Source organism: Geotrypetes seraphini, chromosome 16, assembly GCF_902459505.1.
Source record: "Geotrypetes seraphini chromosome 16, aGeoSer1.1, whole genome shotgun sequence".
Lineage (NCBI taxonomy): Eukaryota > Metazoa > Chordata > Amphibia > Gymnophiona > Dermophiidae > Geotrypetes > Geotrypetes seraphini.
In genome coordinates, this window is record NC_047099.1 from 49,008,718 (window position 1) to 49,248,267 (window position 239,550).

A 239,550-nucleotide genomic window follows, 5' to 3' on the forward strand; every position below is an offset into this window, starting at 1 on the left:
GCACACCCTGCCTTTTAAAAAATAAAAATCATTGCTGTTATGTGTAGAGAGCTGGATGTTTCATCTGGCATAGCCAGGGCACAAGGGAACCTCCAGCTCATACATTAAAATCCTACTGCACGCACAGATAACAGTTGTGTCACGGAGGGAGGTGGGTATGGATGGAAATGAGCGTCCCGATATGCATGGAGTATTTGGGGGCAGGGTATAGTGGTGGTGGGGGGAGGAGAGTAGGGAATCTGAATGCTGCTTGAAGCTGTGAGGGGGGGGGGGAGCAGAGAGGTTGAAAGATCCTGCCATGGTGAACTAGTCCCGGCACACCAGCCTGAGAGAAAAGGAGAAACACGTGTGTTCATTCCGTGCCAGGGTGATGATAACGATAATCAAGAGTAGGATCTGGTTCATCAACCCTTTTGGATACAAACTGATTTATGATTGTTCATTTAAGACTTGGCGTCAGCAGTTTTTTTTTGGATTCTTTGCTTGTTTTTGTCCCGATGATAATCAAGAGCCATCAAGTTGAGGATGACGCTTGGCACCACAGTGGATCACTCTGTCTTCTGCTTGACTCAACGGCATATTGATAGTTGACAACTGAATCAATCCATCATGTTGTTGGTCTTCCAGAGCCTCTTTTGCTTTCAACATTGCCAGGCATAATTCTCTTCTTTAAGGAATCTGGTCATGTCATACAGTGGCGTAGTAACGAGTAGGGCAGTCCGCCCTGGGCACCATGTTCCCCCATACTTTGCCAAGCATGCACCTCCCTTCCCCCGATCTCTAGTTCTTCACTACTGCAAGCATCAACTTCAACATGCTCCTCTCAGCTGCATTGTATCTCCCGCTGACATCACTTCCGGGTGCTGCGCATAGGAAGTGATGTCACAGAGAGAGCCGACGGGGTCCCGAGGAGCACGTTGACATTCTTGTTGCTCACAGCGGTGAACAAACTAGAGGTTTGGGGAAGGGAAGAGGGCGTGCATGTGGGAAGACGAGGATGGGGAGGGGCGCCATAATATCTCCAATGTGTTGTGGTTGGGTTATTTGGGCCATGCCACTTGATCCACTAATAAGCTATAGACAAAGATGTCTGTGGCATGAGCTTAGTGGTTGGAAGCTTGACTTCTAGGGGTGCCTGTTGAATCTAAAATCTTGCCACCATCTGGGATTCTGCCAGGTGCTTGTGACCTGGAAGAAGGATTTGGGGATGGATGGACCACTGCTCAGAGCCAGTTTTTATTTAAAACAGGACAATAGGACGGGGTGGAGCAGGGGCATCTCTCGATGACAATGGTACGGGTGACTAAGTTTTCGCCAGGTTACACCTGCCTGGGCCTCCGCGTGAGCGGATCGCTGGACTTGATGGACCTAAGGTCTGATCCGGAGATGGCAGTTCTTATGACCAGAAACGGCTTGTGCCATCCCACCGAAGGCACGCAGTAATTGCACTCGCTGCCTCTGGAGACATAACCAGCTTAGGTTTTTGAATTCCTATTATTATCATCATCTTTCTGGTGATTAAAGATTCTGACCTCGACAGCTGCTTTTCATACCAGCCAAGGCTAGATTTGTCCAGAATTCCTCTTAATCCCTTTGTCTTTCTGTCCCTGAAGGAAGGCGACACCTGGGTGGTTGCATTTTCTCTATTTAATCTGCTGTGAAAACCAGTGGTTCGGAGAACTAATGTTGGTCATAATTTTGTGAAAAGTTGGCCCGAGAGCGAGTCTTGAAGGGCTCTAGTAACACGGGGCTGGGCGGCCCGTGTGTCAGCCCGTCGGGATTGGCTCCCAAATGGAAATAGGGGATAGAGAGAAGAGGGGAGGGGGAGTGAGCGAGAAGAGTGCGGTTTGGCAGCATTTCCCGCCACAGCCGAAGGGCAGAGATTGGTTGCGGTGGGAACAAGGGGTGGGCCTGTAGAAAAGTAACAGCCACCGAGGGATCGGTCTCTTCCGGTCCTCAGCGGCGGCTTTCCCGCCCTCCCTCCCTCAGGAGCTGGTTCCAGGGAGGGGAGCCCCGGGGTCGCAGTGGCAAGGTTCGAGCTACTGAAACCTGGGGCTAATCGAGGGAAGAGCGGATGGAGTGCAGCTAGTTTGAAAGTGAGTCTCAGGTGGGCTGGTGACCCTTTCGAAGGGGCAGGGCGGTACCTGCCACTCCGCAGACCCTTGCTGGCAGGGGTGGGGTCACCGGGCTAAAAGCTGTTTATCGGATATTGTTTGATAGCTCAATGGTTGTGTTTTAATTCGATGTTACTTGTTTGTACCAATAAAGTGTAGTTACTTACCTGTAACGTAGGTTCTCCGTGGACAGCAGGATAGTCAGCCATCCTGCTGTCCACGGAGAACCTACGTTACAGGTAAGTAACTACACTTTATAGTGTATGTGGTGGTAAGGGGGGTGGAGTGAAAGGGACAGCCAGGCCTTCCCATATCCAGTTCTTATTATCCTCCAATGCAGGGCTGCCCAAATCCGGTCCTCGAGATCTACTGGCAGGCCAGGTTTTCAGGATCTCCACAATGAATATGCATGAGAGAGATTTGCCTGCACTTCCTGCTTGGTATGCAAATCTCTCTCATGCATATTCATTGTGGAGATCCTGAAAACCTGGCCTGCCAGTAGATCTCGAGGACCGGACTTGGGCAGCCCTGCTCCAATGCATAGAAGGCGTGCCATGAAGGAATCTTTTGGAGCATGGGAAATATCCAGTGACAGCAGACAGCGGAGGCACGTCTAGAAATGGGTTCCTAGTTTTTGGCGTACCAGACGCAGGTGTAACGTAACAGTGTTCAGGGGGCCAGATTCCATTATGGAATAAGAGCATAACCTGAGTTCGGTGCCCACAGTCGCACTGGCCATAGACCTAGAGCAGGGGTAGGGAACTCCGGTCCTCGAGAGCCGTATTCCAGTCAGGTGTTCAGGATTTCCCCAATGAATATGCATTGAAAGCAGTGCATGCAAATAGATCGCATGCATATTCATTGGAGAAATCCTGAAAACCCGACTGGAATACGGCTCTCGAGGACCGGAGTTCCATACCCCTGACCTAGAGTAACTGAGCATGCCTATGTATGTAACCTATAGAATTCTATAAGGCAGTGATTCCCAACCCTGTCCTGGAGGAACACCAGGCCAATCGGGTTTTCAGGCTAGCCCTAATGAATATGCATGAGAGAGATTTGCATATGATGGAAGTGATAGGCATGCAAATTTGCTTCATGCATATTCATTAGGGCTAGCCTGAAAACCCAATTGGCCTGGTGTTCCTCCAGGACAGGGTTGGGAACCACTGCAAAGGTGCCCATGTACATCCATTTGCATATTAGAGTTCTTCCATATTCCCTTAGAGCAGGGGTAGGGAACTCCGGTCCTCGAGAGCCGTATTCCAGTCGGATTTTCAGGATTTCCCCAAAGAATATGCATGAGATCTATTTGCATGCACTGCTTTCAATGCATATTCATTGGGAAATCCTGAACACCCGACTGGAATACGGCTCTCGTGGACCGGAGTTCCCTACCCTAACCTAGAGTAACTGAGCATGCCTACGTGTGTAAAGTGTAGTTACTTACCTGTAACGTAGGTTCTCCGTTCATGTACAGCCATTTGCATACTAGAGTTCTTCCATATTCCCTTAGAGCAGGGGTAGGGAACTCCGGTCCTTGAGAGCCGTATTCCAGTCGGGTTTTCAGGATTTCCCCAATGAATATGCATGAGATCTATTTGCATGCCCTGCTTTCAATGCATATTCAATGGGGAAATCCTGAAAACCCGACTGGATTACAGCTCTCGCGGACCGGAGTTTCCTACCCCTGACCTAGACTCACTGTATCATTTCCTCTATCCAACCCTGAGCTGTCCTGTCTGTGCAAATTCGATTGTAAGCTCTTCTGAGCAGGGACGTCTATTGAATGTACAGCGCTGGGAACGCGTTTCCGCGCTATAGATGACAGAGCTAGGATAAGATCTTGTTTTTCTTAACTTCCGATTACTTTCATGTGCACCCCCCCCCCCCCCCCCCGTTTTGCAGCCAGTCTGTCCCCTCCCCGGGTTGATCAACGTGCGCCTCCCTTTCCAAGAGTCCGGGCTGCCAACGCTTTGCACGCGGGCACATCCCTCGCCCAGTCCAACGCCGCGCGGACACTCCGGGCCCGGAGCGTTCTAGAACCCCGGCTCGCCGAACGTTCCATCGGGGAACTCGCCTTCCTCCCTCCAGCTGGCGATTGGCGCCAATCGAACCAATCGGGGGCCAGCCTTTTATTATGATGATGGAATAACTAAAGGAACACCGGGGCGGCACGTGGTGGCGCTTCTCCCCCCCCCCCCTCCCTTTTCCCCAGCTGTCGGCTGCAAGGAGCCGCACCGAACCGAGGAACCTGCAACGAAATCCTCCCCCCCCCCCACAAAAAAAAGCATAATCGGAGGAAGGGGCGCGTGCATTATCCCCATTGCAAGCAACGGAGACCGGGGCGAAAGATGCCATCCGGTTGGGGCAGGCATGCCACCGCCACCGAGGACGATCAGCTGCTGCCCGTCTGAGCGACGATCAGCGGACCCCGCTTGCAAGAGGAGGAAAAGGCGGTGGCTGTGACCTGCCCCGCAGCCCCCGGAGGGGTGGGGGGAAAGTGGTCCGAAAGCAGGCGAGGGGGGGCTCTGGAGGTGGGGGGAGGAGAATCGAAACCAGCAATAATGGACCGAAGCGGATTGGGGGAGGTGGAGCCGACGCCGGACTTCGGGCTTTTTTCTTGCTGATCCGGATGACTTTGATTTTGCATTTTTGAATGGAGGCTCTTTCTTCCCCAAAGTGGACTTAACACTGTGACCTTTGAAATCCATTAACAAAGGAACCCGGGGACCCAGAGAAATGCAGATATAGCTATATTTTTTTATCTAGTCTTATTTTCAATTAGATTTTTTTTTTGGGGGGGGTGGGAGAGCTGTCGATTACGCTATGATGGAACCACCGCCTTGCTCCAAGAAATCTCTCTCCTTGTCCCTACCGGTGCCCAGAGAGGGGCAGGCGACCTTGAAACCCCCCCAGCATCTCTGGAGGCAGCCCCGGACCCCCATCAAAATCAAGCACCGGGGCTACTCGGATACCGATCGCCACCCGCACCGGCAGATGGAGCGGGCCGACGCCATGGACACCAGCGACAGACCCGGGCTGAAGAAGACCCGCATGTCCTGGCCCTCATCCTTCCACGGGACGACCAGCACCAGCCACGGAAGCCACAAGCGGTAAGACTTGGGGTTCTCCTCTTCCCACCCCCACTGAGATTCCGGGGTCTAGCTAGGTGCCTAGCTAATCCCAAAAGCATGGGGCCCCAGTTACAATGCCCCCCGCCCTGAATACAAAGGACTGGTTGGGAGAGGGTTTTGTTGAATCAAGTCCAAAGAATGTCCCCTGTAGGGAGGCAAAGTTGCAATGTCCCGGTCCTGAATACAAAGGACTGGTTGTGAGAGGGTTTCGTTGAATCAAGTCCAAAGAATGTCCCCTGTAGGGAGGCACAGTTGCAATGTCTCCGCCCTGAATACAAAGGACTGGTTGGGAGAGGATTTCGTTGACCCAAGTCCAAAGAATGTCCCCTGTAGGGAGGCAAAGTTGCAATGTCCCCGTCCTGAATACAAAGGACTGGTTGGGAGAAGGTTTCGTTGAATCAAGTCCAAAGAATGTCCCCTGTAGGGAGGCACAGTTGCAATGTCCCCGTCCTGAATACAAAGGACTGGTTGGTAGAAGTTTTCGTTGAATCAAGTCCAAAGAATGTCCCCTGTAGGGAGGCACAATTGCAATGTCCCTGTCCTGAATACAAAGAACTGGTTGGGAGAGAGTTTCGTTGAATCAAGCCCAAAGAATGTCCCCTATAGAGAGGCACTGCTAGTAGGTATGTCCTTAATACAGAGGTGATCTAACTGCAGGAGCCTGCTTCTGGCATGGAGGGTGGAGATCCATTTGGTGCCGTAATCTCTTCCTCTCCCCCCCCCACCCAGCTTACATATACTGCCTGAAAATGTATACAAATCTGAGAATTTCGAACGGGAAATGTTGGATGCCTCTTGTGGTTTGTAAATATTTTTGTTTGGCTGTCCCAAACAGAAGGCTCATTGTAACAGCTGTGTTTATTGGGATGTTTTGTCATTTTCCTAAACAAGCAGAAATCTGTCCCTCAAACAGCAGCTGGTGAAGGTGAAGGGGTGGTTTTGGGTGGGGGGGGAAGAAAGGCAACACCCAAGCAGCATTAGTTTCTCTTTTGAAGACGGCTTAAAAGTAGGGAGAGGGGGACAGACAGAGAGACTGGAATGAACAGATTAAGTTGCGCCCCCCCCCTGGTGCCCCCCTATTTGAAATGAGTGGCTTAGCGTTCGGAGGATGGTGTCCGGAATGGTTTTCTACACTCAGATGCAGGTGTAACCAAATTTTACACGGCTGGATATCCTGGTGGTTGTGGTTTGGGGGTGCGGGGTGGGGAATATGAGCACTGGAATTAGGGTCCCACTAAACGGATTCCCAACCCCCCTCCCCCAAGAACCAAGAGAGCAATCCTAAATTTAAACCCCATTTTACGCGCTTAAATTTCTATAATACTGCCATCCGTGTTCACAAGTGGACATTTCTACGTCGTGATGTCAGTCTTATAACTAGGAGCTTGACTGGCACAGCGCGGAATTAGAGGCGTGTTCACAGGGGAGCGGCATAGGCGGGGCCGACATACGGAATGCTGGAAGTCGCAAGAATAAAAGTCACGCTAGAGTATGAATATTTCCACGAGCTACCGAGCTGCCAGAAATCTGCACGCGCCATCCAATGCCGGTTTTCACGCTTAGAATAGAATAAGCCCACTACCCATGTTGTTATGCTATCTAATGATGGTGTCCTGATAGGAAATTACTCCTAAGTGTTCATGCATTGTAAGCAGTCGTGGGTGCCAGGCCTGATGCCCGCCTGGGTGGCAGAGCTAGGTCTTATCCTGTGCCATCTTGATGGCGGTCTGGGTGCCAGGTTTCAGGTTTATTTAAAACTTGATGATATCGCCTATAAAGACTCGATAGTGGATTCAGTTTTATTTGTTGAGTGGGTACACGGATAAACACCAAGCAAGGTCTAATCTGCCTTCACCCCCAAAATAGATATCAAAACGACATTAGCCCTCTTCTGGTTAATCTGCATTTATTTGTAAAGGGTAGGCACAATTATCGATTAGCCCCCTGCCTCCCCCAAAATGTAAATGGCCGCTGGCAAGCCTGGTCTATTGTTCTGGGGGTAAGGGGGCTCATATGAACCCCTGGAAATTCTGGGGTACAGACAGTGTGAAGGGGAGGGAGGAAGGGGTGATTTCCGATTTTTACCACCATGAGAAGCAGCCCAGGGGACCCTTTTGCGGGATGAAGAATTGAAATTTGGCTCCGGGGTTGCTGGGGGCCCTCTCGGGGGTGTTTTTCTTATTAATAATCTCCTGTCCAGGTTCCAGAGGTGGAAGCTGGGAAGGACGTTTGGATGGAAGCTCCGTTGTTATTGTGGACATGAGATAGGCACTGCCCAGAGGTTAGACTGATACTCTGAGATTCAAGGAGTTCAAATCCCACATGCCTGGCTTTGACCTTCAGCCAGTCACTTTGTTTCCATTATCTCAGACAGTAAGCTCTCCAGGGTAGAGGCATATTCTGCCTGAAAGTGATATTGTAAACCACCCTGAGTTGGAAATAAAAAAAAAAAAAAAATACATTACGTCCAAGCTTCTGTTAAGAGCCAGATCAGCCAAAGTGTTTGTCGATCAGTGGCCACCACAAGCTTCCCCGGGGCCTGCTGAAGACTTGGGAAAGAGCTCCTTGGAGCAGTGGATTCTCCTTAGCTGTGCTGCCAGCTGACTTCTGTCCTCCTAAAATGTTTGTCCCTTCCTCCCCTCCCGCCAGTTGATTCCGCTTGCCTGGCATCCTCGGTGACAGGACTGGCACAGTTGAAGGGAGGCATTCTGCAGCAGTCGGTATTTCCAGAAGGTAATGGCAGGTAGCTCAGAGGAGCAGTTTTCCAGGGTCAGGATGTGAATGTGCAGGACAGCGAGTGAGATCTAGCTGGACCATTCATTCTCTGATTGCCTTTCAGTGAGGAAATATATTATACATGGCCATACATCCTCCACACCAGGTCTAAATCTGGCTCTTTCAACCCTCTCCGTCCCGTTTCAATTGCCTTCCATGGGATGCCACCTCTTCCTCCACTGGAAAGCATTCCCAGCACCATCATCTTCCTCTTTGGTTCTTCCAAGCGCCACAACGTCTAACCACGGAGCCACTAGAGCCAGAGAGGTGCTCACTCCGCGGGTTCTCATTTGTCGCCATAACCTCGGCCGCTCCCTGTCGATGCCCCCAGCCTCACGGCTTCTGAATTGTTCCCTGGCGAAAGAATTTGGTTGCCAAGGATATATGCCATTTTAAAGGCTTAAATATTGCACTGGGTGGAGGGAAAGCGGGGGGAAGGGGTTCCCTGTATAATACAGTGGTACCTTGGAATCCGAACGCCCCAGAACTTGAACGACCTGGAATCCGAACACCCTGCACATTGTGTATGTATGTTTGTGCCCCAGAATCTGAATGCTGCTTTGGAACATTTGTTAATATTTTACCTTAAAATCCAGTGTATTCTCCTGACCTTCAAAATAAAATCCTCCCATCTGCCTTCATTTCTACATAAACTTCTCATCTCTCAATGTTCATCTCGTACCTTAAGATCCACAAATCAAAATCTTCTTCTGATCCCTTCCATCAAAAACTTTTATTACACACGGAAAATAAACTTCTCTGTTACTGCCCCAATGCTATGGAATTCTTTACCACAACTTCTTCGTGATGAACAACAACTAGATAAATTTAAAACAGGCTTAAAGACTTTCCTATTCCGTGATGCATTTATTTCTGTTTAGTAGCTAACTCTCAGTCATCTTCACTCGTTCAACATCACAAATTTATTCTAATGACTTTTCCCTTCCTAAATGTTGTTTTCCCATCCCCTCTTTCTCCCTTTTCTCTCTACATTGTAACTTTACCCTTCCATAAACCTCTTCCCTCACAATCAAGTTTGTCTAGTCTATGTTTTAATATACACTATTTGTACCTCTAAATGTAGAATATTTTAACTCCCCTTCCCTATTTAATTTATATTTTTATTGTAATGTACACCGGCCAGATATTTATTTGATGGTCGGTATATTAAAACCAAATAAACTTGAAACTTGAAACTTGTTAAAATTAGAGTTTGTGGGACCCAGGAACGGATTAATCCAGTTTCTTATTATTTTCAATGGGAAAAATTGTCTTGGAACTCGAACGGGGTTCTGGAACGGATTAAGCACATTATCAGTGAGTGGGTTTCCAGCTGTAATAGAGCAGGTTATTTCGGAGGTGAGGGTGGGAGGTTGGTGGTATTAATCAAACTAGAGAATGACATGGTGACAAAATTCATCACCGTTCCCGTCCCCGCGGGAAACCATCTTCATGTCATTCTTTAAAGAGAGAGGGAAGAATCAGAGTATGAATGGCCACAACTACTGACCCGCAAGCTTTGCTTTGAAGAATGCTGGTGTAGAAGGACCGAGGTTGAAACAGACACTACAGAATGACAGTCTCTGGTATCCAGAGCAGATATTGTGATGTCATAATGCCTCATTCCACCAGTGCCTAAGAGCCAATCACATCAGTGATGTCACAATGGCTCCCATAAGAATCAGAGTATGAATGGCCTCAACCACTGACCCGCAAGCTTTGCTTTGAAGAATGCTGGTGTAGAAGGATTGAGGTTGAAATAGACACTAGAAAATGACATGGGATTATGTCCCGCGGTTATCCGCGGGGACGGGGACAGTGATGAATTTTGTCACCGTGTCATTCTCTAAAATCAAACCTTCCAAGAGGCTCTCGTTGTGAACTTCTACCTCGCAGCAAAGTTCAGCAAGATCCGCTAGTAGAATGCGAAAATGGTATTTGAAATCGAATAATTTGTGGGGCGTCTGTTGAATCCCCGTTTCCTTCTGGCTAATTCTGTAGGGTTTTTCTTCTTTCTTTGCAGCATTGAAATCCAGCCCTTGCCTGCTGCTGTCTTTATTCATTTTTTTTTTATATATATAACATTTTGAAGACCCCCCAGAACTTGTCCTGGGTCTCTGCGCTTGTCTTGTCTGGTAACCACGTTCCAGGAGATCTGGATTTATATGCGCTCTAATTTGCGATCTTTTATTGGGAGGTGGTGGAGGCGACACAGCGCAGCTTGTGTGGGTGTTTCCAGCTTAGTTTTTTGAAACGGTCTGTGCCTTGTCGACGCTTCTTCGTGTTTACTGCTGTCCCTGGGCTGGAGAGTCTCTAATGTTTTCAACCTTTTACAAATAATCCACTACACCACATGCATTAGTAAATTTGATTAGCATTCACGGTGGAGGAGTGGCTTAATGGATGGCAGCCAATGGCATGCGACGAGGACTTTCAGGGGATTCAGCCCTGCTTTTTATTTTTTTTTTTCTTTACTTTTTCTTTGATTTGTTCAAGCAGTCAAATTGCGTCAAACAAACAAACAAAAAAAAAGCAGAGCTCTTGCTGAAGGCCCTGACAGTACTGATCTGAATTTGATTGGCTGAGCAGCAGCTCTGCCTGTTGACTGCTCAGCCAATCAAGATTCAGAGCAGTGCCCTCAGGGCCTTCAGGGAGTGGGATGAATCCCCTGAAGGTCCTGACTACACGCCACCGATGTCAGCAAAGAGGGAAGTTGGGGTTGAAACCCCGTTTCTCCCACTGACGCGTCTGGTGACACAGGCAAATGACTTGCCTTTCCCAAAGGTACACACCTAGAGTTAACATAAGGTGCTCAAATTTGGGACACATAGGACAGAGGCACGGGTAAATTAATTCGTTAACAAGCTGTTAACAATTATTGGCATTAAGAACATAAGAATTACCGCTGTTGGGTCAGACCAGTGGTCCTTCGTGCCCAGCAGTCCACTCCCGCGGTGGCCCTTAGGTCAAAGACCAGCGCCTTAACTGAGACTAGTCCTACCTGCGTACGTTCTGGTTCAGCAGGAACTTGTCCAACCTTGTCTTGAATCCCTGGAGGGTGTTTTCCCCTATGACAGACTCCGGAAGAGCATTCCAGTTTTCCACCACTCTCTGGGTGAAGAAGAGCTTCCTTACGTTTGTACGGAATCTATCTCCTTTTAACTTTAGAGAGTGTCATCTCGTTCTCCATACCTTGGAGAGGGTGAACAGTCTGTCTTTATCTATTAAGTCTATTCCCTTCATTATCTTGAATGTCTCGATCATGTCCCCTCTCAGTCTCCTCTTTTCAAGGGAGAAGAGGCCCAGTTTCTCCAATCTCTCACTGTACAGCAACTCCTCCAGCCCCTTAACCATCTTAGTTGCTCTTCTCTGGACCCTTTCGAGTAGTACCATGTCCTTCTTCATGTATGGCGACCAATGCTGGACGCAGTACTCCAGGTGAGGGCGCACCATGGCCCGGTACAGCGGCATGATAACCTTCTCCGATCTATTCGTGATCCACTTCTTTATCATTCCTAGCATTCTATTCGCCCTTTTCACCGCCACCATACATTGCGAGGACCGCTTCATCGACTTGTCGATCAGAACTCCCAAGTCTCTTTCCTGGGAGGTCTCTCCAAGTACCGCCCCAGACATCCTGTATTCGTGCATGAGATTTTTGTTATCTACATGCATCACTTTACACTTACCCACGTTGAACCTCATCTGCCATGTCGATGCCCATTCCTTAAGCCTAATTATGTCACGTTGCAGATCTTCGCAATCCTCCTGTGGCTTCACTACTCTGAATAACTTCGTATCGTCCGCAAATTTCATCACCTCACTCGTCGTACCAATGTCTAGATCATTTATAAAGATGTTGAAGAGCACGGGTCCAAGCACCGAGCCCTGCGGCACCCCACTAGTGACGCTCTTCCAGTCTGAGTATTGTCCATTTACCCCCACTCTCTGTTTCCTATGCTCCAGCCAGTTTTTAATCCACGTGAGTATTTCACCCTCGATTCCGTGGCTCGCAATTTTCTGAAGTAGTCATTCATGCGGAAACTTGTGGAACGCCTTCTGAAAATCCAGATATACAATGTCAACTGGGTCACCCTTGTCCATTTGTCTGTTTTCTCCCTCAAAGAAGTGCAGCAAGTTCGTCAAACACGATCTGCCTTTGCTAAAACCGTGCTGACTGGTCCTCATCAGTCCGTGTCCGTCAAGGTAATTAATGATGCGGTCCTTTATCAGCGACTCTACCATCTTTCCCGGTACCGAAGTCAGACTCACCGGTCTGTAGTTTCTCGGATCTCCCCTCGAACCTTTCTTGAAGATCGGCGTAACATTTGCCACCTTCCAGTCTTTCAGAATCTCTCCCAATTTGATTGACAGATTGGCTATTGGTTGAAGCATTAATTAGCACTAATCTGCCTTTGCGTTGTTCTAAAACGCTGCAAGCCCAAAGTGTGTCGTGCTCCTCTTTCCATTCTCCAAAGCAGCCCGCTGTGACCAAAACAGGACGAGAGATTCTGTGGCACCAGCCACCCTAGAATGACCCAGGACAATTGGGGGGGGGGGGGGGTCACATTACTTCTGTCTGAAGCCCTGCAGTATTTTTGAAAATGGGTGCAGCCACCTCTGGGGTGAATGGCTCAAGAGCTGATAGGTTTCCTGTAGCAGGAGGGGCTGCAGTGGGGGTAGACGGAGGAGGGGGTTTGGGGGGGCAAGAATGCTCACAGTGGACAAACCCAGAAGTAGAATTTGTGAGTTTCCCACTGTACTCTGGGAAATAGGCCAAAATCTAGTGGTAGGATGCATTGGGGGTGGGGGCAGCTGATCGCACCCCACTCAGTCCCTTCCATTTTTAAAGATTGTCTATGTGCTGGGATCCTGCAGGTAGGGAGGGGCCCAGGGGATGCAGGGGTGGGAACATCTGCTAGGGATATCCTAGGCTTGGATGGTTGTGTTCTCTGGAAACAGAAGCATGCCGTGGCACACTGAGTGCCAAGCTCTGTCTGTGCCAGGGATTTGAGTTGTGACTCACAGCTCTTCTGCAGCGAGCTAAGGGGGGGGGGAGGGGTGGATGTACAGCTCTCTCCCTTATCTAGCATAAACAGCAGGCTTCTGACTAATGCATCGGCCAAAACTGATGGGAGTCTTGACCGGAGGCGCAGGACAGCAAGCGCAGCTCTGGGGTAGAGATGCTCCTTCCCTGCCGTGACCTGGGAGCTGCTTACATGTATTCAGTGACTGGATAGTTTTCCATTTTAGGGTATTCATTATGAGCCCAGAGAAGAATTCAGTATAGATCTAGGGGGCAACCGGCTCTGTGTGTTTCTGTCCTTATTCCGCACCATTTCATGAGAAAACAGACTACAATGGGACCGTGTCCAACAGAGGCACCGAGTATTAAAAAAAAAAAAGTCAGTTCCCTCACCTCTGGCTCATGCCCAGAACTGGGGTAGGGGAGATTTTGTTCAGAAAGTGAGAGCTTCCCTTCCCCCCAGGGCTGGAGATGAGAATCAAGTTTCCCGGCACTTTTGGAAACCCGACAGTCCTTGCGGCTCTCTGCCACGCTGTTAAGCGACTCCCCAACCCTTAGCTGGACCGTATGCCCCTGGCACTTCTGGTCCTTTACAGTTCCCTTGTTAAAAAGTAAAAGCATCTTTCGAGTTTCCCTGTGCACTGCTTGGATCGCCTCCGAAAGATTTTTCTTTGTTACCAGTTTACTCTCTTGCTGCATCCATCCTTCTCCAGATCACTGACCGCTCCCTTCCTCCTCCCTGGGACATGCCTGGTCCATCCGAATCCCAGCGTATAAGGCATTGCAGTAGCAGGTTTATTAATAATCTTCTCAATATGGTCTTTTCTGTTAAAAACGAAGCAGAGAGAAAAGTCCATGACAGGAGAACTCTGTTGGGTACCTCTTGAATGCCTAATTGACTCTCGACCATCTGGCGAGCTTATCTTGCCAGGATGTCTAATCCGAGAAGCAAAACTCTTCAGACATATTCTAATCTAATCTGAGTTTCTGTATTACACTTATCCAGAATAGGGTTCAAGGTGATTTACAAGTAAAAAGGTCCATATGGGGAATTACAATAACAGTGACATTTTGATTACAATTTTTTGTAAAGTTTTTAGTGGCGAGTAGGGAAGGTCTGACACGTAATTTACAATTTGTGGAGGTTTTCTATGGTGAACGTACTGTGTCCGAGATAATATGTTGGTGTCGTACTAGTGAAGGTTTTTCTTGAGAATGAAGCAAAAGAAGTAGGGATAAGAAGATGCTTCCACTTGGGATTAAAAACGTGCAGTCGTTTACGGACAAATCTCAACCAGTCTCATACAATCCACTTGTCATTGTGTCGCGTACAAATCCATTTGGCTCTTGTCATATGTAAGTCCATTTGACTCAACATGGCCAGTGTTTCAACACCCAGAAGCTGTCTTCGTCGGGAGTCAAAGAAGTACTAACCAAAGACTGGAAAGATCTGCAGGTTCACATCATGGACTGTTTTTCTAGAGTAGGAGTCTTTCACGATGAGGGGATCGTAACTCCTGTCCTTTCCTTTTAACTTGACCTTCTTGAGAAGGCAGCGGTGCTTAAGTTACAGGTTGACGAGGTTTTTTTGCGAAAGCTGAGATAGTTCAGTCCAGTCCTAATGGTTGTAGAGAGACTGTTCCATGTTTTGATGGTTGCATAGGTGAATAGGGAGTTATACGTTTAGATTCACTGGTATTTGACTCCTTTGGATGAAGGAAGCATTAATAGGTTTGTGTCGTGGATCCTGGATGATAAATGTGATTTGGAGAAGAGTTGAATTATTTGCTCTGAGGTTTTAGCAAGTAGGGATAAGGCACATGATGACGGATAGTGAAGTATGGGGTAGCATTCTGATATAGTGTTATATTTGGACATATTATGCCTGTCCCCTTGTATTCGCTCCACCCCCACATTTGGCAATTAACACCTTGTAATTCATGCTAATTGGCCCTAATTAGTTACACACACAACTTGGAAAGCACAATTCTATAAAGTATGTGCCAGTTGCAGTGCGTGAATTTGGAAAGAAGGCATGGCCAGGGCCCATCATGGACGTTCCTAAAAGTTATGCGCATTGTTAGAGAATACACCCAATCTGTGTACAACTTAGGCGTAGGTACTTAGGCCTGGTTTTAGCTGGTAACACTGATGCTTAGTGCGATTCTATGAAAGGTACATGTGCTTTGAAGAATCGCACTAAGCGCTGTTTTGTTTTGGTGCCACATGTATAGTATTAGGCCCCGAGTGTGCAAAATTGTACACACAGGTTATAGGTTAATACTGGTTATGCTCTACAATATTCTAAATGAAGTCTCACCCGAGTCTTATACAGAGGCATCAGTACCTCCTTTTTCCCACTGGCCAAACCTCTCCCTATGCAACTCAGCATCCTTCTAGCTTTCGCCACCACCTTTTCAAAGTGCTTGGCCACCTTAAGATCATCACATACAATCCCACCCAAGTCCCGCTCTTCTGTCGTGCACATAAGTTCTTCACCCCCTAAATTGTTCCGTTCTCTTGGGTTTTTGCAGCCCAAATTCATGACCTTGCATTTCTTAGCATTAAATTTTAGCTGCCAAATTTCAGACCGTTCTTCAAGCTTCGCCAGGTCTTTCTTCATGTTATTCGCACCATCAGGGGTGTCTAGTAGTTATAGTAATCCGGCCCTAAATTTGTATGACACAAAGATGGTGATACTAAAAGGTTCTGTTGAGAAGAAGACTAGACTCTCGATGTCGAGTGTATTGTAAGAAAGTGTGTTAAGGAAAGGATATACCTGAACAAACTTTATTTAGTCAGCAGCATAGACTTGACACCTACTGTTTCTGCAGTTCTGCCGTGTGCACTGTTGCCAGCAGATTTTCTCCCTTCAGTGTCTCCAAGATTGATGAATGTGAATTGCAAGTCCAGAACCAATACATAGGAGCATAAGATTAGCCTTACTGGGTCCTTCAAGCCCAGTAGCCCATTCTCACGGTGGCCAATCCAGGTCCCAAAGAGTGGCAACATTCCAGGATCCCAAAGAGTAACAAAAGATTCTAGAAGCCCAAAGAGTGTCAACATTCCAGGATCCCAAAGAGTAACAAAAGATTCTAGAAGCCCAAAGAGTGTCAACATTCCAGGATCCCAAAGAGTAACAAAAGATTCTAGAACCCCAAAGAGTGTCAACATTCCAGGATCCCAAAGAGTAACAAAAGATTCTAGAACCCCAAAGAGTGTCAACATTCCAGGATCCCAAAGAGTAACAAAAGATTCTAGAACCCCAAAGAGTGTCAACATTCCAGGATCCCAAAGAGTAACAAAAGATTCTAGAACCCCAAAGAGTGTCAACATTCCAGGATCCCAAAGAGTAACAAAAGATTCTAGAACCCCAAAGAGTGTCAACATTCCAGGATCCCAAAGAGTAACAAAAGATTCTAGAACCCCAAAGAGTGTCAACATTCCAGGATCCCAAAGAGTAACAAAAGATTCTAGAACCCCAAAGAGTGTCAACATTCCAGGATCCCAAAGAGTAACAAAAGATTCTAGAAGCCCAAAGAGTGTCAACATTCCATGCTACTGATCTAGGGCAAGCAGCTGCCTTCCCCATGTCCCTCTCAATACACATATATTGTGCTGAGAGATTAGGCTCTTGACAAAGGCAGAATTGCCAAAACAGTCAGTGTTGCGTCTATGCTGCTGACTAAATAAAGTTTGCTTTGGATCATCCACTGCTGTATGTTTTGACATCTTTTCCTCACAACTCTTGTATCTCCATTTGAGGAAAAAAAAACATTTCTTGGGTAGATACATACAGTTTGAATGAGAACTCATCGGCCAGAAGAACTCCTAAAGCTTTTAACGTTCATAACCAAGAAATTGAGAACCAGACTACACTCGTAGTTAAAATTGAAGAACATGATTTAGGTCTATCCTGTTCATGGACTCGTATGGTATTTCCCTGCCCCCATTTCCCCTCTGCTTAACAAGTATGAAGGATTTTCTCACCGTGGCATTGCCCATGAAATCTTGGAAAAATAAGAATCATTTAGGTCGAATGGAGAGGAGCCACCACTTTCTGAATGGTAGATACTGTGGAAGGCGTTGGACAAGAGAGTGACTCTTCCCCCAACCAGATAATTCCTACAAGGGGCCATACAGTCTCACCAGCTTTGTTTGGGCCTGTTTTTAGGGCATTTTCAATTCTCAGCTCAGGGAGAATCAAGTTATTCCCCCCCCCCCCCCCCCGTGACCAATACAGCTGCTGAAGAACCGCTGGGTTACCCAGTTCCAGAGGGAGCCTTTAGAACTTGTAAATGTAGTTCTCCTAGGACAAGCAGGATAGTCAGCCACACAACCATATATGGCTGACTATCCTGCTGTCCACGGAGAACCTACGTTACAGGTAAGTAACTACACTTTTCCTGATTCTAACCATTGAAATTAGCACAGTGGTTTCCATCGCACATGAAGATAAGTTTGCTGGAAATGCAGGACGTAAATCTCCCTCCTGGAACTGGGTATCTTGGTAGCTCTTTTGCTGGTATATTGCCATCACTAGTTTCCCCTTGGCATGCTTTCCGAGTGGGCATTTTTCCATAAAACAGAGTGAATTTATGTAGTCTGAATTTATAATGTTTTAAAATTTTCTCCTTATTGCATTTTGTGCAAAACCCCCCAAAAACCATAAACAAGATAAGTCTGTTGAAACAGAAGATGACGTTTGGGCAGTAAATTCCAGCACTCGGAGATCAATTAAAGTCTTTCTGCATGGACAAACAGGATGAGTCAGCCAAACACTGGTGGTGATGTCGTTTGACTGTGCCGTACACGGATTCATTCTTTTAGAGCTCAGAAAAGCCTGGAAAAGGCCTTTCAGCATGTGCAGGGTCAGGTAATTAACCTCGTTTAACTGTTTAGATAACAAGTATTTCCAGTACTAAAAATCCCTTGATGAAGAGAAACGCCTCATCCCTGCCCTTCTCTACCCAACCCGATACGACCCAAGCTGATCCAAATCCCCGGACAATTGAATGATATAATTTCCATTGAAAGCACCCAGTCTTCTGCCAGTTAGACATTCGTGAAAGGTCTCTGGTGTGAGTTGACGTCTTACCCCAATTTTTTTTCTAGTGGATTTCATAGAGGTCTCTAAAGAGTCCAGAGCTCTTATTTTTCAGTAGGAGGGAGGTTTTTATAAGAAGGGATTATGATGTGAATGGCTGAAAGCTGGGGTGTACTCGGGGGTGGGGAGGGTGGGAGGAAGGAGGGATATTTCTTTCCGCAAAGGAAGATAGATGCGTACCTCTTGCCACTGGAAGTGAGACAAGTGTTTTGCAATTTAGGAAGGTGTTGAAAACTGTGATGTTTGAGCGTTTCTATGCTTGATAGGTGGAGAGTTATATTTTGTTATATATCAGTGGTCTCCAAATCAACCCCTTTGCAGGGCCACCTTTTGGATTTATAGGTACTTGAGGGCCTCAGAAAAAATAGTTACGGTAATTTCTTATTAAAGAAATGACAATTTTGCATGAGGTAAAAACTCTTTATAGTTTATAAATATTTCCTTTTGGCTAAGTCTTAATAATAATATTGTCATTTATAGCTAAAGAGACAGATGATCAAGAAACTCTTTTATTTTACTTTTGTGATTATGATAAACAGACCGAGGGCCTCAAAGTAGGACCTGGCGGGCCGCAAGTTTGAGACCACTGTTCTATATGACTTTTGTTAGATGGGACCATTTTGTTACTGTTTTTATCTTTCATTACTTGCTGTTCTTTTATTTGAGATTATTTAGGCTGTGTTGCTTTGGGTTTTTTTTTTTATATCTTTACAATGTATTTTTATTTACTTGTGACCCGCATAGAATTGCTGTATATGTGGGATATTATTTTTTAAATTAAATAAATAAATAAAAGAGCTTCTCTGGTGAGTTGGGAATAAATGTGATTAGTGAGTTGGGACAGAAGGTCCATCGAGCCCAGTATCCTGTTTCCAACAGTGGCCAACCCAGGGCCCAAGAACCTGGCAGAACCCCAAAGAGTAGCAACATTCCAGAGCTGAGACTGTGATGTCATAATGCCTCATTCCACCAATGCCTAAGAGCCAACCTCAGCAGTGATGTCACAATGGCTTCATTGTCCTTTACTTGGCTCACATAAGAACATAAGACAGATCGAAGGTCCATCAAGCCCAGTATCCTCTTTCCAATAGTGACCAACCCAGGTCCCAAGTACCTAGCTAGATCCCAAGGAGTAAAACAGATTTTCTGCTGCTTATCCTAAGAATAAGCAGTGGATTTCCCCAAGCCATCTCAGTAATATCCTATGGACTTCTCTTTTAGGAAATTATACAAACCTTTTTTAAACTCTTCTGAGCTAACTGATTTCAGCACATTCTCTGGCAACTGAGGCTGTAGCTCTAACCACTGCGCCACGCTCTCCTTCAATACAATATCAGAAGTGAGCCAAGTATAGAACAATGAAGCCATTGTGACATCACTGTTGAGGTTGGCTCTTAGGCATTGGTGGAATGAGGCATTATGACATCAGAGACAGGCATTTTTACAACCACACTCAAAGAGGTTTACATACAGGTACTTCAAACATTTTCCTTATCTGTCCCAGCAGGCTCACAGTTTAATGTGCCCGGGGCAGTAGAGGATTACGTGACTTGTCCAGGGTCACAAAGAGCAGTGCTGGATTTGAACCCACAGTCTCGGGACCCACAATCTCGGAGTGCTGAGGCTGTGGCTCTGCCCACTATGCCACACTCTCCTGTTGCTCTAAAGATCGTAGGCAGGCCTTGAACTTTTGCCCTGCTCACACCACTCCATGGATGAACCCAGCATCTGAGAAGGTGCACCCGGGAGCCTCTTAGGAACATAGTCGGCCCGATATTCAGACCATGGGAGACAGCTGGCTATCTCCCGCCGTCGTTGTTGAAACTGGAAACTCAACGCCAGCGCCATATTAGGTGACCAGCATTGAGTTTCTGGGTTTTGGGGGGTTTTGGCCATCCGAGGCATATCTGGCTAAGTCAATATTCCTCAGCTGACCTTCTAAGGCAAAGCTAGACACGGCCAGTCAGTCTACTGAACGGGTTATTCAGCGGGAGATAGCGGACTGTGGGCTGTTACTGTGACTGCCATTAAGATCTCTGCCCTCGTCCGCAGGTGCCTCTGTGCCATTTCTGAAGAGTTACGAGAATGTGTATTTTCTGGGGAGGAGGTGGTTAAATAAAACTTGGAGACCAGTCCTCGATGCCAGGGATATGCTTGTGCGCCCGCTGTGAATTAGGAGTAAATGGCTTGGAAAAACATGGCATTTTTGATATGGGGAAGAAGAGAGGCAAGGTGCACCTCAGACTCTAATTAGCCTTCAGCCCACGGATGTTTTATCGTCTCTCAGATGCCAGTAAATAGAGGTGTAGGGCAAAATCGAAGGCACAGGAGAAGCTCAGGTCCCGAGAAGTAATTTTTTTCTCTCTCTCTTTCGAGCTGAAGGATGCATTAAGTTTATTTAAATGCATTTTGTAGGGGGAAACATAGGAAAGCCCAGGGACGTGCGACTTCACAGAGCAGAGGGATTTTTCTTGGACGGTTGAAGGTTTTGCTTTGCTGTCTTGGGGTTAGGTCGCTTGGCTTTTGTAGCAGGGCACATTGAAGAATACTAGAGAAGTCCCCTTTATTCCTTCCTGGAAAAGAGATTGTTGAAGCTGATATTTGAACATTCTGTCAATTTTTCTAGATAATTGGCAACTTCTGTTGTGGAATAACCTTGTTGGTCAAATTCAGAAATGTAGAGACAGGAACTTGTTCAGGAAAATATTAAAAACATAGCTATTCGTAGACGCATTTCTTTGAGCAATTGACCTTATGTAAGAATTGAATCTGTTTGTTTTTTGTTCCTATCTTGTTTTGATTTTTATAATATTTTATGTACGTAACTTTTTGTAAACCGTTTTGGAAAAAAACAGTATAGAAATTTTACAAATAAATAAATAAAAATTTAGAATGATCAGAATAGCCCCTGGTTCTGTTCCAGCTGATCTGTAAAAAAGCCCAAGAGCTTGTCTCAATGGGCAACTATAACAATGGGCTGGATGGCCCAAGTAGCCTCACATGTGGAGACAGTTGCAAGGGCATGGGGGAGGTAGCAGGATAGGAAGTAGAAAGGAGGGACTTGGTTTCCTGCCAGGAAGGGATGGGTGGAGCAACAGGAAGCAAGGCATGATGGGAGGGGGGTTAGAGGTTCCATGCCTTCAGGGAAAGCGTGCATCCCTGTCCCTAGGAGACATCTTTCCCGCCTACCCTACCCTATGGATATAGGGTTCAATCAGGTGATTTGGGGAGTTTAGGGTTGTCGCAGCAGCGGTAACCCGAGCTACAAGGTTTTGGCTCATCGGAAGATGAGCGGGTATTTGGCAGTCAGCTCAGTTGAGTGGTGAGGCCGCAGGTCAGGTGACCCTGTAAGGGGAGGGGCATGGCGGTCCATGCCTACACTCTTAGGCTCATCTGGGGATAAGCGGTTAAGGGGAAGGGAGCTCAAGTGAGCAAATATGTCTTGAGGCCCGTGGCACAGAAGAGGGGCATGGAGATCCATGCCACCCCCTAGGCTCTTGCTGAAATGGCAGGGTCAGGGGAATACAATTGTGAGTTTTGTAAAATTGCAATGTCTTGTAGCTCGGGGTGAAGCAATTGTTCATTGCTTATTGGTAGTCCCAATAAACAAAGCTGTGGCCTGATTATTACCATCAATAAAGTGTCTGTGTTTTATTTATCGATAACATTATTGCTGAGGATATAAGTGCATGAGTACAGCGAGGGGGTTTTGTAATCTTGGGGTGGGTGATGGGTTAGAGGGAGAGTGAGGGGACGACAATTTGGCCATTCCAGATCCATATGTTAATCTCTGGCCTTGATTCCTTTTGGGCAGGGGTCCCCAAAGTCCCTCCTTGAGGGCCGAATCCAGTTGGGTTTTCAGGTTTTCCCCAATTAATATGCATTGAAAGCAGTGCATGCACATAGATCTCATGCATATTCATTGGGGAAATCCTGAAAACCCGACTGGACTTTGGGGACCCCTGCTTTTGTGTAACCTTAGTGAGTCATGTAATCCCCCCTTGTGTCTTCGGTCTAATTCCCGGCTCTGTCCCTGAGTAGAAGGGAAGAGGGCTGGGGAGAAAATGGGGGTAATATAGGGTGGGATGATGGGCAGATGTGTGGTGAAGGGGCAGATGAGGGAAGCTGAAAGGAATGAAGGGGTGAAAAAGATTGGGGTGTGGGGAAGAGTTCTGGGGTCATAGATGCACAGGGGAATGGAGGGGTTGGGCATGAAGGCAGGGGCAAAAAGGAGCAGAGGGTGAAGGCTTCAGAAGTCCTTGTCACTCAGCATTTTTGAGAGACAAATCTAGGTTGGAAGAGAGGATGAGATGAAGGAGAAAGCGACAGAAAAGAAGTGAAGGAGGAACTCAAAAGCAGAGGCTCTGTTTTTTCAGATCTAGATAGTGAGAAGATTGCTGGCAAAGGCCAAGAATGAAACAGATAGAGACTAAATAAAACCAGATGGAAAAATAGATTAATTTTGGTGAGGATGGTCTGATTTTTTTTTTTTTCCCCTCTACTAATTAATTTGGCTCAGCAAATGTTGGGCTCTTCCAATTGAGCCAGACACGCCTCAGCTTGGCTTGTCTCTCGGATTTTATGGCTTGCCCACCTCGGCTGAGCAGTGACTGAGCGTGGAAAATAAAAATTAGATCCAGTTTTGAGCAGTAAGCGAAGACCTACACGCTTGGAAATCCCAGAGCAGCCACTCTCATAAATAGGGTTTTCATCCACCCTGATCCTTCTTGCTGGAAGAGACACCGTTTAATAATGGCAGACAATTAAGCCATTCATTAATATCTCTGAGGTTTTTGATTTGCCTTTTCCAGCCTCCTTCCAGACATAAGACAGTGCCAATAATTTATTCTGAAACCAAGCCGAAGTGTTCTCTGAATAATGTTTTAAATAAACCCCTTTGCCTCGGTAGTTATTAGATTTAAAAATTCCTTTGTCTGTCCTTACAGTAATTAATAATTTTGAAAAAGGATAATTAGAGATTACTTTCCTAATTGCTTAGGTTGTATCATCTATAACCTAATAGAGTCACACTACATTATTTAAACATGTTTCCCCATAAAGAGAATTACAGACTGGATTGGAGATTCTCAATAAAATGGGGAAGGTCTTTAGAGACTAGATGGGGCTTAAGCCTTTGCTTGAAATACTGCAGATTACTGAGGAAAGGTTGGTGATGGGCCAGTTATCTGCCAGGGGCCTCATGCTTCGTGGTTACATGCGTTTCCCCCCCCCATGCGATTCCCCCCCCACCTTCCTTCTTTGCACTCTCGGTGATATGGATTCTGAGCGGGTTGCACCAGTATAAGAATGTGGTACAAGACACGAGACCCCAGTAGGGTTGCCAGCTGGCTCCAGATTCACCTGAGAGGATTGAGCCAGTCCTGAGTTTTGTCACACTGCACCTGGGGACTAATAATTCTGATTTCATTATTGCATTCTGTAAGTGGGGGAAACTCAGAACTAGGGGGGGGAGGAACCTTGTATATGTGTAACCCACTTAGAATTTTTAATGCAGGCTTTAAAATATATAAATAGCTAGCTCACTCACTCATCTTTTAAGCCAAAACGAATGTATTTCTTTCCAGTGTAGTGGATTAAGGAAAATGCTTCATTTCTGGCTGGATCCTAGAGCCACATAAGCATAAGGAAGACAGTGACCTGTCCTGAATCAGTGGCAGAACTGTGCATAGAGCCAAAGTCCTCCTACAACCTGAAGGTCCTTTATCTTCCTGTGCAGGTGAGGTTTGAGGGTGAAGGGAGTTATCAGAGCATTTCATCGATTCAAGCCCAAGAGGAAAGCAGAGGAAGATGTGCAGTGTGGTCTTGACTTTTGATCTCGGTTCTGCCTACTGTGTGAGCTGGAAACAAAGAGAGGTGCCACTCGTTTTATGGCTTCAGAGGGTCAAGTGTACATTTGAGGATGTGAGCTCCTCTCCTGACTGTGTGAAAACTGGAGGAGGGGGGCATATGGGAACATATGGGGCCTCTATATTAAAACTAGATACAATAGGTAGCGGGATCATTGCTTATACAAGAGAACAAAAGGGCTGTGGAGAGTGGGATGTGGGCGGCTAAAAGTTGGAATTGGCTTTTGACATACAAAAAGCAAGAATACAACACGGACAGCTGAAGAGTGGATCTTCATCAGAGCCCCATATAGGCATCACCCCAATATACGTAAAGCAAGAATACAGCATGGACAGCTGAAGAGTGGATCTTAATCAGAGTCCCATATAGGCATCACCCCGATACATGTAAAGCAAGAATACAGCACGGACAGCTGAAGAGTGGATCTTCATCAGAGCCCCATATAGGCATCACCCTGATATACGTAAAGCAAGAATACAGCATGGACAGCTGAAGAGTGGATCTTCATCAGAGTCCCATATAGGCATCATCCCGATACACGTAAAGCAAGAATACAGCATGGACAGCTGAAGAGTGGATCTTCATCAGAGCCCCATATAGGCATCACCCCAATATACGTAAAGCAAGAATACAGCATGGACAGCTGAAGAGTGGATCTTAATCAGAGTCCCATATAGGCATCACCCCAATATACGTAAAGCAAGAATACAGCATGGACAGCTGAAGAGTGGATCTTAATCAGAGTCCCATATAGGCATCACCCTGATATACGTAAAGCAAGAATACAGCATGGACAGCTGAAGAGAAGACTTCACCTACAATGTCTCCTGTAAATGGAGGAAGAGGGGGTAAAGAAAGCCTTCTAGTCTAATTGTGGCATGTTTGGCTGTTTAGGTGCGAGATGCCTAAGAAGATGGCAGTCACTTATGGGTCGAATGATGTTCAGTCTGTATTAAAAGTGGAGTATATTGGTGTGGGGAGGGGTGAGAGGGTGACTCTCAGGATCTTCAACATGTGGCTTTGGAGAGAAACACAAAACCTTGCCGGATCGCCAGCCCTGGTTGTGAGTTCTAATCCCTCTCACTGTGCCGTATAACCAAGTTTGGGGCTTTGTCCTTGTTTTTCTGCCAATGTGGACTCTGCAACATTTGACACAGAGGAGCTGAGGAAGAAGAATATATGAATTGCTATACTGGGACAGAGCGAAGGTCCATCAAGCCCAGTATCCTGTGGCCAACCCAGGTCCCAAGTACCTAGCTCGATCCCCATTCCTTGGGGCATGCCCAGCAAGTCAGGTTTTCAGGCTAGCCACAATGAATATGCCTGAGAGAGGCTATCGTACCAAGGAGGCATGGAATGAGAACCACTTTTGTACCTGACGCATTGGAGACTTAAGTGACTTGCCCAAGGTGGGATTTGAACTCTGGCCTCCCTGGTGCTCTAAGTACTTGGTTATTCCTTCTGCCATCCACTATGTTAACTGGAATAGAGGGCTGGGGAGAGGACTGGCAACCTTTTCTTGTGGCTCTATCGTTTGTGCCCTAATAGTCGACGTATGCTGAGCCCTTAGACAAAAATCAGCCCTGCAGATGAAAGAAATGAAACATCTTAATCACTTTTTCATGGATGTAAGGGGAGGGGAGTTGATTCATCGGTGCCTGGGAAAATTACTGGATGTGATAAATGCTGAGGGATTTCTTTACCCTTCCCCCCCCCCCACCACCAGCATCTCAAAAAAAAAAAAAAATCCGGTGAACCAGTTCATCTTTTTTGTGAGAAAGGAGTTGGAAGAAAATGGATCTAGCGTTCAGTTTTCTCTGCAAGGAGATAAATGACGTGTCAGTTTCATCTGCAGCAGGTTATCCGTCTAGTGTGGGGTGTGTACGTATTTGGGGGGGGGGGTGGAATTAGCACTCTGTAGCGTTATTCGAGAAATAACCTGGCAGGGCAGTCTGTAGGTGAAAAACGTAGCCCACACCAAGAAGGGGTCAAGATGTTGGCCTAGTCCCCCTGATGTCATGAGCTTTTCCCGATCACGCCAACTCCTGCTTGACAATCTTAATGGAGCAAATAATCCCGTTACTGCCTGCTCGGTGACGGGGCACCATGGGGGTTGGGACGGTTGACTCTTTTGGATGGTATCGGCTGGATATTTCCCTGTGCCTAGCTGCTGCCTGAGTGGTTGCTCCTTCTGTCTCCCTGACCCCAGGGCTTCCAAACGCGGTCATCTTAAACTGCTTCGATGGGGGGGGGAAGGGATGTCTGTAATTTGCGTCACATGGTAAATCCACGGCCCTTTCCCTCCTCTGTCTCACCAGTACCATGTCCATCTGTGGAGCAGGCAGACCTTCCTGGGGGGCAGCGATGGAAGTCGGTGCCCCCTTGCATCAGGGACCCCCTCTCCATACAAGGATCTTAACCGGAGCAGCAGGTTACAAATGAAGTCTCAAGGGCACGGACAACAGACTGGTGGTAATAAGCATCTTCACAGATACATTAGCTTTTGCAAAACCTAATAACCCTAATGACCTTCTCACAGGCCCTGGTAATGCATTTATGTCCTGGTTCTCTGGGGAAAGCAGGACCAGACTCTCTCTCTTTTTTTTTTCCTTCTGGAAGATCGTTTCGCCTCGCTCCACTCCCGGGTACGTCGGGCCCCTTTCAATAACATCTCTGCTCCCTTGCCCCAGGGGTCAGAAGGTCCTTCACCAGGTTTCCAACACACACGATGTCATTCTGCTTTTCCGTTAATGTAATATTTCTGTGGCTCTGGCTTTGCAGGTGGTGAGGGAAAGAGTTGAGTCTTGAGGTTTAATGCAGGGCCCAGCCAAGCAGATGCAGTAGGTAGGGAGGGGATCACTGTTCTGAAGAGCTTACAATATGTGCTGGGAATTTGGGCTCTAGCAAGGCTGAGAAACAGTTTGCAGAATTTCCATTTTATAAGGAAGTGGGCAGCTGTGATAGAGGAAGAGGTTGTCGGAGCTTCTTGTCGGAATTTCAATTATGGAGCAGAACATTGGCCTCAAAGGCAAGAGCCCCGCACAGCTGTGCTAAGACCTGGTTCAGTTTTTGAACCAGAACAGGTTTCTGCCACATGCAGACATCCCTCTGTTACACATAAAGCATGAATACAGCACGGACAGCTGAAGAGCAGATTTTCATCAGAACTCCGTACAGATGTCTTTCTGATGCACACAAAACATGAATTCAGCACCGACAGCTGAAGAGCAGATCTTCATCAGAGCCACTGTAGGGAACACACTAATACGTATAAAGCATGAATACAGCACAGATGGCAGAAGAGCAGACTTTCAACAGAAGCCCATGCAGGTGTCACACTGATGCACTTAAACACAGACAGCTAAAGCGTGGCTCTTCATCAGAGACTTGTACATGAGTCTCACCAGTGGCGTAGCAAGGGTGAGAGGCACCTCCCCCCCTTTCTACATGCTCCTTCCCCGCCCCCTCCTGCCACATGCGTGCTGCTTCCATTCCCCTGTACCTCTGCAAAGCCCCTGGTACGAGCAGCAACTCCCAAGCTGCTGTCGTGTCAGCGTCGGCTCTTCCTCTGATGTCACTTCCTAGATGTGGGTGCAGGAAGTGATGTCAGAGGAAGAGCCGATACTGGCGTGACAGCAGGTTGGGGGTTGCTGCTTGTGCCAGGAACATTAGAGAGGTACGTGGCAGGGGGTGGTGCCTGGGGCGGATCATCCCCCTGTCCCCACTTTACTGCACCACTGTGTCACGCTAAAACATGTAAAGATCTTCTTGCTCATGAATGAGCCCTGCGGAAGGATATTTTTAAACTCAGAGAGGGTTTCCACCCAAAATATTCTGCAAAGATTTTAAAAGTAGAAATAAGTATAAAAATATTTGGAGAAGTTGGGTGCCAAGCTTCAAGTTTTTCTTTGCAAACTTATTGTTTGCGTATTTTGTGTGTTTGTGTGTAGAGGGGTGTACATTGCTTTTTGTGTATTTTTAAAATGCATTTATTTGTCACTGCTTTTCCTTTTTCTTTGCGCCAAACTAACATGCTTTTGTACGGAGAAAAGCGGGTTTTTTTCGGTTTGAGCCTTAAGAATGCACGATTCCCTCTGTTTTTATAGTTTGTTTTGCTGATATGTGTTTGTTTTTGCTTACTATGTATGCTATTTTGTTTCTCACCTAGATTTGTGGATAGGCGGGTTATAAATAATTTTAAATAAATTTTTTTTAAAAATTCTCTTTCGGTCGCTCTTTATTTTTCTGAAATATATTTTGAGAGGGGGCGGCTGAGGGCAGAGAATCGATGGAGTTAGCGCCTTCCGGGTTAGCATGGACTACCTGATAACGCGGCAAGAGTTCCCGCACTAAGTCCCCTTTTAATCAAGCTGCGTAAGGGTTATTTTTTTTATTGCAGAGCGCTGCGGTAAAAACTCCGATGCTCATAGGAATTCTGTGATGAAAAAAAACCTGTTTTGCAGCTTGATAAAAGGGGGCCTAATTCTTTTATAAGGCCTGCACACTAAAGAGAAAATTTAGCATGGGACCTATGAAAAGAAAATTTAAAAAAAAGCCCTTATATTGGGATGTGTCGAAAATGGGTTTAGTGCTCAGGGAAAGTCCTGGGTTAGAACCTGCTAAGCCCATATTTTGTCAGGGCTTAGTAAAAGTACCTCAAAGTGCTGAGCGCAAAAAAATCGTGTCGGTACCTGGAACCGCGCAGGGATATCTGCACAGGTCCTAGATTGCTGTCTTATTTATAATACTAGTATATATAAAAAAAAGTTACGCACAGAACAGCATTACAGCAGACGTGGAAAGGGAGCTTGGGGGAGGGGGAGGTGGGCGATTTGTGTGCAAGATAAACCTACCGCTGGGTGCAGACCTGTGCACCATATCAGTCCCTCGCAGCAGGTATGTTCGCACGCTGTCTGGTTGCTGCATCGAGGAACACAACTTTGATTTACGCAGGAAGCCATGTGCTAAGCGTCAAGGTTTCCACATCAGCCCCTTAGACTGTAAATCCTCCAGGACCAGGGAAATACTTTTGAGCCGCTACTGAAAAAGGCGTGAGCGAAATCCAAAATCCCTTCCCCTCCCCTGTTCAGTGCTGCTGGTATCGGGATGCGCTGTTTCCCAGATCCTGCATCCTGGGCCTGCGACTGACAGCATGGAAGATGATCACCTTTAAAAATGTAACAACCCCTTCTCCTTTTTGGACATAAGACAGCGCGCTCCGCCCTGGCCAGTCGCGCGGCTCTGTTCCCCACACCTCGCCTTCTGTTATAACATCTTTTGGAGAACTAGCGCCAGGGCCCTGGAAGCAGCAACCCACGCTGGAAATCCCGAATTAGCATTTGTAAACTGATCGGACCATAACCTCTTAGCACTGACCACGGAGTACTAAAGGTCACGGTGGAGACAGTAACGCCAGAGTCCTGGTGTGGCCTGTTCTGTGTCGTTCCCACTGCCATCCCAGCCCTTCCCGCCCCAATGATCTAGAAGCTGGCACGGGTGGGAGAGGAGTGCACGTGCTCTCCAGGATGATGGTGCGGAGCAGGGGACCGAGAAATGGCTGTTACTGAAAATAACAATTCCCTGCAGCGTGAGTTATTGACAGTGGTCCTTTTATGTTCCTTAACACCCACGCAGTGAAAAATTGATCCTGTTCTTTATTACATCAACATTCACTTTTACCGGTGAATGAGCCTCCATCCCTCTGCCACAGCTCAGTAACTCGTGGGGCACTGAACACTGATTTCAAAGGGAAAAATTCCCTTTAACTCTTTGTGTGCAGAAAGACCCTTATGTAATAAGTTCTCTGGTTTGTTGTTAGGTTGGGTTTTTTTATTTATAACTTTCAACTTAAATATCAAGCATTATAACGTGTACAGGAAGAAATTAAACCTAGAACATTCTCCAACATGCCAATAAAATTGGCCATTTTAACAATCAAAAATAATAAGGAAATCAACGACACAGGTTTAATTTAACTCAAGTCCTCGAGTTTGATCCAAGATTTAAGCACTTGGCGAGAAACATCAGAAAATGCAATATGGAATCGAGACTTGAAGCTGAGAGCAAAATGTGTCACAATCTAATGAGCTTAAGATTTTCCTTTATCCAACCAGTAGAGTGACAAGAAGGTAAGTTCATTGAAACGGTTCAAAAAAAGACATACACTTCTCCCTCCGTATTCGCTGTGAGCGGGGATTAACAGACCCGCGAATACAGAAAAACCGTGAATAACTTTTTCATATGTTATTCGCTGTTTTCTATTTTAAAAAAAAACAACATCGTGAATAGGGTGAAACCGCGAATAACATGGTGGGAGACCTGGCCTGTTCCTGAAGGAAAGGCAAAACACGGTGAGAAATTGCTGGAAATTGGCGATTTTCTCTGTAAACGCTTGGAATCTGCGATTTCTCTATGCAAGTTGATGTAATTGGGGGGGGAAGGAGAGAGACTGAAAATGCCTGGTGAATATACAGGAAGGACAAAGATTGTACATGATAGTTCCCTGATGAGAGCCAGATGGGAAGGGGGGTGAGGTCCTCTTCCTGCCATTAGGGACGGGGCTTTTACTCATGGGCCCACTTCACACTTCCTATGGGGTGGAAAGGTGTTCCCTCCCCCCTTCCATTTAACATTTTTTTCTGCCATGACAGGGGCGTCTCCATTCTCTCCAGCAGTGATAAATGTATTCAGTGTAGCGTGTTTTTCAGATCCCTGCCTGGCATTCGCCCCCGTCTGTCATTCATCTTCTGTGCTGTTCGACGGCAGTCGAGTCTCATCTGGGCTGGTGTGAGTCACCCTCTCCACCAAAGCCAGATTCCAGCTCTTCAGAGCCCCTGCAGATAGCGCTTTCATAACCTGATCAGCTTGGCAGGGCAGCGCTAACCCGATTATAAGGACAGCTGTAGAGTGGCATCTCTCTGTCTGACACCCCCCCCCCCTCACCGCCAACTCCACTAGTCAAAGACAAATGTTACCGTCCAGACCTGGCAGAGCAGCTGATGCGTGGATTAAATGTCCCCGGTGGTCCCCAGTCACTCACGAGGAACAGCCAGGATTCCCCATGGCTATGTGAGTCTCTTTGCAGGAAAGGGGGAATCTTGGCAGGGGGGAGTTAGTACATTCCCCCCCCCCCCATCCATACTCCTCAGTTCGCGCCATTTCTCCTGCTGCTGGTTCTGGTCCTTTCTCCCTCTGAACCCACTTTGAACAGGGCCATGTTCTCATCTCTTTCTGGCACAAACGGAGGGAAGTCGGCCATCTCTCTTGGAGTACACACAAGCCTGTAGGTTGGAAGCCACTCAGCAGCAGTCATGAGGGGGAGGAATTCTAATCAGATATTTGAAAAACCCATCAAGGCTTATGAGATTGAACTCACAAATGTGTCATTTCCACAAATTCAGTCTCGTAGGGTTGAGACCTCTGAACAGCATTTCAGAGCTATGTGTAGCGAGTTCTGATACACCTCTAGAGGGTAAAGATTGTGTACTGAATATAGGCTGGCTAGTGAGTCAGGAGGTAATTAGAGAGGTGAGCTGAGGTCTAGGAGAGTCAGGGTTCAAATCCCACTGCTTACGCCAATGATCCTTGCGACTTGGACAGGTCACTTCACACCCCCATCCCCCCATTATCTCAGGAATAAAATATAGATTGTAAGCCCTGCATGTGAGCTCATATCTTGAAAATTGAAGTCATTAAATCCATATTATTTGGGTACTATGTTACCAGGGCCATTCCCATGCCATCTCAGATTCTTTTCCTCATATTTTCTGCTCCTTAAGGAAAGAGTGCCAGTAGACATCTACACCTACTGTTCTAAGCTCAAGGACATGAGAATAGTCATACTGGATCAGACAGATGGTCCGTCTAGCCCAGTATCCTGTTTCCAACAGTGGCCAACCCAGGTCCCAAGTACTTGTCAGAAACCCAAAGAGTAGCAACATTCCAGAGCCGAGATTGTGATGTCATAATAGCCACATTCCACCAATGCCTAAGAGCCAACCTCAGCAGTGATGTCACAATGGCTTGATTGTCCTATAGTTGGCTCACATAAGAACGTCAAGCCCAGTACCCTGTTTCCACAGTGGCCAATACAAGTCCCAAGAACCTGGCAGAAACCCAAAGAGTAGCAAGATTCTGGAATCTCAAAGGGTAGCATTATTCCATGCTTCTGATCCAAGGGGCAGCACTGCCACACCCCCCCTCCCCCATGGCTATCTGTGAATGCTCTTCCTGACTAAACCATTATGCAACAGTGTGCGTCTTGTTTCAAGCCCTACCATAACCCCGTACCTGGGAATAGCTTTGATGAACATGATTAAAATATTCATTTGGTGGAACGGGGTCGCCACGTTCAGCTGCGTCCAGGACAGGCAGTTTTCAAATTGCCCTTTTCCCTAGGTAACTGGCCCTTTCCAGCGCCAAATGACATTTAAAATTGATTTCTTTGTGTGGTCTCCGAAGAACAATTAACTCAGAGAAGTGGATGTTTTGTCGGACCAGAGTTGACAGGTTTCCAATGGATATAGTTGTATTTCACATTCTGGAAGGTAGATAAGGGTGGGATCATCTGAAGAGCTCGCATATCAAATTTTAAGGGCTCTGGTGAGTCAGTGACATTGGTCTGCATGTATGGTTTTCCAGTGCTCTCGAGCAGGATTGTTCTCAGCCTTTGATTCACGTTCTTTGACTTAGGACTCTTAGGGACCCCTGAGGAAGACAGGTTCGTCGAAACCCAGACCGTGTTGGGTCCATAGTTCCCATCTTATGGGTCCTAAACATTTTATTATGTGGATTTTATGATTGTATCTTCAATAAATCCTGCATCTTGGACATCTTCTCCACAGCGTTTTTGTTTTTGGTTGCTCTGATTCTGTGGAGTATCAAGGGTCAATTTTTGTTTGTTTGTGCTTCTTGTGTGTTCACCAATAGAGAATGACACTTACAAAATTCATCACCATTTCCATGGAAAACCACGGGAAACCATCCCCATGTTATTCTTTAAGGAAAGAGGGAAGAATCAGAGTATGAATGGGCCCAGCAACTGACCCTCAAGCCTTGCATTGAAGAATGCTGGTGTAGAAGGACTGAGGTTGAGATAGACACTAAAGAATGACTTGGGATGGTTTCCAGCCACTGACCCTGCATTGAAGAACGCTGGTGTAGAAGGTCTGAGGTTGAGATAGACACTAAAGAATGACTTGGGATGGTTTCCAGCCACTGACCCTCAAGCCTTGCATTGAAGAACGCTGGATTAGAAGGACTGAGGTTGAGAGAGACGCTAAAGAATGACACGGGATGGTTTCCAGCCACTGACCCTCAAGCCTTGCATTGAAGAACGCTAGTGTAGAAGGTCTGAGGTTGAGAGAGACGCTAAAGAATGACACGGGATGGTTTCCAGCCACTGACCTTCAAGCCTTGCATTGAAGAATGCTGGTGTAGAAGAACTGAGGTTGAGATGGACACTAAAGAATGGCACGGAATTATTTCCAGCTACTGACCCTCAAGCCTTGCATTGAAGAACGCTGGTGTAGAAGGTCTGAGGTTGAGAGAGACGCTAAAGAATGACACGGGATGGTTTCCAGCCACTGACCCTCAAGCCTTGCATTGGAGAAAGCTGGTGTTGAAGGACTGAGGTTGAGATAGACACAAAAAATGACGGGATGATTTCCTGTGGTTATCCACGGGGACGGGAATGATGATGAATTTTGTCAGCATGTCATTCTCTATTTAACAGATCATCTTTCAGTGGAGCTCTGGGAACCTTCAGCCTTCCCTCCCTCAACACACCTTTATATTCTAATGTCGAAGGCAGGGCCTTTAATCTCGGGGGCCAGTGAAATTATGCAAAATGAGGATACACTCTGGTTTCAGATTTACATAATTGTCTGAGGTGTCTGGAAGTTAAGAAGTAGCTTTTTGGACTTAAGGGCCAGGAGACTAGCTTTGAGTTACAATGAGCCCATTCTTAGATCACTGCCGACACACTGCTCAGCCTCCAGCTCACACCCCAACCTTTTTCCCTAACATTTATTTATTTACTGGCATTTCCCAAACATCTTTATGAAGAGCTTTGCCCAAGGCAGTGTACAGCAGGTACACTTGAACATAAATCTTACAATTCTGTTAACAGTATAACAATAGTAAAAATGACCAAATGTGAAATTAAATGAGATGAACTTGGAAATGGTAAACTGAAACCTAATAGGATAATCATGAAACAGTGTCAAAAATAAACACATTTAACAATATTGCAGAAAAATAATGTAATGGAAATATGATAAATGTTAGTACAATACAAAGAATACCATAATAGGATGGAAAGAGATTCAAAGTAATAGCGGTTAATGTAGCTGGTTTTAAGAAAGGTTTGGACAATTTCCTGGAGGAAAAGTCTATAGTCTGTTATTGAGACAGACCTGGGGGAAGCCACTGCTTGCCCTGGATCGGTAGCATGGAATGTTGCTACTCTTTTGGGGGTTCCAGAATCTTGCTTACTCTTTGAGATTCTGGAATGTTGCTACTATTTGAGGTTCCGAATCTTGCTTACTCTTTGAGATTCTGGAATGTTGCTACTCATTGGGGATTCCGCATGAAATGTTGCTACTCTTTTGGGGGTTCCAGAATCTTGCTTACTCTGAGATTCTGGAATGTTGCTACTATTTGAGGTTCCAGAATCTTGCTTACTCTTTGAAATTCTGGAATGTTGCTACTCATTGGGGATTCCGCATGAAATGTTGCTACTCTTTGGGGATTCCGCATGGAATGTTGCTACTCTTTTGGGGATTCCAGAATCTTGCTTACTCTTTGAGATTCTGGAATGTTGCTACTATTTGAGGTTCCGGAATCTTGCTTACTCTTTGAGATTCTGGAATGTTGCTACTCATTGGGGATTCCGCATGAAATGTTGCTACTCTTTGGGGATTCCGCATGGAATGTTGCTACTCTTTTGGGGGTTCCAGAATCTTGCTTACTCTTTGAGATTCTGGAATGTTGCTACTATTTGAGGTTCCGGAATCTTGCTTACTCTTTGAGATTCTGGAATGTTGCTACTATTTGAGGTTCCGGAATCTTGCTTACTCTTTGAGATTCTGGAATGTTGCTACTATTTGAGGTTCCAGAATCTTGCTTACTCTTTGAAATTCTGGAATGTTGCTACTCATTGGGGATTCCGCATGGAATGTTGCTACTCTTTTGGGGGTTCCAGAATCTTGCTTACTCTGAGATTCTGGAATGTTGCTACTATTTGAGGTTCCAGAATCTTGCTTACTCTTTGAAATTCTGGAATGTTGCTACTCATTGGGGATTCCGCATGAAATGTTGCTACTCTTTGGGGATTCCGCATGGAATGTTGCTACTCTTTTGGGGATTCCAGAATCTTGCTTACTCTTTGAGATTCTGGAATGTTGCTACTATTTGAGGTTCCGGAATCTTGCTTACTCTTTGAGATTCTGGAATGTTGCTACTATTTGAGGTTCCGGAATCTTGCTTACTCTTTGAGATTCTGGCATGTTGTTGCTATTTGGGTTTCTACCAGGTACTTGTGACCTAGATTGGCCACTGTGAGGACAGGCTAATGGCTAGCTGGACCACCGGTCTGACCCAGTAGGGCTATTCTTATGTCCCTATAAGTTTTGTTGTTTTTTTTCTACAAGCTGCACGCTTGAAGAACTCATTCAGTCTACGCTGGGTATAGGTTGTTATCTGCACTAAATCTCAGAAGAGACCAATCAGGACCCCTGAGGAAGGCCTTTCTAGTCAAAACATGGACCTTGTCAGGTCTTCTTCATAGATTCAAGTTGTGGATGTACTTCATTGATTCTAAGATTGTGAACATCTTTCTTCTAATATTAATAAAGCCGACATCAGTAACATTGGACTCCACTGTTTGTCTTCTTTTAGCTATAATATGCTGGCATCATATTACCAATGAAACACCTAAGGAGCATGCCAACTATGCCATGACTTGAAATGCCTTCCCCCCCCCACCCACCAAGTGACATTCGTACACTCCCTCTTTCCGAATAGACTGGATTTTATGCAATTTGAGATCCCTTCCTGCAAATTGTCAATGCATAGGAGCCTGTAGGACCCATCTTCCCATGCGACCAGACCAAAGAGAAGGTGGGGAGCAGGACTTGGCTTACAGGGAATCCAAATTTCTCCAAAGGCCCATCATTTCAGCAGAGGGGCCAAGACCAAACCCAGCCTCCATTTTTGGTTGAAAATGCTGTTGCAGAGTAGGATGATGCATTCACTTGAAACGACAGCAGAAATCTCAAGAGTTCTCCTGTCATTTCATGTCCCTTGACAAATGAAAGCGATCAGAACCCCCCCCCCCCCCCCCCGCATTTCATGTTTTTGTGTGCTGTCAATCTGCACGTGCTCAGAGAGAAAAAAAAAAAAATCTCTGAGCTATTGGAGAGCTTATCCGCAAATTGGGAGCTGTTGGGACAACACCCATATGTGGCTGACTCATCCTGCTTGTCCTAGGAGAATCTCAAGAGTTCTCCTGTCATTTCATGTCCCTTGACAAATGAAAGCGATCAGAACACCCCCCCCCCCCCCCCCCCGCATTTCATGTTTTTCTGTGCTGTCAATCGTTGCACTCATCAAACAGCTCAAAGGCGTACCCTTAATGTCATTTTGCCTTATGTCACCCTAGGAGCAAAAAAAAAACCACATTCCCCAAACCACCTGTGAAATGATGTGCAATTAACATTTTCCGCACTCTCCTGTTGCCAAAATGACCTGACATTGCGCAGTGGAGCGCCTCCTTGATGCCGTGGGCCGCGACTGAACCAGCAGAGCCCTCGGCAACATTTTGTAACATCTGTCCAGCCAGATGAGATCCCACTGTCTGGCCTTGTCGCGCTTCCTGCAACCCAAAAGCGTTCCGAATGGGCTGCCCTGAAGATTTCCGAGTCATGATAGTATGAGCAAAGGAGGCCAGTATCGTGTTAAAGGAAATGAGGACGGGGTATTAAATCTTGTTAAATTTCTGTTTGTGTCGGAGAGGAAGAGGATGAAAATGTTTGACGGGTCATCTTTACGGTGTCCTCTCTAATTCCCTACCCCCCCCTCTCTCCCCCGGCCTGTTCCTCTGATGCTTTCTTGGTCTTTTCTATTTTGGTTTCCGCTTCAGTACCTCTCCTTTTTTGTTTCCCCCCCCCCCCTCCTTGTTCCGTGGTGAATTATTAAAGTGTTTAACACACGATCCCTGAAGGAGAAACAAGCTGAGAAGCGGAGCGTTAGGAACTGAAATTATAGGTTCAATTATAGAGGCAAATATACAGCACAGAGCTTTCAACGGGCGTTTAATTCCTAAAACGCAGAGTGCATTTTTAATTCCTCGGCGGTGGGAGATTTGTAATGGGCAGAACGGAGGCGCTTCTGACTTGGGAATGGATTCCAGGCCCCACCCAGCTTTTATTTTGTGTTTTCATTTTGAATGTCAAGCATGTTTTTCTTGCTCTGGGTGGCCTCTTTCCTATTGCACTCTGATCAAAATCCTTCGTGTGTGGCCTCTGTCCTGACTGGCGCTCACTGGGGACCAGGATTTGTGATCTCTTTAACCTCGCTTTATCTCCCAACTTCTCCCCCCCCCCCCCCCAGCTCTCAAATTTTCACTTCCAGGGCACTTCTCTAGTTAACACTTGTTGAGAGTCTCATCGTGGATTAAAACTCTATCCTTAAATATTTGAGAAATTAAACTAATTGTTTTGGTTGGGTTTTTTAAAAAATTTCTATAAAGAGTACAGGCAGTCCCCGAGTTACAGACTCCCACCTTAAGTACGACTCGTACTTAAGAACATGGTTGTGGCTTCATTTGTTTTCACCGAGCAGTATTTCTCCTGCAGCAGATTCAGGACTGATGCGTGGCCACATTAAGAACCGTGCTGTACCTTAGAGGGAACTCGTCGGCCCTTTTGTCAGCTGGGAGCAGAATCTTAAAATCTACAAGTTCAGAGTTACATACAAAACTGTAACTCGTTCTTAACCCGGGGACTGCCTGTAGTTCGTTTCTTTTCTGTAGATCTGCCTTGAAGCCAAAAGCACTAGGGCAGATTTTAAACAAGCAGAATAGAATATACAAGAGCCCCAGTGCATGATGTCCAAGAGGGGGAAGTAGACAGCCCTCCAATTGGTGGCCAGGTGGCATCCTTTAAGCAAGAAAAATGTCTTGGATGGGGTGGCTGGGTGAATAAACAGACTAACAGGAGCCCAGTGCTTTCCGTGCTGTCGGCTGTTGTAGAGTGAACTTTGCTTGATGGATTGATTTTTTTTTTTAACGGTCGCTTATCTTGTCTCATCCTGCCTTCACCTGCAAGACAATTACGACTTCATTAGCGATAATGGATGTTCATTGCTTACCCTGAGCACCGTTTACAAGATATTTGCCGTCAAGAGTGCCGTCTTTCCCAGTGTCTTCCTTGCGGAGGTCGCCGGCCCATTGAGAGAGTGTCGAATAGGCTAGATGGGGGGGAGATGGAATCAGTGGCTAGCTCTCATCCCTCGTCCAGTCCTTGCCTGACCTTGATTCATTCTGTACTCCCAGAGTGCAGTGGGGCCTCGTCAATTAACCACCAAACGAGCAATTCACGGGGGCCGTAATGCCAGGAGTTTGTCCGCCTGATAGTAACACAGGAAGCAAAGGCAGATAAAGACCTGAGTGGTCCAGCAGTCTTACGCTTATCTAGTAATTATTCATTTTACTCGATAAGTTCATCTCTAAGAAGCCCTCCCCCCACCCCCACCCCAGATAAACAAGACCTGCGCTCAGATTATATAAATGTGGTATAAAATATATACACTTGCCGTATACAGGATACAGACTGTAAAAGCCTGTCCGGCATTGGCTCAAAGTCGACTCAAAGCTAACTCCAGCCCGTCCTCTCTCGCCATTTACGGGATAAGACCATAGAAGTCCGTCTGGCGTCAAACTTCGCTTCCCCATTACTGGGGCCGCATTAAAGCCTCATAAACAAAATGATAGCTGTTGATCTGATGATCCCATCTTTCTTTAAAACCTATTAATATGACGCGATCTACGTGAAATCTTCTCAGTTACCGCACCCTCTCTCTGGAACTCCATACCAAACCACTTACGAGAAGAAACATCCCCTAAATCGACTCGAAACATTTCTTGTTTACCGATGCATTCGGACTGTAAGGGCCAAAATGCCTCGTCTGTCCCTTTTTGGTTTTCTTTCCTCTCGTTATTGTAGTGCTGTCCCACTTCTCTTTTGTCAGCGTTCGCCTTGGTTTCTTTTTAATCTGCTCGTTGAATTAACAATCCCTAGTCGTGTCCCTCTTTATTCATTTTGTAACCTTGTTTTAACTCTAAGGGCTCCTTTTACGAATCCGCTTTAGCGGTTAAACGCACGGAATAATACGCACTAAACTGCCGGCCAAGTTGTTCGCTACCGCCTCCTCTTGAGCAGGCGGTAGTTTATCGGCTAGCGCGGGGTCAGCGCGTGAGAAAAAGTCGTAAAAGGAGCCCTCAATGTGTTTCACAGAATCCTTTTTACTGATGTGCACCGCCTAGAAGTCTCATTAGGCGGTATAAGAAATTTTTAAATAAGCTTGAAACTTATGTGTCGCTACAATCTTTTTTTCTCCTAGGACAAGCAGGATGAGTCAGCCACATATGGGTGTTGTCCCAACAGCTCCCAATTTGCGAATAAGCTCTCCAATAGCTCAGAGAGATTTTTTTCTCTCTCTCTGAGCACGTGCAGTGCCCGGGCCCCACTGGGCATGCCCGAGCCCTACCCATTTCCCCCTGCTTCCCCCTAATCCCCAGTCTTTAGTTTCCGCCCGTTCCCATCGGTCGGATTTTTCTACAGCTCTCCATTACAACTTTTCTACTCATCACCTTGAAGATGCCTGAATCATCTAAAGAAACGACTGGGATGCAGGAGGAGGATGAACGCACTGGATCCTTTTGTGTCTGTCCCATGCATTTTTGAACTCGGTCACTGGTTTTTAGTTTCCACCTCAATAGCTTATTTTCAGTTCTGTATAAGGCGGGGCAGAAAAGCCCGTGACCCTTCTTGAATATGAGACGCATGAGAATCCAGAACAGTGAACGCCCTCCTTCTAAATCAGCACTCTCAAACGCAACCCCTTGGCAGGGCCACATTTGGGATTTGTAGGTACTTGGGAGGGCCGCTGAAAAAAAAATCGTTAATGTCTTATTAAAGAAATGAGAACTTTGCCAAACTTCACTGGCTCCCAGTGATTTCCAGAATCCATTTCAAATGCTCCTGCCTGGCTTTTAAGATCATTTACGGCATCCTTCCTCCCTTAATCCCACTATTTTATAACTCCTCGAGTCCTGACTCTACCAGACCCGCCCAAAGGTATAAATTATCCTTCCCCTCTCTACACGGTATTCGCTATGCAGGCAAACTGGGAAAATCCCTTCTCTTCAGAATCACAGGTCTTTGGAACGATCTTAATACCCCGCTTCGGAACCAGGGCTCTCTCCAATTATTCCGCAAGCAACTGAAAACCTGGCTTTTCACTAAAATGTCATTCTATCCCCCCTTACTCTTCTCTTCTATATATAAGTTCATGTAAACCTTTTTTTTTTCCTTCTCTTCCTATATTTTAAGTTCTTGTAAACCGTGCCGAGCTCCACAACATCCGTGGAGATGATGCGGTATATAACGAGTTTTACCTCATGCAAAATTGTGATTTAGACTCTAAAGTATCAACTGCAAGAGACAAGATTTTGGTGGAGTCCTCTAGGGGAGAATCAATATCCGACTTGTGCCTTAAGTGTCCGGAGGTCGCGTCCGCAACCGCCTTCAGCCCTCACCTCCTCCAGACGCAACCGCCATCTTACATCCAGCAGTCACCGCCAGGAGAGGTGCTGAATTTCGCGAGAGTTCACGAGATTACGTGCCCACGCGCAAGCTGCACTGCCTCCGATGGTTACCTTACGTTCTGGTACGTTGCCCGCCTCGCTGCTGTAACCTCACGCAAGCGCTTTCCTGCGGTCTGTACACAATTGTGAGATGGCGTGGAGAGGACAACGCAGGAAAGCGCTTGCGTGAGGTTACAGCCGTGAGGCGGGCAATGTTCCAGAACAATGGTAACATACCGAGGGCCTCAAAATAGTACCTGGCGGGCCGTGAGTTTGAGACCACTGTTCTAAATGGTTGGCCTTAATATTGTACCTAAGCTCTCTTCTTTTATAACCTCCTGTTTTCTGAATCTGGTTTTTATGCTGGTAATCTGTTTGTTCTTCTGTTATCCGCCCTGAGCTTTCTGGGAGAATGGGAAATAGATCGAAATACAAAAAACAAAACATTAAAAAAAAAAAAAAGACCACGTGAAACGCCCTGGGGAATTCGCTCAGTCACTTTTTAGAATAAATGGCCGTGGTCTTCGGCACTGCCACCTCGATCGATAAGAATCATTTTTAGGGTTCCGAAAGGTTTCTGACTCACTCAAGACTTTACTACAGGTGCCTCCGCCGCTCTCCTTGTGTGGCCTCCAGAATTACATTTGGAATCCTGTGTGCAATTCTGGAGGCCACACTACCGAAAAGATGTGCTGAGAGTAGAGTCGGTGCAACGGATGGCCACCAGGATGGTCTCGGGGCTCAAGGATCTATCGTACGAGGAAAGGCTGAAAAATTTGCGGCTGTACTCACTCGAGGAACGTAGGGAGAGAGGAGACATGATCGAGACGTTTAAATATATTACCGGCCGTATCGAGATGGAAGAAGAGATTCTCTTTCTCAAAGGACCCTCAGCCACAAGAGGGCATCCGCTCAAACTCAAGGGCGGGAAATTTCATGGCGACACCAGGAAATATTTCTTCACCGAGAGAGTGGTTGATCCTTGGAACGAGCTCCCGGTGCAGGTGATCGAGGCAAACAGCGGGCAAGAATTTAAGAGCAAATGGGATGCCCATGTGGGATCCCTTAGAGGGTTAAGCCAAGGGAACCTGTCACCAGGAGTGGGATCCCTAGGATAGTAGACTTGGGGGTGGGTCAGTAGAGTGGGCAGACCTGATGGGCTAGGGCCCTTATTTGCCGTCATCTTCTATGTTTCTATGAGGTGTTTGCGTCTATTCTGAAGGTAGCAAAGCCCCTGTCCATAGCCAGCGAGAGAGATTTTCTCAGCAGGGTTCTCGCCACTGGCTGACACTCCTCCATTATCTTCTGAGGGAGGAGAAAATCGAGGTGATGGAAGGGGTGCAGATAGGGAGAATGTACAAAACATCTGTACTAAATATGTCATTTAAGAACTAAGGGGTCCTTCCATTAACACAGTATTTTGCCTTTTTTGTTTGGCTGTTTCTTCCTCACTTTCTATGAATTAATCAGTTCTCCAGAATCTGCCCCCTCCCACCTGAACCTCATGAGCCTTGTTCTGCTTAAACCATGGTGGAAGGAGTTGAATGTTTAAGTTTATTTAAGATTTAATCTACCGCTCCTACATTTTACTGACCTAAGCTGTTTACAATGTACCAAACTAAAATGAAATTAGGTGCTTGAGAAAAATGACTCTGTCTGTCCCAGAGGCTAGCTAAAGTACCTGATTAAAATAAAAATATGTAATACATTTCTAAGATCAAAAATCAAAGAAATAGAAAATAGAAATGATGAAAGAAGATAAAAAAATTTAAGATAAAACAATCTTAAGAGATAGAAAAGTCTCTGAGGCGGCTTGATAGTAAGTTCAGTCTGCAGAACCAGGTCAACTGGCCGCCACCAAAGAAGCAGGTCCAGGAACCACACCAATGAAGACCACCATGACACCAGTCACCGGATAGGCAAGGCTGCCGACAGCAGACCCCTGAAGTGAAGTCTAGTTTCCCTTCGATGTGTCCCAACAACGCAGCTGCAGGAGTGCAAGTCTGCCGAGGAGAAGGAGAGAGGGCAGGCCACAGGAGATCCTCCAAATCCGGCATCAATCCACCGCTGGTGACCACGTCAGGGCTGTGCTGCATCGCGCCGATGGCTTCCCCCTTCTGCTGCTGGACAAGAGCCCGGACAGGGAAAGCTGTGTTCAATCAGCTGATAGAATCCCCAGGAAGAGCAGCAGTCAGAAGAGATGAAAGAAAGCACAGAACCGGGTGTGCTTTTTCTGAAATGATTTGGGACCAGTGGACAGCCTTAGAATGCCCCTTTCTCTGGGGTAGACACAGTTCAATCCTTGGGTCTTATCTTCACCTGGATCAGCTGTGCTGTCTTCATTGCTTTTTCCACTGTCAAGGGAGTAATGATGCTGCATACAGCACGGATAATGTTGGACTGATATATTTTTGATGCATTGGGTTTGAGGTTTCTTTTCACTTGGTTTTCCTCTTCTGCCCTTGGAGGACTTGAGCCAGCTGTTCTGGGGCTAAGCCTGTGAGCTCTGGGCTGTGGGGATAAATTTGTCTCCTTCCCTGTGGGATCTCAATTCCCCATCCCATCTCTGTTCCTGCCCCATTCCTGAAAGTTCTGTCCTCATCTGCACAAGTCTCGAACACTTTAAAATAAGTGTTCGAGGCTTGTGCAGTTAAGGCAGAGCTTTCAGGAATGGGGCAGGGACAGAACTTGTGATGGGACGGGGTGGGGATATTGAGATCCCTCAGGGACAGGGACAAATTTGTCTCCGTGCCATTCATTTCATAGTCAAAGCTGTCTGAGGGTGACAGAGCTAGGGAATTAGAATCTGCAGTCACAGCACCAGAAGCTTGGGTTGACGGTCAGTCTAGAAAGAGGTATGCATGCAGATTGACAGGCTTAAAAATGATAAATCCCCTGGACCGGATGGCATCCATCCGAGGGTAATCAAGGAACTGAAAGGAGTTATAGCTGAACTGCTTCAACTAATAACCAATCTGTCGATCAAATCAGGAAGGATTCCGGAAGACTGGAACATGGCGAATGTTGCGCCAATCTTCAAGAAAGGTTTGAGGGGAGGGGACTACAGGCTGGTGAGTCTGACCTCGGTACCGGGAAAGATGGTAGAGGTGCTGATAAAGGAGTGCATCATTGACCACCTTCACGGACACAATTTGATGAGGACCAGCCAGCACGGCTTCAGCAAAGGAAGATCTTTCTTGATGAACTTGCTGCACTTCTTCAAGGGAGTTAACAGGCAGATAGACAAAAGGTGACCCGGTCGACATTGTATATCTGGATTTTCAGAAGGCGTTCGACAAGGTCCCGCATGAACGACTACTTCAAAAAAATTGCGAGCCATGGGATTGAGGGTGAAATACTCACGTGGATCAAAAACTGGTCGGCGGATAGAAAACAGAGAGTGGGGGTAAATGGACAATATTCGGACTGGAAGAGCGTCACCAGTGGAGCGCCGCAGGGTTCGGTGCTTGGGCCCGTGCTCTTCGACATATTTATAAACGACCTGGAAATTGGAACGACGAGTGAGGTGATTAAATTTGCAGATGATACGAAGTTATTCGGAGTAGTGAAGACGCGAGAGGATTGCGATGACCTGCAACAGGACATAAACATGCTCGAGAAATGGGCCGTGACATGGCAAATGAGGTTTAACGTGGATAAGTGTAAAGTGATGCATGTCGGTAAGCAGTGGTAGGATTTGAACCCTGGTTTCCCTGCTACTCGGTCTGCTGCTCTACTAGGCTGCTTCTCCATGCCAGAGGAAGCTGGTGGCAGAGCTGGGGAGTAGAACTGATATTTTTTATTTAAAAAAAATAATAATAAAATCCTAAATCCAGCCTTGAGCTGGAACCAGTGAGCCAGCACGCATCGGGGACCTGAATCCAGTTCATGCCCAACAATCCAGTCTTGCAGGGTGGAGGAGACAGCATTTCTGACTTTCCTATATGTGCTCTGGGGTCCTGCACAGTGAGCTCGGCAGAGCCGGGCATTAGAGCTCGCACAGGTGGAAGTTTCCTGGCTTGGTTGTGTTCCCTTTCCTGCTCATTTGACTTCCTCTTGCAAAAAGCTCCAGAAAACCTCCCACGCTAAACATTATTCTTCAGATCGGTTTCCCTGCATGCGAAACTGGTACCGAGAACCCATCTGTCAGCCCTTCCGTGCCGGTGTTTTTATCGGGACGCGAGCTGCCTGTTATTAGACTCTGAATACCTGGCATTTAATAGCTGGTCTCGGCCTATTTATAGACCAGAAATTAAAGGAAGAGAGAGTGGGCTTGGCTCAGATTGCAAACTGACAGGGTTTGGCTATTTTTATAGCATGAGATGTTCTGAGCCAGTGTCAAACGCTTCTCCTCCTTCTCCTAAAACTCCCCTGACCCCACATCTCATTAATGCTATTTAAGATAACAGATGTTGATTTCGGCGACATTTCAAATCCAGCAGTCCACAAGACCCTCTGTATTTCTCTTGTCTAGTTTTGAGGTTCCAGAACCCCCATCCTTTCTGCCCCTTCTCCTCCCCCCCCCCTGAAAAAAATAATCACCAGCATTTGGGTCCTTTGTAGTTGCCCAAGACAGCAAAAGGGGGAGACCAAGGCTTTCGTTTGAGTGGTGGGTTCTGGGGGAGCCCTTCTTTCATACCACTGGCTAATGGGCTCTGATGGTGCTGTTCTCAACTCACCTTTGCTCGGAACCCACTCAAGACAGTTCGTTGGCATTGAAGATAGCAAAAAGCAGAATGGGATGAGGAAGGGGAGCTGGGCTGCCACAGGGGTGCAACCCATTGTCTGAAATTTGGGCTCTTTGGCCCCAATTCTGTAGAAGGTGCCTTCTGATTTTCTGCACAGACGCCAATTTAAAAAAAACAAACCCCCACTTAATTTCAGTTCACTGGCGCGGTGCTTACCAACACCTGAAACAAGGCACCTACGTGAAAAGTGGGCGTGGTTAGGGGGCAGAGTTTGGGCAGTGAATGATTTCAGCATTGTTAGCACCGGTTCATTCCATGGGTTTATCCCAGGGGAGCCGGGAAATCGTCAGTGGCTGTCTGGGTATTTGTTGATAGAAAGGGAAGTTTCGTGGAGACGCCAGGAAGTACTTCTTCACAGAGAGAGTGATTGAGCATTGGAACAAGCTTCCAGTGCAGGTGGTCGAGGCACGCAGCATCCCAGACTTCAAGAACAAATGGGATACCTATGTGGGATCCCTACGAGGGTCATGCCAAGGGATAAGGTCACTAGGGTATGGACTTGAATGAGCGGGTCAGTAGAGTGACAGTACAATTACAATTATACTTTAGGGGGTCAGTAGACTTAAGAGGGTGGGTAAATGGTGTGGGCAGACTTGATGGGCTGTAGCCCTTATCTGCCGTCATCTTTCTATGTTTCTAAAGTCCTAAGGCATTGGTGATGTTTGTCAGCCTGACTGTGGGTTGGGTGGTTTCCCCTTTCTCATTCCTCTGCCACCAGTTCATCACTTATATAGCACTGAAAGGCATACGCAGCACTGTCATGTAATAGACGGTCCTTGCTCAGAAGAGCTTACAGTCTAACTTGGACAGATAGACATGACATATAGGTCAAGGATGAGAGGAGTTAGGGGGTTGAAGGCCACCTGGGTGTAGAAGTACATGGAGGGAGGGAGGGAAGGGGGGGTGTCCAAAGAGACGTGCATATGCCGGGCTGGGGTTGGGGGAGGGAAGGAAAGAAAATTGTTGCAGGAGGAGTGAGAGTATTAGGAGGAGTTATGAGTTGAAGGCATTCTCAAAGAGGTGGGCTTTTAACTGGGCATATGTGGTATGAGTTTATCTGGTTGGGCAGGCTGGCTGGGTTGCCGTCATCTACCGTGCTACTATGGCAGGTGCGTCCCTCTCAACCAAGCCCCAGCCAAAATGATCAGCAGCTGTAAAGTAGCTCCATTCTCCTATCTAATTGGAACAACTCCCAATCCGAAACCCAGTCACCCGTGCTAAGAAATTAGTGATACAGAGCAAGGGTTCTTTGCATCTGTTCTACCCTGTGTCTGACACACAGAAATATGAGATAAAACCAGACTGAATACACAGTACATGGACAGAAAAACCCCAGTGGGAATTACAGACTCGTTTCGGTCGGATGCAATTTTTAATTAGGCTCGTTTGCTCTTTTTTTAACTCAGACTATGAAACAGATTTCAGAACTTTTATTTCAAGTGATCTATTAATTAAAATATTCCAGCTCAATTAGTCACTGCATTAGGAAAGCTTCCGTGTGCTAACAAAGTGGCAGAGCCTGGGATTAGAACTGAGGCATAGGGAGATAGTGACTCGCCACTGGGAATCCTTGTCCACGCTCATCTGAAGAGCAGCTTTCGTGCTGTTGAAATTATGGAGCTGAACGAAAGTCCAGGGTGCCAGGGATGTGTGCTGGAAAAAAAACCCAAAGTTTGTTCATCAGATCGTTTTCGGATTTGTGGAGCAGTTTTATGAACTTTTTTTGTATTGAGTTTCAAAAATTAATATGTACAAAGTCTGCCAGTCAACTTCTCCTGCGCCGTGGCGCGGAAGATTTATGCAAATTAATTTGGCGTAGTGTGTGTTCGTTACATGCATAAAATTTTCTGAAACCGGAAACTGAAAGCTGGTGGCCGTTCGCTTGGAAAGGAAGCTAGAAATAGGGCGATACCGAAAAAGATCCAGCAAAGTTTTCTCGCATGGGACAAATGCTGGCCTGCATCAAGGGAGGGCAACCTCACAGTGTGTTGGAAAGCAGCTGCGGAAGTAGCTGCCAAACCTCTCACCACCTCAGGAGACCAGCGTTCAAGAACGTATGTAGCAGGACCTATTGTTGATCAGATATGGAGCAAGCCTTCATACTAAAGGGGGAAGTTATCAACTTGGGCTTCCATAAGATGTGTTATTTTAATGTTAGCTCTAGCCATTAGTAATTAGGTTTCACTAATTAAAATGGGACCTGTACCAAAATAGCCTCCTTAGCGTGAAGAGTTTCAGCCTCTGGTAACCAGAGCTGATTATGTGATGTCATAAAGCCTCATTCCACCAATAAGAGTCAACCTCATCAGTGATGTCACAATGGTTGATTGTTCTGTTCATTGACAACTTCTTGCCTTAGCGTGAAGAGTTTCAGTCTCTGGTAACCAGAGCTGATTGTGTGATGTCATAAAGCCTCATTCCACCAATAAGAGCCAACCTCATCAGTGATGTCACAATGGTTGATTGTTCTGTTCATTGACAACTTCTTGCCTTAGCGTGAAGAGTTAAGTCTCTGGTAACCAGAGCTGATTGTGTGATGTCATAAAGCCTCATTCCACCAATAAGAGCCAACCTCATCAGTGATGTCACAATGGTTGATTGTCCCGTTGATTGACATAGTAACATAGTAGATGACGGCAGATAAAGACCCGAATGGTCCATCCAGTCTGCCCAACCTGATTTCAATTTAAATTTTTAAGTTTTTTCTTCTTAGCTATTTCTCAGTCTCTGGTAACCAGAGCTGAGATTGTGATGATATAATGCCTCATTCCACCAATAAGAGCCAACCTCATCAGTGATATCACAATGGTTGATTGTCCCGTCGATTGACAGCTTCTTGCCTTAGTGTGAAGAGTTTCAGTCTCTGGTAACCAGAGCTGATTGTGTGATGTCATAAAGCCTCATGCCACCAATAAGAGCCAACTTCATCAGTGATGTCACAATGGTTGATTGTCCTGTTGATTGACAACTTTCCCCCTTAGTGTGAAATGTTTCATTGTCTAGAAAGAATTAAAAACCATGTTATTCAGGAAATTCTTCAAATCTAGCAAATGATCTAACTCATCTTTTTCAATCTATCCCCAGATCCTAACACTTCCTCTAATTGACTATCTTGTAATTTCACTGGGTATGTCCAGATCACCTCTTTTGTAATCCACTTAGAACTGCAAGGTATTGGCGGAATAAAAGACACTAATGTAATGTAACCAAAGCTCAGATTGTGATGTCATGATGCCTCATTCCACCAATAAGAGCCAACCTCATCAGTGATGTCACAATGGCTGATTGTCCTGTACTTGGCTCACTTTTATTACATAGAGCAGTGATTTCCGTTTCTAGAGGATTGAAGGCATAAATATTGTTGACTTTTTTTTTTTGCAAAACAATCTGATAATAAATCCAGATCTAGCACCACAGGCTTCTAAACTGTGTGAGAAGAACCCTGAGTTAAAGTTTTCACTGTGGTGAAAGTTCACTGCACTGACAAGGGCAATCTATAACTGTCATGAAATAAATGACCTTTTCTTTTCAACCTGCAGAGGCAAAAGACCGAAGCCATTAAAATACCTCTATGAAGACGTATTTCCTCAGGTTACCCCCTGAGTCTGTCCCCTTCCACCTTAATCCTGTGCCCCCTTCATTCCAGAGCTTTCTCTCAGTCGAAAGGGGACAGACTTGGATAACCTGAGGAAATATGTCTTCACAGGAAAGGTGGAGCATTCATAGAAGTGGAAGTGGAGAAGATGAAAACTGTATCTGGAATTCAGGAAAGCTTGGGGCGAGTATATAGGATCTCTAAGGGAGGGGAGAGGAAAGGATAGTGGATGGGCTGTAGACCAATTTCTATGCTTCTGTGTTTCAAATTTATGCTGTTTCCTTTCTTTAAAATTGGCTGACACTGGTGCACTCAATATATTTACGCTGGCTGATAATAAATGGTGATAACACCAGAGGACAGATGAAAAGCATATTGACGAGATGTGAAAATAAAAAGTGTGATTAAAACCAGTGAATCCAGAATTTGATCTTTCCCTTTGGGTTGGCTCATGGACCAGCTATGGATACCCCCCCAAAAACCCAGTTATAAAAAAAGTTTGCTTGGACCGATAGCAGCATTTGCCATATGCAGTTTAAAATCCCCCAGGACCATCAACAGACAGGTGGCATTTGAAGGCAAAGAAATATTTCATTAGAGCAGCCATTTCCATGAGGGATGAGCAGCCGGAAGGTTTTCATTTCGTGTCGTTTCCAGGGATGTTCATTTTTTATTCCTTTTCATTTGATCATCATGTCTTCGCAAGTGCAAGAGTCATTGAGCGCATACTCTTTACAAATACTGCTCGCTGTTATCGGCAAACAAATACCCGTGAAATGTGTTCCTTTCTGTTCCTTTTCATTTATTAATGTCATGAAATATGTTGGCGTTATGACAGCCCATCCTTAATTTCTAGAGTGTTATTACATGGTAAAAACAAGATGCATGCCCCAAAGCCTCTTCCCAACCTAACAAACAAAAGTATTCATATCGGGAGAAGAGCCTGTTTCGATTAAGCAATGTCCCTTCACTTTGCCTTGACAAACTGGTTTGTTGAAAAACCTCATATGGTGGAGGGCACAGTTGATGTAATAAAACTGCCAGACTCGTAAAGCCAAGCTTTGTCAGTACACATAATCAGTTGTCGATTCTCAACAAGATCATAAATCTCCTTGATTTTATTACAGACCGAGCAAATATTGACTTGTATGGAAAGACAGCTCATAAGACATTTTCTGGTTGCTACCAACCTCTGTCCCTAGGGAGGATGAATGAATTTGAGACTGGAGAGCGATAGTTCTCTGCCTTATGGATAGGGTTCCAGGTGCCATCCTTGCCTCTCCCAATAATAATTAGAATAGATGCCCCACCAGTTTCAGACCACTTAGACCCCATACTCATTCTCCAGTAAGACAATAGAAAAAGAAAGAACAACGTACAAACAGTGGGCCATAAGCACTCATGTTGAACGAAGGGGCACACAAAGGGGCCTGCCCCTTTGTCACACCCCTTAGGTGATTTGTCCGTGGCTGAACTAGAATTTTCTTACAATTTACAGTTTTGTTTTTTCACATTTTGATTACTACAATTCATTGTTAGATTTCCATCATATGTCCAACATCCTTTTCAGATTGCCCAAAATAATATTGCACGTCTAATTTCCCATACTTCAAAATTTGACCATATATCCTTAGTATCCATATAGCTTCATTGGCTTCTGATTGAGATGAGGATTCAATTTTAAGTGTTGACTCTTGTCTTTAAGGTCTTCTGCTGTCTTATTTGCATCCTTTAGGTTGTACAAGAAGCCAATGTGAAATCTCCAGTTAATGGATAAATAACTTACTTGAAGTTCCAAATTTTCAAAAAGTGAGTTTTCTTGGCCTTCGCTCATCTTACCTTCCAAGTTATTGGTCCAAAGCTATGGAATTTGTTACCTTTAGATTTTCACACAATTTAGAAAACATCTCAAGGCCTATTTGTTTCAGAAAACATTCTTGTGGCAGTTTATACAAGTTAGCCCAGAAGGATTTAATGACCCTGGTTGTGAAGTCTGGATAAAGCTCTCATGTTGTTTTTCTTAATTGTGTATGTTTGATTGTACTCCACCATGAACGGTGAAATAAGTAGAATAAAATGTTTGAAAAATAACTAACTAAAATATATGCAGGTCATCTGTCGCAGCCTTTTCAAGCAGGAAGGAGGGCCCCAAACAGTGATGATGTCTATAGAAGTGACTGGTCTCTAACGAAGCTTGTAGCCTGATGAGCAGCTGATATTACTGGCCCACAGAGGGGTGGCTTAATCATGACATGAATGGCACAGGGAATAGAGCACCAGGGAAGCTGCAAGATGCATTGTGGGTATAATTGTGACCAAAGTGGTTCAGACTTGGTACCTATTCAGAAACCATCTGGTGGTCTGTATGACAGACCCAGCCAGTCCACTTTCCAGTGGCCTAGTTCTACCATATTGTGTGTGTGGCTTTGAGACGCTTTACTGTTGTTGGAGATTCTCGGCGAACTTGATACACAGGCATTCCGTTGCTATTCTCCATTTTTTGTGGCATATTTTAGCCCCCCTTTTTTACCATGGTCCCCTGACGAAGGTTTGTCCGAAACACGGACTGTGTCGGGTCCCTTGAGTGGTAAAAGGGTTTTATATAAATTTTAATCTTGTCACAATAAATTTTGCCTGCATCTTGTAAACAGTCTGCAGTTTTGTTCTGTTTTTTTCACTACTGTTGTCCAGGGTTATGAACCTTTGACTCCAGCTCTGACTCCACTGTTTTTGTCTACTGTTTGACTGAGACCACGGTTCCCTCTAGGTGACTGGGGGGTCATTCATCTACTGCCTGCCAGTGAGGGGTGCTGTTTCACTATCACATTTTCAGTAGTGATGGACAGGCAAGCTGTACAGGACTCCAGGGAAACCTGCCTGTCCTAGTAGCAGAAAGCACAATATTGAAACACTGCCCTCTACTGGTGGCAACGCAGTTGGAGGACATCCGCTCACAGCTTAGAAGGAGCAGAAGCCAACTCCAGCTCAGACTCCTACAGATTTTAGGCTTTACATTTTAGGGGACAAAGATGTAGGGGATTTGATATACTGCTGCTGTGGATACAATCAAGGCAATTATACAAGTGCCTATTTTGCTCCTGGGGCAATGAGGGTTACAGGGAGCAGTGTGGTTTGAACCCACAATTTTAGGGTGCTGAGGTCATAGCTCTTAACCACTGCGCCACACTCTCCTCCAATACAATATCAGGTGTGGGCCAAGTCTAGGACAATGAAGCCATTGTGACATCACTGCTGAGGTTGGCTCTTATTGGTGGAATGTGACATTATGACATCAGGGAAAGGGCCTGGTGGGCTCACACTCTGTCTAATGTCCCTGGAGGAGTGAAGGATTAGGTGACTTGTCCAAGGTCACAGGGAGCAGCGTGGGGTTTGAACCCACAACCTCAGGGTGCTGAGACTGTAGCTCTAATCACTAGGCCACTCCTTCCAGTGGGAACTTGACCCGGTATCTCTGGTTCAAGGTCATTGCGCTAATCATTAGGCTACTCCTACACTGTGCTTTACATGTATAAAATGATAAATTTACCATATATTGTATGTTTGGGGTGGGTTTTTTGTGTTCGTTGTGAAGCTGGACTTGGTACTGTGACTCCAACCGCATCCAAAATTGCATCCAATTCCGACTGCAACAGCCTCACTGTTGTCTGTGCTGTAACTGCAGAAAAATTAAGTTCTAAATTCAGCAAATAAAAAATCAAGGGAATTTACTTAAAACCCCTCCAAAGCAGGGGTTGAGCAGATTCGTATGAAGACACGCTTGCGGTGGAATCCTACCGGGCTATGAATTCATCCTAAAAGCCCCCCCCTCCCACCCCCACTTCCCTTTCTGTGATGAGCTGAGGTGGATGGGTTGTTAAGAGGCATTTTTTTTTTTTTTTTTTTAAATCCTTTTTAAAGTGCTTCTAAAATTATAGCGGGTGAGTCATTCAGCTCCAGGCGATGCCGTTACAATGTGTTGCAAATGCTGGCGTCTGACAGGGATCGCTTTCTGTGGTTGACGCTTCAGGCGTGATGTCCTAGAAAGAGGGGGGGGGGAGCATGCTTATGCCACCTTACTGATTTTCTCCTGTTTCAGATGATTCAGGAGGAGCAAGAGGAACTAGGGGGTGGGCGGAAGAGCATTTGAGGGGAGGGCAGAGGCTGTCTTAGGGGAATCTGACTGCTTGGGATGTCCAAGAATCCCAGAGAGCTTCGTAAATGACCTGCACAGTTCGTCCAGTCTGCCCAAGTGTCACATGCACTTGAACTGACAATCTAGTAATTATTCATTTCACTTGCTAAGTTCCCTTCTCAGTCCGCCCCGGGCACCGGCAAAGGTCCTCCTCTCTGCCCTGTTGTGTGCGTTTGCCCCTTCCCTCCCCTCGTACCTCTTTCATTTTCCCGGTGCGAGCAGTGTCGTCAACTTGCTGCCCACGTTGGCGTTGGCTCTCTCTGATGTCACTTCTGGGTCTCGCACCTGGGAAGTGACGTCAGAGGGAAAGCCAATACAACTCAGGCAGCAAGTTTGTGGGACTGCTCACGCCGAGAAAATTAAAGATATGCATCCTTTTCTTGGGTTTTGGCCAGGTACTAGGGACCTGGATTGGCCACCGTGAGAACGGGCTACTGGACTTGATGGACCATTGGTCTGACCCAGTAAGGCTATTCTTATGTTCAAGTTCCTGGAGGAAAAGTCCATAGTCTGTTATTGAGAAAGACACGGGGGAACCCACTGCTTGGCCTGGATCGATAGCATGGAATGTTGCTACTCTTTGGGTTTTGGCCAGGTACTAGGGACCTGGATTGGCCACCGTGAGAACGGGCTACTAGACTTGATGGACCATTGGTCTGACCCAGTAAGGCTATGTCTCTATATCTTCCTGCACTTCCTTCACTGCTCTGTTTTCTTATACACACCTTCATGGCATTTCAGCCGTACTGTCCACCCCAGAGCTGCATCTCCCATGGTTCAAAGAAGACAGAAGAGACTATGTAACGCCAGTGGATTGCTCTCCTATGAAGTACTTTGCTATCTTTCATACCAATGATTTTCCTGGTGGGGGCTGTGTGCCGGCATCCATTTGGTTCATTATATTCCTATCTCCCACTGTGTGCAGCAATCTCTCCCCATACTGAGCCCCGAGAACTCCTATGGGTGAGTCTCTCTTGTCTGTACCCCTCTCCTCTCCTGCCAGCTCCCGGCTCTGTCCCTTCTGCCTTGCTGCGCCGTACGCCTGGACGAATGGGCTCCGTCTCTGCTGGCGTTTGAACCCAGGCTGGAAACCCACTTTTTTGAAGCTGCATTCAAGTCCTAACCCTTCCATCTGGTAAAGCACTATGTTTGTTTACAATTTGCTCTGTAGTGCTCTACTCTCTCCTTCCCTTCATCTCTTTGCAGTTCCCCACATGAGCAGCTTATATTGATTCACCATTTTGTCCACTGTGTCTGCCATAAAATCAAGCCCAAAAGCAGGTTTCGAGTATAACACAGGGTTGGGAGGCCTGCATGATCGCCTTTTGAAGGATCATGGACGACTATGAGGGGGGGAGTACAGGGATAGGTCAGCGGTAGGTCAGCACAAAGGTAGAAGTCAAAAGAGGATCTTGCAGAACTAAAAGCGCAGGGCCTTGAAAAGAAAGCGGCCTTGGCGTGGGGTACACATGGATCCCCGTATTTTAACTCCTCATGGATCCTACTGCAGGGGAGTAAGATGACAGTGGCAGCGAAGATAGGTGGCACCCCCACCCTTTTTTTAGCCCCCCCTTCCCAACCCCCCCCTAGCGATGCACAAAAGAGACCCCCGTTTCCGCTCACTAATTACCAGCAGCTCTGGAGCTTCCAGTAACTGTTTTACATGTGTGGTGCACACACAACAGCATTTTTAAAAAAACCTACAGCCCTGATGGCAGGGGGGGGGCCACAACCGGGTCCCCCTAACACCAAGCTCCCCCCCCTCCTGATCCCCCTGACCTCTGACAGTTATGTGGGGTCCGTGAGATCCTCTTTTTAACTTCTGCCTTTGCTGGCTACAGACCTTGTCAATTTTAACTCCCTCAGAGCTCACGGATCCCGCTCGGTGAGCAGATTTTTATGGGCATGCAGTTAAGATCCGCTGGGTCCGCATTTTACCCATCTCCATCTCCTTCTCTTTCGAGTGTGCACTCTCCTCCAGCGGGATAGCTCCTTCCTTTGGTTTTACTTTTCACTGCGTCTAAGGCAGGAGCTAATTGGAGGGAGGTGGGGAACTATGAGTGTCTGACAAAATACAAACCAGAGCAAAATGCCAACGCATATTTGAGGTTTCAAATGACTTGTTAAAAGAATTTCCAGAAATAAAGGCCACCTCAGTCTTAAAAAAAAAACCAAACACTGTAGCTGCTGAAATGAAAGGGTTTTTCACTTTCCGACAAATGGCCAGATTTGCCTTTCCCTTTCTGAGAGTAAAGGGAGTGGGAGGATTCCACAGAAACAGGATGAGAAAAATAATGGAGCAGATAAAATCTTTTTATTCAAAAAATAAATAAATAAAACTTTCTGCTTGCTGGTATGAAACCCTGTGGGCAGGGGTGGCAGGATTTCCTGGAGAGCTGACGCCCTTGTCCCTGTGCCAGATTCCACACAATGTATGGGGTTTTTTTTGGCGGGGGGGGGATCTCCCTTAGTGCATCTGTTTCCCAGTACCCTCTGCCTATATGCTGAGAACTCTTTCCACCATCACAACTCACTCCAAGCCCGGGCCAGGGATTCCCAAACTTGTCCTGTTGGGTTTTCAGGAGAGCCATGGTGTTGAGGTGTAACTTCAGTTGCATCTGCCAAACCTCGAAAGCCCTTTTAACGGCTGTGATGGATGCTCAGTCTCTGGGACCGTTTTTTTGTCATACGTTGACTCAGCCGAGCAATCTCCAGGCTCGGAAACCTTAGCGCCGCGAGCACATCATTTTAAAAAAAAAATGTGAAAGTGCCTCCTTCGGGCTGTCGGAACGCGCCAGGAAACGCTTCATCACCCCTCATCTTGGAGGGAAAAGCCTCCAGCATATCGGCTGGGTGAATGCTTAGATAAAGCTGCCTGGTGTGGCTTCTTCAGCCCCCCCCCCCCCCAGTTTACTGCCTCTCGATAGCCTTCCAAAATGCACTGAGCACTTCATTCTCTTCTCGTGTTTCTTGCCCCCCTCCCCAACAAAGTTGAAGGGACATCGATTTTCCTCTTGGAACTTCTGTCCCCTATTCTTTCCACCAGTGGTATATTGTACCCATTCCTTCCCGTCTCTTCTTATGTATATTCATCTCACTGTTATGCAGGGCAGGATTAATTCGTCGAGGGCCCCTAGGCACACAAGTACACTGGGGCCCCCCTGCCCCGCCATGCGCCCAGGCGGAAACAGGAAGCTGCGTCAGAGGGAAGCTTTGGGCAAGTAGCACCGCTTGTACAATTACAGTTCCCGTTGCCTTTCTTTCTCCTTAAAGGACCCACGGCAACAAGATCAGGGGTGGGAAATTTCATGGCGATACCAGAAAATATTTCTTCACCGAAAGGGTGGTTGACCGCTGGAATAATCTTCCACAACAGGTAATTGAGGCCAGATTTTAAGAAAAGATGGGATTGGCATGTGGGATCTCTTCATGGAGGTAGTTAGGGGGTGGGCCATTAGTGTGGGCAGACTAGGGGGGCCGTGGCCCTTTTCTGCCATCATGTTCTATGTTTCTTACCCGCGTTGCTTGCTTGTCCTACTTTCTGTCGATGGGGGGGGCCCGCGTTGCCGATCGGGGTGGGGCCCGCATTGCCGATCAATGCTGGAGGGGTCCATCGCCGTTTGGAAAAAACAATGTTGATGCCCTCCTTCATCAGGCCCCCCTGACCATTTCGGGCCCTAGGCACGTGCCTACTTGGCCTATTGGTTAATCCTGCCCTGCTGTTATGGCCCCCTCCCGCGTACTACTTAATTTTGGCAACTTTGTAGATTGCTTAGGTTTTTGTTGTTTTCAAGAGGTCGTAGTGTTCCCTCTAAGCTGAGCAGGTGTCCTCCAGCTGCATTGCTACCACTAGGGGGTGGAATATTTTCAGTCGCTAAGGACAGGTATGTTCCCTGGAGTCCTGCAGAACTTGCCTGTCCCTCACAATTGAAAAATGTGACAGTAAAACAGCACCCTCTATTGGTGAGACTGTGGGTGGAGGACTCCTGCTCAGCTTAGAGGGAACAGTTGTATCGCGTAAAACGATCCTGAGCTTTTAATAATTTGATTGCGCACTGTAAAATTGTTTCAAAACGAAGAATTTAGGCCCAGTGTTGAACGTGATTGCACACACATCTGCTTATGCTACCAGGCATGGGAGTCGGTCCAGGGGAGTTAGTCCACAGGGGGGACCGCTCCTAAGAGACCCAGTTGGGGCCCGTTTCTAAAAACAGTCGCCCAAATTAAGCATCAGTAGGTGCCCTACCGCTGCTTAACTTAATTGGGTTTAATTGGTTTAATTGCTGCATTAATTGGCTGCGCCGATTAAAATCCAATTAAAGCTCAATTTTAAAAAAAATGGAGGCGCCCTTAGGTGCCGTTATCCTGCCTACTATAGATGTGGTTAACGCTGGAAATGGTGTTAGGCGTAAGGTACCGCCATAGGTGCCTTTAAAACCCTGGCCTACATTTCCGGTGCCTGCTTTTCATGTAGCTGCAATTCTGTAAATGGCGCCATTGCGTGATTGGCATGCAGTCATTTTTAAAGGCGCCTGCCGATAACGGCGCTGTGTACAGGAGGAAATCTTTACTCTGACGGGTCCCACGGTGACAAGAGGACATCCGCTAAAACTTAGGGGAGGAAGATTTCAGGGGGACGCCAGGAAGTACTTCTTTACCGAGAGGGTGATTGATAGATGGAATGGTATTCCACGTCAGGTGGTCGAGGCCAGTAGTAAGCTAGACTTCAAGAGACGATGGGACGAGCAGATGGGGTCGCTACAGAGGTATAATAGAGGATAGTTTCTCAAGGGTGGGAGGGATCTTGATTGGGCAGACTTGTTGGGCCGCCGGCCCTTTTCTGCCGTCATATTCTATGTTTCTATGTTTACAGGTGTCCCTCCATGTGCAGTTGGCTTTCGCTCTGACTCCTTCTTCCAACTCCAAAGAACATACTGTCCTGTAATGTGCACTTTTATTTGAATATCTTGACAGCTGAAATTGAAATACAAGCGATTTACAAGTACAAGTAATTTAGCCCACTGACGGTATAAAGATTATACTGATCATCTTCTCTACCTTGACTTCAGAAAATTACTCAAAACTCACCTATTCCGAGACCAAGACCCTTAATGCCCCTTTCCAATCCTCCTCCTCCCCCCCCCTTCTGATCTACTACCCTCCCCCGTTCTCCCTCCTCTTCCCCCTACTTCTTTCCTTGCTGTTCGCAACTCTATGATCAATTTGATATGTAACCACTTGTAATCTCTGTTTAACTAATGTGAACCGCCTAGAACTCTTTGGGGTATGGCGGCATACAAAAATAAAGTTATTATTATTATTATTAGCATAATTATCAAGCGATGCTCGTTGGAAGTTCTCTTATATGCGTGTATGCAGGCAGACATAACATTTCCTGATAATGCGTGTGTTAGTCTTATATATCAGTTATATAGATTTTATACATATAAAATGCATGATTTGCACAGTTGATTTCTTTTATGTTTTATTCAATAATTGCACACTTTGTTTTAGAAATTTAGTAAAAATACTTGAACTTAAAAAAAGCACTATGTTGCATCGAGAGCCTGGAATGGTCTTCCAATGAACATGAGAACAGAATGGAACTACCACACTTATTTGATAGATTCCTTTCAGCTCGGTGACTCCACCCTCTCTCCATCACAATGCTACAGTCATCCTCAACACCTTGTATCTACTTGCTCACTTGCAACAATGTAGCCTTCCTCTACTGTAACTCTTTCCCTTATTATAACAGTGAAGCCTTTTCCCTTGATGCTACAAGGACTTCTTATCTTGTAAATCGCCTTGAACCTATACTGGATAAGAGCGATTAAGCAATTCTAATATTAGAAATTGTGTATTGCCTCTGTTCAGATTATTCTTGCTGTGAATCTTTTGAAAAAGATGGTTAAAAGAAGGCAAGAACATGGGGTCAATATTTCACCTTTGGTTTTTCAGCATTTATGAAAATGGGAGCATAAGAATAGCCTTACTGGGTCAGACCAAAGGTCCTTCAAGCCCTGTAGCCTGTTCTCACGGTGGCCAATCCAGGTCACCAGTACCTGGCCAAAACCCAAGGTGTAGCAACATTCCATGCTACCAATCCAGGGCAAGCAATGGCTTCCCCCATGTCTTTCTCAATAACAGTCTATGGACTTTTCCTCCAGGAGCTTGTCCAAACCTTTCTTAAAATCAGCTACGCTATCCGCTCTTACCACAACCTCTGGCAATGCGTTCCAGAACTTAACTGTTCTCCAAGTGAAAAAAATTTCCTCCTAGTCTTTGTAATTTTTGACAGACTGAACAATCGATCCACTTGTACCCGTTCTACTCCACTCAGGATTTTGTAGACTTCAATACTATCTCCCCCTCAGCCGTTGTATTCCCCTAACACTATTATACTTTAATAAAATAAGTTCCGTATGAAATCATAACTATTCGAGGCTTGTGTGGATGGGATCTGACAGTTTGCAGGGCGGGAGCAGGGACCGGGACCGAGCTTGTGGGGCAGGGACGGGGGGGACTGAGCTCGTGGGGACGGGGCAGGGATGGGGGATGAGCTCACAGGGACAGGGCAGGAACGGTGATAAATTTTTTTTCCCCGTGTCATTCTCTAGTATCTACAAGAGCGCACACACGCGCGCCAAAGTAGCGCACGATGGGAGCAGAAGTAAGCAGAAGAGAGTTCTTCTCAGGTTGACATTTGTGGCACCAGCTTGCGTGGTGGGCAGGCAGGAGCCTAGGTCTGAACTGAAGAGCAGAATTGTAAGCGTGGCAAGGCTCTTTCCAAAAGAGCAGGACCTAAGCCTGAATATGCCACTGCTGACACCATGTGCAAGGGTTTCCCCATTCAGCAACCTGAAGAACTCCAACCTTATTTTTTTCTGGCTAATTGGCATTCCGGAGAGTTGATCTTTTTCCAGCCCTCTGCAAAAGTGAGCTCGGAGGAGATGCTACGCCTTCTCTTTGCTCCCTGTATGTCTCTGCTGAGCTGTGACACTGTCGTACCCTGTAAAGTTGCCTCTTCTAATTGAGACACTTAAAGCTAATGTCACCTGACACTGACAACTTCACTCATTCTAAGAAACGTAACACAGAGCTAATGTGTCAGACACATTTTCGGTTGAGTGCTGAACATTGGCATCAATTATTAAAACCGAGCAGTAGAGCCAAGTGGTGACAGATCATTTCAAACAGCAGGAGTCTAGCTCGGTAAGTCACTGCACACACAGGGAAAGGAGATGCTGGCACCGTAATCGCATGTGGGGCGTGCAGGATCTGTCTTCGGAGAAAGGACTAAGGAGAATCTGACATTCTGATGAGGAAAGGACCACCGAGGGGATGGACACAGGGATACAGAGCCTTTCACCTCTAGGGTTAGGGGGGGGGAGCAAAGGATCCAGTGCACCTCCCTTTTGGAAACCTGGCAAAGGGTGGAGTTGGACCAGGGTCTGATATCAGCCCCCTCTCCCCCCCTAAATGTTGGGATCAGTATTCAATGTGATTTAAAAGACCAGGAGAGATTGGGGGGCTAACCTGGTATATTTTGTGGGTGGTCCAGGGGGTGTAGTTTAAGATGGCCAGATAAATAGGACCTCATAAAACACAGGTCTATTTTTATCTGATTTAACTTACCCAGTTAAGAACGTAAGAATTGTCATTGTGGGACAGACTGAAGGTCAATCGAGCCCAGTATCCTGTTTCCAACAGTGGCCAACCCAGGGCCCAAGAACCTGGCAGAACCCCAAAGAGTAGCAACACTCCAGAGCTGAGACTGTGATGTCTTAATGCCTCATTCCACCAATGCCTAAGAGCCAACCTCAGCTGTGATGTCACAATGGCTTCATTGTCCTTTACTTGGCTCATATTAGAACATAAGACAGACTGAAGGTCCATCAATCCCGGTATCCTGTTTCCAAACCAGGTCCCAAGTCCCTGGCAGAACCCCAAAGAGTAGCAACACTCCAGAGCTGAGACTGTGATGTCATAATGCCTCATTCCACCAATGCCTAACAGCCAACCTCAGCAGTGAGGTCACAATGGCTGGATTGTCCTAGACTTGGCTCACATAAGAACATAAGACAGACGGAAGGTCCATCAAGCCCAGGATCCTGTTTCCAACAATGGCCAACCCAAGTACCTGGCAGAAACCCAAAGAGCAGCAACATTCCAGAGCTGAGATTGTGATGTCATAATGCCAATGCCTAAGCGAAGCTCAGCAGTGATGTCACAATGGCTTAACTATAACTGCCAGCAGTGGCCAAAAAACCTCTGACTGCTGCCAGCTGAATACTGATCTGGTAGTGTTTTAGGACATGCATGGGTATGAATTGGGGGGGTGTACAAAGTATATAAACAGGCAATTGCCCTGAGCTCCCCCGAATATGGGGGTAGCGCTATCTGAAGCTGAAGGAGTTATCACTTGAGGTAGGCTTTAGGCTCACTTTCCTAATGGATTTATTGGGCTCCAGCATGTTTGGTACTGGTCCTGTCCATGGAAATATGAAATATCTGTTGGTGTTAAGTGGAAAAAAAAAAAAAGACTATGGAAGGGTATCTGGATAGTCTTAACGGTTTGAACTTTTTAATACTCTTTTTTTCCTTGTATGATAACGTTCTGTATTACATTTGACGGCTTCACAGAAGATAAAGGATCGTCGCTTTGTTCTGGGTTTTCTTGGGGAGCAAAACTTACTTTAGATGTGGCTGCAAAAGTATCCCACCGCTTTCAAAGAGGAAAAACCCAGGGGGGGGGGGGAGGTGAGTGAAAAATGGAGCAAAATCTGGCACCCTTGCAATACCTATGTATGCCTGATGGCTCTGACCTTGAGTTCAAATCCCAGCCTCTGTCTTCGTGACACAGATGAGAGAGTACTTCTTCCCTGCTTTTGAAGAATTTGCTGTTTCCATAATCACATTTTAATCAGAGGAAGGAGGCCGGAAACAGGCGCAAAGACCCTTGAAAGGCTGCCGTTACTTTCCTTAACTGGGAAGTCCCCAGCAAGACGCACCAGAGCCACAGTGCCTTCCTGCCAGTTGAGGTTGCACAGCTTCCTTCCCCTCTACTGCAGAGGGCTCCTTTGAGGTTTTTTTTTAATTTCTGGAAGGCCCACATGCTGTGGGCTCTGGAAGCCCTTGGCCATGGCTTATACCTGAGCAGTGGCATCAGCCCCCCGGCTCACTGATGTCCAGTTTGTCGCCTGGGTGAAGATCGGAGTTAACTCTGCCCTACTCTGAAGGTGCTCTTTCCAAGGTTGTGTGGGATGCAGCTGTACCAAATTCTTGCAGGTTATTTAATATAAATCTCCTATTTATTTATATACTACACAGTATATATCTATATTTATATAGCCAGAGAGAGACAGCAGTTGCCATGGATTCCCCTTCAATGCTTAGAGCTGAACGTGACATAGGACAGCTCTTCGTACAGACAGCTGGGCGTGTAGAGGCAGTGATCACACTCTTCCACCCACCCCTCATGCTTCCCCCAGACCAGAGAGCCACAGAGTTCAGGAAAGCCTAAGATAAACCTTCTCCCTCCCACCCCCCAGGAAGACAGGTGGGTAATGGGATGATCCTCAAGGCTTTCGTCTGCTCGAGTTCAGTTAAAGAAGGAAGGTTGGAGTGGAAGGGCTCCCTGTATTGGAACTCAAAGGTAGCCAAAGCTGATGGGGGGGGGAGCTGGACCATCCTGTCTGGAGGGCAGTGCATATAGGCAGGATACTGGCCATTGGTTAGGGTTAGGAATTTGAGAATTCAGGCCTCAAGTGACACAAACAGTTCAGGTTGGATAATGTGTAGATAGCATAAGGAAGGACCTAGCGAAGCTTGACGATGTGATGCAGAAATGCGAGATCATGCGTTTGGACAGCAAAAACGCGAGGAAACGGTGCAGTTCAGAGTGTGAAGAACTTTTGAGCACAAAAGACGAGTGGGACAGATGTGGTCGTATGTGATGATCTTAAGGTGGCCAAACAGGTAGAAAAGGCGATGGTGAAAGCTAGAAGGATGCTTGGGTGTATAGGGAGAGGAATTGCCAGTAGGAAAAAGGAGGTATTGATGCCCCTGTATAAGACTCGGGTGAGACCTTATTTAGAATATTGTGTACAATTCTGGAGACCACACCTTCAAAAAGATATAAAAAGGATGGAGTTGGTCCAGAGGAAGACTACTAAAACGGTGTGTGGTCTTCATGATAAGGCGTATGGGGACAGACTTAAAGATCTCAATATATAAACAGTGGTACCTTGGTTTACGAGCATAATTCGTTCCAGAAGCATGCTCATAAGCCAAAGCACTCATATATCAAAGCAAAGTTCCCCCGACCTCCTAAAAAAAAATCCCTGGTGGTCCAGCAGACCCCCCTCCCGCCTGACCCAACCCAAGACCCCCCCAAAAAAAAATCCATAGTGTTACAATGGTATAGCTTCGACAACTCTCCCCCAAGCCCAAATAAATATATGCCCTTCTCCCCCAATGTTCCTTTTGTATAGCAGTAATAATGTCAGGAGAGATGCCTACTTCTCCTCCTTCAGGGCGCACCTCTTCAAAATGGCAGTGCCCTGCCTCAGCCCAGTGCATCCTGGGATGCAGTGGGAGGAGTCTAAACACCATACCGGGCAGGTGCAGGATGCTGCCGTTTTGAAGAGATGGGCCCTGAGGCAGGAGATAGCAGGCGCCTCTCCTTCCTTTAGTACTTCTATACAAAAAAATACATTAGATGGGGGAAGGAAGGAAGGTTGTCCAGCTAGGGGGGGTTCAGATACTTGCTGGGGGCCCTTTCTGGTCCAGTCCAGCCATTGGATCAGCATTGATATTTGGGCTCAGGGAGGTGGGGTATTGGTGGGGAGGTCAGGATGGGGGTCCTCTGGACCACCAGGGATTTAACCAGAAATTTTATTTTTGAGACTTTTGGGAGGGAGGGGGTGCTTTAATTTCCTGTCAGGCAGGGGGCCACTATTAACAGCTCGGAGCTGTCAGTAGTTTGACAGGGGGTTTGTGTCGGCCATTCTGTGCACTGCATGGAATCTTCTAATGAGCTCGTTTTAATACTAGAAGGTTCATTGACACGAGATTTTTCAGTTGCTGTTGTATGCACGCTAAAGCAGTGGCCGAAAGCCTCTGTGCATTGGCCACAGAATAAATGTTTCATGTAGACTGGATAAAATTAGGCTAAATGAAAAGTTGCAAGCATGGTGGGGGGAGAGCTTTGTGCATCAGCCCCATAGAATGGGGTGGGGGGGGAGGTTAGTCTCCAGGCATTTCTATCTCATGCATATTCATTAGGGAGATCCCAAAATCCTGATTTGCAGCAGCCGAGGCCTGAACTCTTGCATCCCTGGCTAGGTTCTCCATTTTGTCTTTGGGGAGGGATGGTGGTGGCTGAAGAAAGAGATGCGAGAGAACCACACTCCTCAATTGCCCCAGCTGTAAGGAAAAACCTGAGAGAAGCCCAGGGGGGTCTGATTATGGGGGTGTAAGATGGGGGGGCAGCATCTGGACTTCTGTACTAGAAATGGGCTCTGGGATTTCTCACCTCCTTCATCCCTTTACACAGGTCTAAGGGAATTATAAAAAAAAAAAAAAAAAAAACAACAACCCACCAGTGTCTTAATCACTAGGCCGCAAAAGGTAATTGACTGTATTTTCCCTGTGTCAAACAGATGATAAATTGCTGGCTTGAGGCAGGCTGAGCTTTAATTAATGGGGCATGAGATGCAACCAGGCTGCGTGATGAGGTTTTGGTTTGGTTGTTTTTTTAACATCAGGGAGTGAAGAAGGGGGTGGGGGGGGGGGGTGATGGAGGTGGCTGTGTGCTGCCCTGGACAGGCAGCTGGCTGGGAGAGCCAAGTTCAAATCCCACCCCAAACATCAAGGGTTACAAACGCCAGCTTGCCACTCTCTGATGTTTTGCTTCGGATTTCATCTGGATCCTTAGATTCAGCAAGGAAAGTGTTAACAGATGGTTGAACCCCATTCCCACCTAAATCTTAGTCACTACAAGTCTATAAAATTCACGTAAGGCAGTTGAGGCATCTGTGAATCTCAAGAGCCAGGAAGCACCTCCAAGATTTTCTGAGGCAGATGGCACCGGGGATCTAAATGTGTCCACCTCTTCGAGCCCATCCATCATTCCCTGGCACTCAGCAGGCAGGACCAGACATAACTGAGTGTAATTTTTAACAAGTCACTCATGTAACTACAAGTAGAACTGGTCCAGCAGTTGGCAATGGAACCCAGGAAAGGGTCATACTGGATTTAGTGCTTACAAACGGGGAATGTGTTTCTGATGTTACAGTGGGAGATCATCTGGCATCCAGTGATCACTGCATGGTATGGTTTAATATTAAGATGGGCATAGAGAGGGCTCATTCAAAAGCAAAGGCTCTAGACTTTAAAAAAACGAACTTTGTTCGGATGGGGGATTACATCAAGGAATTGTCTGGATGGGAACGTCTGGAAGGAGTAGAAATGCAGTGGGCAAAACTGAAAGGAGTTATTCTAAGGGCAACAAACCTTTTTGTGAGGCAAGTAAGTAAAAGTAAGAGGAAAAGAAGGCCACTTTGGTTCTCAAAAGTAGTAGCTGAGAAGGTAAGAAATAAAAGGTTAGCTTTATAAACTACAAAAGATCGCAGAAAGAGGAAGAGAGACAAAAATATCTGGAAAAGTTAAGAGAAGCTGGTCGAGTAGTCAGGAAAGCAAAAATGCAAAATGGAAGAAAAAAATAGCTGACACTGTAAAACGGGGAGATAAGACAGTTTTTAGACATATTAGTGATAGGAAGAAATGCAAAAGTGGCACTGTGAGACTCAAAGGTGAAGGGGAGGAATATGTAGGAGCTAGCTAAATTAAAGGTAGACAAAGTGATGGGCCTGGATGGTATACATCCGAGGGTCCTGAAGAAACTTAGGGAAGTTCTGGTGGCTATGCTGATGCAGATGCGTAGAAGAGTCTCCTGGAAGAGGTGGTGGAGGCAGAGACTATGTCTGAATTCAAGAAAGTCTGGGATAGGCATGTGGGATCTCTTAGGGAGAGGAGGAGAATAATGGATGCTGTGGATGGGTCGTTTGGCCTTTATCTGCCATCGTGTTTCTATGTGTCTTTATAAAATACGCTAGGCAGAATTTGTGCCTAGACTGGGGAGCAAGCACAGATGTCTGTGTGGAGCCCACATATACACGCGTATTATAAATGTATGATGACTCCACGCAAGTCACGGAAAGAGCACATGAAAAATTCTTTTTACAATCTTCCTCTCCTTTGTGCACATGACATAACACACACAAACCCACAGCAAGCATCACGAGCATCACACTCATGCCTCCACACAAACAGGCCCCTGGGGGTCTTTTTCAGCACTTTTCATTGGTCAGATTCTAGACGTGACTCTTGGTCCTAGAGGTCTACCCTCTTAGCTATCCGTTAACGGTGCAATTTATTAATCCCGTGTTTCATTTATGTTGGTAGTAACTTCTTCACCCCGTCCTGTCTTGTCTCGTTATCGCTTTCCTCCAGTGGTAGATTTGCGCTGGGGGGGGAGGGCAGGGGGAGAACTGTCTCTTCTGCCTTTTCTGGGACTCTTGACGCCTTTTTCGAGATGCAGCAAAGACCAGAGGTCATGTTAAACCTGGAGGGAAGACTCACCATCCCGCCTTGCTCCCAACCCACTGACTCGTCGATTCACATTCAGATCCAGCTCGACACTTGATTCACATTCAAGGAACATCCCTGGCCTGTCAGTTTGTCTGCGTGGAGCCCTAGTGATAACACAAAGAGAGTCAGGGAAAGCATTGCGATACAGAGAGGAGAAATGCCACAGAGACAGTCCTCAAGTTCTAGATTAGATGCAGTTTTTCCAGCACAAACTTACCATCCCGTAACTGAACCTGGAGATTAAAACAGTGGAAAGCAGCAACACGAAGGTGAGGGGGACCCTTTGCAGCTGTTCTCATCTTCCTCCCTCCCCCGCTCCACGCCCCAAATTCCGCAGCTCCAGAAAGTAAACCTCCTTACAGTGTGACCCTTGCAGTCCCGGGGGCTCGCCCACCTTCTCCAAACCAGAACGTGTTTTCAAAACACTCTTGCGGGGTCTCCTTTTTTAAAATTTATCTTTTAAAATAATGCTTTTCTGTTTATTCATTTTGGCTGGTGTTCCAACGCACAGAGACATTAAGCATCTGGTGCCTCCATTCACCGGGCAGAAAGCCAGAAACAGGTGCGAAAGTGGCTTGCCAAGAAGAGAGTTTACAAATGACAGACACGGAAGTAATATTAGAATTTCTTTCCTTTTAACAGGAACTTATCTCGCAGCCTTTCACGCCCCCCTGCACCGGATGGATCCTCAATTTTGGTAGCTCAGAGGAATGGAGGGGGGGGTGGAATTTGGGCCCCTACGGTTCATCACATAGAGCGCCGTAGGTGCATCTGGAGGAGGGGGTCAGGTGTTAAGCTAACGTCAGAGAAACAGAGAGGAGAAACTTCATTTGATTTTTCTTTTTTTAAAGATTGGTTTGATTCAGTTTATGAGTGACTTAGGAGAAGTTGGTTCCGCCCTTGGCTTCTTGAAGCAGAACCTGGAGTAATCCCATAGATTTTATGGGCATGATAGTTGTTAAGTGAAAGGATGATGTAGGCTTGATCTGTTTTTGATTTTGCAAATTCTAGAAGAGATGATTATGGGTAATAAACTTGTCATGTGACATGAATGATTATGAAATGCTGCAATTGGACGGACATAAAAGGTAATAGTTGGAAAAGAGTGATCAGCCCATCCATTCTCCCTCATTGTTACCCTCCACCCTAACGATACGGGACAATGGTTCTTAAACCCAGATATTCCTAATGAATATGCATGAGGCAGATTTGAATATAATAGAGGTGACAGGCATGCAAATCTGCCTCATGCATATTCATTAGCGATATCTTGAAAATCTGACTGCCTGGGGGTCCCCCAGGACAGGTTTAAGAACCACTCATTATCCAAATCTCTTTGTGCATGCCTTCTCAGGTTGGGTAGATGCATTTACAAACTTATTACTTAGTCTCTGCCTCTGCAAAAGTACCAAAATGATAATACGTAAATAAATAGGCCTCAGCCATTGCAAAGGGTGAAAGGGGAATGAAAGACGCAGTGGAGCTGTGCAGCTAAAAGCCTCGACCCTGAAGCCATTGACTGCCAGTAGCAGTTCTGCCTGGGTGAACTCTCTCGCCTGAGCGCCTCTTAATGCACTGTGCTGTACACATTGGCAAAGTGACCCAGATGTACCGAGGTGCTCTTGCCATGAACTTGGAGCTACTGAAATGGTACCGATGGAACACGAGTGCTCGTCCCTTGGGGTGGACAAAGGGAACACTGTGGACGGCGATGAGTATGCTGTGCTGGCCTCTAGTGGTGGCAAATAGGAAATGCAGGAAAGGATACTTCTTTTGTTGGCAGAAATTATTGGTTTGAGTTCTTAGAAAGAGATTGGGGGGTCAACAGTGAAGAAGCAAGCTGGAGGGATTTTTCAGACATCTTTGTTTGTCATTGTGTAATAATTCTGGTACCGTTCCATTTGTGTCCATAACCCCTCATTCTGTAACCGTAGCACTTAATTGTAAGTGCAGTTTGCATGCTAAGATTAAAGACTAAGTTTACCCCTAGATTCCACAAATGGCACCCAGATACTTGTCCTAGGATCAGTAGCATGGAATCTTGCCACTCTTTGGGGTTTCCGCATGGACTCTTGCTATTATTTGGGATTCCGTGAGGTTTATTTTTTACTCAGTCCCTTCTTCCTTCAGCCTGAGGCAGGCTTGGGGGCTTCCTGTAGCCTGTGCCCTAGGCAGTTGCCCTGTTTGCCATCCAATAGCACCGGTCCTATCAGACGCAGAGACATTGAGAGAACCCAGCTGTCCGGGCGGTGGGCGGGTGGAAGTTGGAGCAAAGGAGGCAAGTTGGGATTTATTAATCACCTTTTCATGAAGAGATTCACCCAAAGCGGTTACAGCCTTTCCCTTCCATGCAAGTCCGTTGATTGTGCAATGATATACCAACCCAGAAAAGTGGGGGGATCAAGAAAAGCACAGAATGTCTCTGAGATGTTTTCTCTTTGCTTGTTGCTATACTGTAAATAAAGATGAAGAAGAGGGAGATGTGGGCCCACTGCTGGCTTTTCCCTATTTTAAGCTATGCCACAGACAGGTTACAGACTAACCTGAGGTCTGCATGAGCCAAAAGGGCCATCATTAACTATGTCCTGCTGCGTTACAGAGCTCATAGCACCAGGCAGCATGTATTTCTTCCTTTCTTCGCACGCTCCTTCACGTGCTTTTCAGCGATGATCTTAGGGAATATGATTTAAGGCGGCAAGGAAAGAGGGGAGAGGGGGACATGAGCTGGACTGTACTGGGACAGACCAAAAGTCCATCAAACCCAGTATCCTGCTTCCAACAGTGGCCAACCCAGGTCCCAAGTCCCTGGCAGAACCCCAAAGAGTAGCAACATTCCAGAGCTGAGATTGTGATGTCATAATGCTTCATTCCACCAATGCCTAAGAGCCAACCTCAGCAGTGATGTCACAATGGCTTCATTGTCCTAGACTTGGCTCACATAAGAACATAAGACAGACGGAAGGTCCATCAAGCCCAGGATCCTGTTTCCAACAATGGCCAACCTAAGTCCCAAGTACTTGGCAGAAACCCAAAGAGTAGCAACATTCCAGAGCTGAGATTGTGACGTCATAATGCCTCATTCCACCAATGCCTAAGAGCCAACCTCATCGGTGATGTCACAATGGCTTAATTGTCCTATATTTGGCTCACATAAGAACATAAAAGCTGCCATAGTGGGACAGACCGAAGGTCCATCAAGCCCAGTATCCTGCTTCCAACAGTGGCCAACCCAGATCCCAAGTCCCTGACAGAAGCCCAATGAGTAGCAACATTCCAGAGCTGAGATTGTGATGTCATAATGCCTCATTCCACCAATGCCTAAGAGCCAGCCTCAGCAGTGATGTCACAATGGCTTGATTGTCCTATACTTGGTTCACACAAGAACATAAGACAGACCGAAGGTCCATTGAGCCCAGGATCCTGTTTCCAACAGTGGCTGACCCAGGTCCCAAGTAGTAAAACAGATTTTATGCTGCTTATCCTGGAAATAAGCAGTGGATTTCCTCAAGCCATCTCAATAATGACCTATTGACTTCTCTTTTAGGAACACTTGTGGAAACATTAGAAAATAAGGCAGCCGATGGTCGCCATGAACCGGGTTTAATAATCCAGAGTGGGACGCAAATGAGGCCATTTGCCAGGCTTTCCACAGGTCTGAAACAGTGGAATCTTGTGGACAGAAGTCTTCTTGGCTCATTCCATGGCTTTTGTGGTAGGAAGACTTATTTCTTCTCCCAGAGGTCAGGCACCCCCCCTCCGATGAAAGATGCACCATGTCAAAATTAGTATTTTGGGGAGAATGGGATAGACAACAATTCAATGAATAAATATATAGCCATTTTCACTTTTCATGGGACTTGTAGTCTTTGATTTGAGCCCCTGACAATATAAAATAAAGCTAAAAGGCCCAAAATATGAAAAGGGAATTGAGAAAAAAAATCAAGCTGGCATGAGAGGCCAGGCCTATGGAGTAGATTTAAGAGAAATGGGATGTTATTTTAAAGAAACTGGGTCCCTTAATTACTTTCTCCAGTCAGATACCTGTGGTTTTAATCAAAACTGTCAGCTCATCTGCATACTCAAATCACTGCGGTAGAGTTTAATTTGGGGTTCTCAGCTGAGGCACCGTCCTAATTGACTTCCTCACGCCACGCCACGCCACCCTGCAGCGACACAGAGGGTGATGGGAGGGGAGAAGAAGGAATGAAGCTTAAATACATATGGAGACCGGGGATAGGCTAGGACGGCACAGATAACAGAGATCTTTTCTTGTTTGGATGAAAGATCTAGAAGGAGCAGTTGGTGCCATGAAACCCCTGGGGTGGGGGACAGGAAAGTGATTCTTCAGGGAAGGGGTAGTGGATGTATGGAACATTCAATCAAGGGGGGGTTATAGCAATCAGAATTGTTAATGGAATTCAAGAAAATCATTTGCCAAAACTCTTCACCCATTCCATCACCCCCCCTGTACCCCTCGTGCTGAAGAATTATTGTCCAGAAACACACAGCTCGAAGAGGGTCCAGGTCGGTCAGTTCTTTTTGCCAAATTCGTACTTTTTTTTTTTTTTAATTGTGTTTATTGGAATTCTAATTAACATACCAAAAAAAAAAATTCCCCTTTTTACAAAACCGTAGGGCAGCTTTTAGCACTGGCTCATTGAATTCCTATGAGCGTCGGAGCTGTCACGGCCAGCACTAGAAACCACGCTAAGGTTTGGTGAAAGGCGGGATTTTGGGGGGCAGTTCAGTTGAGCTATTTTATAAAGAGATAGGTTAACTGATGTCGTCAAATTAAGGTTTACGTATTTCCCACTGGCAAAATCTTAAGCACAGGTGGAATGAATGAGAAATACTTTTTAAAGAGGAGAAGCCCCCTCTTTCTCGATATACAAATTGTATTTCTGCCCTTTTCCATCCTGTATCGGTAAGTTAATGTTTGTCAGTACGTTTGATTGTTTGTAGCATTATTTAAACTTTGTTTTTATATTATGTAAAACCGCTTTCAATTTTGATAAGACGGTATATCCAATTTTTAAATAAACCTGAAACCTAAATGCTGTATATACAGAAAGGTATGTGTTATTTTTCCAATGAGGGGGAAAAAAATCTTCATCAGACAGAGGGGGAAACCAGATCATAGACAACCCCGCGAAAGACAGAGGTGCGCGCCAACAACTGAGCGCAAGACGGAGGCGGACGCCGAAGAAAATTACAGTTTTAGGGGCTCTGACGGGGGAGCCCCCCCAGTTTACTTAATAGAGATCGCGTCGGCGTTTTGGGGGGTTGTAACCCTCCACATTTTACTGTAAACTTAACTTTTTCCCTAAAAACAGGGAAAAAGTGAAGTTTTCAGTAGAATGCGGGGGGTTACAACCCCCCACAACGCGGCACGATCTCTATTAAGTAAAATGGGGGGGTTCCCCCCCACGCCCCCGTCGGAGCCGTAAAAACAGTAATTTTCTGCGGCGCACGCCTCCGCGCTGCGCTCAATTGTCTGCGCGCGCCTTTGTCCTGGCACGCTTTTGACCTGACACCGGCATCAGTGATGGTGATTCAATAAATCCCTATATATTTTTCAGTTTATTCCAAATATAAGAACATAAGAAGTTGCCTCCGCTGAGGCAGACCCTAGGTCCATCCTGCTCAGCGGTCCGCTCCCGCGGCGGCCCATCAGGCCCATTGCCTGAGCAACGGTCTATACCTATCTATACCCCCCAATCCCTTTTTCTTCTAGGAATCTATCCAAACCTTCTTTGAAACCATTTAATGTTTTCTTGTCTACAACAGCCTCTGGAAGCGCGTTCCATATGTCCACCACCCTCTGAGTGAAAAAGAACTTCCTAGCGTTTGTTCTAAACCTGTCCCCTTTCAATTTCTCCGAGTGCCCCCTTGTACTTGTGGTGCCCCTTAATTTGAAAAATCTGTCCCTGTCTACTTTTTCTATGCCCTTCAGGATCTTGAAGGTTTCTATCATGTCTCCTCTAAGTCTTCGCTTTTCCAGGGAGAAAAGTCCCAACTGCTTCAATCTGTCGGTATATGGGAGATTTTCCATTCCCTTTATCAGTTTGGTTGCTCTTCTTTGTACTCCCTCAAGTACCGCCATGTCTTTCTTGAGGTACGGCGACCAGTACTGGACACAGTACTCCAGATGCACGATACAGCGGCATGATGACTTCCTTCGTCCTGGTCGTAATACCCTTCTTAATGATACCCAGCATTCTGTTTGCTTTCCTAGAGGCTGTGGCGCATTGCGCCGATGCCTTCAGTGTTGCGTCTACCATCACTCCCAGGTCTCTCTCCAGGTTACTGACCCCTAGTGGTGTTCCCACCATTTTGTATGTGAACATCGGGTTCTTTTTCCCCACGTGCATGACCTTGCATTTCCCCACGTTGAAGCTCATCTGCCATTTTTCGGCCCACTTTTCCAGCTGCGTTAGATCCTTTTGGAGATCCTCGCAGTCTTCCTTGGTTTGAGCCCTGCTGTATACATCCAGAAGATTTAAACATTGTTGTATCCAAATACAAGATGACCTAACATACCCCAGTCAGAGGATGAAGAACCAACAAGTTTAGATTTCATGGGAGTCCAAAGAGCTCTGTGGAATTAAAAATACATTGATGGTCTAATGGAAGCCGGCATTGAGGCCCTTGGACCGAGTCAACAAATTGTACCCCACTGAGATTCTGATATGTTTTAGAATTAGTACTTTATTTTTTTTTTTTTAGTGGAGTGGAAAAGGTGGGGGGGGGGGGAGGGCTGGCCCATTATTTAAATGAGATGCTTTATAGGTGTCCTATGCAAGCTAGATGGTCTACATTTAGAAAAATGACAGAAAAATTGGTAGCGTATTCTAAGACAGAGGGTAGACAGGCTGGTGGTTGTATTAACAGGAGTCTGAACTTGAATAAATGTCTCTAAGTTAACATTTTTAAAAAAACAGTATTATTTAAGGACGTCTATGCTGGTGATCCCTCTTGAGTGTTGGAGGGGAGGGAAAAGACAGAGAAAGTTGGAGAGCGGGAAGAAACCTCTATTAAGAACATATGAATTGCCGTATTGGAACAGACCGAAGGTCCATCAAGCCCTGTTTCCAACAGTGGCCAACCCAGGTCCCAAGTCCCTGGCAGAAGCCCAATGAGTAGCAACATTCCAGAGCTGAGATTGTGATGTCATAATGCCTCATTCCACCAATTCCTAAGAGCCAACCTCAGCAGTGAGGTCACAATGGCTTCATTGTCCTTTACTTGGCTCACATAAGAACATAAGACAGATCGAAGGTCCATCAAGCCCAGTATCCTGTTTCCAACAGTGGCCAACCCAGGGCCCAAGAACCTGGCAGAAACCCAAAGAGTAGCAACACTCCAGAGCTGAGACTGTGATGTCATAATGCCTCATTCCACCAATGCCTAAGAGCCAACCTCAGCAGTGATGTCACAATGACTTGATCGTCCTAGACTTGGCTCACATAAGTACTTAAGAATTGGCGTACTGGGACAGACTGAAGGTCCATCAAGCCCAGTATCCTGTTTCCAACAGTGGCCAACCCAGGGCCCAAGAACCTGGCAGAAACCCAAAGAGTAGCAACATTCCAGAGCTGAGATTGTGATGTCATAATGCCTCATTCCACCAATGCCTAAGAGCCAACCTCAGCAGTGATGTCACAATGGCTTCATTGTCCTTTACTTGGCTCACATAAGAACATAAGACAGATCGAAGGTCCATCAAGCCCAGGATCCTGTTTCCAACAGTGGCTGACCCAGGTCCCAAGTAGTAAAACAAATTTTATGCTGCTTATCCTGGAAATAAGTAGTGGATTTCCTCAAGCCATCTCAATAATGACCTATTAACTTCTCTTTTAGGAAATTATCCAAATCTTTTTTAAACCCTGCTAAGCTAACTGATTTCACCATATTCTCCGGCAACAAACTCCAGAGTTTAATTACATATCATATGAAGAAATATTTTCTCTGGCTTGTTTTAAATCTACTACTTAGTATCTTCATCGCATGCCCCCCTAGTCCAAGTATTTTTGGAAAGAGGCAACAAGCAATTCACATCTACCCTTTCCACTCCACTCAGTATTTTATAGACCTCTATAATATCACCTGTGAGCCGTTGCACTTGTTACACGGGACCCTGCATAGGTTACCGTCTTCCCCTAACCCCCAACCTTCTATTTCATGTACCTTAGATAGGTCTGGATTTGTGCCGGCCTAGAAAAGGATGTTCGGGAGGTAGCACTTTCCTTCCTGTCTTCGCCAGCACACAATGTGTCATCTGTCAATTTGATTGCATCATTTCTTAATTTGGTGACAGCTGCCCCAGTATAGGGAGGCAGGCGACTGTGTGTATGTATACCATTAATCCTAATAAGAAATATTTCTGCAGTCTGTAACTCTGCTAGTTCAGGTCTTTCTTGCTTTTTTTCTGCTATTGCCTTCCAACTGATTTATGACCTCGTCATTGGGTTTCTGAATCTATTCATTTTCCCTCTTTTCTACATCCTGCCTTCGTATTTTCCTTGTTTGTTTTGTAAGGAGATAAAATGTTTAATGAAGCTCACTTTCGTGCTGGTATTTCGGTTCTGGTCTATTGAGAGGAGCCAACTAATCGGTCGAGAAATGGTCCAAGGATGTTGTGGAGGCTGGACAAGGCGGGTGGACAGGGAGGCATAGAAATGGAGAACCACCGTGTGGCAATGCAGGTGTAAAGAACCTTAGCCAATAGGGAGAGGAGATGCAAATGTTAAGAGCCTTAGCCAATAGGAAGAGGAGGAGATAGTAGATGCTGCTGTCATGTTTCAATAAACATAAAGCTCTATGACCTCACAATACAGGTGTAAAGAGCCTTAGCCAATAGGAAGAGGCGATGCAAATGTTAAGAGCCTTAGCCAATCGGGAGAGGAGGAGATAGTGGATGCTCTGGATGGGCCATTTGGTCTTTATCTGCCATCATGTTTCTCTAACCATAAAGCTCTATGACCTCACAATGCAGGTGTAAAGAACCTTAGCCAATAGGGAGAGGAGATGCAAATGTTAAGAGCCTTAGCCAATAAGAAGAGGAGGAGATAGTAGATGCTGCTGTCATGTTTCAATAACCATAAAGCTCTATGACCTCACAATACAGGTGTAAAGAGCCTTAGCCAATAGGAAGAGGAGATGCAAATGTTAAGAGCCTTAGCCAATCGGGAGAGGAGGAGATAGTGGATGCTCTGGATGGGCCATTTGGCCTTTATCTGCCATCATGTTTCTATGTTGCGCCTGCATCAGCTCTTCCTCTGACATCACTTCCTGGACCCGCGTCTAAGGAAGAGCCAATGCTGTCACGACAGAAGCTTGGGGGTTGCTGCTCACGCCAGGAACATTATAGAAGTGCAGGGGAAGTGAAGTGGCTCACGGCAGGAGGGGGCGGGGAAGGGGTGCCTTTTAGCCTCGCTACGCCACTGCTGACGCACACAATCCGTCTTTGATTGTTTGAGCGGATGACCCAGAACACTAAAGCAGCATCTGTCGTGTCACTTCATTGCGCAAGATCCCAGGCGTGCGAGGATGGGAGTGTGCAGGGCACACCTTGTGATGAAAAGATACTTCTGTCAAAGAAACATTTGCACCAGAGGTTGACGTGGCGTGCCTTTGGTCATTCACGAGACGATAGCGGACCCCTTCACCCCTAGGTCCTTGTCAGCCCTCGGTGGCAAGGTTCACGTCGCTCACAAACGTGAAAACGCTTTTGCTGTGGTCTCCTTCCCAACAGTTCATCTCAAGCCGCTACTAACCTGAGTTGGATTTGAACTGGTAGCCTGTAAGTAAAAAAACACTTGCAGGGCTGCATTGATGTTCCCGAGCTGCCCATCCTCGAGTGTGATTAGAACCCAGCCCTCTAGGTTTAACGCCTGTTGTCCAGTTTCCCTAAACATTGCTCCAGGCTAAATCAGACCCCCCTCTGCCACCTGCCTTCCCTTTTCCTCTGTGTTAATTAATCACAGACACACATTGCTTGATCGTGCACATTCTGAGGAGAGGGATCTAACTTTTTTGGAACCTGGGTTCAGCTTTCCTTGCTCTGCATCAGTTTATTTTCAGAATCTCTCTTGACCTTGAGCAAGTCTCACTCTTCCGGAAAGCCGGCAAAAATGGAAATGAAACACCACAGCCTCCCCCCCCCCCCCTTGTAAATAATAAATCATCCCTGAAGCAAATTGATTGTGAGTAAGGTTCACCAGTTTCTGGCTGTTATCTGGTCTGCTGAGCAGAAAGCTGGGATCAAGCTGACAAGGAGCCATCAGCCGAGAGCGGACTGGGAACTCTCCAAACTCTGGAGTAGGCGAGGCTACTCTAGACAGCAAAAATCACGTCAGGATGTAGGAACCGCCGCCTGCAGCCTTTTGGAGGCCGCGAGTTTGGGTGCCCTAATAAGGAAGGCGGTGGGAGGTAGCGGTTGGACATCTGGAGCCAGGCCTGGAGGCAGATGCACCGATGTCATCAGAGCAGGCAGCGTTCTGGGCCTCCCTGAACTCTTCGGGCCTAATTGGCCCCCCTCAAGTTTCAAGTTTAATAAAATTTTGATTAAAACGCATTATCATAAATTCAATGCAATGTACAAAATTTAAAACAGGGAATGACAAACAGGGGAATGACTGAAGAGTACAAAAGGAAGTGGGAACGGACAACGAACGCTCCACTGAAGACCACTGACGGAAAACCAACTTGTTTATTTCATAAAAGGACACAAGCAGAAGCTGTGGACCCGACGCAGCACTGTGTTTCTGCATCAGGGGTCTCTAAACATAAAAACATAACGCAACATGTTAAAACACATCATATAAAAATAAAAAATGTAAAAAAAAATTTTTTTTTTAAGCCATACAAGTAAACGAATACCAGAGGCCAATCATGTTGTATCCATGCCAATAAATAAATCCATATACCAAAGATATATATATGTGTGACATATAAAACATATGATAATGTTTATGCAAATACCTAAAAATGAAACCAAACCTGTAGTGCAGGGGTGTCCAACCTGCGGCCCCGGTCGAGGGTGATGCAGTGTTTTCCTCTGCTGCCCCCTGGTGTTTACCGTCTTGCCGGCTCCCTCCTCTGTCTTGCTGCAGCGTTTGTGCATTTGTGCGGCCCCAGAAACATTTTTTCGGCCAAAAGGTTGGACACTCCTGCCGTGGTGTATAAGTTCACAGATGGCAGGTCTGGGATAAAACAAAGCTGTGTAGTAAAAATATGGAAATAAAGACCATCCGAATACCATATTTCATCAGGAGAAAAACTACAGCCTAACCTAATATTTACATAAGACAATAAAAGAGCGCAAAACCTGTAGCTGCGTAAACAAACGTCAAAAGCTATTTGATTGAAAGAGCAAGTTTTGTAACAAGCTAGCAACCATACAGGATGTTAATGCAGAGAATCTCAAGTGTAACACTACATAACTTTGTAACAAAATATCAGCTTTATAGAATGCACCTCTCCGCCCATCCACATCTTCGGCGGCAGCAAGCAGCTTCTCCTAGCTGCTGCTGGTGCCAGCCTGAGATCTTCTGATGTCACTTCCTGGTTGTGGGACCAGGAAGTGATGTCAGAGGGAGCGCCGAGGCCAGCGATTTTGAAGAGGGGGAGGGGGCATGTGATGGAGAAGAGTGCAGGGAGGCGCACGGCACGACGATGCTGGGGGTGCCTCCTTCCCCCACTCCACTGCTGCTCCCACCCAGTGAAATTTTCAGTGAAAAGTTAGGCGTTCAGCCCTAGTCAGTTCTCAATGAGGCCGGTTTATGACCTTTCAAAGTCAGAAACACAAATCCTTAGGTTTACAGAAAGGAAAGTGAAGTGAAGGGTCCTTGTGGTAGTCATTTATTTTTGGGAGGGGAGAGGGTTTCTAAAGTGCTGTACTCAGCACCCACTTTCCAGGTGGATATGAGAGACAGTTCCTTCTCCATAGAGCTTACAGTCGAGTTAAGAGGTGTCCTGGCTCTCCTTTACTGAAGAGTGGCGTTAGTTGGGGAGGGTAGTCTGGGCCTTTCTTGTAGCAGAAAACCTCGTATGAACTATGTGTGTCGAAGCTGATTCCTTGTCTTTTTCATCTCTGTGTTACAGCCTCTTCGGTGAAGCAGTTCATATAATAAATTCATAAGATTAAGGGAAGGGAAAGGAATATATTTTTTTTTTCTCTTGCTGTTCTTCTCGGTGAATTTTTTTCTCTTGTATTTTTTGAAGGTTTCTTTTTATAATTATAAGTACACATTTTTGCACTGGTTCCTTAATTGAGTTAATTAATCTCTTGGACACGCAATGGAAGTAATTAGTCACTCGGTTAATACGCTTTTGACAAACGAACATGTTGGGGTTTTTTTAAGGCCTTGCATGCACCAGTAATGCTGTTACCCAGTTCCAGGCTGGAGCTTTTGGAACAGTCCTGGTTTTGAACTCACATCCTAAAGCATTGTGGGATTTGTAGTACCTGATCCTGCCCCTTGAAATCAGTGCTGCAGGTCCTATAATGCACCAAGATTGGGAGGTCAGAAATGCAGGACTGACCCAAAATCTCCAGCTTGGAACTGGGTAACTCGGCATCTCTGCCTGCACTTGGTAGGATGGGGGTGCCTGCCAGTGGCTGGCATTCAGTGCTACAAGGGGCTCTGAGGTCAGGACCAGGGACCTCATCTTTCACTGGTGACATGTTATCTATGCAGGGCTCCCACCATCACAGGGATAATGGGATTCCCAGCTAGAGAATGACATGGGGCGGGTACCTGTGGTTAACTGCGGGGACAGAGCCCACGGGGCGGGGGTGGGATTCTCTCCCTGGGCTGTAGCTAAACTTCTAGTAAGACGAACCCTGCTGCCACAGTCAGAAGAGGGAGCCAGAGAAGCAGGTGGCAGGAGAACGGACTGGAAACAGAAAGCGTGGCCTCGGCCTAAGGTGTTGGGAGTGGCAGCGAGGGGCTCTCGGGAGGGCTACTTGTTAAACATTTCATTAAAAAGCTTTGCTTTTAAAACATAAGAACATAACAGTAACCTTACTGGGTCAGACCAATGGGCCATCAAGCCCGTGGCCAATCCAGGCCACTAGTACCTGGCCAAAACCTAAGGATTAGCAATATTCCATGCTACCGATCCAGGGCAAGCAGTGGCTTCCCCCATGTCTTTCTCAATAACAGACTAGAGACTTTTCCTCCAGGAACTTGTCCAAACCTTTCTTAAAACCAGCTACACTATCTGCTCTTACCACATCCTCTGGCAACGTGTTCCAGAGCTTAACTATTCTCTGAGTGAAAAAAAATTTCTTCCTATTGGTTTTAAAAGTATTTCCCTGTAACTTCATCGAGGGGGTCCCCCCCCCCCCCGGTCTTTGTAATTCTTGAATTGCAGATTGAGCCCTCAATCTACAGTTCCAGGTGGGCCTACAAAGACACAATCCATAAACGATAAGGAAAATAACCATAAGAACCCCAAAGAACCAAATAACGGCAGCCAACGAGAAAACAGTCTTCCAGTTCTTCTAATCGGCTCAAAGAGCAGGTTGAGAAGATGCGGCGGTAATTCTCAGAGCAGGCGTTTCACGCAAGGCCACAGGCTGTGACTGAGGATAATTCTGGCCTATGGAAACAGCAGGTCTTCTTTACCTCTGCCGATTCCTCTACAGGAAAGAGCTTTAACTAAGGGTTCCTGTGGAGGAAAAGGCAGGTCTCCTTTAGCGCTGCTGATCCCGCCTAGAAAAAGGAGCGGGTGACCTTTTTGACTCTGCGCAGGTGACCTGTGACGCTGGTGCGTTGGCATCGAGGAAGCGGCTGTTTTAATGTCGGGGGTTTCATCCGTTCCCAGACAGGTTAAACGATCCTCCGGCTTCCAGTCCCGCGCGATTCCTACCGTTGACTTTGATTTCTGTGCCTGCGGGGTAATGTGACATTTAGATTTTTCTCACACACACCCTGCTTCGAGCCCCCACCTGAACCAGAACTGTTGCACTGATTAATACCCTCTGAGCCAGATGGCTCTGCCAAACGTCTTATAACACAGCTGACATTCAGTGGAAGCTTTATTAAAATATGTCTGCGGCAAGCTGAGCTGGAGCCTCAGCAAAATCGCCGAGGTTGGTGAGAGGGGGCTTGGATGCTCTTCCCCAATAATTTCTACCAGTGCCACGGAGTGGCCCTTTGAGCTGGCATTCCTTAGACACGTGACCCGAGCTGGCATGTTAACGGTTGTGTGCTGCCTACAGGCCCGTCAGCTTGGGAGGGGGAGGAAGCCCTGGCTCTTGAGGAGGGTTCAGGGGATGGATACAGAGTTTGTCACCTCTAGGACTAGAGGGGCACAGGAACAGGGTTTCTGTTCATCGTCAGTCTGTTTGCACATTGCTCCGTGCTGTGTGCTAGGGCTGTTTTCCTCCTAGACTGAGTAATTGCTGAAGCTGTATCTTCACGGTACTGATGGGGCGGCTGGCAGAGGGCCAGAGCACAGGCATGTATCCTGGCCTATCTGCTTTATTAGACTGTGTTCTATTTATTTCCCGGCTAATTCAGATAAGGAGGGACACTGGCCTCTGAAATGAGCTGTCACTGCTTGCCATGACATTAGCCACTCCTGTCTTTGCCACTTGAGCGCCTCACGTCTTCTTTGGCAGGGCCAAGACTGAACCATTCTGTGGCATCTCCACTCTCTAGAGCCGTTCCTGCTTCTCTGCAGAAATGTTTGCTGGGGGGGGGGGATTATTTTTGTGTCCCTTTGCTCCCTCTGAGTACGATCAGTGGCACACATGAAGATGACAAGGAATTTGTATTCTGAGCATCTCTGGGTTCTAACTAGAGAATGACACGGTGACAAAATTCATCACCGTTCCCGTCCCCGCGGGAAACCATCTTCATGTCATTCTTTAAGGAGAGAGGGAAGAATAAGAATATGAATGGCCACAACCACTGACCTGCAAGCTTTGCTTTGAAGAATGCTGGTGTAGAAGGACTGAGGTTGAAACAGACACTAGAAAATGACATGGGATTATTTCCCGCGGTTATCCGCGGGGACGGGAACAGTGATGAATTTTGTCACCGTGTCATTCTCTAGTTCTAACTACGGCTCCTGGTGGGTTATTAACCTGTACGTGAACCACTCACAGAGGCAGGGGGAAAATTCAACGAGTATCAATTCCTGGCAGAGTCGGCTTGGCCATCAGCGGACATCACCTAGGACGACAGCGTCTGGAAGGCAGCAGTGGAACATGCTAGATCCTGTGAGCTGCCCAAACTTGGAGAAACAAAAAACAGAAGCCAAGACCCCTAGTGGCTCCCGATATGCCAAGCCAAAGTCAGGGGTTTCAGTAAGGACCTGAAACACTTAACCCCTCTTTTACTAAGGTGTGCTAAGAGATTAGCGTGCACGAAACACGTGTCCACGGACTAACATGCATGCGTTAGAGTTCAGTGCGTACTAATCGATTATCGTACCTTAGTAAAAGAGGGCCTTTGCACATTAATTCAGACTACACAGAAAGAGACAAACTGGTCTGAAGACAGGGCGCACGAAAAATGCACAATTACGGGCTCATTAGCCAGGAGAAACTAATCTGTGATCATTTAAACGATCAAAGTGGACGGGAGGGAAGAAAGAGCGTTAGGGCGACCAGTGTGTAAAGCTTTAGAAGTTAAGATTGTAATCTAGTTTTATGGTTGTAGCTTATCAAATGGAATGTGACCGTCCTAGTACACAAAAAAAAAAAATTGAGTGGAGTGTAATTTTGTCTACAAAATCCTGAGTGGAGTAGAACGGGTGCAAGTGGATCGATCTTTCACTCCGTCAAAAATTACAAAGACTAGGGGGATACTCGATGAAGTTACAGGGAAACACTTTTAAAACCAATAGGAGGAATTTTTTTTTTCACTCAGAGAATAGTTAAGCTCTGGAACACATTGCCAGAGGTTGTGGTAAGAGCAGTTAACGTAGCTGGTTTTAAAGAAGGTTTGGACAAGTTCCTGGAGGAAAAGTCCGTGGTCTGTTATTGAGACAGACACAGGGGAAGCCACTGCTTGCCCTGGATCAGTAGCATGGAATGTTGCTACTCCTTGGGTTTTGGCCAGGTACTAGTGACCTGGATTGGCCACCGTGAGAACGGGCTACTGAGCTTGATGGACCTTTGGTCTGACTCAGTAAGGCTTTTCTTATGCTCAAGTTCCTGGAGGAAAAGTCCATAGTCTGCTAATGGGATAGATATGGGGAAGCCACTGCTTGTCCTGGATCGGTAGCATGGAATGTTGCTACTCCTTGGGTTTTGGCCAGGTACTAGTGACCTGGATTGGCCACCGTGAGAACGGGCTACTGAGCTTGATGGACCTTTGGTCTGACTCAGTAAGGCTTTTCTTATGCTCAAGTTCCTGGAGGAAAAGTCCATAGTCTGCTAATGGGATAGATATGGGGAAGCCACTGCTTGTCCTGGATCGGTAGCATGGAATGTTGCTACTCCTTGGGTTTTGGCCAGGTACTAGTGACCTGGATTGGCCACCGTGAGAATGGGCTACTGAGCTTGATGGACCTTTGGTCTGACTCAGTAAGGCTTTTCTTATGCTCAAGTTCCTGGAGGAAAAGTCCATAGTCTGCTAATGGGATAGATATGGGGAAGCCACTGCTTGTCCTGGATCGGTAGCATGGAATGTTGCTACTCCTTGGGGTTTGGCCAGGAACTAGTGATTTTGATTGGCCACCGTGAGAATGAGCTATTGGGCTTGATGGATCCTTGGTCTGACCCAGTAAGTCTATTCTTAGGTTCTTACCCTGGGACAGCTTAGCAAACAGTTCCATGCAGAAATCTCCTTTACCTCTCCCCCTTCGACCTGCCCAAGTCCTTGTCTATCCTGCTCTAGCTAACGCCCTCCCCCCCCCCCCCGTACAAGTTTGCCTGCCTGCAAGCTACTGCTTTATATTGAAGTTGCTTCATCTTCTGCTTTTTGGTTCTATATCTGTACTTTAAAACCCTGAACTGAGACTCCAGAACCTAAATATGCACCCCCTACAGGAGAAGCAAGGTGGAGGGAGGAGTGGAGATACGACAAGAGACTTTAAAATTTCCCAAAGCTTTTAATCAAGACACAAGAAGTAATGAAGGCCGGAGATTGGCCGTGGTCTTTGGGCCGGAGCTCTCTGACGTTGGGTGGTTTGAGGAGAGGGAAGTGTCACCTCGCTCTCGGACATTTTTCAGGGGAAGTGGCTTTTATCTCGCCCTGCCTGAGTATCCGCTGCCGGGGATTAGCTAACACCATCAATAAGCCTCTCCCTCGGAAGGCACGCTCAGAAAGGCGCCGCTCAAATTTCTACCTCGGAGGTGGCTGTGCGTCCGCGTTTGAAGTGGCGAGAGGTATCGTGCCCCAGGGGTGGCTGCCTCCGTTTCTGTGTGCAAACCACGCAATTTAAGCTCTTGAAGAAGTCTTCAATAATAGAGGGTAACACAAAAAAACTTAGGGGTGCTTTTACTAAGGAACGCTAGTGCATCATAGCGCTCTCTAAATGCTAATGCATGCTAACATCCATTATGTTAGCATTTAGTCTGCACTAAAACGCACTAGTGCTCCTTAGAAAAAGGACCCTTTATATTTTGCTTATACCTAAGTGGATTACAGAAAAAAAAACCAAAAACATAATCATAAGATGTTTCTATTTTGACCTCTGCTTTTTCTTTCTCTTTTGTCTGCTATGTGGATTTCTAGAACTTCTGTCTGCTTAAAGCTGTGTATGGTTTTAAATTGGAATATAAATGTTTAAATAAATAAGATAAAAACACCAAAAACGTAAAGCAAAACAATATATGGATAACATTTCCATTATCACTTCATTCCTTCATAAGAACATAAGAAGTTGCCTCCGCTGAGGCAGACCAGAGGTCCATCTCGCCCAGCGGTCCGCTCCCGCGGCGGCCCATCAAGGCCATTGCCTGAGCAGTGGTCCCTGACTAGCTCTATAACCTATCTCCACTCCTCTTCTCCTATCCCTATAACCTACCTCTACTCCTATCTGTACCCCTCAATCCCTTTGTCCTCTAGGAACCTATCCAAACCTTCTTTGAAGCTCTGTAACGTACTCCTGTCTATTACAGCCTCTGGAAGCGCGTTCCATGTATCCACCACCCTCTGGGTGAAAAAGAACTTCCTAGCGTTTGTTCTAAACCTGTCCCCTTTCAATTTCTCCGAGTGCCCCCTTGTACTTGTGGTTCCCCATAATTTGAAAAATCTGTCCCTATCTACTCTTTCTATGCCCTTCAGGCTCTTGAAGGTTTCTATCATGTCTCCTCTAAGTCTCCGCTTCTCCAGGGAGAAAAGCCCCAGCTTTTTCAGTCTGTCAGTATATGAGAGATTTTCCATACCCTTTATCAGTCACTGCTTCGTCACCACTTGCTCCCCCTCGGCAGGATTAGATCCGATGCTCCTAGGAATTCTGGGTGTGTCTGAGCTAATGCCGCTGCGGCTATCGATAAAAATTAAAAAAAAAAAAAGCCTAATGCGGCTTCGTAAAAGAGGGGTATAAAAGGCTCCGGTAAAAAGAGATGTTTTTAATCATTTTTTTTTTAAAAACTCTGAACATTAGTATTCGTTCTCGATTGTCCAACCAGATTATTCCAAAGCTTTAACCCCTGCCGCCAAAATAGCCAGGACTCTGGTACTAGCCCGCCTCACATGCTGTAACTCATGAACAGATTAAACGCATCGTGGTTCTCTGATCTTAACGATTGACGCCATCATAGGTTTTGAAAAGAACAAGCCCACTAGAAATGTCAAAACCACAATGTGAGCGAACAGTCATTCATTATATAACAGGAGGTCATTAATCCTGCTCAGGCAAAAATCAAAAAACATTTTTTCAAACCTCCCCAAAAGGGCTTAGATGAATTCCTGGAGGAAAAGTCCCTAACTCATTACTAATCCTCCCTTTTACAAAACCGCAAAAGCGTTTTTTAGCACCGGCCGGCGTGCTGAATGCTCTGCACTGCTCCCAACGCTCCTAGAATTCTTATGAGTGCCGGGAGCAGAACATTCAGCGCGCCAGCCTCCACTAGAAACCGCTTTTGCGGTTTTGTAAAAGGGAGGATTAGTAATGAGTTAGGGACTTTTCCTCCAGGAATTCACCTAAGCCCTTTTTGTACCCAGCTGTGCTAACTGCTTCAACCATATTTTCCCAGGAACAATTTCCACAGCTTCATTGCGCACTGAATTAAAAGAATCCTTCCTCCAAACGCAGTGGCCCCCCCCAGGAACCTTGTAAAGTGTAAACAACCGTCCCCTTTTCATTTATTTCACGTAGGATGACTAAACACTTGCTGGCCTGTGCTGATTTGCAACCCGGAGCCTGGCAGGAGCATCCAGCCTCTGCCAGGCCACCAGTTTAACCCCTTAGCTTATGCCATTGTCGCCCGTGTTGGCAGAGAAGGGACTTCCTCTGTCTGAGGGAGCCACAGCTCTGACTCTCCCTGCACTGGCTTGCTCGGGGCGGAGACTGCTGACAGTTTGGTTTCTGATAAGAATTTATGATAGACACAGGCACACTTTCGACATTTTCGACGACATGTGGCGTTAGCCTGGATAACATCTTTCAAAAAAACTTTTTTTTTTTTTTTACAGCTATACGCTTCGTCCATGACTTCAGAGAGCAAAGTTCCCTTCTCTCTTAAACAGTTGCTTTTCTTTTCAAATTGTTTTCTGTGTTGGGTTTTCATATTTTTAGTCATTCTGCGCTCTGCTTTCAAGTGGCTGAAGGTGAGGGCTGTTGATGCCCGAGAGGAAGGAAGGGCTGACGGAAGGACTTTACCAGCTTCACTGCTGTGACCTCAGGCGGAACTTCGCAGAAGCCCTCAGGCGCAGATAAACCGCTGGGATCTCACTTTTTTTTTTTTCTGCTCCTCCTTGAACTATTTCTGGTCTGTGCCCACTGCAGTGTTTAGGACTTAACAGAGCGAAGGGGACAGGAGGAGGGCAGGACAAGACCCTCCTCCTACCTGCCACTGTGCCCGGTGGGCTTTGGGAGTCGAACAGAGCAGGGGGGGCTGTTTCCTCTCTGGTCGCTGATACACGGTCAGACGGTGGCTGGCAGGGAGCCGGGCATGTTTCCAAGAGCCATCCTGGAGCTTGCCACGGCTCCAAAGTGACCTGGAAGGGATATTCTTCTGCTAATAGTCTAGAAAACTTATGAACTGGGATAATAGTTAAATTTCCCTAAAGTTTTATCTCAGAATTGGAATACAATATTCACCTTTCCTGCTGATCTGCCAACCTTTTAATTGCTGTCATGCAAGACTGGCAGTAAAGGGGCACAGGGTGATGGAACAGCAGCGACCTTTATCTGACGGATTCAGGTGGTCGGAACCATCCCCCTCCCCCATTTTCGCAGTAGACTGGAGGGGCACCGACCATGGCGAGGTTTCTGGAGAAGAAAGCAAGTCTGCCTAGCATCCCCGAACTGGAGTCGCTGCCCAGCCAAGAGGATGATGCCTTCTTGCCCTGCTCACCATCGCTCCCCAGCTCCTCCGATCTGAAGCAGGGCAGAGCCCAGCACTCGCTTCACTTCTTCCCCTGCACCTCCCCAACCCAGCTGAAGAAGGTCAAAGCAAACAGATCCGGCCAGGAATCCCGGAGGCCGAAAGGTGCCATTGTCTGGTAAGGGGTTAGAACCATGGGGTGGGCAGAATGCGTTGTGCCCGTGCACTTTCACTTTCTGGGGAAACAGTATGGATGGTTGGGTGGGGAGAGAGGAAGTGTAAAATCTTGCCAGTCGCTTTTTCTTCCTTGCAGTTTTGAGGGTGGGGCTCCGGAGAAAAACATTTTGGGCCAGATTCTATGAAGTTGTGCATTCAGATTTCCAACTAGCATGCGAGTTATTGAATAGAAACGTGACGGCAGATAAAGGCCAAACGGCCCATCCACAGAATCCACTATCTCCTCCTCTCTCTAAGAGATCCCACGTGCCTGTCCCAGGCTTTCTTGAATTCAGACACAGTCTCTGTCTCCACCACCTCTTCCAGAAGACCGTTCCACGCATCTACCACCCTTTCCGTAAAAAAGTGTTTCCTCAGATTATTCCGGAGCCTATCACCTCTCAACTTCATCCTATGCCCTCTCACTGCAGAGTTTCCTTTCAAATGAAAGAGACTCGATTCATGTGCATTTACATCATGTAGGTATTTCAACGTCTCTATCATATCTCCCCTCTCCCGCCTTTCCTCCAAAGTATACAGATTGTCTGACCCCATACGTCTTATGATGAACACCACATACCATTTTAGTAGCCTTTCTCTGGACCGACTCCAAGTCCCGCTCTTCTGTTGTGTACGACCGGCATTATCCTGAACATTTAGTGAGGGGCCATATCAGGGCATTGGCATCCAATTTTCGGGTTTGCAGACAGGGAAGAGTACTTAAGAGTAGAGATTGACACAGGGACAAATTTTTCCCCATTCCTGCGGGAACTCATTTTCCCGTCCCCACGAGTTCTATTCCCATCCCTGCCCCATTCCTGCAAGCTCCGTCCTCATCTGCACAAGCCTCACTTTAAAATCCTAAGTAGGAACATTCTAGAGCTCAGATTGTGATGTCATAATGCCTCATTCCGCCAATGCCTAAGCTCCGTCCTCAAACACTTTCAAATCCTAAGAAGCAACATTCTAGAGCTCAGCTTGTGATGTCATAATGCCTCATTCCGCCAATGCCTAAGCTCTGTCCTCAAACACTTTCAAATCCTAAGAAGCAACATTCTAGAGCTCAGATTGTGATGTCATAATGCCTCATTCCGCCAATGCCTAAGCTCCGTCCTCAAACACTTTCAAATCCTAAGAAGCAACATTCTAGAGCTCAGATTGTGATGTCATAATGCCTCATTCCACCAATGCCTAAGCTCCGTCCTCATCTGCGCAAGCCTCAAACACTTTAAAATCATAAGTATTCAAGGCTTGTGCAGTTAAGGCAAAGCTTATAGGAATGGGGCAGGGACGGGGACAGTAACAACATTTACGGAGACGGGACGGGAAAAATATGTCCCCCATGTCATTCTCTAATTAATAACCTCAGCTACACTCCTTCTTTCCTATCATGCCATAGGATCTCTCTGTGATTGGGTGTAATTGTGCAGATGTGATGTGTGTGTGATTGATTGTGAATGAGCTACAAAATGCCAGGCTATGCACAAATGGCCTTGTGTGTCCTCCTTCCCCCAACACACACACACACTCAGTGTCACACTAAACAACCCAGAAGAAAACACACACACGCAGGGCTGTAACAAGTTATGTGTGGGCTTGGCCATGAAACAATGGCAGGGCATGAGCACTAGGGGGCGCTTGAAGCTCAGGTACAGAGTGGTTAAGAATTACAGGCTTCTTCCCCCTCATCTTGGAGAACATTTCTGTTTAGGAGTCAGAACATATTTGTCTCTCATTCCCTGGTAGTCCCCTACCACCTTTTAGCCCCCTCTGTGTGTCTGTCATAATTAGATTGTAAGCTCCTCTGAGTAGGGACCGTTTCTTGCATGCACAATGTAGCACTATAGAAATCATGTTGAGTTAGAATATTCCCGCTTTTCGTGTTCTTCCTTGCGTCACTGTTGCCACCCCTTTCCCCTCCACCATCCCCCAAACACACACACTCTCTCTCCACTCCTCATCTGTCATTTGAAGGGCATGCTGCCATGTCAGGAGTCGCCCACATGGTGGTGCTGTGGTTCCATTTTCAGCAGAAAACCCACAAGGTGTTTCTGTCTTTGTGCTGGTGGGTCTCTCTCGATACTGATATTCCAGAGTTGAATCTTATAAGTGTTTACAACAAGCATTGGCAAGATCCCAAGTAGTAAAACGGATTTTATGCTGCTTATCCTAGGAACAAGCAGCAGATTTCCCAACATCCATCTTAATAATGGCTTATTGACTTCTCTTTTAGGAAGCTATCCAAACCTCTTTTTAAACCCCGCTAAGCTAACTGATTTCATCACATTCTCCGGCAACAAATTCCAGAGTTTAATTACATGGTGTGTGAAGAAATGTTTTCTCTGGTTTATTTTAAATCTACTACTTAGTAGCTTCATCGCATGTCCCCCAGTCCTCGTATTTTTTTGGAAAGAGCGAACAAGCGATTCACATCTACCCTTTCCACTCCACTCCTAAAAGTGAAAGAAAAAATCAGAGAATGAGCGAGAAAAGCTTTGTCTAATGCTGGGGGACAGAGGAGAAACAGCAGATGTAGAGGGCAAAATGTGCTTTCTGCTGCTAGCAGACCAGAAAGATGACCTGTGCCAGGACAGGGCAGACAGCACCAAAGCGAGCAGGTGTTCTCGTTATTCACCTCGGTTTAATGATTTATTTGTCTCACTGTTACATTTTAAATGTTCTCATTCGTCTTTTCTCTCTCATTATCTACCAGTAAATGTTTTACTTCTGGTGAAACATAAGTGCAGTATATTCTGCCAGTGACGTTCTGTGAATTGGAATCTACCGATGCTCTCTCCAGTCACAGGCAGGCAGAGATGTCATTTAGGATCAGGGCATTTTGTGTGTATTTGGTCATTTTGTAATTAAACTTTGATTTACGGAAGGCAGTATATAAGAGCATCCTGCCTTTATGATTGGGGTTTGGGGCAATGCAAGCACTTGTATGTGAAATAGGCAAGCTTTGAACAAGTCCTCCTTTGCCACTTGAACTGACTCGCCCGTTTTGTTTTCTCTGTTCTAGGTAAGTAACACGCCTGTCCTGTGTGCTAGTGAGCATGTGCAGAATCTGTAGATGAGGTAAGTGCCTGTCTGCGATCCGTATCCATCCCACTCTCCTCAGCCCCCAAAAGGGCACAGACCCTCACCAGTGACTTCCCACTGGGAAAATACACGCTGCGGGGGGGGCATTGATGTTGGACACACAATTTAAGGGTGATGGGCTCTGTTTCCCTGTGTAATCCCCTGAACCCCCTCCCCCCCCCTCCGAGTTCCAGGGTGATGCATCAAAACCACGGGGGAGAATGGCACGCCGACATGTGCGAGTGGGACAAATGCGCACCACCACTTTGAGGCCTTCCCTTTTGCGCTCTAAGAGGGGGGGGAACCCCCCACTACACTTAGAAGTCCTCGCGCTCCCAAAACGGGAAGGAGAACGGGAGTTTTCAGTGTACTGGGGGGTTCCCTCCCCTCCCCACCCCACCCCCAACGGGAGCGCGAGGAGTTCTAAATGTAGTCGGGGGGGTTCACCCCCAACACCCCCCTCAGAGCGTAAAACAAAAGGCCTCAAAGCAGTAGAAGTGGCGGCGAGCATTTTTCCTGCACTCAAATGTCGGCGCATTTCCCCCAGTTGTCCTCCGCACTTTTGATGGTGTACCGAGTCCCAGAGATGATAGGCCCTTTTCCCCTTTGTGATTTTCACCATGGGCTGCCGCAGCCTCCCTCACTGGATCCGTGGTCCATGAGGGGTAGCGACAATGCACAGCTCCTGCACAAATGTGCAAAAGCCCTGCTCTGCCTCATTAATGCTCGTCTCAACCCCAGGCCCAGCATCGACCCACATTGCAGAGAGTCATTTCACCCAGACCAGGAGAGACAATTAAGCACAAGAGCAGAGAATGATGCCATGCTGGGAAGGGGTATTGATCGGGGGAGGCAGGAGGAGCTTTGCAGGGCATTTGGCACGAAGGTCGCCCCCCCCAGGGACAGGGAGTGAGCGGGAGCCGAGGAGAGATTGAGCATATCGAGGTCTCTTCCGGAGGTGGCTGAAGGGAGCAATCGGGGGGCTGTGTTGGCCGATGGCTTCCTTACACCGAAACAGGAACCTGCATCTCCCTGCCTCACGGGGACCCCCCAGACTTTCGCTCCTTGGAAACGGGTCACCCCGCTCCGTGCACTGCCCCATCGATATTATCCAGAGGAAGGGGTAAAAGCACTTTCTTCAGGGAATGGAAACATTTCTTGTTCCCATCTGACGCAGCTAGAGAGGACGGTTATTGCTGGTACTGGAATCTGCTGTGCGCCAAGCGAGCAACTTGTCCAGGTTCTTCTAAAGAGAAGGGAAGTAGCCTGTTTTCCCTGTCTGAGTTACCGTGTTACTCAGGCTCTGTGCTTCAACTGCCCGCATTACGCAGAGGAGAGGGTGATGGGTGTATGTAACATAGGAGCCTCATGTGTGCATTAGCCAGGGCTGAGGGGAGGGGGGGGCTACACGTTACCTAAAGGACCTTGTAACCAGTCGAGGCCAGAGTCAGATTTAAGTTTGGTTGTATATGCTATAAAGTCTTACATGGTTTCGCACCTTGTGGATCATTTTTAATTTTTAATTCACAACGCCCAAGACTTTTAATTGTAGTTTGTTTTTCCATCTCTTACCAGCAGTTCAGGAAATTATTGAAAACCTACTTATTTAAGACATTGTTATAATTTCTAGGTCATTTGTTTTTTATGGTCACTGTGGTATATAAATACAGTGAATGTTATTATCTGGTGGGAAAGGTTTCATGGCTTGGAATGCGGACGGATATCCTTGTCAGTACATTATCCAGGGAGGGGGTAGAAGGTGGGTGACTGCAGCTGATGGATGTTACATGTAAGAGCCTTGTGAGGAGGGGAAAAGGCAGTGGATATATTTATTGCATGTAAGTACGTCGCCCGGTGGCGAGACAGACAGGTGGTAGATTTTTATTATATTTAATTAACTTGAAGATTCATTAACTTAATGTGGAAAAGAGAGTGCCAGTTAACAATTAAGTATCGGAGGAGGTCAACAGACCCGTGTGTCCGGGAGCCCTGCTGTGTCCTCGGGATGAGATTGTAAATTGTCTCCTACAATCTAGAAAGGATTCTATTTGGGATGTAGTCATGAGCAGTGGTCAGTAGGTGGCAGCATTTTGCCATCTTTTCTCATTTCTTCTGCTTAAATCTCCATGTCCTGACTAGAGAATGACACGGTGGCTGTTATCTGCGGCTAGTCGCGGGGAGCCGCGGGTAACCTGCCGAAATGGTAAGGGGGGAATAAAGTGCTCACTGCAGGTACGGGGACAAGGCATTCCACTGCCCTGTGGAGCGGTGAATGGCCTTGTCCCCGCAGTTAAGGGAAGGAACGCGCGTGGCCCCCTCCCTCCTTCCTACCTACCCAAACTATCTATCTCCCTCCCTCCCCTTACCTTCGCGGCGTGTTTTGAGTAACTTCTTCACAAAGCCGTCGGAGCCTGCAAGCAGTAGCATGCATGTGTGAGCGGAAGCTTCTCCTCTGATGCAACTTCCGGTGATGCAGCCCCTCAGTGTTTACAGGCTCTGTTTACAGGCTCTGTTTACAGGCTCTGACAGCTTTGAAGAAGTTACTCAAAACGTGCCGCGAAGGTAAAGGGGAGGGAAGGAGATAGATAGATAGATAGATTCGGGTAGATAGGAAGGAGGGAGGGGGCTGCGCGAGGGGTGCCGAAGGGCAGTGAGGTGGCGAGAGGGAAGGGTGGTGGAGGAAAGGAACAAACGCTGAAGGGGGGTGGAGAAGAACAGACACTGAAAGGAAATGGGGAAGACAGAGTGGGGAGAAGATGCTGAAGGGAAATGGGGAAGACAGAGTGGGGAGAAGATGCTGAAAGGACATGGGGAAGAAAGAGTCGGGAGAAAACGCTGAAAGGAAATGGGGATGACAGAGTGGGGAGAAGACGCTGGAAGGGAAGAAGACAGAGATGCCAGACTATGGGGGAGTGGAGGGAAGAAGATGGGTGCCAGACCAATTGGGGGGGTTGAAAGGAGAGGCACAGTAAGAGAGCAAATGGAAGATGCAAAGAGAAGACAGACAGTGGATGGAAGGAATTGAATGAGAAGATGAGGGAAGTAGAAACCATCCAACAAAGGTAGAAAAAAAATTCTATTTATTTATTTATTTTGCTTAGGATAAAGTAGAATATTAATGTTTATAAAAATTTATAATCAAAGCCCTGCCAGCTGAACATCTCTTTCTCTAGTCCAGTCGCCAGAATTTTGATTTATAAGGAAGGAATAAGCTAAATATTGCAGTACTGAGGCTTGTATGGAGACGGAGATGGGATGGGGACAGGGCAGAGACAGTGGTCACGGGGATGGGGCAGTGGCAGGGACAGTGGTCGCAGGGATGGGGCGGTGACGGGGACAAATTTTTTTCCTCGTGTCATTCTCTAGTCCCGACCACTTGGCACACCCTTCCCCAAGGGATCTGTCTTAGTAGTGCTACAGGCTGTCTATCCCTTTCTCCTGCAATGCCTGGCACTTTCACTGTTTTATAATGTCATTTCTTAATCTAGGGGGGATTCAGGACTTGGTCGAAATTGTTCTGCTCTCGCTCATACTCTATGATCTGAGGTTTTTAAATTTTACTTTTGTTTTGGATTTTTTTTTTAATACTATTGATGTGGCTTTGTGACGTCTAATCACAGGGATTGCCTCCTCTAGATCTTTCTGCTGTGGCTTTGCACCGTGCAAGAGAGAGACCTCCAAGCTCCATTTCACCTTCAGGGAAGATGTCCTACAGCAGTGGTTCCCAACCCTGTCCTGGAGGACCACCAGCCAGTCAGGTTTTCAGGACAGCCCTAATGAATATGCATGGAGCAGATTTGCATGCCTGTCTCCTCCATTATATGCAAATCTCTCTCATGCATATTCATTAGGGCTATCCCAAAAACCCGACTGACTGGTGGTCCTCCTGGACAGGGTTGGGAACCACTGTCCTACAGGAGTCCTGGGAGGGGAGGGGTGCTGATGACTCCCTTCTGCTCTCTCCCTTTGGTCAGAATCCTGCATCTTACTGGAGTCTCCTCTATTTTCAGTGCCTGTGGTCATTTCCAGCTAGCTTCTCACAGACACAGTCTTCTGAGAATTTTTCTGGATCTAATACACATCTATTCCCATTTGCATTCATTTTCTGCAGTCCTATGCCCGATCATTCATCTGTGAACACAGAAGCAGAAATTCTTGTTTAGCAGTTCCACCTTATCCTTATTGGTTTCTGCATCTTTGTCCCCTTCACCCTTGAGCCTCACTGTGCCATTTTGACACTTCTTCCTATTACTTACATATCTAAGAAACGTTTTCTCCCCCAATTTTACCAGATCGGCTACCTTTTCTTCCATTTGCATCTTTGCTTTTCTGACAGCTTTACCTGCTTCTTGTAGCTTTCCCACATATTTTTGTCTGTCTTCCTCTTTCTGCGACAACTTGTAACTTATGAAGGCTAACCTTTTTTCTCTCACCTTTTCAGCTACTACATTTGAGAACCAAAGCAACCTTCTTTTCCTTTTACCTTCATGTACTTTTCTAACATAAAGGTTTGTCACCTTTAAAATAACTCCTTTCAGTCTCACCCGCTGCTTATCTACTTCGTTCAGCTGTTCCCATCCAACTAACTCCTCCTTGAGATATGCCCCCATCTTGACAAAGTTAGAGATAGCATCGGTTCAAAAATCAATTTTAATGTAGACACGGAACCAAAACAAATTATACCTATTTCCAAGTGTGCCAATTTTAATATACTAACCCTAGAGGACCTTAAACGACTCTTGCAAAGTATTAACATTAAAGGCACAGGCTCCAACTCAATCTCTCCTCTTTTCATAAAACGTTTCTTTTCCTTCTTTGGTCCCTTTATTCAGACAATGATTGAAAATAGTTTAACCACAGGATTTATTCTGAAAGAATGGAAAGAAGCAATCATCCGTCCAATAATAAAAGATCCCAAAGACTCAATTGCAATTGAATCAAATTACCAACCCATTGCCAATCTCCCCTTTATTGCTAAACTAATAGAAAAGGTTGTTTTCAATCATGTAAGCAACTTTGTAGAAAAAGAACACATACATTACATCCTAATCAGACAGGCTTTAGGTCTAATAGGTCTTACAACCAATATCCAAAACCACCTGGATCACCATAAATCTGTCCTCCTGATCTCACTTGATCTATCTGCAGCATTTGATACTATTGACCATCATTTACTCATCAAGAGACTGTCCTCCATTGGCATTTCTGACCAAGTGCTAAACTGGTTTAAATCATATTTTCAGGATAGGTCAGCCAAAGTTATTTTCAACAATTCATCATCAAACAACTATACAAACTCTTATGGCATCTCTCAAGGCTCAATCTTTTCCCCTCTTTTATTTAATTTTTTTTTGTCGCCACTCCTCACTTTAAGTCAATCCATTGGATTCTCCTCTTTTGCCTATGCAGATGACATCCAGCTTTTGTATCCATTAAATATAACCGATTCCAATGAGATAATAAATATAAATAATAAGTTAAAACAAATAAGTCAATGGCTTAAAGATACCATGTTGGCCCTGAACGCAACCAAATCTTCAATAATGTTTTTTTCCATGGAAAAAGGATCTTACATTCTCATCACAAATACTTTTAGATAATTTCCCACTACAAAAAGTAACGACAATGACCAAGAACTTTCTTTTCATGACCAATTACAAATTAAGTTAAGGGGAAGGGTTAATCTGCTGACTGGGTTGGAGGGCAGAGGGGAGTACAGGACAATCGAGCCACTGTGACATCACTGATGAGGTTGGCTCTTATTGGTGGAGTGAGGCATTATGACATCACAATCTCAGCTCTGCTTCCCAAAGACTGAAACTCTTCACACTACTACTATGAATTATTTCTATAGTGCCACCAGACTCATGCAGCGCTGTACAGAGTCACAAAGAAGAAACAGTCCCTGCTCCAAAGAGCTTACAATCTAAACAGACAAGACAGACAGGATGTTATGGATATAGTTAAGGGGAACGATTAATCTGCTGGCTGGGTTGGAGGGCAGTGGGGAATAGGGTTATGGACTGAAGGCTATATCCAAAAGGTGGGTTTTCAGTCTGCTTTTAAACAAGGGAAGTGAAGGGGCTTGGCAGACAAACTTTGGTAATTTATTCCAGGCATAGGGGGCAGCTTGATGAAAGGAACGAAGTCTGGAATTGGCAGTGGAGGAGAAGGGTAAAGCTAAGAGCAGCTTATGTGAGGAACGGAGCTCTCTAGAAGGTGTATAAGGAGAGAGAAGAGAGGAGAGATATTGAGGGGCAGCAGAAGGAACACACTTGTAGGTTAGTGTGTGATAGGATGGAGAAACAGAATCGGAGAATATTCCCCCCGTTATCCCCAGGGCACCCCTGCCCCTCTCTGCCTCCTGTATCAGCAACCCGGAGCCACTCTCCTTTCTCCTGCCTCTCTCCCTCCTCCTTTCTCCGTCTCTCCGTCTCTGTCTTTTTCTGCTTCCCTCACTCCTTCCTCTTTCTTTCTCTCTCCCTCTCAGATACAGGAAACTTTGCTAGCTGACAGTTTGCCCATGGGTTATCAGCAGAAGAAATGGTTAAACCTTCTCCCTCTCTTGTGTTTCCAGATTTTGACACTCTGGGAAGGTTGTCTCTGCTTTTATGGAAGTGACTGCTGCTGCAGAGCCCTGAAGCCCCTCCACCCCCACCCGTGTCTTGCCCTGTCCTGTCCTGGTATTCCTGGCTCCTAGGGCATAGAATGCAGAGGGTGAGATGGAAAACCCAAACTGGAGCTCCTTGAAAGCATAGCACTTTGTTCTGTATGGGTGTGACCCTCCCTCTGTGAGAGAACCAAGGATTAGAGCTGGGACAAAGGAAGATAAAGTGCCTCAGCCTGAGGTCACAGACAGAAAGTCACTGACAGAGCAGGGGATTAGAACTCGGGCACAAAGCACAGGCCACACCCAGAGAGCCAGGGATTCGAACCAAGGCACAGGGAGATAACAGGGACTCACCCTGAGGTTACACACCTAGAGAGTCTGTGACAGAGCCGGGGATTAGAACTGAGTCTTAGGAGATAAATTGACTCACCACAAGGTCAGTGACAGCCGGGATTTAGAACTGAGGCACAGGGAGAGAAAGTGACTCACCACAAGGTCACACACAGAGCGTGAATGACAGAGCCGGGGATTAGAGCTGAGCAGAGATTAGGACCATGGTACGGGGAGACAAAATGTCTCATTTGAAGTCCCCACATTAGGATTTGAACTCCGGAGTTCTTGAGCGCCCTCCCCAGCCCCCTCCCCTTAGCTGTAGCCACCTCCTACCAGGAAGAAGTGGCAGCAGAGAGAATGTGATTGGGGCCAGAACCGAGAGAGAGCAGCGATTCCACTTCACCCCCTCCCCAGCTCAAACCTGTCCAAACTCTTCCCAAACAACAGAAGAAGCCAATGGGCGGCACCCTGGTATCCTCCGGAGGAGAGCCTTATGAAGCAGGCATCCCCGCCGAGCGCCCAAAAGGCAGCCAGGCAGCCTGCTCTGATCACTTCCTTGGAGCTCACCCCAGCCCGTCGCCCTAATCCAGGACACGGAAGGTGCCTTCAGGAGTCTCCGTGGTGCTTCTGTGGAGGAGGTTTGGGGGTAGCTAGCGGTCCCCCTGAGATTATTATTATTTTTTTTTTTAAGTGAGTGGTAGACCATCCCAGGGCGTTTTCATGCCATCCCAACACCTCTCTCCTGGTCTTCTCAGACAGCGGGCTCACTACAGGGCAAGGGCAGCGGTGATGCACTTTTCCTTCAGTGAGGAGGACATCAAGAGACATAGACTCACCAAGACTGTCAGGTGGGTGGCATTGGGCAGGTGGGTACAAAGGCTCTGTTAGAGACTGCGTCCCCTGTCTTCACTTGTACTTGCTTTCTCAAACTAGCAGTAGGGCTCCAAATCGTGGACAGGTGGGACGTTAGGTCCTGCCTGTACCCATTTAATGGGTGCGTGAGTGGTGATTTCAGTGAGAAGCTCTCGGGGGTGGGTACAGCGCTCTGGCATTGATGATGAGATTCCAGTGCCACCCTTTGATTTTTGCAGTGATGGGCAGGAGACCCCAGCACTGGGCACAGTCGGCTTGTCAGGTCTGTTGCCTGCAGCCCAAGTTGCTAATATTCTCAGCTGGTCTCTTTCGTCCTGTCCTCTCTGCAACACTTTCATAGAATTTCCTCTGGTATTTTCACTGCCTGTGCTATCTGTATTTTGTAGGTGTCTCTTCTGGCATTTTCAGCCCTTGCTCTCTCTCTCTCTCTCTTTCTGAAATCTCCTCTGGTATTTTCAGACCCTGCTTTCTCTTTTTCTGGAGTCTTTTCTGGTATTTTCAGCTCTCTCTCTCTCTCACTCTCTCTCTCTGTCTCTCATTTTGCTGGAATCTCCTCTGGTATTTTCAGCCCCTGCTCTCTCTTTTTCTGGAGTCTTTTCTGCAATTTTCAGCTCTTGCTCTCTTTCTCATTTTTCTGGAGTCTCCTCTGGTATTTTCAGCCCCTGCTCTCTCTTATGCTGGAGTCTTTTCTGGTATTTTCAGCTCTTGCTCTCTCTCGCTCTCTCTCATTTTGCTGGAGTCTCCTCTGATATTTTCAGCCCCTGGTCTCTCTCTTTCTGGAGTCTTTTCTGGTATTTTTCAGCTCTTGCTCTCTTTCTCTCTCATTTTGCTGGAGTCTCCTCTGGTATTTTCAGCCCCTACTCTCTTTTTTTCTGGAGTCTTTTCTGCAATTTTCAGCTCTTGCTCTCTTTCTCATTTTGCTGGAGTCTCCTCTGGTATTTTCAGCCCTTGCTTTCTCTTTTTCTGGAGTCTTTTCTGGTATTTTCAGCTCTTGCGCTCTCTCATTTTTCTGGAGTCTCCTCTGGTATTTTCAGCCCCTGCTCTCTCTTTTGCTGGAGTCTTTTCTGGTATTTTCAGCTCTTGCTCTCTCTCGCTCTCTCTCATTTTGCTGGAGTCTCCTCTGATATTTTCAGCCCCTGCTCTCTCTCTCTTTCTGGAGTCTTTTCAGGTATTTTTCAGCTCTTGCTCTCTTTCTCTCTCATTTTGCTAGAGTCTCCTCTGGTATTTTCAGCCCTTGCTCTCTCTTTTTCTGGAGTCTTTTCTGCAATTTTCAGCTCTTGTTCTCTTTCTCATTTTGCTGGAGTCTCCTCTGGTATTTTCAGCCCCTGGTCTCTCTCTTTCTGGAGTCTTTTCTGGTATTTTTCAGCTCTTGCTCTCTTTCTCTCTCATTTTGCTGGAGTCTCCTCTGGTATTTTCAGCCCCTACTCTCTTTTTTTCTGGAGTCTTTTCTGCAATTTTCAGCTCTTGCTCTCTTTCTCATTTTGCTGGAGTCTCCTCTGGTATTTTCAGCCCTTGCTTTCTCTTTTTCTGGAGTCTTTTCTGGTATTTTCAGCTCTTGCGCTCTCTCATTTTTCTGGAGTCTCCTCTGGTATTTTCAGCCCCTGCTCTCTCTTTTGCTGGAGTCTTTTCTGGTATTTTCAGCTCTTGCTCTCTCTCGCTCTCTCTCATTTTGCTGGAGTCTCCTCTGATATTTTCAGCCCCTGCTCTCTCTCTCTTTCTGGAGTCTTTTCAGGTATTTTTCAGCTCTTGCTCTCTTTCTCTCTCATTTTGCTAGAGTCTCCTCTGGTATTTTCAGCCCTTGCTCTCTCTTTTTCTGGAGTCTTTTCTGCAATTTTCAGCTCTTGTTCTCTTTCTCATTTTGCTGGAGTCTCCTCTGGTATTTTCAGCCCCTGCTCTCTATTTTTCTGGAGTCTTTTCTGCTATTTTCAGCTCTTGCTCTCTCTCTCTCATTTTGCTGGAGTCTCCTCTGGTATTTTCAGCCCCTGCTTTCTCTTTTTCTGGAGTCTTTTCTGCAATTTTCAGCTCTTGTTCTCTTTCTCATTTTGCTGGAGTCTCCTCTGGTATTTTCAGCCCCTGCTCTCTCTTTTTCTGGAGTCTTTTCTGCTATTTTCAGCTCTTGCTCTCTCTCTCTCATTTTGCTGGAGTCTCCTCTGGTATTTTCAGCCCCTGCTCTCTATTTTTCTGGAGTCTTTTCTGCTATTTTCAGCTCTTGCTCTCTCTCTCTCATTTTGCTGGAGTCTCCTCTGGTATTTTCAGCCCCTGCTTTCTCTTTTTCTGGAGTCTTTTCTGGTAATTTCAGCTCTTGCGCTCTCTCTGTCTCTCATTTTGCTGGAATCTCCTCTGGTATTTTCAGCCCCTGCTCTCTCTTTATTTTGCTGGAGTCTCTTCTAATATTCAAAAGGATTCGTGTGTCTTCTAAACCCAGAACTGGCTATTCTAATTTATATATTTTTTTTTTTCAAAGCTGCAGTGATGCAGCCCCTCAGTGTCCACATTTATTAATGTTGATTTAGCTTTTAAGTTGTAGCTCATGGTGATTTGCATTCAGGTATGTTCCTTCCCCAGAGGGCTTACCTGAGCTGAAAGTCACAAGAGCAAGATTTGAACTTTGGCTTCCCTGATTCTCAGCCCACTGTTCTAAAAGCAGGACTACTCTACTCCACATAAGAATTGCCATACTGGGACAGAGTGAAGGTCCATCCAGCCCAGAATCCTGTTTCCAACAATGGCCAACCCACGTCCCAAGAACCTGGCAGAACCCCAAAGAGTAGCAACATTCCAGAGCTGAGACTGTGATGTCATAATGCCTCATTCCACCAATGCCTAAGAGCCAACCTCAGCAGTGATGTCACAATGGCTTCATTGTCCTTTACTTGGCTCACATAAGATCATAAGACAGATCAAAGGTCCATCAAGCCCAGTATCCTGTTTCCAACAGTGGCCAACCCAGGTCCCAAGTACCTAGCTAGATCCCAAGGAGTAAAACAGATTTTCTGCTACTTATCCTAGGAATAAGCAGTAGATTTCCCCAAGTCATCTTAATAATGGCCTATGGACTTCTCTTTTAGGAAGTTATCCAAATCTTTTTTAAACCCTGCTAAGCTAAATGATTTCACCACATTCTCTGGCAATGAATTCCAGAGTTTAATTACACGTTGTATGAAGAAATATTTTCTCAGATATGTTTTAACTACTACTTAGTAGCTTCATCGCATATCCCCTAGTCCTAGGATTTTTGGAAAGAGTGATCAAGCGATTCACATCTACCCTTTCCACTCCACTCAGTATTTTATAGACCCCTGCCCTAGCCACTTTAGCCTTTCCTCTTAGGGCAGTCATCCAGTATTTTTACCATTTCCGTTGCCCTTATCTGCGCCTTTTCTAATTCTGCTATACAGTATCATTTTTTCAGATGCAGTAACCAGAATTACACTAAGTATTTGAGTGCGGCCATATCGTGGAGCGATTCAAGGACACTATCACATTATTGTGAATTAACTCTTTACTTGAGGTTTATAATCCATTCTTTAGTTTATAAAACCTGCCTTTCTCTGGATTCTATAAACAGCAATGAAGGCAATCTGCACTTGGTTCAGGGGGCTGTTTGTGAGGGGCTGTGTGTAGTGAAGGGGAAGAGAGCAAAAGTCCCTTCAGGGTAGCACTGGAGCACCCTGAAAGCAGAAGTAAAAAAGGCTCAGAGTTCAGGTTATTTTGGGCAATTCTGCTTTGTGAGACGGTCCTGGCTTTCTGCTTGCTGTCCTCAGTGTTTTAATGGGGCAAATGTGAATGGCAGGGATGGTTCATTCAGGTCATAAGGCGCACTGAGGAACTCTGGGTTTCCTTTCCTATTTTCAAAAGTTTTTCTTCTCTCCCTGTCACTGAGAAGTTCCCCGAACACTTTGACCCAGGGGTTGAAGAACCAGGACCAGCTCACTGGTCCTTGACAGACCCAATCCTGGACCTGCTCACCCTGTAAACATCAAGCCCCTGTAAGGCCCACCTCACTTGCCCCTTATAGACTTGAAACCCTTATAAGGGGCACCTCACCTGCCCCCAATTGGTCCAAAGCTCCTATATGTACCACCTCACCTGCCCCTATATACTTGAAGCCCCTATAAGGACCACCTTACCTGCCCCCCTGTGGACTTGAAGCTTCTATAAGGAGCCTCTCACCTGCCCCTATAGACTTGATGCCCCTATAAGGACCACCTTACCTGCCCCCCTGTGGACTTGAAGCTTCTATAAGGACCCTCTCACCTGCCCCTATAGACTTGATGCCCCTATAAGGACCACCTTACCTGCCCCCCTGTGGACTTGAAGCTCCTATAAGGACTCTCACCTGCCCCCTATAGACTTGATGCCCCTATAAGGACCACCTTACCTGCCCCCCTGTGGACTTGAAGCTCCTATAAGGACCCTCTCACCTGCCCCTATAGACTTGATGCCCCTATAAGGACCACCTTACCTGCCCCCCTGTGGACTTGAAGCTCCTATAAGGACCCTCTCACCTGCCCCTATAGACTTGATGCCCCTATAAGGACCACCTTACCTGCCCCCCTGTGGACTTGAAGCTCCTATAAGGACTCTCTCACTTGCCCCTATAGACTTGATGCCCCTATAAGGACCACCTTACCTGCCCCCCTGTGGACTTGAAGCTCCTATAAGGACCCTCTCACCTGCCCTATAGACTTGATGCCCCTATAAGGACCACCTTACCTGCCCCCCCTGTGGACTTGAAGCTCCTATAAGGACTCTCTCACTTGCCCCTATAGACTTGATGCCCCTATAAGGACCACCTTACCTGCCCCCCTGTGGACTTGAGCTCCTATAAGGACTCTCTCACCTGCCCCTATAGACTTGATGCCCCTATAAGGACCACCTTACCTGCCCCCCTGTGGACTTGAAGCTCCTATAAGGACTCTCTCACCTGCCCCTATAGACTTGATGCCCCTATAAGGACCACCTTACCTGCCCCCCTGTGGACTTGAGGCCCCTATAAGGACTCTCTCACCTGCCCCCTATAGACTTGAGGCCCCTATAAGGACCACCCTACCTTAAACCTCCAGTGTTCCTGTAAGGGCCAGCTCACTTGTCCCTCGTAGGCTGAAGTCCCTACAAGTGGGGCTCACCTGTCTCTACAGACTCACATCCCCTGTCCAGGGCAATTTAAATGCGGCCTGTGGTTGATTTGCCCCTTGTAGGGGAAATGGCTCTGGTTCTCACCTGTCTGCTGTAAGTGTGACCCAAGGTTTCTAGCCTGAGGTGGTGCTTAAATATTTCTTGAAGTCTGTGTGTGCTTTGCTTTGTGTAAGGAGTGGGCCTGGGCTGGCACTGTATCTGTGGGAGGAGTGCCAGGCCCGGCTTTACTTATCTGATCTGATTAGGCTGTGAAATGAATGGATTTGATACTGGAGGGAGCTCTGGAACTGGTGCTGGTGTGGGAGTGGGGGGAGTGGAGGGAAGCACACCCCAGTCTCAACCGAAGGAATCATATAATTTACCCTTTCTCCCCTGGGCTGATACAGGTTGAGCCTGGAAATCCATAAGTGCTAGTCACACACTGTGGCTTTGATTATATTCATTCCGGTGATTGGGAACAGTGATCTTCCGGTCTGTGGATTATTTCCCTGTTCTGGCAAAGGACTGAATCCACAAAAAGACTTTGTACAGCGTTTAAAAGTAGGAATTTTGTGAATGAGGCAAGAGAGATGTCATATCTTATGTGGAGAAGAGATTTTTCTTAAGTGATTTCTGGAAGCGGAAGCAAGAGGAGATGTAGGGAGCTTATTCTAAATGTACAGAGCTTGGAATTTGAATGTGGACTCAAACATCTTTTTCTGGCAGACTCGTTAAGGAGACGGGCAGGGATCAAGGCTAAAAAACCTTCTTCCCAGCCCTGGAGTAAGAAATTGGAAGAAACTCATGGGGAAGAAATGAGGGAGGGAAGGTGGGTGAGGAGTGCACAGGAGGACTCCCTAATGAGGACCAGTGGACAAGAAGAGGCAGCACTTGATGGTTCCCCGATGAGAGCCATCACGGGAAGAGTAAGAAGAGAGTCAGCACTTGATGGTTCCCTGATGAGAGCCAGCACAGGAGGAGTAAGAAGCGAGCACTTGATGGTTCCCTGATGAGAGCCAGCATGGGAAGAGTAAGAAGAGAACACTTGATGGTTCCCTGATGAGAGCCAGCACGGGAAGAATAAGAAGAGAGTCAGTACTTGATGGTTCCCTGATGAGAACTAGTGTGGAAGTCATGAGGACAAAGGCCTCACTTGAGCTCCCTGATGAGAGCCAGCATGGGAAGAGTAAGAAGAGAGTCAGCATTTGATGGGTTCCTGATGAGAATCAGTGTGGAAGGACCTCATGAACTCATCTAGAACCTGAGAAAGATAGAACTGGACTTAGGATCCTGTATATAATAAGTGCACAGCTTGGTACCCATGTCTGTCCCTAGTCTCGGGCATAAAGCTGCCCAGAGCATCACCAGTACAAGGACTGGACTTTTCCAACAGCGGGTTCTCCGCGTTCCATTTTTCTCCAGTTTGTCTGTCAGTGGATCGTTCTGTGTCTGACTGCAACTGAGTCTGTTCGTCTTTTCTGTTTCCGAAGGATAAGATTATGTTTTAACATGGAAGAAAAAAGTGATCAAGGTTTAACGGGGTTGATAAACATAGAAACATAGAAATAGACGGCAGATAAGGGCCCACGGCCCATCTAGTCTGCCCACCTTAATGTCCCTCTCCTACCTTTGCCCTGTGAATAGATCCCATGTGCCGATCCCTATGAATAGATCCCATGTGCCAGTGTTTGGTTTTCCCCCTATAATCACGTGATCCTTCAGGGTTTGTTTTAGCTTAATCTGAACTCTTGTTTTAAAGGTGACATGGGAGAAATTGCTCTCCTTTGAAAGGTTCTCCAGTATTTGATCTTCGATCCGGCTTTAGAATTGGCCATAAAATTGTCGGCTTCCTGGTGCATCTGTCAGGTGAATTCACCCTTCTTCTGTGCTCTGAACTACCTCGGTTCACTCCTAACCTTTCTGCAGAGGTGTCTCATTTCAACACACCCTGTAGGGTTTGAAAGAATAAGGAAGGGACTTCTAAGCGCGTCTTCACTTCTCGGCGTGGCGTCCCCAGAGGACAGGCTGACGTGTCCGTAGAAAAGGGAAAACTGCAGCGAAACATCCTTTTACCGAGGGAATCCTATGGCTTTAACGGGTTCATTAGCTCCCTGTTTTCATTGGGCTCCCTTCCTTAAAGCACTTAATTGCCCAGCTAGCACACTGGATGTTTTGCCACAGGCTCCGGGGAGAAAAGGGGAGATCTCCGGTGAGCCTGTGGCTTTCCCGAGGGCCCGTGGCTGCCGTCACACCATCACACTGAGGTCTCATTATTTCTTCTGACCTCACCGAGACCTGCCCCTGTCCCTGCTGGGAACACATTCATTATAGTAAACAGCCTGATGAACAAGTCCTGGGGAGATCTGTCGTTCACCAGAAGGGTTGTGATGAAGATCTGCTCTTCAGCTATCCGTGCTCTATTCATACGTGTGATGCCTGTTCTGTTGTCTGTGCTGTATTCATGCTATATGTTTATCAATTTGGCGCTTGCATTAGGCTGTGATAAAAATCCACTCTTCAGTTGTCCATACATTAGATATGTCCAATGGGATGTCTGTGCAGTATTCATGTTTTACATGTATCAGTGTGGCACCTTCATGGGGCTCTTCAGCTGTCCGTGCTGTATTCATGCTTTGTGTAGCAATGTGCCACCTACAAGAAGACACTGAGTTTTCCTGTCTCCCTGTTTCTTGTCTTATCCTAGGACTGCACAGATTTGGGGAGGGGGGAATTCCAAGGTTCTAAGTGTCGGCAGCCAGGTCACGGATTGCTTAATAAACAGGATATCAATGGCGATGTTCCAAGAAGGGAATCTCTTGCAAGTTAGGCAGATGAGCTTTGCATGTGGGGCCTGGGCTCCCTTTGTATTCACACCACAAACAGTGAGTGGCAGGCCCTGAGAAGGGAGCTGGGTCTCAGAGAAGAGAAGCTGTTGTACCCCCCCACCCCACCAAAAAAAATCTGCAGGTTGTCACCTCTCTGAATTCTCCCCACAGGTCAAATTGTTCAGATGTAAACAAACAGTGGATTATGAACTTCACTTACGTCAGATGTTGGCAAGAGAAAGATCCCAGGACTCTGGTTGAACCTGTTGGGCGATGAGACTGGTGGAAAAGTCTTGCAGCCCCTTGGGTGGCTTCTCTGCAGGGCATCGCACCAATTCACTAGACTGACCTACTCAACCTAGTGACCCCCCAAGTTCAGCCCCTCCCTTAATCCTGCTGCTGTTTCAGGCTCTTTCCCCTGTTATCACGGTATCGCAGTTATCTGTCCTAGGCTTGTATAGATTAAATGTTCCCAAGGCTCGTGGATCCAGTGAAACAGCAGGCTCTCAGGTTTGGCCTGGGAGGCACCTCCAGGGCAGTTCAAGTGCTCAGGACGGCCACGGTGTATGTGCACAAGAGAGATTTCCAAACTCTGGATCTCCGGGATGTACAGATATTTTCCTGTGCATAATCAGTGTGGCCATCCTGAAAACCTGACTGCTTAAGGAGGTCTCCAGGACCAGTATTGGACTTTGCAGAGAAAGATTTGGCCCCTGGCTCCAGTAGCCGTAGTTAAAGTTGACCTTTAACTTTAAAATTGTTAAAGGAAGGTGAACTGAGAGCTGGAGAGGGGGGAAGGAGGGAGGGAGGGAGGAAGGATCTTTCTACATACATCTGGCACTGCCCTCACTTTCCTGGTCAAGTCTTGAGGCGCAGTGTCGGAGACATCCCAAAATGTGGCTTTGTGCGCTGCTTGGGCTGCAAACTTTCCATCCCAAAGTGGATTTCTGGGAAAGGGATTTCACAAATTCCGCTCACACGGAGAGTTGCTTTTCCGGTTCTGAAACGAGGATGGTGTGCCAGAGGGTAGGGAACAGCTTCTCGTGTTCATGTGTGTCTGCATGCATGATTTCTCTGTGTTCACGTATGTGTGTTTGTGTGTACTGTGATTCAGATGGTGACCTGGGACTGACTCTGAACGGCCAAGCAGGTAACGGTGGGATTCCCATTGCCAGTTTCTCCAGCTCCTGTCCAAGACCCTTTTGTCTCTGCAACAGGAGCAGCTCAACCTCCTTGCCAGTCAGGATGTCCATAATGAATATGCATGAGGTTGATTTGCATATATTGTCTCCATTGTATGCAAATCTCTGCCATGAATATTCATTATGGATATCCTGCAAGGAGATTCTCCAGGAATCAATTGGGAAACAGTGGCCTAGTTCAGGGCTAGTCAACCACAATGAATATTCATGAGGTGAATATGCATATTGTAGATCTCCAATCCAGTTAAAATGTCTTGAACGCCCGACTGGCAAAGGTGGGGCCTAGGACAAATTGAAAAGATCTGCTCAAAATCAGTGGTTCCCAATCTAGTCCTCGGGACACTCCCTGCCACTCAGGTTTTCAGGATACCGTTGATGAATATGTCAGAGAGAGACGAACCGTGATGTGATGTATGGATACTGTATGTACTCGTATTGCAAGACACTGCTTGTTTGTCAAGTTAAAATTGAATCAAATGTTTTGCTTGTCTTGCAAACCAAGTTACTTGCAATGCAAGGTTTTATCCTAACTTGATACATGCTAGGAACTAATGATAGCATACAGTGTACTGGTTATGCTTACGATGCAAGGTTTCCAGTACAAGTTATACCTAATTTGACACACAGAAAGTTACAGTGTAAGATAACAAGTTCACTTGTACCACAGAAGGTTGGCAGAAACCTGCTGGGTGTTGTAGGCGGTAGCGTGTGTCAAGGTGCCCCCTAGCCCTGGTGGGATCTCCATGTAAACACTGGTGCAATCGTGCAGCGTGGCGCAGGATTATGTCTCTTTCCTGCTGAGCTGCAAAAGGTGACCCAGGGCACGACACATGCTTGCCATTCCTCTCCTGTGGAGCAGCTGTGGCTTCTTATACACTTTAATAATGTTTCTGACCAAAATAGGCACTACAATTCCCTGCATGCACGGGGGAGTATGGAGAGGGGGGGGGGCGATTGGTGCGAAGCTCGCAATGACTTGGTGTCAGGCGGTCACCCCCTGGCATATGTCAGACTGTCACTGCTATCAATCACCACTGCCAGTGCCATCTCCCCCCCCCCCCACTGCTTTCCAGGTGGTGTTTAGAGGGGGGGAGATTTCAATGTGCTCTCAAACTGCCTGGCTGCTTTGTGACGCCCAGCTCACTTCTGCTCTATTTCCTGTTTAAGGATATCAACAAAGAAAAAGAAAAGAAGAAAAAAAAAAAAACAGTTTTTTTGCTAGCGGTTAAGCACAGGATGCATTCAGTCCTGGGCTGGCGTCACCTCGCAACACGTATGATCTACAGAGCCTGTTAGAACATCAGTGGCAAGCGCCATGGGGCTCTGTGTATCATCTGTCCTGCCGGTGAACCCCAAGGATGGGGACGCACTGCTGTAAAGCAATGCGCTGAACCCCCCCCCCCCCTCCCTTCCCTGCGACTCTCCTGCGAATGTACCCTTGGAATGTTTCCCCGTCGCAGAGAGAACTTTGGTAAGATACCTCATTCCAAGGACGCTTCATAAAACAGAGAAAACCCCCACATCTGGGCAGAGAGGAGCTGGGTGGATGCGGGAGGCAAGGCGGGGGGGGGGGGGAAGAGAGTTGATTTGAGGTCAAAGGGATGCAGAGGCCCAGCTAGGAGGCAGATACGGCAGCAGTGAATCGGTCCGTTATTAAGTGGGGCCAAAGACTGAGGAAGTGTTCTGGAGTGTTAACTGCCTCTTTCTCTCTCCCTCCTCGTGCTCCACAGCTTTGATGTCGAGAATGGCCCCTCTCCAGGCCGCAGTCCCATTGACTCGCAGGCGAGTCCCGGATTGGTTCTACACCCCAGCTTCCCCCAGAGCCAGCGGCGGGAGTCCTTCCTGTACCGGTCCGACAGCGACTACGATATGTCTCCGAAAACTATGTCACGGAACTCCTCCGTCGCCAGCGAATCGTAAGTAGGATACAGGAAGGGGTTAACAGCGCATCTCACCGTTCTGACGTGGGTTTGCCAACAGCATGACGTGTGCGAACACAGTGGCATAGTAAAGGGGGAGGGCGGGGGAGGCGGTCCGCCCTGGGCGCTGTCTTGGTGAGGGCGCAGGCATCCATGCTGATATATGCAGAGCATGAATACAGCACAGACAACTGAAGGGCACATCCTTATCAGCAAGAGCATGAATACAGCACCAACAGCTGAAGATGGAGCTCTGAGAGAATTAAAAAAAAAACCCAACAACCCCATAAAGCTTAGGCAGGAATCCAGTTCAAACGGAGGGGGGGGGGGAGGGAAGTTGCACTGATGATATTCCTCTGTTAGTGGGAAATATGGACAATCATTAAGAAGGGGTTAATGAATTAGCATAAGACCACATCCACACATTGAATCTCTCTGGAGGTTTTGTGGACATCACTATTCATGTAATAACTCTCTCTCCTCTCGAGTGACGCCACGGATTTCTTGTAACTTTTCCTCTCTCTTTTCTGTTTTGCTTCCTCAGGCACGTGGAAGACTTGATCGTCACTCCCTTTGCCCAGGTAGGGCACCGTGTGTGTATGCACGCTTGTCGGGGAAGAAGAGAGGAAGTTGGGGGGGGGGGGGCTTGAGGCTGAACTAGGAGGAGCTGTGGCAGAATGGGGCGGTGCCATGTGTCTGGCTTTAAAATGAGAATTCCTGTGTAACGCAAGCAGGGAACGTGCAAACTTTTCCAGCGAGCTGGAGCTGCCACTAGCTTCGGCAGGAGCATTTTTTCTTGACTTTAGGAGCTGTTTCTCTGCGTGTTTTGTGGGTGGGTGGGTGTGCGTGTCCCGCGCCTAAGACACGTTCTGACCATAGGCACGGGACATACACACACAACAGCTGCGTCCAAATCACGTTAAACCTCAAATAAATACAAAAATAAATAAGGCAAAAGAGGCTTCAGTAGCGGCTGGAAGCTGTTTTCTTTTCTGCCCCGTTTGGCGCTTACCGGAGCTCCGTGAGCTCAGCCCTGCACGGTACTGGGGCCTAATGATCGGCCCTTGTTCACAGGCCCCAGGCACAGCTCCTCCCCCTTTCACTGCATTGCTGCAGCTCCACACAAATGGCTGAAAATCACCGCTAAGGTCTTAAAATTCTTCTGCCTGCCCTAAATCCACCGCTGTTTCCGTCTACTTTTTATGATCATAATTTGAGCGTTTTTGGTAAGATTTTGAACAAACTTTGATGTACTCAGCCCTAATAAATTTTCAGAGAACCCAGCTCTCAAAGCTTGGAGCATTAACCCTTTGAAGCGCTATGCTTTTGCAATTTCCAGTTCCCCTCCCCATGTGCCAGAGTCCTGGGGCCTGATGCACTGAGCGTTTCCCCCTCCCCCCTTCAGTGTGCTGCCAGGCCTGGCATGTCCTGGGAGACGAGCCACTGTGGCCCTCAGCCCTTCCAGCGTCAGACGAGGGTTGAGGGATTCACATCAGTATGGTATAAAGAGCTCTGGGGAGGGAAATTGGACTAGAGAATGACACGGGGACACATTTTTCCTCTACCAGCGGGAACTCATTTTCCCATCCCCATGAGTTCTTTTCCTGTCCCTGCCCCATTCCTGCAAACTCCGTCCTCATCTGCACAAGCCTGAAACACTTTCAAATCATAAGTAGCAACATTCTAGAGCTCAGCTTGTGATGTCATAATGCCTCATTCCACCAATGCCTAAGCTCCGTCCTCAAACACTTTCAAATCCTAAGTAGTAACATTCTAGAGCTCAGCTTGTGATGTCATAATGCCTCATTCCACCAATGCCTAAGCTCCATCCTCAAACACTTTCAAATCCTAAGAAGCAACATTCTAGAGCTCAGACTGTGATGTCATAATGCTTCATTCCACCAATGCCTAAGCTCCGTCCTCAAACACTTTCAAATCCTAAGAAGCAACATTCTAGAGCTCAGCTTGTGATGTCATAATGCCTCATTCCACCAATGCCTAAGCTCCGTCCTCAAACACTTGAAAATCCTAAGTAGCAACATTGTAGAACTCAGATTGTGATGTCATAATGCCTCATTCCACCAATGCCTAAGCTCCGTCCTCAAACACTTGAAAATCCTAAGTAGCAACATTCTAGAGCTCAGATTGTGATGTCATAATGCCTCATTCCACCAATGCCTAAGCTCCGTCCTCCTCCGCACAAGCCTCTAAAATCATGTGTTTGAGGCTTGTGTGGTTAAAGCAGAGCTTACAGGAATGGGAGAAGGACAGTGAGAAAAGTCACGAAGACGGGACTGGGAAATTGAGTTCCTGACAGGGACAAACTTGTCCCTGTGTCATTCTCTAAACTGGACTAAAGGTAGAAAGGGATTCAGCAGTTCTTGTGACTGATCCAAGTACACTGAGAGTCGCAGCCCCCATTCCTCACCGTGCAGAGCTGACTCTTTTTTCCCTAATATTTCTGGCAGGTGCTGGCCAGTTTGCGCAGCGTACGAAGCAACTTCTCGATCCTGGCGAACATTACCACCCCCACAAACAAGTAAGTCTGGAATTCCAAACACACCCTTATGCCGTCTTCCCCATTCACGCATGCATTGGGGGTAAAATTAGGACTGGATCAGTCTATTGCAAGATGGGAGAATGGAAGCAATTAAAATATTTCTATTATTGGGCATCTTGAAGCTTCCCAGTGCCCTGAAGTCCGATTTCTGTTTTAATCTACGGGTTTCTAGCCCTGTGTAAACTAAGAGCAGATTTTGAAGCCAGCTCTGAGCTCCATGGAGCCTGGCTGACTGGCTATTAAGTCACAGCTGGGGCCAGCCCTGGCACTGAGTGCCTCCCCTTGGCTTCGTATTCCCTCTGGTGCTGACGGGAGTTTGCAAGAGGAAGATACGGGGCCGTCTCTGAACCTGGGGATGCCACAGCTGTGAAAAACTGTGATGTTGCTGCACACTAGTTTTCATGAAATTTCACAAGAAAAAGAACACAACAGTCCTGCAGCAGACGTCGAACAGCCGAGAACCAAGGAAAAATACTGCAGAAACGATGCTAGGAATTATTTAAAAAGGAATGGTTAACAAGACTAAGAATATTACAATGTCCCTGTATTGCTCCATGGTGCGACCTCATCTGGAGTATTGTGTTCAATTCTGGTCTCCTTATCTCAAGAAAGATATAGCGGCGCTAGAAAAGGTTCAAAGAAGAGTGACCAAGATGGAACTCCTCTCGTATGAGGAAAGACTAAAACGGTTAGGGCTCTTCAGCTTGAAAAAGAGACGGCTGAGGGGAGATAGGATTGAAGTCTACAAAATCCTGAGTGGAGTAGAACGGGTACAAGTGGATCAATTTCTCACTCCGTCAAAAATTACAAAGATTAGGGGACACTCGATGAAGCTACAGGGAAATACTTTTAAAACCAATAGGAGGAAATATTTTTTCACTCAGAGAATAGTTAAGCTCTGGAACGCATTGCCAGAAGTTGTGGTAAGAGCAGTTAATGTAGCTGGTTTTAAGAAAGGTTTGGACAAGTTCCTGGAGGAAAAGTCCATAGTCTGTTATTGAGAAAGACATGGAGGAAGCTACTGCTTGCCCTGGATCAATAGCATGGAATGTTTCTATTCCTTGGGTTTTGGCCAGGTATTAGGGACCTGGATTGGCCACCGTGAGAATGGGCTTCTGGGCTTGATGGATCATTGGTGTGACCCAATAAGGCTATTCTTATGTTCGTATGTACTTGACACCAAGTCTTTATTTCAATCAGTCAACGTTATGTTAATCAAGTTCTACATAAATTAAATCACATATACAAGACATAACAAAAAAAATAAAAATAACTAACCGATAACAAAAGGAGAAAGAGAGGAACTACAATTCTTAATAGGATAGAAAACATGTAATAATAATATCAGGAAGGGGAAAAAAAAGAGAGAGGGCAGAGTTAAAAATCCTGAGTTCGATTGCTGATCAACTGCCTTATCAGTCTGCAAAGGCGTCTCTAAAGAGAAAGCCCTTTGATGAACATTTAAATCTTTCTAATGAGGTTTCCTCTCGTGGATAGATGGGAAGTAAGTTCCAGATTGGGGGGGCTGTAACTGAAAAGATGTCCATGCGTCTAGTATTAATAACGTTCGAGGAGGGGGTGGATAATAGGTGCTGTTCATTTGATCTCAGGGATTTTAGAATTAATTGTAAGGAATTAATAATTTATCTAGGAAGGCTGGCATATTTGAATCTCTGACTCTGAAGGTTTTGAAGGCTATTTTATACGTTATTCTGTGTATGATCAGGAGTCACTGTACGTTTTTCTAGAGAGGAGTAATATGTTTAAAAACTTTTGAATTTGTGATCATTTTTATTGCTGTGTTCTGGATTATTTCTTTCTGTGAGATACCTTTTAGTAATGAATTGCAGTAGTCTAATTTGGATATTAAGAGGGAATGGATTAAGATATTTATTGCTGCTGGTTCAAGTGTCTTTACCAGGGATCTTATCACATGCAATTTATAGAAGCAATTCTTAACAACTGGGCCAATGTGGTCATGATATCATAACTTTTGATCCACCTTTGTCATAAAGGAACTTGGACCCAACACAGTCCATGTGTCGATCAACAAATCTTCAGGGGGTCCAAGGATTTCCTTTATGGGCCACAAAGAGGTGCAAAAGAGATGAATCACCTTGTAAAAAGCTTTTGAAAGCTGCGTATCAGTGGAGACTGTTTATAAAGGAAATCCTTGGACCCCTGAAGAAGATTTGTTGATCAAAACACGGACCGTGTCGGGTCCAACTGGCTAATAGTGTTAACAGCCTTAGGCCCCAATTCTGCAAACTGTGCCTAACTTTAGGCATGGTTTAGATGTCTGTGGAGAGCAAGTCGTGCTCCGTGTTACTTAGACATGAGATAGGCGTCGGGTACGCGTTCCCAATAATATTTTTTTTTCACTTGTAGACGTCCCTACAATGAATTTAGCTATATGTAAAAATGTGTTTTTTACTGATTCTTATCCATTATTTCATGATTGTAAGCTTTAACATAATGGAAACACCGTATACCATCTCTAAAAGGATATTTATAATATATTATTTTTACTGGGAGTTGAACTGGGAATTTTGATAAAACGTGATATGAACATAAGAACATAAGCAATGCCTCCACTGAGTCAGACCCGAGGTCCATCGTGCCCAGCAGTCTGCTCATGCGGCGGCCCAACAGGTCCAGGACCTGCGCAGTAGCCCCCTATCTATACCCCTCTATCCCTTTCTTCAGCAGGAAATTGTCCAATCCTTTCTTGAACTCCAGTACCGTACTCTGTCCTATTACGTCCTCTGGAAGCGCATTCCAGGTGTCCACCATCCGCTGAGTAAAGAAAAACTTCCTAGCATTTGTTTTGAATCTATCCCCTTCCAATTTTTCCGAATGCCCTCTTGTTCTTATATGTTTTGAAAATTTGAAGAATCTATCTCTCTCTACTTTCTCTATGCCCTTCATGATCTTGTAGGTCTCTATCATGTCTCCTCTGAGTCTCCGCTTTTCCAGGGAGAAGAGCTCCAGCCTCTCCAATCTTTCAGTGTATGAAAGGTTTTCCATGCCCTTAATCATTCGTGTCGCTCTCCTCTGGACCCTCTCAACTATTGCCCTCTCAAGTATTGCTTACACACTAACCTTCATGCTAATCCGCAGTGCTAGACAGTGAGCCTTACAATAACAACAATTCTGGTTCTATTATACTGTTCCGCATAGGCGTCGTTATGGCAGTTAATTCTGCTAGGATACATGCCAGGAGAGAAAACAAGGTGGATCTCACTGCCCTGTTATATTCTATTTTCTTCATTATTTCAGGATTGTAAGCTTTAACATAGAAAAAATATAAAAAAGTAACTCACTATGCCATCTTTAAAAGGATATTTATAATATCATATTTTCAGTGAGAGGTATTGACTGGGAGTTGAACTGGAAACATCAGCATAGAAGGGGTTAACTTTAAGCTGTGTGCCACATTGGAAACTTTGTAGGAATTGTAAAATTAGGTGCACTAGAAGGAATAGCTGTTTCAGCGTTGTTTGGGCTTCAGAAAGACGTTAGTCGGATAGATGTTATCTAGGCAGCCCTGTAGGTCATCCGTTGAGCTTTGTTTGGGCTTCACATAGACGTTTCTCTGAATGGGATTTAGGCAGATTGTTTCCAAAGTGATATTCTAAATACAGTTCAGGGATTTTATTCTCTGATTTAGCCAGCACATAAACAGGACACATCCATACAAACATATTGAATTTAAAATTGCCTAAAGCAATGTTATTAGCTAATTACAGCACATGAAAATCACAACTTTATGATTCTTGATACAAATAACAACTCCTTTTTCAATAAACATTCCTCCAATCAGCTCATTCTTCAAAGCAAAAAAAGCCCATAACTTCATTTGGCAAAGCTTAAAAACAGAATAAAACACATAACAGACCTGAATGTGACTTCTAGTTCATTGCAAAGGGAGGTGTGCAACTGTACAATGCTGACCTCATTTTGAGATCATCAAGGTGCACCTGCAAGGTACAAAGCCACAAGTAAAAGACAGGCTGGGAGTTGAACTCACAACCTCTGCAAGATCAGCACAGAGCCTTTACACATTAAGCTACACCACCTTCCACTCCAGTTTCTCTGACTCTTCTGTCATATCATAGCTCATTGACCTGCCTTTATATCATCTGCTTAGGAATGATATCACAATCACCACAAAGAAAGCATTTCTGGCTCACCAAGTTAATGTACCTTGTCCATCTTCTCAAGCTCACTGGTTCAAATCCCACCCTCACCGTCACTCATTTTAACAACTTCCTATTAGCTCTCATAGGAGTATATATGGTGGACTTTGCTGTTTTTCAACAGCATTGTGCATATCATAGCTTAGTGATCGGTTAAGGTATCATCTGCTTAGCTATCATATCACAGTTAGCTGAGACAAAAGACTGGTAGCTCAAAGGCTTAAAGCACTGCTTTCATTGTCCTAAAAGCTAGAATCTCAAGTATGGTTGAATAAATAAAAGTAAATTTGACCATGTCTCCCCGCTCCTGGCCAAGCTCCACTGGCTTCCGATAATCGCCAGGGTCCACTATAAATGCGCCTGTTTAACTTTCAAAATCCTATATGGTATCCTCATTCTCACCTATTCTGTCTGTTTTGGTATTTGAGCTGCTGCCAATAACTCTTTGCCCAGGTGCAAGCTGGTGTGCTGAACCCAGTTTTAACAGACCTGCTCTGGCCTCTGGGAAACACAAGGGGAGTCATTAGCCACTCTGGGAACCTGAAATTAGGAAAAAAGAAGGAAAATGTTAGAAAGACATCTGTGGCAAAAGTGAAAAGCAGAAGTTGTGGGAGAATATGTCACAGCATAGTCTCAAAATAACACCTAGAATGAGCAGAAACAAACACTGTTGGACTCCTAAAAACTGATTAGAAACATAGAAAATGACAGCAGAAAAGGGCTATAGCCCACCAAGTCTGCCCATTCCAATTATCCGCCCCCCCCCCCCCAGAGTTCACTCCCCTAGAGATCCCACGTGAATATCCCATTTCCTCTTAAAATCCGTCTTTTGAGCTGCCTCTATACAACTCTAAAAAGAATTACCTTTAGCTCTATGAGGAAAAGCACTGCATTCATCTTCCCAACATCATAGGTTCCACATATTCATGTAACTTGCAAATCCATTTTGCTGGCACCAAAGTTTCAAACAGCATGAGTGTTTTATCAGCCAACACACCTGGAACCAATTTTTATCCTCACTAATTCTCAGACCTGCTAATGACCCTGTAGAATGGAGAGAGTTGTGGCAGATATCAGGGGGACAAAAATAATACAGAATGGTAGTCCAAAAGAAAAAATCAGTCCTGCCTGAGCTTTTTTGTAATAAAGTCACCTAAGTAGCTAGCAATATATCATTCTCACCTGGATTTGGTATCTGAGCTGCTAGCAAGGAGTTCCTTGCACAGGTGCAGCATATTCACCTGGAAAGATGAAAAAGATTAGAAAGATATCAAAATTGCAAATTACTGTAGCTGCTAATGGTCCTGTGGAATTGAGAGCATTGTGGCAGATATAGGGGGGAAAAAAAAGGTTAAAAGATAATCAAGAAAGGTAAGGTCTCAGAAATCAGCATAAGCAATAACACAGAATAGGAGTCTTAAAAGAGAAAATGCTGCTCTGATGGACCTTCATATACTAAGCATGCCTAAGTGGCGTCTTGACATCATAGGCACCATTAGAACTTCCCACCAGAAAACTTTCAAATCTGATTGGGCGTGCTTTGGGTGTGGTTTGGCCAAAAACAGCTGCACTGACTTTTAATCATTTCCTTCACTTCTCAAAGCTTTGACAAGAAGCCATTTGTCATCTGCTTAGTCTCTAGAGGTTCTGATACCAAGTTTTAAACAAAGTTCTCTCTATAGCTCTATGCCTTAAAGCACTATATTTTTATCTTCCATACGTCAGGAGTTCAAGTCTTGAGTGCAGTTAGCAATTATTTTTTATATTCATTTTTCTACCAGAAAACCTTCAAACTCTTTGGCCATTCCTTTGCTTAAACATATTTAGGTTGAGCTTTAAAATGATCTGCAGCAATTCTCAGATGTCTAAAGCAGCCTGTTCGCTCTCATCCTAAACCCCCTCCCCCACCCAATACACCCACCCCAATTCTAAAGCCAAGCTGAATTTACCAATTGTAATGTCTGTAGGATACATCTCAAAACATGTACCTTCCTTCAACACCTGTCCAAGCCCTCTGAAGTTTTAGTAAACTTTTATACCTGTTGCCCTGTGTGGATATTGCATAAAAAGAAATCCATTCCTATCTCAATGGCTTGTAGTTGAGAGCAGATGAATGTAAGTGATGCACCTGTGCCTGCAAACTGCAGAATGTTGATGAAAAACAGCAAAGTACACCACTTATGAGAGCTGTTAGGATGCTGTTAAAATTAGTGAAGGGGACAATGGGATTTGAACCAGTGAGCTGGAGAGAATAGAGGAAGTACATTAGCTTGGTGAGCTAGACATACTTTTTTGTGGTAACTGTGATATCATTCCTAAGCAGATGATACATAGGCAGGTCATTAAGCTATGATATGACAGGGCAATGAGATGCACCTGATTAGAAGCTGATGTAGCTCAATGTGTTAAAATTCCATTCTGATCTTGCAGAAGTTGTGAGTTCAATACCCAGCGCATCTTTTACTTGTGGCATTCTACGTTGCAGGTGCACCTTGATGATCTCACAATGAGGTCAGCATTGTGCAGCTGCACACCTCCATTTTCAATGAAGGAAAATGCATGTTAAGGTCTGTATCTGGTTTTTCTATTTTTAAGTTTGAGAAATGAAGTAATGTGTGCAATATTTATATCTTTTCATGTTCTTTCTTTGCTTTCAAGAAAGAACTGATTGCAGCACAGTTTGGTGAGAAAAAAAGGGTTCTTTTTAAGCAGGAAAGCCACAGATACTGTAATTAGTAAATCATATTGCTGTTTGGGCAGAAAAGTACTATGTTGTGCATGCAATATGTTTGTATTGATGTGCCCTATTGATATGAGGGCTTATTAAATCTATTAGGAGAGGAAAAAAGAGGAACAAACAGATTCCTGAAGTCTGTGTAGAAAATATCATTTCAGAAGCCGAAACCATGTCTATGTTCCGCCCATAGAAATTCGCGTACAACCCAAGCAGAAACCACACTTAGACCAGCTTTTCATTCGCCTACAATTTCCACGATGTGTAGATGCGGTCTGCCGCCCAACTAGCGTCTATCTGGTGCCTATCCTTAACCATGCCCATGTTATGCCCACATCTACATCCTTGGACGTGACTTTTCCAAAAACTCGCGTCTACCTCGTGTCTATATTCTGAGAACGCCTACCTGATGCCTAACTCCGTCTAAGTCCCAACTAACACTTGTTAAGACCCTTAAATCGCTTATTAACCACTTAAATCGAACGTCTAAACCACGCCTAAAGTTAGGTGCAGTTTGCAGAATCGGGGCCTTAGTCAATAACAATAATGCTCTATGACATCACAATACCAGTGTAAAGAGCCTTAGCCAATAGGGAGAGGAGGAGATAGTGGATGCTGCGGATGGGTAGACTGGATTGGCCATTTGGCCTTTATCTGCCATCATGTTCCTATCATTCTATAACCATAAAGCTCTATGACCTCACAATGCAATTATAAAGAGCCTTAGCCAATAGGGAGAGGAGATGCAAATGTTAAGAGCCTTAGCCAATAGGGAGAGGAGGAGATTGTGGATGCTGTGGATGGGTAGACTGGATTGGCCATTTGGCCTTTTATCTGCCATCATGTTCCTATCATTCTATAACCATAAAGCTCTATGACCTCACAATGCAGGTAGAAAGAGCCTTAGCCAATAGGGAGAGGAGATGCAAATGTTAAGAACCTTAGCCAATAGGGAGAGGAGGAGATTGTGAATGCTGTGGATAGGCCATTTGGCCTTTATCTGCTGTCATGTTTCTATGAGGACTGGGTACTGTGACTTGGGTTTCAACTGTCTGGCTCAGTGGCAGGCTGTGGTGTACCATGGGATTTTTGCTCTGTGATTTGAGGAGGGGGACCTTGTTGCTTTGTGTATTTGTCCATTTCAACTTTCTTCCCTGTTCTCCAGCCACTAAACAGCAAAGTCTGAGTGCATCTGGCTGAGGAGGTGAGGTGGGAGCCATTGGCCCCACCTTGTTGAAACCAAAAGGGCTTGATATTTAGAAAGCACTCGCTAGGGTAGCGGCCTCTTCTCTCTGGATAAGTGTCCCTAGCTGCTTCTGTCCAGCGATTTTCAGCCACACGGTACAGCTTTAAAATCTACCGCCCCCAACCTTATCTGAATGGTGGCAGAGATGGCCTGGGTAGCTGGACTGCATATCAGCACTATCCGAATAAGACCAGTGGTTGATGCTCCATTAGAATATTCACCACCGCCATGGCCAGCGTTTAGAAAACCCGTTGACTATAACCTGAAGGTGTTTGAAAGATGCGATTCCAAAGTTCAGAAATACCACCTTTTTGGAGACTGAAAAATCCTGTCTGTCTTGCAGTTTTGGAGCACCTAAGCTATGAAAGCAAAAATGACTGACTTCTAAATTTTCTTTTTCACATTTGACCTGAAATGTTTACAGGGACATTCAACCCATCCCGCCCTAGACCCATAGTGAATGCTCTCTCTTGCTGTGCTGTCGAAGGGGGTGGGAGGGTTCACTTTCTGTTGTATTAATTGTATGAAAGGGGGCCCAGCCTTGCACCACGGTATCTCTCTGCTTCATCTTTTGTCAAAGGGAGAGCAAGAGCCTGCTCCTGGCAGGAGGGTGGGTTTTGACAGACACTGTCCCCATGCCCTAGCTATCTCCCCTTCCCCCTTTCACTGTACTTCTGTTTCTTTCGCCCACAGGAGGTCTCCGCTTGGCAGTCAGTGCACGGTTCATAAGGCCACACTTTCAGGTATGGAAGCACTTTACAAACACACATGCATCACAGCTCGCATGCACACGCTCCAGCACGCGCACACGTATGACAACTCAAATGCACACACAACAGCCTGCATGTACACACTCCAGTGCACATGCACGACAGCTCACATGCAAATGCTCCAGCACACACATATGACAGCTCACATGCACACACTCTGGCACACGTATGACAACTCACATGCACACACTTCAGCGCACATGTGTGACAGCACACCGATATGACAGCTTGCATGCACACAATGCATTGCACACACATGCTCCAGTGCACATGCACATCAGCTCACCCACACACACGTATGACAGCTCAAGCACACACAACAGTTCAAAGGCACATGTTTCAGCACACACATAACAGCTTGCACACACATGCTCCAGTGCACACGCATGGCAGCTCACACACACATGCACACATGCTTCAGCAAACATGCATGACAGCTCATACGTACACGCTCCAGCACACAAGTACAGTACAAGAGAGAACAAGGAGTGAGAGGAGGCAGAAGGCCTGGTCCATAAATCCCTTCCCACATCCCCACAGTTGTTTTCCCCACTCTCACTTGGTCTTTGGAACACTCTTCTGGGGAGAATAATGCGAAAGCAAAGATGCCTATCTAGAAATCCATCTGTTGCCATTGACTTAAATGTAAGTCCTTCAACAGTCAATTAAACACCACTGGATGCATGACTTTGAGCAAAGTCACCCAACCTTTTTTCAAGTCACTTAACCCCACCTGATCTAGGTCCTTCAGCAGAGTCATTTAACGCCATTTGATGCATGAAGTTCAGCAAAATCACTTAACCTCCCGGGCTTGGGTTTATTACTTAAGCACTTTTGAGCAGGGAAAGGGGTAGCCGTCATGAATTATTTCCCATCATCTACACTGATGGGGTGGACCAGTCACATAAAAATAATTCCTAGTCCCGGGAGCCAGCTCAGATTTGTGAATGAAGTTATGATCTCATACCGCCCACCACTGAGGGGTGGGGCAGTTTGTGCTAACGTTTTCAGGAGTTTCTTAAGACAACCAACTGTGTCTCAGACTGACAATGTTATAGGCGGTAGAGAATGACACGGTGGCAAAATTCATCACCGTTCCCGTCCCCACGGATAACCGCGGGAAATAATCCCATGTCATTTCCTAGTGTCTATTTCAACCTCGGTCCTTCTACACCAGCATTCTTCAAAGCAAAGCTTGCGGGTCAGTGGTTGTGTCCATTCATACTCTGATTCTTCCTTCTTTCCTTAAAGAATGGTTTCCTGCAGTTATCCGCGGGGACGGGAACGGTGATGAATTTTGTCACCGTGTCATTCTCTAATAGGTGGTAGAGTCGCTGTAGACCAGAATTAAGCACTTCAGCTGCCCAAAACACCAGTTTTAAATAATAGGCTTTCAAGTGTGATGTAAATGATTTTAGAGATTTTTCTGTGCGCAGATATAGCGGAAGGGAGTTGCAAAGCTTTGGGGCCATGACAGAGAAACTAGAATCTATGTAAATGCCTAGAAAAAGTTGCCTAATCGACGGGATGATCAGTAAGGATGGATTGGAGGAACGCAGCTCCCTTCTAGGAGAATATGGAATCGGATGAGAAAATAAAAACAGAGGAGAATTCAGAATCTGAAAAGTTAAGGAGGTTCTATTTATAAAGTATCCTGAAAGAGATGGGGGGAAGCACGCGCTCCGTTTCCATGCATGTTCAGGGTAGCAGCGACAGTTTGTGAAGGAGCCCCCGACTGCCGAGACAAGCACAGGTCGCCTTCGGGGAGCTCTTCAGCAGGTGGGGGCTCAGGGATCCCCGCCAGCTCGGGGAACTTATCATTTCTTTTAAAAGTTGAATATGGGGGGGGGGGGGGGCGGACCTTGAGAGGTCAGGCTGGGGGTAAAGAGGACATTGAGTGCCCATCCCCTTCTCCCTTAGGCCCACCGAAAATCCAATCTCTGGCTGTTTATGCATTATGAACTTCTAAAATTCCGGTGTAAAACATCTAAAGTAAGCACCGTTGGTGCAGAGTGACAGTAGAACACAAAACTCAACCTGCCTCCTCTCTGAAGCCACTGCCAGCAAATGGTGACCTGACATCGTCCTGATAACCTAATATAAACATCTATTTCTATACTGCATAACCATGGAGTTCAATGTTGGGAATTATAAGCCATCTTTCCAGCTAAGTCTCAAAGTCGGCTTATTTTTCAAGAATTTAGGGACCAGGGAGTCCATGACATAAAGAGCTTATGGTCAGAGTGGGTACCTGAGGAGTGGAGTGACTTGCTCACGGTCACAAGGGAGGGGAAGGAAGCAGGATTTGAACCTTGGTCTCTGGGTCACTGATCTGGTATTTATGTCAGGAGAAGCTTCTTCGGGGTGGGGGAGAGGGGATTCTGCCTTCTGCTCTTTGCCAAATAAACCACAAATAACAACCACCCCCTTCCCATGCTTGAGTACCTGGATAAAATTCATTTAAACCGTTCTGAGCGCCCCTGGGAGAAAGTGACAGCTTTCACAGGAAACCCATGAGGTGGTGGTGGGGGAGGGATGTGTCTCTGCTGAGGGATCAGGTCCTGCACAAGGAGCCACCATCACCACTGCCCTCTGCCTAGCCGGAAGCGAACCCCTCTTGCTTCCTGTATATAGGGACAGGCAGCCAGCTATAGCCCTCTCCCCAACATGCCAACCCTTGTGCCTGTGTGTCAGATCCAGTGGCTTTGTGCGGGCTGGGATGGAGGGGGATATCTGTACGGTCCGCTATTCACCCCCATGCCTTCCTTTCTGTAGAGGAGACCTATCAGCAAATGGCCAAAGAAACCCTGGAGGAACTGGACTGGTGCTTGGATCAGCTGGAGACCATCCAGACGTACCGCTCGGTCAGTGACATGGCGTCAACCAAGGTAAGATGCTACTGTTTCTTCCAGTGTCTCAACCCCAGTGCTCACCTTTGGCATAGAGCACGGCAGAGATTAAAGGGGGGAAAAGCAGAGTATGGATCTTGGCGCGCAGTGTACGTGGTTGCGGCAGTACGGCGATAGGGTTGCATGGAAATGTGTGCATGGGGGGGGGGGAAGAGATGTACTAGGTCCTCCTGCACAAGGGTTGGGGAACCAGCCTGTCGGTTTAATGAGGCATTGTGGTTCTGACTGTCTGCTGGTGTTTGAGGCCCAGTAGGTGCTCGTGAAGGAATGGCCAAGGTAAGGGTGGATAGGCGGAGGAACTTTCCAGGCCAAATGAGAAAGGACACTCCAGAAAAGCTACTTGGGGTCATCTAGTAAGTTCTGGAGGGTGTGAGAATGTACTTTTCACTGCCTGGTTCTCCTCCAGTGCCACATACAGGTCAGAATCTGCTCAGAGAATAAATTTGTCAGCTCACTGGAGGGTGATCCAGGCATGAAATCCACTTGAGGCAAACAGGCCTTGCTGGTTATTCTGGTATATGTACCAGGGCTCAGCTACAAAAACATTTGGGGGGTTTAGTAAAATTAGAAAAGGTTCAAAGAAGAACATCTAAGGGGATGGAACTCCTCTCACAAGACGAAAGGCTAAAGAGGTTGGAGGCTCTTCACCTTGGAGAAGAGGCAGTTGAGGTGGGATATGATTGAGGTCTACAAAATCCTGAGTGGTGTAGAATGGGTCAAATTGAATTGATTTTTTTTTACTCTTTCAAAAATTACAAATACCAGGGGGGGGGACACTTGATGAAATCACATGGAAATACCTTTAAAACAAATAGGAGGAAATATTTTTTCACTTAACGAATAATTGGAACTCTTTGCCAGAGGATGTGGTAACAGCAGTTAGCATAACTGAGTTTTAAAAAAAAAAAAAAAGGTTTGGACAAGTTCCTGGAGGAAAAGTCCATGGTCTGCCATTGAGACAGACCTTGGGGAAGCCACTGCGTGCCCTGGATCGGTACCATGGAATGTTGCAAACTATTTGGGTTTCAGCAGGTACTTGTGACCTGGATTGGCCACCGTTGACCCAGTACGGCTATTCTTATGTTCCTAACTGAAGAAGCTCCTTGGTGCTATGAGGGACTTTATGGTGTGTCGCCAGGAGGCGTGTTATTCTGCAGAACTCACCGGCTTATATCATGGTAAGGGCAGAAGGCGGAGCCTCTAGTGCCACAGGGAGCTTCTAAAGTCTGCACAGGGAGCAACCTAGTCTTCCCTCTTCCCCCCCATCCCTGAACCCATTCGGTCCCAGTTCTAACAAATAACTGAATAAGCAGTTTCAGAAAAGGCTCAAAAGCCAGGCCCGGTCTGTAGCTGGCCAACCAGAGGCTGTGAGATACTCCTGCAGGTGGTATACACGGTGCGGTACGGAGGGCTGGAAAGAATTCACTAGGTCGGACAAGATTCAGTGAAACCCCCCCTGACCCGAACACAAAGGACAGGCAGGGTCAGATTTAAGATGCTGGGGAGGGGAGGAGAGGTTTTCTCTCTGCCACCTGTGCTAAAATCCTGGCCTTAGGACTGGTTAGTTAACTGCAGCCCCCCTCCTTACAACCCTAGGGCTATCCCTGTCTGACCAGATGTTGAGCTGTGCTGGGGGGGTAGGGGATTTGCCCACAGCTGGTGTTGCAGCACTGGGAGGACTGAATTTCTCCCCCGCCCGTCCTCCCCTCCCCCCCCCTTCCCTGTCTGGAGCAGGAGGGCTTCTCTCGTGTTTATGCGAAATCCAACATTCAAGACTTTTGCCCCGTTGGAATGATTTTTGGATGGTTGGGGGGCGAGAGAGAGGCGGCGTTTCCTTCCCCTGCATCTTCCCTCTCCTCTAATCACCTCCCCCTCTCCTCACAGCACCTGACATCACATCCTCGCCTAGCAGTGCTGCAGTGAGGGAGGGAGGGAGAGAGAGAGAAGACAGCCTAAATCTTGCCCCCCCCCCACCCCATTCCCTTGACAGAGGCTACGGGATTTCTTCCTAAATCCCTTTTCTTTTTTTTTCATTTTTTTGGGTGATGCTGTCTATGAGCTCTGCGGCCCCCGCCAAACAATGAGGGAGGACGGGCACCCCGTGCTATCAGCCGTTTGACTTTGGGAGGGAGGGAGAGGGGCTGGTGGTGGGGTGCAGGGGCCTCTCTTCTCTCGTGCCGGGTCGCGGCTCTCCCGCTATCCTGGGGGGGGGAGGGGGGCTAAGAAGACGCGGTCTTTGTCCTCCGAGGGATGCTGATGCTGGCTTTTTCTGCCCGTACCATAAGATGTTCTCTCTGACCTAGTCTTGCCGCGCTGCATCATATGCTCCCGGCCTCGGGCCTCCGATGCTTTGGGAGTCGGGAAGATAAAAGGAGAAAAAAAGGGCTATCAAAATGTAACCAGAAAAGTCAGGCCGAGCTTTCCGGGGGGTGTTTTTGCCGGGAGCCTCGGCTGTGCTGCATTCTGAGGCCTCTTCATACTTCTCTGCAGCAAATAGAGGAGGGGAGGAAGAGACATTTTGTGGTTTGAGAGGGGCTTTAAGATACATTTATTTCCTCCCCCCTCCCACCTTGCTTTTTCAGAAGGCCTTGGCCTAGCTCAGATTTTGCATAACGAGGGAGACAGAGGAGAAGAAACCCTGGAACTGACAGAGATGCGAAAAGGGACAGCTGGAGTTGTTTTCGTTTTGTTTTATTTTTTTCATGGGAGGAATGACCTCTGTAGTCCACATACCCACCGTGGTCCAGACCTATAACGCTGGAAATATACCACAGCATTTGGAATATTAGAGGTGGTCAAACTGCCTCCGGCCCCACTTCCTGCTTCCCCTGAAAACAGGGGCAACCAAGCTGGAGTGTAGCCAGACCCCTTACCCTCCCCCCACCAGCCCCTCACTGAGACCTGTCGCCATCACCGGGGACAGGGGAGGAAAGAAGGAAGGGTACAATCCCTGTGTCCTCCCTCCAGGTCCAGTTTCCCATCGGTGGCAGCCCCCTCCCCAGCTCTCCTGGAGCAATCACCTCTGAGGACAGAAGATGCCACTGGTGGATTTTTTCTGTGAAACATGCTCCAAGCCATGGCTGGTTGGCTGGTGGGACCAGGTAAAGGTGACCTCGGGCTAGGGTGGGGGAGATTTTTGGCCTCATGTTATTGGAGAGGTTTCACTTGTGCATGGCAGAGTGGGGGGGGGGGGGGAGAAGGGTGTGTGTCCATATATTATGTGAATGTATTTATCTACTGTGGTTCTGTGAGGTGTACACAGCACTGTACAGAAGCAGATACGAGACTGTCCTGTCACTGTAGAGTTTAAAGTCTAGAGAAGACCCATCAGCAGTTTCAGAGAGCTCTGTGTGCAGTAGGCGTTTGCATGTGTGACGTCCAGGCACGCACGTGTATGTGACTGCATGTGGAATGTACTTGGGTCGCTCAGATGTGCATCCGTGTCTGTGAATCGGCACGTCACCGGTTCGGCAGGGGGAAGACTCGTAGCTTCTCTGCTTGCGGTTGTCTGTGACCTTGGCTGGTGGCAAGAGGGAGAAGGAGAGAAGAGGGGGGGGGGGCGCTACCCGTATTGAGGAAATGGGAAGGGGGTGTATTTCAATAGACGAAGGCTGTGCAGATGGATGGCTTCTGAATGAGGGATCAAGGGGGTCACCCCCAAGATGAAGGGTGATAAGGAGCTGGGGAGGGAGCCCTAATTTGTTGAGTTGATGTTTGCACAGGGTACAGCTGTTTGACTGGGGGGCGAGCAGTGGAGATGGGGGGCTGTTATCTCCTTTCTCTGTGTTTTGGATTTTAGGCAGTCAACAGCATGGGCAGGAGGAATGTTCTTCACCCCTCCAGCCTCTTCTCATTCAAAGGCTCTTTTTCCCAGGACCTTTCTTTTCATGTAAAGGACGCGGGGGGGGGGGGGGGGGTTACACTTTACGCCATCAGTTCTGGCCTGGGTGCTTTCAACCCTTTCCCTGAGCCCTAAATATTTTCAGTCAAACCTGATACTAACTGAAGACCGGAGGGCAGGGTCAGGGAATGGTTTAATTTTCATCACTCCACCGATTCCCTTCCCTCTTTTCAGGACCTCTGTGATCAACCTCCAGTGGGGCTTTGGTACAAACACTGATCCCAAGCCTCTTAGACTATTGTAATATCATTTATCTAGCTTTGCCCAAGAAGAACGCGAAAAGGTTGCAGCTCATCCAGAACACGGCAGTGCAATTGATCTTAAATCTGAAAAAATTTGATCATGTGACTTAAGACACCAGGAAATATTTCTTCACCGAGAGAGTGGTTGATCCTTGGAACGAGCTCCCGGTGCAGGTGATCGAGGCAAACAGCGTGCAAGAATTTAAGAGCAAATGGGATGCCCATGTGGGATCCCTTAGAGGGTTAAGCCAAGGGAACCTGTCACCAGGAGTGGGATCCCTAGGATAGTAGACTTGGGGGTGGGTCAGAGAGTGGGCAGACCTGATGGGCTATGGCCCTTATCTGCCGTCATGTTTCTATGTTTCTAAGTACCATCAGGATACTTTTCAAAATGGCTTGTTTCTCTGATAAAACATTGTATGGCTCGGTGCCAACGTATCTTGTTGACTATTTCAAGTTTGCAGATAGAAAACCATCTTTGCATAAGAATATCGTATTCTCGTTTCCCACAGTGAAAGGGTGTACTTTAAGCGTTACTTCCAGAGAGTCTTAGCTACGAAGCGACATGCTGGGATAAGAGTTTCAGTAAGTTAGAATCGGGTTCCAGTTCTTATCAGGTATTTGCTGTGCATGTACAGTTCCTTCGCCCTTGTAAATCACTTAGAACTGTTAAGTGCAGCTGAAAATGCTCAGGTTAGCCCCAGATGGGTGATTTAAACAGTCAGGACCTCTCGCCGTATCACAAAAAAGATAATAGCGCAATTAGAAAAGGTTCAAAGAAGAGCGACCAAGACGATAAAGGGGATGAGGAAAGACTAAAGAGGTTGGGGCTCTTCGGCTTGGAAAAGAGATGGCCAAGGGGAGATAGGATTGGCGTCTACAAAATCCCGAGTGGTGTAGAAGTGGATCGATTTCTTACTCCATCAAAAATTGCAAAGACTAGGGGGCACTCGAAGGGAAATACTTTTAAAATCAATAGGAGAAAACTCTGGAACACGTTGCCAGAAGATGTGGTAACAGCAGTTAATATAGCTGGTTTTAAAAAAGATTTGGACAAGTTCCTGGAGGAAGAGTTCATAGTCTGCTATGTTTCTATTGCATGGAATAGTCTCCTGGTACAGGAGGTGGAGGCAAAGTCTGTGTCTGAATTCAAGAAAGCTTGGGACAGGCACACGGGATCTCTTAGAGAGAGAAGGAGATAGTGGATGCTGCGGATGGGCAGACTGGATGGGCTGACATGTTTCTATGTTTTATTGCTATTGAGACAGACATGGGGGAAACCACTGCTTGCCCTGGGATCAGTAGCATGGAATGTTGGTACTATTTGGGTTTCTGCCTGATACTTCTTGGAAACAGGATACTAGGCTTGATGGACCTTCGGTCTGTCCCAATATGGAAACTCTTATGTTCTTAGGTGAGCCAAGTATAGGACAATCGAGCCATTGTGACATCACTGATGAGGCATTGGTGAAATGAGGCATTATGACATCACAATCTCGGCTCTGGAATGTTGCTACTCTTTGGGTTTCTGACAGGTTCTTGGGCCCTGGGTTGGCCACTGTTGGAAACAGGACACTGGGCTTGATGGACCTTCCGTCTGTCCCAGTAAGGTAACTCTTATGCTCATAGGTGGGCCAAGTAAAGGACAATCGAGCCATTGTGACATCACTGATGAGGCATTGGTGGAATGAGGCATTATGACGTCACAATCTCGGCTCTGGAATGTTGCTACTCTTTGGGTTTCTGACAGGTTCTTGGGCCCTGGGTTGGCCACTGTTGGAAACAGGATCCTGGGCTTGATGTCCCAGTGTGGTTAGTGTTAAGTTCTTATGGCCATTTAAATCGCTTTGAATATCGGGCCCCTACAATTTTAGTAACAGACTAACAATAGTTAAATGACTAAAAATAAACATAAATACAATCAATGAGGTAAACTTGGAAATGGTAAAACGAAACCTAGCAATAGGAACCAACATGATAACAGTGTCAAAAATAAACACATTTAACAGCCCTGTGGAAGAAATCACGCAACAGAAATATGGTAAATGTCAGGAGAATATGAGAGAACATTTCTATCATATGAAAATGCTGCTAAATCTGTTCACAAAACCCAACGAAAACGCAGCCGAGAGAGGGGACCCAGTGGGTGCTTCAGAGTCCTTGGGAGTCCCACAGTTTACTCTCTCCGCTAGGCCCCCATCCTCTCCAGGGGGTGCTGAAAATGAGCAGCGAGTCCACAGCACGCAAGAATCTTATTTCGAACTCCCATCCCAGGGCTCTGAAGCCAGCCCTTGAATTTCCACAGGCTGCAGAATCGTAGAACCAGGCCTTGGTCAAATGTAGAAAAATGAAGGCCTATAAAGACCATCTGGCCCATCCACGCCATCTGCTATCCCTTCCTCTCCCATAGAGATCCAATGCACTTGTCCCAGTCTTTCTTGAATTCAAAGCCACGTGGCTACCTTCTGCCTCTTCCCTTCCCTAACCTCATCAGTCTGACCAGAGGTGACAGCATAAGGCACGGGGTCCCAGTGGCTCTGCACTAGAGAGTTGCACGGGGACAGAAATCACACCCATCCCTGCCAGGATCCTCTCCGTCCCCACCCGTCCCCGCAAGGAATTACCTCCAATCCCCGCCCATCCCCATAAAAAGCAGCAATTACTTCTGACAGGATCATCAATTCCACAGTTTCCTTTGTGTTTGCGTTGCTGTTTTCCTTGTGGAATCTCTTTGGTGGAACACTTTTTTTGTTTTCTGTTCAGGTAATTAACTTATAAACCCCCTCTTTTACTAAGGCTGTTGAGTCCATTATATTATATGGACGAACCCTGCTTCCAAAGCCTTCCATCCCCGTGGGAGTCCCGTTGGTTAGAGAGGGGTCCCCCATGGGAGTCCCGTGGGCCAGAGGAGGGTCCCCGTGGGAGTCCCGTGGGTTAGGGGGGGGATTCCCGCGGGAACCCCCATGGGACCCGCGGGATTCCTGCAATCCCCATTCCCGTGCAGACCTCTACTCTGCACCAACCCTGGCACTTTGCCAGTGGTGCTTATAAAGAGGAGAAGAGAAACTTCAGCAAGTCCAGATTCGTGAAAGTAGCGCTCGGAGTGGTTTGTGGTGGGGGTGTAGAGAGGAGGTGTGTTTGGACTGGGATCACTAGAGCCCTTGTTCAGGCGGGACACGAGCGAGAAAACACCTTCAGCCTCAGGCAGTCCGTGTGTTTGTGTGGAAAGGGCTCTCCCACGTCATCTGTCTCCCGTTCTGAGAAATGGCCGGGAAAGCGGCCAGGAGCCCTCTTGGAAAGCAGGCCTCTGTGGCACGTGGAGGGAGGGGGGGAGGGGGGGAGATGGCTTCACCTCCCTCTCTGTGCATTCAGCAACCTGCTCCCCTCCCCCCCCCTGCAACATTACTGAAAGCACATAATGCAAGGGAGTATTTTGGTTCCAAAATGTGACACATCACCCCAAAAAGACTGATCCATTTGCATGCCAGCATCTGTAGTGTTGATTATCCCAGGACAAGCAGGCAGCATATTCTTAACGTATGGGTGACGTCGCCGACGGAGCCCCGGTACGGACCTTTTTAACTAGAAAGTTCTAGTTGGCCGCACCGCGCATGCGCGAGTGCCTTCCCGCCCGACGGAGGAGTGCGTGGTCTCCAGTTTCTTCGTTTCCGCGGAGCGAAGAAGACGCATGTGGTTTCAACGGCTGTTGAAAACTCCTTTTTTGCCTTCCCGCTCGCGTTATTTCTAATTCTTTCTATTTTTTCCTTCGGGTTTGTTGTTTTCTTTCTAATCCAAAAAAAAAAAAAAAAAACTTTCTTTTTTCCTTTATTTTTCAGCAGGCCCCGGCGGGGCCTGTTGCCATCATACAAGCCTCCGGCTTTGATTTCGCTGAGGCCGTATTTCCCTTCATGCCCCCTCAGCCGGGTTTTAAGAAGTGCCAGCGGTGTGCACGCCCGATTTCCCTTTCGGACCCGCACAATTGGTGCCTACAGTGCTTGGGTCCGGAACATCGGGCTGACACCTGCACCCGCTGCGCGACTCTTAAAAAACGCACCCTTAAAAACAGACAAATACAGCAGAATCTCCTCTTCGGCACCGCTTCCGCTATGGACCCGACCCCGGCGTCAACGGCACCGCCGAAATCGGCACCGTCAACATCAACACCTCCTGACCTTTCTACGGGGTCGATGGCGCCAGGTAAGCCGGCTAAGAAGCCTCCCACTTCCCTCGAGCGCCCTCCAGCTACAGCGGTGACACCAGTCCTTCCGGTGTCCCGCAAATCCCGAAAGCGCTCCGCTCCGATATCGGTGAGTGCCTCTTCATCGGCCTCCTCATCACCGGAGCGTAGAGCAGCACCGATGGTACCGAAGAAAAGTAAAACGGTACCGGTGCCCCCATTGGAGGACCGTATCTCGGCCATCCTCCAAACTAAATTACACGAACAGCTCCAGCACCAACTTAAGGAACTGCTTCCAACCCTGCTGGCACCGCTTCTTCCGGTACCGGTCCGGCCCGAGCCCCGCACCACTACGCCAGTGGCCACCCCCTCGGTACCGATGAATACTTCGATGCCGGTCTTATCGGCACAGCCTACGCTCCAAACCTGCGCGGCTGAGGACCCATCCCGACCCCAGGATCGACTCCGATCGTCTCGGGACCGGGATCGGCACCACTCCTCCAGGGATGGAGATCGGCACCGGTCTTCATCCCCCGGCACCGTATCCATGAGATCTGGTAAATCCCTGTCTAAGACCCGTCATGCGGAACCGGCTGTCAGAGACCCTGACCTATGGGAGCAATCCCCTCTCGGTACCGAGGAGGATGCCTCTTCCACTGATGAGGAACCCTCTATGGCTGAATCCACCGCCAAACCAGAGCAGTCTTCATTTACAAAATTCCTTAGGGAGATGTCTGGGGCTCTTTCCATCCCACTTGAGTCCGACTCCAAGAAGTCCCAGGCCTTTTTAGAAGCCTTGGACTTCGATCAACCTCCCAAGGAATTTCTCAAACTCCCCGTTCATGATATTCTACGGGAGACATTTTATAAGAACTTAGAGAACCCCCTTACTGTGCCAGGTGCCCCTAAGAAACTGGACAGTTTATACCGGGTTATCCCTATCCCGGGATTCGATAAACCCCAGTTGCCACATGAGAGCCTACTGGTAGAGTCCACTCTCAAAAAATCTCATGGTTCCAGTGTCTATGCCTCCACCCCTCCTGGCAGAGAAGGTAAGACAATGGATAAATTTGGAAAACGCCTGTACCAGAATGCCATGCTGGCTAGCAGAGCCAACAACTACTCTTTTCATTTCTCCTTTTACATGAAACATCTGGTACAACAACTCTCAGCTCTGCAGAAGTATATTCCTGAACGCAAGGTTCCGTTGTTTCAGCAACAAATTTCCACTCTCCTTCAGCTTAGAAAGTTCATGGTGCGCTCTATCTATGACTCCTTCGAGCTCTCTTCTCGAGCCTCCGCCCTGGCAATTGCCATGCGACGCCTGGCCTGGCTGAGGGTATCTGATCTGGATGTGAACCACCAAGACCGCCTTGCCAACGCACCCTGTCTTGGTGATGAACTTTTTGGGGAGTCTCTAGATACCACCACCCAAAAACTTTCGGCTCATGAGACAAGATGGGACACCCTCATTAAGCCTAAGAAGAAGACTCCGCCGTCACGCCCATACAGACCCCAGTCTTCTTATCAGCGTCGTTTCTCTGCTAGGCCACTTAACCCGCCTCAACAGCAATCTCGTCGGCCTCGCCAACAGCAACAACAACACTCCCAGGCTCGCTCGCAATCTCATCAGACGGCTAAGCCTCTCCCTCAAACCAAGCCTCCCCAGCCCTTTTGACTCCTTTCTCCAGGGCATAGCCAGTCTCCAACCCTCGCTGCCTCTGCCTCAACCTATAGGAGGCCGCCTCACCATCTTCCTACAACGCTGGGAGGCCATCACATCAGACCTGTGGGTTCTAAACATCATCCGTCACGGATACTCACTAAGGTTCCAGACTCTTCCTGCAGATCATCCTCCCGTAGAGTCTGCTTCTCACTCCTCCCAAACTCCACTCCTCCTCAGGGAGGTCCAATCCCTCCTCCTTCTCAATGCCATCGAAGAAGTTCCACCAGACCAAAGAGGTCAGGGATTTTACTCCCGCTACTTCCTGGTACCCAAGAAAACGGGGGATCTTCGTCCTATCCTCGACCTCAGGAACCTCAACAAGTGTTTGGTCAAGGAAAAGTTCAGGATGCTCTCCCTTGCCACGCTTTATCCTCTTCTGTCTCAACACGACTGGCTATGTTCCCTGGACCTCAAGGAGGCCTACACTCACATTCCAATGCATCAGGCTTCACGTCGCTACCTCCGATTCCAGATACTGAATCTCCACTATCAGTACAAAGTGCTCCCCTTTGGTCTCGCATCATCACCCAGGGTGTTCACCAAGTGCCTGATTGTGGTAGCGGCCTGTCTCAGGTCCCACAACCTACAAGTGTTCCCCTACTTAGACGACTGGTTGGTGACAGCAGCAACATCTCCTCTTGTGCTACAATCAACTCACCACACCATCTCTCTCCTCCATCTCTTGGGGTTCGAGATCAATTATCCCAAGTCGCATCTGCTTCCCACACAACGCCTTCAGTTCATCGGAGCACTTCTCGATACCAACTCCATGAGAGCGTTCCTTCCAGCCGATCGGCACCGGACACTGCTTCACCTTTGTCGGCAGGTGCTCCTCCTACCATCCATCCCAGCTCGCCAGATGATGATTCTTCTGGGTCACATGGCCTCCACAGTCCATGTGGTTCCTCTGGCGCGACTCCACCTCAGGATACCGCAATGGACCCTCGCCAACCAATGGTCACAGACCAGGGACCCTCTTTCTCATCCCATCTCTGTGACATCATCTCTTCAGCAATCTCTTCAATGGTGGTTGAACTCTGCAAATCTTTCCAGGGGCCTCCTTTTGCATCCACCTCCTCATTCCATGATCATCACCACGGACGCCTCCCCCTATGCATGGGGGGCTCACATTGGGGATCTGCGCACCCAGGGACTTTGGACCCCTCAGGAGCGTCAACATCACATCAATTTCCTGGAGCTCAGAGCCATGTTCTATGCTCTCAAGGCCTTCCAACACCTTCTCTGCCCTCAGGTTCTCCTCCTATGCACGGACAACCAGGTCGCCATGTACTACATCAACAAGCAGGGCGGCACTGGATCCCGTCTCCTATGTCAGGAGGCCCTCCGAATCTGGACCTGGGCCACAGCCCACAATCTTTTTCTCAAAGCGGTCTATATCCAGGGCGAACAGAACTCCCTGGCCGACCAACTCAGCCGCATCCTTCAACCTCACGAGTGGACCCTGGATCCTCCCACTCTCCACTCCATCTTTGCTCGATGGGGCACTCCTCAGGTGGACCTCTTTGCAGCTCCTCACAACCATCAGCTGCCCCAGTTCTGCTCCAGACTCTACTCTCCACACCGTCTGACCCCGGATGCCTTCCTACTCGACTGGACGGAGCGGTTCCTCTATGCCTTCCCTCCACTTCCTTTGATGTTGCGGACTCTGTTCAAGCTCCGCAAGGACAGGGCCACCATGATTCTCATCGCCCCTCGGTGGCCCAGACAACATTGGTTCTCCCTCCTGCTTCAGCTCAGCTCCAGGGATCCCATTCCTCTACCTGTGTTTCCTACTCTTCTTACACAGCAACAGCAGTCTCTACTACATCCCAATCTGTCTTCGCTCCACCTGACAGCTTGGTTTCTCTCGGGCTGACTTCTCCAGAAAACCTGTCTCAGCCAGTCCGTCGCATTTTGGATGCCTCCAGGAAACCCTCCACACTCCAATGTTACCATCAGAAGTGGACCCGGTTCTCCACTTGGTGTCTCCTTCATCATCACAATCCCACCTCTCTGGCGGTGGAAACCGTACTGGACTATTTGCTCTCTCTCTCCGACGCTGGCCTCAAATCGACCTCAATCAGAGTCCACCTCAGTGCCATCACTGCGTTTCATGAGCCTATCCTTGGAAAACCCCTCACGGCTCATCCCCTGGTTTCCCGGTTCATGAGGGGCCTCTTCAATATCAAACCACCTCTTCAGCCTCCCCCAGTCGTCTGGGACCTCAACGTGGTTTTGTCAGCCCTCATGAAACCTCCTTTTGAGCCTCTGGCTTCTACCTCGCTCAAACTTCTCACATGGAAGGTGTTTTTCCTCATTGCCATCACCTCTGCCAGGAGGGTTAGCGAGCTGCATGCACTGGTCGCCGACCCACCGTTCACTGTTTTTCACCATGACAAGGTGGTTCTGCGTACCCATCCTAAATTCCTTCCTAAGGTGGTTTCAGCCTTTCACCTCAACCAGTCCATAGTGCTGCCTGTCTTCTTCCCAAAACCCCATTCTCATCCTGGGGAACAGGCTCTTCACACGCTGGATTGTAAGCGTGCCCTGGCGTACTACCTCGACCGTACCAGGGCTCACCGCTCCTCTCCTCAACTCTTTCTGACCTTCGATCCTAATCGTTTGGGTCATCCTGTATCTAAACGAACGCTGTCCAATTGGCTTGCTGCCTGTATTGCGTTCTGTTATGCTCGGGCCGGCCTGTCACTGGAAGGACCTGTCACGGCCCACAGGGTCAGAGCTATGGCTGCTTCTGTGGCTTTCCTCCGTTCCACCCCTATTGAGGAAATCTGCAAGGCGGCCACTTGGTCTTCAGTTCACACATTCACTACTCACTACTGTCTGGATGCCTTCTCCAGACGGGATGGACACTTTGGTCAATCTGTGTTACAAAATTTATTTTCCTAATGGCCAACCATCCCTCCTCCCTCTCTGTTAGCTTAGAGGTCACCCATACGTTAAGAATATGCTGCCTGCTTGTCCTGGGATAAAGCACAGTTACTTACCGTAACAGGTGTTATCCAGGGACAGCAGGCAGATATTCTTACGACCCTCCCACCTCCCCGGGTTGGCTTCTTAGCTGGCTTATTTTAACTGGAGACCACGCACTCCTCCGTCGGGCGGGAAGGCACTCGCGCATGCGCGGTGCGGCCAACTAGAACTTTCTAGTTAAAAAGGTCCGTACCGGGGCTCCGTCGGCGACGTCACCCATACGTTAAGAATATCTGCCTGCTGTCCCTGGATAACACCTGTTACGGTAAGTAACTGTGCTTTCCTTTTGTGTTGTATAAATTCATCAGACTAAAAACATTATTTTTTTTTAATGCAAACCACTTAAGACGCTTTTGTGAACTATAATACGCTTCTCCCTCCGTATTTGCGGTTTCTGCACGCACAGTTTTGCTTATTTGCGATTTTTCGGATGCTGTCTCTGGCCCCCCCCCCCCCCAATTAGGTCATGAGTAAAGCTCCTTTTCTTTTACTGTACCAATAAAAAAGTGTGGTGCTTACCAACGTTCACTCTGAAAATGGCTGCTTCCATACCTTCTCCCCCAAAATCACTGCTTCCCAGCAACTCCAACCCAGCAAACACCCAGGATAGCGGGTGCAAGCGGTGGGGCCCTGCCGTCTGCTGACTATCCCTTCTTTAAAAGTAATAGGTACTAGGAGATCTACTATCTGTTCGGTTCTAGCACCCCAGATCTGGAACAATTTACCTATGTGGTGAATCCTCCTTAGAAAAAGTTAAAAGCTCTTTAAAAAGTGACTTGTTTTTTTTTTAATTTTTATTTATAGAATTTTCATTCTTTCAATACATGAATCACATATTATAAAATGTATAATAAAATATATATGTATGTACAAATTCATATCATAAATATTCATCCCTTTCCCCTATTAATTGTTTTTCCATTTTTCTTTCATATTAATATCTATATTTCCCACCCTAACCCTATATTACTATTATCAATGTGTTAAGATATCTGATCTCTAGAATAATTAGTCAATGGATCCCATATTTTCTTAAAATTTTTAATATTTCCTTGTTGTAAAGCCAAAATTTTCTCCATTTTGTAAATGTGACATACCGAGTTCCACCAGAATGTATAATTTAGTTTGGTAAAATCTTTCCAATTTTGTGTGATTTGCTGCATGGCAACTCCTGTCAATATTAAAAGTAATTTATTATTATTTGCTGATATTGGACTCTGTGTTCTCATTGCAGTACCGAATAATATGGTATCATATGAGAGTCCTACGTGATTTTCTAGTAATATATTTATTTGGGGCCAAATTAAATTCCAAAAAGCTTTTATACAGGGACAAAAAAAAATTAAATGATCCAATGTCCCTACTTCTATTTTACAATGCCAACATCTATTAGATCTAGTATTATCTATCTTTTGCAAGCGCGTCGGGGTCCATAACACTCTATGTAATAAAAATAACCATGTTTGACTCATAGATGCTGACTTTGTTAATCTTAATCTCCAGTGACTTGTATAGGGACGCATTTGAGACATAGATAGCATAATTCTTCTATCATAAGCAGAGGCTCTAATACTTAATTTTAATCAGGCTGTGCGTATAGGTGGTATATTAGTCAAAGTTGATAGTATGATATTTAGAGATTTTGACACTGTAGGTGCAAAAAAAAAAGTAATTTGATTAATTTATTAGTTATTCCCCAAAAAATTTTTCTTCTCCAGGGTTAGCCATGCTTTCAAGATTAATTTCTATTACCCACCATAAGAACATAAGAAGCGCCATCTCCGGAACAGACCCTAGGTCCATCAAGTCCGGCGATCCACACACGCGGTACCCTGACATAGTTTTAGTCCCCCATATCGCTCTAAGCTTCTTGTAAAGAGAAGTGCATCTAGCTTACCCTTACCCATGTCACTTCATGCCACTCATAAGGAGATGTACATCTAACTTACCCTTAAATCCTAGTACGGTGGATTCCGCAATTACCTCCTCTGGGAGAGTATTCCAGGTGTCCACCACTCGTTGCGTGAAGCAGAACTTCCTGATATTTGTCCTGGACTTGTCCCCCCTTAGCTTCAGTCCATGTCCTCTTGTCCGTGTCACGTTGGGCATTGTAAATAATGTTTTTTCCTGCTCTATTTTGTAATTTGAAAGTCTCGATCATATCCCCTCGCAGTCTCCTTTTCTCAAGGGAGAACAACCCCAGTTTCTCAAGTCTTTCCTCGTAATCCAGGTTCTCCATACCTTTCACCAGCTTTGTTGCTCATCTCTGCACCCTCTCTAGCAGTTTGATATCCTTCTTTAGGTATGGAGACCAATGCTGGACGCAGTATTCCAAGTGCGGTCTGACCATGGCTCTATAAAGCGGCATTATGACTTTCTCCGATCTACTCGTGATTCCCTTCTTTATCATGCCTAGCATTCTATTCGCGTTCTTCTCTGTCGCCGCCCCAGTATCTCTATTTTCTTTAACAACTTTAGTTCACCCTCCTTTCCTTTTGTACTGGTAATTATTTGTACGTATACACTGTATGTTTATTTGCATATGGTTGTTATATTGCTTGTTTCCCAATTTTAAATTGTCATACGCATTGAAGTATTTGACATTGCGTGTACAACAAGTTTTTAATAAACTTGAAACTTGTAAGTGATTCGCCATGACAAGGAGGAAAACACACATTTCTCGTCTTCTCGTGCAGCCACCAAACTGCGGAGAGCTTAGGCACACGCCAGTACACCACACGGTAGAGTGGTCAGGAGAGAGCGAGCTAGAAACTCATCGAGAGCCGTTCTCTCTAGCTTTCAGCATTCACTACCTTTAGATTCGGGAATTGTCTTCATTTCTGTTTTCTGTTATTCCCGTTGTTTGGTTTAATGGGTACATCAATTTGGATTTAAACTCTCGCTCCCCCTTTCTTTTTCGAGCCGAGTAATTCTGTGCTGTATCGGGGAGTGGGTGCATCATCAATCTCCTCGGCCTTGCAAGCTTTTCTCCCCCTCCCACCACCACAAATAGTAATAATAGTGGCTTTTTTCAAATAAACGCAAATAACAGTTGATAAGATATTCGCGGTTTCAGTAGTAAAAACGATGGCATTTACACAAAACCGCGAATAACATATAAAAAGTTATTCACAGTTTTTCCGTACTCGCGGCTATGTTCCGCCGCCCACATCCACCGCAAATACGGAGGGAGAAGTGTATGGAAATAAAATGATGTTAGGGCATGAATTGAGGTTGTGGGTTGGCAGACTTAGGAGTAGTGTTAGAAAATTCTTTTTTTTTTTTCGCGGAGAGGGTGGCGGATGTCTGGAATGTCCTCCCGAGGAAGGTGGTGGAGAGGAAAATGGTGACGGAATTCAGAAAAGCTTGGGAGGGTAGGAAACAAACTAAGGTCTGGTACTGAGTGTCCCGTAGATGGCGATTTGGTTTAGGATGAGCTGGGGGGGGGGGCTTTGATAGAAGCTCCAGTGACAGCCTGGACTGGGCTTCAATGGCAAATCCAGCCATGGGAACCTAAAGACAGTAGCGGGCGGACTTCTACGGTCTATTAAAGAAGAGACAATTTAATCCCAAATGTATAATGGGTGTGACTATTGGGTAGACCATTGAGATCTTTATCTGCTGTCATTTGCTGCGTTACTAAGTGAGGAGCGGCCTGGCTGAGGGATCATCGCTGTGGCTTGCACTGGCTGCCGACTGCGGTGTCTTGCTTTTAACAAACGTCCAAGCTGACGCGGCGGGATGTGGAGCTTTTTCTGACCACACGAGGTTATTTCCCCAGGACCTGCAGTGCCCCTAGTGGCCGTGTTGAGTCTTTTGCCATCAGTGACTCCATACTAGAGAATGACACGGTGACAAAATTCATCACCGTTCCCGTCCCCGCGGATAACCGCGGGAAACCATCTTCATGTCATTCTTTAAGGAGAGAGGGAAGAATCAGAGTATAATTGGGCACAACCACTGACCCGCAAGCTTTGCTTTGAAGAATGCTGGTGTAGAAGGACTGAGGTTGAAACAGACACTACAGAATGACAGTCTCTGGTATCCAGAGCAGATATTGTGATGTCATAATGCCTCATTCCACCAGTGCCTAAGAGCCAATCACATCAATGATGTCACAATGGCTTCATTATCCTTGGCTCACATAAGAATCAGAGTATGAATGGCCACAACCACTGACCCGCAAGCTTTGCTTTGAAGAATGCTGGTGTAGAAGGACCGAGGTTGAAACAGACACTAGAAAATGACAGTCTCTGGTATCCAGAGCAGATTTTGTGATGTCAATCACATCAGTGATGTCACAATGGCTTCATTATCCTTGGCTCCCATAAGAATCAGAGTATGAATGGCCACAACCACTGACCCACAAGCTTTCCTTTGAAGAATGCTGGGGTAGAAGGACTGAGGTTGAAACAGACACTACAGAATGACAGTCTCTGGTATCCAGAGCAGATATTGTGATGTCATAATGCCTCATTCCACCAGTGCCTAAGAGCCAATCACATCAGTGATGTCACAATGGCTTCATTATCCTTGGCTCCCATAAGAATCAGAGTATGAATGGCCACAACCACTGACCCTCAAGCTTTGCTTTGAAGAATGCTGGTGTAGAAGGACTGAGGTTGAAACAGACACTACAGAATGACAGTCTCTGGTATCCAGAGCAGATATTGTGATGTCATAATGCCTCATTCCACCAGTGCCTAAGAGCCAATCACATCAGTGATGTCACAATGGCTTCATTATCCTTGGCTCCCATAAGACTCAGAGTATGAATGGCCACAACCACTGATCCGCAAGCTTTGCTTTGAAGAATGCTGGTGTAGAAGGACTGAGGTTGAAATAGACACTACAGAATGACAGTCTCTGGTATCCAGAGCAGATATTGTGATGTCATAATGCCTCATTCCACCAGTGCCTAAGAGCCAATCACATCAGTGATGTCACAATGGCTCCCATAAGAATCAGAGTATGAATGGCCACAACCACTGACCCGCAAGCTTTGCTTTGAAGAATGCTGGTGTAGAAGGACCGAGGTTGAAGCAGACACTAGAAAATGACATGGGATTATTTCCCGCGGTTATCCGCGGGGACGGGGACGGGGACGGTGATGAATTTTGTCACCGTATCATTCTCTACTCCATACCACTCTATAGAGTGGCCTCAGAAAAGGGAAAGTCCTCTATGGGTCATCCGAAGTTAGGTGCCAGGGTACTTTGTACTAAGCTCAAATTCTATATTGGCAATTTGGCATGAAATTGCTGTTGTGATGTACTAGGCAAGGCCGCCATATTGAAGACTGGCATAAATGCTACTGCCTATATGTTGTCAGTTTTGCATGTATCCATAGCACCCTCTCACCCTCCCACGCCCCTCCCACATTCCCCCTCCCTTACATTTGCATAGTACAGAATTTGTGCACCATGGTTATTGAATTCCGACTAAGGGCCATTACATGCCTACCTGATAATTGGCTACAATTAGAGGGCATTGGCATTAACACTTGGAGAAGAGACAGCTCAGGGGAGATATGATAGAGGTCTATAAAATACTGAGTGGAGTGGAAAGGGTGGATGTGCATCGCTTGTTTACTCTTTCCAAAAATACTAGGACTAGGGGGCATGCAATGAAGCTACGAAGTAGTAGATTTAAAACAAATCTGAGAAAATACTTCTTCACACAACGTGTAATTAAACTCTGGAATTCAATGCTGGAGATTGCAGTGAAGCAGTTAGCTTAGCAGGGTTTAAAAAAAAAAAAAGGTTTGGATAATTTCCTAAAACAAAAGTCCATAAGCCATTATGAAAATGGATGTGGGGAAATCCACTGCTTATTCCTAGGATAAACAGCATAAAATCTGTTTTACTCCTTTCCCCCCCTCCCCCCCCCACCGCGCACTACTGAGATTCATTTGTGAGCAGAGACCACAATCCTGTTTGCTCAATCTGGGCTTTGTGGTGGATTGTTACGAACCATCTGTCTGAGTGTTTTGAAAGGATCGATAACCATTATATGTTTGCGACCCCCTGAAGTAGGCTGTTTTGCAGCCGAAACTCAGACCATGTCGGGTCTCTTCAGTTGTTAAGGAATCACCGCTTGCATCGCAACTGTTTTGCCCCCTGTGGGGGTTTGTTTTTTTTTGTGAGGGGGTTAAATTGTGGATTGAATTCATCACCTTCCAGATGTTTCTCACGTTTGTTTGCTAACTTGTATGTTTTTACACGTCCAGCCTGCCACCGCAATTTTGGGCACAGAGTATTTCAGAATTAGGCAATCACTGCTTAATATCCCAGCAGGGAAGAGCAGAAATATTAGCAGGAAAATGACCTCTAACACTAGCGACCCATTCGAAGGCAGAAGGAGGGTCGCCTGGGTTGACAGAGTACCTGGCGGACAAGCGTAACATGCCTCTTCTTGGAGTACAGATGAATTTGGGGGAGGGGGTGGAGGGTTTAGTTTTTGGGAGATAGGAAGCTGAAAGGAAGCAACCCGGGCCTCTCTGCCGTTGCGTAGACCCTTTTCTCCTGTGGGGGGAAGGGGGTGTCATGGGAAGCACGGCACCAAGGGAGCTGAACCGTGGGCTGATTCGCGCCAGCAATTTTAAGGCCAGCAGTGAAAGGTGAAAGGAGACCTCTGCAACTTCAAACAACCCAGCAACCGAATATGACTCAACTGCAGAGTCTAGCCACCCCACCATTCCTCTGGAACAACTTCTCGAGTGTTATAATGGTGTCTGAGAACTGCTGTGAATAATATGTGAAGCTGTCCTAACGAGGCCGAGACCTCCTGAGAAGTAGGGCGGTCTGGCCCTTGCTGTAAGAGACAGCTTCCCGGCCAAGGGCAGTCTGGTTTTGATCAAGTCTGTGCTCGAGATGTGCCAGGAACCAAAGGCCTTACGTAACACAGCTCGCGGCCTGGTTCTCCTGTATTGCCTTACATTTAAAAGAAAAAAAAACAAAACAAAAAGCCCCAAACTTTCTGGCTCCTTTCAGCGTCCATGGCACCAAGTTCCCTCCCTGAGACAATAACTGGCAAGCTGCTCCCAAAAATATTCCTGGGAGTAGAAAGAACAACGGAGGCTTCTCCGAGAAGTCTTCCTCTGATGGTAATACAAACAACTCCCCTTGTTGTGGTTCTTGTTTTGTGGCTGGGATTCTGAGAAAGAGAGATGTACACCTTCTGTTCTCATTTCACACAGAAATGCGGCTTTCGGCAGTTTGGAAGCCCGGGAGGGAGGGAGCAACGGGAGAGGCGGAAAAAGATGCAGAGCTCGAGATAGATTTGCTGACCCAGAGCCTGGGACAACACCAGGGCTGGCAGGGATGAAAAGGCCCGGCTGTGAAGCTTGGGGGGCTGGGGTGGGAAAGGAGGGAGGCTCTGCAAAAATATTGAGTCGCCTTCAGTAGAGGCGGGGAGGGAAGAGGAATAAAGAACAACACGAGAAGGCATTTCTTCGTTGAAAAGGAAGTGACGGCATGGCAATGTGTCCTGCTGGAGGGTTTGCAGTGAGGGGAAAAGAATTTGAGACTGGGGGATCTTGCGGCAGGATAAAGATGGCCATCATTTACATTTCAGTCCATGCTTGTGTCTTCGGGGGGGGGGGGGGGGAAGAGTCCAGGGTGCATTTTTCACTGCAAACGGTATTCCACAAGTGTTCTGTGCGCTTCTGAGAAAAGGAAGCATTTGTTAACCTTGTCCTGGGCAAGTCCGGGCTGGAATGAAAGAAGGGTGAACTCCTACGGGGGAGGGGGGGAACAGCGGTCACCTTGTTTGTGTCGGATTCAGTGACGATGCAAGGATGACAGCGGGGACCCCTGTCAAGGTTTCCAAAGCAGTCTGGACCTGTCCAAGGGCGTCGCATTGGCTCGCAAAGTCCCTCTTCGCCTTATGGGAACCGGAGAGGTGTCGTTTCGTGGCTGCGTTCCATGCTCTCACGTGAAAATATCCGGAAGGGCTGGTCTGTGTTATTATTTTGGAGGGAAAGATGCCGGGTTTTCACTGATTCATGTCTTGGGACAGGAAGTGACATCAGAGGGAGAGCCGACATGATGTGGGCAGCAAGTTTGTGCTGTTCCTCTCACCTGGAAAATTAAAAAAAAGGTACGGGGGAAGGTGGCGAGCGGAGAAGAGGGCAGGGAGGGGTGCCACTTACCCATGCTACACCATTGAATGGAAGTACTGAGCTCCCAGGTTTAGAGAGTAAATTTCCCACATCCTGTAAGTGCTGAAGGGTACCTTGAGGAGGTCAGGAGGTGAGTATGAATGAAAGGCAGTGAAAGTTGTAGTAAATAGAAGTGGGGCCTATCTGGAAGGGAGGAGCTTTTGTTTGAGAACACCTCACTTATCCCCTCCCCCCTACTACCCAGGTGGTGATTTTTTGGTGCCCCGTCAGGCCACCTGCAGTCTGAATCCTTGAAATTCGCTGCCTGCCTCCAGAACACCTGAACGAGCTGCGTCAGATTGGACTTTATACTGTCCCCCTCCCACCCTCTCACTGAACCTGTATCTGTGTGCGGTACGTTGCAGAATCAGAACCAGCATCGTTAGCGCAAGACAGAAGGAAGGTCCATCAAGCCCAGTATCCTGTTTTCAACGGTGGCTAACCCAAGTACCTGACAAGATCCCAAGGAGTAAAGCAGATTTTATGCAGCTTATCCTAGGAATAAGCAGTGGATCTTAATAATGGCTTATGGACTTTTGTTTTAGGAAATTATCCAACCTGTGTTTTTTTTTTTTTTTTTTTTTTTTTTTTTAAACCCTGCTAAGCTAACTGCTTTTAAAACATTCCCTGGCAACTGTTTAATTACATGTTGAGTGAAGAACTGTTGGCTCCTGCTTGTTTTAAATCTAGCACTTGGTAGCTTCATTGTACGCCCCATGGAGCCAGCTGGTGACCCTGGATGGGCTGAAGTGGGCTTCAAAGGCAATTCCGGTAGGGCCAGTGTTGAGCAGACTTCTAGGGTCTGCGTTTTGAAAATGGCAAGGATAGATCAAGATCAAGAATGAGCTTTTTATACGTCCTTCTAATCATTTGCTGTCAGTTCAGACTTAGGGGGGGAAGGAACGTAGATAAAATGTTGTAACCAGCAATGCAATGGTAGTATTATATCATTTTATTCGACACCCCCCCCCCTATGTGCTAAACATACCTTTGCTGGCAAGCATGCTGATACCACGCCAGCCAAATACAGGGGTCCTTTTACTAAGGCATGCTAACTGTTTTTGCGTGCGTGCTAAATGCTAACGTGACTAGCGTGCCTTAGTAAAAAGACCCCACAGTGAGAACTGAAAAGTCTCGGCATCAGCAGCTGAAGGCACGCCGTGGACTTATCATGATGGGAATTGAGAGCCCACCAAATCCCCAAACAAGGTTCAAAGCAGGTTTACATATCAAGAAACCCATTTATTAATCAAGAAATTGAACAAAATTCAAGTCCTATACTACAAGATCTAAAAAAAAAAAATCTCTCACATATAGGGTTCCTAATAAAAATTTAGAAAATTTGAACACATGCAAAGATTCATTAAAGAAGCAGCGGAAGATGAAGGGAGCAGCTGGGGCGCTGGGTTTATTTGACTGGCGGGGTTTCGGCATTGCTACCACCCATTTAAAGGACCCACGCACAAAGTGGGAGGGCCCAGGCCCCCAAGGTTCCCCATCCCCCGTGGCTTTACCAGCGGTTCAAACCTGTCAGACTTCACCAAGTGGGCCTGGCTTGAGACATGGATGTTTCCAGAATGGGAGCAAGGACTCCACAGGGACACTCTGCCCTCTGACCCACATGTGGTCCTTCTAAATGCGCTCTAGACTCCCTGTAATGTAGCAATATGGTAACATAGGAGACCACATCAAAAAGAGGGGTTTTTGGAATAACTAATAAATTAATCAAACCACTTTTTTTTTTTTTTTTTGCACCTACAGTGTCAAAAACTCTAAATATCATACTATCAGCTTTGACTAATATATGATTTAAGCTGATCACACAGAACTCCAATTAATGAATAGACCAGGAGGATGGGAAGAGGTAAAACACGGACCTCAACCCGCACGTCCTTAAAAATCCGAGGTCTGTGCCACTTGTAGTCTCTGGCTCTGACAGACCTCGATGACAATTTAGCTCTGACGGATCCTAACCTGTGCTGAGACTACAAGTGGTGCGGACCTTGGATTTTTAAGGTCGTGCGGTTTTAGATCCGTGAGGTCCGTGTTTTACCCCTTCCCTAGGAGGAAGAAGTCTCCTACAGAGGCTACAAGCTCAGAACACAGAACCTCTTAGAACATATATGTTATCCTGGATGGTGTTAGGTCAAAAGCGCGCAGACAATTGAGCGCAGCGCGGAGGCGTGCGCCGCAGAAAATTACAGTTTTTAGGGCTCCGACGGGGGGGGGGCGTGGGGGGAAACCCCCCCACTTTACTTAATAGACATCGCGCCACGTTGTGAGGGGTTTGGGGGGTTATAACCCCCCACATTGTACTGAAAACTTCACTTTTTCCCTGTTTTTAGGGAAAAAGTTCAGTTTACAGTAAAATGTGGAGGGTTACAACGCCGGCGCGATCTCTATTAAGTAAACTGGGGGGGCTCCCCAACAAAACCCCCCCGTCGGAGCCCCTAAAAACTGAAATTTTCTTTGGCGCGCGCCTCCGTCTTGCGCTCAATTGTCGGCACGCGCCTTTGTTTTTCGCGGGGTTGTCTATGAACCGTCCTGGATTGATACAGCGCCATAGAATCATCGGTGTTGATCCTCCATCCCACCCTTAAATCTCCCTAACTATTTTATTTAACTGTAACTCAGGTTAAAAGTATTTAGTTTATGTTTCATTCTGGTTTTTCATCCTCAAGATACTAGAATTAATATAGAATCAATAAAAGAAACAGCAACATTTATCTAGATGGAGGATCAACATAGATGATTCTATGGTGCTGTATCAATCCAGGATAACATATATGTTCTAAGAGGTTCTGTGTTCTGAGCTTGTAGCCTCTGTAGGAGACTTCTTCCTCCTAGGGAAGGGGTAAAACACGGACCTCGCGGATCTAAAACCGCACGTCCTTAAAAATCTGAGTTCCGCGCCACTTGTAGTCTCAGCACAGGTTAGGATCCGTCAGAGCTAAATTGTCATCGAGGTCTGTCAGAGCCAGAGACGACAAGTGGCACAGACCTCGGATTTTTAAGGACGTGCGGGTTTAGATCCGCGAGGTCCGTGTTTTACCTCTTCCCATCCTCCTGGTCTATTCATTACTTGGGATGGTCGGTATGATAAATTGGAGTGCTGTGTGATCAGCTTAAATCATATATTAGTCAAAGCTGATAGTATGATATTTAGAGATTTTGACACTGTAGGTGCAAAAAAAAAAAGTGGTTTGATTAATTTATTAGTTATTCCAAAAAAAATTTTTAAAAACCTCTTTTTGATGATGTTATTTTTGTGGGTTGGATTATGATGAAGTGATCTGTGTTACTCTTTTGAACATAGTAGACCACGGCGTGATCCATCCAGTCTTCCTGCATACTTATTCCTGAGCTGTCTATGCCTTTTTCAAGGAACATATGCGGGCTCTGCCCACCTCTGGTCCTTATACTCACTACAATGTATTAATATAAGGCCTCTGCCCGCCTGCTGCTACTACTTACTGCTAATCAACAGAATGAGACAGTCCCTGCTCAAAAGAGCTTACAGTCTAGTCAAGGCGTAAGAACATAAGAATAGCCTTACTGGGTCCAATCCAAGTCACAAGTGCCTGGCAAAAACCCAAATAGTAGCAGCATTCCATGCCACCGATCCAGGGCAAGAAGTGGCTTCCCCCATGTCTGTCCCGACAACGGTTTATGGACTTTTCCTCCAGGAACTTGTCCAAACTTTTTTTTTTTTTTTTTTTTTAAACCAGCTACATTAAATACTTTCACCACATCCTCTGCCAACACATTCCAGAGCTTAACTATTCTCTGAGTGAAAACATATTTCCTCCTATTGCTTTTAAAAGTATTTCCCTGTAACTTCATCGAGTATCCCCTAGTCTTTGTAATTTTTGACGGAGTGAAAAATCGATCCACTTGTACCCGTTCTACTCCACTCAGGATTTTGTAGACGTCAATCCTCTCTCCCCTAAGCCGTCTCTTTTCCTACTGTTTTTGTCTTTCCTCATGCGAGAGGAGTTCCATCCCTTTTACCATCTTGGTCACTCTTCTTTGAACATTTTCTAGTGCCACTATATCTTTTATGAGATAAAGTGAGGTTGTACCATAGAGCAATACAGAGGCATTATAACAGTGGCCCCAAACTCAAACCCTTGGCAGGGCCACTTGGAAGGCCTCAGAAAAAAATAGTTAATGTCTTATTAAAGAAATGACAATTTTGCATGAGGTATAAAACTCTTTATAGTTTATAAATCTTTCCTTTTGGCTGTCTTAATAATAATATTGTAATTTACAGCTAAAGAGACAAATGATCAAGAAACTGTTTTATTTTACTTTTGTGATTATGATAAACATACCAGTAGTAGCTGGCAGGCCACATCTGGCCCCCCCGGGCTGCGACTTTGAGACCACTGGATTATAACATTCTTAGTCAAACTGGACAAGAAGGTGCATCTATACACTTTGTTCAGGTGGGGGAATTACAGAGGGAATGATAAGGCAGAAATTGGTGCTTAGAAGATAGGGTGGAGTTTGGAATTGAAAGCGTCTTCAAAGAAGCTGATAGGAGAGCTTTTAAACTAGAACAGGGGTGTCAAAGCCCTTCCTCGAGGGCCGCAATCCAGTCGGGTTTTCAGGATTTCCCCGATTAATATGCATGAGATCTATTAGCATACGATGAAAGCAGTGCATGCAAATAGATCTCATGCATATTCATTGGGGAAATTCTGAAAACCCGACTGGATTGCGGCCCTCGAGGAGGGACTTTGACACCCCTGAACTAGAAGGAGACCAATATTGCCTGCTTATACTCACTATAATGTATTGATCTATGGCCTCTGCCCGCCTGTGGTCTTTATACTCATTGGATGTCTCCTTTTCTTTACCAGTTCAAGAGAATGCTGAACCGTGAGCTTACCCACCTGTCCGAAATGAGCCGGTCTGGGAACCAGGTCTCCGAATATATTTCCAGCACATTTTTGGGTAAGTGCCCAGTGATTGCTGGCCTATGTACCATTTGAAGTGTATTTACATGGAGAGCTACAGGAGATACCCCTGAGTTATACTGGGAAGCCGCCACCCAGTTAACCATACTGACTGGGTTGCAACGGGATATGCACCAGCACCTAACAAAATGGCGTCACTGGATCTTCTGACATGTCCTTATGCGAAAATCGCGATGCCTTTGGAAATATTTTGAGCATTTCTCTGATAGTACAGGCTCTCTTATTGAGCGAATTAGATTACTGTAACGTCATCTATCTACAGACAGTTCAGAACATGGTTTTCTGCTTCATCTGTTTACTGAAAAAGCAGATAGCGCAATTCATTGGTTTCCTATACCAGCTCAAATTTTATTTCAGTTCTTCTGTCACGTACATAAAGTCTTCTGTTGTGGTTTGATGCCACACTCAGTGGTGAAGTAAGGGAAGGTGGGGGGGGGGGGGTGTGGACCAACCTTGGACGCCATCTGGGCTCCGGCACCTCTCCAGACTCCAGCCTGCTGCTTGCACTGGCCTGGCTCCCTCTGAAGTTGCTTCCGGGGTGCAGGAAATGACATCAGAGGCAACCAGCGCGCCAAAGAAGCTGTTCGCGCTGGTGAAGATTTGAAAAAGTACAGGGTGGGAAGGGCGTGCACAAGTGTGGCGTGGAGACGCGGAAGGGGCGGGGGAAGGTTGGCACAGAAGGCTTGGGGGCAGAGAGGGGGGGGCGCCATTGGCCACACTATTTATTTGAACATTTCTTGCTGTAGGCATTATCTTTCCCTCTATGAGAGGTAAGAAACCTTGGAAAAAGCAGCACAAACAATTGTCCTATCAGGCCGCAGAAATAGACAAAGGAGTTGTTACAATGTTACCATCGTTTGCTGATTAGAAACAATTTAGACTTCTACTGAAGATATATTTATTTGTTTAGGAAGCTCTTGCTGGCTACAAGTTGATTTTGATGTTGTTGGTGTTACAATAGTGTAAATCCTGGATTGTTAATCAGTTTCTGAAATTATTATCTGCATCAGACTGGAGGGGGCATATTGCAGAATACAGTAAAACCTTGGACTGCAAGTGTTTTGCAAGACAAGCAAAAGATTTTATTAAATTTTAACTTGATATACAAGCAAGGTCTTGCAATACGAGTACATACAGTATTTTGTATTAAAGTTTTTGGGTTGTGGAGGTTCTGTTATTTCTTATGGGGAAATTCGCTTTGATACACGAGTGTTTTGGATTATTCGAAATGAATTATGCACGCAAACCAAAGTTTTACTGTATATGATAAATTGTTATTCTATTATTTTTTCCCCCTTTTTAATGTTATATTAATGCCAGAGTGCTCTGGGAGTGGTACCTGCATAACTGCCTGGTTAACTGAGGTTGTCTTACCCGGGTGACTCCTGGTGCCCCAGGTACAGTCCAGTCTCCGATATAGCTGCAGTGTTTAAAGAACCACTGAGTGCCGCTTGTTGAATACTGCCCTCTAGGGGGAATTCAGTAAATGGCACCCATGAAGATGGTAAAGATGATAGGATTTATCCATGCTAAACGTATTTTGCAAAGGACACTCTGCACAGAGTCCTTTTTATTTATTCTGCACAGAGCATTCCTTTTTTTTCTCTTTTTATTTGTATTGCAAGCATTTTTTTTAAATCTTTTTTTATGTTGTATTCTGCACGGAGCATCTTTTTTTTTTTTAATTCTTATTCATATAACAAATGGATCTGGAATGGCCAAGTTGTCATTCCCCCCCCCCCCCCCCCCCGTCAAACCCAATCCCAACCCGGAATTTCAACACTCCTTCCCAGTATTTTCTTACGCACTTATATCCTCAGCAATAATGTTATCGATAAATAAAACACAGACACTTTATAGATGGTAATAATCAGGCCGCAGCTTTGTTTATTGGGACTAGCAAGAAGCAATGAACAACTGCTTCACCCCGAGCTACAAGACATTGCAATTACAAAACTCACAATTGTATTCCCCTGACCCTGCCATCTCAGCAAGAGCTTAGGGGGTGGCATGGATCTCCATGCCCCTCTTCCGTGCCACGGGCCTCAAGACATATTTGCTCACTTGAGCTCCCTTCCACTTAACCGCTCATCCCCAGATGAGCCTAGGGGTGTAGGCATGGACCGCCATGCCCCTCCCCTTACAAGGTCACCTGACCCGCGGCCTCAACTAAGCTGACTGCCAAATACCCGCTCATCTTCCGATGAGCCAAAACCTTGTAGCTCGGGTTACCGCCGCTGCGACAACCCTAAACCCCCCAAATCACCTGATCGAACCCTATATCCATAGGGGAGGGTGGGCGGGAAAGTTGCCTCTGAGGGACAGAGATGCACACTGTTCCTCGGAGGGATGCAATCTGTAAAACCCCTTCCCATCATTCCCTGCTTCCCCTTGCACAGCCAATCCATTCCCATCCTCCCGGCGGGAAACCAGGTCCCTCCTTTCCACTTCCACCCACTCTTACTCAACTACATCCCCCCCATACCCTACCAACTGTCTCAACATGGGCGACTACTTGGCCATCGAGACAAGCTCTTGGGCTCTTTTTTTACACTGAGTGCCATTTTTTTTTTTTTTTCTTTAAAAGCTTTTCTGTATACTAAACACAGTATCCTTCCTTTATCTTTTTTTTTTTTTTTTTTACTTTGTATTTATACTTCACAGAGCATCTTTTTTTAAACTTTTTATCTTCATTGCAGGGCGTGTCCTTAGCAGAGTATTTCGTAGTGCGAATCCCGCGCTTTGCTTTGGGGACCAGACTTATGCCTGCCAAACCCTGGTGTCATCCTTGTACCCAACTTAGCCACAAAAATGGCTGGGAATCCCATGGTCACACTCCCTTGCACATGAGAGAAGTTAGGCGCAGAGACCCTCTACTTATAATGTTTTAGCCTGGTTCCAAATCTCATTTAATAATTTTTCAACAGAAACTCCTGTTCTCCAGAGCCCTCCAGGGGTCCATTACGGCTCTTATCTTGTTTAACATCTTCCTAGCACCTCTCCTTTCGGCAATACAAGACAACAGGAGTACTCCTTTCTGCTAGGCCGACATACAGATCTTTTATTGGTTCCCAGATTCATCTTCTGCATCCAGTAAACTAAATGACTGCCTCTCTCACGTATGCCACGGCTCATAGACAACGGCGCGAAAGATAAAGGCGCGCCCGGACAATTGAGCGCAGCACGGAGGCACGCACCACTCTAAATTACTGTTTTTAGGGCTCCGATGGGGGGGCATGGGGGGGAACCCCCCCACTTTACTTAATAGACATCACACCGGCGTTATGGGGGGTTTGGGGGGTTGTAACCCTCCACATTTTACTGTAAACTTAACTTTTTCCCTAAAAACAGGGAAAAAGTGAAGTTTACAGTAAAATGTGGGGGGTTACAACGCCCCCACAATGCAGCACGATGTCTATTAAGTAGCCATACCCCCGTCGGAGCCCTAAAAACAGTAATTTAGAGCGGCGCGCGCCTCTGCGCTGCGCTCAATTGTCCCGGCGCGCTTTTGACCTGACACCGTATGCCACTGACTTAGAAAATAATCTCTTAGTTCTAAATGCGTCCGTATGCGAATGCATCTGGTTTTCGCCAACACCGTCTCTTCTTCTGTCCCCGCCACTAATTAACGGATCCCCTTTACAATTCTCAGACACAGCAAAAGCTTTAGGCGTCATTTTGGGACAGAGATCTTAGTTATAAACCTCCGATCGATGCTGCTGTTCGTTCTTCGCACTTCACCACGTTAGATCAGCGAAACCCTTTTTATCCAAGGCTCTTCTGCGTAGTCTAATTCTTTCTCTTGTGATTTCACAATTGGATTATTGCAATTCACTATAGTAAGTAATGTGATCTACAAGTGTAAAACATCTTTCATCTGCCGCTCATTTTGATCATGTCACTCCCTTCCTGAAACTAGAAGATTGGCTGCCTCTATGAGGACTCATGACATTTAAATTCTTTTTTCTTTTTTTTTAATTCTTTATTCATTTTGAAAACTTACAGCAAGCGTACAGGAATATATCATTAGTAACAACAATAACACTTGTAATTCTCATATAATTCTAAAAACATAAAAATTATATCCGTCCCACCCACCTTCTTTCAAATATTATAATTAATTATATCATAAATATAATATAAACATATAATTTAGTGAAATTTCCAGAAAAACTCCCCCCTACCCCTCCCCCCTATGTGTACATATATTCATCCAAGGAAAATGATGTTTACTCCTTACAATATCGTTCCAATGGCCCCCAGATCTTTATAAAATTATTATAGTTCCCTTTCTGTATTGCAATTGCTCTTTCCATCTTAAAAATATGGCATACCGAATTCCACCAAAATGTATAATTAAAATTAGTATAATTTTTCCAGTTATTGGTGATATGCTGAATGGCAACCCCAGTCAAGATTAATAATAGTTTGTTATTATGTGCTGATATTTGACTTTTTTTCCTCATAGACATACCAAACAGAATAGTATCATAGGATAATGCAACATGGCTTTCTAATAGACAATTTACTTGAATTCCAAAATAATCTTATACAGGGACAATGGTAAATTAAATGATCAGATTACAATGCCAGCATTTATTAGACTTAGAGCTATCTAACTTTTGTAAATGAACAGGGGTCCAGAAAGCTCTATGTAACAAAAAGAGCATTAAGCCACATTCAGGTATAAATTAATATCTGGATATAGGAATAAAAACCAAAAAATGGTCTTAGAGACATTTGGAGTATTGAGATTAAGCAACAAATTTCTGCATCTCAGTGGCCACGAATTTGGTCTTGGAGAATGAGATGGACACTGTCGGCATCTATGAGGCAAATCTTTTTTTTTTTTTTTTTTTAATCAGTTTTCAAAATTTACAAGAATTAACTCTTGCGAAAGCAATACAGCTTAAATTGGATAAAGGAAAAAGAATCCAAATCTTTATACAATAAAGAAACAATCTATAGCTCCTCAATTTATAAGACAGGAATTCCACTAAGAAGAGAAACTTATTACACATATAATTAATCAATCAGGAAAGGCTTTAACAGCATTTTTGAGAATCCCTTTTTCAAACTGCTGTTCTCATTTCTAAGCCTAAACATTCCCCGTGGCCCAACGTCTTCAAATCCAAGAAAGCTCGAAGCTGTTCAGGAGAATAAAACACATATTTAACCCCTAAATATGTAACTAGGCATTTTAATTCTAACACTGGTATACAAATCTCATTCTCCCGCAGCCCCCTCTCGCCTTAACAGATTGATCATTCCTTCCACCCCCTCCTCAACCACTCCACTCTGCAGATGACAACCTGACAGCACGTCTACCTTTTATCGGAGATCAGGTTATCATCCTCCCGTCGTTGCTTTTCATTACATTGGCCCCCAAGCTGCGGAATGACCTTCCGCTGCTTATTAGAAACTCTGCGACATTAGTAGAATTTTTAAAAACCAGCTTAAAATGCTCATGTAAACCACTCTGAATTGACTCCCCAGTCATTAGTAGCGGTGTATAAGTTTTCAGCACACGATCAACCACAGCCACTTACGGGGAAATTCTAGAAATGCCACCCTACTAGTGTCTAAGTTAACAAACACCGTTTAAAACGGCAAAAACAACCCGCAACATTAAAATGCCTACCAGCGCCTAAATAATACACTCCAGAATCGCACCTACATTGGGGCTTTAGGCCGACAAACTCGACTATGACTACGACAAAGACAGGTGTCGGAAATGTAGGCCTGGAAAGCCTTGCTCTATATTTCTGGCGCCTATCTTTCATGGAGGCAAAAGAACATAAGCAATGCCTCCACTGGGTCAGACCTGAGGTCCATCGTCCGCTCACGCGGCGGCCCAACAGGTCCAGGACCTGTGCAGTAATCTTCTATCTATACCCCTCTATCCCCTTTTCCAGCAGGAATTTGTCCAATCCTTTCTTGAACCCCAGTACCGTACTCTGCCCTATTACGCTCTCTGGAAGCGCATTCCAGGTGTCCACCACACGTTGGGTAAAGAAGAACTTCCTGGCATTCATTTTGAATCTGTCCCCTGTCAACTTTTCCGAACGCCCTCTTGTTCTTTTATTGTTCGAAAGTTTGAAGAATTTGTCCCTCTCTACTCTCTCTATGCCCTTCATGATCTTATAAGTCTCTATCATATCCCTTCTTCTCCAGGGAAAAGAGACCCAGTTTCTCCAGTCTTTCTCTCTCTCCCCCCCCTTTCTCTCTCTCTTTCTGTCCCTCTCTACTCTCTCTATGCAGAACACAACTACATCAGTTAACAGCTGTCCGTCTGTGCATCCCTGGATATTTATTTATTTAGATTTATATCCTGTTCTCCCCAAGAGCTTAGAATGGGTTACAATTACATTCACAGTTTTACAATAAAGGGTTTACATACAGTGTGTTGCAATATATCTTCATATAGGATAAGAACGTAAAACTAGCTTTACTGGTCCATTTAGCCCAGTATCCCATCTTCTGGTGGCCAATCCAGGTCACTAGTACTGGCCAAAACCCATGGAGTAGCAACATTCCATGCTACCGATCCAGGGCCACTGCTGGCTTCCCCCATGTCTTTCTCATAACAGACTATGGACTTTTCCTCCAGGAACTTGAACATAAGAATAGCCTTACTGGGTCAGACCAATGGTCCATCAAGTCCAGTAGCCCGTTCTCACGGTGGCCAATCCAGGTCCCTAGTACTTGGCCAAAACCCAAGGAGTAGCAACATTCCATGCTACCGATCCAGGGCCACTGCTGGCTTCCCCCATGTCTTTCTCATAACAGACTATGGACTTTTCCTCCAGGAATTTGTCCAAACCTTTCTTAAAACCAGCAACACTATCCGCTCTTACCACATCCTCTGGCAACGCATTCCAGAGCTTAACTATTCTCTGAGTGAAAAAATATTTCCTCCTATTGGTTTTAAAAGTGTTTCCCTGTAGCTTCATCGAGCGTCCCCTAGTCTTTGTAATTTTTGACGGAGTGAGAAATCGATCCACTTGTACCCGTTCTACTCCACTCAGGATTTTGTAGACTTCGATCCTATCTCCTCTCAGCCGTCTCTTTTCCATGCTGAAGAGCCCTAACCGTTTTAGTCTTTCCTCATACGAGAGGAGTTCCATCTTGGTCACTCTTCTTTGAACCTTTTCTACCGCCACTATATCTTTCTTGAGATGAGACCAGAATTGAACGCATTAATTACTGATTCTGGTGAAGGATTGAGGGAGGTTTTTACAGCTTTTCTAAAGTTAAGAAATCCTTTAAAAAACTCTGATATGAGGAGGTAGGCTGTTCCAGAGGTTTGGTAAGAAACGGGAATAGGATTATTTCCAGGCTGTTTACTGCAGAATTGAGATAAAATGAATTGTGACAGGGAGGCAGGGCAAGTAGGCACCGGAGATGAGGTTTCTCTTTCACCTGTTGTCCGGGCTTGAAGGGGGAGCTCAGATCGCACAGTGCTGGAGTGCTCACTGGATCCTGAGTTCAAAACCAGCTCCAGATCGTAGGAATGTCCAATTGGCCTGTGTGAAATGAGTTGGTGGTCTCGGCCAAAACATTTTTACCTACTGGTTGCTATTGACATCCCTGCCCTGTCACTGACTTCTCAGATTCGCATGCAAAAGATTTGGGCGGTTGTAGAATGGAAGGAGAGCTGTCGTGAATTTGGAGAGGGGGGGGGGAGACCCTTAGAAGGCTTCCTCAAAGGCATCACTTCTGGGACAGGCAGAGCATCCTCACTAGGGATGCATTTTCAGCTCCAAGAAACACGTGTGCAGCGAATCTTTTCACATAAGCATCAGGATATGAAAGGTTCATCCTTTTCCGCCACTTTAAAAGAAAGAAAGAAAAAAAAAAGAACCCATAAAATCTCTTTTCATTTTTTTAGCTTAGGAGAAGGGGGCGCATGTGAGCTCTTTACCGTGTTTGCTTTCTCAGTGCCAGATGCAGAAAAATTGTTATAAAAAGGGGAAACGGATTGCAGAATGCAGCCCCAGGTGAGACCACAGCCAGCCCGACTGATGTCAAAAGGCAAAACCTCGAAGCCTTAAGCAAATGTTTGTGTAAATTAAATCTTCCTTCATTTCTCTTCTTGTAACCACACACTGCACAAGCTGGTGATGGCTCCCTGCAGGAGTTTAGAAATCTCCTCGTTAAGCGCCCGTCGGCCCCTATGGAGCTACGTGAATTTTTTTTTTTGCTTTTTATTCTTGTAAAGACTGGGCTGCTTACAACCCCTGTGCTGGTGCGTACTGGAAAGAGAGCCCAAACAGAGGCTGATCCCTTCAGTGCACCCCCTCTGCATGGACCTATAGGGATTACCACGACTACATATCATTCCTGTAGTGCTACCAGCTCTGCGTAGCGCTATACACCAACCCATGGAAGACACAGTCCCTGCTCGAATGAGCTTACAATCTCGTTGAGACGGACAAAGCGGACATAAAGGTGCATCTTTATACGGTTACCCCCACCCTCCAAAATTAACAACTGAGTGTCGGCGCATTGTGACGAGCTAAAGACGCACTTGGAAAGAGATTCTGAAAACCAGCGTGGCCACGAGACGAAGGATGTATTATTTTGTCAAAAGATGTCAAAGGGCAGAGTCTGACAGGACCCACAAAGGGTACTCTAGAGAAAGGCAAGAAAACCAAGCTGTTAGTTTCACAGTCAGTACTGAAAATTAGGTGCCAGGCCTAACTCCCGGATTTTATGACATGATGACAGAATTTATCTCCGTCCCCATGGAAAACCACAGAAAACCATCCCGTGTCCTTCTCAACCTTGGTCCTTCTACAGTAGCATTCTTCAATGCAAGGCTTGAGCATAAGGGGATTTTGGCATTCCATGGGATGGGTCCAATGGTAGACAGTTTCTTACCCTCTCTATGTAGATAAGGTGTGGAGGCAATGCCACCAAGTGGGAATAGTCACACTGGTGCAATAAGATGAGGAGAGATGAGAATAAGACCATCGTAACCGTCAGAGTCAGAATACCAGGCCAGTGTGTGGTTATTGCTTTAACCTTCCTTCTTTTGTTGTCGTGGAACAGATAAGCAGAACGATGTGGACCTCCCTTCCCCTACCCAGAAGGAACGAGAGAAGAAACGGAAGCAGCAGGAGCAGCAGCCCATGTCCCAGATCAGCGGCGTGAAAAAGCTGACGCACGGCTCCAGCCTGTCCAACTCCAGCATCCCTAGGTTTGGGGTCAAGACGGACCAGGAGGAGGCTCTCGGCCAGGTAATTCGGCTCTTGTCCCAGCTTTGAAGTTTGATTTGATTTATTTGCAAATGGATTAAGAACCGGGGGAAGTCGGGCTTCACGTGTTGTGCTTTTCCTCGTACCAGCTGGGATTTTGTAGGTAGTCTCCAACCGGATGCCAAGATATAGCACGTTGAGACTCGCCTCCATCCCAAAAGAGAAAGGCTAGCTCTTCTCCTCACTTATTAAAACACGGAAATCTTTGCTGAAATATATTTTTTTTTTCTTTTAGGAACTAGAAAATTTAAACAAATGGGGCCTTAACACTTTCCGAGTGGCAGAATTCTCCAATAACCGGCCACTGAGCTGTATAATGTATACAATATTTCAGGTGAGCGTGGCTGTTTCTTCAGTCAGTGCTACAAAGGCATGAAAGCACACTGGGTTACAGTTCATAACTTTTAGATGGCTGTTTGAAGCCGGGACAGATACCAGCCTCACTGAACTGCCGCCTTGTTGGTAGTTTTGGCAAAAAGGGTTTGTGGCTGAATAGATACGGAGAGTGGCTATCCTTACAGGTGGTAAGAGCCATGACAAGTTAGCGGGGTCTAGAAAGACCCTATTGTACTTATTCTGTGGTGAGCCAGTGTAGCCATAACACCCACAAGTTCTGGACTGATCTGGCGGGACTACAGGAAAGAAAATTAGCAGGAAAGAACTGAGTTTTCCTTGGCTCCTATACTGTCTTTATAGAGTAGCCTTAAAATAGGTGACCTGTTATGAAATTACCCAGAGAAAATATGGCATGTCTTAAGCTTGTCCAGTTTCTGCTACTGCAACCCGTTTCACTCATTAACCCTTTCTCCCCACCCTCCTTTTTTGGGTTGCTTTTTTTTTTTTTTACTGCACAGGAGAGAGAGCTACCGAAAACCTTCAAGATCCCGATTGATACTTTGATCACTTACACCATGACCCTAGAAGACCACTACCATGCGGACGTAGCATACCACAACAGCCTTCACGCCGCCGATGTCATGCAGTCAACGCATGCGCTGCTCTCTACACCTGCTGTAGATGTAAGGGCACATATATGCCTCTCCAGCTCTTACCTGTCATGACAGCAACTCACTGAAGCTAGGCAGTCAGTCATTCCTTCTCATTGCTTGACTTTTGAACAGTGCCCATAGACATCTTCTCATCACTGCCACTGCTGGTGATCTGTTTCAAGTTTGGAAGACAGTGGGTTGGAAGGGAAAAGAGAGAGAGGTGCCAGACTTGTAGGGGAAGGGAGGGATGCCAGACCTTGTGGAGGAGAAGGGAGGGATGACAAACCTATGCGGAGGGGAAGGGAGGGATGCCAGACCCATGGGGAGGGGAAGGGAGGGATGTCAGATCCATGTGCAGGAGATGGAGAGTTTCCAGGTCTCTGGTGGGAAAAGGAAGAGAACGGGAGAGATGCTGGACCCAGAGGTGGAAGTGGAGGGAAGAGATAGAAGAAAGAGAGAAGAAACCGAGAGCAAAGGGGGAAGAGAAAAAGAGAGAGACAAATGCTGGACCAGACTGGGGGGGGGCAGCAGGAAGAGAGAATGGGCTGGGGGGAAACCCAGGTCCAACAGATAAAGGGAGATAAATATGCCAGACCATAGGGGGGAGGGAGATCAGGGTGAGAGAGGAGAGATACTGGTTTCAAGGTGGAATCTGGAGGAGGAAGAGAAGAGTGAGTGGAGAACCTGGACATGGGGAGTGACTAGATCACAGAAAAGAGATGCTGGGCATGAGGAGAGCATAAAAACAGGGACATATATTTTGGACAGAGTAAAATGGAGGCACAGGGGAGAGATGCTGAATATGAGGGAAGGATAGAGGTTAGGGACAGGGCACAGAGGACATGCTGGGCAGGACGGATAGGGTTGCAGAAGGAAGATGGATGGTGGACAGAGAGATAGAGAAATGCCAAATGGAAAGGAGACCTCGAAAAGAGATTTAGAAAAAAAGAAAAGGAAGCTCAGATAACAAAGGGATTAAAAATGTATATTTTTTCCTGAATGCATTAATTGTAATATGTTGATTTTAAGAAATGTGCATCGCAGGTATCTGGCATTTCAGCTTCTAGCTCTGTTCTATGACAGGTTTTCTGTATAGCTTTGGAATGTGTTTACTGGGGCTCTGAAGGGGCTCCTCCCTGTCCCCCCTACTTTGGTGTCAAAGGGGCTCGGCGTAATTTTTCTGCCCGGGCTCCATTCAGTCCTATCTGAACCACTGCACCTGGGTGAAGGCAGGCAGGGCTGAGGAAAGTGTAAGCTGTTCCCGTTTGACGCCTCACTTCCTCAATTATTTTTATCACAGGCCGTGTTTACGGATTTAGAGATCCTGGCTGCAATATTTGCAGCCGCCATCCACGATGTCGACCATCCCGGCGTTTCCAATCAGTTTCTCATCAACACAAGTAAGTGGATGGCCAACCCCCCCACCCTGTCCGTGCTGTCCTGTTTATACGTCTTTCTATATGGTTATAAACGGAACTGCTGTTTCTTCGAGGGTCTGCTCTCTCTATATATCCATCTCCCAGGATCAACCATTTGGCAAGGTCACCTCACTACCCCTCCCCAGACAAACTCATACAATCACATGTATCACTGGTTGGTTCCTAGAACTTATGTAATGTCACTGTTGTGTTCAGACCAATACAGCACCAAACCAAAGTGCCGGGAAAATACAGGGCTGGGGGAGGGGGAAGCACTTGAGAGAGAGGCTGTAATACCCTACTCTGTGGGTTAGAAATACAACTGGAATTCATTGCCAGAGAACGTGGTGAAAGCAGTTAGCATAGCAGGGTTTAAAAAAATGGTTTAGATAATTTCTTAAAATCAAAGTCCATAAGCCATTATTAAGATGAATTTAGGAAAGTCCACTGCTTATTCCTAGGATAAGCAGCATAAATCTATGATCTGGGTTGGCCACTGTTGGAAACAGGACACTGGGCTTGACGGACCTTCGGTCTGTCCCAGTATGCCAATTCTTAAGTACTTATGAGAGCCAAGTGTAGGACAATCAAGCCATTGTGACATCACAGCTGAGGTTGGCTCTTAGGCATTGGTGGAATGAGGCATTATGACATCACAATCTCAGCTCTGGAATGTTGCTACTCTTTGAGTTTCTGCCAGGTTCTTGGGACCTGGGTTGGAAACAGGATCCTGGGCTTTCCCAGTATGGCAACTCTTATGTTCTCAAGCCACCCATTCCGAAATTCAGTCACTCCAGTAAGCTTAGTGTGTTAGTGAATGTCCCAGTCTTGCACCTTTACATTTTATTGGCTATAGGGATTTATCTTAACTTTAGTAGTGGAGGTCTTTTTACTAAGTTTGGTTTGTTTTTTTGGGGGGGGGGGTTAAATCTCTCTTCCGGAGTCCCTCGATTATGAGAGGATGGAGCTGTAAGGTGGCTTTTTTTGGCATCCTGTGCGAGATTCTCTCTGACAAGCACCTCCCTCCCCCAACCCTGGGGGGTTTTTGCTTTTCAGATTCGGAGCTGGCCTTGATGTACAATGATGAGTCTGTTCTGGAAAATCACCACTTGGCCGTAGGCTTCAAGCTGCTGCAGGAGGAGAACTGTGACATCTTCCAAAACCTTTCCAAACGTCAACGGCAGACGCTGCGCAAAATGGTCATCGATATGGTAAATCATTGGCTCCATCCCTTGGACCTCGGAGGAGTAAAGGTCTCTATAACCACTGTATAAACGGACTGTCGGATCCTATATAGGTCACTCAAAGATGGACGTGCAAATCTGGGCACCGATCGCAGATTTGCACGCAAATTAACTAACCCATGAAGAGTCAACGACAACTGGCGGCAATCAGGAGTTACATGCACATCTATAAATGGCATAGCGCACAATTCCAAAAGGGCCTGACCACAGGAAGGCGCCTAAAATTAAGCGCAATGGGGATGATTGTGTAAATGGGCGCCGGGCTGCGTGTCAGCCACCCATAGGCGCCGTGTACAGAATTGCAGCTAAGGGCATCTATGTAAAAACGTAGGTGTCCGACATGTAGGTGAAAGTTCTATAGGCCTACCTTTCAGGCGCCTACGTTTTTTGGAGAATCGCACTCAGCTAGCACCCATCTCGCGCTCCGCCCATAGAAACACCTACTTTGGCCTTAGGCGTTGCTAAGCACATTGCAATAGGCGCCTGCCTTTTATAGAACTGGTTCGGTGCCTGTCGACCACGTAAATCTTTTTTAACCAGTTGTCGAGGCCGTTAAGGGTATTTTGTCGATTAAGTTAGGCGCCCTTTATAGAATCAGCCCTCAAATGGTCCCACTAAGCTGGTATTGTGTAACAAGCGCTCTACACGAAGCATTGGCACCCAACGTTGGGTAACATTTACTGAATCTGCCCATAGAGTACTCCAACGGCACAGAATAGCAAGGGTTGTTGTATGCCGTGATGGGTGTGATGATTGTGTGTTTTGTCTTTTTGTTTGTTTTATGGTTTGTTTTGGGGGGTTTTTTTTATTTATTTTTTTTATGTTTTGTTTTGTTTTTTTAATTATTTACTAGGTTCTGGCTACAGACATGTCCAAACACATGAGTTTGTTGGCGGATTTGAAGACCATGGTGGAAACCAAGAAGGTTACCAGTTCGGGGGTGCTGCTACTGGATAATTACACAGACCGGATGCAGGTGGCGTGTTCCTGTTGGAATTTCGGTGGGAGGGGGTAGGATTTGATGGGTTGTCGACGCTGCCTTTCCCCTTCCCCCCAGTATTATAGTCAGTTATGTACTGAAGGAGACAAGTCTTTTCCCCCCTCCCCCCTGGGATCTTGATGGCAGCAACAGAAGTAAATGATCAAATTATGAATGGTTTTGCTGTGCTTTATCGTGCGATCGCTGTCTCCAGCTGGCCTGGACTTAGGCGTTAATTGGACCGAGGACGATGGACAGCAAAAGCATTAAGCTTTGTTACTTTTCAGTAAAGTGTCTTGGAGGAGGGCGAACAGAACCACGAAACGACTCTTGCTTTCTTTTTTCGTAGGTCCTTCGGAACATGGTTCACTGTGCAGATCTTAGTAACCCCACAAAGCCCCTAGAGCTGTATCGGCAGTGGACGGACAGGATAATGGAAGAGTTTTTCCGGCAAGGAGACAAGGAGAGAGAGCGTGGGATGGAGATCAGCCCCATGTGTGATAAGCACACAGCGTCGGTGGAGAAGTCGCAGGTCGGTGCTTCAGAATGCGCACTTCGCCATGGCGTAACTTCGGGGGGGGGGGGGACTACTACTATATATTATTTCTATAGCAATGTACATTTTAACATACAATAGACAGTCCCTGCTCAGAAGAGCTTACAATCTAATTTAGACAGGACATTTCAGGGTTGGGGAGATTATGCTAGAGGAAATTATACAGTGGGCACCCCGGAACGCCTCCTCTCCACCTCTTCCCACTCCTCCCCTCGCCACGTGTTCCTCACAAGTGCATCGACTCTCCCGCTGACATTACTTCTGGGTGCCGCGCAGAGGAAGTGACATCGGAGGGAGAACGGCCAGGGTTGCACGGAGAGCGTTGAAGTTACTCGCAGCAGTGAACACCTAGAGGTATGGAGGAAGGAGGGGCGGGCGCGCAGCAGGGAGGTTCGGGGACTGGAGATGAGAGTGGGGGGAGGGCGCCTCTCTCCCTCGCTAAGCCACTGTGCTGTAACCTAGTAGATGATAGCAGATAAAGACCTGAACGATCTGCCCAGTAGTTAACCCGAAATATAAAGTCATGACTAAATTAAATCGTCTTTTTCCTTTGATATTTCTGGGCCGTAGACCTAAAGTCTTCCCAGCCTTGTCCGCTTGTTCCAAGTTACTGGAGTTCCTGTCGAAGCTCTTCCCAGCTCATCCTAAAGCGAACTGCCATATACGGGACCCAGAGTGTGAAAGACTACCCAGTACCGGCCTTAGTCCTTCAATTTATACCATTCATTTTCCAATTAGAGATCTTCTGTGTTTATCCCACGTTTTGTTTTTTTTATTCCGTCACTATTTCCCTTTCTACCACCTCCCTCGGGAGGGCATTCCAGGCATCCACCACCTTCTCTGTGAAAAAGTTTATATACCGCATCATCTCCATGAGTATGGAGCTCGACACGGTTTACAAGAACTTAAAATAGTAGGTAGAGAGGAAGAAAAAAAAAAAAGGATTACATGAATTTATATGAAGAAGGGGGGGGGAAAAGGGGGTGAAGGATAGAGTTACAATTTGCTGAAAAGCCAGGTTTTCAGTTGTTTGCGGAATAACTGAAGGGAGCTCAGGTTCCGCAACGGGGAGGTGAGGTTGTTCCAAAGACCTGTGATTTTGAAGAGAAGGGATTTTCCCAGTTTGCCTGCATAGTGGATGCCGCGTAGGGAGGGGAAGGCTAGTTTATACCTTTGGGCAGTTCTGGAGGAGTCGGGACTGGAGGAGTTGAAAGACAGTGGGATAAGAGGAGGGAGGATGCCATGAATGATCTTAAAAGCCAGGCAGGAACATTTGAAATGGATTCTGGGGATTATTGGGAGCCAGTGAAGTTTGGCAAGGAGTGGGGAGGCATAGTCAGACTTGCGTTTTGAGAAGATCAGTTTGGCTGCAGTATTCTGGATTAGCTGGAGTCTTAGAAGACTTTTTTTTGATAGATTTAAGTAGATGGCGTTGCAGTAATCTAGTTTGGAGAGGATGATGGATTGGACATTACTCTTGAGTCTACCCCCCTGCAAGGGAGGATGTACAGTAAGCTAAAAAAAAAAAAAAAAAATCTACATCAAGTCATTGTTTTCATTTTGGTTTTTTTTCAGGTGGGGTTCATTGACTACATCGTTCACCCACTATGGGAGACCTGGGCAGATCTGGTCCATCCCGACGCTCAGGAAATCTTGGACACTTTGGAAGAGAACAGGGACTGGTACCAGGGTATGATCCCTCAAAGCCCATCCCCTCCGCCAGACGACCACGACAAGGATGAGGAATTCTGCGTCGACAAGTTTCAGTTTGAGCTGACGCTGGAGGAGGAGGAGGAGGGTGAGGACTTGGACCAGAGCAGCGCTGGGGAGGAGGAAAGCAGTTACCACACCCCCGAAGGGAGAGAGCCAAGAGATGACGCTGAGCAGGAGACGGCGGAAGGACAAAACGGACTTGCGGACTCGCCCTTGATGGATTTATGAAGTCTTCAGACTTTTCCAGAGAAGGGGGGGGGAACTTACGGAGAAAAAAATATCCGGGATGATCTTGCTCTCATCTCACTATTTTTGAGGTTTTTTTTTTTAAAAAAAAGAAGAGAAGGAACAAGGCAGTGACTTAGATCCAGCGCTGGATGGGAACCTGTCGCTATATATATATATATATATAAACATTTCTGAATGCTCATTAGAGTATATTTTTATTTATTTATTGAAATTTTCTTTTTTTGTAAACGGATGCAAATCTGGAATTTCCAACACCTTCCATCCCGCACTCTTTATTTTCCTGGTTTTAATATATATATTTTTTATTTTATTTTTTTTTTGGGGGGGGGGGGCAGGGAGGCATTTTCTGTCCCCCATGTACAGTGATATAAAGCCATTAACCGAAATCAAGAAGGATGAGAAAGTTACAAAAACAAACAAACACGTGAACCAGAAACGATACAGGGCGTGAAGAGGATTTATTTTTCTAAAACTCTTTCTAGGTTTCTTTCGGACTCCGTGGAAAACGAAAATGTTTGGATTTTCTTTTCGGTGTTTTTTTGTTTTGTTTTGTTTGTTTGTTTGTTTTGGGTTTTTTTTTGGGGGGGGGGTTTGTTCATACGTTATCTGTGATTAGGTTGCGCTATTTAAGGGCTTCCCGGCCTGTCCTGGCAAGCTCAGAGCCAGTTGGTTTTTTTTAGGAAAGGCACAGCGGAGAAGCGGGAGAGAGATTGCGCAGACTGAGCCCCTGCGGATCGCAGGCCTGTGTCATAGACGTCCAGCGCGACTTCCATTGTTATTTAAGTAATATATATTAATAAAGCAAAACAAGACAAGAACTAAGGTATACCCTTTTTTATTGGACTAAATGCAATCAATAAATGCATTAAGTTAATCCAATGAAAAAGGGATTACCTTATTTTGGTTTAGGTTTGTTTTGTTATCTTTAAAAGCGGACTGACACAACTACTGCACCATTTCATTCTTCTATCAGAGAACCCATAAAACGCCATGGAGGTCGATATTCAGGGTGATCTAACCAGTTACAAAATGGCTCCTGACCAGTTAAATTTGCCCGTTCAGAGCTAACCGCTCATTTTCAGTGACACTTTAACGGGTTATCGCTGCCGAAAATTAGCTGTTAGGCCCGGATTCTGTAACCAGCGCTGTCGCCGGCAGCCTGCTTAAAAGCAGAATCACGGCTCCAGCAAAGGTAGGCGCCAGAAACATAGGCCGGGGGTTTCCCAGACCTACATTTCCGACGCCTACCATTGATGTGAATCGTGCCTCCATGGGCAGCCTACGCCTCCATGGGCAGCCTACACATCCACGGTGGCTTTAGGAGCAATTCTGGTGACAATTTTTTTTAGGCGCCTTCAAACTCGGTTAAAAAAGTGGTTTAAATGTCATCTTTTTTTTTTTTTTTTTTACTAAGCTTGGGCGCCTAAAACTCAGCGCGGTTTACAGATTACGGGCCTTAGTGCTGAAGTGAAAACCAGCTATTTGGCGCGCGCTCCGGAGACAGCACTTGGTGTCAGTTAGCTTTTCCATGAGCCACTGCGCTTAGACGTTGAGCACGCTGAGTCCATCTCGCGCAGCTTCCTAGAGGGGGTGGATTTAGGCGGGGCAGGTCACAGGGCGGGCCTAGGAGTTGAGCGTGCAGGTTATTGAATACTAGAAGTATTGGATACTCTGACCCACCCCCGCCTCCTGGACCTTTCCACACCTTACCTGGTAGTCTAGCGGTGAAGTGGGGCAGGAGTAATTTGGACTGAAGCATGCATCACTCCAGCATTTTAATTCTGGTGCTCTTTCTTGAATTTACCCCGTAGTGTCTACCCCCCCGACTGGTTAAGGGTGCTGCCAGGACAGGGCTGGAACCTTCGAAACTAACGGTTAAAACTGACTAATAAACTCACCCCCCTCCCCATTTCCCACTCCAGTGGCGGCTTGCCTTTTGCTGCCCCTTCACCATGCCCTCTCTGCATGCCTTTTTCATATAAGGTGGACCCGGATCCACCTGAACAGTCTGAAGTGGACTCTGCTTTTGCCCCCCTGTTTTCATGAGGGACCACAAATCCCAGCGTGCTTTGGGGGCAAAAGCAGAACTGGAGGGATCAATGATGTCACCTGAGTCGGGGTGAGGTGGTGATGACACATTTCATGCTGAGCTGTGTTTTCTCTCTGGTTTTTGGTTGGGGTTTTTTTGGGTTTTTTTTTTGCAATATTCATTAATTTATGATGTCTGGCTTCATTACCTCACCCTCCCCTCACCCCCCAAAAGAAAAGCCATCGCTTAATGCCATATTTTGAGAAGACCTGGGGAGGTGGGGTAGCATGGAAATGAGAAAAGGGGGTTAGCAGTTTTAACAGAAAGTCTTCCTCTGTTGTTTCGTTTTGCACAAAACGGCAATATCCGTGGGACAGCTGCAAATGCTGGGAGGGGGCCACGGTTTTGTTCTTATGAATCGTAGAAAAAGGCGAATGCTTGGCTCGGAAGAGATGCTACATAAAAAAAGATCCTCTTGTCTCAGTGTTGCCAGTCGCTCTCTTTGTCAGTTTTCTGGGGGGTGGGGTTATTTCCCTCTATCTATGGCTTGCAATCTCCAGGTCAACCGACAAACTGATCCAGCCCTGGTTTTGCCCTGTCTCCTTTCTTTACGGTGTGGAGGGGGGGGGGGGGCACAGAGCACTTCTCTCAGAATGCACTCAGGAAAACTACAGAACCAGATAAGCGGACAGAGACATTTTCTTGGGGAGGGCCCAGGGGATCCATGGCAAAAATCAGGACCTCCCAGCATGCACTGGAGGAAAAACTAGGACCAGATCAGTATGTTTGGTTGTCTTAGGGCGGAATGGAAGCCCTTTCTCAAGCCCATTTTGTGGTTCCAAATAACTTCCATGTCTGTTAGCTTAATCAAATGCAATTTCAGCTTCAAGTTGTGGTATGCTGACTGGAGAAATCACAGAGCTTTACACTTTCAGTGAGAAAAGGGGACGGGGGTGTAAGTACAGGATCAGGAATAGAGAATGACGCAGGAACTCATTTTCCCATCCTGGAGATTCTTTTCCCGTCCCTGCCCCATTTCTGCAAGCTCCGTCCTCCTCCGCACAAGCCTCAAACACTTTCAAATCCTAAGTAGCAACATTCTAGAGCTCAGATTGTGATGTCATAATGCCTCATTCCACCAATGCCTAAGCTCCATCCTCCTCCGCACAAGCCTCAAACACTTTCAAATCCTAAGTAGCAACATTCTAGAGCTCAGCTTGTGAAGTCATAATGCCTCATTCCACCAATGCCTAAGCTCCGTCCTCCTCCGCACAAGCCTCAAACACTTTATAATCACAAGTAGCAACATTCTAGAGCTCAGATTGTGATGTCATAATGCCTCATTCCACCAATGCCTAAGCTCCGTCCTCCTCCGCACAAGCCTCAAACACTTTATAATCACAAGTAGCAACATTCTAGAGCTCAGATTGTGATGTCATAATGCCTAAGCTCCGCCCTCATCTGCACAAGCCTCACTTTAAAATCATAAGTGGCAACATTCTAGAGCTCAGATTGTGATGTCATAATGCCTCATTCCACCAATGCCTAAGCTCCGCCCTCATCTGCACAAGCCTCACTTTAAAATCATAAGTGGCAACATTCTAGAGCTCAGATTGTGATGTCATAATGCCTCATTCCACCAATGCCTAAGCTCCGCCCTCATCTGCACAAGCCTCACTTTAAAATCATAAGTGGCAACATTCTAGAGCTCAGATTGTGATGTCATAATGCCTCATTCCACCAATGCCTAAGCTCCGTCCTCATCCATACAAGCTTCAAACACTTTCAAATCCTAAGTAGGAACATTCTAGAGCTCAGCTTGTGATGTCATAATGCCTCATTCCACCAATGCCTAAGCTCCGTCCTCATCCGTACAAGCCTCAAACACTTTAAAATCCTAAGTGTTCGAGGCTTGTGTGGTTAAGGCAGAGCTTATAGGAATGGAACAGGGACAGCGACAAAGCTCGCGGGGATGGAATGGGGACCCCATGTGTCATTCTTTAATCAGGAAGTCCACCTGAAGGGTCATTTAAAAAAACAAAACAAAAACAAGTTGGGTTGATGGCTGCCAGCAGTCTCAGTTCTGAAAGAGCAGAATTCTCAGGGGAGGGGGGCATCTGGCCCTATGTAGACTGGGTGAAGCCTCTGTGCGGTCTCGCACCTAAAGAGGACCCCTGGAAATGACTCCTTCCTGAAGAGATGGGGTCGGGGTTACAGCTGCAGAACCTCAGGATTTCCTGTCTTGCTGGGCGCCATGAGGGGGGTGGGTAGATTAATTTCTGTGTTATCACGCAGTCTCTCGTATGTGATCCTGGCTTCCCAGAGACCCTCTGTCTTGTTTTTGAAGCAGGAGTTAGTTTTATTTTTTTGCCGCCATGGGGGTACGACTTCCAGGCCAAATTAGCTCATACACACCAGCACCTAAAATCTGCAACAAAAGGCATAATTGTGGTTATGTTTGGGGGGGGGTTTGTTGTTCCCTATTGTTCTATATTTTATAGAGATATGTTGGGGGTGGGGAGAGCCTCTCTGTGCTGTGTATGACCACCCCATGAGGCACATGGGATCTCAGAGAGAGGAAGAGATAATGTTTACTGCGGATGGGCAGACTGGATGGACCATTTGGCCTTTATCTGCCATCGTGTTTCTATGAGGCCATGACCAAATCTAGGGTGAAGGGGGGAGGGGGAACAATACATATATTTTCCATATGAGAACAAATTGCAGCGTTTTTATATCTGTAGCATCAGTTTCTCATTGAGCCACACCATGTCAACTATTTTAGATAAAGGCTAAATGGCCCATCCAGTCTGCCCATCCGCAGTAACCATTATCTCTTCCTCTCTCTAAGAGATCCCATGTGCCTAACCCACGCTCTCTTGAATTCAGACACAGTCTCTTCCGGGAGACCGTTCCACACATCTACCACCCTTTCCGTAAAAAAGTATTTCCTCAGATTACTCCGGAGCCTATCCCCTCTTAACTTCATCCTATGCCCTCTCACTGCAGAGCTTCCTTTCAAATGAAAGACTCAACTCATGCACATTTATATTACGTAGGTATTTAAACGTCTCTATCATATCTCCCATCCCGCCTTTCCTCCAAAGTATACAGATTGAGATCTTTAAGTCTGTCTCCATATGCCTTATGACGAAGACCACCCACCATTTTAGTAGCCTTCCTCTGGACCGACTCCATCCTTTTTATATCTTTTTGAAGGTGCGGCCTCCAGAATTGTACAGAATATTCTAAATAAGGTCTCACCCGAGTCTTATACAGGGACAACTGCTAGTGGGTAGCCCAAGTTGGCGTTGCACAAGAAAATCTAGAACCCACTGGCAGGTTCCTGAGGCTGGCAATAGGAAACCTTTCTGTCCTGCCACCACCAGGACAGCCTAATAATCTCAGCCGTGAAGTCTCTTGGTGCGGATGCCTGAAACGGTTCCATTTGGGTCTAACACAAAACATGATAAACAGTCTGCTAATATGCAAAGCAGAACACTTTAGGTTTTGCGATATGATGAAGAATAAAAACCAGGCTCGGGCTTCTGTGGTTTTGGATTTACATGCAGCTAGGCGCTGCTTTTAGCAGCAAAAAATCCAGAACACTGGGTGGTCCTAGTGTTTTAACTGTTCAGTCTTCCGTGCTGTGGACGGAGAAGGGGGCTGCTGCGCTCCACAAAAATCCAAGTTCAAGTTCTCTCGCTATTCTCCATGGTAGGCACACGGGGGTCACAAAGCATGAATGCCAGGGTCAGAGTGGCGGTTCTTCTTGCGTGCGCCAGCTAGAACGATAGATTGAAACGTGAGACAGGACTTTGCGCTATGCAGGGAATTGGAGTTTCTTTTCTTGGGGTGGGGGGTGAACAAACAGGAAAAAAAGAAAATGTAAAAGTAAAAACTATTTTATTTGCCAAACACTTTGGAAATCGGTCACATTAATATTTTCCGACCGTTACTTTTTCTTGTATTTTTTTTAGTTACCGTTAATCGAGTCGAGCTCCATTTTGGTCGAAGACTCGGTATACAAAGCTTAGTCTAGTTTAAGCAGTAGAGAGGATTTCTCCTTGCAGGACAGGCCCAGGTCAGTGGCTTTATGAAATCAGCATACAAAGCACTCCCTACGAGGGTCAAGATAAGAAAATTGGGTCATTAGGGCATAGACAGGGGGTGGGTAAGCAGAGTGGGCAGACTTGATGGGCTGTAGCCCTTTTCTGCCGTCATCTTCTATGTTCTATGTTACGTTCAGCCCTCTGTGAGTTTCTGCGGGGGGTCTACTGCTGAATTGGCACTTCCATAAAACCCTGTAGAGGGAGAGGAAATCTAGACCGGATTGGTAATTAGACACAGCAGTAAAAGAGGGCACCCGGGCTTTATGGTCCCACCCTCCTCCACGGTGATAGCACGGGAAAGCTGAAACACTATAGACCTCTGGCAGGGCGACGTCGGCTCTTTGAAGAGGTTCCAAGAATTCAGAAAAGACTTGGAACCCGGAAATTGTCAAGACACACAGCTAGCTTCTGTTTTTCTCTCGGAGGTCGCTGTCTGCAACTGTTTCCCAGCCTGCCACAGGACTTGGACAAATTGATTTGGCGTTGTAGCTTCTTTGTAACCTGTCCTGTGAGTTCAGAAGCAGAAACTGTGTAGCTCAGAAGCTGCAGCAGTGAAAAATGACCCCTCACCACAGCGGTTTTGTCCAGCTGGTATTATATTTTTGGGAGGGAGGCAGGAAGAGATACAAAGGGGAAAAGGCCTGACACGCTTGGATCATGGCACTGGGTCGGTCTGTTAACTATTCAAAGCTGTGGTTTAAATTTCAAGTTCTTTTACTTAAGGACTTTGCAAAATACACCCTGAGTAAAATTCATAAAGTATTAATCGGACGGATTCGAGAAAGCCATCACTTATCCCTGCTGTTTGGAGTCCTGCCGGGTACTTGTGACCCAGACTGGCCACAGCCAGAGACAGGTTGCATAGAAACATAGAAGATGACGGCAGATAAGGGCTATAGCCCATCAGGTCTGCCCACTCTACTGATCCACCCCCAAGTCTACTATCCTAGGGATCCCACTCCTGGTGACAGGTTCCCTTGGCTTAACCCTCTAAGGGATCCCACATGGGCATCCCATTTGCTGCAGGCCTCAGCAAACTTTGGTCTGGTTGTTGCAGTTATCCTGGTCTTGCTTCCAGTGTTTCAGCTGTCGTGCTGTGAGGTCTGCAGTTTACCTTTATATAGGGTGTTCTCAAACCTAATTGATTGGGGTTTGAGGTGGGCGGATTTCTGAGGAAGACAGGAAAAGTCTGTTGGGTTAAACACATTGAATTTCAAACCTCAACCAATCAGGTTTGAGAACCCCCTATAAACTGCAGACCTCACAGCACACCCTGAGGAAATCCACACAGCACGGTGGCTGAAACGTCAGTGCCACTTATGCGGCAAGATCCGGACACCCGCAATAATCATGCCGCCAGTTGCAGAAACCTAAGAGAACTTCAGCTATTCGTATGTTTCAAGATCATTGAAGACTTTGATATACCGCCTGGGGGGAAAAACCTCTCAGGATGCTTTACGTAAATTTGTCTGAAGTACCAACGCATGCGTAGCTCCATCGCTTAGGACTGACAGTGTGGCTGGAGCCAGGGAAAAAAATCTTCAGTGCGTTCTACCACTGCCCAGGCATCTTCCCGTTGGCCAAAGTCAACTTTAGAGGAAGTGTTGGAGGCCCTTTAAAGCAACCTGAAAGAAGTGGGGTATTGCACCCCTCCCCCAAATCAAAGTGCAACACTAGTGATAGCTAGAAAGACATCACCCTTAGAACAGAATGTAGCCACCTTTTTTTTTTTTATCAGGGTGTCCTTACCATTCCTGTTTTCCCACATCCCCAACATTAAGCTTTCTAGATAATTTTCAGAGCTTCTGAACCAAAGTAGCTTCCCCCTTTGCTTGGAAGAGGAAAGATCTCATTTAGATGCACGTTCTACTTGTGGTGTTGGGGATGGGGGGGACAGGCAGTGGGTGCAGCTTTTTTTAAACATTGTTTAAGTTGTCAAATGCTACATGCGAAAAGTTTTTGAGGACTGGCTCTGTCGATTACGGTGCGGTGTGTTCATGAGGAAGCATTTTCCACATAGTTTGGTCTCTTCTCCCCCCTCCCCCTTTTAGCAATAACATCATTGGAACAGTCCTCGCTCAGTTAAGCGCTTGTGAGAGAGGTTAAGTGATCCAACACTTCTGGTCCTTATTGGACTGAGCCATGGGTGTCCCTTTAGCTGTGAGCACTCCCTCCAAAATTTATTATAAGCTCTTTCGGAAGGGACCTGTACACTGCTACATATGTCTAACAGCGCCATAAAAATAAGTCCTATTATTATTTCTGTAGCTAACAAAACTGTCTCCCCCGTAGTAATTGCCAGATCTGAATCTTACCCCCAGCACAAGCTGTTGCAGCTTGATGACATCACACAGCATGCATGATCAGCCATGTAGAAAGGGGAACTACGCTGTCATTACTGGGCGACTACATGTCTACAGATGCCAAGTTACCTAGTTCCACGCTGGAGACTTTTGACCCGTCCTGATTTTGAATTTGCATCTGAAAGCAGCTGATGGCCAGAAATTCAGGCCCTAAAAATGTCCTAAAATCCCCAGCATGAAACAGGGAATCTGGAATCTCTGCACCTTGTCCATTGGTGTTTGAAGACTTTGGTGGGTGCTTTTTCATCCCTTGATGTGTGCATGGAGACATAGTTTTGATTTTCTTATGGAAAATCAATGTGGAGGGAAAACTGAGAAGTACAGGTCCCAGCATTCAATGAGGGAAACACCAGGACTGGATCTGCCTGCTGGGTTGGTTTAGAGCAGGGGTGTCCAACCTTTTGGCTTCCCTGGGCCGCATTGGCCGAAAAAATGGAAACCCAAGAAGTCAGACCCGGTGAGAAGGGATGCTGGAGGACTCTTTCTGATACAGAAATAATTTAAGAGATTCCCCAGAATTAAAGCTAAACACAATAGTTTGGAAGCACCATCTGAGAGCAGATTGGATTTGCGTGGGACAGACTGGAGCAGCCTGTGACTTCCCATACAGGTGAAAAGTCCAGGGAACATTAAAAAGATGGATTCAGATCTGGTTTTTAGGAGGAGCAATTTTAACAGACATGAATCTTGGATGTGGGAGTTGGGGGGACTCAACCCTATTTGGTGCTTCAGGACGCATAGGAGAACTGAGCAGGTCAGGGCTCCCCAAACCTGTTCTAGTGCTTTTCACCCAAGTCCTGATAACTCCTCCCCACCCCCCTCCCCTGGACAGTCAGGATTTCCCAAATATCCACCTTGAATATGCATGAGAAAAAAGGTGCATATACTGGGTGTTTCATGTATTCCTGGGAGGTATCAGGAAGCCTGACCGTCTGTGTATGCGTGGGGGGATGGGAGGGTCCCTGGATCTGGTGATTGCCCTCACTCCTCCATTCACCAGTGGTGACCGACTGCCCTAGCGTAATTTTGGTGTGTATGAGAGAAGTTGGGAGAGGGATGGGGGTGGGGGTATCTAGGGTCCCCCGCTGCGTGAACGCTGCATTGTAATTCCAAAGGAAAACTTCAGAAATAATAAAGGTGTTCTTTATTTTGTTAGGCAAAAATAAATAAAAATGAAAAATATACGAGTATATATAAAAAGAAAGAAAAAATTGCCATTTTTAAACACAGTACTGTAGGACATTGATTTCTACTTAAGCTATTCTTTAGTAAGCCTCAATCGAATCCTGTCAAGGAACGCTGTACAGTTTTATTTTTCTAAACAATTATGTTCTCGCGTGTTGCTGGTTTGAAAAAAAACAAACAAAAAAGCGAACCAAAAAAAAAATAAAAAAATGAGAAAGCCAATTACCTGTTGTGTACATATTGTAATATTTGGATTGTAAATTCTTCTCCCCGATGGAACTTCACACGAGAGGTGCCCAAGAAGGACTGAGCTCCTGGTGAGACTCGTCACGTGCCCTCTCGCTGTGTATTTATAACATGTAATATACAGATGTTGGAAACTGTACGTTCACTATTGTGATTAATGAGATATCATGTATACGCTTTGCACTCTGTATCTGTACCTGTATCTTACTGAACGATGGAGGGGGGGGGGGGGGTGAGGAAATGGTCTCGGCATCTCTTGGTTGCCCTCACCCCACTTATCTTTTTCCGTAATAAACAGGCAGATCCTTTTCCCGATTGCAAGCTCTGCTCTCCCTGGGTCGGGTCTCAGACAGGCACACAGGGAAGCTGGGGTGATGGAGTGATGGAGGGAAAGGTTTCGGTTTAACCTGTCTCTTATGCTTTTTAAGCGCACTTCCTGCACTTAAACCCAAGTGCTTGGGGCTGGATTCAGTAAATGCACTGAAAACGAGGTGTTGTATTTTTTTATGTTCTATCGATCAATAACCGCTATTGTTATAAATATATATGTGCTCAATGCTCACCATAAAACATTCCCAATATTATCAGTTCAAATCACTTAGAGAATGGGTCCCAGTCTATAGCACATTAAATCACGTACAAAATGAATCCCTTATCTTAGCAGGATGCTGATCGCTGATCTTGCAGTCCTTACACTTATCCCAAGCTATTTTAATGAACTGTCCATCCATGATCTCTCTGTATCCCATATGTGGTTTTGGCAAAAAAAATCCTCTTAAAATCTTCTATACTTTAAATAGAACAAATCATAGTGTGTTTGAATACTGTGTGACTCATTTGTGGCAGTGGTGTAACGAGGGTGTCCGGCACCCCTCTTCCGCCCCCCCCTGCCCACCCGGACCCCTTTGCGCCGAAGTTAAAAAGGTACGTGGAAGGGGCACAGATGCACACGTGTCGGGAGGAGGAGGGGTTCTGGCGCCCCAAGGTAGACCACGCCTGAGACGGACCGCTCCCTGTCACCCCCCCCTTACCACGCCACTGATTGGTGAGCACATATATACTTATAAGAATATCAGTCACTTAACCCCCTCCCCCTTTACATAACTGTAGCGTGGTTTATAGCGCCAGCCGTGGCGATAACAGCTCCAACGCTACGGTTTAGTAAAGGGGGAGTAAAGTAATCAATGTACCATTAAGAAATAGAATACCTTATTATAAGTAGAATTTTACTGGGTATTAACGTTATTATATTTCTCCCATTATTAATATACCAAAAAATTAAGTGCAGGAAAAACTTGTAATGGATGCTTTTATATAAAGGATGCTCTGGGCTGACCGAGGGTTACCAGATTTTCTCTCAAAAAAAAAAAAAAAAGACACCTGGCTTCACCCCATTCTGCCTCCAGCCCTGTCCCACATGCAGCCGAAACCTCCTATCTCCTTCCCTGAGGTCTGGAGACCCTCTGCATATGCGATGATGTCATCACGTTGACATCCGTGCATGAGCAGAGGGCCTCCAGACGCAGCCCCGAGCTCAGGAAGTTCCAAACCCCGGACAAACTGCCAGGTTTTGGAAATCCCTCCAGGCACCCAGACAGTGTTCTAAAAGAGGACAAGTCCGGATTGTTCAAGTAGCATTTGGCATTTTTCCAGTGCCCAAGGACTTAACACCAACTGAAACCAATCCAATCCTTGGTTTCATATACCGATTCATCCCTTACAAAAAGAGCTCAACTCGATTAACAAGATTTCCTAAATTCAGCTAGAGAGTGAAATAATTCTATTCCAAAATTATCTTGGAACAGAAGAATTAAGCAGAGATTTTTGAAATAGATAAGTTTTTAACATTTTCCAAAAAGTTGTTAAAATGAGACAGTAACCTGGTGCAAATCCTGGTGTGCGGCCCCCAAACTCTGTAACACTATGCATAATTATTCGGAACACCCCTGATACATCCCGTAGCCAAGCCTCCTTTTGGGTTGCACCCACGAGGATATGGGCATGGATCTTACGTAGTCAGATCTGTGCCCAAATCCAATTTAGAGCCAATTAACGCTGATATCAATTAAATCAATTATGGATTCTTGATGTCCAGATCCCAGGGTCAACGTGCAATTTTGGGCCCCATTTATAGAATGGGGGAGCTGGTGCTCTAGGTGGAAGGGAATACCAGCAAGACCATTCTCGTAAGCATGCCCTAGGTGGCATGGGCTGTGCCCTCTTTAAACCCCTGCAGTGAAGCAGACTGTCTTATGCTTCTCTGAATTGTCTCACTTGGGTGTTTAACATTTTCTATCAGAATTTCACACTGAAGAGACATCCCTAGGGGCCAAGATATCAAAGGACAGCATTAAGAACCATTCTCTGGCCTGTAAGGATCAACTTTGTGGTGTATTCACAGCCAAAGCCGTTCCTTTTCTGAAAGGAACCAATATCTCGTGAGACTTCCAGCCCAGACAGCAAAATGCTGTTTATTTTTCTTACACTTTGCAAGAATATACCACAGTGAGAAAGGTAAATCAGGGTTAAGAGCACCGGCCCAGTGTAGGTGAAGTTTGTTTCCTTATCCCAAAGCGCAGCAAGGAGTGGAGGAGAGCAGGATGAGGACAAAACCAGTGGGTACCCAGATTTAGGTTGGAGAAGAAATGCAAATTGGAACACATAGTGGGTAAGGGAGATGTCTGTGTTCGGAAGACCTTTCTCACTCCCCCCCCCCCCCCCCCCCCCCGGAATGTTATATGACATGGTCGGGCATCTGGCCAAAAGAATCTCATCCTCATCTGCCTCATCCTGTTTTGTGTGCCATCCCTTTGGTCCTGATCCCCAGATCACCCACAGCCTCCGCCTTAATCATATCTGCACACAGCAACCTGAGCTGCCAGGTCAGAGCTGACATCCATAACCAAAGGCGTTCACCTCATCCGTCTTCTGATTGTGACATGGTGTGTAAGCTGCCTATTAAAAATGTTTTACATTGAAATGTTTGAAAAACATGATTTAGGGTTTTTCTTCCCTCCCCCCCCCCCCTCGTGGTGCTCCCATGGTGTCTGAAAATATTGTAAAATCTGGCATATGAAACTGAAGATCTTTATATGAATACTAGTCTTTAAGCCCGTTACATTAACGGATGCTAGAATAGATGTGTGTGTCTGTCTTTCTTTCTCTCTCTCTCCTTGGCTGCCATCTGTCTTTTTTTCTTTGTCTATCTCCCCTTGGCCGCTGTCTGTCTGTCTGTCTTTTATTCTTTGTCTCTCTCTCCTTGGACGCTGTCTGTCATTCTTTCTGTCTGTCATTCTTTCTGTCTGTGTCTCTCCCTAGCCCCCTGTCTGTCTGTCATTCCCCTTTCCTTCTCCCCCTGGCCCCTGTTCTGCCATGCCTGCTTGCTCCGTGGCCCCCTTCTGTTTCCCCCCCCCCCCCTAGAGTAAAGCATGATTGCTGTCTGGCCCCCAGCACACCCCTCTCCCCCAAAGCAGTCCCCTTTCCCTCTCCCCCTGGGTCACTGTTGTGCCATGTCTGCCTGCTCCGTGGCCCACTTCTGTTCCCCCCTTCCAAAGCAGCCCCCTTTCCCTCTCCCCTTGGCCCCCTGTTGTGCCATGCCTGCCTGCTCTGTGGCCCCCTTCTGTTTCCCTCCTCCCAGAGCAAAGCATGATTGCTGTCTACCCCCAGCACATCCCTCCCCCAAAGCAGCCCCCTTTCCCTCTCGCCCTGGCTCCCCTGCCTGCCTGTATTGCTCCCAAACCCAGCTTCCTGCTCTCTTCTGGCCCACTGGCACAAACCACTGCCGCCGCCGCTGCTGCTCCTCTTCAAAGCAGCCTGCTGAGGATCGCCAGCTGGCTGTAGCGAACCTCGCAGGCCGCTCTCCACCTTGGTAGCACGTTCCCTCTGACGCGATCATGCTCCTCGGGATCGCATCAGAGGGAACGTGCTACCGAGGTGGAGAGCGGCCTGCGAGGTTTGCTACAGCCGGCGGGTGATCCTCACCAGGCTGCTTTGAAGAAGAGCAGCAGCAGCAGCGAATTTTGGGGCCTTACAGTAAGTGAAGGTGGGAGGGGGGAGTCACTGGCGTGTTCCCTGCCTCCGTGTTCGAAAATGGAATTCGGCACGGAGGGACACATGACGCATATGCGCTTAGGGTTTTATTATAGAGGATTATCTACTGTATATGTTATGTTCTATGCGCTCTTATATCCCGCCAAAGTTTGAGGCGGGTTGTGTACAATATTTACATTACATTAGGTCCACGAGAGTGGAGACTTTTCCAATGTGGCTAAGCTAAACCATTTTTTGACAGGTTTTCAGAGCCGATGTGCCCTGCCTTGGCTCTTAACACACTGAGCAGTTTGGAAGGCAGAGATCTGACCAGACTTGAGGAAAGAAACAGCTTCCAAAAGCTGCTCTGGCAATGTGTTCCAATGTTTAAAAAACGGAACCGCCTTTTTTGGGCACATTCAAGTCACCACAAGACAATATTAGGGGTATAGTGTTTTTATGGCAGCTGTATCCAATCGGAAAACCAGGCCCTGATACAATACATGTGCATGCACATACAAATTTATTTTCCCCCTCCCTATAACTTGGTCATTCTCGTATGTATTAGGGGAGCGTTCAGTTTGAAACCCAATGGAAAATACGACGACGCAGGCTTGTTTTGTTTCATGATGAAACGCAAAGGACAACAGCACCGAAATGTGTGGGGAGGGGTTTGTTGGTGTTTTAGTGAACACTGTTTGCAAAATACTGTAATAGCAAAACAAAACTTGAAAATCAACTTCGCCCTGAAAAGAAAAACAACCACTTTGCCCACCTTTACTACCGAACAGATTTATACTCTGGCACCTGAATTTGACTGATAATGAACCGTTGAAATTCTTTGAATTATTACTCTTCCATCTAAATATCAAAACTAGAAATAAAGCCTTGACGTTCAAAAACAGTTCCGAAGACGCTGAGCTCCTAAATGTATCTTTTTACTAAGCTGCGTTACTAAATGGGCTTAGCGCACCCCCTCCCGTGTGACTTTCCAGTGTGGCCGCAAAGCGGGCAGTTTACTATTTGTTGATTTCTGGCCATGCGACGTCGTCACCTTTCGTGTGCCCTACTTTCAGCCAAACTTATCGTCTATTCAAGTTTCATTAATTGCCTTTCTTGGGAAGATGACAAGGCAACGTGTAACAAAAATAAGGCCTACTAAGGAAAAGAATGCCATTGGTTAGAGGAAGGAGGAAAAAAGGAAACTCAGCTTAATTTAGGCCTCCCATTCATTCAACTTAGAGTTGCACGGGGACAGAAATCCCACCCGTCCCCGCAAGGATCCTCTCCGTCCCTGTCAGGATCTTCTCCGTCCCCGCCCGGATCCTCTCCGTCCCCACCCGGATCCTCTCCGTCCCCGCCAGGATCCTCTCCGTCCCCGTCAGGATCTTCTCCGTCCCCGTCAGGATCCTCTCCGTCCCCACCCGTCCCCGTCAGGATCCTCTCTGTCCCCACCCGTCCCCGTCAGGATCTTCTCCGTCCCCACCCGTCCCCATCAGGATTCTCTCCGTCCCCACCCATCCCCGCAAGGAATTACCTCCATCCCCATAAAAAGCAGCAATTACTTCTGACAGGATCATCAATTTCACAGTTTCTTTTGTGTTTGCGCTGTTGTTTTCCTTGTCGAATCTCTTTGGTGGAACCCTTTTTTTTTTTGTTTTCTATTCAGGTAATTAACTTATAAACCCCCTCTTTTACTAAGGCTGACGTGTCCATTATATTATATGGACAAACCTTGCTTCCAAAGCCTTCCATCCCCGTGGGAGTCCCGTTGGCTAGAGAGGGGTCCCCGTGGGAGTCCCGTGGGTTAGGGGGGGATTCTCATGGGACCCTCGCGGGACCCGCGGGATTCCCACAATCCCTGTTCCCGTGCAGACCTCTAGTTCAACTAGGCTTAAGAGCCCGGTCCTAAGCCTCTAACTTATTCCCCAATGCTCACCCAATCCGGCCCTTTTTATTCTCCTAAATTTAGGAGCTCAGTGAAATTTTGAGTACAAATGGAGGCGCATGGCCCTGGGACCCCCAACTCTCAAAAGTCAGAAGCATAAATCCTTTGAATATTGAGCCTCAAAAAAATGAAACAATAGAGAAGAAAAGTATGATTGGGTGCAAGGCCCAGGACAATTGCTTGCTCCCTGAGAGTAAGCATTAACATGAGGAAAGGTAGCCAGAGACCAAGCTGCAGAGCCAAAAGGGTCCAAAGTGGCAACTCAAAATAGCCTTTTGCTTCCTGTGGGAGAGCATTTGGAGTTGCCTCCCTGCACGCATACAGGACTGCAGCTCTGAATTTGGAGGGGACGTCACTGGGAAATAAGCCTTGATTTACAGAAAACAATGAAAGGAGTGTATTCCTTCTGTATACCCAGATTGAAGTATTTATTTTACACACCCACACGGACACCTCTGCAGCAGAGCTCTCCAGCATGTGACCCTATTTGGAGTCCCTGACCCACAACACCTACTTAGGAGGTCAGAACTTGGGGCGAGTTCTCCCACAGTTACAACATTGTTCTGTGCTTTTGAGGGGTCACAGCCATAAACAGATTGATAAACCTTGCTCAGTGGCAGAAATTCCCAAATCCAGTCCTCCAGGTCCACAACCAGCCTGTTTTTCAGGATTTCCACAATGAATATGTATGAGATCAGTTGCACTCATTTCTTCTATTGCAGGCAAATAGTTCTCACCCATATTCATTGCTAGCTGCAAGGAAGAACCTGGAAAGAGAGGGGAAAAGGCTGGCTGCCGTAAAGAGGAGAGACTGGAGGTGTTGGGCTGGGAGAAAAAGGAAGGATAGAGCTGGGGTGGAGGATTGGCGATGACAAGGAGGAAGAGGGCGACGATTGAGTGGGCATGGAGTTACTGACTGGTGATCCAGGCCATTTTAAGAAGGTAATCAGCCAGCTCCTGGCCTCAGATAGATCTGGAAACAATTCTAATAATGGGGCTTGTTTTTATACCAACTCTAAGTGCATAAACGTTTGGGGTTTTTTAGGTACTAAGCAAAAGAGGTTGGGATGGGAGACAAACATCCAGATTTACAAAGGACGACATTCGATCACTTGCAGAGCAGCTTGAGGCCTACAACAGCAGGTGGGAACCAGGGTTCAAATCCAACACTCTTGACTTTGGCCCTCTTTGACTATAATTTAAGGCAGGGTATGATCATACCTAATTCTTTAACACCATGTGTCTGGGTCATCCTATACAAATAAAAGGCTCCTTTTGCAAAGCCATGGTAGCGATTTCACCATGGCAAATGCACCAAAGTCCATTCAATTCCTACGGGCTCCGGTGCATTTGTCATGAGACAATCGCTCTGTGGCTGTCTAAAAGGGGTCTTTCATTGTTAATATTGGTCCTGCAGCCCCCTCCTGTCCTGCACCTCTAAGGTAACTTTAATAAACAGGTGTCTAGTAAGACTAGGGTTACCATATTTGTGAAGACAAAAAAAAAAAAGGACACATGATCCTGCCCAAGTTTCACCCATTTCCTTGGTTCCCCTCTGTACCCTTTTAGTGCTTCTCTTCAACTCTCTTCCCCCATGGGTGCTTCTCTTTCTCTCCTTCCAATCCCTCTTTCCTATAGATGCTTGCTTCTTTCTTTCTCTCTTTCCTCCCAACCCCCCTTGGGTGCCCCCCTCCCTCCCTTTTCTCTCCCCTTTCATCCAGCACTACAGTACTTATCTCTATCCCCAACCTGTGCACACGAGTTCTACCCCTGTCATAAGTGTTCAAGGCTTGGGCGGTTAAGGCAGAGCTTGCAGGTATGGGACATGGACGGAATGGGATATTGAGATCCTGCGGGGACAGGGACAAATTTGTTCCGTCCTTCTCTACGTTCATGCGCTTTTAAAGCTGGAATGCTGCTCCTGAGGCTGTTACAGGGGAAAACACCCTCCAGGGATTCAAGACAAAGTTAGACAAATTCCTGCTAAACTGGAACATACGCAGGTAAGACTAGTCTCAGTTAGGGCATAGGGCTAGTCTCAGTTAGGGCATTGGTCTTTGACCTAGGAGCCGCCGCGTGAGCGGACTGCTGGGCACGATAGACCGCTGGTCTGACCCAGCAGCAGCAATTCTTATGTTCTTAACACTCACCCCTTTCCATAATGCTTCTCCAGCCCTCCCTCCCGATGTTGATTCTTCAGCTCTCTCTAGTTCCCAACTCCCCCACCTACCTCCTCCCCAACCACTACACTTCAATCTTTGGGCAGCTGGCAGCAGCAATGAGGTGAGTCTGCTGCTGCTGGCCTGCCCCAGAAGCCGCCTGTCTGCAGCAACTCCTTGTTCCCGCATAGGTGGGCCCTACAGATAAGGCAGCTTCCAGGGAAGGGTTGCCTCATTGCCGCTTGCCCTGAAGATTGAATCATAGCAGCAGGGGCAGATGTAGGTGGGGGAGGTAGGAGAGCTGGCTTTAACCTGGCTAGCCTCCCCTATTAAAATAATAATAATAATTGGACCCCTGGACAATCTTCTAAAAAGAGAACATGTCCAGGTTTTCCTGGCTATCTGATAGGTGGGGGGCTCTGGTTTGCCACTTGGCCAGAGAGAGTGAAGGATTGCTATGGTCTAGGACAGGGACAATTCACCCCTTGTCAATGCCAGTTTCAAGATGAGTTGCATTCAGGTGCCCAGAGGGCTCAAACTCTATGCTCTAGGTCCAGGAGTCCCCCCTTGCCAGTCAGGTATTCTGAAGATCTGCAATAAGTATGCATGAAAGAGATCTGCATCCTCATTGAGATCCTGGGAAGGGGCTACTCCAGGGCCAGCTTGGCCAACCCTGCCCGAAGGGGTCCTTTTCCTAAGCGCAGGTCAGCCTCTCCCGGTGCATTATGGGACTCGCGGTAGGCACTGCAATTCCCACGCTGCTTTGCGGTGGAAGGGCACCGGCAGGACTGAAGCGCCTGGCATCTCTGGTGGTCCACCTCGCTGACCAACGCAGAGGTTTCGTTCTCCTCTCTCGAACGCTCATTTCAGACAGGCATCGGCGTGGCCAACTCGGGTTGCGGGGGTCCTTCGCGACGGTCGCCATTCCCAGCTGGCCCCTGCTCGATGGGTGTCTGAAGCAACGCCTGATAAATTGTTTATTTTTATTTTTTTAAAAACCCACCTTTCTACGCACAAGGGTAGAAACAACGGACGTAAAAGGGGGGGGGCGCTCGGGTAATACACGGGGGTGTCATCTGTCCGGCGGCTGAGCAGGGCGCGCGAGGGTCCCAGGTCTTTAGTTTTGAACTGGAGCGCGCGAGCCGGGCGGTAGTGCGCAGGCGCGGAGGGCACAGAAGGGAGGCAAGAGTCGGACTGCTTCCTTTGGGGGGTAAAAGAAGAGGTTCTGCCCCCCCCCCTCAAACTGAGCATTTGTAGAGCATGCAAAGTTAGCTCCAAATGGCTGCAGAAAAAAAGCCGGGTTTTCACTTAAGAGCGACACGGGGACAAATTTCCCCGTCCCCGCGGGAACTCGTTTTCCCGCAAGCTCCGTCCTCGGCTGCACAAGCCTCAAATCCTAAGTGTTGGAAGTAAAACCCCGGATGTCCTTGTTCTGCAGCCATAGTCCTTTTAGCATGCGCGTCCATTCTATCCTAGGGAGGGGAGCAGGAAATGCTTCTGCTGATGCTCCTGCTCTGTTCGTCATCAGCTGCTCTCCTTTACTAGGAAAGTGATTAACCATGCTGGCCAGGATGACATTAACTAACTTGTCATTAGCAACTTTAAGGACATGAACAGCAAATCTCTGTTTTCTTTTTGTCTTTCTCCTCTAGACTTGCTCCGAAGTACCCAGCAGCCCGCGACCAGTATTTTGCCAACAGCAAAAGAAAAATCTCCAGGTAAGAATTTCGCCTTAGGCATGGAAAAGCCGTTTTAAACATTTGCCCCCACCCCCCCCCCCTTTATCAAGCTGCGGGTGCGCACCTGTGGGACAGTCTACCTGGTCATCTGAGATTATGCACAGAAAGTGTCAACTTTAAGAAATTATTAAAGACCCAACTATTTGTTGATGCCTATGCGTAGGTAGCAGAAACAAGTCTCATGGCTGCCGTATACATGTAAATCATGAATATTGCCTACATTTATGTTTTTATAGATATGCAGATAATGAATATTGTCTTGTCCATGGTCTTATGAAATTTTATGAATGTACTTGATACTGGCAACTGCCTAGATTCTAGGCAATATATAAATGTGTTAAATAAATAAATAAAGGTTTTTAGTGTGGGTCGGCAAGGTAAGGAATTCTATGAGCATCCAAGCATTTACCGTGCTAAAAACCTGTAGTGCAGATTGATAAAAAGGGCTGTTAGTTGCTAGAAATATGAACACCTTTGCCCATTTAGGTAGTTAGAGTTGTAGCTGCCACTCTTAGCTCTGGGGGAATTCTGTGCAAACAAAGTTGATAACTGCAAAATTCCTTCTAGCAGCAGTGATGGCTACCATAAGCGAAAATCTGCAGACCATAGAGGATATTAGCAAAGACATTGTCCAAATACTCAGCACACTTGAGTTGCCATTGGAGAAGACCCTGGCTAAAGAGGAACAGATACTGGATCTGCTTTTAGAGACTGAAGTAACCGCCTCTGATATCATCAAGGGTACAGTATTGCTATATTTACTTTCTTGTTTTTACAGGTAATTAGTGCGAGTCTCTCATGGCTCTTTGCTGTTGTCTCTCTCCAGGGAAGAGGCATTATTCATAGGAATCTTTGATGACAGCTGCCATGCCATTGCTTCCTTGTTAGGTACAGAAACTACAGTAGTTCTGTGGATCTTTGTAAATCGGTTGCTTCTGAGCGATGCAGGAGCACACAGAGCTTTACACTAAGTAAAATCCTTATACAACCAAGTGAAGGTGTTCATATGGCTAGACATGCCTTAAATCCAAACCTAAGGGTTAGGAAGATTATGGTTTAATTCAAATGGCAGCAAGAAGTGTTGTAGCCAAAAGCTGGAAAAGTAACTCGCCCCCTACTAAAACTGGTTGTGTAAGCTCTCTGAAATTTATCTCATGGAAAAACTCACTTATCAAACGAAAAAAGAAGCTGAAAAATGTCAGTCTATATGAATACTGTGTGAGAAATATTTCTAAGCAAGGTCAGACCATCTAACTTTTAAATGTTCAATTTTTATGATTGTAACTTAATTATAAAGAGTGACGTAATAGAGTGGGATTTAGGGAGGGTCGGCAAGGGAAATTTTATTTACTACAAAGATCTCAGACCATGCATCAAACATATGCAACAATTGTTTCCTCAGGGTTTCCGCAGCTGGCATCAGGCCTGTTGCAGGTTTCCAGGTCTCACGGCGCCACATTTTGATCAACTGACTTTCCTGCCGCATTCACTTCAAGCCCCAACTAATCGGGTTTGAGGACCTACTATATAAAGACAAACTGCAGACCTCACAGCATTCCCTGAAGAAAGCCACATTATGATGACTGAAACATCAGTTCTACTTTACAAGACGCAGCGAGACCCAGAAACCTGCAACTAGCATATGCAATAACTGTTCCTAACTATGTTTGACATTTTAATATGCGAGAGGCTTTAATTTTGATATATTTATATTCTGTTCTTTCAATTTCGGGAGGTATTGCCACACACAATCACAAAAGCAAAGTAATCAGTTATTGCAAATAAGAAAATGTTGCCAGGCCACTAGAATGTCAAGTGATTAGTTTCTCTTTCTCAAATCTTTGAGAGAGCTCATGTTGAATCTCTCTTCCTATCTCTTGGAGGTCCACTAAGAATAGCCGTACTGGCTCAGACAATGGTCCGTCTAGCCCAGTAGCCCTTCTTCACGGAGGACAATCCAAGTCACAAGTACCTGGCAGAAACTCAAATAATAGCTTCCCCCAATAACAGACTATGTACAATTTTTCCAGGAACTTGTCCAAACCTTTCTTAAACCCACCAACACTAAGTACATCCTTTGGCAACTCCTAATTTAATTTTCACTTCTTTTTAACCAATGTAGAAACTTAAGTGCACTGTTCACAGTGAGATTTCTGCTTGCTTGCCTTCAGACTTTTTAGCCTTGGAGAAAAATGTTGCAGAAAAGCTTATTGAAGTGGAAGGGAAGAAACAGAACAGCTTGGCTACGCTGTGTCAGATCGAAGAGGAACTTAAAGCGATTTCTGCTGAGAATGTTAATGTCAAGACAGATCTTCAATATCCTTTTACAAGAGAGCAGTACAATCCATGCAACAGACTGAATGAGGCAGCCTAAAAGATTTCAAAGTTGGTCTACTAATGCCCTGTCCTCCAGCTAATTTTAAAGTGCCCAAGCTTTCCAGAGCCTGTGCTCAACCTGCTTCTGTAGCTATATGGCTTGGTCATCTATTTTTTGGTGTGCATTAACAAGAGTTCCATTAAAGGAAGATTTATTTAGTATAAATTCTTCTGCTTCCATAAAATTGCATAGAATTATCTGTATCCTGGTGTGCAAAAGTCTGGAATCACTTGTGAATTTTGCATTCATTCCAATGTTCCTTATAACAATGTAACTCAATGATCTAAATCTTATTGTAAACCGCCTAGATTCCTTGCAGAAAACTGCAGTATATAAGACATTGTATCGTTTGTTCAACTTTCTGGCCTTTTATTTTCATTTTTTTGTTGACCCAATAGATTTGTCACAGTATAAGGGATACATTTGGCAATTAGAATCAACTTTTTATCTAGCTTGGCTGTAAAATTCTGAGTTTGTTAAAGTTGCCATGCTAATCATTTTTCTGCATAAATCAAGTATTGAACTTCACCGGCCAAAAAAAGTACACATGAGCGTTGTCGATCCTTCATGTAGGCGGCCTTAAAAAGGCCATTTTGTGTGTCGGTGATGACTCGGTATTTTGTGGGCCACCCTCTGTTCTTGATCACCTGTCTGCACCATGTCGGCATTGAGTGAACTAGTTTGATGAGGTGATCGTGGGTGACAATGCAGTTCCAGGCTGCAATGAGTGGCTCAATCAACTCACGTTCTGATGTTGGATGTCTCTTGCACCACAAGTTCTCAATCGGATTCAGATCCGGAGATTGGGCTGGCTAGTCGCTTGTTCTGACGCTTCCCGGTCGATTACCTTTTTGGGGCAATTTAAAGGTGCACTGTCATCTTGGAACAGGAACTGGCCTGGAAACAACTGCTGAGCTGATAGCACTGTGTACTTTTGCAGTACTGTGATGTAGTTGGTCCCTTTGACCAGACCATCGATGATGTGCACAGCCATGCAGCCCCAGACTTATGACCTTCAAAGGATGTTTCAGTGAGGTTGAGGCACTCGGGCTTGAATGCCTCTCCAGGAAACCTCCTCACATAGGTTACCAAACAGGCAGAAGATGCTTTCACCACAGAAAAGCATGTTTTCCTACATTTCACATGTCCAGCTTCAATGCTTCTGCGTCCACTAGATCCGGTTGCGCCTTTGGACATCAGTCATCAGTGACTTGTTGCTTGCTTTGCAGCCCCACAGATCAAACTGCAGGCACAGGTGACAAGTTTGAAGAGCTGACACTGACATGACACTCCTCTAGCCTCTCGCGCAGTAGCTGAGGTGAGATCAGCTTGCGATTGGTCTATGAATCTGTCTTGGCATGATGTTGTCTACCGCTGAAACCATCACTTTTCTTCTTTTGTGCAATCTTTACTATCAATTTGTGACTGCAGCCGACTTTGTTGGTGATCTGATGTTATGAAAATCCTTCCTCACTCATCACTGACACATGAACACGCTCCTCCGATGTCAGGTTCCGAGTAGACAGCTGCACGGGGACGATGGGAATCCTGCTGGTTCCCCCTTCGGGTCACGGGGATCCCGTGGGGACACCCCCTAGGGTCTAGGGGATCCTGTGGGGACGCCCCCTAGGATCGCGGGGTTCCTGCGGGGTTGGATGCACTCGAGCCGCGAGGCTCGTCTTCTTTTCCCTCCCTACCCTGCCGCAGCACACAGCCTACCCGGAAGTCTTCCACGATGTTAATGCTGATGTTGGAGGGAGGGCTTAAGCAAAGCCCTCCCTCCCTCCGGATGTCAGCGCTGACATTGGGAAGACTTCCGGTCGGCTGTGTGCTGCGGCAGGGCAGGTAGGATAAATTCAAGGCAGTGGCGTACCAAGGGGGGGGTGAGAGGGAGCGGTCTGCCCCGGGGCAGCCTTAGGGGGGGTGTAGAGCTGGCCAGATCCCCTTACCTTCGTGGCGCTTTCCCCTGACCGACCGACAGACAACAGGCCCGGTCCGACAAAACTCCCTGCTCTGTAGCCGCAAATCTAAATTACTTTCTTACAGCAGCTGGATTCAGGGCAGGGAGGTTTGTCGGACCGGGCCTGTTCTGTTGTCGGTCGGGCAGGGAAGCGCCACGAAGGTAAGGGGCAGTGAGGGAGAAAGGGAGGAAAGGTGGAGTGGAGAGGAAAAGACACTTAAGGGAAATGGGTAAAACTGAGGGGGGAGAAGGACGCTGAAAGCACATGGGGAAGACAAAGGGGTGGAGAAGGATGCTGAAAGGACATGGGGAAGACAGAGAGGGGAGAAGGATGCTGAAAGGACATGGGGAAAACTGGGGGGAGAAGGATGCTGAAAGGACATGGGGAACATAGAGGGGAAGAAGGACACTGAAAGGATATGGGGAAGACAGGGGGGAGAAGGACGCTGAAAGCACTTAGGGAAGACATAGGGGTGGAGAATGATGCTGAAAGGACATGGGGAAGACGGGGGGGAGAAGGACGCTGAAAGGACATGGGGAAGACAGAGGGGGGAGAATGATGCTGAAAGGACATGGGGAAGACGGGGGGGAGAAGGACGCTGAAAGGACATGGGGAAGACAGAGGGGGGAGAAGGATACTGAAAGCACATGGGGAAGACAGAGGGAGGAGAAGGACGCTGACAGGACATGGGGAAGATGGGGGGAGAAGGACGCTGAAAGGAAATGGGGAAGAGAGAGTGGGGAGAAGACGCTGAAGGGAAATGGGGAAGAGAGAGTGGGGCGAAGACACTGGCAGGGAAGAAGACAGAGATGCCAGACTATGGGGTGAGCAGAGGGAAGAAGATGGGTGCCAGACTAATTTGGAAGGGGGAGAAAGGGAGAGGCACAGTAACAGAGCAAATGGAAGACGCAGAGAGAAGAGAGATAGTGGATGGAAGGAATTGAATGAGAACATGAGGAAAGCAGAAACCAGGCAACAAAGGTAGGAAAAAAATTATATTTCTTTTTTTTTGTTGTTGCTTCAGGATAAAGTAGTATATTAGTTGTGTTAATAAAAATTTATAAACATTAGAGGCTCCGGTAGAAACCCGTTTACAAAGTATGTATTCTTCCCAATTAATATTTCAAAATTAATAAAGTCTCTTTGCTTATTTTTAAATGGGTTTCTACCAGAGCCTTTAATTCAGTAGCATAATTAAATGAAATAACTATTTCTGAAGTTTATAGGGACGGGTGGGGACGGAGGGGATTCTCGCGGGGATGGGTGGGGATGGAGGGATTCCTCACGGGGACGGATGGGATTCCTCACGGGGACGGGTGGGATTTCTGTCCCCGCTCAACTCTCTAGTTCAGAGTCTTGTTCATGGTTGATGCAGAAAGTGTATGAAACCCCAAAAGCTTGCGCTTTTTATAGCTGCCCTGTTACCTAGATGTCTGGATTGTGATTGGCTGACAGAAGCAGCCTCCTGATTGGTCAGAAATAATGCACGCTGCTTCGACAGTCTCAATCCTGTTTTGAAGCATGATCTGTAAAAATTATACACTTCTCCCTCCATATTCGCAGGCCCGCAAATATGGAAATATCGCAAATAATTTTTAGGGCTGACTCTGACCCACCCCTGCCTCCTGAACCTCTCAACACCTTACCTGGTAGTCTAACGGTGAAGTGGGGCAGGAGTAATCTTCCTAAACCTGCCCCATGCAAAGTAATCAACAAAAATGGCTGCCATGAGTTTCCATGGTCTCACAAGACTACAGTGGGAACTCACGGAAGCCATTTTGGTTGAAGGCTCTTCATGGGGTAGGAGCGTAGGAAGATCACTCCTACCCCGCTAGACCACCAGGTAAGGTGTGGAGAGGTCCGGGGGAGGGGGGGTCAGAGTCGGCTACTTAAAAGGAATTCAGAATTTTCATGGCTCTGTGCCTTTACTAGTTACAATCATAGATCATGGCACGGGGCAGGAGCGTAGGAAGATCGACCCTGCCTTGCTTCACTGCTATACCACCAGGTACGTCGTGGAGAGGTCCAGGAGGCAGGGATGGGTCAGGGTTTAGAAACTTGCAAATAACTGGTCACAAGTCCTAAACCCCTGAATAAAAGGTCAGAAAGTTGAAGGAAGGCAAAATTCACAAATGGTTCCAGACTTTTGCACACCACTTAAGTCTCTCTGCCATCTTGTTATTTTCCCTGGCTAAAAAGCCTTTTCGCTGAAGAAAGCTTCTGCAGTACACGGGAGTAGCAGTGGTTCCATAATTGCACTCTTCTTGCAGTATTAGGGGGGGGGGGCGCAGAGCTGTTAAATATCCCAATTATTAAGGAACGATAAGGCCTCAAATCTTCCATCAGCTCGAGACTGCACTTGGTAGGCAGCCATCCTTTAAGCCTTGTGAAATTGGTGACTTTGTAGAGCCGATGTTGCTTTATTACACACAGCAGGGGGTGCTGCATGCTCTGTAGACTGCATCTTTAATAGCTTACCAAGGCTGTTAAACATTTCCCTGGGATAGAGTGGGGCCAGAACATGTACACAGGTTCAGAATATGTAGCTGTTGGACTCTGGGCCAGTGATCTGCTGACAATTTCATGAGCAGGACAGAGATTGTCACTGTTGGTTTTCTCTGGCCTAAAGAAATCACTGGGACTTCTGTTTGGGTACTTGTGATAGACGGTATAACAAGAAATAAATAAACTTGGTACCAGAACAGACTGCTCTAGTTTTAAGCCTGTTAACAGAATAAGATAGAAGGGAGTGATTAAACAATCAACTCTAACCATATTAATAACTGAATCAAAGCCATGATAGCATCCAGCAAATCAAATCTATATCAATAAATTCTAAAAATATCTTCATAACAATATTAAGTCACAATCCCTAGTGAGTGTTTGAAGAAAACAGTGGTGGACATATCATAAATTATCCAGACTTAGTCTTTGGAACCTCTTATGATATATACCATTCCAAGTTCCTGTCTTGTATATTGTTGTGATCATCTATGTCCACCACCCCCTAACGAAGAAATAATTAATCTACTTAATTGTATTCTTATTCCCTGAAGATTATTGTTAGCACTAATTTTATTTAACTATTGTTATAATTATGGGTAACTTTGTTGTTATAATATATGCTTTTTAAAAAGCACAATAGGCAATATGTTTATTGAGAAACTTAAACTATTAATTACATTTAATTGGAGTAGACTTAACTACAGTTTCTGGTGGAACTCTCTGTCATATATATAAGATGGAAAGAACGCTAGCCACACAAAAAGGAAATTTCAATAAATTTCAGGAGGTTTGGGGTCCATTAATAGAATATTGTGATGAGTAAATATCATTTTTCCCTTATTGGTAGGGAGGGAGGGATTTCTGATTTGATATTAAATGTTTAGATTAATAGAAAAGATTATATCATATATTATATGATATATGAAATAGGGATGGGAGGATGGATTTAAATATTATAATTTAAGTTATATATGAAAGCTAATCAAGTGATATTGTATAAGTTTAAATGATATTTTCTGATACACATGTTGTAAGATGTAAAAATGAATAAAGAATTAAAAAAAAAAAATTGGATCAATTTATAACGTTGGAAAACTTTCTAAAGTGCATGTGCCTAGGGCGTACATATACCGAAAATCTCTTAATATAAATAAATAATGTGCAAAGAAGCTACCATTTGGCAACACTTAGCTTGTTGTAAGGTGGAACCTGCCACCGTCAACGTTGATATGATAAAGAACTCCCGACCCCACAGGGTTGAAACGCCCATAAAAAGAAAAGGCGTTGGGAGTTCTTTATCATATCAACGTTGACGGTGGCAGGTTCCACCTTACAATAAGCTAAGTGTTGCCAAATGGTAGCTTCTTTGCACATTATTTATTTATATTAAGAGATTTTCGGTATATGTACGCCCTAGGCACATGCACTTTAGAAAGTTTTCCAACGTTATAAATTGATCCAATTTTTTTTTTTTAATTCTTTATTCATTTTTACATCTTACAACATGTGTATCAGAAAATATCATTTAAACTTATACAATATCACTTGATTAGCTTTCATATATAACTTAAATTATAATATTTAAATCCATCCTCCCATCCCTATTTCATATATCATATAATATATGATATAATCTTTTCTATTAATCTAAACATTTAATATCAAATCAGAAATCCCTCCCTCCCTACCAATAAGGGAAAAATGATATTTACTCATCACAATATTCTATTAATGGACCCCAAACCTCCTGAAATTTATTGAAATTTCCTTTTTGTGTGGCTAGCGTTCTTTCCATCTTATATATATGACAGAGAGTTCCACCAGAAACTGTAGTTAAGTCTACTCCAATTAAATGTAATTAATAGTTTAAGTTTCTCAATAAACATATTGCCTATTGTGCTTTTTAAAAAGCATATATTATAACAACAAAGTTACCCATAATTATAACAATAGTTAAATAAAATTAGTGCTAACAATAATCTTCAGGGAATAAGAATACAATTAAGTAGATTAATTATTTCTTCGTTAGGGGGTGGTGGACATAGATGATCACAACAATATACAAGACAGGAACTTGGAATGGTATATATCATAAGAGGTTCCAAAGACTAAGTCTGGATAATTTATGATATGTCCACCACTGTTTTCTTCAAACACTCACTAGGGATTGTGACTTAATATTGTTATGAAGATATTTTTAGAATTTATTGATATAGATTTGATTTGCTAGATGCTATCATGGCTTTGATTCAGTCATTAATATGGTTAGAGTTGATTGTTTAATCACTCCCTTCTATCTTATTCTGTTAACAATTATTTGATCTACAGGGTTGGCACATATTTAAGGCCCTACTATATATTATCTCTAAGCTAGTTTTAAGCCTGGCCATCCAGCCTATATTAATGAGATAAATTGATGCATTAAGCATCCCTGCTTGGATCAGCCTGGTCCTGTCATAGTGGAACGAGTGAGGTAATTTTTGACGCTGCTCTTTTGAAGAGAGAAAAAGCTGATTGAAAAGATTTTGGTTCAGCATTCTCTTAGAAAGCTTGTTTTGGACTTGAAGCACCAAATGCTGAATTTATATTATTTTTCATTTTGATATTTCTCTTCTTTTATCTTATGACAATGGAACTCTTTTTTCCTTCAGTTTTAATTTTTGTAATCCGCTTTCTTGTAGCAAAGGGCAGTTTCTAAATACGCCTAGGCATAAACAGCAACTTACAGTATTAGACTGATTACTACAGGGTTTTATGTTTTAACTTGGAAATCTAATTTGTTTTAGACAGAGGGGATATGATTATTTATTAATTTGATATCTTGCCTGTACCATCCAAGGACCTAGACGGCTTACAATGTTAAAACGATAAAGAATGAAAAGAATTTCAATAATATATAGGATAGGAAACAACTTAGTTATCCATCCATCCATCAGCAATAACAAAATCACGCATACAAATATTCAGCTTATCATTGAAAATATCGCTGCTGTCTTCAAAGGTAACCTAGTGGCCATTATCAAAACTTACCAACATTATTACCCGTGAAAAGATTTCTGTTCAGGGAAGCCTTTCTGCTTTCCTTAGCCTGACGTAAATTCTTGATGAAAGAACTCGAGAAGTTAAAGGAGATGGAGGAGGAGATGGAACAGATGCAGCAGGAAGTGGATGAGGACACGACCATAGCAACCCCTTCTGCGGTGTAAGTCCCAGCCTGTCTTGCAACTAAATCGGTTTAGCAGTTGGGGGGTGGGGGGGGGGGGCACTGAGCATTTTCCCCCACAGGCATAAAGGATCTGATTCTAAAAACGGCATCCTGCTTGCAGGCGGTGGTAGGCGTACTGCCATCTAACGGACCAATCGGGATGCATGTTTAAAGAACACAAGTGTTCACACCTCAAGTTAGGTGTGTAAACGTGGACCAGCGAGTATTCTAGAATGACATCACATCACCCAGCCCCCGACTTAAGCAATCTACTGAGAATTGCTCCCACTACGTAGAAATCTAACAAGAAGTTTCTAAATTCTACGCTGTCCATCCCACTAAATGCATGTTTTTATCCTGATGTACTTAGACCTGAGCTAAATTTGTATTCGAGGGCCTTGTTTCTCATAATTTCTTTTTATCTTTTAGGTATCGGGCTCAGCTGTACCACCTGGTTACCAAAATCCAATGGGATTATGACTGTGACCCCACTCTGATCAAGGGAGGTATCCTTTTCAGCGACCATCAAGTGAGAGCACAGTTCTGGCAGGTGGGAAAAGGGAGATGCTTCAAGGTCAGTCTTTTTGGAAGGTGGAGGCAGGTAGTGGTGATCAGTAGCAGGGGAAACAGCCCGGGGATCTGTGGCTGGCTGCACTTCCCAATGGAAACATTTTTTTTTAAAAAGAAAATCATTTTCTAATGGTGAGGAGGCAGCCTCTGGATACTCGAATGCCATTAATCCCAGCATCGTGTCCTTCAACTTCAAAATAAAAATCAAAATTATACACTTGGCTAGAAGCAAGAAAACAGCAAGCCCCCTGACTAAGTGCCCACTGCACCTGGCATCCTGTTTTTGACGGTGGTCAATCTGAGCCCCTTTTTCTTTCTGATGGGATGAAAGGGGGAGAGCTGGCAGGTGCCTTTTTAAAATCGGGCTTTGAAGAAAATGAATAACCTTTTTGCTTTGCAGAATGCCAAGCTAAGGTTTTCATAGTGAGAGAAGCCATTACCCGGTCCACTGGAATTTGAATTTGAGGAAAGCCGTGCGGAAAATCCTAGTGATGCCCTGGATGGGGGCTTGGTATGGTGGCTGCAGCTAACTCCCTTTAATTTCTTACATACCACCTTCCAATAGTTTATAGTTTATTCAATTTTTGATTAAACGCCTTTTCGTTACTACAAAGCGTTGTACAAAATAAAAAGTATTTACATTTGACAAAAATGACAATTAAACATACTTTCTTATAGTAAAACTACAAGACAAACGAACCGTGCAAACTGGGTAAATGTTGACCCTTAGGCCATATAAACATAAGGAAAAGAGGGAAGAAATACACTTGTAATAGAAAAGTGAGGAACATATAAGGGAAGAACACTTAGGAACTGGGGAGCAGTATAAAATTAATAGTTAAGAGAAAGAAGTTCAGTTAAAAGCATCATTAAAAAGAAAGCACTTTAAATTGCTTTTAAAATTTTTTAGGTTTTTTTCCATTTTTATATACAAAGGGAGAGCGTTCCAAATTGTAGGGGCTGTAACAGAAAACGTAGAGGTGCGACGCGTGCCAATGATTTTTAAAGAGGGAACATTAAGGTTATATTGAGAGATGGATCTTAAAGTTCTTGGGGGGTCGTATGGAATCAGAAGTCTATCTATGAAAGCTGGTGTGTTGGTCTGTGTTGTTTTAAATGCCAGAAGAGCGATTTTATAAGTTACCCTGTGAGAGACTGGCAGCCAGTGGGCCTTTTGAAGCAAAGGGGTAACATGATCGTATTTTTTTGCTCCCGAGATTATTTTAATGGCCATATTTTGAATAAGCTGCAAGCGTTTTAAATCTTTGTGAAAGATACCATTTAGTAGAGAGTTACAATAATCCATTTTTGAAATTACTAGTGAATGAATCGGAATGTTAAGGGAATTAGTATCTAAAAGAGGGGCCAGTGATCTAATCATTCTTAATTTATAATAACAACTTTTTACTATTGCACTTATTTGAGGACGGAATGTTAGCTTATTGTCAATTAAAACACCTAAAATTTTTGTAGTTGAAATTAATGGAAGTGGAGTATTTTCGATTATGATTGGAGATATTAATTGATCTCCCTCTTTTCCGGAGAAAAGAAGAGTATTTGTTTTTAGAATGTTTAAAGAAAGCTTGTTTGTATTTAACCATTCGTGGGCTTTACTTAATTTTTGGTTAATTGACTGAATCTCGGTTTGATTGTTCGGGTTAAGGGGGTGCAGTAATTGTAGGTCGTCGGCGTAAGCGTACACCGTAAATCCTATTGATTGGCAGAGGGTCAAAAGCGGGGCTAAATAAATATTAAATAATAGGGAAGATAAAATAGAGCCTTGTGGTATGCCAAATTTTGAATGATAGGATTTAGATTCTAAATTCTTGTAATATACTGATGAAGTTCTATCAGAAAAGTAAGAAGGCCAAAGCTGTCTAGTAGGTGAAGATTCAGATATTGGAGGGATTTCCCTGTCCCCAGAGGACTCACAATTGAAGTCTGACATGAGTGGGGTGTCTATGGTTACAGGGAGCAGCTGCTGCTTATTTCCCAAACTAAACTGCTTTTTTTTTTTTTTACATTGCTATTGGGGAAAGAACTGTCTCTAAATGGATTTTTAGTGTTGATTTGGGAGTCCAGCCCTTTTCCTTTACTCATTGGTGCCTAGTCCATTACAACGGAGATGTGGCTCAACCCATTAACATCGACAGCACCCAGCACTCCAAAACCTTCATCTGTGACTACCTGTGGAGTCTGGTTTCCACAGACTGGTGAAGACCTTTGCAAAACGGACATGCACTGGGCCAGAGTACCCTACCACCGCTGAGTGTGAGGCCTGGCTTTCTACGCTGTCCAAGCGACACTGTATTGATCCTAAGCCCCTTTAGTGGATCCTCTGGATCTGGGGAGTGGCGGAGCACTGATGCATGATGTCTGCGCAGTCTACGTGACGTTGTATTGATGCGAATTGTCTTGACCTGTGCACATTTTCCATGCTTCTCCTTTAAATGTGTGAGTTTTTGACAGAAAAGGGCCCTTTTTCCAGTCCTCGCTGCCCTTTAGTCCTCTGGGTGTCAGTTGTCTTTTCCTCTGGCTCACCAGCACCCTCAAGTATTTTCCATCTGGGCTCATTTTTTTGTTTTCCTGTGTGCAGTTTCATATCTGGATGCCAACAGTGCCATCCTAGTTTCTCTCTTCTCCCGAGCAGGCCTCCTGTATTATTTGTGGCTGTTTTCAGTGGGGATCCTTTTTTTTTTCTGCATCCTCTAGAACAAAGCTCTGATATTTCCAGCTAGATATTCACTCTAGCTAGGGTGAGGTATCTGTTTCCTCTGCAGTATTTATCTCCTTATATATTTCCTTTCAATCTGTAACCTGAACTTAAATTTTTTTAACCTACCTCCTTTTTCTTCCCTCTTTCTCATAAAATGTTGTGCCGATAGGAAGTCTTCTGCTACACCACATTTCTGCCTGAATTTCTCAAATGTTAACATTCTGCTTCTTAGTTATCCTTTTTTCATCCATCTCCTGAAAACTCCACTCCTTTCCTCTTACAAAAGCTAGTTCATAGTGTACTGGTGGTATATGTCTCTTTCTCTACTCATGGTCTCTTGTTCCACTGGATAGCTACAACTAAGTCTATAATGCTGTCGTATTGCTGGTGGCTGAGATATGCTCTAGCTTGCCTCCAGTCACTTGAGTTATTATGAAATAAAAACATAGTCTGTGTGTGACATGGTGATGCATGAGAGATCTGTATTGAGAAAACCTGCTAATAAATGGAGATGGATCTTGCCTTTCAGCTCATTTGACAGGGTAATGCTGAAAACCATCCGGCTGGTATTTGGCTTCTGGTAGTCATTTTTTTAAAAGCCATCAGCCATGGGCAGAATTAGTTCCAGGTAGTCAACGCCGGGCCACAACTGGACACAGGTATGGAAGATGTTGATTCAAAATTGTTTTGGCTGTTAGATTTGCCTAAGGGGTTGCGGGTTGGTGCCCTCTGCTCCCCATCCTTCCCAGCCCTAAAGAGCAAAAGGCTGCCAGAGCCCCAGGCGCCTAGTGGTCCACTGGGGTCCAAAGGGCAAGAAGGATGCCCAGTTGCTCATACCAGTCGTGACCTGCTGTAACAAAATGGCTAACCTCTGGACTCCACTGGACCACCTGGTGTCTAAGAGGTGAACCCCCTGGGGGGGGAGGGGGGCACAAGAAAGGCTGAAGCTACAAGTTAGACGTTAACTGGACAGTAGCCAGTATTCAGAACGGCCTTTATGCTGGTTAAAAAGTCTTGGAACGAACCAGACTGTAGTTTAAGAGGCAGGAGAGGCTTGATGGCTTTGACTATCGAGTAACATATGTGTGTGTTCACTTCATGTTAATATAGGTGCATATCCACTCTGCTGCTGTCATGTAAAGCAAAGAACTGGCCATGGGATTTCACTTAGTAATAGAATGGTTTAGATAATTTCCTAAAACAGAAGTCCAGAAGCCATTCTTTAAACAGACTTGGGGAAATTTAGTGCTTATTCCTAGGATAAGCAGCATCAGATCTGTTTTATTCTTTTGGGATCTTGCCCAGGTACCGACCCGGTATGGCACCTCCTTTATAACTGAATTTGCACTAATAGAGTGGTTCTTCTGAAGCAATTCAAAGGTTTACATCACACAGAAAAGAATCTCCCTAGTTAGTTTTTGCCTACCTTGTTCTAACCTGCGCCTCTCTTCTCTAGCGGAAGGTACTGTGATGGTTGCGAGGCCTGTTTCATGTCACATTTAGCTGTGAGCCTTTCCCAAGGCAGGCAGCTAGATGGGACTCTTGGTTCTAATTGGAGAAGCCCACTGCCTACAACTGATGTAGTGGGTGCCTGTGTCTTATGCTCACAGGGCCTTTGTTTTTATGACAGGAGGTTTGAGAAAGCAATCTCCTATGACATTTCAAAAATTCTTTCAATGGTGATTTCTTAGTCATGTTCTAACGATATCATCTGAACCACGTCGAGCCCTAGTTTCTAGGGGAGATGCAGTATATAAATTGAAAGATTAGATAAGATTATGATGATGTGGGTGTCCATGACCTCAGTATTGAGAGGACAATTCCAGATGACAGGTTCCTGGGGAAAGGCACTACTTATCCTTCGAGTTAAGTAACGTGGAATCTTGCTACTTGTTGGAACTCTGCCGTGTCCCTGTGACCTGGATTAGCCACTACTGATAACAGATCGACCTTCCCTGTCATAGTATGTACTTCCTTGAAATGGCTGTGGACTGTGGAGAGAGACCAGAGCCGTTAGGGGAATATCAGAAGGATATGGATTAAGGGACTTCCCCCCTGCCCCCAACCCAGAGCGTCCATCTCTGAGGCATGGAGAAGGATAATAAGATCTTATTTCTTTGCAGTCCCTTCCCCATCTATGCAGCATGAACAAAAACTGGTTCCTTTAAACAGTAGCAACAAAACCATTAGCCATGGCACAATGTCTTTTATTCAAGGTTACCAGAGCCGCTTATGGCAAGCGTGACAGTCACAAAACGAGGGAAGTCCGAATGACAGCTCTTTACTTCCCTGCTTTTAACACTGAATTTCAGCCTGGCCTTGTCCAAATCAGTATTCTTATTTAAGAAGAAAAAAAGAAAAGAAACAGGAGTGAGGCATTATACCGTCACTCCTTTCTCCCCCAGAAAAGACGACTGGTCCACTGGCTGCTGGCAGCAGCCCCCCCTTGCTTCTAATTGCTTTTGGCAGGGCTCCATGGTGATAGCCACGCCTACCCCGCTACGGCCTGAGGTCATATGAGTCACTTCAGTCCACGTATCTGTGTCGGGGTCATAACACTCCACGCTGTCCAGGAAGCTGTGACCGTCGTAGCCCCCTGTAGAGAGAAAAGGAAAAGCAAGTTAGCAGGGTCCAGACAACCCAACCTGTACCTCACCTTGTCTGCTGAACTCCCCACCCAACTCATCCATCCTACTTCAACCAGAGCAGCACTGCTGGTAAACCATGGTTGCTGTCCGCCCCACGGCCCTACTAAAGCTACCCTCTGTCCTCGGCCTATTTTCTTTGGAGTAACACAGGTTGTAAGGGTCCTACTGCACAACAAGAAATCATCCCCAGCAGCTGGCTGCTAGACTAAAAGTCACCCCCATACAGACAGAGAGGCAGCTCACGCATTATTCATCGCCATTGGGGAACCAGAAAGCCTGCAAGTCTTTTGCCTTAACCAACAAATCCTTATCCCTGAAGGAAAGCTGAGGACCCAGAAGCAGTGTTCCCCACAGCTTCCTCTTTGGCTGAATTTCAACCTCCAACCTTGATTCGGCCCAGGTCCGTTTTCAGAGGGATGTAAGCCCTTTGCAGACTGACTCCCATGCAATGTGCAGAGCAAGTTCTAGGTCAAGAAAATCTTACCCAGCACGTAAATCTTGCCATGAAGGACAGTGACACCAAGGGCACTCCTCCGGTGTGACATAGGGGCCACGAAGGTCCACTGCTCAGTTTCAACGTCATAACGCTCCATGCTGTTCAGCTGACTAGTTCCATCGTAGCCCCCCACAGCGTAAATACAGTTCTCCATTGCACACACCCCTGCAAGAGAGTGGGAGAAACAACTGATAAGAAAGATGCTGCTTTCAAAATAAATCCCAACAGCACATCCGCCTAAACAGGAAGTAGAGGGGGAAGAACTTCAGAATGGTAAGAGCAGGAATATTTGACCAAAGGGCATTTTCAAGAATACATTTAAACACCTGCATAAGTGCATAACTGTTTTTTACAAATGTACACATGGAGAATATATGTCTGTCATTAACCCAGCAGCTTCCATGTGGAATTAGCTGTCCAGGTTACAAACATATATATATATATATATAAATGCTGCCAAATAAGTTACAATTTTTTTCATTTTGAAGGCAGAAATAAAGAGGATTAAGGAAAATTCTTTCCTTAATCCCTCAAGTAAAGCCCCAGTCCAAAGGAGCATTTTTTTTAAAAAGCTGGAACAAAATCTCAGGGACAAATTTTTCCTAAGCCCTTTCCACATGGGAATAGCAGATTTCTGAAGTTGCATTTACATATGGATGCAATCTACGCATGAAGACACTTCTAAAACCACCACCACACTGTCATCAACCAAGGCCCCTTATGGACATCAGAATGTTGACCTAAATTTAGCAGTCATGGGGCTGATGACAACCATACAAACCAATCTGGCCCACCTCTGCTATCAGCTTTGAGAAGCTTACATGCCGTTCGCATTCGGTTCCACGCCATCCTTCCTCCAGCACTCACCTGCTCCACTCCGCACTGTGTTCATTGGGGTAATCGTCTTCCATTCATCCCTTTCTGGGTAGTAACATTCTGCCGAGCTCAGCCTGTTTGTCCCGTCATAGCCTCCCACTGCATACAAGAGGCGGTTCAGAACAGCCACACCTACCCCGATTCGATGTGTCTGCATTGAGGCAACAAGCTGCCACTCATCCTTGTCAGGCTCATACCTGTACCAGGTCAGGGAAACGAGAAAGGAGACCTTTCATTATCTAGCAAACATTACTTAGAGCCCTCGCCAGACCAGTCCAAAACCTTCCAGAGCAGAAAGATAGTAAGACAGACCTAATCTCTCCTTAGAGGGAAGATAGGGCCTAAACTTACAAACTTTATACACTCATAATGTAAGTTATATGGACAATTAATAAATACGACACCCTGAGATGTGATTATCGCTAGTTTCCTATTAGACAGAGGCTCTTAGGAGACAAAAACATGTAGGAAGACTATTTGCCCAACATATGATCAGGAATTTTTCTGTGGACATTTGTTCGGGAGCTTAATTCCCTATGGTCTGGTACATCATGCTCCAGAGTAATTCTTGCCTTCCACACAGATTTGGAGTGGGGGGTTGAAAGGCAGAATGAAAGAATGGATTGGTGGCCCCTTTGCAAAAAATCGCCAACAAAATATCTGGGAAATGAATGCAGCGGGAGAGGATTTCTTCATTTGATTGTAACTTATTTCCATATTTTGTTATGTATAGTCTTCTGACTGGATTTCACCACCGCAGCCCTAGGTGGAAACCATGAATCCTGTACCACCCCCAAGATCTTGTCCTTAAGCAGGGAGGGAACAAACCTTCTGCAGTCCGTTGCCACAACCAAGAAGCAATCTCAAGGACTAAGGTGTGTGATTTGGGTTTTTATACAGACTAGATGGGATTCTTTTCGACATGCTCATTTTAAACTAGAAAGGGGATGGGATTTGATATACCGCCTTTCTGGAGTTCTAATCAAAGCAGTTTACATAAAAAGTAGCTCAGCAAGCGGTGCGGGGGCAGGCTGGATGCCGAACAAATCGCGGCTGCCCTGCACCTCTGGAGATTCGCCATCTGCCATCCAGGGGGCTCCGAAAAAGGTACTGGTGTGAGGGAGATGATTACAATTTTTTATATAGGTCATTCTATATAACTAGGCTGCACCCCATACACGGGTTTGTAAAACCCAAGTATAGGCCACGGCCTATATATGGGGAAATATGGTAGTTATGGTATGTGTTGATGAGGTATGTGCGATGGTTAAGGTTAACCCCCATAGCGCGCCTTGATAAAAGGAGCCCTAAGTGTTGGATCTATTGTAGAGAACAAATCATCGCCTAGGATAGTACTATTGGACTAATGACAGCAGATAAAGGCCACGTGGCCCATCCGCAACATCCCCTCTTAAGAGATCCCACATGCCTGTCCTGTGCTTTCTTAAATCGTCTTGACTACCATCATTGTTCATTCCCCTTCATCTTATGAGACCTGTCTCCTGTGCATTTAAATGCCCCAATCGTATCTCCTTTCTTCTAAAGTATACATTAAGGTCTCTGAGTCTGTCTCTATGACCGTTTTAGTAGTTGCCCTTTAGACCGACTCCATCCTGGTTATATCTTTCTGCATATAGTACTCTAAATGGGGACGGACAGAGGCACTGTCCCCTCCTCTCCCTATGCCCCCAGGCATCCTACTGGCTTTGGACGTTAACCCTTATATATTATATACAGGGAAAGAGAAAGGGGATGGGATTTGATACACCGCCTTTCTACGGCAGGTACTTATTTGGCCCCCAGTCATAAGGAGCTAAAGTGAGAATCAAGCCCAGCGCCTCAGGCCACTGCTCCTCCACTGGATGAGGACATTAGATGAAACAGAACCAGTGAAAATGAAACTGTGCTGCTCTCCTCTCTGATCACCTCCAAACCCCACCCTCAACTTCTAAAGAATGAGTCTGGTCTGGACATACTTCTACTGCCTCCGAGGGAAGTCTATTCCAGAAACCCACAAGCTTAAAGCTGCCAATGACACACACAGGAAATGGAGGCTAAGGAACCTGAAAAACATCTGACTTCTCACTCTGCAAAACTCATTTAAGCTGCTCCATTCTTAAAGGCACATTAACCTTGTTGCCTCCTGCAAGCCACAAGGGACCTCTTCTTCCCCATGTGCACTGCAAAGTCAGAAGGCGAACGCCAGTCCTTAGAGCGGTTTCTGGCAAGCAGAGTATGCAGCACCACCTTGCGAGTTAAGCCACAGACATTTGTGTACCAGAAACCTGCATCCAGATGCTGGATTACATACACCAGGAAAATCATAAAGGGTTTTCTTGAGCTTGCTAGATAAAAATAAGTTTGAATTAAGTATTTGAAAATGATAAGGCCTTGCTTGACGTTTAACTTCTTTGGTGTGTCCAGAAAATCTGGGGCTTGTTTTGCAAGGATGATGTCTCTTTGCATGGCCTTACCTTTCCACGCTGTTGTGATGGATGCAGCCATGGGACCCCCCCACTGCATAGATCATCCCATCGATCACCCCCACCCCAATGCGGTTACGGGGTACGCTCATAGGTGCACAGGGAGACCACTGATTGTTCATGGGGTTGTAGCAGTCCAGAGCATTGGAGTCTGTATTCCCATCTGGGCCGTTGTTTCTTCCACCCACGGCATAGAAGAGCCCACCCACCACACATCCTGCAAGGCCACTGCGTGGGACCTGCAGATCAGCCAGCCTCAGCCAGGCCCCATTGCAGGGGTTATAAGCCTCCAGGTAGCTCAATGATTGGTCATAGTAGCCCCCAGCTGTATAGATGAGCTGAGGGACCCGGGGGGTCCGGCAGGGTAGCAGCTTGGTAGGCTTGTGCAGCGTGAGGTCCTGAAATATCTTGGCCAAGTAGTCCTTGCAGCATGAATCTGAGCGCAGGATCTCGCATTTCTGGAGTTGCAACTGGAGGAAATGTGGGGTAAGGGAGTGGCAGCGCACAGCTCGCAGCAGGGCCTGAGTGTAAGGCCGCCGGCTCTCGCAGTCATGTTTGATCCAGTTGATGCAGGCGTGGAAAACCTCTGACTCGCAGCGCACATTGAGATCATCTCGGCTAATCAACGTGGCCAACTGGCAGGGTGCCAGATTGAAAAACTCCTCCTGCTTTGCCACCTGTAACAAAGGGAAAAAGAACAGACTATAAGCTCTACCAGGCAAGCACCGAGCCACATAATTGGGCATCAAGACTGTTGTTTTTGAGAACAATGGATAGTTATCCCCATGTTTTGGGCATTTTTTACAGCAATTTGTGTCTGTGTTTTTGAAGGAGCCAGGAAGATTCTCTGGTGGCAGAGAGAGTAACCAGGTTTCCCACAGCATCAAGGCCTTGGCTGGTCTGTATTTTGGTGTGACATCCCAGCCATGTCAAATGTTGCTCGATCCCATTAGTTGAGAGAGGATGGGGGGTTGGAGCTTGCAAAGAACCACCCACCCTAGGCCCCTCAGCTTAGAGGGCATGCATCTGTCACTGAAAGATTTAAAATCAATCGCCCCACAGGATGAAGGAGAACCCCAGCACTGTAAAGCACTAGAATGGCTACTTCCTTGTCCTCTTTGGGTTAAGTGCCAGGGAAAGCACAGACAGGGAAATAAAATGACTCAGTATTCCCAGGAATGGCTGTTCTTGGTACAATTACATGACTCACGCTCTAGTTAGGACAAAGTAACAAACAACCCTCCCTCTCCCTACCCACCCCCTGCTTTCTGTTTCATTTCCAAGAGGAAACGTGAGTTTTTAAACAAGCAAAGCTCTGCAGTCTCACCATTGCTAAGCAAAAAATATTATTAGTGTTGCTGAGTTACTGTCACCTGAGATCCCTAATATGAAAAATCCTCAGGTGAAGACAGCAACTCCATGAAATACCTGAGCTACGTGACTAAGCACAGGGGAGGAGACAGCAGCGTACAAGCAAGACGGAAAAATGTATCATTAACACAGTGAGGCAAGGACTTGTGGGACTTGCTTTTCCATCGAAGAATAATGGCGAAGGCATTCTACCCCCTTGTGATGACTTTGTGTCTTTTTCCTCCCCCCCTCCCCCACCCCAGCGCAGAGTTCCTAGAGAGTTTCTCCATCACATTTGCCAGGGCGCAGAGATACCGATGCTATAAGGATCAGGCGTGATGTACGTTTGGGTGAGGGGGCTGACCTAGGTATTAGAGAATGACACGGTGACAAAATTCATCACCGTTCCCGTCCCCACGGATAACAACCATCTTCATGTCATTCTTTAAGGAGAGAGGGAAGAATCAGAGTATGAATGGCCACAGCCACTGACCCGCAAGCTTTGCTTTGAAGAATGTTGGTGTAGAAGGACCGAGGTTGAAATAGACACTAGAAAATTATATGGGATTATTTCCCGCGGTTATCCGCGGGGACGGTGATGAATTTTGTCACCGTGTCATTCTCTAATGTAAGAGCAAGAAACTTCTGGAACATACATTAGCATTTCAGGCTGCTCTTTAGACCACTGCTTTCTTATAAACACTTCAGAACTCAATTGAAAACGTATCTTTTTTTTCAAAATATTTGGCGAATTAAGTTAAACGATCCCTAGGTTATGCCATTTTAAATCTTTTGTTAACCGCGTTGAACTTACAGTTGTGCGGTTTATAAGTACGATGTTATGTTATGAATGTTTATATACCCGTGCTGAATATAGACCATTTTTCAGATAAAGAGGTAATAATGGTGGCTGGTGTTCTCTCCACCCCTCTCCCTACCCCCTCCTACCCACCTCTTCTCTACTCCCACCCCTCCTCCCCCTTCTCCTTCCTCGCCCCCCTCTATAAGTCGCCTTGAGCCTACCTAGGTATGAGCGACGCAGAAATAGATTAGATGAGATTAAATTTGGCCAGGCAGTCTTCTCTACATCGGAAAGACAAAGGATTATTGAACATAGTTGTGCTGTTAGAAGGCAAAGAAAAGAGAAAGCTGGAGACCAGTTTGAAGATGACAGATTTTCTTACTTTGGCGGTCCCAAGGAGGTGTTGGTGATAGACTGCTTTTTTTTTTTTTTTTTTTTTTTTTTAAATCTTTATTCCTTTTTATTTCTCTCAACAAGTGTACAATAATATTACAATTTGATAGACTGCTTTTAAGAACTGAAGTTTGACACATTGAGACCAGTGAGATGTCTGTCTTTATTACCCCTGTATTTATGCAAATTCCGTTGCTTTATTAATTCATGGATTATTTATTGCTTGAGTACATGTTTTAATGTTTCTTAGATTGTTTTTTGTTTGCTTTATGTTTGATGTGATCGTAAATAATCCCTTGCACTTTTTATCTATTTTGTAAGCACTTCCAAATGTATTTATAATGTGGGGTTTTGGTTTTTTTTTTTTTACAGATTAAGTTATTTTTTGCTGTTTTAAATATTTCCCCCAATGTTACAAAATCAAATGGAATACAACATTTTTGTGATAATTTTAGAATTTTTGAATGATTTGGGACTTCAAAAATTGTAAAAATACAGTGATTCTGCTAATTCATTAATCAGCTTTTTATTTTATAAACGATTTTCCAAAAATCTATGGCTTTACTTAACAACCATCAGTTTTACAGGAATGCCCTCAACCCCCTTGGTTGTACCATAAAATTGAACCGGTTACATTAGAAAACACAGAATAAATCCACCATTCCCAATTTGAAAATATTGTCAATTCCAATATCAATTAGAACACAACTCTCCACTCTCCCTCCCCACCATAGCAGTGAACATACAAAAAATATCTGCAAAAACTAGCCCCCTACCCCTTAGACAGTTCAACACAAAATAAAACAGGAGTGTGAAAGATGCATCAAAACATAGTCAATGTACAGAAAGGGCAATGTCCTCTGTCCGGTTCAAAACATACCCCTGTATCCTAAGGTCCAACGAGGGTATGTACACCCCCCCAAACAGAAAGGGATCTTTTGTCCAATTTGACACGGACAAGAGGACACGGAATGAAGCTAAGAGGGGACAAGTTCAGGACTAATATCAGGAAGTTCTGCTTCACTCGGAGAGTGGTTGACACCTGGAATGCTCTCCCGGAGGAGATTATTGCAGAATCGACCGTCCTAGGATTCAAAAGCAAACTAGATGTACATCTCCTTACGAGAGGCATAGAGGGATATGGGTGACTAAAAATTATGCCAGGTGTACACCTGGCAGGGCCTCCACGTGTGCGGATCGCTGGACTAGATGGACCGAAGGTCTGATCCGGAGACGGCGCTTCTTATGTAAATGTCAGGCACAGATTTTTGAGTTCCATCGTCATCGGTTCATGAAGTCTATTTCTCCAGTACCAATAGGAGGGAGGCCACAGGATGGGTCCAAAATTGAAGGAGGGGAAAGTTGTACAGGGCCTTGATCCATCAAGCAAGGAGCCCCTCTCGCTTAGGGGGGTCTGCAAAACCGCCTTCTTGATTTAGTCTTCAATCCATAACCTTACTGCCCACTGCTCACCACCCTAGCCAGCAGATTAACCATTCCTCCACCCTGGCATCCTCTTTGTCTGTCTAGTTTTTTAAACTCTTTCGAGCAGGGACCATCTCTGTTGTGACTCCACAGTGCAGTGTGCATCTGGTAGCGCTATAGAAATAACAGTAATAGTATGGAAAGTGAGGGGCAGGGAGTGGCGCTAACCTGTCCCTCCCACTTAGAATTACCACCTCTTCCCAGGTCAGGCGAACAGGCTCCTCCAGTTCTGATTTTGCTGTACTATGTACTGGGACAAAGCAAGAGGGTAAAAGCCTGACTGCAGTGGCATGAAGTCAGCACCCAGTCAGGATGACGTGTTATGACTGGATCAGGGGAAGGGGGGAACGTGAAAGGTACTTCTGCGCATAAAGTGGCTGGAAACCCTCAGCTTTCTAGACAAAGATCATAATGCCCCCCACCCCTTCCGTGTTTCCAACCACTTTGTCCAGTAAGTGCCTTTCTAATACCCCCTCCCCCCCCCAGCCACTAGGAAGCAGCTTCCTCTGCAGGAAGAGAAAAACTTCTGGCGGGAAGGGGTAAAACGCGGACCTCGCGGATCTAAACCCGTACGGCCTTAAAAATCTGAGGTCCGTGTTCCTGTCGCTTGTACTTTCTGTCGCTGACAGATCTTGATTGAGATTTGAGCGCTGACGGATCCTTCTCAGCATAGGGAGGGAAAACTGTTAGGATCTGTCAGCGCTAAAAATCTCTTCGAGGTCTGTCAGAGCCAGAGACTAGTGCTGGAGTATGGAGACTTCTTTTTCATAACGCACGTCCAAAACCTATGTCCCCGCTCTCTTGGCTTCTGCTCTGCCGCTCCAGCACTAGTCTCTGGCTCTGACAGACCTCGAAGAGATTTTTAGCACTGACGGATCCTAACACTTTTCCCTCCCTATGCTGAGACGGATCCGTCAGCGCTCAAATCTCAATCAAGATCTGTCAGCGACAGAAAGTACAAGCGGCAGGGACACGGACCGACACGGACCTCAGATTTTTAAGGCCTTACGGGTTTAGATCCGCGAGGTCCGTCAGGTCCGTGAGGTCCGCGTTTTACCCCTTCCCACTTCTGGCTTTACGCCAATGCAGTTGGGGTTTTACCCTCCTGTTTTACTTAGGCAAATTAGAACAGAGTCCCAGCACCCAGTGCAGCCAAATCAAACACGGAGAAGCCTATTCAGCAGACTTGGGAAGAGGTGGTAATCCTCCGAGGGAGGGATAGGGTAGCTCTGCTCCCTGCCCCTTGTTTTCCTTGGACCCCTGGGCTTGTGTTGCTGATAGCAAGCATTAGTCACCTTGAAGGTTTCTGACAGCAATGTTTTAGCATGTGCAACGCAAAAACACCGTACAAAAGCCAATTCCTGAAAACAAAAAAGCCATTGTTCAGGCTCTTCTCTAAGCAATAGTTTTCCAGTTTATATTCCATTTTCTCAAAGCATAAAAGCTGAGTGTGGGGGGGGGGGGAAAAAGAGAGGACAGAAAGTCACAGCGCCTGCTCTGTTTACTATCAACAAGTGGGGAGGAGGCAGAGAGAGGAGAGGTGGGTTTTAAAACCTAGCTTTAAGCGAAGATGTAAGCTGTTTTAATAACTCATCTCAATAAAAAGAAGTCTCTGCCTTAGAAACCCAGAGGTGGCTGCCAGTCTATAAGTCAATAAACAACGCCTGAGAATGTTGCTGACGTCAGCGCAGCCCTGCATGTCCTTGGCAAGTGCTGGAAATGATTCAAGAGCCCTGAGGGAGGGGGAATGAGAGTCTCCAGCTAACACCTAGCCCGGTAGTTCCCAAACCTGTCCTGCTAGTCAGGTTTTCAGGATAGCTGCAGTGCATGCAAATCTCTTTCATGAATATTCATTGTGGATATACTGAAAACCTGACTGACTCAGCTTCCCCCAGGACAGGTTTGGGAACCAATGACCTAGCAGTAAAATTTCTCAGCTACTGGTTAAGTTAGAAGCCAGTAACTTGAAGAATTACAGATCTAAAAAGAAATTGGTTTTGTGCTAGTTGGTAAGGTCCCCTAGCATCATCCCCGTGGTTGTTTTCATAGTGTCCAGCCATCTGATTGCAGGTCTTTGCCTGGTTCTTTTGATCTTCCCAAACATGATGTCCTTCTCCAATGATCTCTCTCTTCTGATGGTGTGACCAAAATAACACAGTGACAGCCAGTTTGATCTCTTCCAGAATCGATGTGTTCGTTCTTCTGGCGGTCCACGGCATGCTTAAAATCCTTCTCCAGCATCAAAACTCAAAAGAGTCAATCTTCTTTCTATCGTGTTTCCGTATTGTCCAGCTTTCGCATCTGTAATTGACCACTGAGAAAATGAGTACGTGGTCAAGTTTAACCTACTGGGGCCAGGCCCAAATGGACCTCTGCAGCTTAAGTGAGGAGAGGCAGTGACGCTTGAGGCCATTCCTGACACTGCTCTACCATCCATATGACCATGTTCTTCCTCCAGGGTTCCAGAGGGAGAATTCAGGCCAGTTCAGCATTTCCTGCCCCCAACCCCCAATTTCATTCTGGTTCTTCTAGTATTAATTTTGAACAGCAGAATGCACCGTGGTAAGAGAGACCAGACTGCTCTGCTCTGGACTGTCACATGCCTAATGCTTTATCTATGTATTCATACTTGGAAGCCTTTCTTTTGTGTGTTGTGGCTAAATGCTGTGATAATAACCACCTCTATGAGCAGCTATAACCAAAGTGAGGGGAGGGGGCAAACTAGAAATCAGCACTACACTTTGGATCATGGTGGAATCACAGGTAACAGCAACAACGTTCCGACTTAGAAAGACACTGTGATGCACTTTTCAGCAGACTGGTACCTATCAAACATATACATAAGAAATGCCTCTGCTGGGTCAGACCAGAGGTCCATCATGCCCGGCAGTCCGCTCACTCGGGGGCCCACCACGTCTAGGACCTGTATAGCACACTTGTAGAATGATGCCTTTGCATGAAAGATTTTTCCCTCCCTGAGTCGGACTAGCAAAAAAGCCTGACTGCGACCTTCCCAGCGCTTTTGATAATCAGGAAATCTCCTCTATGCACACCCACTTCAGTAGCTTCCAACTCATTACTGTCTGCTCTCATGGCTCCAGAGGAACTAGATTGTGAAGATAGAGCCGCTCTTTCCAGCTCACTCTCATCATCCCTTCACTGTCTTTTCCTTTCTGACGCTGGTCCCAGAACCAAGATTTAGCCAAATAATTGGCACAAGCCAGCTTCCTCAGCACAGGGGTGCTCTAGGTCAATGGTTCCCAACCCTGTCCTGGAGGACCACCAGGCTAGCCTTAATGAATATGCATGGAGCAGATTTGCATGCCTATCGCTTCCATTATACGCAAATCTCTCTCATGCATATTCATTAGGGCTAGCTTGAAAACCCGCTTGCCCTGGTGGTCCTCCAGGACAGGGTTGGGAACCACTGCTCTAGGCCACCCTAGTAACTTCCATTTTTAAAGGGTCCCCTGAAACTCCTAGTGGTGAGGGCAGCAGATCGTGGAGCCTCTTTCAGCGGCCATCCTGATCAACCCCTCTCACCACAATTGACCCTCCTGGCCATGTCCTATACAGCCTCTACTTTCTAGCATTAATCACTTCTTCATTTCCTAGTTGCATATTTTGGGAGTGAGTGGAGTGGCAATTTAAAATACTTTTTATATAGAACATATTGATCTCTGGATAAAACTACCTTTCAGGTTACTGGTTTAAAAACAAAATCAGTTGTTGTTTTTTTAAACAACTGTTCTTACATTGGGTTACTTGAGCAGGCTGCGGAGCAAAGACATCAGCAAATACAAAACCCCCAACTCTTGTCTTCATTTTTAAATCCACTCTATATCACCCCTCCTCCACCCCAGCGGGATGCTGCAGTTCTCTCCCCCTCTTTTTGCCACCTACCTCACTGAAGTGCATGTGGATGTACTCTTGGGCTTTCTGTTGCAGTTCCTCACAACCAATTTGCTCGGCGAAGCTGGCAATCCCAATGGCATTACTGGGGTCCAGCTGCTGGACCAGGAAGTCACAACAGGCCTTCACCACGCTGTCCATCTGGTACATGACTGCCCCATTCATCACATGGATGACGCACTTCTCCCCCACTGAGATGCTGGCGGTGTAGGCAAACTCGATGAGGCGCTCCATCACCTTGGGATGGATACCCTCGATGGGTACAACCTCCATACCGCACTCTTTCAGCCCGTTGGTGAACATGGCCCTGAAGACGGGGCTGCTGGAAGCCAGAACCACTTTATGGGCCATGAAGTCTGCTTCTTGTGCATCGTATTTGACACGGAGGGTGACATCGCAGAGCAGCTGGCCTACTCGCAGTTCGTTCATGATCTCAAAAGCTTGTTTGGTGTGATCCTCCAGTGTGTAGCTGAAGTAGCGGTTGCCATTCTGCGAAGGCGTTACCTCGGCCTTGCACTCTGTGGCGTACATCACAGAAAGCGGCTCCTGAGCATCACACTCGGTGTCATACATCACAGCGAGTGGCTCCTGAGCATAGCTGGCAGTCCAAAACAAACAAGAAAAATAAGATATTCCACAGTGCACCCCCAATAAACGGTCCAGAGGTCTCAGAGAATCTGCAAGAGGGGAGCAACTGCTTACGAACCAGCCATGTTTGCTTTCTGTAAACCACTCATCTCATTTGGAAGCAGGTGCCTGTGGGAGCAAATAAACAAATATCAGCTGGACAAGCAATTCAGAAACTGCAAAAAAAACAAACAAACAAACAAACCACAACTTACAGGGTAAATAAGTCTTCCCCAGGGGTTTTCAGTTCTGAAGAGGCAATACCAGATTACAAAAATGAATGAAGGTTGAGGAGGTGTGTGGGACACTGACCATCACAGGATCAGTAGCCATCACCTCCTGATCGGGCCTGAAATGAACACATCCCAGTAAGGTTTTACAAAGGGATGGGTGGGCACAGGGAGTAAGAGGGAGGGAGTAGGTGTACAAATTAAAACAAAACAATGAGAAATTGTGCAAGGAGCAGCCAGACCCTGTGAAGCCTGAGGTCCTGGGCTATTTCTCCACTTATGAGGAGCTGGCTCCCTTTAAAAGGGAGAGAGCTTTCAGAGTTGCTGGGCAAACCCTTCGCTCCCCAGCAGGGCACAATGACAAAGCAGAAAGTGCCTGGGAGGGGCCAGAGCTCTCTGCAGCTTGCTCTTCCCGATGGTTTCACATGCCCCAAGCTCCCAGGGCCAAAGAGTGAGATGAGGAAATCTTTCTTCAAGGAAAGGGAGGTGGATAGGCAAAAGAGGTGGGTCCAAAAGTGTCAGAGAAACGAAGCAAGCCTAGGGCAGGCACATTGTGTCCCCAGTCACCAATCAATAAGGCAAAAAAATATATACCACCAATATCATTTTCCTGGACACACAGAGAGACTGAGCAGGTTAGAGAAAACCAGTGCTCTTCTGGGGTCTAGAATCTGGGTCACAAGTGGTCAGACCTCAGGACCTTGTTCCACTGCTCTGTTTAGAGCTTCTGTCTAAATTTTGTTTCCAGAGCCACAGAACCAACTTCCTGAAAGTTTCTGAAAATCGCATGGCCACTGGGATTCTGGAATGAATGAAAGCAGTTCCAGAGAGCTAGCTCATTATATCGCAAGGCGCTGTGCCTGTCCCCCACCCAACAGAGGGCCGGTCCTCCTGAACAATGTTTAAGAGCACGGTGCTTAGCCACCCCCAACTCATAAGCAGCAGGGTTAAAGTTTACCCCTTTCCCCCAGACCTGGTTTTGGGCCAGCTTTGCATGAAGAAAAAGCATAGGAACTGCAAGAGCCATCAGTATGCTAAGTAAATCTAGGCCTGTCTATCTGTCCCAGACTCTCACCCTGCATTAAGCTTATCCACCTTTCAAGCTCCAGCTTGGTTAAAGATTAACATCCAAGAAATTCCATCGCACCCAGGAGTGACAGCACTGTGCTCGAGCTCAGATGGTATGGCCCCAATATTCTCTGAACTTTCTAAGTCTATCCTATCAACTGTACTTGCTCGGAAAGGGAGAAGACAAGGGGATAGGGTGCTGGCCAAACTTGGAGGCTTAGCTTGCTTCCAGAAGAGCACCAGCACTAAACATTCTGGAACTAGAACCTTGTTTCCCTCTGTCAAATGAGCTTAATCCCTCTCATCCTGGTAGGCTTTGCAGTATCCAAGATGCTGATACATAGTGACCTCAAAAGAAAGAGGCATTTCAACTTCAGTGCCTTTGCTTCTGCAAAGGGCTCACCCTATCACAGTGCAGTCTCCAGAGCTCATCAGGTTTAAGTAACTTTGGTGGCATGACAATTTTATAGGTATTGTCACAAAGTAATACGTTTTGCGCGCACACGTTCTCACCACAAGCACAACCATGAAAGAGGGGGAAACCTGCAGGGGATGTTCACCACCTCCCCTCACACACAAACAGGAAGAACTTGCAATAAATCCCCTAAACTTCAAATACCAAATCCCGTCACCATTCAGTCGTCCTGGGTGTACCTCAGTAAATGCTTCCACTGTGCTCATTAGATTATCAAGCACATAGCACCCCAATACTGGTAAACCCTCCACCATCGAGATGCTGACGAACTACCTGACCTTCTTGTAAGAGAGGATGTTTAGTGAAAATTTACAAGGCAACAGTAAACGTTATTGAACTATAGATCCCAGGCAGATGCAAACCCTGTCTCATCTTATCAAAAGATTACATCAAACTGCCAAGCACTAACCGAGGACCTTCTTCCCCCCCAGGTACGTTAGATAGATTGTGAGCCCACCGGGACAGATAGGGAAAATGCTTGAGTACCTGATTGTAAAACCGCTTAGATAACCTTGATAGGCGGTATATAAAATCCTAATAAACTTGAAACTACAATTTCCTGGGAAACCCCACTCACCAGTCCTGTTCTGCCAGCTTCTCTACCCTTGGAAGACAGCTCCAGATTGGGATAGACACTTAGTTCCGAGTCAGCATGAGGTTGGCATTTCATGTCACACCTCCCAGCTGGTCATGCATACATGCATGCATAATGTCCTCCAGAATACCAAGTCACACTCATTCAGCTGCCCTCATGCACAATAAGCACCCATGCCTAATGGTTAGTGCAGCAGCCTGGGGAACTGGATTCGATTCCCACTGCAGCAACCTGTGAGTCTGAGCAAGTCAATTAACTCTTCATTGCCCTGGGTACAAAATAAGTCCCTGTATATAATATATAAAACGACTTTGCTTGTAACCACAAAAAGACAGTATATCAAGCCCACGCCCCCTTTACATCAGACCAAATGTTTCAAGAGGGGTTGGTTACAAATTAATTTGGTAGATTATTTGGATAGATTTGATAGTCTGCACTATTCTCAGGATGGTTTTTGTAAATTTCATACTACCGAGACTGTGGGGTTCCCTATTAGCAGAGGGCAGATCTTTTTTGGGTAGGTGGACAAATAGTCTAGTGGTTAGTGCAGCGGCTTAAGGGGCCTGGGTAACGGGGTTTGATTCCCACTGCAGATCCTTATGCTTCTGGCCAAGTCACTTAACTCTCTGTTGGCCCAGATATAAAATAAGCCACTCTATATAATATGGAAGTCGCTTTGACTGTAACCCAGAAGGGTGGTAAATCAAATCCCATGCCCGCTCTCTTGGGCTTTATTAACCACCTTTTTCAGGATGAGATTCACCTCCAATGATTTACAGTACATCGAACAGTAATCAAGTCCCCTTGAGTGTTTTCCCTATCGGTCCTGGCAGGCTCACAATGAACGGTACGGGGCAATCCTGCACGGTCTGTGGTTTAGGATGAGCTGGGGAGGGCTTTGATGGTTAGGATAGGCTGGAGGAGTGGGGGGGGGGGGCGGGGAGGGCCCAGACACCTGTCTGCTGCCCAATGCCACGCTTGCGCCCTCCCTTCCCCCATACCTCTTGGAAAATCTGGGCCAACACCACCAACTGCTCTAGTGTGCTGGGGCCAGGAAGTGACGTTGGAGGGAAGGCCGGAGGAGCTGCCAAGATTTAAAGAGGAGGGATTTGCAGTTGCAGTCTTTGTCATTTGAGGTCATTTTTTTATATTTTTCCTTTTCTTTTCTTGCTGTTGTACTGACGAGCAATTCCAGCCTTGCTCTGCCACCGTCCATTTCCTGTGGGGAGCTCGAGCCACTAGGCCACGCCCCTCCCCTCACGCTGCCTTTCTCTGTCATCTGCAGTGGGCTCAGCACCCCGTACCTGAGCTCGTCCTCCACCAATCGGGCGGCTTCCCTTCCTGCGCTGCGGCCCGCCTCTCCGGAAGTTGCGTCACAGGAGGAAGGAACGCCGCGGCGGGCACCGAACCGTCGGCCTCTGAGGAGGCGGGCGGGAATGGCGAACCGAGAGCCGGGGTGAGGGGCGACCCGGTCCACCTCGGTTCGTCCGAGCGCCGCTTTCCGCTCCCGTCGCCGACTGCCCGCGCCGAGCCTATGCCGCTGACGCGTGCGCAGATCCCGCCTGGAGGAGGGCGGGGAGGGCGCCGGCGCATGCGCGAGGCCGCCTTCCTTCCCTGCCACGTGCCAATAGGAGCCGCGCGACGCTTGAAGACCCGGGGATGGGCTGCGCGCGCTACTTTGGAATGGTAAGGCTTGTTTGGCAGCAGGTGCAAGATGCAAAGGGGTCGACTCTCCCTTAACTTTTTCCTGTGGTGTGTCCCCGATGACGGTAAATATTTGACTTATTTGCATTGTGTTTACAATGGCCGTAAATGATAACGGTGAATAATACAAAACTTTGCTAAAATCATTACGATTGGAACCAATTTAAAAAGAAGGGAACACTGGCTTCTTTTGGTTGGCTCTGAAATAGACTAACGGGCTTTATCCATGGGGTGGGCAATGAAGGCCGTAATCCAGTCAGATTTTCAGGATTTCCTCAATTAATATGCATGAGATCTATCTGCATACAGCGGAGGCAGTATAGGAACGGTTACCGTCCTCTTTTTAGAGTCCCGGATGGACTTTCCAAAACCCGGCTTTTGTCTGTGTTTTGGAAAGCCCTGACGCGCTCCGGCTGCATCCGGAGGGCCGCTGAGCATGCACGGATGATGTCGCACACATTTGCATATAGAAACATAGAAATTGACGGCAGAAAAGGGCTATAGCCCATCGAGTCTGCCCATACCAATGACCCACTCCCTGACTTTTACTCCCCTATTGATTCCATGTGAATATCCCATTTTCTCTTAAAATCTGACACGCTGTTGGCCTCAATCACCTGCTGAGGCAGCTCGTTCCAATGATCGACCACCCTTTCGGTGAAGAAGTATTTTCTAGCATCGCCCTGAAATTTCCCTCCCCTGATTTTCAGCGAGTGTCCTCTGGTTATCGAGGGCCCTGTAAGACTGAAGATATCATCTTTCATCTCTATACGCCCCGTGATATACTTAAAGGTCTCAATCATGTCCCCCCTCTCTCTTTGCTCCTCCAGCGAGTACATCCGCAGTTTTTTTAGTCTTTCTTCATATGTTCCAGGCCCTCCAGTTGCAGCTGGAGCTCATCCGGAAGAAGAGATGAGGCTTTGTGGGGCTTGGAGCAGAATGGGCCGGGGGCTGGAGGTGGAACAGGGCAAGGTCATATGTCCTGGGTTTCCTGGAAAAAATATGATCTCATGCATATTTATTGGGTTTATCCTGAAAACCTGACTGGATTGAGGACTGATGTTGAATACAGTAACCCTGAATGGAACCACTGAATATGAGCTAAAATAATATAGTAACAGCAAAACACCAGATCCTCTCACTGCTACTTATTGTTTCTGTTCAGGCTATAGTTCCAGCCAGCACCAAAAGGTTTCACAAAGGAAATGAAGCAGCAAAACAACAAAAAGATTGTGGAATAAAAGATCAGATGTACCAGTTTGTAGTTTAATAAGCATCCAAATAACTTAGGGTCACAAGTGACCCACAGGATAGAAATCAATGTATGCAATAAAAGTGACCCAACACGGGCTGTGTTTCAGCAAAATAAAAATGCCTTCCTCAGGGGTCTTATAGGGTCCTTGGCTGTCTTAAATATAAAAAAACATAAAAGTCACAAAAAATCAAGTAGTTTAGAGGTGGGAGGGAGACTGCGACAGAATGGAGAGCTCAGGCTAGCTTATTTGGAAGGCTTGCTTGAAAAGCCGTGTTTTTAGATCAGATTTAAATTGTTTTAAATGCGAGTTCCAGAGTGAGGGTGCAGCAAAGAAGAAAGCCCTATGTTTTGTTGATTTGAGTTCAGCACTCTTGGGATCAGGGGCGATCAAGCGATGATCATTTAGATTGAAGCGCACGAGCTGGGGGTAAGGTTATAGTATAAGAGGCAAGATATGCAGGATAACCTTTTGAGTTTCTTACTCGTTATAGTCTTCAGAATAGGTTTGTCAAGAAGGAAGGTTCTGAGTGCAAGTACACAGTATCAAGATAACTGTCAGAAGTGCTGGAGGTTTGGGGGAAGGTCATAAGATTGAGGAAGCTGTGCTGACTTTGCTTCACCCCCCGGCCCCCCATCCTCCTCCTCCAGAGCACTGGGAAATTATTTTACAAGACGGAAGGTTCCTCTTCCTTTGAAACAGTGGGAACATAAGACATGGATTTTGAGTTTACTTATATGTATTGGCTTAGTAAGGGGGAGGGGGGGCAGTCCGCCCCAGGCGCCGTCTTTGTGAGGGTGCAAGCATATGCGCCGTTTTCCTTCCCCGTATCTCTGTAATGTTCCTGGCACGAGCAGCTACCCCTACCTGCTGTCGCGCCAGCATCATCTCTTCCTCTGGACCCGCCTAGGAAGTGATGTCAGAGGAAGAGCTGAAACTGGCACAACAGCAGCTTGGGGGTTGCTGCTCGCACCAGGAACATTACAGAGATATGGAGGAAGGGAAGTGGCGCACTTGCAGCAGGAGGAAGCGGGGAAGGAACGTGTGGAGGTGGGAGAAGCGGGGAAGGGCGCCTCTGCTTCTATGAGAGTCATCTGATGAACTTAACAGCACTAAGATTTCAAGGTAAAGTCAAGTTTCCTATCTGTGCAAACCGGTCGTGGAGCCCATTATTTAAATGTTTTTATTGTTCATTGTGTCGAGATTGTAATGTAGCATACTTTGTATTGTTATTTGAATATTTTTCCTTTTGTAATTGTCTGTTGCTTATGTTTGACTTGTTTTTGCTGTACACCAAAAAGGCGATAAATCAATTCTAATAAATAAATAACTAAAGGGACTTTTATCAAGGTGCGGTAGGGGTTTAACGTACAGAATACCGCCTGCCGCACTAGTTGCTAACGCCTCCATTGACCAGGCATTAGTTTTTTGCTTGCCACGGGGGTTAGGGCATAATGAAATGTCCGACGCGTTAACCCCGCTAGCGCAGCTTGATAAAAGGACACCTAAATGATAATCCTTCATCTGCAAGCGCACTCGTGAAGTAAAGCCTAAACAGATTGTAAACTAAAAGAAATTGGAAAGGGCTATGAAAGCACTTAAATGAGATGACGAGTCTCCATCCCCTCTTTCTTGCCACGCCGTATGCCTGGACCAGGCTGCCAGAGTCAGTACATTAAGCTCTGTCTCTAGCGGTATTGAAATTCAAACTAAAAACCCACTTTTTTGAAGCTGCTTTCAGCTCTTAACTCCCAATCACTGTCAGATACTTTTATCCATTGTACCGTTCCTTCTCCCAGAAACTCCCCAGTCCTGAGATGTCCTGTCTGTCTGTCCAAATTAGATTGTAAGTTCTTCTGAGCAGGGAGCTTCTACTGAACGTTAAATGCACAGCGCTGTGTACGCCTTTCAGCGCAATAGAAATGATAAATAGTAGTAGTAGTCAACATTTGTCAAACTATAACAAAAGTGTAGCGGAGGAGCTTTTCAACCTTCATGTAGACAAACTGCAATGGCCACCTTAAATTCATAAGTCAATCGCTTAGAAGGAAGCTAAATTGGGTATTCAATTGTCATTTGTACTAGGAGATATTGCTATTGTATTTTTGCTGTCAAAATTTAATATTCATTTTCCTCTCTTTTCTAGCATGTCCTGTAGAACAGTGTTTTTCAACCTTTTTACACCTATGGACCGGCAGAAAAAAAAGAATTATTCTGTGGACCGGCGGTTGAAGAACTCTGGGCTAAGTCGTGGGCCAGACCCCGCCCATCTCTACCCAATCTCTACCCCAGACTCCGCCCCCATAATTGCACCTTGCACGTCCCGTGCCTCATCTGGAAGCCTTCCCTCTGACGTTGCAACATCAGAGAGAAGGCTTCCGGTTCAGGCACAGGATGCGCGTAGGAGCCGCTGCCCGTGGCTTTGTGCACTGAATCAGTTAGGAAGAGGGAGCTGGCCTGAAGATAACGCCGCATCGATCGCACCGTGGACCAGTGGTTGAAGAACACTGCTGTAGAACACTAGAACTGACGGTCTAGGAGTTTAAAAAAAGCATTGTGCTAGCCTAGGGGTCGGCAATTCCAGTCCTCAAGAGCCACAGGCAAATCAGGCTTTCAGAATAGATAGATTTGCTTGAAAACCTGACCTGCCTGTGGCTCTCGAGGACCGGAATTGCCTACCCCAGTGTTAGCCTGTCTCGGAGGATGTGAACTTGACCAGTGAGCAAGATCAGCAGATATGCTGGAAGAAGGTGGAGGAGAAACCTGGTGAAAAGATCGACATTGTAGAGTAAGGAACAGGCATGAATATCTGCCAAAGAGGTCAAGGCAGTCAGAGGTGACCAATGGGTTTTCTTTATTATGCACTTTACAAGTTGGAATGATGCAGACTGATATTTCCACCTACTTTTTTTTTCTCTGTGCGTTTCAGAGCTTTGTGGTGCTTTACACTAAGAAAACTTGTTCCCAGGAGTTGCTGTCTTCAGACATCTCAAGAAAACAGCCTAATTCATTTACCATCTTTCGCTGTACACAGTAGCACCTTTGGTGGTGTGGCTTGGCCCTGCCCATTCTGTCATCACTTCCTGCATGTTCAAGCTGAAAAACGCACCGAGACCGAGGAAGTCCCTCTGAACTGCACTTTTCATTCTGACTGTTGGTAACATCTTTTATCCCAGGACAAGCAGGCAGCATATTCTCACATGTGGGTGACGTCATCCAGCCTCGCAAGCAGACTTTGAAAAAGTTTGCGAGTGCTGCACTGCGCATGTGCACGCCAGCAGTTCGGTCCCACCTATTATTCTATGTCATTACCCTGCCTATTAGGTATTGATGTATGGGGATGACATATGGTCATGAGGGGCATCTCCCCTTTGCTTCCATCTAATGCCCATCATCTCTCCTCTGTTTCTATATACCACCCTGTGTCCAACTGCTCCCCTCTCTCCTTTCCCCACTCCAATGTGTCCCTTTCTTCTCTGACTTCGCCCCATCCAGTTTTTCTCCCTCTTCTCTCCCCTTTCTACCATCTGGTTCTTTCTTCCTTCATTGCCTGGTCTGGCATCACTCTCTCTTCCCTCCAGCCCTTTCCTCCATTGCAGATCCAACACCTCTCTCCCTTTCCTCGAGCCTCCTCCCCTTCAGGTCCAGCACCTCTTTCCTCTCTCTCCAGCCCTCCACAGGTCAGGCACTTCTCCGCTCCCTCCAACCCCACCTCTGTCTCATCAACCACCATCCCCCATGCAAGCCCCACATTGGCTGTTCTCTCCCTCCACTACAGGTCCAGCACCTCTATTTCCCTTCTCCCCTTACCACCAGAGGGTTCGCGGGTGCCAGTTGATAGGGCAGCATGTCGCCACTGCCAGGAAGGATTGTAACCTGGTCATTGGTCATTGCGCATGTGTGTTGATGTGGCAAATGGAATGACATCATCAGCTGCATCATTCACCCCTACACAGTAACCAGCCCACAATTCCTAGCCCCTCCCCTCCCCGGCAGCCATGTCGCTCTATCAGTTGGCACCTGCGATCTGAAAGAATCAGCCTATCCCGTGGCCTTCAGTCTCCTGTCACCGCCGGTGTTGGACTTCCGTGGGTCAACATGTCTTCCTGCTGTCTTGCTGCTGACACCTTCAGCGACCCGTTGCTGCAGCCCTTCCTCCACTCGTGGAACTGGCACTCCTGGCCCCCAGCTACTTTTATTTTAACCCTTTCGGGTTACATGAATTGCTGCCAGATACAGTCAGCAAGGTAACATAGTAAATGATGGCAGATAAAGACCCGAATGGTCCATCCAGTCTGCCCAACCTGATTCAATTTAAATTTTTTACATTTTTCCTTCTTAGCTATATCTGGGCAAGAATCCAAAGCTCTACCCAGTACTGTGCTTGGGTTCCTACTGCCGAAATCTCTGTTAAGACTTACTCCAGCCCATCTACACCCTCCCAGCCATTGAAACCCTCCCCAGCCCATCCTCCCCCAAACGGCCATATACAGACCGTGCAAATCTGCCCAGTACTGGCCTTAGTTCAGTATTTAATATTAAGGTGGCAGGAGCTCAGGGAGGGAAAGGGGAACATGGATGCTGGGCCCGCTGTTTAAACATGTTAAAATTTAGCCCGTTAATGGTGTTAATTATGGAGTCCTAGTTGAAAGATAATCTTTTACCAGCTCCAGAAACTGCTATCAGATGCTACTTTGTGTACAATTGATTTTGTTTTTGGAATAAGTTATATAGGACTGTATTAACCATTTAACTGAAGTCTTCAGGCTTAAAACCTGAAAGATGGCTCTTCTACATGCCAGTTGACCGGAGTAGGACCTATTGGATTGGATTGATTGCATTTCATTTCATATACAAGAGGTTAGTTGAATTTATTTACCTATTTACGCCCCTGTAGCTTGTTATTCATCCTGAAAACTTCTGTGTACATATCCTTGTAACCCGTTCTGGGCTCCTGGGGAGGACGGGCTCTAAAACCAAATAAATAAATATGCCAGTTTATTATATTTTTAAAAAAAATTATTTATTGATTTTCATACTTTAATAACTCATTACATGAATATATAACATATAATACTTTAATACAAGCATATTCAACTTACAATTCTATTTAATCATGTTTTCCCATCCACCCACCCATCCATTCAATGATTATTCCATAAAACATAGCAACATAGGGTTTTCCAATAATCTTATCCTAAGCAAATTAATAAGATCCTCCCACCCACCCCAAATGTGAATACTCTAAGGTCAAATTAGGACAGAGATATACCAGTTTATTATATTAATGTCACATCAAAATTGGCCACTGAAATCCATGCCTCTGTTCAATTGGAGCACAACAAAGAAAAATGGGGAGTCCCAATAATCCACAGTGAAAACAATCTACCGATAAAAACTATGGATACAGATGTTGTGGAGATAATTTATTATACACTGACATATAAAAACATGAAAATTCAATTAAAAAAGTACAATGATAAAAAATACAGTGATAAAAATCCAACTGGACCCTACACGGTCCGTGTTTCAGCGAACACGCCTTCCTCAGGGGTCCTAAAAGGAAGAGGTAATAATGAATAATGATAAAGAGAAAGAAAAAAATGTAAAGTTAGAAAGATAAGAAGTGACTGTGATGCCAATCTGAAGCATGCATATTAGTGTCTATACTCGACTGGAAGATAAAACAAGTGAACCAAGTGTGATCATGCTATATAGAGAGGCTTGAAACATCGACAAGAGACATGAGAGGAAAAAGTGCCATAGGTATGTGTTAGAGTATAAACTTAAGCACAGGAATCTATAAAGTGCCTAAAAGAAGCCATAAGAATGAAAAGTTAATAGAATGAAGAAACCATAGTGCGTGTCTGATTTTGAAAACATGAAGAGATATGTGACACAATGTAATGACGAGAAGACATTATACATATCAATGGTTTGCAAACTCACATATAAAGAATTGGACTGAAAACAGTCTATTGTCTTTAAACTATATAAAAAAGACATCGTATTCAAACATGAAGAAACAATAACAGGACATGAACACATAGAATAATGCAGTTAAAATAACAGAATAAAATGACTTCTTTCTAAGACAGCAGAACAATCAGAGCTATCAAATTACTAGACAAATCATTTCACATTGTAATTTTAAAGTTAAATAATATGAGATATGTAAAGTATGGTCACAATGAAATATAATGCACCCATAAAATGAATGAAACAAAGTTGTGAATAGATTATATATATGAACCAATAATTAAAGAGCAAGCTGAATATTCATACTCATGGACACTAAAGGCAATGAAAGTAAGACATGATAAATTGAAATCCATATTAACAACCATGTGAGGTAAAAATAATAATGACAAGTACAAATATGGCATGACAATGATAATAGTATATGAACAAATAACCATGGAATAAATAAGACTCATTATTGGTCAGAAATTAAAAAGCAAAATAATTGATCATGCTTATAAATGCTTTAAAAACAATGGAGGTGGATGCATGACAACTAAAGTGTTTATGAATGTCGTGGGTAGAGTAAAATCTTATGTAGGGACAAAGAGGTATTTATAAAAACATAACATAACAAGGCATATGTATTAGAAAAATAAAATAAAAAGGTGATACAGTCAAACCAACTAACAAGCATAATGAAACATGAAAGATCATAAAAATGAAGACAATGAGGCAAAAATGGCTGTGCCCTGATGAGGTGAACAGCAAAGGTTCTAATAGAATTAAATAAAGATTGGCCTGAAACTAATATTGGAAAGGAAATGGTAAAAAGGGGATTAATAAGAAAAGGGAAAATAAGTCTAATGGCTAGATAATATGCAATGATGCCAAAGATTCCCACAACATGCGGCCACACGGGGCTTTCAATCTTTCTGCCTTGACCTCCAATACAGGTCTATAAAGCTGTTTTTTCCCCCCCACTTCCATTGCTTTGTTTTTTACTTCAGCACAGCTTCCCTTTCGACGTGCTTTCTTATTTCCAAACCTTTGCTGTTCACCTCATCAGGGGCATCAGCTAGTAATGTGTGGCCTGGTGGTTGTGCTCCTGCCTTGGGTCTTAAACCTCATGAGTTCAAGTCTTGGGTCTTAAACCTCATGATCAATAGATTGAATTTTAAATCCAAATCAGGGTATGAGAGGTATAAGAAGAAGAAAATGAGCAGCTTTAAATGCAGCAGCTGCTGGCCTGGTGGTTGTGTATTTGCTCAATATTCAAAGGTTATGGGATCAAATTCTCTACTTGATAAGTTGTTTTGAGTTTTAAACCAAAATCAAGGAACGAGAAGTATAAGGGGGAGACAAAGTGATCCTATCTTCATCTGTCCACTGGTGGATGAGAGGAAAGGTTTGTTACCTTGCACCAAAGAGTCCTGGGTTTAACTCCCATGACCGGCTTTTTGAATTTTAAATCCAAATCAAGGCATGAAAGTTATAAAGGGGTGAAAAAGTGAAAACCACCTTCATTAGTTCAGTGGTGGACTAGAGGAAAAGTTTGTTACCTTGCACCAAAGCGTCCTGGGTTCAACTCCCATGACCAGCTTTTTGAATTTTAACTCCAAATCAAGGCATGAAAGTTATAAAGGGGTGAAAAAGTAAACCCACCTTCATTAGTTCAGTGGTGGACTAGAGGAAAAGTTTGTTACCTTGTACCGAAGAGTCTTGGGTTCAACTCCCATGACCAGCTTTTTGAATTTTAAATCCAAATCAAGGAAGGAGAAGTATAAGAGAGAGAAAAAGTGGACCAACCTTCATTAGTTCAGTGGTGGACTAGAGGAAAAGTTTGTTACCTTATACCAAAGAGTTCTGGGTTCAGCTCCCATGACCAGTTTTTTGAATTTTAAATAAAAATCAAGGCATGAAAGTTATAAAGGGGTGAAAAAGTGAACCCACCTTCATTAGTTCAGTGGTGGACTAGAGGAAAAGATTGTTACCTTTAACCAAAGTGTCCTGGGTTCAACTCCCATGACCAGCTTTTTGAATTCCAAATCAAGGCATGAAAGTTATAAAGGGGTGAAAAAGTGAACCCACATTCATTAGTTCAGTGGTGGACTAGGGGAAAAGATTGTTACTTTTCACCAAAGAGTCCTGGGTTCAACTCCCATAACTGGCTTTTTGAATTTTAAATCCAAATCAAGGAAGGAGAAATATAAGAGGGAGGAAAAGTGGCCCAACCTTCATTAGTTCAGTGGTGGACTAGAGGAAAAGTTTCTTACCTTACACCAAAGAGTCCTGGATTCAACTCCCATGACCAGCTTTTTTGAATTTTAAATCCAAATCAAGGAAGGAGAAGTATAAGAGGGAGAAAAAGTGGGCCAACCTTCATTAGTTCAGTGGTGGACTAGAGGAAAAGATTGTTACCTTTAACCAAAGTGTCCTGGGTTCAACTCCCATGACCAGCTTTTTGAATTCCAAATCAAGGCATGAAAGTTATAAAGGGGTGAAAAAGTGAATCCACCTTCATTAGTTCAGTGGTGGACTAGAGGAAAAGTTTGTTACCTTTGTACCAAAGAGTTCTGGGTTCAGCTCCCGTAACCAGCTTTTTGAATTTTAAATACAAATCAAGGCATGAAAGTTATAAAAGGGTGAAAAAGTGAACCCAACTTTATTAGTTCAGTGGTGGACTAGGGGAAAAGATTGTTACCTTTCACCAAAGAGTCCTGGGTTCAACTTCCATGACTGGCTTTTTGAATTTTAAATCCAAATCAAGGAAGGAGAAATATAAGAGGGAGGAAAAGTGGACCAACCTTCATTAGTTCAGTGGTGGACTAGAGAAAAAGTTTCTTACCTTACACCAAAGAGTCCTGGATTCAACTCCCATGACCAGCTTTTTGAATTTTAAATACAAATCAAGGCATGAAAGTTATAAAGGGGTGAAAAAGTGAATCCACCTTCATTAGTTCAGTGGTGGACTAGAGAAAAAGATTGTTACCTTGCACCAAAGAGTCCTGGGTTCAACTCCCATGACTGACTTTTTGAATTTTAAATCCAAATCAAGGAAGGAGAAGTATAAGGGGGAGAAAAAGTGGGCCAACCTTCATTAGTTCAGTGGTGGACTAGAGGAAAAGATTGTTACCTTTCACCAAAGAGTCCTGGGTTCAACTCCCATGACCTGCTTTTTGAATTTTAAATCCAAATCAAGGAAGTAGAAATATAAGAGGGAGGAAAAGTGGACAAACCTTCATTAGTTCAGTAGTGGACTAGAGGAAAAGTTTGTTACCTTTAACCAAAGAGTCCTGGGTTCAACTCCCATGACCAGCTTTTTGAATTTTAAATCCAAATCAAGGAAGGAGAAGTATAAGGGGGAGAAAAAGTGGGCCAACCTTCATTAGTTCAGTGGTGGACTAGAGGAAAAGTTTGTTACCTTGCACCACGGAGTCCTGGGTTCAGCTACCATGACCAGCTTTTTGAATTTTAAATCCAAATCAAGGAAGGAAAAGTATAAGAGGGAGAAAAAGTGGTTCAACCTTCATTAGTTCAGTGGTGGACTAGAGGAAAAGATTGTTACCTTGCACCAAAGAGTCCTGGGTTTAACTCCCATGACTGGCTTTTTGAATTTTAAATCCAAATCAAGGAAGGAGAAATATAAGAGGGAGGAAAAGTGGACCAACCTTCATTAGTTCAGTGGTGGACTAGACGAAAAGTTTCTTACCTTACACCAAAGAGTCCTGGATTCAACTCCCATGACCAGCTTTTTGAATATTAAATCCAAATCAAGGAAGGAGAAGTATAAGAGGGAGAAAAAGTGGGCAAACCTTCATTAGTTCAGTGGTGGACTAGAGGAAAAGATTGTTACCTTTAACCAAAGTGTCCTGGGTTCAACTCCCATGACCAGCTTTTTGAATTCCAAATCAAGGCATGAAAGTTATAAAGGGGTGAAAAAGTGAATCCACCTTCGTTAGTTCAGTGGTGGACTAGAGGAAAAGATTGTTACCTTGCACCAAAGAGTCCTGGGTTCAACTCCCATAACCAGCTTTTTGAATTTTAAATCCAAATCAAGGAAGGAGAAGTATAAGAGGGAGAAAAAGTGGGCCAACCTTCATTAGTTCAGTGATGGACTAGAGGAAAAGATTGTTACCTTTAACCAAAGTGTCCTGGGTTCAACTCCCATGACCAGCTTTTTGAATTCCAATTCAAGGCATGAAAGTTATAAAGGGGTGAAAAAGTGAATCCACCTTCATTAGTTCAGTGGTGGACTAGAAGAAAAGATTGTTACCTTGCACCAAAGAGTCCTGGGTTCAACTCCCATGACCAGCTTTTTGAATTTTAAATCCAAATCAAGGAAGGAGAAGTATAAGAGGGAGAAAACGTGGAACAACCTTCATTAGTTCAGTGGTGGACTAGAGAAAAAGATTGTTACCTTGCACCAAAGAGTCCTGGATTCAACTCCCATGACCAGCTTTTTGAATTTTAAATCCAAATCAAGGCATGAAAGTTATAAAGGGGTGAAAAAGTGAATCCACCTTTATTAGTTCAGTGGTGGACTAGAGGAAAAGATTGTTACCTTTCACCAAAGAGTCCTGGGTTCAACTCCCATGACTGACTTTTTGAATTTTAAATCCAAATCAAGGAAGGAGAAGTATAAGAGGGAGAAAAAGTGGGCCAACCTTTATTAGTTCAGTGGTGGACTAGAGGAAAAGATTGTTACCTTTCACCAAAGAGTCCTGGGTTCAACTCCCATGACTGGCTTTTTGAATTTTAAATCCAAATCAAGGCAAGAAAGTTATTAAGTGGTGAAAAAGTGGAAACATCTTCATTAGTTCAGTGGTGGACTAGAGGAAAAGTTAGTTTCCTTGCACCAAAGAGTCCTGGGTTCAACTCCCCTGACCAGCTTTTTGAATTTTAAATCTAAATCAAGGCATGAAAGTTATAAAGGAGTGAAAAAGTGGATCCATCTTCATTAGTTCAGTGGTGGACTAGAGGAAAAGGTTGTTACCTTTCACCAAAGAGTCCTGGGTTCAACTCCCATGACCAGCTTTTTGAATTTTAAATCCAAATCAAGGCATGAAAGTTATAAAGGGGTGAAAAAGTAAACCCACCTTCATTAGTTCAGTGGTGGACTAGAGGAAAAGTTTGTTACCTTGCACCAAAGAGTCCTGGGTTCAACTCCCCTGACCAGCTTTTTGAATTTTAAATCTAAATCAATGCATGAAAGTTATAAAGGAGTGAAAAAGTGGATCCATCTTCATTAGTTCAGTGGTGGACTAGAGGAAAAGGTTGTTACCTTTCACCAAAGAGTCCTGGGTTCAACTCCCATGACCAGCTTTTTGAATTTTAAATCCAAATCAAGGCATGAAAGTTATAAAGGGGTGAAAAAGTAAACCCACCTTCATTAGTTCAGTGGTGGACTAGAGGAAAAGATTATTACCTTGCACCAAAGAGTCCTGCGTTCAACTCCCATGACTGGCTTTTTGAATTTTAAATCCAAATCAAGGCATGAAAGTTATAAAGGGGTGAAAAAGTGGACCAACCTTCATTAGTTCAGTGGTGGACTAGAGGAAAAGATTGTTACCTTGCACCAAAGCGTCCTGGGTTCAACTCCCATGATCAGCTTTTTGAATTTTAAATCCAAATCAAGGCATGAAAGTTATAAAGGGGTGAAAAAGTAAACCCACCTTCATTAGTTCAGTGGTGGACTAGAGGAAAAGATTATTACCTTGCACCAAAGAGTCCTGCGTTCAACTCCCATGACTGGCTTTTTGAATTTTAAATCCAAATCAAGGCATGAAAGTTATAAAGGGGTGAAAAAGTGGACCAACCTTCATCAGTTCAGTGGTGGACTAGAGGAAAAGTTTGTTACCTTGCACCAAAGGGTCCTGGGTTCAACTCCCTTGGCCAGCTTTTTGAATTGTAAATCCAAATCAAGGAAGGAGAAGTATAAGAGGGAGAAAAAGTGGACCAACCTTCATTAGTTCAGTGGTGGATTAGAGGTAAAGATTGTTACCTTGCACCAAAGCGTCCTGGGTTCAACTCCCATGATCAGCTTTTTGAATTTTAAATCCAAATCAAGGCATGAAAGTTATAAAGGGGTGAAAAAGTGAACCCTACTTCATTAGTTCAGTGGTGGACTAGAGGAAAAGTTTGTTACCTTGCACCAAAGAGTCCTGGGTTCAACTCCCATAACTGGCTGTTTGATTTTTAAATCCAAATCAAGGCCTGAAAGTTATAAGAGGGAGAAAAAGTGAGCCACCCTTTGTCAGTCCAGTGTGGATTAGAGGAAAGCCTCAACTAAGGAGTAGGGGCAAAGTTTTTTGTGTCAACTACAAGGATTTGAGGTCAGAAAAGGATAAATATAAGTTCCGAAAAATTCTTGGTGTGAAAACTTGGCTGGCTCAAGGGTTGAGTGCTGGGTTAGTAACTGGAGGCTGAGGGTTCAAGTCTCAGCTAAGGAGTAGGAGTTAAATGTTTTCTTGCATCAACTACTAGGATTTGAGCTCAGAAAAGGATAAATATAAGTTCCGAACAGTTCTTAGTGTGAAAGCCTGGCTGGCTCAAGGGTTGAGTGCTGGGTTAGTAACTGGAGGCTGAGGGTTCAACCCTCAGCTAGGGCAGAGTGCAGATGCGAGCTGCAGAGTGGAGTGTGGTGGAAGAGGAGATGGAAGAGGAGAGAAGGTAGTGGCGGAGAGATGGTGGATTGGAGGAAAAGAAAAAAAAGGGTTATGCTTTTTTTTTGAAAAGGAGTATATTTGATTTTTTAGAAAAACTTGGTTCACTCTTTTCTGCTCCTCATCCACCCTCTCTCCTCCTCTACCTAGCCCACCTCCCTTTCCACTGCTGCAGTCCTCTCACTGCTCAGGTCCTCTCTTCCAACCAATCTGCACTCTTCCCTAGCTGAGAGTTGAACCCTCAGCTTCCAGTTACTAACCCAGCACTCAACCCTTGAGCTAGCCAGGTTTTCACACCAAGAGCTTTTCGGAACTTATATTTATCCTTTTCAGCTCAAATCCTAGTAGAATAAGAAGTTTTCTATAATCTACTTTAATCCTGTCAGGTGTTACAACTAAGGTGAAGCCCTTGATCTTCTCCAGTGTCTGTCTTTCTTTCCCCCCCAGTAAAGAGCCAGTGTCTCATGTCTGGTTTCTGATGAATGCATTCAGAGGAAAAGATTGGTGGGATCCCAGTAGGTTGCCAGCTTCTCCTAGGACAAGCAGGATGAGTCAGCCTCATAAGGGTGTTGTCCCAACAGCTCCCAATCTGCGGATAAGCTCTCCAATAGCTCAGAGAGATTTTTTTTTTTTTTTTTCTCTGAGCACGTGCAGTGCCCGGGCTCCAATGGGCATGCCTGAGCCCTACCCATTTCCCCCTGCTTCCCCCTAATCCCCAGTCTTTAGTTTCCACCCGTTCCCATCGGTCGGATTTTCTACAGCTCTCCATTACAACTTTTCTACCATCAAGACTTTTTCTACTCACCATCTTGAAGATGCCAGAAACATCAAAGAAATGTCCGGGATGCAGAAAAAGGATGAGTACACTGGATCCTCATGAATTGTGCGTCCGCTGCCTGGTGCTTGCATTGTGCCCGCCTGTCTCCACCTGCACGCAAGCTAAGGAAGAGGGCACTGAGAGACTTCATGAAGAGAAGTGAGGCCCGAGAATCTTCCTCCAGCAGCCATCCTCATCGGAATGCAGCAGCGGGGGATCCACAGTAAATCCTTCAGGTCTCATCCATTCAGACCCAGCCCTGAGCAGATTGGAGAGATGGATCATATCACCTCTTTCAGCAGAGTCCGATACCGGACGATACCAACTGCTTCAAATACTGGTACTTTGGATCATCGCTCCACTTTGCAGATTTTTAACCAGAAATTGTTGAGCCTCTTCTTGGCCATTTGCGTCAAGAACACCAAAGACATAAGTTCTCCTTGTTATTCGCCGCTGCCAAATTTCCAAGCCCTTGAACACGGCCAGATGAGCTGCCTTTTTGTCAGGGTGTACGACCGTCATCACTCGAAGAACATTCCCGTTGGTTGGAAGATATGAACGGGACGGTTCATCGGGGCCTTCCCTAGCAGCCATACTTCAGCCCTCGGAAATGGCATCAACTCAGTTTTCAACGGCTTATTTATCACACCAAGTTGTCAATAACAAAGAAGAGCTATTTAGTATCCAACCACTATTAAGGAAGTAACAGTTTCTGACCACATGGCTACATTGAGCAACCTCTAAATTTGTCCCAAACTACTTCAAATTGTAACCATATCTTATCTACCTCAGGTAGAACATATTCAGACTTTTAGAGGCATGTTTTGAGAAGGTTACATTTTTACCAGCAACATTCCCCTTGGGCCACCCAAAACTATTACAAAATGAATCAAATGTATTCTAACTCACAACTATGTCTGTTTAAATAATGATACCTATCTGCAAATCATGGACACTGCTGCGGGCACCAAGATGGCACCACAATATGCAAACCTTTTCATGGCAGAACTGTCTCTCCCAGCCTCTGTCCCCTTCAGACTAAACCCCTAAAATATTACCGGTATATTGATCACTTTGACTGTGGAATAGTCAATTTTTAAGTTGATTGAAGGATGGTATGTATTGAAAACTGTAAAATTGTTTGACTTTTTAATGATTTGGACTGGAGGAGAAGAGACTCAATTTTCTGGCAGTGGCGTAGTCATGGGTGGGCCCTGGTGGGCTCAGGCCCACCCAGTAGCAACTTTTCTACGATGTGACTGATGAGTATTCCCAAGCCCTGCCGGCTGAAGACTCCCACCACCTCTCCCTCCTGTGTAACATTTGAAGAGCAGATCTTCGCCAGCAGTGAACAGAATGACGGATACAGTACACACTGCTCACACCATCCCCTCAGCCTTCCTTCTGATGTAACTTCCTGTTTCCGGGTAGGCAGAGCACATCAGAAGGAAGGCTGTGGGGCCAGTGTGAGTAGTGTGTATCTGTTGTGCTCTTTGCTGCTGGTGAAGATCTGTTCTTTAAAAGGTAAGCGTTGGGGAGGGGGAGGGAGTTGAGATAGCAGATTGCCTCTGGGTTGGCAGGAGAGGAAGAGACTGGACTACCTGTGGGGCACCTGGGCCCACCCAAAATTGAGTGTCTGGCTGTGCACCTGCTTTCTAGACACCATAGTCTCTCTGAACAACAGCTACATACAAACTATGTATAGGAAATCAACCGAAAGTTGCAGCTACCTCCACAACTCCAGCTTCCACCTTTCACATCCCCCAAAAAATCCATTATACACAGCCAAGTCACACAATACCACTTCATCTACTCTGACCCAAGAGACAAACACCTCAAAATCCTTACTGAATCCTTCAAACAAAAGTAACACATCCAAAACCCCCAGGGAAAAGAAAAAAGAGGTAGTGTCCCTTACAGAGCTGAAAAGACTGAGAAGAATCATAAAAGATCTTCAGCCATTACTCCAGGAGGGGCCGATTCTCACTCGGTGCTATAGCAAGCAGTGTTTGATCCCTACTTCATAAATAGCACAGAAAAATAGCTCTCCAATGCTGAACACTAATGACATGCAAATTATATGTGCGCTGTATGACCGAAAGTAAGGGAGAGGAACGTATCTGGTGCATGTACACAAGAGGATTCACAGTAAGCACCAATCTCATCTGCATGTTCAGATGAACCTGGAAGTGAAACACAGATCAGTGTCATTCTTCTGTACTTTTAAATTGAAGCGTTTTTTTTTTTTTTCACTTGAAAGGCTTATATTTAAGTGCAGAAAACAGGCACCAATGAGTGCTTTCACTTTTGGGTATGTTTGGACTTGAACACATTTGTTTCTCACTACTGGTATTTAGAGGCTTACCCCGGCTTCTTTTCATTTCCCAATCAAACCTGGCAGATTTTAACCAGAAAAGCGGGTTTTTCAAAAAATAAGGATGGAGAATTCAACTGTATCCCTCTGTATAGGTCCTTCATGCAGTCACATCTTGCGTTTCATGCCGTTCTGGTTGCACCATCTCAAAAAGTGAAATTCAGAAGGGTTACAAAATAATAAAGGAGACAATGCCTATGTTAGCCCTAAACATACAAAAATCCCTTGGAAAAAAGATATAAACTTAAATGCTCCGTTTATTCTAGACAACGTTCAATTAAATTCAGTAAGATCCCTAAAAATATTAGATGTTACAATAGATGATAGGTTATCTTTCCATGAACACATTACTAACACGGTCAGAACATGTTTTTTCAAATTGCGTATGATCCGCTCAATTGCCAAATTTTTAGAGCCAAAATCACTAAACATATTGATTGATTCATTAATTATTTCAAAGCTTGATTACTGTAACTCTTTATTAATAAATGTCACCCAAAAAGAGAAAAAACGTCTTCAAATAGTTCAAAATACTGCTATCAAATTAATACAGAACCGCAAAAAAATTTGACCATGTTACACCGCTCTTGAGTCACATTGGCTTCCCATTGCCCATCGTATTACTTTTAAAATTTTACTTTTAGTTTTTAAAACATTGACTACAAATGAACCCCAATTTATTAATAGATTACTTATTCCACATAGTACATCACGCTCTTTAAGATCCACCAATCAAAAACTCTTAACAGTTCCATCACTAAAAGTTATTGGAACTCGTCGTCCTGATATTTTTTCTGTAATGGCCCCACAATTATGGAACAGCTTGCCCCAGTATCTTAGAGTAGAAAATGATCTGAAACAGTTTAAAAGCAGTTTAAAGAGTTTCCTTTTTAAAGATGCGTTTAATTTATAAGCTTAATTAAGGATTATTATCAAATTTTTCCTTTTTTATCTTTTTATTTCCCCGTTATCTCCCCTACCTGTTGTTTTTACCATTTATGTTTTCTTTTATATATACGATTGTAATTCTACCCTTTCTTCCCCCATGTATCTGATAGCTTGTATGACTTTATTTATTATTTTGTATGATAATGTGTCAAACTTATGTATCCTTTTATAATTAATCTGAAGTATCTATTTTTTATCTGTAAATCACTTAGCAAATTAAATTAAGTGATTCAATAAGTCAAAAATAAACTTGAAACTTTCTTCTGAAGAAAGGCTAAATAAGTTAGAGCTCCGGGAAGCAACTACAGTACTTCAAAATATACTTAATCACACATAAATCCGGTACACAGCCTCAGCAGCAACTCAGTTGGACCTCATTGCACACAGGACAATTCTGTTCCATTTCTCTTGTATGCAATAGGATGTAAGTACACACAGAGTTGGTTTCACATATTCCCCCTAGTCTCCAACACCCCCTTCCAAAAAAAGACAAGGAAAACTCAGGATCAGTTTTCCGATTGCATGACTTAAGGTCTCACTAAATGCTAGGAAAGGGGAATAGAAGCATTATCTCATACAACACTGACAGCCATAGCTTGGAGAGGTGAGCTTCTGTAACTCCTGGAGAGGGCTGGACTATAGTTCCCAGAATGCTGTGGGATGAGAAATGCTGATTCTGCAAATCCTCCCTACCTGTGGCTTGTATCTGAATGACATTTGACTGATGAACTGATCTAAATTGCACCATCTGGCAGGGGGAAGTAACAGAAGAAAGTGCTTTGTTACCACTGCTGACAGAAGACTTCAGCAAATACTGACAAGTTTTAACTTTTCAGGTCCATAGTTCATGTCCTACAGAGGAGTTGCTGTGACCTTGGTAGCACAGCTCTTGAACTTGCAAACCCCCCTGACCAGATATGACAACCGTCTTGTTAATTGCTAGTGAGGTTGTGGGACAGGGGTCCTGACACTTAAGCCCATGGAAATAAAGCGCCATTAAAGGGTGCTATGGCTAGCGCTGAACAGGAGAATCAAGGTGTACCCTAACAGAGCCTCCAAGAGATTAGTCCCAGAAATCTGATCATTCCTGTCCTGGTGCACTGCAAAGCTGATTTCAAATAGCACACACAAGAACTGCAAATACCACAATGCCCTGGGGTGTAAATGGAAAAAAGTCTGCTGCCTGGAACCGGATTGCTCAGCAACTCTGCCTTTACCATGTGCCAGAGCTTCCCAAACCTGTCCCAGGGATTGCTTTTTCAAAGATACATAGGAGATCATTTTTGCATACAGTGCATCTGAAATGCATGACAGTTTTTTTCCAGCATCCTTGTCCCTGTGAGTTTCGTCCTTGTCCCATTCCTGTAAACTTTTGCCTTAACCGCACAAGCCTCAAACACCTATTATTTTAAAGTATTTGAGGCTTGTGCAGATGAGGACGGAGCTTGCAGGGATGGGATGGGAAAATGAGTTCCTGTGGGTCTCTAATCTCCTGAAAAGAGGATTGGGTGGGGAGCAGAGAGAACTCACCAGGCTTGGAAATGAGCAGGGGGAGGGCCATTATTTGTATGAATTGGGTACTTCTAGAAATAGGGGAGAGGTAGTGGAGATAGGACTCCCAGCTGGCTCCAGGTTCACTCAGGAGAACTGAGCCAATGCTAGCTTTGCCTCTTTGCATACAGGGTCATGGGAATGCAATAGAGAAGTTAAAAAAAACTAGGTCTGGAGCTAGTTGGCAGCCATTAGTGGAAGGTGGTGGGGGTTTTTCAGGGGAAAGGATAAGTTCAAATCATTTTTATTGAAATGTAAGTGTTATTGAACCTGCAGCACTGACTTCAATGAGTAGGATCAGGGACTACAAATCCCACCCTGCTTTGGGATGTAAGTTTAAATCCAGGAATGGCAGTCTGTGAAGCTGGAGGATTAAGATCTTATGGCCATTGTATTCTTGTCTGGTAGGGACTGAAAACCTCAGAATGAAGTGTATTGGGGGGGAATGTAAAATTAAACCTGGGGTGATCTAATCCCAGAGCAAATTGCTGCTCTGATGGCGCCATCTTCTGGACAGTCTTTGCTCCTGGTTAAACAGGAAAGAGGAGAGTGGCACTCTGAGAAAAACAAAGGTAGATACAACCATATGGCCTATCCATGCCATCTACTATCCCCTCCTCTCCCTTAGAGATCCAATGTACCCATCCCAAGCTTTCTTGAATTTAGAGTCACTTTTTGTCTTCCCCATCTCCACTGGGAGGCATTCATCATCCTTTCCCTGAAAAAAATATTATCTGAGGTTACTTCTGAGTCTGTTCCGTTTCACCTTCATCCTATGCCCCCTCATTCCAGAGCTTCCTTTGATTGAGAGTTGCCTCATGCTCTTTTATACCACATAGGTATTTAAATGTCTCTATCATATCTCCCCTCTCCCGCCTTTCCTCTAAAGTATACAGATTGAGATCTTCAAGGCTGTCCCCATACACCTTATGATAAAGACCACACACCATTTTAGTAGCCTTCCTCT

General features: G+C 45.9%; 3 protein-coding genes and 1 long non-coding RNA gene across 10 annotated transcripts; 3 read left to right on the forward strand and 1 right to left on the reverse strand.

The window, feature by feature from the left end:
- Positions 1-4,693: 4,693 nt before the first annotated feature.
- Positions 4,694-169,248, forward strand: PDE4A (phosphodiesterase 4A). 5 transcript variants are annotated; one of them, XM_033925329.1, is made up of 16 exons: positions 90,545-90,600; positions 90,782-90,837; positions 109,532-109,717; positions 110,265-110,301; positions 112,189-112,259; positions 121,153-121,202; positions 124,005-124,117; positions 150,202-150,295; positions 159,373-159,560; positions 159,814-159,912; positions 160,433-160,597; positions 161,868-161,967; positions 163,042-163,196; positions 164,083-164,205; positions 164,558-164,740; positions 166,340-169,248. In XM_033925329.1, exons 2-16 carry the CDS (start codon positions 90,833-90,835, stop codon positions 166,703-166,705), a joined length of 1,935 nt encoding a protein of 644 aa, XP_033781220.1. In that variant the 5' UTR covers positions 90,545-90,600; positions 90,782-90,832; the 3' UTR covers positions 166,706-169,248. The 5 variants fall into 5 exon arrangements, with proteins under 5 accessions (XP_033781217.1, XP_033781218.1, XP_033781220.1 ...); XM_033925326.1 differs by lacking the exons at positions 90,545-90,600; positions 90,782-90,837 and adding an exon at positions 4,694-5,230; XM_033925327.1 differs by lacking the exons at positions 90,545-90,600; positions 90,782-90,837 and adding an exon at positions 87,285-87,721.
- Positions 169,249-185,966: 16,718 nt separating this feature from the next.
- SPC24 (SPC24 component of NDC80 kinetochore complex) lies at positions 185,967-200,398 on the forward strand. The gene is made up of 7 exons (XM_033923041.1): positions 185,967-185,979; positions 186,450-186,515; positions 187,104-187,277; positions 188,708-188,852; positions 196,477-196,581; positions 197,014-197,090; positions 199,265-200,398. The coding sequence occupies exons 3-7, from the start codon at positions 187,112-187,114 to the stop codon at positions 199,369-199,371; spliced, it is 600 nt and encodes a 199-aa protein (XP_033778932.1). The 5' UTR covers positions 185,967-185,979; positions 186,450-186,515; positions 187,104-187,111; the 3' UTR covers positions 199,372-200,398.
- Positions 200,399-202,056: 1,658 nt separating this feature from the next.
- KEAP1 (kelch like ECH associated protein 1) lies at positions 202,057-218,967 on the reverse strand. Of its 3 annotated transcripts, none has more exons than XM_033923037.1 (6): positions 218,615-218,967; positions 214,307-215,071; positions 206,365-207,050; positions 203,882-204,087; positions 203,003-203,179; positions 202,057-202,466 (listed from the first exon to the last, which is right to left on the reverse strand). In XM_033923037.1, exons 2-6 carry the CDS (start codon positions 214,886-214,888, stop codon positions 202,249-202,251), a joined length of 1,869 nt encoding a protein of 622 aa, XP_033778928.1. In that variant the 5' UTR covers positions 214,889-215,071; positions 218,615-218,967; the 3' UTR covers positions 202,057-202,248. The 3 variants fall into 3 exon arrangements, with proteins under 3 accessions (XP_033778928.1, XP_033778930.1, XP_033778929.1); XM_033923039.1 differs by lacking the exon at positions 218,615-218,967 and adding an exon at positions 218,312-218,468; XM_033923038.1 differs by lacking the exon at positions 218,615-218,967 and adding an exon at positions 215,158-217,148.
- Positions 218,949-225,273, forward strand: LOC117349516. Its single transcript, XR_004537186.1, has 2 exons — positions 218,949-219,079; positions 223,197-225,273. It is a non-coding gene; the product is annotated as an uncharacterized LOC117349516 (long non-coding RNA).
- Positions 225,274-239,550: the final 14,277 nt, after the last annotated feature.

Coding starts and splice junctions, on each gene's coding strand:
- PDE4A (XM_033925326.1), top strand. CDS start 4,944: ATGATGGAACCACCGCCTTGCTCCAAGAAATCTCTCTCCTTGTCCCTA. Junction 112,260..121,152: donor ATTACCACCCCCACAAACAA/GTAAGTCTGGAA, acceptor TTTCGCCCACAG/GAGGTCTCCGCTTGGCAGTC. Junction 159,561..159,813: donor AGGAGGAGGCTCTCGGCCAG/GTAATTCGGCTC, acceptor TTTTTCTTTTAG/GAACTAGAAAATTTAAACAA.
- SPC24 (XM_033923041.1), top strand. CDS start 187,112: ATGGCTACCATAAGCGAAAATCTGCAGACCATAGAGGATATTAGCAAA. Junction 188,853..196,476: donor AATGTCAAGACAGATCTTCA/ATATCCTTTTAC, acceptor AGCCTGACGTAA/ATTCTTGATGAAAGAACTCG. Junction 196,582..197,013: donor ATAGCAACCCCTTCTGCGGT/GTAAGTCCCAGC, acceptor TTTATCTTTTAG/GTATCGGGCTCAGCTGTACC.
- KEAP1 (XM_033923037.1), bottom strand. CDS start 214,888: ATGTATGACACCGAGTGTGATGCTCAGGAGCCGCTTTCTGTGATGTAC. Junction 207,051..214,306: donor TCCACATGCACTTCAGTGAG/GTAGGTGGCAAA, acceptor CCTTTGTTACAG/GTGGCAAAGCAGGAGGAGTT. Junction 202,467..203,002: donor TGGCAAGATTTACGTGCTGG/GTAAGATTTTCT, acceptor TTCTCTCTACAG/GGGGCTACGACGGTCACAGC.